At 42.4% G+C, this 270387-nt stretch overlaps 9 protein-coding genes across 21 annotated transcripts; 3 read left to right on the plus strand and 6 right to left on the minus strand.

Moving 5' to 3' along the window:
• Positions 1-5228: 5228 nt before the first annotated feature.
• Positions 5229-42359, minus strand: mtnr1c (melatonin receptor 1C). Of its 2 annotated transcripts, none has more exons than XM_010898461.3 (3): positions 41752-42359; positions 6535-6896; positions 5229-6409 (listed from the first exon to the last, which is right to left on the minus strand). In XM_010898461.3, exons 1-3 carry the CDS (start codon positions 41954-41956, stop codon positions 5891-5893), a joined length of 1086 nt encoding a protein of 361 aa, XP_010896763.1. In that variant the 5' UTR covers positions 41957-42359; the 3' UTR covers positions 5229-5890. The 2 variants fall into 2 exon arrangements, with proteins under 2 accessions (XP_010896763.1, XP_034147550.1); XM_034291659.1 differs by lacking the exon at positions 41752-42359 and adding an exon at positions 27391-27439.
• A 7189-nt stretch (positions 42360-49548) lies between these two features.
• Positions 49549-51089, plus strand: LOC105026776 (serine protease inhibitor Kazal-type 1). Its single transcript, XM_010898462.4, has 4 exons — positions 49549-49684; positions 49830-49858; positions 50398-50507; positions 50680-51089. The coding sequence occupies exons 1-4, from the start codon at positions 49639-49641 to the stop codon at positions 50723-50725; spliced, it is 231 nt and encodes a 76-aa protein (XP_010896764.2). The 5' UTR covers positions 49549-49638; the 3' UTR covers positions 50726-51089.
• A 2722-nt stretch (positions 51090-53811) lies between these two features.
• LOC117594433 (protein FAM83H-like) lies at positions 53812-55220 on the minus strand. The gene is made up of 2 exons (XM_034291993.1): positions 54617-55220; positions 53812-54567 (listed from the first exon to the last, which is right to left on the minus strand). Exon 1 carries the CDS (start codon positions 55192-55194, stop codon positions 54655-54657), a length of 540 nt encoding a protein of 179 aa, XP_034147884.1. The 5' UTR covers positions 55195-55220; the 3' UTR covers positions 53812-54567; positions 54617-54654.
• On the minus strand, positions 53812-103624 carry neurl1b (neuralized E3 ubiquitin protein ligase 1B). Of its 2 annotated transcripts, none has more exons than XM_013133543.4 (7): positions 103298-103624; positions 66309-66553; positions 65889-66222; positions 60718-60986; positions 60018-60597; positions 56069-56197; positions 53812-55838 (listed from the first exon to the last, which is right to left on the minus strand). In XM_013133543.4, the coding sequence occupies exons 1-7, from the start codon at positions 103470-103472 to the stop codon at positions 55591-55593; spliced, it is 1980 nt and encodes a 659-aa protein (XP_012988997.2). In that variant the 5' UTR covers positions 103473-103624; the 3' UTR covers positions 53812-55590. The 2 variants fall into 2 exon arrangements, with proteins under 2 accessions (XP_012988997.2, XP_012988998.2); XM_013133544.4 differs by lacking the exon at positions 103298-103624 and adding an exon at positions 73395-73691.
• Positions 103625-114971: 11347 nt separating this feature from the next.
• Positions 114972-119092, minus strand: dusp1 (dual specificity phosphatase 1). The gene is made up of 4 exons (XM_010898463.3): positions 118433-119092; positions 118003-118145; positions 117561-117780; positions 114972-116612 (listed from the first exon to the last, which is right to left on the minus strand). The coding sequence occupies exons 1-4, from the start codon at positions 118842-118844 to the stop codon at positions 116251-116253; spliced, it is 1137 nt and encodes a 378-aa protein (XP_010896765.2). The 5' UTR covers positions 118845-119092; the 3' UTR covers positions 114972-116250.
• A 2390-nt stretch (positions 119093-121482) lies between these two features.
• On the plus strand, positions 121483-157063 carry ergic1 (endoplasmic reticulum-golgi intermediate compartment 1). 8 transcript variants are annotated; one of them, XM_020045978.2, is made up of 12 exons: positions 121483-121567; positions 121774-121867; positions 136665-136726; positions 143816-143915; positions 145602-145674; positions 147914-148008; positions 151952-152076; positions 152821-152949; positions 153130-153190; positions 154114-154214; positions 154717-154839; positions 154925-157063. In XM_020045978.2, exons 4-12 carry the CDS (start codon positions 143861-143863, stop codon positions 155030-155032), a joined length of 870 nt encoding a protein of 289 aa, XP_019901537.1. In that variant the 5' UTR covers positions 121483-121567; positions 121774-121867; positions 136665-136726; positions 143816-143860; the 3' UTR covers positions 155033-157063. The 8 variants fall into 8 exon arrangements, with proteins under 8 accessions (XP_019901537.1, XP_019901539.1, XP_019901540.1 ...); XM_020045980.2 differs by lacking the exon at positions 143816-143915; XM_020045979.2 differs by lacking the exons at positions 121483-121567; positions 121774-121867 and adding an exon at positions 124902-124949.
• Positions 157064-157322: 259 nt separating this feature from the next.
• flt4 (fms related receptor tyrosine kinase 4) lies at positions 157323-224784 on the minus strand. Of its 2 annotated transcripts, none has more exons than XM_013133599.4 (30): positions 224418-224784; positions 194107-194203; positions 191055-191389; positions 188414-188550; positions 187974-188148; positions 185931-186070; positions 183509-183680; positions 183171-183288; positions 182865-183043; positions 182506-182668; positions 180757-180892; positions 178660-178768; positions 178431-178561; positions 177897-178125; positions 177378-177524; positions 172509-172640; positions 171870-171976; positions 170604-170739; positions 168527-168631; positions 168226-168428; positions 164893-165061; positions 163580-163674; positions 162415-162537; positions 162135-162246; positions 161740-161839; positions 161338-161443; positions 160846-160970; positions 159882-160011; positions 158943-159013; positions 157323-158136 (listed from the first exon to the last, which is right to left on the minus strand). In XM_013133599.4, exons 1-30 carry the CDS (start codon positions 224473-224475, stop codon positions 157944-157946), a joined length of 4233 nt encoding a protein of 1410 aa, XP_012989053.3. In that variant the 5' UTR covers positions 224476-224784; the 3' UTR covers positions 157323-157943. The 2 variants fall into 2 exon arrangements, with proteins under 2 accessions (XP_012989053.3, XP_012989052.3); XM_013133598.4 differs by having other exon boundaries at positions 157323-158139; positions 224418-224783.
• Positions 224785-231456: 6672 nt separating this feature from the next.
• Positions 231457-233709, plus strand: LOC114839113 (protein FAM200A-like). Its single transcript, XM_029119471.2, has 2 exons — positions 231457-233300; positions 233399-233709. Exon 1 carries the CDS (start codon positions 232311-232313, stop codon positions 233298-233300), a length of 990 nt encoding a protein of 329 aa, XP_028975304.2. The 5' UTR covers positions 231457-232310; the 3' UTR covers positions 233399-233709.
• A 2887-nt stretch (positions 233710-236596) lies between these two features.
• trim105 (tripartite motif containing 105) lies at positions 236597-247796 on the minus strand. Of its 3 annotated transcripts, none has more exons than XM_010898479.5 (9): positions 247659-247796; positions 246677-247058; positions 242898-242993; positions 241437-241670; positions 240871-240884; positions 240436-240569; positions 239222-239403; positions 238262-238423; positions 236597-238007 (listed from the first exon to the last, which is right to left on the minus strand). In XM_010898479.5, exons 2-9 carry the CDS (start codon positions 246956-246958, stop codon positions 237792-237794), a joined length of 1320 nt encoding a protein of 439 aa, XP_010896781.2. In that variant the 5' UTR covers positions 246959-247058; positions 247659-247796; the 3' UTR covers positions 236597-237791. The 3 variants fall into 3 exon arrangements, with proteins under 3 accessions (XP_010896781.2, XP_010896782.2, XP_010896783.2); XM_010898480.5 differs by having other exon boundaries at positions 247614-247796; XM_010898481.5 differs by having other exon boundaries at positions 240436-240551; positions 247659-247795.
• Between the last annotated feature and the right edge of the window lie 22591 nt (positions 247797-270387).

Consider the following 270387-nt stretch of genomic DNA (forward strand, 5'->3'; position numbering starts at 1 on the left):
GAATCCACTGCTGGACATAATGTTACTGAAGACCATGGAGGAGAAGGAGAATCCCCTGCATGACCAACTGTTACTGAAGACTATGGAGAAGGAGAATCCACTGCTGGACAGACTGTTACTCAAGACCATGGATGAGAGGGAGATTCCATGCTGGACAGACTGCTACGGAAAAGCATTTAGAGCACCCAAGATATGAACTATGTTTAATAAGAGGACCTTCCTGAAAGTGTTCGGCTTCTCTATGATATTATCTGAATTTATAGCTAATTTGGAAACATTCTGATGAAATTCACATGCTGTACAGAAGTACTATAGATGGCAGGCAGTACAACACTTACTACTTGTCACATGTCATCACTAATTGTAATAGTAAAACTCATATATCAACCAAGGACTAGTGCTTCTGTCGCCGTGTCACGGTCTGACATCGCTCCTGTGTCATGGTCTAACATCGACTGTGTGTCGGACTAAAACCACTCAGTCATGAAACATGGCCTCCATGGAGTCTGTATACATTTCTGATGTGTATTTTTGATACAAAAACAAGCTTTGTGTGGCAGCCATCTGCCACTGCGGCTGACATTAAAGGCTCCATCGCCCTGTCAGGCTGATTATGAAAGGCCACAGTTGTTTATGAGGTTTTGTGATGGTGTTATGTTTGTCATTGAGGTAGGATTAGATCTGTGCCACAGTAACACAGTGTTGGAGCCGTTTAAGCACTTGGCGGTTAAATACCTTGCACACTGGCCCAATGTCAGTATAATAAGTGTCTTTGTGCCAGCTCCAGGATTTGAATTCCACAGCTGGACGTTGGCTATGTGAAGTCAGTTTATTAATTGCAAGTTAAGTGGTTGTGCATTCCATGTTATGTATTTCATGGGGGGACAAGGTGGCTATGAGCAGTTGGATGCTGTACTTGGAAGGACTGGTGAACTTCGGGACATGCAATGACTTCTGACCAGCCTGACAGCACATTTCTCCAGGTTTTGCAATTCCTAACTGCTGCACCCGGAGGAGGTGTCTCGCACAATTGGGTTCATCCGAAGGTTAAAGCAATGTTGATACTCACGAAGCCTCCATTCACACTTGCTTTGAAGGTGTGTTGTGTGATTCAGAACTTTCTGGAATACAGTGCAGTGTGTTCTGGCCTAGGTCTAGTATGTTTACACACCATCTCAGAGTCAGAAGCTCTGATCCAGGATTAGGTCCCCAATGGTTTACATAATCATATTGTTATTAATAGGCTACACTGATCCTCAAATGTAACTGCTTCTAAGCCTTCCTAGGCCTATGCTGCTTTTTGATCAGTGCATCACCCTGTCACATTCAAGTGTCTGTCTCACCTTTATAAAATCTGGTTAGATTTTAATGACATCATAGAGGCCTGATGTTTAAGTTTGCAGAATGTTGTGTCTGTTGTGCATAAGAATATGCTTGTTAAAATATGTAAAGTTGTATAAATATCAAACAACAAGCCAATAAAACCCGAATTGTAATTGTTTTATAGAGGCTTTGTCTGCATCAACTCAGAGATTAAAGGCTATAATATGATGCCAAACAATAAATTCTTATTATTCTCCTTATAAAAGAATAGGCTACAATTCCCAATGTCTTAGATGGAAGTCAGACTGATCATAGAGCGAACAGTGAAGACATCTTAAAATATATTCTGTGGCTTGCCAAAGTTTTCAAACCCGTTGCCAGTTCAAGATTTTTACTGAATTACAAATGGTACATTGAAATTAGATTTTGTTTAGTATTTTATTGTGAATGCCATTGGGTGGGTATTGGGGGGGTATTGTGTCAGCATATACAAGGGGGATTGTGTATGTATCATACACAATCCTGTTTCCAAAAAAGTTGGCATACTCTGTAAAATGGAACAGAATGTAAAGATGTGCAAATCATTTAAACCCTATATTCAATAGAAAATAGTACAAAGACAACGTATTAAATGTTGATACTGATAAATGTTATTGTTCCTTGAAAAAAATATGCCCACTCTGAATTTGATGTCAACAACAACAGACAGGAAAAATGGTGGAATACATAAAATAACCTGGTGGAACATTTCACAAATAATTAGGTTAATTGGCAACAGGTCAATAACATGACTGGGTACAAAAAGAGCATCCCAGAGAGGATTAGTCTTTCTGTAAAAATTAGGATATCACTCTGTAAAAGACTGCACAGGCAAATAGTGCAACAATTTAAGAATAACGTTTCTCAATGTAAAATTGCAAAGAGTTTGAAGACCTCATCATCTATGGTCCATAATATCATTAAAAGATTGAGAGAATCCAGAAGGAGAAGGCTGAAAACCAATACTGGATGGCCATGATCTTCGAGCCCTCAGGCGGCACTGCATTAAAAACAGACACGATTCTGTAGTGGACATCACTGCATGGGCTCAGGAACACTTATGAAAATCATTGTCTGTGAACACAGTATGTCGCTGTATCCACAAATATAAGTTAAAACTCTACCATGCAAAAAAGAAACCAGATACAGTATTAACAAATTCCAGAAACTCCATTTAAGATAGACTGAGGCGGAAGTGGAAAACTGTAAATGTCCTGTGCTCTGACAAATCAAAATATGAAATAATTTTTGGGAATGAAGAACTAAAGGGGACTTGTTATCAGCACACTGTTCAAAAGCCAGCATCCGTAATGGTATGGGGGTGCATTAATGCACATGGCATGGGTGACTTGCCCATTTGTGAAGGCACCAATAATGCTGAACAATACAGATTTTGGAGCAACATATGCTGCCATCAAGACAACATCTGTTTCAGGGAAGGCCTTGCTTATTTTAGCAACACAATGCCAAACCACATTCTGCATGTATTACTACAGCATGGCTCCGTAGTTAAAAAGCCTGTGTGCTAAACTGGACCGCCTGCAGCCCAGACCTGTCATCCATTGAAAACATTTGGCGCATTATGAAATGAAAAATACGACAAAGAAAACCCCAAACAGCTGAGCAGCTAAAATCCTAAGAATTGGAATAAATGTCACTTTCAAAACTACAACAATAAAATTTCTCAGTTTCAACATTTGATAATTTTGTCTTTGTACTATTTTCATAGAAGTATAGAGATAAATGATTTGCACATTATTGCATTCTGTTTTAATTTGTGTTTTACGCAGTGTCACAACTGGGTTGTGACTGGGTTGTGCATTGTCAATCGTTTTTGTATAATTAATTATTTATGACAGTAATGTCTTTATTTTTTATATGCTGCCAGTGCTTGCGTATCTTTGCAACATTGATATTCAGGCATTCATTGGTAGGTATTGCTTTTTGGTTTTTGGTTAAAAAGCCTTCAGACTCTAGTTGTTGCATCTGCTGTATGGTGAACATGGGCTTCGTTATGGTTAAGGCTGTTTGTGAGTAGTTAACAGACTTACATCTGTCTTGATAGCCTAATAGCCAGTGTTTATACCCTGCTATTGAGCTGTATTAACAAATGAGTTTTACTTTCTCTCCCAGCTATATTAAACCTTTGTGTTTATTGTTTTTTTTGGAAGCCTACTAGGACCTTAATCCGGGTTGAAGAACCTTAATGTCCCCAAAAGGTTCCTCAACCCAGAGCTGGTATGTTATCATTTGTAATGTGCGTAGCTGCCTTCCGATTATAAATAGGAAGGCAGAATGAATGTTTTACAATGAATGTTTTACTCTTAACCAGAGCCAGCCCTGGACATTCTGCCGCCCTAGGAAAGACAACAAAATGCTGCCGCCCCCCACCCCATTACACGATGTTAAGAATTACATCATAGACATCCTTATGAATCTAAGCATCAAGCATGGCATCAAGCATGGCATCAAGCATGCCACTTTCAAAAGTGTCCTTGCCACGCTGCAAAACGTGGTCTCAGGGTTATACGAAGCATATTACATGTAAATCTGTGATACACGATTTGTTTTAACCAAACACACCAAGCCCTTCCCTGGCACAGAGGTATTTAATCAGAGCATCAGACAGTATGGGAGTATTTGGCTATACCGACACCTATGGACAGCGTAAATATATCTGCCAAACAGGTAAGCGTACCACTTATTTGTGGAATAGGATGAAATAGGCTCCAATAATATATTTAATTCTATGATTATGCCCTTAAAATATGTGGTAGGGTGCCACTGATCCAGGGCGCTGGAGGGTTGGCAGCCACTTGTCAAAATGCCACCTCAAATTCAAGTGCTGCCATATGAGGCTGCTTAATTTTGCCTAATGGTAATTTTTCCCTGCTCTTAACAATTTCAGAATATATGCAAATTGCAAGGTGGGTATGAACATTTCCAGTAAGGCAACCGAATGGAATAGCAAAATAATATAATAAACAACATAGTGAGTTAGAAATTTAGTATATTCCTTTTGACTTCATTTAGAAATTGACTGAGCATTTAAATGACTTCCTCTGGGACAGAACAAAAGATTAGATTAACTTGGCAGCTCACTAATTTAACTGAAGAACCATACTAGTAAAATAACAGACTTGTGAGTAATTCATTTAATATCAGTGACATGCTCATTTTAGCTGGGTGTTTGACTAGTTTACCAGATTTTATTTCGGCTGAAGAGACATTATATATAAGGCTCAAACTTGTGAGCTTTTAATAGACATAAACAGCATAAATTACTCAGGTATTAATATGTTACCAAGAACAACAATTGGCCTAAAGCAAAGGCAACATATGTGGACTTCTTTTCATATGTGGTGCTTATGCCATTCCAGGAGAGCAGAGTATCTTTTTCAACATTAACACGAAAAGAGGAGTTTAAATCTACTGTCTTTTAATAGGAAAATAATCAGACTATATAAATGAGTTTGGGTAATCCAAAGGTTGTGTTACTGATGATCAGTTTGGACAGGTCACTACAGTAACTATAAAAAAACATCCAGAAAGTGCCATACCCAACCCTGTTCAGGCGCAGCAAAGAAACACCAGTGTTATAGACATACTGAGAGATGGAGGGTGAACAAACTGGTTATCCAGAGTCTTATGCTTTCAGTTGTTTCAATGAATCTGTCTGTCTTTCTGCAGTATGGAGGTTATGTCTGTCCCAAATAGCACCCTATTCCAGGTATAGTGTACTACAGTTGCTAGCATTCAGATCAATCGCAATTTGTATTAAATAGCACCCTCTCAGCTAAACAAACGTTTCAGCAAAATTCTTTCTACTACAAAAAATCAGCAACTGAGTTTTTTATTTTTTTTTATTTTGCCCGATAAATTCCCTCTTTCACACATAAATACAGTTTTAAGTTGAGAGGTACATTGGAGAAGAAAAGAGAGCTTTATAAGATATAAAAAGGTGATGGCCAGCCATACTGTGGTGCATCTTAGTGCCATTCTAGTTTTTTCATTCAGACTGCTGTTTACCTGTAATGGGAACATGTGCCCTGACAGTGATTCATAGTGTGTAGGTTTGTAGACATTGAGCTTTACATGGATGGCATACTTCAGTGCATTTGGCGATAATGTATTGAGGTGACGAAGTTAAAAGTAAGTAAACCTTCAGGGAAATTACAGTACAGTTTACAGTATGCTCATTTGTAGACGACACAGAACATCTCCCTCTCTATCTATCCCTCAGTTACAGAGGAAACAAAGGCACAATGTGAAATGCATCATTGTACAGTTCCACACATAGAAATATAATCTTTAGAATGGTCCACTGTGAGGTCAAGAGGTCCTTTCTATGGATTCCATTTTATAATGGTTCTATGATCCGACGGTGAATATATGTTCTCATTATGAGAACCCAATAGTAAAATGTGTTAATCCCATGCAACCAAGTAGCCATGTCCAGGCAAGAACAACCCAAACTCATCAGGCTGCCACTCTAACAGCCTAACAGTATTCTGGATAATGTGGTCTTTCAAACGTTAATCTCGGCTTGGTTATTGTTTGTCATGGCTGGAGACTTGCTGGGTTGTTTGGACCTCAGCCCCGCCTCTGTCCCACACCGAGACGTCTCCAAGAGTAGCCTTCTGGGTAAACACAACGCCAGGAGAATTGTCTTGTACTCCTTCCTGAAGTTCTGGTTCAGAAGTCCATAGATGACAGCGTTCAGGCAACTGTTAAAATATGCCATGAAGTAGCTAGCCACGAATAGCCAATCAGGGATGTTAGGCGCTACTCTGACCGGATTTATTGCCACTGCTAAGCCAATTAGGTTGAGCGGTGCCCAGCAGACAGCGAATAGCACAAAGACCATGAACATTGTCAGGAAGTTCTTGATGTCGCTGGGCTTGACCGTAGTGGTACGGTGTTCTGGCTTGACACGGTGCTTCACCTGGATGACGAGGACCCAAATCCTCATGTAACAGTAGGAGACAACGGCCAGCGGGATCAGGAAGTGGATTACCACCACACAGATGGTGTAGTGAGAGCTCACCTGCACCAAAATCCAATCACAGTTCATTAAAGTTGATTTAATAGAGTCACCACATTCCACATAAACACTTTAATAAAAACCAGAGGCACAATCTAAAACACAAGTATTTTCAAACGGCTGCTTACCGTCTGGGCAAAGGTGCAGGAATAGATCCTCGGGTCGTACTGAAGAGAACCAACGAAGAAGTTAGGTACAATGGCCAGGCAGGTGAGGACCCAGGTAAGAGCCAGGTAACACACAGTATTGTGGTGGCTGTAGAGCCGGTCGTAGTGCAGGCTGTGGCAGATGTAGCAGTAGCGGTTGATGGCGATGGCCGTGATGTTGAAGATGGAGCCGATGACGCTGAGGCCCATCAGGAAGCCACTGGCCTGGCAGTGGAGGTCACCCAAGATCCAGTCATCGTGGAAGATGGCCATCAGGGAGAGAGGGTAGGGGTACACAGCCACCACCAGATCCGCTACCGACAGGCTCACCACAAACATGTTGCCTAAAGAGGCGGAGAGAGAAGGTGACCCGAAGAGGATGTGAGGAAAAAGGAAAGGAGAGGATTGGAGAGCACAGTAGGGGAGGAGCGGAAAGGAAAAGACAGCATAAACACACCATCATTATATGTCATCATATAGTATGTTTTATTACACTGAAGCAGAGGTCTCAAACCGGTTCCACGGAAGCCATGTGTCTGCAGGTTTTTGGGTTTTCCTTTAAATTGGTTCCCAGTTCAGACCTAAACAACCAGGTGGGGGTAGAAACTAACCAATTAGTAACCTAATTAGTCAATTAAGTACAAGGTGAGAGAGAAAACCTGCAGACACTCGGCCCTCCGTGGAACCGGTTTGAGACCTCTGCACTGAAGGCATGAGATGATGTGGCATGTGGCCAGTACACCATGGCTAAGAGCTGTTGATAGGCATGACTGTCACACTGTCACACCCTGGCACAGCATTCATCATTTGTAACATAGCCACCATGTTTGTTCTTATTGCCCTCATCTGTGCTCCTGATCACTGACCCTATTTAAGTTTGTCCTTCCCCAGTCTATCTTGTCTGTCCTCGTTCTGTCCCCTGTCCTGGTTTAGTTTCATGATGTCTTATTTTGCTAAAAGGTCCTCAGTTCTCCCCACACCCGTGTCCTGCCTCCCACAAGCAGAGTTACTATGACACGTCGCAGAGTGCCTGGACACAGCACTTTGCTGTATACCACAAACGCCCAGAAGTCTTGCTGCGATTATAAACTGGTTAATAACGCAATTAGAGCAATTAAGTGCTACAATGTCATACCCGTGATATATGGCGTCATATACTAGCATTCAGTATTCAAAGCAACCACTTTATTATTCATTATTCATTAATTGTACACATCATAATACAACAATAGACAGTACACAGCATTTTACATCTTTATACAGTCATGGCCAAAAGTGTTGGCACCCCTGACATTTTTCCAGAAAATCAAGTATTTCTCACAGAAAAGTATTGCATTAACATGTTTTGCTACACACATGTTTATTCCCTTTGTGTGTATTGGAACAAAACAAAAAAAGAAGGAAAAAAAGCAAATTGGACATAATTGCACACAAAACCCAAAAAATGGACTGGACAAAATTCTTGGCACCTTTAACTTAATATTTGGTTGCACACCATTTGGAAAAAATAACTGAAATCAATCGCTTCCTATAACCATCAATAAGCTTCTTTGACCTCTCACCCGGAATTTTGGACCACTCTTCCTTTGCAAACTGCTCCAGGTCTCTCATATTGGAAGGGTGCCTTTTCCCAACAGCAATTTTAAGATCTCTCCACAGGTGTTCAATGGGATTTAGATCTGGACTCATTGCTGGCCACTTCAGAAATCTCCAGCGCTTTGTTGCCATCCATTTCTGTGTGCTTTTTGAAGTATGTTTGGGGTCATTGTCCCAGTTTTTTGACACTGGGCCCTACATTGCGACCCAAAATCCTTTGGTAATTCTCAGATTTCATGATGCCTTGCCCACAGTCAAGGCACCCAGTGCCAGAGGCAGCAAAACAACCCCAAAACATCTTTGAACCTCCACCATATTTTACTGTAGGTACTGTGTTCTTTTCTTTGTAGGCCTCATTCCGTTTTCGGTAAACAGTAGAATGATGTGCTTTACCAAAAAGCTCTATCTTGGTCTCATCTGTCCACAAGACATTTTCCCAGAAGGATTTTGGCTTACTCAAGTACATTTTGGCAAACTGTAGTCTTGCTTTTTTATGTCTCTGTGTCAGCAGTGGGGTCCTCCTGGGTCTCTTGCCATTGCGTTTCATTTCATTCAAATGTCGACGGACAGTTCGTGCTGACACTGATGCACCCTGAGCCTGCAGGACAGCTTGAATTTCTTTGGAACTTTCACCATCCGGACTATCCTGCGTTGCAACCTTTTCTCAATGTTTCTCTTCCGTCCACGTCCAGGGAGATTACCTACAGTGCCATGGGTTGCAAACTTCTTGATAATGCTGCGCACTGTGGACAAAGAAACATCTAGATCTCTGGAGATGGACTTGTAACCTTGAGATTGTTGATATTTTTCCACAATTTTAGTTCTCAAGTCCTCAGACAGTTCTCTTCTTTCTGTTGTCCATGCTTAGTGTGGTACACACAGACACACAATGCACAGACACACAAGTCAACTTCTCTCCTTTTTATCTGCTTTCAGGTGTGATTTTTATATTGCCCACACCTGTTACTTGCCCCAGGTGAGTTTAAAGGAGCATCACATGCTTGAAACAATCTTATTTATCCACAATTTTGAAAAGGTGCCAAGAATTTTGTCCAGCCCATTTTGGGGGTTTTGTGTGCAATTATGTCCAGTTTGCCTTTTTTCCTTCTTTTTTTTTTTTGTTCCAATACACGAATAAAAAGGGAATAAACATGTGTATAGCAAAAACAAATTAGCCAGCTTGATAGTGAGATATAAGAGATTAAAAAAAGATATGACATGAGGGAGACATACAATCACAGCAGTGGAAACAGTAGGTGGTTTCCTAGATAAAAAGCACCCTATTCTATACACAGGACCTAAGTCAGCCCTGATCAGAGTAGTGCCCTACTATCTACAGTATACCTAAGGCCCTGATCAGAGTAGTGCCCTACTATCTACAGCATACCTAAGGCCCTGGTCAGAGTAGTGCCTTACTATCTACAGCATACCTAAGGCCCTGGTCAGAGTAGTGCCCTACTATCTACAGCATACCTAAGGCCCTGGTCAGAGTAGTGCCCTATTCTATACACAGTACCTAAGGCCCTGGTCAGAGTAGTGCCCTATTATATACACAGTACCTAAGGCCCTGGTCAGAGTAGTGCCCTACTATCTACAGCATACCTAAGGCCCTGGTCAGAGTAGTGCCCTACTATCTACAGCATACCTAAGGCCCTGGTCAGATTAGTGCCCTATTCTATACACAGTACCTAAGGCCCTGGTCAGAGTAGTGCCCTATTATATACACAGTACCTAAGGCCCTGGTCAGAGTAGTGCCCTATTCTATACACAGTACCTAAAGCCCTGGTCAGAGTAGTGCCCTATTCTATACACAGTACCTAAGGCCCTGGTCAGAGTAGTGCCCTATTCTATACACAGTACCTAAAGCCCTGGTCAGAGTAGTGCCCTATTCTATACACAGTACCTAAAGCCCTGGTCAGAGTAGTGCCCTATATTTAGGCCTCAGAGAGTGTATATTTAACAATCAGATATACATTGGCACTCAAAAGTATACACCCCCCTTGGACTTTTCCACAAACAAACAAAAAAAGTCGATCACGTCAAAGTGAAAAATGTCATAAATTTGTTCTAAATTAATTACAAATATAAAACAGAAAATAATTTTTTGAATAAAAGTATTCACCGCCGTGACACACCTGAACAAGCTGTGGTGCGATCAACTGTGTTAAGAAGTCACATAATTAGTTCAACAGAATCCCCCTGTGTGCAATATGTTTCCCCTGACTTCAAATACACACGTCTCCGGGAGGTCCCACAGTTGGTTAGCACAATTACTAAACAAAAACTACACCATGAAGCAGATTCTTTCTTTAAGTTACATTACCTAACATACTTCCCTAACAATACATAATGTGACCCCGGGACAACCTTAGGACCCTGGGACAATCTTAGGACCCTGGGACAACCTTAGGACCCTGGGACAATCTTAGGACCCTGGGACAATCTTAGGACCCTATGACAACCTTAGGATCCCGGGACAACCTTAGGACCCTGGGACAACCTTAGGACCCCGGGACAACCTTAGGACCCTGGGACAACCTTAGGACCCTGGGACAATCTTAGGACCCTGGGACAATCTTAGGTCCCCGGGACAACCTTAGGACCCCGGGGCAACCTTAGGATCCCGGGACAACCTTAGGACCCTGGGACAACCTTAGGACCCTGGGACAACCTTAGGACCCCGGGGCAACCTTAGGACCCTGGGACAACCTTAGGACCCTGGGACAATCTTAGGACCCCGGGACAACCTTAGGACCCTGGGACAATCTTAGGACCCTGGGACAACCTTAGGACCCTGGGACAACCTTAGGACCCCGGGACAACCTTAGGACCCCAGGACAACCCCAGCCTGGCTGGTTAGTCAGGCAGAGAACAAGTGAGTACTCCTGTTCAGTAGTTGCCCTGTAGTTCCGTTCGGGGAACAAACAGAGATAAACGTAGAAGGAAGCAGTGGACAGACAACCTGAGCTTTGTTATGAGGCTTAAAAACAAAGAGGTCGATGTCCCGGAGTGGCCCAGTCAAAGCCCGGACCTGAATCCTGCTGTGAGTTCTCTTTCCAATAGGAAAGAAAAATTAAACATTTCTATTAACCAAAGGTCCCCATCCAACTTGATGGAGCTTGTGCAATTTTACATGATGAATGGGAAAAAAGTGTGTGCTCATATACGCAAAGCTGGTAAAGACATCTGAATAGAATCATTTGTGTAATTTCTGCCAAAGGTCTCTCTAACAAATGTTGAATAAAGGGTGTGAATAATTAATCCATCAGTTATAAAATGTGGAAAAGTACAAGGGGGTGAATACTTTTAAATGCCATTGTTGGATGCCTCAGGGAAAAATAAACTGTTTTGTTTACCAATCCTAATTTGGAAGTTTGTGTGTGTGTGCGTGCGAGGGCCTATGAGTGTGTGTGTGTGCGTGAGTGTGTGTGTGTGCGTGCGTGTGGTTCTGGAGCCAAATTCAACTGACGTCTGAAGTTCAACTCTCCTCAGCTGATCGCTCCCAACCCCCTTGGAACATCCCAACACATTTCTCCTATGAGAAATCCATAGCCGAGGTCACGCAATCTAACCCACAACCTCGTGTTTTCAGGGCCTGGCTGAAATGCATTCATTTACAGTGCACTATATCGGGAACAGGTTGGGACACATTCAGACACATGGCGCACAGTAACCTAATCTGTTAACATGCAATGACGCACTACCACGCTTCTCTGGTTACTGGGGCAGGCTTCCTACTGTGTGGCCTACAACCCACTTAACCCTGCCATGTGCTGTCTGTATAGATGTCCCAACATTACCCACCATATTAACACAACCTTACCACTACTCAGCCTTAAATTACATCCCATATCAATCCAACATATTCTATCAGCCTAACATTTCAATCAATCTAACATGACCTAACATAATAACCGTACATTACCTAATATGAGCATTTGGGCAACTGCTTACATTTGGACCTCGGGGACAACCCCAGCCTAGTTAGTGGACTGGGCAGAGAACAAGTGACTACTCCTGTTTCAATAATTGCCCTTGTTTCTCTGCCCTTAAAACCAAGCCAGAGTGGGCAGTCGGTGAACCACCAGACATCCATTGAGGAGGAACCTGTGGACTAAACCCATTAGCCAAGTTATGCCGTACCCACCGTCAGGGATGGACCAAAGAGAAGAGAACAGCCCTAGTTAAGCGGTGTTATTTTCAGACAGTCACTTCTGTTGTTGTTTATGTGGGCGTGATGAGGCGCTCCAGTAGCACTACTGATAAGGCTTCCTTGCCACAGAGATGCAGTGAGACTACGGTTTCCTTCAAAGACTGTGCCATCCTGTTCATCTTTGTTGTGAAAATGTACTTCTTTGTGCATCAGCCTTGAGGGCTCTAGTTTTGTGGTTTGTGCAAACTAGATCAAAGAAAGAAAGACACGCATCCTTGCTGTCTGCATCGTAAATTTTATTGCACCAGTCCGGCTTATTGTGTTTGTGCGGTTCCAGTCCCCCAACCCTTCGCACTAACATTACCTAACATTAGTTATCATATCAACCAGCCCAACCTTAGTGACCATATGTTCAGAACTTGTGCCTAACAACAAACTTTGAAACGAGATATTCAGAACATATAAAGGCTAGGGTGCTCTAATGTAGCGGGAGTAAAAGGAACACTTGCGCTGTGTTTAAAAATCCTCTTTTCAGGGGGAAATGGAAGCTAGGTTTAGGAGGACTGTTTGATCTGAAACCTGGATGTTTCTATTTTCTGTGGCCTAGAGTAAAGCCAGGGTAACTGAGCTGATGGAACAAGCAAGCCAACACTCAGGGCTTTACATAAAAACAATTGTGTTATTTCCAAACCCTAGCCCAACTCCCTACATTAGTGGTTTTCAAAACTCCCCAGGGACTCCCAGAGGTTTTATTTTGTCAATGCTCTAACACAGCACATCTGATTCACATTGTCAAGGGATTGGTGATTAGTTGTCATGTTGAATCAGGTGTGCTAGCTCTGGAATGGATCAAATACCTTGAACGGCTGGGGGGTCCCAGGATTGGAAAGGATGAGGGAGGCCAATATAAATCTGTTTGAAGAGAGGCCTGCGTTGTGAATGGCACCTTTATTCAATACAAATTCTAATGCACTTTTTTGGGGTAAAATAAACAAACAGTAAGTTGATGAAAAGTATTTTGTTGATATATTTTCAAGTATTTTGTACTGTATTAATTGAATAAACATTTACTGAAGAGTGTGCTGACCAGACTAAAGGTAGGGGTACATACGTTTGGTGCTTTGATCGCTAAACCCCTGTAGACCATGTTGTTATGAAACCCCAACTCTTCATTGACTACCGTGGGGTCAGTGAACAGTATACAGACAATTTCATTGAATTATTATGATGAATTGGCCCCCATCAAATCATTAGGCGGCTGAATCTAGTTACCCCTGAATAAAACCATTAAAACAGATAGCCAATCCGTACAAACACGTTTCTGTTTCACATCGGCTAACCAACAGCATCCAGCCCACAGTACAAGGATCAGAAGGCTGTCAGTTTAAATTGGAACAGTCTCTCCATATGAAAAGCAAGTATAGAGGGTTTATACATGGATAAAAGCACCATGACCTCTGACATTTTTAGAAGCTATATTTAGAAATGATGGTAATTATTGGACAGGCCTATAAAAATGACTACTGAATGGTGACAGCCTCAGGCTGTGAATATTAAGGAACACCACCGAACAGAGGGCTCTGATAGGCTGCAAGGATGTCTGGAGCCTGACCCAATGGGATTGATTAAATGGTTAGCTGACGAACCGGGGTCACAATCATGAGCGTAAGCACACATACGCTTACACGCACACGCACACATACACACGTGCACATACATGATATGAATTTCTATTATTGTGTGAATTTTTATTCACATTCAAAAGGTTTTCCCTAATGATTCCTTAATCCCTAAATCTAACCCTTAATCGCTAATATACCTACTGTAATTCTATCCCTAGCCACAATTGTAACTTGCACCCTAAGGGTTACCCCTCAGATGAAAATAGCCTTTTTTCTTTGTAGGGACTGAGAAATGTGGCTTGTTTTACTATCCAACACAAGCAAACACACACACACACTAGCAGTGTTCATAAAAATGTATTAAAGATAACAAATACAGTTTTAATAAATGTCTCAGCTGCATTATGAGGTAAGCTACTCAACTCCTTTAAATCCATCAAATATTAACTATTCTACACTACTGTTCAAAGGTTTGGGGTCATTTAGACATTTCCTTGTTTTTGATAGAAAATCACATTTCTTGTCCATTAAATTAACATCAAATTGATCAGTAATACAGTGTAGACATTGTTAATGTTGTAAATGACTATTGTAGCTGGAAACGGCAGATTTTCAATGGTATATCTACATAGGCGTACAGAGGCTCATTATCAGCAACCATCACTCCTGTATTCCAATGGCACGTTGTGTTTGCCAATCCAAGTTTATCATTTTAAAAGGCTAATAGAAAACCGTTTGGACAAAAAATGTGCTTTTTAAACAAAAGCATTTCTAAGTGACAACAAACCTTTGAGCGGTAGTGTACAACTCAGAAACCACTGCATTATGACCAGAAGGTCAGTGACATCCAGACAGAATTTTGACCAGTTTTTCTTTGATTAAGTTATCCATGCCAACTTGTTGTGGCTCTGTATGTGTTTTGTGTTACATTGATTGTGTAAAACCCTCATTCCAGCTAGCACCAAAACACACATCTGGCCTCCCGCAGGAACACTGATCTGTCAAGCTTAACCTCTGACCTTGCCCACATTCGTGCTTATCCAATTACAAGGCTGGGACCTGCTAGCCAAGATTCCATATTACCCTTTTCCACAGTAAGTACAGCAAAAACCAATGGATAATTTCTCTGTGGACTATTCTCTTCCAGGCAACTGGATTGGAAGAACTTCCAACACTCCCTGGTGCATAGAATGCATAAATGTCAGGAAACCATTCATTCATGAATTAATCGACCAAAAGCTGTGTCTGAAGCAAGAAGGGTTCACTGGGGTCTGTTTCCTGCCCTCACTGGATCTCTAAATGTGTACCCACGGTGAACCAGTACGAACCAATTCCCCTCTAGGGGGCGCTCTATTTGAAGGGAATTTAATAACAATTGTTTAAAAACAGTATGGGAGTATGGGACATGCTTAGATGATGTCTGACTATATTATGTAGTCTGAGACGTTTCAGACTTTTTCTCTATAGTGAAATCCAGGGGATAACGTGGGACTCACAGTTAATCACATTAACTATTCTCATTTCTGTTTTGAAAGGAATCCATGAAGTTGCAATTAGTTGACAAATTGAGGATCCACTTCTGAAATACAGCCGCAGAAGTTGCATTTAAGCCAAGCGTAGCATGAACCTTGCTAGGGTGGCAAGCTGCCAAAAAACCTTGTTCGGAGCACTTTTCAGGTTTTACTATCTTTGAGGCCAACATAATTAGTTCCAAAATAGTTCACTTTAAGTACATTGCTTTTCTGGCTTGGGTATAACCGTAAAGAAGAAGAAAGAGAGGACTGGTGAGCTCAGCAGAGACACATTACCTGTTTGACATAGGATGAATAAATAATACTCACTATAAAAACTGTCTGACAGATGGGGAACACGCCACAGGAGGTAGCTGTATGTGTCAGCCATTACCATCTACAGAAGACTTCACCGGCCAGGCTACAGGGGCTGGACTGCCAGGTGAAAATACCCTACATAGCCTCAATAAACATGATTAAAAAAGGTACTGCGTGGAGCGATGAGGTAAATATTACCATTGTACCAGAGTGATGTCAAGAGGCAAGTGTGGAGGAAAAAAGGGAACTAACATACCCCCGTAAACTGTAAAATGAAGTGGAGAGGGTGTTAAATTGAGGGAATGTATGGCTGCCACTACAGGCTCTTTTGTCTTCTTTGATGGTTTAACTGCTTACGGCAGCAGCAGGAGGAATTCTGAAGTGTAAAGAAACATCTTGTCTGCTCAGATACAACCAAATAAACGTATTGTATAGTGTTTCAGAACGCAGCAGGACAATGCCAACTAACACACCCCATAGATGCCAAGTCGATTTTCAGGGGAACAAAGTGGAAGTTCTTGACTAACCGAGTGAATAAACTGAATCCAATTAAGCAGGCCTTTCACATGCTTAACACAAGACGAAAGACAAAAGGCGTAGAATAAAGCAGGACTGAAGATGGCTGCAATAGAGGCCTGATAGAGCATCACCTGAGAACATACCAATCTGGTGATGTCAATGGGTTGAATACTTTAGGGAATCATTGCATGCAAAAAACCCAAAAAAGCAAAATTTCTCCAAAATGTTGGCCTCCGGTTATACAAAAACAGGGACATCAAAATTGATTTCCCTAAAAAAAATGTATCCTAACACTGGCCCCTAATGTCTAACCCCGTTTTTGTTTACCCAAACTCCAATTGTGAGTCCTACGCTAAATCAAGTATATTTCTATTCCTATTTATAAAGTGAAACCCAAGCACACACAAACACATGCACAGTCACACACTCAAAGTGATTCTGAGAAAGAATGCCACTGAACACAAAGTTAAATCTGTGGTAAATATCAAGGAATTCAATCACAAAGCCACTGGCCAGGGTGGGTGAGGGCACTTGGGTTAGAATCCCCAGGACGCTCTCACATGGCCTCAGACACACCACACATCCAGCACCTGAGGCCAAAGGTTCTGGCATTCTGGCCCTCAGGGGTTTGGTGAAGTTCTAATCCCGCAGGGATCATATATATATAAGACTAGAATGTGTGCTGCCACTGTGCTCAGGACTCCCTCAGGATTAGATTGGATAAAGGATGCGCTAAGAGGTATTATTCCCTAGATTCTAAAGATGCAGTGTTTTAATTGAATAACCAAGTTGCAGCGCAGTAAGAAATATGAATGTGAAGTTTATTTCAGTGTTTAAAAAGGATTAGGGGGAGGGTCATGTTACTTTTACCTTTTGGTTCAAACTCTTGACCCTATAATACTGAATAACAAACACTGAAATGCTGTTTTGTTTGACACATTATTTTATCCATCCATCCATCTTCTTCCGTTTATCCAGGGCCGGGTTGCGGGGGCAGCAGTCTAAGCAGGGATGCCCAGACTTCCCTCTCCCCAGACACTTCCTCTAGCTCTTCCGGGGGGACACCGAGGCGTTCCCAGGCCAGCCGGGAGACATAGTCCCTCCAGCGTGTCCTAGGTCTTCCCCGGGGTCTCTTCCCGGTGGGACGGGACCGGAACACCTTCCCAGGAAGGCGTTCCGGAGGCATCCGAAAAAGATGCCCAAGCCACCTCAGCTGACCCCTCTCGATGTGGAGGAGCAGCGGCTCTACTCTGAGCTCCTCCCGGGTGACCGAGCTTCTCACCCTATCTCTAAGGGATCGCCCGGCCACCCTGCGGAGAAAGCTCATTTCAGCCGCCTGTATCCGGGATCTTGTCCTTTCGGTCATGACCCAAAGCTCATGACCATAGGTGAGAGTAAGAACGTAGATTGACTGGTAAATCGAGAGCTTCGCCTTGCGGCTCAGCTCTTTCTTCACCACGACAGACCGATACATCGACTGCATTACTGCAGAAGCTGCACCGATCCGTCTGTCAATCTCCCGTTCCATCCTTCCCTCACTCGTGAACAAGACCCCTAGATACTTAAACTCCTCCACTTGAGGCAGGCACTCTCCATCAACCTGAAGTGGGCAAGCCACCCTTTTCCGACTGAGGACCATGGCCTCGGATTTGGAGGTACTGATTTTCATCCCCACCGCTTCACACTCGGCTGCAAACCGTCCCAGTGCATGCTGAAGGTCCTGGTTAGAAGGGGCCAACACGACAACATCATCTGCAAAGAGCAGAGACGAAATTGTGTGGTCCCAAAACCTGACACCCTCCGGCCCCTGGCGGCGCCTAGAAATTCTGTCCATAAAAATTACGAACAGAACCGGTGACAAAGGGCAGCCCTGCCGGAGTCCAACATGCACTGGGAACAAGTCTGACTTACTGCCGGCAATGCGGACCAAGCTCCTGCTTCGGTTGTACAGGGACCTGACAGCCCTTAGCAAAGGACCCAGGACCCCATATTCCCCAAGCACCCTCCACAAGATGCTGCGAGGGACACAGTCGAATGCTTTCTCCAAATCCACAAAACACATGTGGATTGGTTGGGCAAACTCCCATGAACCCTCCAACACCCCGTAGAGGGTATAGAGCTGGTCCAGTGTTCCACGGCCTGGACGAAAACCACACTGTTCCTCCTGAATCCGAGGTTCTACTATCGGCCGTATTCTCCTCTCCAGAACCCTGGCATAGACTTTCCCGGGGAGGCTGAGAAGTGTGATCCCCCTATAGTTGGAACACACCCATCGGTCCCCCTTCTTAAAAAGAGGGACCACCACCCCGGTCTGCCATCCCAGAGGCACTGTCCCCGACCGCCACGCGATGTTGCACAGGCGTGTCAACCAAGACAGCCCCACAACATCCAGAGACTTGAGGTACTCAGGGCGGATCTCATCCACCCCCGGTGCCTTGCCACCGAGGAGTTTCTTGACCACCTCTGTGACTTCAGCCCGGGTGATGGACGAGTCCACCTCTGAGCCCTCATCCTCTGCTTCCTCAATGGAAGACGTGTCAGCGGGATTGAGGAGATCCTCGAAGTACTCCTTCCACCGCCCGACGACATCCTCAGTTGAGGTCAACAGCTGCCCACCTCTACTGTAAACAGCGTTGGTAGGGCACTGTTTCCCTCTCTGGCAAACACATTATTTTAAAATCTCGAAATGTATTATTGCATGGTGATACTGGTTTTGTGTTGCGTGCATACAGTATGTATTCAACCCACGTGCTGTGGAAGATCTCAATTCTACATTTGAAAGAAAATGCCATAATAAGGATACAACTACTTTTCCAATGGCTCTGTTTGAATTACCATTCATAATTCAGTAATATTAGAGAATTGGTTGGGGGTTTGAACAATTTTGGAAGGCTGCTTGGTTATCTGCTGGCTGTGCAGCATCTTGTATACCTGTAGACAAGTATACCTGTAGTCAATTATACCAGTGGACAAGTATACCTGTAGACAAGCATACATGTAGACAAGCATACCTGTAGTCAAGTATACCTGTAGACAAGTATACCTGTAGTCAAGTATACCAGTAAACAAGTATACCTGTAGTCAAGTATACTTGTAGACAAGTATACCTGTAGTTAAGAATACCTGTAGTCAAGTACACCTGTAGTGTGGTTTCAATCAAACAATCCATAGCTCATTGGCTTCTAAAGGACTCAAGGTCAATTTCAACTGCCTGTTGTTGCACTATTTGCTTAAATAATGACAATTATAATTGAAGTATACTTTAATCAGTTAAAATGATATTTCTCTGTATTCTATCTGCAACCCTTTATTACATTGGTGTCAGATAAAGGGTGAACATGAAACCAGGCCCAAAATAGTGGCTATATATGTATTTTATTTTAATCTATTTAGGAAAAACACAATGAGAAATGTTTGCCATTAAAATGTGTGCACCAATAAAACAACATTAACTTCCTAAATATATCTACGAAATTATACAGCTAAATATTAATATTTAAGTATTCATATTTATGGTAAGGGAAAGACATTTCTAAACTGCATATATGCTTAGATTTATTCCATGTCAGATTTAGGAAGCATATCAGAGGACTAGATAGAGCACTCTATGAAAGTACTTTAGTCCCTGATGCTTTACGCTTAAGCCAAACTGCAAAATGAATTTAATGCTTTAGACTAAAGGAGATAATGTTCTTCAATACCCTTCTCTGCATATTATGCTCTGTCCTTTGATGGAGAAAACAAATTATAGCTTTTTTCTTTGCTAAATACTTGTTTAAATAATTGTTTTGGATGTGGGGGGAGGTTCACTTGTTTTTCTCGAGTATTCAGGGAGAGTCACGTAAAAACATATTTTGCTGAAGGGACTGACATCCTTTTTCACTTCAAAGAGATATTACTCCCCCCTGATATCCCTCATTATAAATAACATCCGCTCCCTAACTGGAAACATATCAGGTCCCTAGAAGAAAAATGTCCAATAATTCCAATCCACACAACAATTTAGATTTCCTGTTTTGTGGCATTTTTATTGTACTGCTGTTTGAAGCCAGCTCAAATCAAGATACGGCATGTGGATTAATGTACACGCCATCTGGCCTGGTTAAATCATCAGCAGAACTACAACCAAACACGGTGGCTGTAGTTCAGTCCCCTACAGAGAACACTGACCTCTATGACTAGCGGGACTACAACCAAACACAGTGGCTGTACAGTAGTTCAGTCCCCTACAGAGAACCCTGACCTCCATGACTAGCGGGACTACAACCAAACACAGTGGCTGTACAGTAGTTCAGTCCCCTACAGAGAACCCTGACCTCCATGACTAGCGGGACTACAACCAAACATGGTGGCTGTACTGTAGTTCAGTCCCCTACAGAGAACACTGACCTCCATGACTAGCGGGACTACAACCAAATATGGTGGCTGTACTGTAGTTCAGTCCCCTACAGAGAACACTGACCTCCATGACTTGCTGGACAGCAACAGTTTTGACTTGAGCTATATTTACACCTGACCGACCTGGCATAGATTTAAGCTCCTGCGAGTGTGTAAATAGTACTGCATATTATTACAATACATATTATTACAGGGAGCCTGTATTACTATTATTGTTTATTATGATTATTAGAATTCATCATAAAACAGGAGTAAAACAGGCTGGGTCTAAAACGGCACCCTAACGGTCCACAGGTCTACAGGTCTACAGGTCTACAGAGCTACAGGTCTACAGGGCTACATGGTTACAGGTCTACAGGGCTACATGGTTACAGGTCTACAGGGCTACATGGTTACAGGTCTACAGGGCTACAGGGCTACATGGTTACAGGGCTACAGGGCTACAGGGCTACATGGTTACAGGGCTACAGGGCTACAGGGCTCTGGGTCAAATGCTGTAAGCGAGGGAACAGGTGTCATTTTCGAGCCACCCTGAGAGGCAGGTGTTTTAGGGACACTTAATGACGCCCTATTCCTTACAAAGGGCCCAACTTTTTCCTGGACCCACTGGTGCTCTATGAAGGCAACAGGGTGCCATTTGGGTCGCCAGGTGTCTGACGGGCTGGCGGTCGGTATTAACGTGGCGACGATGTTTATGTTTCTGGCCAGGGTCATGGTGGACATCACCACCATAGGCAGCTGGTGTCAGTTCTAATGTTCAAACCCTAGCGGACCTCTCCGGGCCCTTTCATCGAGCGCCCCGCAGTAGTCACTTTCAATCTGTCACACCTAATCTCCCGTGCAAAAAACACAGAGGCTGCGTTCCAACTGGCACATTATTCCCTATTCAGGGCACTTCTTTGCGCCAGGGCCCAGAGGCGTACATTGTACAGGGAATCGGATGCCATCTGGGGGTGCCCCTCAAACCTTCAGACCGGTAGTCCAGTCAAAACCGTGAGCGCTGGTTTTAGAGCAGCGGCCAGTTAGAAATCAGCTCAGTACACACCACAGTGACACGTGAGGCAGACGAAGAATGGAGAAAGAGAGACAGGGAACTGAGAGGGTTCGAACTGGCCACGTCAGAAGTCTAAAGAAATGATCTCATTCAAGGACTCTGGGCTTAGGGTGTGTCAATTTAAATTACGGTATGTCTGCATTTTATTATATAACCATATAGGTCCGGTTTCGCAGACAGAGGTCAAGCCTGGTCTAGGACAAAAAATATCAAAATCAATAGATCAATAGTTTTCCATTGAACTTGATGTTTTAATTCTAGACTGGGCTTGATCTGTGTCCACAAAATATGTACATAGCTAGTGTGACGGCATCGTGCCCCCAGCTGTGTTGAGCCTGATGGGGTTGGCATGTGAGGGAACGGCATACTAGAAACTCGAGGACCCAGAGCAAACCTGGCCTGAGGGGTGAGCAGTGTAGACATATTTAGATGCACCCAGCGCCGGCTCTAGCCTTTTGGGTGCCCTAAGCAAATGTCATTTGGGGCCCCCACTCCCCTGTCGGTCGGGGGCTCCCTAGCAGTTGGAGGCCCCCTAGCGGTCGAGGACCCTAAGCGACCGCTTATGTCGCTTACGCCTGGAACCGTCCCTGGGTGCACCTGTCCATTAACAGCTGTCTTGTCCTAATCCTACTTCAGGAACCTCAGGCTGGGGACCAGGGGCTGGGGAGCTGATAGGGCAGAGAACAGACACTTCACCCTAAGCAGTGTTGCAGCCGGAGATTATGTTGGTTTCAGAGAGAAGCATAATTCTCTTAGCACATGCAGACTTTAGAGTACTTTCATCTTCCCAATGACATTTCATAGGACTAACAAGAATAGTCCCGGTTTGTTTGTTTCATATTAATTACCTTAGTATGGATTACCTTCGTACAGCTGACGACCGGAATATTTTGTTAATATTTTTAGGTGCTACCTGTTTTTGACTCCTGCTCTGACTGAAGAAAATAGTGGAAGAAACCACAACCCCTTCAATGCATTAAGGAACTTCATTGAGGAGTCTGGTGTCTTATTTTACCTGTCCCGCTTCTGTCCGGGTGAAGATATACAGTCTTTAACCCGCCACACCAGACAGAACGCTCGACAACAGCATACTTCCATGATAGATTTCCATTGATAAAATGTATCCTGTTTAATGTTGTGAAAACAGACTGTATATGTGGTCAATGCGTGTGACATAGAAACCAACAGCAACGTGCAGACTTATAGGGCTCCTTTAAATCAAAACCACACAGCAGTATTTACACTGTATGTCCTTTTTATTGGTCAAATGAGTGGCTCTCATACTGGTCTTGAGTAGTGTACAGTACAAAGACCTACAAGTACTAACAGGACAACCCCACCTGATGCAATGTGGAGAGCCTGGAAACAGCACATAGACATGCTATATTGGCCATATACAACAGATCCACCCATGTGCCTTAACTTCAGTTTTCATTTTGGGGCATGGAATTATTATTTTCCAGGTTTAATGCAGTTTTACTGAAACACAGGAAGATGGGGAGGCCCATAATGCTGTCCAGGTTTCAGAATCCATATAATGGTGGCCGTCAGATAGGATAGTTGTTTGAATTGAAATGCTTTCATGTGTTTCTCTGTTAATCATATTCATGGAATTTGCCATTTTTATGCAGGACTGCAGTTTGGTTTTCTTAATTGGAACTGCCAGAGTGATCTATTGTAGCATATGTATTTGTAAATAAATACAAACAAAAAGTAATAATATTGCGTTACAGTGGAGTTACAATAGTCAATAAGGACACTTACTGTCCATTGGCAGGCTCCATTTGGCCAGAGATATGAAGTCAGACATGTTCCCAGTGGGACAGACGACTGAGGCCATGAAGTCAGACATGTTCCCAGTGGGACAGACGACTGAGGCCATTTTTTAATACATCACTGTAAATCTGATGTGGTTTTAGGCCGCCATTCCAAATAGCACCCTATTCCCTGTATAATGCCCTCATTTCTACCAGGCCCACAGGTCACATAATAGGCACCAGGGTGTCATTTGGGATTCCTCCAAGGTAATTTGGTTCTTTTTGGTTGGTTTGTAGTTTCCGTCATGTAAGCAGCAGAGGAGCAAGAGGGGATTGGAGGGATTTATAGTTTTAGAACAACACACACACACACACACACACACATACATGCACACACACTATTCATGACGTCACTAATAGTATTAACAACATGAGCAAAGACACATTGGTTCTGGATGATGGACTAAAATGTCCTCTACTATGTGTGTGTGATGTGTCTGCATGTGTGTGCTAGTGTGTGTGTGTGTGTGTTCTAGATGGCTGAATCTGTACTTGCCAGAATACTGGCAAGAGTTAATGTAGCACAGACATCGTCTACAGACTGTAGCACATTTTCATTTGTTCATCCTGTTCTTGTAGGCATTTACTTGGTTTGAAAAAGGCAAAAGTTCAACATTTTCAATTTAAAATGTCTATAAAAAATGAATCAACCCTGTAAAACCTCCATTATTTTCAATCAGCAGAACAATTTCCAGTTGCTGCAGTATCATTGTCCAGCTGTGAGAAACAGATTATTATTGTACTAGGAGCAGTAGGGTGGCATTATTCAGACCCGGTCACTTTTTCCACATCTTGTTACATAAGGTTACAGCCTTATTGTAAAATTGATGAAACTGAATTTTTTTTCTCATCAATCTACACACATTACCCTATAATGACAAAGCAAAAACAGAAATCGTCACCTTTAAATGCGTTCAAGTATTCAGACCCTTTGCCAAGACACTCAGTCTAGACATCAGGTGAGTCCCCAATTGCTGAGTCATTGGAGTACTGTGTTTAGATTGATGAGGGGGAGAAAACCCAAAACCCTTTTAGATTAAATGTCCCTCCTACGGCGGTGGTCAGCATCACTGGCCAAAGAGCTGCCACTGACCAAATGCCCTTTCACCAGTCTCATCATGCCAATTACACACACCTGGACTCTCTTCCCCAAATCAACCTGTGTATTTAGTTTCCTCTGCTCCGCCCAGTCTTTGTCAAGTATTGTCAGTGTTTGTTCCCCATGCATTTGTCTGCGTCCACCGGTCTGAAGACTAATGCATACGCTTAGCGCCTTCGACTTGTTTTTTCTGTATTCGTTCATTAAGTCATTCCGTTTGGAATCTCACAACTATCTTCTGCCTCTTAAGCCATGGCAATGAGGCAGTAATGTAACAAAACGTAGAAAAAGTGGAGGGGTCTGAATAATTTGTGCATGCACTGTATGTAGTAGTGTAGCAGAGTTATTTGCAGATTGGTTTATGCTACAATACTTCTACCACTTCTTGATTACAGAGGTGGTGTTGGCCTTTCACCGTGACATTCTGCACTGTTCACTTAAATCATCCCACTGAAACTGTTACTAGGAAACACATTTGCCAATCACCACAAACAACCTTATCAAGAAATGAATCATTGGATGTTTTATTTTTACTTTGTTAACCAATTACTGACTCCAATGTTGTGCGCACTGCTACACACCCTATCATTTTGGAATGCGCATTCTTATCATCTAACCTAATTTATTTACTAGTGAAAATGTTCATCACAAACAGGAAGCCCTGTTCAATTAACCTTGGGCATGTTATATTTAATTAACGTAAGGGTGTATTATTTTTTTTGGTGCTACCCTCTTTAAAATTGTTCAATCTTTACGTGATTAAATGAAAACTAATTATCTAGCGAGACACAAGTGGAATGTACAGCCCTTAAAGCTAGGACATGTCTGATTAAGAGATCCTCAAGTGGGGGAGTAGAAATGCAAAACGCCCATTGAAACTGGGCTATTAAAATGTACCCATAAACGGTTGTCTGAACCTGTGGAATCCATGAGTAGGGGGGGGTCCTAACTTTTCCCTGGAAAGGGTTTGGTTGCTGACGATTGAATGACTGACTAGCTGGCTGGCTGACTGGCTGACTGGATGGAGAGAACAGGCCTGGAAACACAGTCTCGTGTTGGTGCACCTGTCAGAGTAAAGTAAACGAGAGGAAAAGCAGAGGGGACAAAGAGGAGGGGGAGAGGAGGAAAGGAAGATAGAGGGAGGGGGGAGAGAGGGAGGGGGGAGAGAGGGAGAGGGGAGAGTTGGAGGGGAAAAGGCTCAAGAAATGAGGGGTTGAGGAGCGGTGGCCGTGACGGCAGGAGCAGGAATAGTTAAAGTGTGGCGGAGCAGAAAGGTTTTACAGCTGTCTGTCAACAGATAAGCAGAGCAGACCAGCAGCCACCAAATGTTTCAATGTGTGTTTACCGTAATTGTGTGTGTGTGTGTGTACAGACTTTACCATCCTGGCAGGGACCAAGAGTCCCCAGACAGATTGAACTACAGGTAACATTTAACTTTGTGGGGATATTTTAACTGTTGAACAAGGCCATCCCATGTGCTGCAGTCTAAGGCCCACTTTCGTAGCACCAAGCCGACCACCACCGCATAGGTCTGAGTCTTGACTGTGCTGCTAGCTGACAATTTGCGGAGATGCCCCATTAAATTGGCCAGCAGTGTCTTCAGCGAGGGTTCCCTGGTTTCACTGAACTCTAGCGACTCCCTCAGGAGAGTCGGCGTAACAGCTAAAGGAGGTCATCAGGTGAGTTTACCCACATGACTTTCTGATTCAAAGAGCTAAAATAAAAAAGCTAAATGGATTGGCGACAATGCCCCGGTTTGGTCAAAATCTATCAGAAGTTTTTATAATGAGCCAGGTGTATAGATACAATTTGAAACGACGAAACTCTTGAAGTTTCACTTTCAAGGGAAAGTGTCCAAAACAGGATGCTCTTGGCACTAAGAATCAGTGGAGTAAATCAGAAATAGGTTGCTATTTGAGACAGCCCAAACTATTTAAAACTCTGGCATTATACAGCAGGACCATAAAAAAAGAAATTGCACCCTAAAATTCAGCGATGGTATCCTTTGATTTGTCTCTGTAGTAGTCATCTAATTGGCAGCCGAGTGTTTCAGAGCTGACTGACAGGTAGGACTGTATGTCTGTACAATAACATAATACACAGCATGAGTTTGAAGGGAGAAGAAGTGATTTGGAGAATATCTTATCTGCTCTAACGCGAGGGAGACATCATTAACCAAGCATAGCCACTCTTCAAGAAGCATAACAGATTCTGGACATTCCTTGTATCACAGATACTTTACCTACCCCACACAAAGAAATGGACCCATAGACATCAAAACAGTGTCTTAAAACAAACAAGAATGTATTATATTAAATCCAAAATAAAAAGTAGAAAAACTGTAACATTTTCCCATGACCTAGCATAACTCCATGGTGGATGCATATTTTCTGTGTAAGTCACAAAATGACCAGGGTACATAATCAGTGTTCCTACTCAGTCAGGAAATGAAGATGATGAATAGGACAACAGGAAAAATCATGTAGAGATCAAAAACATAAAAAAAAAAAACATCAGTGAAACTCTCAACGCCTTGTTTACATATGACACTAGACGTCCTAGAGCGCTGCTCTGGTCAACGCAAAGTAGTACACTACATAGGGAATAGGTTGCCATTTAGACACCATCTATGACGGCAGCAACATCCTGTTCCAGTCCAGTCTGACTGGCACGCCTGGCATTTTGCTGTCTAACTAAGCTCTGCACCCAAATTACATAATGTATATGACAGTACGTAAAAGCTAATCATACCTGATGTTCAGTGACCTGCACTGCGGCGATCACAGCCCAGTTCTCCATTTCTCTTCAGTCCTAATTATCATCTTATTGGGATAAGCTAGTGCAGAGCTCTGATATAACCACTGTAGTTTGTCATGTTTTGGTTACTCTCTCCGTTTCATTGTCTCTCTCTCTCTCTCTCTCTCTCTCTGTCCTTTCTCTGTCTCTTCCTCTCTTTGTCTCAGTTTCTCTCAGCATCTCCCTCTCCCTATATATCTCCCTCCCTGGCTAGTCTCTTTCCCTCTCCCTCCGTCTCTCTCTTCGTTTTGTCTCTCTCCCTCTCAGTCCCCCTGTCTTTCTTTCATTCTCTCTGTTTGGCTGACCCACAGTAGTTAGTGTCTCAGGCCGTTGGCTGTGTTCTGCTTTGAAGCTATACAATATCCCAGAGACGAGACAAACTACGAGACGAGAGTGGAACCAGCCTGACCTCCCAGTGACCATCATCCTGCCCCCAGATTATTCACAGGGAACAAAGACACAAGAACATTTTAATGATCATTACCGACTTGGTTGCTAACAGACAGGGAGGGGAAATAATAAAACAAATTGATGACGAAGAGGCAGAATGTTAAACGAAATGACTGCTGTGATCTGAACACTGAAGGGTGTTTCTTTTGGACACTCCTTATTTTTTATTTTCCAGGCTTTTCTAGACAGCTGGATTCATAGGGAGACAGTTGAGGAGGTGTTGAGCCCTGGTCTCTATCAGGGAGGCTCATATGTGCACAAAGCTGGGAGTGTCAGCACTGGACCATGGCTCCGCGTCTTCTTTACCGTTAAGTGACAAGGACACTAAGGCGGACGCTCTTCTCTATTCAATATTTAAAACGTGAACTTCAAAACATAGAGTGACGCTTTAAAGGTGCACTGTGTCAAGTCCTGCCTCTAACGCTTACAAGGTTGAATATTAAACAATGACACGACTCCTCTCCTGACTGAACGAGACCTGAGGAGACTGTGAGAAGACTACAAGTCAACGCAAACTGACAGACAGACCAATGAGAAGAAACAACACCATAGTATCCTATGCTCTAAATACGTTACCATTACAATATCTACAGCATATTTAGAGTTTGATCTTTAAGACAGAACGGTCTGGCACAACCATTGAGCTACTGGGTGAAATTGTGGTCTTTGTATTCTATAGTAAATCCTATAGGAATCTATACTATTCACAGTATTTCTTTTTATTATTAAAAAAAATTTCACACCATAAATTGCTGTAGCATTTCTGGATTAATAACCTTTAACAGAAAGGTATGTTTCTCCTTCCAAAGACATACTGTACAAACACTAAAACCACAAGTTAAATAAGACTTTCTTGTTAGCAGGACTGTGGACTGTGTTTTCCGTCATGGGTGTCTCCAAGTGTGATATGGGGAAAAGAAATGGGTGGGGCATGTGCACAATATTATTATTAATTCAGTATGTTGCATTTTGTTTAGTTTCATCTTCCTTAGCTCCTACCAGAAACAGCAGTTACTTTTCATGTTGTCAACAAAAAACAGGAAATGTAACAGGAGATACAGCTATATTAATAGACCAGAACAGTCACACAAATTTGTGGTTGGTGGGTGTCCTTTTGGTTGAAGCTTGGCAATGTAGGTGGATTGATTTCCTGCCTGTTGTGCCCTGTCCAGGGCCTCCCCCAGATAGTGCCACAGTGTCACCGGACAGGTCTTACGCTGCTATATTCTTGTGCTGGGGGATTAGGGTCAGTTCCTCCTTCTCCACTATAAATCCTTGTAGATATAAGGAATGCATTTTGTACATTTTAAACTTGAGGGGTACCTGGCTTGAAAGACTCGTTGCTGTCCCTGTCCAAAGTCCTCCTGGTTGTGTTGCAGATCAAGACGATACCTGACGATTTCAGCTGTCACTGTGCTGACACCTCCCCCTCTCCCGTGTGGTCCCTGTCCTTGTCCATCTGGTCATGATTCCGACCTGGACTAAGTTTAAATAGACTCTGGACTTATTACAATGTGTAATCTTAATATGTTCACCTGGCACAGCCAGAAGAGGACTGGTCACCCCTCTGAGCCTGGGTCCTCTCTAGGTTTCTTTCTAAATTTCGGCCTTCTTATGGAGTTTTTCCTAGCCACTGAAATTCAACACTACTGTTGTTTTCTCTTTGGGGTTTAAGGCTGGGTGTTTTGTAAAAGCCCTTTGTGGCAGCTGCTGATGTAAAAAGGGCTTAATAAATAAATGTTATTGATTGGAATACAACTGAAAACAATGTATGTTGTGTCTGGTCTGTGTTAGATTGTGTTTGTTGTATGTTTGTGTTTTGACACAGTCCTTGTTGTGCCAAGAGATGTTGTCTGGTTATATTTGTAGTGGTCAGTTTAGAGTTCACTTGAGTATTTGAGAATAGGAAGACGTACAATAAAAACAATGCATTTAAACCCCATATTCAATATAAAATAGTACAAAGACAACACTTAAAATGTTGAAACTGAGACATTTGATTGTTTCTTGAAAAATTCATGCCCACTTAAAATTTGATGTTAGCAACACATTTCAAAAACATAGTGACAGAGGCAGGGGCGGCACCAGGAATTTTGGGCCCGATGACAAAAAATCAAATTGGGCCCCCTCTGCGCAGCTGTTACCTATTTTTCAGGGCCCCTGTCAGTCATGGGCCCGTGGAATTGCCCTTACTTTCCCCCCTATACGGCCCCCCTGGACAGATGCAACAAAAGACTGGAGAAGTTGTGCAATGCTAAAGAACTAAACCGGGTTGAACATCACACAACTAATTAGGTCAATTGGCAACAGGTCAGTAACAGGACTGGGTATTAAAAGATAATTCCAGAGAGGATGGGTTTGTCAGAAGTGAGGATGGGGAGGGGTTCACCGCTCTGTGAAAGACTGTGTGGGCAAATAGTGCAACAATTTAAGAATAATGTTTGTCTACGTAAAATTGCAAAGAGTTTGGGGATCTTATAATTTACAGTATATAATATCATTAAAAGATTCAGAGAATCCTGAGAAATCTCTGTGCGCAAGGGACAAGGCCGAAAACCAATATTGGGTGGCCGTGATCTTTGGTTTCTATTGATTCTTTTTAGAATTTTTTAAAATGTTTCAGTTCATTCAGTTGTACGTCCTAGTGGTGTGAAGGTGAATGGCATGACAGTAAATTGACAAACTGGCCTTCAGTGTTAGCCTGGCGGGCTCTCCTCTGCACTGAGACACACTCTCTACAATCCTGTTATGGGGGTTGAGTCACTGACTAACTCATGTTCTTCCATGCCGTCCTTATGAGGGCACATCACGTCATGTCATGCTTGGTATATGGTTGGGTTGAGTCACTGACTAACTCATGTTCTTCCATGCCGTCCTTATGAGGGCACATCACGTCATGTCATGCTTGGTATATGGTTGGGTTGAGTCACTGACTAACTCATGTTCTTCCATGCTGTCCTTATGAGGGCACATCACGTCATGTCATGCTTGGTATATGTTTGGGTTGAGTCACCGATCTTTCAGTCCAGCTTTGGACTGTTCGCCACTCGCAAATCTTTTATGAATATTTCGCGATTGTGGTGTCGCTTTGTTGCAACAAATCCACAGCAGGTGGAAATGTTTCCCCCCGAACTACCTCTCACCAAGCTGGTTCGAATTCGTATTCTTTGTGCTTCTCGCTCAACTAGCTAGTACACACGGAGGTAAACAGGCATCTGAACAAGCACAAAGATTTTGCTAGTGTTTCCATTTTAGTGATGACATTAAACTCTCATCAAGAGCAAAAACATTATTGACTATGCCGAAAGACGTATGACAGTGTATGGATTCATGTAATGTATGTAACGGATTTGTATTTATGTAATGGATTTGTATATATGTAATGGATTTGTATATATGTAATGGATTTGTATATATGTAATGGATTTGTATATATGTAATGGATTTGCTAGAGTGCAACATGACATGTCTTATAGTAGACCACTGTACATCTGTACTATAAAGAGGTGACTTAGACCACTTTATATCTGTACTATAAGGCAGTGACTTAGACCACTGTACATCTGTACTATAAAGAGGTGACTTAGACCACTTTATATCTGTACTATAAGGTGGTGACTTAGATTGCTGCACCACTCTGAGACTGAATTCCTTCATTTTGGTTAAGAAATGACTGTCTGTCGAAAAAACCCTGAAAGAATCGCCAACATTGATCTGCATGAATATTTACATTTTAGTGATTTACTCATTAAGCTCTTATCAGGAGAAAAAAGTATGACAATGTATTCACTCCGGATAAGAGTGTCTGCTTAGCGCTTTACTGGAACTCCTCTCACAACATATTTCACCTCTGAACTGAACAGCTGTGCGTTCCAACGTGACTACCACAGCCTGTTTTTTATTAACAGATGTTTATTTTATTTGAGCTTATACTATTATAATGTTTAATACCATAGACAGAAAAAAATTAACGTTTAATATTTCTATAAATGTATAAATAGTCAGGGGGCCGCATGGGGTGATTTTTACTATTACATTTTTTTGTTCTCGTTCACAAATGTATTTACAAACATTTTATGTAAGAAAAGTATTCATAAAAACAATAGTATGTTCTTCTCTCAAATAATAATTGTAATAGAAATTAATTGTTATTATACAGACGAGCAACTGAACAGCCAAGCACCCACAACCCAGGAGTCATTTTTGGCTTATTGACTTTATTGTTGTAAACCTTTTTTGTCTGAAGAAACATAACACAGCCAGACACCTTTTAATATAATGTAACCCCACAGTGATGTCTCTTTTTTATGCCAAGATCAAGACGTCATGGCAAAAGTATCATTTAGTAGTATTGCAACTAGAAGGCATTATTTAAAAACATTTCTTTTTAAAATAAGTCCACATACAAGTTACTACCTGACAGTTTAACAGAATAGAATAGAAATTAATAGTTATATTGAAAAGACAGGTAACAGAAAGACATACAGACAGACAGGTTAGAGAAAGACATACAGACAGACAGGTTACAGACAGACATTCAGGTTAAAGTGAGACAGGTTACAGATAGACATACAGACGGACAGGTTACTGAAAAACATACAGACAGACAGGTTGCAGACAGACATACAGGTTAAGGTGAGACAGGTTACAGAAAGACATACAGGTTAAAGTGAGACTGGTTACAGAAAGACATACAGGTTAAAGTGAGACTGGTTACAGGTTATTTGCAGCAGGACAAGGCTAGGTATTCAACCCAACCGGTAGGGCTAAATGACTTAATCTCACACATTACAACCAGTTAAAGACACATTTTATATTCTAAAAATACCTTAACCAGCAATGGCATACCATCAACACGACCAGTTCTACCCCACAGGGAGATGGTTGCCCAGGCATGAAACAAAACAGACTAACATACCCTTCATCTTGGCACACGGTCCAGACATAATATACTATAAGCTACTAGGCCTGTGATTTATCAGGACTAGCCAGTCTAAATGAAAGAGGCCTGCTGAGTGGCATTAGAGGGATAGGGGGAGAGATGGATAGAGGGAGGACAGAGGGAGTGAAGGATAGAGGGAGGACCGAGGGAGTGAAGGATAGAGGGAGGACAGAGGGAGTGAAGGATAGAGGGAGGACCGAGGGAGTGAAGGATAGAGGGAGGACAGAGGGAGTGAAGGATAGAGGGAGGACAGAGGGAGTGAAGGATAGAGGGAGGACAGAGGGAGTGAAGGATAGAGGGAGGACCGAGGGAGTGAAGGATAGAGGGAGGACCGAGGGAGTGAAGGATAGAGGGAGGACAGAGGGAGTGAAGGATAGAGGGAGGACAGAGGGAGTGAAGGATAGAGGGAGGACAGAGGGAGTGAAGGATAGAGGGAGGACCGAGGGAGTGAAGGATAGAGGGAGGACAGAGGGAGTGAAGGATAGAGGGAGGACAGAGGGAGTGAAGGATAGGGGAGAAGTAGTACTACTACAGTACTACTGCTACTAATACATTTTAATAATTTGAATACTTTTACAACATTTAGTACTACTACTGCTGGTCCTTCTACCACAACAGTTTTAATGTTTGTTCTACTTTTAATACTTTTCAAACTAATAATTTGAATACTTGTTTGTCACGTTGCAAGGAGACAAAGAGAGCAGATGCAAGCAAACAAAGGTTTTACTCAGCTTTCCACCAACAAGAAAAATTCAACAAAGTACTCAGTTTACTACAACAACGGCATAACACTCATAGCATCCAGGCAGAACATAGAGCAATACAGGACAAAGGACGGGGGAAACTGAGGGTTACATATACATGGGGATAACGAGGAGAATTTAGTCCAGATGTGTGTTTTGATGCTGATTTCAGAGATTGAGTCCAGGTGTGAGGAATGGAAGTGGAACAGGGCCAAATGGTGATGGAACCGGGCCAGTGGCAACTATATGACCGGTGATGCCGAACGCCAGATGGGGGGGAGGCCTGTGTCACCCTTCTAATAAAGTACAACTTCTAACTATAACATTTACAGCACTTTAAATACTTCTTAAAATCTAATACTTGCAATACTTCTAAGACTTCCAACAATTCCAACACTTGAAAGAAATATATTGGAAATTGTAATTTACCATCTGATTAATGATGATGTTGTTCCACCAATAAAAGCTTTTTTCTCCCCTGAAACCTGGATATTCTTTTTGGGTGAGTTGGCCAGACATAATGGATGCACATGGCTTCAATACAGCACATCTGGCTATGCTGATATTAGAGACAGATGTACAGTATTGAAGGAGACCTGCATGTCAAGTTACAATTATACCTTGACAGATGTGAGCTGATCGTCTCATCTCAGACCTATAGTCAGTCAGCGCACCTTTTAAAGGAAACATTCTGGCTATCAGTGTCATGATTTTCGTGTGGTGTAGTGTTGGGTAAGGAACCAGGCTCAGGCATATCTCACGTTGGGGTTTAATCAACAAACAAAACAACCGAACACGAATGGAAAAAAACGAAAATAACGACTGAATGAAAATAAAGTGCGCGACAACGCGTCTTAACAAGAACTCTTCAAACAGTATATACATGTAACACTCACCACGAGACAAACTGACAATAATAATGATCCACAATGTGGGGAGCAGAGGGGAAACATTTAAACATACACAAATTAGTAGATAGGGACCTGGTGTGCATGATTAAGACATGTGACAAAGAACAAGTCCGGGATGCATTTGTGAGTGATGGGAATTTGAGAATATATGGCACGGTGGCGCTGCTGCTCACTGCACCATGACAGTACCCCCCCCCAAAGGCCCGGCCACCGGACAGGCCAAGACAAACCCCAGCCCAAGGGAGGGTCGGTAGCCGGGAGAGCCGACGGGGGGGTCGGTAGGTATGAGGCGCTGGCTGCTGCTCCAAGGCAGCAGGGGGTGGTCGGCGCCGTGGCGCAGGGACAGGGGCGGCGGAAGGCTGCGGAGTAGGAAGCATTGCGTGCCTAATGGCCAGCCTACACAGGGTCGAGGAGGCATCGGACATAGAGGGGGTGCCGTCACGATCCCCCTCGGGCACCCCCATAGCCCCCCCTAAAAACATTCTGGGGAGGAATCGGTTCAGTGGAGGGCCGTGGACCAGGTGTTGGGCACCTCGCCCTCGACTGCTGTTTTCCCAGACGAAGGGAAGATGTCCCTCAGCAGACGGAATGGGTACCGGGCCAGCAGCTCCTTAGTGCTGGTGATGGCCCGTTGTCTGCACGCCTCCCCGAGTACACGCTCAACACGCTCCACGGTACAGGGAGCTTCCCGCTCCAGGTCTCGGTAGAGGAATGTGCCGAGCATGCATAAGAGGAGGCGGCGATTCCACAGGTGATCCTCCTCCGTCATAGCCTGCTGGTTCCAGTTTAGGTAGATCATTCTGTCATGATTTTCGTGTGGTGTAGTGTTGGGTAAGGAACCAGGCTCAGGCATATCTCACGTTCGTGGGGTTTAATCAACAAACAAAACAACCGAACGGAAAACGAAAATAAAGTGCGCGACAACGCGTCCTAACAAGAACTCTTCAAACAGTATATACATGTAACACTCACCACGAGACAAACTGACAATAAAAATGATCCACAATGTGGGGAGCAGAGGGGAAACTTTTAAACATACAAATTAGTAGATAGGGACCTGGTGTGCATGATTAAGACATGTGACAAAGAACAAGTCCGGGATGCATTTGTGAGTGATGGGTAATTGAGAATCAATGGCACGGTGGCGCTGCTGCTCACCGCACCATGACAATCAGAGAGATCTCATTCCTGCATGCCGGCTCAAACCCAAACAACCTAAACCATAATACCAATAATGTTAAGTCATCTGAATGGTAGATAATGTAGCCTTTCTCATGTGTTGTTTGCTGTGTGTATGATCCATATTTACTTGTAGTTGTGGTGTCCCCCTCAGTGGGGACCGGATGTCCCACGAAAAACCCAGAAAACGTGGCCCGACAAGGTTTTTGGCTGGACCCACTAGAGAAAATGTGATTTCCATGTCAGGGGTTAAGTTTAGGTAAAACATACAACTGGGCGTAAAGTTAGAATAGGGTCCACTTTTTGAGTAAGGCATTACCAGTTAGGTTTGTTGTAAGGGGTTAGGGCTAGGTTAAGTTTAGATATAAACATTGTTCTATTGGCCAGGTGCAGCCTATGCCATGCCAGCTGTAAAATTTTTAGGTTGATGTATTTAATTCTAGTTAGCGTGTTTCTATGTTCTGTTTCAATCCCCTGTGTTTATTGATTTCACTAGTGTCTAGTTGATTCCTGTCGCCTGTGTTTCGTTTCCCCCTGATCATGTTCCTGTTTAGTATTCCCAGTTCTCTGTGTTTCTTGTTTGTCTTTGTTTTAAGTGATGTCCCCATTTGAGTCTTTGTCAGTTTGTTGTTATTAAGTTGACTTTATTAAATGGCCTGTGTCCTGTTACTCAATGTTACAATTGTACACCACAACAACACTGTTTTGTATAACTGTGTGTTTCGGCTAAGGAGCCTGCAGTACATCTGACAGTGATAGTTGTGGACATTAATTCCCTATTTACTCTCCTACATTTGACTGAAGTTTTGTCCCAAATAGCATCTTATTCTCTATTTACTCCCCCTTTTCTTTCAATGAGACAATTCACCTGGCGGGCAAAATATGCTTTGCCAGATTTTTCTGAGTTTGGCCATCAGCTCTCACAGCATGTATCAGAACAATTCCAGACTCACCAGACTGCATTCAGAAAAAAAGACTAGACACTGAACTGCCCCAGGAGAAAATAAACGGGATCTCTTACGTTAACCCGGGGGGGTAACTGAATAGAGTGCCGCCTGCCCTGATATTGGCTTTCTACAAGAACACCACCATTTCGGAATGACATAGGGACAGAAGATCCTTTAGAACTGTTCTCCTGAAATACACAGCATGGATCCTTAGAAGGTTCTTTAAGTGTGAGGACTAACCAGGGGGTGGTAACAGCAAACAGACTGACCAACCACTGAGGCTCAGATATGCCTCATTCAGTGTTGTATTCAACCATCACTTGCCAGCAGTGTGTGAGCCAGGTCTAGGGAGAAAGGTTTACAAAAACAATCAGACTGGGCATAATAGCGTTTTTATTGTTTCACACTGTTTATGGAGTTTAGAGATTACTTTAGAACATTATCACAAACTGTAATACCTCAGTGCTTTGATGATATTATGTCAGATGTATTCAACAACTTCAGTCCTATGAGGACACTATATCCGATGAATAAAACTACCTAAGTCCTATGAAGACATCATAGCAGATGTATAAAACAACCTCAGTCCTATGAGGACATTGTATCAGATGTATAAAACAACCTCGGTCCTATGAGGATATTGTATTAGTTGTATAAAACTACCTCAGTCTTATGAGGACATCATAGTAGATGTATAAAGCAACCACAGTCCTATGAGGACATTGTATCAGATATTTACCACTGCTACAGTTTTTTTTAAGATGTAATAGTATCTGATGTATACAACTACAGCAGCCCTATAAAGACATTTCATTTGATGTCTACAATGGCTCCTTTCGTCAAATTATCTGTGTGAAGCAGATCTCAAAACCAATCCCACTCATGGATGTCATAAAAAGACTGCCATGGAGTGCTGTTAACTAGGGTGGTAACCAAACCTAGTATGCAAATTACATTCAGAATCCCTCCAGAAGGAGACATGTTATCAAAGACATGCTGTCTCCCACAGATTACTTTTTGAAAGGGGCTGGGCTGGAAGAAGGACAAAACGTGTTCAGTGCTCGATGAAAAACATTGGCAAACAATGGTCCAAGTCTAAAACTGATAAGCCCTCAACATCTAAACTAATGAATAATCCAATTAGAGTCGACTCTTGGCACAAAACATACAACTATGTTGTACATAAATATGATGTTGCTGGAGAGTGGAGGGAAGCGGTAAAGGTGCTCAGCCATGACGATTGAACCCGACTGACATTTCATTTCACCTCTGCTGGTGGTCATGAACCGTGAGGATGAAAGAGGTGGACCAGGTCAAGACATAACATATTTTTGCCAATGTTCATTTCTAACCAAAGGTTCTGAGGTAAATGACTAACAACACTGTTCTGACCTCAGACTGCAGGGGAAACTAGCTGCTTTGGACTGACCTCGGTTTGCAGGGTAAACTAGTTGCTCTGGATTAAACTCAGACTTCAGGGTAAACTAGTTGCTCTGGATTAAACTCAGACTTCAGGGTAAACTAGTTGCTCTGGATTAAACTCAGACTTCAGGGTAAACTAGTTGCTCTGGATTAAACTCAGACTTCAGGGTAAACTAGTTGCTCTGGATTAAACTCAGACTTCAGGGTAAACTAGCTGCTCTGCATTAAACTCAGACTTCAGGGTAAACTAGCTGCTCTGCATTAAACTCAGACTTCAAGGTAAACTAGTTGCTCTGGACTGACCTCGGATTGCAGGGTAAACTAGTTGCTCTGGACTGACCTCGGATTGCAGGGTAAACTAGTTGCTCTGGATTAAACTCAGACTTCAGGGTAAACTAGTTGCTCTGGATTAAACTCAGACTTCAGGGTAAACTAGCTGCTCTGCATTAAACTCAGACTTCAGGGGGAAACTAGCTGCTCTGGACTGACCTCAGACCGAAGTGGAAATTAGCAGTCTGGACCCTGTAAAGGATCCTGTAAACCAGTTCTGTATTTAACACCCTGAGGTAAACGCACTGAAGTTTGTTGAAGATGTTTTTAATGACAGTTGTTCATATAAGGACATCTACCTTACTAGAAAATACAGAGTGGTGGACCTGACAACCAGCGAAGGGGGACAGGTTGTATCACTGACTGCACAAACATTCCTGTGTAACAGGATGTTGGTTTGATGTCGATTATGCGTTTTACAGCAAACCAAATACACCAGATGTTGTTATTGTGGGGGATAGGGGAATAGTTTTTTTTTTTGGAAGAGTGCTGGTTGGTGCTGAAGCATCTCCGTTTTGACTTTTAGTTCTGTCATGTCATTTTAATTCCATCTTCAACAGATTAGCCAGTTATCTCTTAAACATTAAATTTAGTTGAGTGCTGCTTTGACAACTTTGAGATTGGAAGATAAGAAGCTAAATGTGGGAAATCATTTAAGATTATTTTCTTATTGTTTTAGCAGAAAGACAATTAAAAATGCCCATTCAAATGTTAGAGAAATATGTCTATTTTAAAATCAATAATATGTACCATATTTACTGCCTCTGCAGCACATTTTCTGGTAGCTAATATACAACACAGTTCATTCAGTTTCTTTTCAAGGAAGATGCTGATCGACCAGAAGTTACAATATTTTCATATAAACAGTTGTTGGTGTAATTCAGATAAATGTTATCTGAACCAGCAAATTAGGAATATGGCCAGCAAATTAGGAATATGGCCTTTCAAAACCTTAGTTCCATTTCTGTGTTCCTAATGTTTTTGTTCCAATTTGTGTCCGTCAATCACTCACTCAAGGTATCTGTTAAAAACAAAGTGAAACAACCGGGGCAGCTTGAGGAAGAGATTGCCATGTAACAAACTACAGTATTATCAGGTAAAATACATTTTTAGCATTGATTCCTGTCAAACACTGTCCACGTATATATGAACTTGACTCTAATCTCACTTCTGTCCCTGACAAAATCCTGTGGAGACCTGTTCCCCTGTCAATCTTTGGCTTACGACACACACACACACACACAGCCTGGCCGCGCTAGGTCTTCACACTGCAGGTTACCACAAGGCAACAGGAAAGAGGCAGGCGAGGTACATCTCTGACAGTGGTCTCGCTGTGCGCAGAATAAGGTACTATTCATATCCTTGGGAGCACATAACAATCTTTGTAAAGTGTGAATCCTATTTGATTATAAATTGGATTGGTGAATTCAAACATAGCACGTACTTTGTGTTTGTGTCTGTTCGACCTGAATATGAAGGAGGACCGTTCATTCAATAAGTCACGTCGGTCAACACAGCGCTAATGTTCCAAACATTGCATCCCACAACGAAAACGCTGTTTTGTAAATAGCAACTAGAATCCAGATCCGCGGGGTGTCAGTGTAACACAGCGAGACTTGGATCTCATCCAGACAGTCCATTGAGGCACGGGGTTCTCCGGCAGGTCCATTTGCAGCGCGCACTTAAGCGGCACTGCAGGTTTCCTCTGGTGCTTTGGCTCCCTGCCGCGCGCAATGGGATCCCGACTCCACGTTAAACCACCTCCCACACCCACACACACTGACACACACAGTGAATTAGCGGTAATGGGGCCTGCGAATAAAGTGACATCCCCAACCGTGTGAACAGGCTACAATGCCACCAAAACAGCCTGTTCATTCCTTAACACAGATAGGCCTACATCGGACAGGTAAAGGGAACATTGTGATACCTGCCATACAATAACAGTTGCAGGGTTTCAAATGATACCAAACCCGTGTCCCAAATGGCAGGCCAAATGGTGAACTTCCATTTTTACCAGCCATGTGTCCCAAATGCCACCCTATTCCCTGCTATGTGCATTACCTTTGACCAGGTCCATACAAAGCTTACATGATGCAGGGAATAGGAGGTTATTTAACTGACCGGGATCCAAACAGATGAATAAATATGTCAGAATTGCTATACATTCACCTGTTCTACAGGTGTCCAATTAAACCAAACAAACATCACACTGTCATACCTGCATTTCTGCATTCTGGTTAAAGTGATAGTTCACCCAAAGAAAAAAAAATAAACATCAATGTCCTGTGAGACAGTCATACTCAAACTGCTCTCACACTATTAATGAATGATTTGTGTGATGCATTCGTTCTATATTTTTCACTTGCCTGACACATGGAACATCAAGCCATTTCATTTTCAATTTTAGGACACAATGTGGTGTCTGAAAAAATTATGTAAGGGAGATTTTTCATTTGGCTTCTATAATCTCAATAACGTAATATACAAAAATATGTTAAATCCGGTAAACATAATTTAAATATGAAGAGTTCCGGCCTATGGTTAATTGTGACTAACATTTCTTATAACGGTATTTTAGATCATAAGTAACAATAGCTAATGGCTAAAGGTTTGAAAGTAATGGAGACAAATTTGTAGGAATCACTTCATTAATGCCAAACACAGACATTGGAGGTTACTTATGTAACGAAGGGTCTATAATCTAAATGGAACTCCATACTTTAGGCATTCCTCCACAGACCGTTGGTAAACCACAAACCTGGGTCTCACAAAGGCTGTTTTAAACTGCCTATGGATGGGGTTTGACAGCAACCCATGCTTTGGTTTAATTTTCCTGGCAAATATGGCCCAAATTACATCCATGTCCTGGTACCGATATTGGCATTTTTGGGCAAATCTTCTGAAAGTATTTAAAATTGATTGTGAAGCTAAACAAAGACATTTATAGATGTATACTCACATTGCCAGCAATATCAACAATTTTCATTCATCAAGTTCAAATCCCCTATAAGCGACTTTGTTGAGATTGACAATAAATGCTTGATTCTTTTGGATAATTTAGACATAATGTGTCGAATATGCTAGCATGTGTACCATGATATGAATGGCATTCGTGCTAGAAATACTGGAAGGTAAATAGCGCCATAGAAGTGCACTGGAAACTAATCCAACGAATTGATTCCTTCAAACATATTCCATAGACGTTTTACCGGGTAAAGGACACCAATATGCACATGTGTTATAATGTTATTATTATGTGTTAACTGTCCCTTTTAAGATTTTCCATTTAAACACACCGTAAAACGTCCCTCCAAAACCTATATATCTGAAAAAAGCCAAACAACTTTATGTAAAATGTCAATTTAAAACAACGCAATTATTGTGCTCACCTGCATTCCTGAGTTTTCTATTCCTGAACACCGAGAGGATTACCAGCAGGTTGCCCAGGATATCGACCACAATGGTAAATATCAGCACAGCTGCCAGAGCAGTGGACACTCCGTACGACTGTCCCTGTTTCTCCTCTGGGCTGGTGCTCTCATTCCAACCAGGGACTAAACAGTTTTCACCGCTGACATTCCCCTCCACATCCATGTCACTCAAAACGGTATCAGTGTCCCCATCGAAAAACACGGACGGTTGATTACAACGCGACTTCCAGAGTCTACACTTTTGTCATGACGATGACGATTCACAACGGTTACCGACTACCACTCCTGGTTGTACTTCACTCCAGCAAAAGCGAGTTGCAGTATCTCTCGTGCCACCGACTCCACTATAACAATTTTTGTAATTGTACAATTATAATCCGGTCACATTTTCAATATTTCAAAGCTAGTAAAAAGGGTATGCTTGTTATTTTTGTATTTATTATATTAAGTTAGACACTGGATCTCATCCAGACAGTCCATTGTGGCGCGCGGTTCTCCGGCAGGTCCATTTGCAGCGTGCGCTTAAGCGGCATTGAGGGTTTCCTCTGGTGCTTTTGCTCCCTGCCGCGCGCAATGGGATCCCGACTCTGCGTTAAACCACCTCCCACACCCATATACATAGACACACACATTGATGAAGTTGATTACTAGTGATGGGGCCTACGAATAAAGTGACATCTCAACCATGTGAACAGGCTACAATGCCATCCAGAATTATCAACCATTGGCACCCTTTGCAAAGATGAGCAATTTTGGCAAATGCGATGAAAAATGTGATTATTTGTTATCTACTTAATTTTAAGATGTGTTTATCATCAAATAAATATTTTTCCCAAAACATGATTCTGAAAAAGAGTCTTCTACAATGTTTGCGGAGGTGGGAAAACACATAGTAGGCCTAAATGATCTGAGACCATTCATCTATCCATAATCTCTCAAGAGTCTTAAGTCCTTAGTGCTCCCTCGTAGATTTTCCTCTTCACCTCACCCCACAATGTTCAATGCAATTTAGTTCAGGGAGTGAAACAACATTGAAAGTTTGATTCTGCGATCCAATGACAGCCCAGTTTTAAACTTCTATGACTATGAGACAGATTTTGGTCTACAATCTTTGTTACTTGACACGATGCCATGTATCCTAACCAGATTCCCAGTGTCTTTGGAAGCAAAACAGTCCAAAACGTCACATATCCATAACTTTCACTTTAAAGTTACCATTTAATGGGTATAATAGAGTTGCCTTATTTAACTGATGTAATTGTTATTATATCTTACTCTCATAATAAGCTACTTCATTTAATTCTTACACTAGCGTTACTTAATTTAACTTTTATAATTTACTTTATTTAACTGACAACAAAATCTGCACTGTAATGTCTATCTTACTAAAACATAAAATGTAGGGTGAGTTTAACTTAAATGATTACCATTCATAGCGCAAGCAGTATGTAAACATTTTCAGGGTCCATGTTCAATGTTCAGGGTCCATCAATTTTGAACATCGATTTGTTCCTCAGTTTTAATAGACTTTCGTTATTACCTCACAGCACAATAAATTGCTTAAACACGCAATGGTAAGTTAAAATATAATGAAGTGTAAACTATATACGCATTATTTATATTAATAGTATTGCCCAAATGAAATATTTTTTATGCAAATACATTTTTTTCTGAAAGTTACTTTACCATTTAAATATATAAAACAAAAGAATAACATGTTTAATAGGAACTTTATTTACATAAAAATATGAAAAAATCCTAACTTTTTATTAGAACCAAAATGAATCCTAACAACCCAATAACCGGATATTATATAAATGCATTTGTACCACTTGCCACTATTATTATCACTGTAACTGAGTTATACTGACCATAAGTAACATTAGACAGTTTGAGTTTAACAGTTACTATTTACAGCATAGAGTAGCCTCTTGTAGAATTATATTATTCCACAAAATCTACAGCTGGAAGTAGAAAATAAATGAAAAGATTTCTCTCTGTGCTCCCACTGTCTCTCTTTTTTTAACTTTGTTTCTATATATTGTTTTGTCTCTCTCTCTCTCTCTGTCTCTCTTTTCTCTGTCTCTCTTTCTGTCTCTCTCTGTCTCTCTTTCTGTCTCTCTCTGTCTCTCTTTTCTCTGTCTCTTTCAGTCTCTCTCTGTCTCTCACTCTCTTTATCTATCTTTCTAGCTCTCAGGAAACATTTGTTTGAAATAAAGAACAAAAGCGGAAAAATTACACACATTACAATTTCAAAAATGTTACAACAATCAAGACACTTTCAATGTTATATTATTATGTACAGTGTTGGAAATAGTTCAATCAACTCCTTCTTTCTGGTTGATATGTTGGGAAATGGCGCCCTGATGTGTCAGATGTGGGCAGCTGCATGTCTTTACTTCAGCGGAGAAGGCAAGTCACAGCCACAGGCCAATACAGTAGGATACATCACACTGCTTTGATCCAAGAGGATACATCATACTGCTTTTGGCCTACAGATACATCACTTTGCTTTGGGCTTGCAGATACATAACACTGCTTTGGAACTACAAATAACTTGAGGGCCAATAAGATATATCATACTGCTTTGGGCCAATAGGATACATCACACTGCTTTGGTCCAATAGGATATGTCATACTTCTTTGGTCCAATAGAATACATCATACTGCTTATGTCCAATAGGATATGTCATACTGCATTGATCCAATAGGATACATCATACTGCTTTGGTCCAATAGGATACGTCATACTGCATTGGTCCAATAGGATACATCATACTGCTTTGGTCCAATAGGATACGTCATACTGCATTGGTCCAATAGGATACATCATACTGCTTTGGTCCAATAGGATACATCATACTGCTTTGGTCCAATAGGACACATCATACTGCTTTGGGAGGTGTGGGAGAACACTGGGTAGATCTCTTGTGTATTTTTTTTCTTCTTCTCAAAACACAGTTGTGGAGGGGATGGGAGGAACCCATACAGAATGCAAATTATAATATTTTAACATTTTAATGTAATAATAATATAAACAGTTGTGGTGGATGTGAATTCTAATTTGTTACCAAATGTATGTTGCACATTATGCATTTGAAAAATAATACAAAATACATAATTTGGCATTTTTATGTGTCAAAAAACATGAAGTATTCACTTGAGGCTCCTCCATGACAAACATAACCACACACTATCCTTCTGTTGTTCTGCTGGTCTGTGGCCAGGTAGTGGTGTGCAGATTGTGAGCCCCTCTTGTCACAGACTCAACTTGTGACTATTCCATTTCAGTTGTTTCTGTTGGTTGTGATTAATTCAAACAGACATATTCCACCATTAGTCATCCATAGGTTGGTTTTGGCCAAAACGTGATTTATTTTAAAAAGCGGAATTGTGGTTGGTTCCTACTACCAGAAAAAAGAGAACTGTGTGATTGAGGAACAAAGGTGCTCGGTGGCACCAGTTCAGGAGGGGCTGTTCAGCCAACCCAGGGGTGTTAAACATACATTCATTAGATATAAATTTTTCTGTTTTATGCTGGCTGGGGTTTGAGGGGGGTGTCTCAGACTGGAATGTGCCTCAGGCCAGTAAATCACTAAGTCTTCCCCGGCTAACCCAAATCACTAAGTCTGCCTCGGCTAACCCAAATCACTAAGTCTGCCTCGGCTTCTGGAATGCACTGGTTGAATTCTGATTGTCTGAGTGATTGTCTGATTTAAAAAAAAAGTCAGCTTCAGTGGTGAAATTACTCAGGGGAAGTTAGTGTTGCTACTCTGCCCACCCTCGTTTTTACTGTACTGCAATAAGTGTGGCTGTACAGGTATATGGCAAGTAGCCCAGTGGAAGTATTGCGGTTACAGCATCTGACCAGGATACATCATCTGACCAGGATACATCATCTGAGCAGGTTACAGAGTCTGACCAGGATACATCATCTGAGCAGGTTACAGAGTCTGACCAGGTTACAGAGTCTGACCAGGATACATCATCTGACCAGGTTACAGCATCTGACTAGGTTACAGCATCTGACCAGGTTAGAGCGTCTGACCAGGATACATCATCTGACCAGGTTACAGAGCCTGACCAGGTTACATCATCTGACCAGGTTACAGCATCTGACTAGGTTACAGCATCTGACCAGGTTACAGCATCTGACTAGGTTACAGCATCTGACCAGGTTAGAGCGTCTGACCAGGATACATCATCTGACCAGGTTACAGTGTCTGAGCAGGTTACAGAGTCTGACCAGGTTACAGAGTCTGACCAGGTTACATCATCTGACCAGGTTACAGCATCTGACTAGGTTACAGCATCTGACCAGGTTAGAGCGTCTGACCAGGATACATCATCTGACCAGGTTACAGAGCCTGACCAGGTTACATTATCTGACCAGGTTACAGCATCTGACCAGGTTACAGTGTCTGACCAGGTTACAGTGTCTGACCAGGTTACAGCATCTGACCAGGTTACAGCATCTGACTAGGTTACAGCATCTGACCAAGTTAGAGCGTCTGACCAGGATACATCATCTGACCAGGTTACAGAGTCTGACCAGGTTACATCATCTGACCAGGTTACAGCATCTGACCAGGTTACAGTGTCTGACCAGGTTACAGTGTCTGACCAGGTTTCAGCATCTGACCAGGTTACAGAGTCTGACCAGGATAAAGCATCTGACCAGGTTACATCATCTGACCAGGTTACATCATCTGACCAGGATACATCATCTGATAAGGTTACAGTGTCTGACCAGGTTACAGGATCTGACCAGGTTACAGCATCTGACCAGGTTACAGTGTCTGACCAGGTCAGAGCATCTGACCAGGATACATCATCTGACTAGGTTACAGAGTCTGACCAGGTTATATCATCTGACCAGGTAACAGAATCTGACCAGGTTACAATGTCTGACCAGGTTACAGCATCTGACCAGGTTTCAGCATCTGACCAGGTTACAGCATCTGATCAGGTTATAGCGTCTGACCAAGTTATAGCATCTGACCAGGTTACATCATCTGACCAGGTTACAGCATCTGATCAGGTTATAGCGTCTGACCAAGTTATAGCATCTGACCAGGTTACATCATCTGACCAGGTTACAGCGTCTGACCAGGTTAAAGTGTCTGACCTGGTCACAGCCTCTGACCAGGTTACAGCATCTGACCAGGTTGGAGCATCTGATCAGAGTAGCCAGCAAGGTGAAAACTCTTTCACTGAGCAAGGTGGTCAACCCTAACTTCTCCCTGGAACTTGACATTTGATCATGTGGTTTTGTAAAGTTAATCCAGTCAACATGCAAGCGCAAGTGAAAAAGGTTTTCATCCGCATAATGCAACACACTTAGAAAGGTAACGATCAAAGTTGGTCAGTGTCGTGACCTAAATGGTCGAGTAGAAAACCTGCATGCCTGATAGTCACTTGTGGTGCATCAGCCAGGGCTGTGATGCTGGTCTGGTTAAGCCGTAAGAGCTTAAAACTAAGATTTGAGACTTGCTCTACCAACTCAGGAGTGTAAGTGCATCGTGTTTTCTGTTTGTTAGTGTGTGACTTGGGAATATAAAAACGCTTGTTTGGACAAGCCTGGCACAAAGCCCTTAGAAGCTGGCCTGAATAAGAGCGACCATATCATTCGATGGGATGGACCTTGGCGAGCAAAGCACATCTTTTGTATTGAGATCACCTGTGAGGCGTGGCAGTATTTGTGACATTTCACAATGCAAACAAACACTTGTATATTACATCCCGGGCCAGGCACGTCAAAACAAAACAAAAGCTAATCTCCTAGGAACTCTATGATAATAACACTACAGTGTGCAACATAGGTCTCAGCTTCATAGAAAATGAATAAGTAAAACTAGAGGTAGACGAAATGTTTAGATTGTGAATGTACTGTTTAAAGCAGACTGTTACCATAACATTACACAGCTCCATGGAACTCACACTGTGCCTGCCTCCATTATGATGTAGCATTTTAAATTAAAGCTCAGTGCAGCAAAGTTTCCTGAATACGTGTGTGTACATGGTTTATTTGATATCCTGTACATGCGTGCATGAGGGTGAGTGAAGTACCCATGTAGATAGATGTGCTTAACGTGTGTGGTATGGTGTGTGTGTGTGTCTGTGTGTTTGTGTGTCCACCAGCCTTTCCCGTGCTACTAGTCATCATGAACATGAACCATTAAAAAACATTAGAGACCTAGGCTGCTGGTACCATATGTAATATAAAGACACCTGCCCAGCAGACAATAACACAAAACCTGAAATACTGGTAAGAAGAATTCTACACCCCAACAACATACAGAATACAGGCTACACATGATGCATCACGTGATTTACAGCCCTTGAAAAGTTCTATTCCAAAACAACTCTTTTGTGCCTCTTACCAACCGCCAATAGTCTGTTGTTATAGAAACACACTGTTGAAGAGGAAAGAGCAACTTGGTGTTCTGCCATTATCTTCTTTATGTCCTCTGGATGTTGAGGGAACACTCCATGGCATGGAACTGTTGACCCACCAGCAGCCCTCCATAGAGGAGCTCACAAGCACCCCTCAGCAACACTCAAGGTCCTAAATGACATTAACTCCTTTGACTGACAGTCATCGCACAGGTGTTCATTTGGGTTGGATTCCCAGGACGACCTTCGTCTCTTTATACGTTAACGATGTTACTCTGGCTGCCGGTGACTCACTTGTCCACATTATCTTGTCAACGTCTGCCCTTCAGTAAACTCTGCCCAGCCTGACCACCTTTTCGACAGAGCTTTGGTATTGTACGATACAATACACTTTCCCTAATCTCCAACCACTCAGGCCTACAACTAAATCCATGCCCTTCAATTAGGAACTACATGCACCTGCCCACCCTGGAAACATACTGACCTCATATGGATCTGAGTTGGGGGTATGGCTGTATCTACAAGTATCTCTGCATGACCGCTCACAATCTTTCCAGACCCACATAAGCCAACTCTAGTCTAACACCAAATCCACAATTGGTTTCGTATTTCAAAACAAAGGATCCTTTACCCACCCAAGCAGCAAAACATGCTATGATGTGAAAGTGTCCATCCTGTGCTGTACTTTGGTGATGTAATTTGCTGCTACTGTTATCTCAATAATAATTACCTCAATAATGAGTTCCCTCAATAAATTGGATGTAGTTTACTATTATTCCATTGTACATAATGTACATTTGATTGTCTTTGTTTTTATGGTAGTGTTTTGTCTTGCAAATATAATTTCTTTAGCCAGCTCGTCAATTGAAATTAGAATAGGTTCTCAACTAGCGTACCTGGACAAACATGGTTGAAATGAATTAAATGAAACTGTGTGCTGTCAGTAGCCCTGTGCTGGGTCAGCTGTTTTAAGGTGTGAGATGCCAGGTTCCAGTTCTGGGTGACATGCAATGTCTGCTCAAAACATAAAGGGTTAATAGAAGGTGGAGTAGGATTTTGTTTATATTTTTCAGAGAGATTTTGAACTCTGATTTGATTGTGTGTGGGGTTTTTTTTGTTTGTTTTTTTACACACAATAGACTGGCAGTACAGGAAGTTTCTACTTTAAATGCATTCAGTGTTATTAGTATTAAGAATTGTAATGAAAAACTGAAGTACATTGTTTTCACATTTGAACAAGGAAACACGAAGACAGAACAGAAAAGGTAGCCTATTACAACCCCGAAAACCCTCATTTAAATGTCTACCCACCCGGAGTACAGGGGCATACAAAACGAACTCACTCATTGCAAACGGTTTCTCACAAGGGGAGGAGACAGGAATGGTATTATAAATACGACTCCGGAGCTCACCTGCGTCACCTGCCTACGCTTCTTTGAAACGTTCAGAATGTGTAATTTCGTGCGTTTGACACTGGTTCTTCTCTGTGTTGCCGGTGAGTGTTTTCAACTTGACTTGTCGTTAATTAGTTCCATATTTATACATGTACGTATGTTCAATTGTAGTCTAACAATTGTGGTCACTGATGTTACATTATTTTACCGTCATGAATTGCCTAAAATTTGATCTCTTTCTTTCAGTATTGGCACACTCTGACGACTCCAGGGAGGTAGGCAATATGCCGTTTTTTTTTTGTGGTTTAATATCTTAATAATATTGCCTACGCTTCCATAAATAACCCCATTTCTTTCTCGGTTCAGGAAGTGCCCTAAAAAGTATTTCTATTGGAACCATTGTCCCAGGTGCTGGATTACAGTTTAATCTTGTCCTCGGGGCATAATTAGATGTTTACGAAGTTACTCCTTCGGATATGTTTACGTTTAATTTCCGGTTCAACAATACTTTTTAGTAAGGAGTAATTGAGCGGATTCGATTTCAAGACTGTTTACACAAAACTGGAAAATACTGCTCATTGTTTTCGATGTACACATTCCGGTATTTCGCCGTTTCTACTAGTTTGGTTCCTGTAGTAAACTGTCAACTTTTTTTTGCAAGCTGGTTCACAAGAGACTTTGCAATACAATACCACCTCCTCATATCGTCCTAGATCACGTCGACGTCCTACCAACAATACAGCTTATCATAAATAAGTCCTAGTGTATTGAAGTAGAAGTCCATTGTATTTACTAACTTGTTCCTGTCCAACAGCCTGACTGTACCAACTTCAGTCTTCCTATGTGCCCCCGTAACTTGGATCCCGTGTGTGGAAGCGATGGCAACACTTACGCCAGCGAGTGTATGCTTTGCTTTGAAAACATGTAAGTAACCCACAACTTTTCTGTATTAAGCTTGGCTGCCTACATCCAAAAATCTGAACGCAATCCGATCTCATATGTCTTCGTCTGTTTTTAAAATCTGGACCCAATGTGGTCTGTTAACAGGTGTAAATAGGATCTGTCTGTTCTAATTGTCTTCAATCCCTGTTCCTAGGGAGAAGAACACGGACGTTCGCATTGTAAGCCAAGGAAATTGCTGAGCCCGGAATTCAACATGCGTCTTCAACTGAGCTTGGCAACCTTTTTCGTTTTCTGTTGCTTGGACTTACTGCCCTGCAAATATTAAATATGCCTCTCCAAACCCAGTTCTTGGATTGCCGCTATCCTGTAGCTATGTTCCAACCCTGGTCTAGCGCACCTAACGATTAGCTGGCTGACCAGTGTTACAGCTGGCATCAGGGGAGCGGTCCATGTCCAAGCCCTGTTGCTTCAACAAAACCCTTGTCTTTCATAGAGTACCTAACACTCCATTTTACAAATCTGAATGACTTGTAAAAAGCTTTTAAATGTCTGTCTTCATCTTGGGTTTTAACCTTTGTCATTAAAATGGTTTTAGAAAAAGCACACAGTTTTCTTGTCGACTTGAGATTCCGGATTGACCTTTTTCCAGTATTTTAACTGGAAGGTTCTGTTTCCTGGTCATTTGATGTATTCTGGGTTACTGTGAAATGCGGATTGACTGGTTCCTGTCATTGTGATGGCTGCAATGGTACAGTGGGTAAGAAACATTTCTGGAATCTGGAATGTTAATGCTGCTGTGACCTGTTACGCATGGTTGCTGAACTGCTGCTTGGGGTGGTGAACACTTAATGTGCACGCTTCCCTCTAGTAGTGAAATAAATACACTGCACACACTGAACAACTGCATGTAAAGGTGCTGGTCACAAAAATTCCATTCAATAAGTGAAACTTTTATAATGTATTTATTCCACACAGACTGATATATGTCAAGTGTTTATTTCTTTTAATTTTGATTATTATAACTGACAACTAATGAAAACCCCAAGTTCAGTATCTCAAATTAGAATATTGTGAAAAGGTTCAATATTGAAGATACCTGGTGCCACATTCTATTTAGCTGTTTAACCCAAAACACCTGCAAAGGCCTTTAAATGGTCTCTGTCTAGTTCTGTAGGCTACACAATCATGGGGAAGACTGCTGACTTGACAGCTGTCCAAAAGACAACCATTGACACCTTGCACCAGGAGGGCAAGACACAAAAGGTCATAGCTAAAGAGGCTGGCTGTTCACAGAGCTCTGTGTCCAAGCACATTAATAGAGGCGAAGGGAAGGAAAAATATGGTAGAAAAAAGTGTACAAGCAATAGGGATAACCGCACCCTGGAGAGGATTGTGAAACAAAACCCATTCAAAAATGTGGGGGAGATTCACAAAGAGTGGACTGCAGCTGGAGTCGGTGCTTCAAGAACCACCATGCACAGACGTATGCAAGACATGGGTTTCAGCTGTCGCATTCCTTGTGTCAGGCCACTCTTGAACAAGACCGTGTCAGAAGGGTCTCGCCTAGGCTAAAGACAAAAAGGACTGGACTGCTGCTGAGTTATGTTCTCTGATGAAAGTTAATTTTGCATTTCCTTTGGAAAGCAAGGTCCCAGAGTCTGGAGGAAGAGAGGAGAGGCACAGAATCCACTTTGCTTGAAGTCCAGTGTAAAGTTTCCACAGTCAGTGATGGTTTGGGGTGCCATGTCATCTGCTGGTGTTGGTCCACTTTCTGAGGTCCAAGGTCAACACAGCCATCTACCAGGAAGTTTTAGAACACTACATGCTTCTTGCTGCTGACCAACTTTATGGAGATGCAGATTTCATTTTCCAACAGGACTTGGCACCTGCACAGTGCCAAAGCTACCAGTACCTGGTTTAAGGACCATGGTATCCCTGTTCTTAACTGGACAGCAAACTTGCCTGACCATAACCCTATAGAAAATCTATGGGGTATTGTGAAGAGGAAGATGCGATACGCCAGACCCAACAATGCAGAAGAGCTGAAGGCCACTATTAGAGCCACTACCTGGGCTCTCATAACACCTGAGCAGTGCCACAGACTGATCGACTCCATGCGACGCCACATTGCTGCAGTACTTCAGGCAAAAGGAGCCCCAACTAAGTATTGAGTGCTGTACATGCTCATACTTTTCATGTTCATACTTTTCAGTTGGCCAACATTTCTAAAAAATCATTTTTTTGTATTGGTTTTAAGTAATATTCAAATTTTTGGAGATACTGAATTTGGTATTTTCATTAGTTGTCAGTTATAATCATCACAATTAAAAGGAATAAACACTCAAAATATATGTCTATGTATAATGATTGTATACATTATACAAGTTTCACTTTTTAAATGGAATTACTGAAATAAATCAACTTTTTGATGATATTCTAATTTTATGACCAGCACCTGTATATAACAAAATGTTTCTGTAAATTGCAGCTGATCCCTCCTCACCATGGAATAAGTAGCTGTTTGTTATGTTGCTGGGATATCCTAGTCAGCTCATGACTAACAGTTCATTCTGTTGATGTTGGAAGTATTTTGTAGTATACTTGCTGTCCTTTTAAACTATAATATTGTAAGACTCTAATACACATCTTGTGTATATAGTTACAATCATCATGAGCTCTTTGCTGCAACCAATGTACTTAATGAACCACCCTGCAGAATAGTATGAAGAGTCATGTTTTGGATGATTGCTCATAAATGAAGCTCTTCAGAACATGCCCATAACCAGTCTGGGGTTCCAGTTGCTTTTGAATAGAAAAGGTCAAGTGAAATGTGACTGCATGGGTGTGATTGCCTTTGTGCTAACAAGATTGATGACTAACTTCTCACAGAACCCCTTGCATGAAATTATTTAAATATTTCTCAATTATTTGATTCTTCCAGACCATAGAACGAGGCAAGGTTAACTGTTATTAAGTTAAATGGCTATGGTTGTGATGCTAGGATGTGGTCATAATGTTTTTTTGGAGGTGGACAGTTATTCGAGCAGGTCCGCCTCTGAGTAGTGGTAGTGCTAATGCTGGGTGGTAGTGGTAATGCTGGGTGGTGGTGCTAATGCTGGGTGGTAGTGGTAATGCTGGGTGGTGTTGCTAATGCTGGGTGGTAGTGGTAATGCTGGATAGGCTACTTAGGACAATGCTACAGGTTCATGTAAGTAATAGACATCCAAGAAGCTTCTACAACTCTACGTTCATGCATTTTCCCTTAATTTTTCCCCCACGTTTCTACTTTTCTCTTTGTAGTTTTAACCATTTTCACACAACATAGTTTTGCTCAGTATAGACCACTCTTTAATAGCAAGTTTCATGTGCAATATTATCCATTCATAAATTGTCAGAAACATGTGCAGACATACTACATGTCTGTCCTTATTAAAAAGCCCTGAACTATAAGCTGACATTAATAAACATACCACACCATCTACTGTGCTGCCAACAATGTGCTTACAACACTTTCATTTACAAATAGGATTGTCATATTGGTTGTAACTTTGACATAAAGACTTGACAGGTGTTGTCTAAGGCACAAAGATTAAAGATATTTGGGAGAGTTATGAATGTCTGACATGAATCTTAACCAAGTCCCTCACAACTGTCCATCCAACATATGAAGGGTTAAAATGATATACACACAAAAAAAAAAACGGACAAACGAGGAAATACAGGACAAGGCTTCGTCATGGCAATACGCCTGTTCCCCGTAAAAGCTACTTCATAGCAACGTGTCTCCCGGCCCTGCCACACTCCACTACGATCAGGGAGGAGCTTATGTAGAGTCTCAGGCAGGCAAACCAGATCCGGGTCAAGGCTAAAGTAAACCTTCAACCAATTGCCTGGTTTTCCTAAACCTCCGTTGGAGGCAGAAAACCCAGAATACATCAAGCAGGATCTTTAGAAACCTGGAAATTGTGTGTACTTTTCAGGACAGCCCTGGTTCGGGCCTCGAAGCCTGCCAATCTCTTCAATACTGGAGGTGACACTTGGGCACTCCTCAGTCCAGCCAGGGCAACACTGATGTATCAGCAGAGTTACTGTCAGCTTCTGTGAAACCAGGGTATATCCAGACATCCCTGGTTCATCATGGCTGTAGGTCTCCTGTGGTGTGTTTTCATCATGGCTGTAGGTCTCCTGTGGTGTTTTCATCATGGCTGTAGGTCTCCTGTGGTGTGTTTTCATCATGGCTGTAGGCCTCCTGTGGTGTGTTTTCATCATGGCTGTAGGTCTCCTGTGGTGTGTTTTCATCATGGCTGTAGGTCTCCTGTGGTGTGTTTTCATCATGGCTGTAGGTCTCCTGTGGTGTGTTTTCATCATGGCTGTATGTCTCCTGTGGTGTGTTTTCATCGTGGCTGTATGTCTCCTGTGGTGTGTTTTCATCGTGGCTGTAGGTCTCCTGTGGTGTGTTTTCATCGTGGCTGTAGGTCTCCTGTGGTGTGTTTTCATCGTGGCTGTAGGTCTCCTGTGGTGTGTTTTCATCGTGGCTGTAGGTCTCCTGTGGTGTGTTTTCATCGTGGCTGTAGGTCTCCTGTGGTGTGTTTTCATCGTGGCTGTAGGTCTCCTGTGGTGTGTTTTCATCATGGCTGTAGGTCTCCTGTGGTGTGTTTTCATCATGGCTGTAGGTCTGATCCAGTGTGTTCATGGCGGTAGGCTCCATTCCAGTCAGGTCTAGAATGACAGGAGTCTGTCTATATCAGATACATGTCTTAATGAGGTCCTTAATGGTTTTGCCTGCAGTAATAGTCTCCAGCTTGGTAGGAGATGATGTCTGGGGTGGATGGAAGCAGACATTGGCCTGCTGCAGTAGGTTCTGTCCCTCCTTTACTCCAGGTGCTGATTAACTCCTTGATGGTTCTGTTACATTAATGTCCAATCTTTTCTCAAATTCAACTTATTTCCCCCCTCGAATCAGGGATTTCTTTAGAGCTGGGACAACAGCTTGGTGGAATAAACAATATAGCAGAAAACCAGCAGTATGTTTGCCGGACAGAGTAAGATTTGAACAGTCCTGTTCTAGACAGTGGGAGCTGGACAAAAGTCCCAGTCTTTGCTCTCATGGTCTGTACGTCTTTATGACATCTTTAATGGGTGTGCGGCAGATAGGACAGCAGGCGTTGATCTGCCTCTTCAGCTTTAGACCGCAGTCATTACACAGGCACATGTGACCGCAGGTGTAGATGACTGTGTCCACTTCCTGGTCGAAGCAGACGGTGCACTCCCCGTTCTTGCCACCAGAGGGCAGCTCCAGAGTAGACAGGGTGGGGGAGACCGGAGGGCTGAGAGGAGAGCTGGGCGCCGTCACTGAGAAGTAGGAGAGCCAGGAGAGGTGAGAACAAGGTAAGAAAATAACAGCAACTTCTTCACTTCTATTGACAGTCTGTCAGAATACCGTAGTTGGTTCACCAATGATTTTAACTTATTACGCTTTTAAATGCACAGTGTGTTTTTTTCTTTTTGTATTAGGCATGTGTACTTGCGTGTGGGTGTAAGGGGTGTGCGTGCGTGCGTGTGTGTGTCTGTATTTAACTTACCCAGGGAGGACTCAGAGGCAGAGGAGGATCTGTTGATGCTGAAGGCCAGATCCGTGTCACTGTCCTCCGCACTACTGCTGCTGTGGGGGGAGGGGGGGAGGGGGGAGGAGGGGGAGGACTGGAGGGAACCTGGGGAACAGGCGAAACACAAAAACAATGACAGTTACAGAAAAGCACAAGACACATTAACTCCATTGTACTTTAACCTGGTAGAATTCAGATTATTAGCCCTTTTTTTCAAAGGAGGGATTGAAACATTTCATATTGGTTAGATGGTCACAGACAGTAAACCGCAAAAGTGTCTGGACAGTGACAAAATATATATTATTGGGCTCAGTATTACATCTTTTTGGAATTTAAATGATATAATGAATATGGGATTAAAGTGCAGACTGTATTCTCAGTCTATTATTATAGCCTGGTGCCACCACTGAGAAAGTTTTACTAGGCTGTTATGTGTGTTTGCATCATTAGTGCATTCACAAGAGAGCGATTAACAAAATGTAAAATAAAGGATCAGAAATACACTCCAAATGCCAAGCTTTGAATCATGACTAAATATCAACTGTTTAGACTTGATTCCATGCTTGGCACTGCACGTTATGTTAATCTGTCTAAATTATTTTGGCAGCCTAATATAGATGTACTACATACAAAACATGCTGTGAACAGTAAACCCAAAAGGAAATACCTTTAAATTCAAGCTGGTCTACACTTTAGTCCCATAGTCATTTTATCCTTGCTGCTATAAGTAATTTTACCTGGTATAAGTAACAGTAACAGAGCTAGGAGATTGAGTCCACTAATAAAAAAACAATCACATTCTCTTGTTATGGAGGGTTAGTATATAACTACTGTACAGTTCTAAAGGCAATCAATGTATTGATAACATTTTCAAATCTGTATTGCCTATGTCATTTTCAAAATAAAAAAAATTACACCCATGGAATGCATTAGTTCACAACAGGCTGCATACTTATTTTGGATAATATTTAGAAAGGTAGTGTTTCAGAAGTTATCTAAACATGTTTAGTGACTGCTGTCATGGCTTTAGGAGCCCGCTGGTTCCACCATTTGGGTGCCAGGACCGTCCCAGGGCCCAGAGGTGGCAGAACAAGGAGCTTGGGTTGGGATGTACTGCAGAGTTTGATCATTGCCTGAAGGTAGGGACAGGAAGTTCCTCTAGCTGCCCTATAGACAATGGTCTGAGAGTACAGCATTAAGAAAATAAATCAATTCCAATTTGGAGTCACATCATCTGACAACTAGATTTAAAACATTTCAAGGAAAATGTTTTTATTCAAGTTATTTTTACACTCTTAATAAGGCCCCAGAGTGCTGCAATTCATCTGGGAGGTGGGCTGAGAGAGGCTGTGTGTGCATGACAGTGTGTGTGCTTGAACATGTGTGTGTGCGTAAGAGAGATAAAGAAATCGAGATGGACGGGTGCATGTGTCTGAGAGAGAGAGGGGGGTGTGTGTGGGGGGTGGGGGGGGTGACGGAGGGATCAGTGGGAGAGGGCAGACAGGTCAGATCCTAAAATAATCCAGAGAGCAACATGGGGACCATGAGGCCATGTTCACTACGTACCAGCATTCCTCCGAGTCTGGGAAAGAATGGAGGGACAACAGGGAACTGACGGGAAAGTTGGAACACAGGAAACCGAGGTCAACGGCAAGGGATCTGAGTGGACGGGTTGCATTTCTGATAAGTTGGTCATCAGTTTATTTAGAATGGCTCCATTATTCCTTTCAGATTGGAAAAACTGGATTGTTTCCAAAAATAAATTGTTCATATGTATAAACAGAAATGTTTACACCAATGGATTGTGTGCGTTATACAGACATTGTGGCAACCACAAAATATGAGAGTTGTATTTAATACAGGAGCACAGCACAGCATTTGCGGGCTTGCTAACAGCTGTTTAAAAGTCTGCAGACCATTATTTCTTAATACAAAATGCCTCCAGGTCATGCTAAGTCTTTGGTCGTCTTGCATGGACCGCACGTTTGAGATCTCCCCAGAGTGGTGCGATGATATTAAGGTCAGGAGACTGTGATGGCCACTCCAGAACCTTCACCTTTTTCTGCTGTAACCACTGGAGGGTCAACTTGGCCTTGTGGTCATTGTCGTGCTGGAAAGTCCCAAGAGCATTAGATGCGCAGCTTTTGTGCAGAAGAACGCAAATTGTCTGCCAGTATTTGCTGATAACATGCTGCATTAATCTTCCAATCGATTTTGACAAGATTCCCGTGCCTTTAGAGCTCACACAGCCCCAAAACACCAGTGAGCCACCGCCATGCTTCACAGTGGGGATGGTATTCTGTTCTCTATAGACCTTGTTGACCCTCTCCAAACATGGCACTTATGGTTGTGACCATAAAGCTCTATTTTGGTCTCATCACTCCAAATTACAGTGTGCCAGAAGCTGTGAGGCGTGTCAAGGTGTTGTCGGGTATATTGTAAAAAGGCTTTTTTGTGGCATTGGCGCAGTAAAGGCATCTTTCTGGCAAATCGACCATGCAGCTAATTTGTGTTTCATCGTATTGTGCTCCTTGAAATAACCACACCGTCTTTTTCCAGAGCAGCTTGTATTTCTCCTGAGGTTACCTGTGGGTTTTTCTTCATATCCCGAACAATTCTTCTGGCAGTTTTGGCTGAAATCTTTCTTGGTCTACCTGACCTTGACTCAAGAGATACTTGGATTTTTCACTTCTTAATAAGTGATTGAACAGTACTTACTGGCATTTGCAAGGCTTTGGATATCTTTTTATATCCTTTTCCATCTTTATAAAGTTCCATTACCTTGTTACGCAGGTCTTTTGACAGTTCTTTTCTGCTCCCCTTTGCTCAGTATCTAGCCAGTTCAGTGCACCCTTGTGAGAGCTAACAAACTAATTTACTATTTATACACAGACACTAACTTCAATTTAAAAAGACAAAGGTGTGCGAAATTCACCTTTAATTGACATCACCTTGTGTGTCTGTAACAAGGCCAAACATTCAAGGGTATGTCAACTTTTGACAGTTTCTCAGTTTCCAAGGTGTTACGCTGCTATATTATTGTGCTTGGGGGACATGAGGGATGTACTACTAACTTTTCTCAGTTTCCTCCAATTTTAAATTTTAGAAGGAGATGAGGTCCTGGTCCACACCTGCGGATTACCTGGTTTGGGGGGACCGTTGCTGTTCCTGTCCTTGTCCACCTGGTCATACTTCTGACCTAGTCTAAAATCAAATATACTCTGGATTTAGCCAAGAGAAATTTATTTATTACTCCAATTGGACTCTTAATATCTCACCCGGCACAGCCAGAAGAGGACTGGTCACCCCTCTGAGCCTGGGTCCTCTCTAGGTTTCTTCCTAAAATTCGACCTTCTTAGGGAGTTTTTCCTAGCCACTGAAATTCAACACTACTGTTGTTTGCTCCTTGGGGTTTAAGGCCGGGTGTCTCTGTAAAGCACTTTGTGACAACTGCTGTTGTAAAAAGCGCTTTATAAATAAATTTTGATTGATTGATTGAAAATTTTGATTGATAAGGGCCTTTTGGGTGATTTCTGTTATCATTATGATTTAAAAAGGAGCCAAACAACTGTGATAATAAATAACTTCATATGATCACTATCCTTAAATAAAAGACGTTTCACAATTTCTGCCAGGGTATGCAAACTTATGAGCACAACTGTTATTCCCATCAAAGTCAAATTAGCAGCATTTAGGGTGAACGTGAATATTATATGATTCCCTCAGATCAGGTTTTCCAAAATCCCTCCTCAGGCCTCCCCGAAGAGCGAATCAGGCGTTCCAATATAAATACAACCAAAACGATGCACAATGGAATAGACAAGAGGTCAATAAATGACACTGTATCAGGTAATAGATATCGTACATAAAGATGGAAAAGCTGAGGAACACAGACAGATAAGGGGTCTTAGGATGGACAACCTACCCAGGATCCTGATCCTGTTGACAGCTCCGTGCAGGGTGAAGAAGGCCCAGAGGGTCTGAGACGAATCCACACACAGCAGCCTCCCTCTGGCCGCCCCGTTGACCCCATGATGCACCTCGCCGCTGGCGGTCAGGCTGAAGGACAGCACGTCCCCGGAGGAGGGTGTGGAGAAGCCACGGTACACCACCCAGTACTCTTTCCTGTCCAGCAGCACTTCCGGGTTGGCGGGAAGTTCCCCGGCGTGGAGCGACCCCGGGTCACACGAGGTCATGCCAAAGAGGAGCGCCCCAAAGTAGGGCAGGCCGAGATGACCAACCTCGATGTACAGCGTCTCCCCGACCCGCAGGGGGCGGTCAGAGAACACTAACGTCCTCGCAGACTCAAGGAAGTGGATGCAGGCGGCCGAGCGGTCAGCTGACAGGATGACGTCGTGGCCGCGGACTGGGTGGAAGTGTAGGTCGCTGTCAAGTAGCGAGGGGAGACCCCTCGTCACCCCCATCCGGGAGGAGGAGACGGAGGACGGCGATGGCGTGGATGAAGACGGGGCTGTGGCGCAGATCAACGGGCTGTAGTTGTGGTCCTGCAGGATCACAAACAGAACCACCATGATTGAACAGACCAGCAACATGACTGGGAATGATAGTGCAGCCATTATGACCTGAAAAGTGAAAAAACCGAAATACACAAACAAATCATTTACGGGGTTTAAGCTGTAGCTGTTGAGCTGAAGCGTGGCCATCTTATTGGCGGCGACAGGCTGGTTGTTGAGCTGTAAGGTGGCCATCTTATTGGCGGCGACAGGCTGGTTGTTGAGCTGTAAGGTGGCCATCTTAGCGGCAGCGACAGCCTGGTTGTTCTCCAGCTGGTTATTGTTGTAATTGGCTGAGTCATGGGTGCTCTGGGGGAGGTAGGCACTGAGACGTGCTGCAGACAGACAGCTCGAACCAACACTCTCTGCAAATGTACTATCTGGAGGGGGATAGAAGGGGAATGGACAGAGGGAGAAGGAAGAATGTCCGCATGTTCTGTCAAAAGTGAACTCACTAGAATCAAGGTTTCTTCTGGATACAAGCAAACGCTGAACACTTCATTTGGAACTGAATTCCAGGGAAGGTAGCAGAGGGTTGAGGGAGATGGTTTAGTGTGTGTTGGGGGAAGGGGCCTTTGACCACATGGGATGCTACACTTTGATTTTACACCGTGATAATTATTGTGTGATGATCCTATACTCGGATGATTTTATTCTAATGAATCTACACTCAATTAGTGAAGCGACACCACCTCACTCAGATCAGATCTCCTTGCCTCTGATGTGGAGAGGTATGTTATACATCAGTGGAATTGTAAGCATGCCTAAATTGTCCCATACATTATCAGTTCATATATACAACTGTGCGGCCAAGGGCTTGTCTTGTCTTGGATGTGTCAGGCAGATACCTCAGGGACCTGGGTCTAAAGACAATTTTATTACTGTTCTAAATCATTTCAAATATTTGCCAGGCACAATGGAACCCTTAAAATAGTCTCAAGGGTGTAAATCCTGGCCAAATGTTAGTTAAGGCCATCTAGAGCAAATGCTGAAAGGTTGGAACGACTTTCGAACAGTATTTGAACCCAAGTCTGAGGCAGGAGCAGCCAGCAGAGAGCTGGGGAGCCTCAGTAAGTAGACACACTGCTGTTCCTAATCCCAGCACCAGCAACCTTTACCAAACATGGCCATCAGTCCTGTCAGACCAACGATAAACACGGAGAGAAACAGGGAGACTGAGGGGCCAGGGGGAGAGGGACAGAGACGGGAAGAAAGAACAGACGGAGAGGTTAAGGAGAGGTTAAGGAGAGGCTGAGGAGATTTTGTGAAGAAGTTGAAAAGAGGTGGGGGTGAGCAAAGGTGGGAAGTTATGGAATTCTGGTGTTATGGAAATACATTTTTACAAACAGTATACACACAATACTGCTTAAGGACAAAGCAAAATAAAAAAATTATAAATCTTTGCCAATTTATTGAAAACGAAAAGCAGAAAAATCTCATTTACAATTCAGGCCCTTCACCATGACACTCCAAATTGTTGTCACAGATGCATCTTGTGTCCATTGATCATCCACGAGATGTCTGTAGTGCTTGATTGGTGTCCCATTGCGGAAATTTCTAACGACATGATTACCTGTCTAAATAAGGTCCCACAATTCACAGTGGATGACAGGGCAAATACCAAGCCATGAAGACCAAGGAAATCTCCAAAGACCTTGAATATAGAATTGTATCAAGGTATAGATCTGGGGAAGGTTCTAAAACATTACAAAGTTCCCAGAGGCACAGCGGGCTCCATTATTGTAAAATGGAAGAAATATGAAAACACAGACACTTCCTGAAGCTGGCTGTATAGCCCTCCTAAGTAATCTGGCAACTAGGGCCTTGTTCAGGGGGGTAACCAGAGCTGCAGAGTGTGTAATAAGACCAAAATGCATCTATCAGATCTGAATGCCAAGACCTGGCAAAAACAAGGTGCCACTTGCTAATAACATTGCTACGGTGAACTGTGGTAGCGGGATCATCATGTAGGATGCTTCTCAGCAGAAGTGCCTGGGAGACTAGTCAGGTTGAAGGTAGGAACAGAGCTGACGTCCGTGATCCAGACTGCATAGGGACCACAGACTGGAGAGAATAATTTTTCTTTCAGCACAACCGCAACCCGACGCACACAGCCAAGACAGCGCTAGAGTGCCTTGAAGACAAGTCTGGGAATGTCCTTCAGTGGCCCAAAGCAAACCTCGGACTTAATTCCCACGGAACGTCTGCGGGGGAGACCTGAAGACTGCAGTGCACCAGCACTCCCCGTCGACTCTGACAGAGCTTCAGGGTTAGGGTGGGAGAAACTGTTAGGGCCATAACCAATGCACTTTTACAAAGTACTGTACAAAGTGTCTGAATAATTAGGTTAATTACATTTTATATATTTTTTTTTTTCCAACAAATTCAACAAATATGTCTAAAAAGTATTTGTGATGTATCAAATAAATGAATTTAATCACCTATACATTTAGTCTATAACACAGGAAAATGTGGAGAATGTGGAGGGGTTCTGAATACTTTCCAAAAGCCACTGTACATATAGAGGGTTGTCTTATTTCTGGATTACATCTGTCTCTGACCTCCCCCGTTAGAAGAGGCCTGTTTACTACTTCCTGGCACAGTCCCCTATTCTTCCACTGCTGCTCCTCAGACATCCATCCCTCCCTCCTTGGCAATCCCTCCCTTTCTCCTTCCCCTCCTTCCCTGGCTCCCTCCATTCCTTCACCATCCCTGCCTCCCATAATGTCATCCATCCCCTAACAAAGTACAGGCAGTGAGTGAAACGCAATAACCCTGTAGAGTGATCTAGTCTGGTATGGACAGAGCAGGGAAGAGCTCAAGGACCATGTTGACGTCACAGACTCAAACCCTTCTGAGCTGACCGACAGCCATGCATGTGAGTGCAATGTCATTCAAACTAAAATTATTTCCCAGCTACAAACCAGGGGTGTAAATGACAGGAAGTACTCCTTCCTGAATGACAATACTGATGTTGTTAAGGACAAGATTAATTTAGGTAAAACATGTGGAAAGACAAAACAGATTGGACAAAATGGAGCAGAGGTTTTGTAAAGGCAGTCTACATCAAGCATGGGAGGGACTTAACAACAACAATTGAGGAAAAGGGAGAACAATAATATTTCCGACTGTACATCCTTTGTGAATGATCTCAATCAGTTTTATGGAAGATTTGATACCTTTCACAGACACTCCAGTACAGATAACTGAGTATGAAGTGGCCAGAAGTCTGTCAAATATCAAGCCCCACCAGACCCAGATGTCCTTCAGGGCAAAGTACTGAAGAACGGCGCCGGACAGCCTTCAGGGCAAAGTACTGAAGAACAGACCCGGGCGGCCTTCAGGGCAAAGTACTGAAGAACAGACCCGGACGGTCTTCAGGGCAAAGTACTGAAGAACGGACCCGGACGGTCTTCAGGGGAAGGTGCTGAAGTTCTGTGCCAACCAGCTCAACCAGTGAGATTTATGCTGTTGTTTCAACTTCAGCGGAGCACTTGAACAGTGCCAACTCCAGGAACGGACCCACTGCCTCGTACCAGTGGTGATGCCAGGAACCAAGTCACCAAAAAGTCTGTCGGCCTTTAGTCCTCATACCCCTGCTGGCCAAATGCAGTAAGCACCCTACCCTGTCCACTGCAGGATCATCTGGACTCCTTACAGTTTGCCTATAAGCCACAAACAGGGTCTGAGGATGCTGCCCTAACTGCGGTGAACCTGGCTGCTGAATGCAGACACACACACTGCTGAAACTACTGCTGGGGCTTAATGTCAATGGTGGACTGGTAGGGTAGATCAACGACTTTTAAACTTTAACTGAATGCAGCATTCTCTGATGACCTGACACAGAATACAGGTGCGCGCCAGGGGTGTGTGCTCTCACCGTTGTTGTTTTCAGTGTTCACCACTGAGATGAAGATCAAACGGAAGAATATGAGTCTTTTTTATGTATGCAGACAACATGGCCCTGGTGGGACTATTCTTCAATCAGGTTATTCTCTAGAGATGCCACATCATTAGGGGAACCACTGTTAATTTTAAATGTGTCAGCAGTATTCCAGCGTGGTGCTGTTCAAGACAAACGAGGCTGTCATCAACAACAACAGCCTGCCAACATCCTATCAACTGTGTGGTTGAATGTTTCAAATATTAGGGACATTAATTGATGATAAGCTCAGCTTTACACAGAATCCAAACTGTATGTTTTAACAACAAAAAAAGCCAGAGCCTGCTTTTAATCAGGAAACTAAGGGGGTTCGGTATCAGCGATGATGTTGTGAAGAGGCTGTACAGCAGTCTGGTGGAGACCATCCTTATATTTTAACATGACTGGTCTGGGAAGCTGAGTACGAGGAGGCCGCCCAGAAGCACTGTTGAGTAGCCTACTTCAAAAGGCAGTGAAAAAAATAAAGGCCCTGGAGGTCATTAGCGACCCGACACTCCCACTACACCACTAGTTTGGAGTGCTTCCCTCTGGCTGGCCCTTTAGAATGAATGCCCATGGCCAAGACGAACATGTTTAAACATTAATGTATCCCTTGTGTGGTGGGCAGTGGGTCGGCTGTGAATGCATATTTTAATGACCTCTGTTTTAACTGAATGTTATGATTGTGTTCTATGATGGATTGACAGTGAGTAGACAGAATATATTGTATGTCTATGTGATTTTTCAATGTGCGGTGAAGCCAAAGAAACATTTCCATCCTGGATGGACAACAGTTATATTCTATTCCATCCTCCCTCCCTCCCTCCCTCCCTGGCTCCTCCCTCCAGCTGTTCTTGTGGGACCTCTTAGAGAACAGCCAAACTCAAAACAGTGAATGCTGTTGATCCTGTGACAGCAAGAACCATAGCCAGTGTCATAGCCTAATGGCAGCTGTGAATGTGTTGTGGGTCTAAATAGGAGTTAGTGAAGTTCTTGGCCACCTCAGTAATTAAATAAGTGCCTGGTTACTCACCAATGTCTGGCTTGATGTTTTAACCACAGTAACAATTATGAGCATACTATGGATGTATTAACCTCTACTGCTTTTCTCCTTCATTTGCATTGTCCACCCAAGAAGTACCTCCCTTCAGCTCAGAAGGTGTAACTTCATAAAGTCAAGGTCAACAGATGAGATGAAGCTTCTAGGAGGGAAATACCTGAAATACCCCCAAAATCCCTTACCTGAAATACTCTAGAAATACCTTGTCTGTGATGGTCAAAGAAACAACGACTTTTGCTCTGCTCGCTCATACTGTGAAACACTTATGTTATAGAAGATAAACGTTGTAATAAACCTCACCTAGCAGAGTGACCTCCTGGGTCAGACCGTAGATGTCGATGATGGCCCAGAGGGGGCATCCAATGCTCAGGCCACAATGAAATAGTATGGGCTCCCCGTCATTGATGCTGTAGAACACTCGGCCGTGGCGGTCAGCCCAGAAGGACAGGACATTGTCACGGACTGCCAAGCGTTCCGGCAGAGCTTTGGCCCAGTACCCCGGCCGGGTCACCAGGTCCGGGCAGGCGTACTTGGGGATGTCAGAGGAGTTGAGCTCACTAGGATCCAGGCTGGTAAATCCGAAGCGCAGGGCGCCGCTCCAGCCGGTGTGCACGCTGGACAGACGCAGGCGCACCTTGGGAAGAAGGACAAGTTGTCATACAGAACGCCGACCCAATGAAACATGGATTTGGAACTGATGGGTCGGGACGATGGCCATACCTTCTCATAGAGCCGGACTGGACGCTGGCTGAAGGTGATACCATTGCAGAAACTGTTCTTCCTGGTGGCACGCCTCAGCTGGCCATCCAGCCTGATGTTCTTGCCTTTGGCCTGAGGGTGGAACCGGGGCGACTCCAGACTGATGCTCACCGGGGGGGCCAAAGTCCTCCTCTCAACCCCCACACCCCCACCGCCCTGGGTGTAGCACTGCCTGCTCGCCACCGGTCGGGGCTGTAGAGTCACATCTATTGAGAAAGGGGACAACGAGAGAAGATCGGAGAGGCATGGCTTAATGGTTTTAGTGAAGATGGGAGTGAATTTGTCCGGACTTTCCAGTCAAATTTGAAATATCTTAACCAATTTCAATGAGAGTACATAAAAATGGTTATTAGCTACTTTGCATAGGTGTTAATTTGGACTGTGTACTTCTATTGGATAGGGTACCATTCAGACTCAGTCCTCCATCCTATTGATTCCATTACAGTATTAAATACCTATTTTATGAGGACTGACTCTGAGATTAAACATTCTCCAACAGGAAAACCCAGCTGGGTTGTATACAGGCCATCAAATCTTTTTTTAGGTGACTGAAATGTCACAATATGGATTTTGCTTATGCAAGCAAAGAGCATGTCCACATATATAAATGTATTTGCTGTTGCTCTCCGACCATTAGTGTAGAAATATAAGTAGAAACAAATTCCTCATGTTGGTAGAATAAACTGCAGGCCTTTTTGGCACAATGGTGGCGTTGCTTCATTTATATGTTTTGATTGACGTTTGTATTTATATGGTATATTTTCTTTGACTCGATTTTTAACTGGTTTTAGTTCTTGTATAATGTGTGAATATTTTCTTTTGTTGTTTATTTGTAACACAATATGCCGCAGTATACTTGGTGTAAACTGGACTAGAAGAGACACAATAAATGCTTTATAGTGACAGTCTCTGAGATGTTCTCTCCACACAGGCTGAGACCATGCTTTACACTGAAGAGACTCTTTTAGCCTCTGGCCCATATATACAGCCTATATTAATACATAAATGTCCCAAATCAGTCGATCCACTCAGCACAAACCTGCCCACCAAAGATTCCACCCATCTAATGACACATACCACAGGTTTATATAATACTGAAACGCCACTTGGATGAAACAGGGTCAATCTCCCCCAAATGAACCACATGAGAAGAACTTTTCACCATGAACAGACACCGACACCAGTAGTGAGAGCAAGTGAGACAAAGAGAAGGGAGAGGGAATAGAGGAGAAAGAGTAAGGAAAGACAAAGAGAAGGGAGTGGGGATAGAGGAGAAAGAGTAAGGAGAGACAAAGAGAAGGGAGTGGGGATAGAGGAGAAAGAGTAAGGAGAGACAAAGAGAAGGGAGTGGGGATAGAGGGGAAAGAGTAAGGAGAGACGAAGAAAAGGGAGAGGGGATAGAGGAGAAAGAGTAAGGAGAGACAAAGAGAAGGGAGTGGGGATAGAGGAGAAAGAGTAAGGAGAGACAAAGAGAAGGGAGTGGGGATAGAGGAGAAAGAGTAAGGAGAGACAAAGAGAAGGGAGAGGGGATAGAGGAGAAAGAGTAAGGAGAGACAAAGAGAAGGGAGAGGGGATAGAGGAGAAAGAGTAAGGAGATACAAAGAGAAGGGAGAGGGGATAGAGGAGAAAGAGTAAGGAGAGACAAAGAGAAGGGAGAGGGGATAGAGGAGAAAGAGTAAGGAGAGACAAAGAGAAGGGAGAGGGATAGAGGAGAAAGAGTAAGGAGATATAAAGAGAAGGGAGAGGGGACAGAGGAGAAAGAGTAAGGAGATAGAATGAGTGCAGTGGAAAGAGAGGGAGAAGAATTAAGGGGATGAGAGTTGGTTGAGAGAAAACTACAGATGTATTTATATTTTTAACATTTTGTTTTTCACTTTTGTTATTTATGTCTTGTTAATTTTCCACTTGCTTTGGCAATGCTAACAAGTGTTTTTCATGCCAATAAAACCCTTTAAATCAAATGAAGATAGAAACAGGTGTTAATTACCAGACAGAAAATAGTAATTATAGCAGCACAAACCCTTTGAGATACTGGAAACAATAATACATACACAAACACTCTCCATGTGCCATGAACACTTGAATAGCTAGAGAACAGAGAATAGGTCCCTTCATTTAAACAGAAATACAATACAGTGTATGTAGATATTGTTATGAAAGGGTTCAGAGCTATTACTGGCTAATCTGGAAGATGGGTCGGGGTGTAACTGCCTAAAATTTTATAGTTTCATTTGTTTAATAATTTATTAATTTAGCCCCCATCAGTCTGTGCTCGCAGTTACTACAGACTAAAACAACAGATACATTATCATGATTAGTTTCAATAGTTTACAGGTTTAGAATTCTGCCTGGGATTTGATGGGAAGATTCCACAACGAGTCAAGTGTACTGTCAGTGGTGACTCTGTTTCCAGCTGGGCTCCTTACTCTAAGGGCAAATGGAAATCTAAATGTAGATTCCCATTGAGCTTGATTTCTTAGTCCAAGACTAGCCTTATTTCTGTGTCCACGAAACTGGCTCTATTTCTGCTATCATGCTAACCCATTATCTAACCATGGTAGCAGTGTGTTCATGTTATCATGCTAACTCATTATCTAGCCGTGGTAGCAGTGTGTTCATGTTATCATGCTAACTCATTATCTAGCCATGGTAGCAGTGTGTTCGTGTTATCATGCTAACTCATTATCTAGCCGTGGTAGCAGTGTGTTCATGTTATCATGCTAACTCATTATCTAGCCATGGTAGCAGTGTGTTCATGCCATCATGCCACATTTGGCTTGGTAATAGGCAGTGAATTTGGCAAAAGCACAAACAAACCCAGAGCTGAGATCCTGTTTTCCAACCATACCAGGGAGGATACCTAAACTAACCCAGACGAGCTATGCTTTGAGGACTGGTTGCTTCCCAAATCGGACACTATTTGCTATGGGCTCTTGTCAAATGTAATGCGCTCCATAGAGAATAGCATGCCATTTGGGAAATTTGGCTACAGAGGACGGATATAGTTTCTGTTTACCATGTATTAATTCCCTCTGATCTCCATGTCAATCCCTCAGTATAATGCTCCACAGACCATTGCCCCGATCAGACATTAGAGCTAATGACCTTGTAAACAACAGAACAGCAATCCACACATCTGGGATGGCTCTGGATACAAGCTTGGTATAGTGTGTGTGTGTCTGTGGTGCGTGTGTGACAAGTAAGAACGAAAAACTATGGGCCCTAGTCGTCCCCAGTTTTTCCAGATCAGGTTCCACATCATTAAAAATGATGGACTCCATATCGAAGCACATTTCTGCAAAGCTAACTAAATATAATAAAACTCTGCACTGTAAACAAAAAAAATGGTTATGCAATGTTTTTAACCCTGTTTAAAGCTCACACACTGACTGGGAGGTCTGTATGTCTACTGAACTAGTTTGCTGACAGGGAGGTCTATATTTTCGGAACCAGCTCGCTGACTGGGAGGTGGGTATGTCTTTTGAGCTAGCTCATTGACAGGGAGTTCTGTATGCCTTGAACTAGCTTGCTGACGGGAAGGTCTATTTCTTCTAAACTAGCTCACTGACAGGAAGGTCTCTACGTCTTCTGATATAGCTTGCAGTAGGTTTGTATGTCTTCAAAACCTGCTCTATGACAGGGAGATCAGTACTTCTTCTGAACTAGCTCACTGATCTCCACCCTTTTCTCCTTTATTCTCCTTCCCTCCTCTCCTCCCCCTCCCTTCCCTCCTATCCACTCCTCGTCTTCTCCCCACCACTCCTCCCCTCACTTTCCCTTCCCTAATCTCCACTCTTCCTCTCCACATATCCACTACTCCCCTATCCTCCACTTCACTCCTCTCCACTCCTCCTCTTCCCTCCTCTCCTCCCCTTCCCTCCTCAAGACTCCTCTTCTCCCCTTCCCCACTTCTATATGGTTCTGAGGAATATTTACATGCATTATATTCAGTACCAAGCCTTTACAGCGCATGATGCCACTAATCAGCAGCCTCAGAGGGCAACAGAGGGGAAATATTGAGATTATATGATTTGACACATTCAGAGAATTGCATCTAACCCAAACCAGAAGCGCAGAGCAGAATCAGTCAGCAGTCTAACCGATCTTCACGATACAAAAATTTACCATCTGTCTACGTCATAAATAGATCATCTGCTTCTTAAACAGTAATCCACCTTGATAACTAGATTACACACTGTACTCAGTCTGCCTACTGCAGGCTACTCTTAAGAAATAAGGCATGAGGGGGTGGTATTTAGACAACATACCACAGCTAAGGGCTGTTTTTTAACATGACACATTTTTGAGTTCCTGGACATTGCTCTGTGAAGTGGTATATCGTCCCCATACCCAGACACCACAGAAGTGCCTTATTGCCTAATATTAAAAACAGTTACCATAGCAGTTTCAGTGGTCAAAAGTACACATTGTCATACCTGTGGTATATACTGTCCCATATACCATGGCATTCTTGCAATCAGCACTCAGTGTTGGAACACCTAGTTTATAACACACAATACATTTTAAGGCAATAGTTGGCCAACGTTTTGGCTTGAGAGACAACATCTGGATTGTGAAATTCATTTCACCTATTTAAATGCCAGACAAAGGAACCGTTATTTCTGAAAACACAGTTATTTCAAAACCCCAAACATTCAATAACATTTGTTTTATTTAACTCTAACCTCCCGTGACCCAGTTTTCCCCCTTCCCTGTTTTAAAGTGATCCAATCCGAACCTCATTTAGCTCCGCTCTGTCCATACCCACAGCCAAATAAAAATATATGAATGAAAAAAGATATGACTGGCCACATCATGTTTTATCAAAATGGAGATTACCTGCTCGCAGAAACACACAGAAGCATTTTTAGAGCTATAATATAAGGGCTATTGATAAAGGTGAGGGTATGGTAAGTGATGAGCAACTCAAGACGACACACTAGGCAGGATATCTGGGAACCTGACCCTTGACCCTGCACCCCAGTGTAATTCTCATCGAGGTCCCTTCAATTTCCCTTTCCCCTGTGAAATAGCTTGAAAGTACATGGTTCTTCCCACAGGCTGTATTTTTTACGTGGAAGCATTGTGACCCAAAGGTCTGGATCTTCTACCTGGTTCCAACTTCCCAGAATCTTGTCTGTGTTTGTTATTACTGTATGAATACAAATCAGTGAGGAAGTTCATTACTTAACGGGGGTCATTGAAGGAACAGTTTGTCCCTTCAAGGGGGCCATGGTCAAGGGGAATTTCTTCTTATGTTTTCATCAACTACATGGAGAATGTTCCCCACGGTCAATAGGGACCATTGTAATTTGAACCGTGAATGCTGATTGGATATAAGTTGTGGTGTGTGTACACAACAAGGCACAAGGGGTTGTGGTGTATGGCCAATATAGCACAGCTAAGAGCTATTCTTAGGCACGACGCATCGCAGAGTGGCTGGGCATGGCGCTTAGCCATGGTATATTGGCAATATATCACAAACCACCAAGATGCCTTATTGCTCTTATAAACCAGTTACCAACCCAATTAGAGCAGTAAAAAGTAATGTGATGCCATACCTGTGGTATACAGTCTCATACCATGGCTATCAGCCAGTCAGCATTCAGGATTCAAATGGTTTATAAGAGACAGATTACTATGGGTATGACAAAAACCCCTTCATAATAGCAATAATACACCACTAGGATCTAATATACAAGGAACCAGTCACAGATCATTTGCAGGTTTATCCTTGTCAACAGTTACTGAAGATAAGATATAGTTTATTTGGCAAAAGATGCAACACAATTTCAGAAAGAATATCTAATGCCTGATGACAGTACAACCTAAAACACGGTGCAATAAACATGGCATAAACATTTCAACCATATAGTGTGGCTTCTATCTGTTTGCTGAAATAGATAGGACACGGACATTCGTAAACATGTCTCCGACACCTTATAAGATAACCAAATGTGTGGTTGCAAATACAAATACATATTCAAACCTTATGGTAACCACTAAGTGTACCACTACAGGCCTAGTGGAGAATTCACACTCATTGTCTCCATGGCTTTTGTACAGTCCTGGTAAACAATAGTGCACTATATATTAGGTTGACCAGACGTCCCTGTTTACCAGAGTTTACCAGAGAGTCCCTGGTTTTGATGGCCAGTCCCTGGCTAGAGCTGTCGACTAAAATGTCTGTATAAGTGACATGCGTTGCCCCAGCCGATGGCTCTGTGTTGTCTGTCCAGCAATCACATCAAAACATCATCCTGTGGCTATTTGTCCTCAGTTTTCAATTCTGAATTTTCGGAGTGGCAGAGCAGTGTGTGTACGTGTGTGTTTGTTAGGCTCTGTGTTTCATTGGTTCACCTCTATGACCCAGGGTCAATCTAAAAGGAAACGATGGATACAGTCAGACAATAGCCTGGTTAGAAAAACAACAGCTGTAAAGCAAGTTGGTGGCGCTTGAAAACTTGTCGGCAATACCACGTGATTTATAACGTTCCTTTTACATGCTAATAGATCTTAATGAACAACCAAGAAGATTCAGATCAGTGAATTGGAAGCAGTGCATCACAATTACCCACACGATATATATATATATATATATATATATATATATATATATATATATATATCCGAATCCCTTAGAATAATACGGTTGAACTTCTCCCTCGCGTTGAAGATGAAAAATTATATTTGTATATTGTATTATTCAAATAATTGACATGTATGTAATCTCAAAAAATGCAATAGATGCTAGCCTGCTCTTCGTTTTTAAAGATATATTGGAGAATCACGGTCTACATCTCCCACGCTGCGCGCGTGCCTCCCTCTGCGACGCCTCGAGGCAGCGGTCGTCAGGGTGGACCTGCGCCAGGCAACAGCGGCAGCATGCTCAGCCCCAGCGCTAGTTCTCATGCAATGAGGACAACCCAGAGCCTTATTTATCAGTCTGCATCGCAAAACGCTTTAAATTATGAAACACAGATTGACAGCTGTGTGAACATCATTATTCTGCAGTTACGATTATGCAAATAAAATAATAACTCTTACCTAGGGGCTTATGTGTCGTGTTGCCCATTATATCCACTGGCGCGTTTCACCGGTCGACAAGTGATTTCGGAATGCAAAATTTCTCTGTCCATCCATGTATGTCTGTGTATAAAAGAGCGACCTATCTGCCTTCTGAATGGGCTTTTTGTTAACCGTTAAAACAGCGTTGTCTCCCTGCTGAAGCGCGGACATGCTCTGTAATGTTATCTCACCCAGAGTTGCGCTCTCTCTCTCCAACTGGCGCACCATGCCTCCCCCTCCTCTCCTCAGTAACGTCTTCAGTCTGCACGACATTAAAGACATATAAGCTATATTTCTCTCAGGAAGAATGAAAGCAGAGTATGCTAGGCTCAGCTGCACAGTTTCATTGAATGACCCCAGACTAGAGGCAACATGCACCTGACTAGGGTTGCAACAAAACAATCTTGTTTGGAAGATAACATGGAATCCGGAAAAGCAGGAAATCTAGAATGCTGAAAACGTGAATTCAGGAAAATGATTTTGGGACAATACCCATGATTCTCTTGTCACATTATTATCTGTTTGACATCAAATAACTCTTTGTTTTGACATTTCAAACATATGGACACATTTGATTAAACTGTAATTTGATAATTTCTTAAATACATAATCCAGCCACAAAATAATACTGCTACAAAGCTAACTAAAAAAAGTGAGGGCAAATGGCAGTGATGAATACATGAACATCAGCAACAAAATGTCTTTCTAAATAAGCATATTTGACCAGAATATAGTATTCCTGAGAATTCTTAGAACAGGCAAGAATGCCAGAACCTTGGATCAATGAAGACACTTGAGTTTTTAAATCGTGGATCCCTTGATACATTCACAAAATTGTTATGAACTGTAGACCTACCTAACATCTCTCTGAATGTTTTAGTAACAAAGCCTCTTCTAAAAAAAGTCATATATCAAATCTCCCAATGCTATTTATAATAAAAAGCTACACTGCTCTAAATTTTGGGTGAGTGGATAATTGTAATTTTATTTACTTTAAACTCCAAAAATTGAGCACTGTAGTCCAGGCCATGTAAAGCATCACCAGAGACGATACCCAGTGTCTGGTAGAGTCCATGGGTCACGTGCTTTACTTATTGGGATTCCAACACAGTTTCAGTGAATAACCCCTAATAGCATCCTCTAAGAACCTTTTCTTTAGTGTGTGGAATGGAGAAATTCTATTTTGGAATCTCCAAAATCTCTTTTTTAAAGATATTCAGTCAGTAAATCCTGTAATCTCCAGAGTAACCAATGACTCTTTCTACCATATTATGCTTTCAATTTACCATAAAAACCTTAAAGTATGTCTTAATCTTTTTGATGCTCAATGCTACATCCACAAACTGCATCCTCGGGTAAGGAACAGTTTTTATTCCATACAATTCAATCCTAAAGAAAACACGTTTTATACTATACAATGATCATAATGGCAAAAATAAACAAATACTTGACCCAACAATGCAACACACCTAAACAAATAATCAGATAAGAAACAAATATTATATAGGTTAACCCTTAAGGGAAACAAATGTTTTAATCAACTGGGCCAATGTCCTACAGGACCATAATGAGTGCTTTCTGGGCTCTAGCCACAGATATTTTTGGGTCATCCAGCATGTTTTAAAGTCTGACATGAACGCAGATGGAATGGTGTCAATGAAATGCACACAACAAGAACCAATGAGGGCTTTGCTTCAGCGGCACATGCTTGGTTTCAACTGCGCAGGTAGTATGAAGCAGCCGGGAGCTCCACGATGATCGGGCCAAACCCAGAGTGTTACAATGGTCGGGTGACAACCCTATTAAGAACTATCAGGCCTGCCGATTCCTGGCTGTCCCACAACAAAGTCCGCCTATTTGTGTTGCTGATCTCGATTTTGACAAATATTTTTTTCTGGCCACAGCCCAACTTGTCAGGTTGCTATTTTTGTCTCAAACTCCAAAACATTGGCCTATGAAAATCAAGGTCAGAGTCCTTGTGCGCCGGAAGGAACACACTCTCCGGGCTTCTACCTTGATCGAGCTCACAGGCTCCCATGCAGCCACAAGGAGTCGTTAGAGCACAACGAGGCAAGGCAACCGCATTCAATAACTAACCCCCCCAAACCCAAATGGTGCTGGCCAATTGCACCCCCCTCCACGGGACCCCTGGATGTGATTTATTTTTAACGATTGGGTATGAAAGCCAAATTATATTTACTCCTAAGAAGCAGGTATTTTTGACCTACCGGGTATCTGTAGGTCAAAAATATCTTGATGAATGATTTGTACTTCAAAGATCATGTACTCTTATAATATCCACCCGGCCAAGCCAGAAGAGGAACAGACACCCCTTTGGAGCCATGAGCCTCTTTGTGTTTCTGATCCTCTATGTGTTTCAAGTCCTTGTCTGTACAACGCAGTGTGTCTACAAGAGCTACATGTCCTTTGCTGGAATTTCATTAAGGTCAAGATTATTCCAAAATCTGCCACTATGCAACCAGTTGCGTATAGAAATGCAAGAATGTAAAGGCTGTGAATTTAGAAAGACACACATTTGTGGTCCTAAACCCAATTCAGTATATATATTTACTTTTATATACTGGCGTTTCAGGGAATGAGTTGCAAGTTCGTTGAAGAGTTCTAAGAGTTGTTTCGACCTGAACTGACTGACCACACCTCTCAGCATCATTACAATGATTAAATCAGAGGTTTACTCATAGTCCCATGACTTGACCTTCCTGTCTGGAAGACCCCCAATAAGACAAAAAAAACCTGCTCTCCTCACCCCTCCTCACACTAAGCCCCGAATAATGGAAATCCCCCCTTTTTCCTTACCTCCTTCTCACCCCTCTAACTAGTACAGGTGCCATATGTTAAGTTGAGACAGCTTGCTACAGAAGGAAAATAATCCTGCCACAACAGGAAATTTGTATTTTTTTATGTACATCGAAATTTGGGGGCATTCTTTGTAGGCACTCCTGAATGAGAGGGTAAATTACGTGAAATTTTAAAGTGGATATTGTACATTTTAAAAGGCGTTTTAGACCACAGAATGATCAAACTTGGATATATCACACAGCATTAACTAAGGTTAGGTCATTCAGGATTAACTAGCGGAATATTTATGAAATTTTCCATCAAAATAAACTGGCAGAGTCCAGTGCCCTGCTGGTTGATATAGTATACTAGCACTAAGGAGCTGTTAGTCGGGTGGTTGTTTGGTGTCTTGCTACTGTATATTTTTGAAAAGTGTCCAAGTTGTGCGAGGAAAACCCCCTTTCCACTCAACCCCCCCCCCCCCCCATAGCCTTGAGCACTGGACTCCTCTCAAGCTGTTTCCTGCCTCATGCACCTCCCTGAGGAGCCAACCAAGTCCATCCCGCAGGCTTGGAGGGCTGCAGTCAAGGGTGGACTGGGATGAAAAATTGGCACTGGCTTCATGGACACATCTGCTCACTTTTTTACAGTGAAGCCCCCATACTGGTGTTTTCTTTCCCTCAAAGCCCCAATTTTTTTGCTGGATAATTATTTAGGATACTGGGATAGAAATGGAACAGCCCATCTGGAATTTTCCCTAAATGCCTGATGACCAGTCCGCCCCTTGCAGCTGATACTTCAGTCCTGTTGGACTGTTTGGAAAACAGGGCCTTCTTAACCAAACTCTTAAAATGTTCTTGGAGTATCCTTAACTGTGTAACTGGGGGAACCTCATGTTGTCTTTGTACTACTTAAATACAGGGATAAATGATTTGCACATCATCTCATTCTGTTTTTATTAGCATTTTACCCAGAATCCCAACTTCGTTTTGGGAAACGGGGGCGTGCACATTCGGGTCCTGATTGGCCTAAGCAGGTAGACCCTGACCTAAACCTGAGTTTCGGAGGTGGTGAAGATGAATGACGGACATAAAGCACAATTCAGGTTGACGTCAGTGTTTACTTACAGTGGCCAACAAGCAGTGCATCCGCTGGTGAGGCTTCTCAGTGACCCCCGCGAGGTGGTCCAATATTGGTCCCTCGGGAATCTGAAATGATTCAGCCAAACTAACAGCTGAGCCCTGAATCTCGAGGGTGGGCTTGGTGGTGGGTGTTTTCCTGAAGTCAACCAGCGCCTCTGCAGTTTTCTCTGTGTTAAATTCCAGATTATTTTGTAATTTCCCATTTTTAGTCTATAACAAAACTATTTAATTGTCTTGGGGTTCGTCCTCATGGTTTAAAAAAAAATAGAGCAATTATCATTCTGGCATTTCAATTTAGCATGTCATCTTTTTATTTTCAAATTGGCACAGACTGCCCTCCAAAACACTGGCAGACAAACTTGTGTAGGCGTGCAAACGAGTCAAGAGGTGTTTAGCTAATTTTAGCTCAGAGATAAAACCCATTTTGTTTCTGGGGTTATTTGTGTAAGCAGGAAATGGCGGGTTTGGGAAATGAGAATGGGGAAATGGAGGTTTGGGGCGGAGTGAAGCGGAAGACAACAGTGGGTTTGGGGCAAAATGAAGCAGGAGAGAATAGAGGGTTTTGGGTGGAGTGAAGTGAAGTGCCTCCCACCCCTGTCATCGCCTTGGATACACACACAGAAACAGTCATAAACATGTGTATTGTTATTCTCCATGCAGTAACAGTAACTCTTTATGGAGTGATAATGTGATGTTCCGCACTGCTTTCTTGTCAGAGTTCAGGCTGTAGCACTTACTGTGAACAGCTGAATGTAAAAAAAGCTTTAGAGAATACATCTGACGATTGACCTTTATCCACTGTTGATTGCCAGACCTCATTATTACAGGCTTTGCAGCAGGAGTAATACATTTCCATAATAGTAATGTAATAATGACACATCCACACATACTGACCCTCCTGACAGGTGATGCCAGCTCTCTTCCTTGGAGGATTATTATTTTTTATTTTTTTAAAACCCCAATTACAAAGTACGTCATTGAATTTTCTCGTATTCATATTATTGACAGTGTAGTGTGGTTGACAGGGATGTGTGTGCAGTGCAACTGAAAGAGATGTGTGTGCAATGCAACTGAAAGAGATGTGTGTGCAGTGCAACTGAAAGAGATGTGTGTGTAGTGCGGTTGACAGAGATGTGTGTGTAGTGCGGTCGACAGGGATGTGTGTGTAGTGCGGTCGACAGGGATGTGTGTGCAGTGCAACTGACAGAGATGTGTGTGCAGTGCAACTGACAGAGATGTGTGTGCAGTGCGGTTGACAGAGATGTGTGTGCAATGCGGTTGACACCCACACAGAAATATTATATATTGACAAATATTTCGAAAACATACATTTTTAATATGAGCCTACATATTGTTTAAACATATAGTAATAATATATGGCCATATATTTCATATAAATATATACATATTCGATTTTGGACGTTTTCAAATGTTTTAATATGTCTTAAATACATGTAAATATGTTTACATAAATGACAATATTATAGTTGGTAATATGCATTTAGCATTTACATCTAACTGATGTATTTCCATATTTGTATTGTTTCCTGTTTTATATTATCTAGTCGTTTCTTTAAAGTACTTTTGCAGAAAAGAATGGCATTCATGATACTGTGGTAAAATGTATGCATATGTTTTCATAACGAGACTTTTTTTAAATGTAAACTTGGAGAACAAAGTGGTTCATTATATTGAAACTGAAAAAGCTGCTATATGCTGCTTGACAGTAACTATAGTCAAAACTTTGGTGTATTAACTAAACATTTATCATTGTATTGTGGCACAATGGCAGTTGTATGATACTGTGAATAAAGGTCCTTATTAAATTATGATGACTGACTAACCAGTTGTTCCTTTACTTGCATTTACAATGATTTTAATAGAAATTATGGTAGATACATCCTGTACAATTTACAAATTGGCTCTTGTTTGTGAAAGATAATTATTGTCTTTTCACAGTAATTAATGTAATGCAATAAGACCTAAACTGGTGGTTATGTTGGTTTGCACCCCATTTTGCCAACGATAATTAGTTAAACTCACTGTAACAAGGAGATTATCTGGGAGATAATGTTATGAAGGTTCATTCCATGATGTGTTGATGAGAAATGCTTAAATGCATATATTCCATTATTTTAATACATAATATTCCAGGTTAAAATATATGACATGCATTGTATTATGATATTGTGAGAAGCATAAGTTAAATATTTCATGAACATATTCAGGGCACATATGTAAATATATGTTGAGAAAACCTCTACATATATGTGCATTTTATGTTTTGCATGAGTTTTCCGTGTGGGCAGGGATGTGTGTGCGCAGTGCGGTTGACCGGGATTTGTGTGTGCAGTGCGGTTGACAGGGATGTGTGTGTGCAGTGCGGTTGACAGGGATGTGCGTGCGCAGTATAGTTGACAGAGATATGTGTGCAGTGGGTTTTTACTACCCAGCAGTCTGATGTATCCCTGGACGACGTCAACAGGTCTGAGAGATTGTCCTGAGGTTTTTCATTGTTGTGACACTATGACGCTATAGAAAGGAGGGGCAGGCATTTCAATGTGGCCATGTCAAAACACAAGACACAATGGGGTTGGAGGCAAGAATTGGCAGGATTTTATCTCGAGGGAACAGGGAAAAGGGAATTGCGTACACAAGTTTGGCCTTTGAGAGAGAGGAGACGAGAGAGGAGAAGGTGTTATAGAGTTTCCTGGGGTTTGAGGGGGACGCTTGACAGGAGGAGTCATAGATAGTATTGAGGTGAAGTCAAGAAAGATAAGGACGTGGGAAAAAATGTAATACGGGGGGCAGATGTTCCACCTTAACACGGCCGGTGTGTCATCATCAGGGAATGACACGTTAATAGACTCTCAGACTTATCCAAGTCCCCCAAGAGTGTCTCGTGGACGATACATGACAACAATAATAAGTGTGATTAGACAGGTCGCATCGGCATCCTGGAGTATAAAAGAAGATTTTGAAAGCTGAGCCAAAGAGGGAAAACAGTAGATATCCACCATGGAGAAATTAGCAGCCCTGTGCCACAACCTGACCGCCTCAGACTGGGAAACAGATGAAGAGAGTGGCAGGGTTCACTCTGGATTGCTTTGGATCGACAGTCCAAACAATCCTGGAGACCAGATATTCCCCATGGGTGCACGGTGGGGAGGGAGGGGTCGGTAAAATGGCTGGCAGAGGAGAAATGACAATCACACATTACGCTGCCCAAGACTGGTGTGATCTGTCCGGCCATCCGCTGCCAGCAAGCTGTGCGCAGTCAGCAGTTCATAGCTACAGTCGGTTCCTAGAGAAATAGATTGAACTTAAACTAAGACACAGAACCAGAAAACAATAGATTAAGACAGAAAAATATGCACCGCAACTGGAGAAAACGAGATTTCACCAGCTATACAGATGCACGCTTCTTAAACAGACAGGCCAAAGACCTTTTCCATCTAGATATAATAGAAAAATTGTGTTTCTCAGGGCAGAGGAGGAAGAGCAGTTGTTTAGTTGGGAGCGCATGGAAACTTGGCCCTGCTGCGTACCATCTACTGCCATGCAGTCCTGGAATTGTAAAGTGTTACATTTACATTATTTTGAATCCCGGGCAGATTGAACAGCACTGTAGAAATGTTGAACAGCTGGCTGTCAGGGAGGTTGGTGGTGCTTGTGGTGATCTGATTCATTGGGTCCATGTGTGTTGGCCAGTTGTGGTCTCTCTCTTCCTTTAACACTGCATCAGTAAGCAGCTTCTTTTCCAAAACCCCAAACCCCAATGCTAATGTCAAATGCATGGAGATCCTATTAAATTCCTAAAGGTATGTCATAATCCCTCAAACCCCTATATTGGTACAAAGTGGAAGCCATTTTGGTATGGGAGAAGTCCAAACCAGTCTAATGGCAATGGCTGGGAGTATTGAAATGTCCAGATTTAAAAATTAAGGCATGTGATATAATGTGCAAATGAATTATGGTCTAGGCAAAATACAGTGCCCTTCACAATTATTGGCACCCTTAGTAACCAATGTCATCATTGTTTATTGGCTTGATCTAAAATATTACAGAAATCTAGACTTTGCCATGAAATTGTCGGCACCCCCAGAAATTCCTATTAACCACAATAATAGCAGTATCTTTCCATTAATATACAGTACATTTTCATCTGAGTCATTATGAAGTTTTAGGTGGTCATCCATGTTTCACTGGGGTTTCAATTTGAGGTGAAACACATTGCAAAATGTACATAGTTCTATCAGTATGAAGAAGGACATAAAACACATAAAAAAACAAAAAGGGTTTTGATCTTCATAAATTAGGCAATGACTATAAAACAATAGCTATCTCTGCAATTGGGGGCAATAATTAAGACGTTTAAAACAACTGGAGCTTTAAACGTGCTTGTGATTAAGTGAATTTTAAGGGTTCGGGTAGTAAAATATTACAGGAATTGGTTGAACCTTTGGGTCACCAAGTCTACAAAACTACAATTAGATGCCACATCCATGCCAACAAGCCATTTGAACATTTCTTGCCAGAAGAAAGCCTCTACTCTCATCAAGAGACACAGTGCAGGATGATTTGCTAAACATCATTTGAACTTCGACTGGAACTGGGTTCCGTGGTTAGAACGGGCCAGAATATAGCTAGGGATGGTGTTAAAAGAGGAATGACCATGTAGAAAACAACCTAACCAACTGTGCTTTATAGTAGTGGATATGCTACGTGGCAGTTTTTCTTCCAAAGGTATAGGGAACCTGGTTAGGATATTTCTGTCATTAGGTCGCTACTTGCTGGTAAATAATGGCTGTACATTTAGACACTCTTGAGTTATTATCCTTAAAAATCCTGACCAAAATCTGTCTGCCTCTGCAAAGAGGCTAACCCTGGATCGGGTTTGGATCTTTTAGCAGGAAAGTGATCTAAAGTAGCGGTTCTCAACTGGTTTGCCTCAGGACCCAAATTTAACAATAACAATTCAGTTGCAACCTTATACTGTATATTTTGGATTGCATTACAATTTACGTTTTTTAATGCTGTATTGGTTGTTCCTGCCTTATTGAACAAGTTTCTCTTGCAAAACAGTGTTCTCAACTTTTTCCTGGTTAGCATAATGTTCTTGACATTCTGACTCCATCCACATCAACGCCGTGCTACTGAATCAGCTGAAACAGGAGACCACAACAGTACGGCAGGTGTCACAAAAACAGATAGCTTGCTTAGTTTGTTAAATATTAGAATATATATATATTTTTTTATTATTTAAAGTTATTGTTTTAGATTTTGGTTATTTCAGCAAGGCAGTGATCTAAAGTATTCCTCCAGATCCACACATAAATGGCTCACTGACCACAGAATCAAGCATTTTCAGTGGCCATTCCATTCCACTGACCTAAACCAGTCTGAAAACCTGTTGGTTAAGCTGAAGATGAAAAGCCACACCACATTCTGAGAAATTCTGATGATAGATGAACAGTCTCCAATCTCTTTGCCATTTGTTCTCCCACCAAACATTATATCGAAGAAGTTAGTGTTGTTATCTTGGCAAGGGGATGGTTCAAGTACTTAATGCAGTAGTGCCAACAATTCTAATATGTTTTGGGGGGAAATATGTATTTGTTGATTGTAGATTTTTCTTTGAACAATTTTACCTCAATTATACTATAAATGTTTTAACAAACATCTTCCTCATCACTATTGTTATTTACTGTAAAAGCAATGTATATTTCCATATTTTACTTTCCAGCTAAAATAGCCACTAGAATGACACACCATCAATGTGACCTGGGAGACCCAGCAGGCTAATCTGCTTCCTCTGGTGCACACGCTGGTGCTACATGAGTCTGAGTCTGTACTACTGCTCTTCCAGCAAAAGGTCTCTCTATCTTTCAACACTTTCCTGTACAATAAAGTGTCAAAGGCCTGAAAAAGTATTCAAACAAATCACTATCATTAATTGTATTTTCTTGGAGTTAAACATGTTATACAGCATTGGCCCTATGAGTCCTATGATTAGCTGATTTCTGCCAGTATCCAGCTGCAATGAATGGAATATTGGAGTGGATTATTGGCCTATTGGTTTATTTGAATATGTAAGGAATCATTACTATAACTGACTAACTAGATATCTAATAAACCTGTGGTGCATGTAAATTCTTCAAACTCATTGTTTCAACGTGTTTAGCAGTGGGAAGCCACGGTTGACCAATATCCTGACCAACAGCTGGCCTTTTAGCCCATTAAAACAAAACTAAAGTACATTGTAGTGTTCTAATTCCCAATTCTACGGTCTATTTCTATGTCATAGTTTATCCCCTGAAAAACTGCCCCTATGGGGAAAATAACTCCAGCCCAATCTGCACTCATTCAACATAGATTTACGTTTTTATGTATTCTAAACAAAAACACTTTCTGGAGGTTCTCATATACTTACAATGTTGTTTTGATTGTTTGACTGTGAAGGACTACAGTTCCCCCTCAAAACATCCAGAGGCGCTGAAGAAATGCTGAGCAGATGTCTTGTTGACAGACTGGGGCTTGCTTTGTGGTGGTCTCGCTCTCTCTCTCTTTATTTCCCGTTCTCACTCTTTCTCACAAACTCTTTTTCATATTTATTTCATTGTCTCCTTTTCCCTCTCTGTTAACTCTGTCTCAAGAGACAGCTTCTGTCCAAAACTCAAAGCCACCATTTCTAATGGTGACATTGAGTCATAGCATAGCACACTGTACCTTGCTTGTATCCCAAATTGTCCCGTTACAAATACTGACCCATTAAATTGATCTATTGGGGAAGCAACCCTAACCAGAATTGCCTCTGCATCAAACAAACATGGACCCAATCAGCCACCCAGTCAGTCAGCTACCCACTCAGCCAGCTAGTCACCTTGTCTGCCAACCAGCCAGGCAGTCAGTCAGACACCCACCCAACCAGTCAGCCAGCCAGTGAACCAGTCAGTCCGGCACCCACACAGCAAGTCACCCAGCCAGCTAGCCAGCCAGCCACAGCACAAAGGCTTATATTCATACAGCAATGTTGTTCTGGTTATCTGTTTACCAAAAGCCACACAGAGAGAGCAAAATGCTTGAAACGAAACCAGGACAATCTGTGGTGCTGACAGAAGGGCTTTCTATCCATATGTTTCCACTGAATCCAATAAATGTCTTTTTATACAAAATTTAAATAAAAACTCACACACACACACACACTTGGTAAACTTTATAGAAACACCCTATCTGACCAGGATGCTTTGCAACTGCTGTCCTTGAGGTTGAGGTTTCACCTGTGCTGGGAAAGCTAATATTCACATAGATTTTTTTTTATCAAGAAACACAGTATTTAAACTAGCCATGGTCATTTTTGTGTACAACTTGAGTCACAATAGATTTTGTCAACAACTCATTTTCCCTGTTTAGCGGACCCCTTCAGCATGAGTCCTGTCTACCTGGTATGATAAGTTTGAGAAGGTAACTTCTGATATATCTAGTTTCAGTCTCTGGATAAACAGTTACACAATGTGGCACATCTTAGTGTCCTTTAGAATTAACCAGGGTTATTAAGTCATGGCTAACTCCACCATCCCTGTATTAGATGGCTAAGCCACATATTGAGGGACGGTTATATTTGATGTCCTACGTCACCAGATGTTTTGGCATCATCCTACAGAGACCAGTAGGGGTAAAATAAAATAAAATCCATAAAATAAATGAATATTACATATTTAAATAGTAAAAAAAATAAATTATAGTAAAAAAAATGTATGTTAAATACCTATGACATGATCGCTTTACTAATGACAAGATGCATTTCAAAAGTCAACACAGGAAACAGGTAGTTTGACTATACTGTTGTTTAATTCATAGGAGCTGTGAAAAATTATACATAGGCCAATAGCAAAGCACATCAATGACATTAACCATAGGAAATAAAAGAAGCATGACACTGCCTATTTTACACCATGGCCTGCTGAATTTGCAAGAAACAGTTTTCTTTGATTTGTAATTTGGCACAATTGAAACCATGGTAAAACCATAAATTCAATCAAATACCCATCAAGACCATTAATACCCATCAATACCATGAATATCATGAATACCCACCAACATCAGCAATACCCATCAACACAATAAATACCCTTCAAGACCATTAATACCCATCAATACCATGAATATCATGAATACCCACCAACATCAGCAATACCCATCAACACAATAAATACCCATCAAGACCATTAATACCCATCAATACCATGAATATCATGAATACCCACCAACATCAGCAATACCCATCAACACAATAAATACCCATCAAGACCATTAATACCCATCAATACCATTAATATCATGAATACCCACCAACATCAGCAATACCCACCAACATCAGCAATACCCATCGACCCCATGAAAACCCATCAACCCCATCAATACCCATCAACACAATAAATACCCATCAATACCATTAATATCATGAATACCCACCAACATCAGCAATACCCATCAACACAATAAATACCCATCAAGACCATTAATACCCATCAACACCCATGAACACCATGAATACCCATCAATGCAATGAATACCCACCAACATCAGCAATACCCATCAACCCCATCAATACCCATCAACCCCATCAATACCGTAAACACCCATCAACAAGCTTGCACCTACTACAACACCATAATGCTTATCTACGTAGAGCTTACAGCTCTGTCCACCCCAGAGATAAGGAGAGAAAAACCTAACATACTAGCGGACAGACAGGAGTATGAGATGTGGTGTGGGGTGTTTGGAAGATTCTTCCTGCAGTTCTGGTTCCATTCAAGGCAGTTAAATCTTCAGATTCCATAAGATGTCATCTCACTTGTCACACACTGCCATCTTGCTATTGTCACAGACAGACAGGCGAGGTGAAGTAGACTAAGCCCTAAATGACACCCTATTCCCTTTATAGTGCACTATTATTATATTAGGCTCCTTAACACTGAAGGGTAGACTATACAGTGACTAGTAACACTTCTATATGACCCCTATGGAATTTCTATTTTAAAATTGGAAAGAAATGTTGGAAATAGAAATATGTTTTTCTGTACATTCACGGCAGATCACTTCATTCAGATCAGTTCATTACTCAGGTCATTACTTAGTTCATTAGTGGAAATCGTTTTAATCAAATTCATGTCCAATTATCTTATCACATGATAAGATACAGATTACAGATTCTCTCAGGCAACATTTCATTTCAAGGGGCCCAACACTGGACTTCACTACTGATCTCTCTCTCTCTGTGTCTGCTGACTTCCTCTCTGTGTCTCTGTGTCTCTGCCTCACTGCTCTCTGTGAAACAGAATTATGTTGTTATGACATTTAGAATTCATGGCCATCTATCTTCTGTTAACGTTACAGCTTGTTTATTCTAATATTGTCAGATGCTTCTGCTAAGGTCATTTAACTTCATCCTTTGTAGCTAGTCACATGGTTATAGATGGCCTGCAGGCAAACAGCAGCCAGAGCCCTTAGCCTTTTTAGAAAACAGTGTAAAAGAGGGTGGACAGTTGCTCTCTTGCTAATTTTATTGCTTTGTACAAAGCTGAACATCTAGGAAAAGAGATGGAGAGAATAGAGAGGTGTTTGTATGATAAAAAAAAGTAGTACTAGTAAGGGAGATGAGTTGGAGTAGTGTATCGATTGTAGAACAGTAGTAGTAATAATAAAGTAGATGAGTTGTAAAAGCAGTAGTATATCTCATGTAGTATAGTATTACTATACAAAACTTACATTGCATAGTAAAGCAATAGGACTGACAAGGTAAGTTAGGGCTGTCAGACCAAAACGTGCTCTCTGTAAGTCAGGTCAGTCTGAGCGAAGTGTGATCTCTGTAAGTCAGGTTGTTGTGAGCGAAGCATGTTTTTGTAAGTCAGGTAAGTCTGAGCGAAGCGTGTTCTCTGTAAGTCAGGTCGGTCAGAGCGAAGTGTGTTCTCTGTAAGTCAGGTCGGTCTGAGCGAAGTGTCTTAAAGGAGCCCTTTAGTGTGTTTAACCATATGTGAGGTGAGACAATGACTACATTCCAAATGGCAACACATTCCCTATGTAGTGCACTAGTGGATCAGAGCCTTATGGGCACTGGAGGACTACCTAGAGGACAGGGTGCCATTTGGGACAAGGACACTAGCCTGGTTTCCTCCAGCTGTTCTATTGTCTTGCTGTTCGGACCAGGAGAAGAAATGGATAGAAGCTGTGTGTGTTTGTGTGTGTGTGTGTGTGTATGTGTGAGTGTGTATGTGGTCTGAACGAAGGAAAGACGGATGCAGAACAGCACTCTAAAGCAGCTGTAGAACGGATGCACCACTGACCGAGCTAAAGTAAATACAGACATGGAATTACAGGGCCGATTAGAGTCCTGTATGACCCAACTACACATTATGGATATTAACATTCTATATCAGCCTGCTATACATTCTGGATATTAACATTCTATATCAGCCTGCTATACATTCTGGATATTAACATTCTATATCAGCCTGCTATACATTCTGGATATTAACATACTATATCCGCCTGCTATACATTCTGGATATTAACATTCTATATCAGCCTGCTATACATTCTGGATATTAACATACTATATCCGCCTGCTATACATTCTGGATATTAACATTCTATATCAGCCTACTATACATTCTGGATATTAACATTCTGTATCAGCCTGCTATTCATTCTGGATACTAACATTCTATATGCGCCTGCTGCACATCCTGTAGGTTTAAAAGATAGACACAAATCATGATCTCTCCATCCCAACTGGGGTGGAACTGATAGCCAAGGGCTGAGGACTATACAATACAGAATGTATTGGATTGAAACAGCAGCAGAGAACAGAGTAGAGAAAGCTTTTCTAATAGGGTTAAGGTTCTGTGAGGGTTAGGGCTCTTTGAGGATTATAACTCTGTGAGCGTGCAGGCACAACCAAGGTCACACCCTGTCTTCAATAGTTTCTTTAGCGTGACTCGTCAAGTCAACACAAAGGCCATGCTCCCTGAAACTTCCTGACGCAGACACGCCCATAAGGCAACAGTCTAGAAATAGATCAGCCACTTACTTCTAAACTACCATACAGACAGCAAGGCCAGGCATTTTCATCATTCTATATAGGAAACTTCTGAGAGCAACACAACTTTGACGGCTTGTGAAAGGGGTCTTTGAATTTCAGAACCAACAGCCAGCTACATCCAGGCATGACTACAGGCACTAGTTGATGGGGAGCCCTTCTGAAGGTCCTAACAAGTTGGCAGAATACCGGAGGGACATGCAAGACACAGGTTTCCTGGCACCACTAGTAACAATACAAGGCAAAAAACAGACCTTAATGTGGATTGTCTGTATTCCGCCAGTTCTAGATCGTAAAGAAATGCTGCTGAGATGCAAGACATTCTGTGAATGCATCAACAGTTGACTACTAAAACAAATATCAAAAGATAATCTCCGATTGTCAAGCAACTTTACGTCTCCACATGCTCTCACATTCCTCCCATTCCCTTGTGTACACTGAAATACTGTCTCAGTGGTTTCTGGTTTGAAGAAACCCGGTTATCTCTGAACAAAATCTCTGATTGTCAAGCGATGTTACGGCTCCATATGTGAGCAACCCACATTCCCCTGTGTACTGCTGTTCCACTTCTCCCATTAACGTCCAATAAAATAGTATCTAGGTTCTAGGTTCTTTGGAGTTATGCAACATTTTTCATTCTTCGAACCGTCTCGGTTTACACTGTACATTCCACTACTATAGATAGAGATAGAAAGGGAGACAAAAAGGGAGAGGTAGTGAGACATACTTTAAGTACACTACCCACCTCTACACAGAAGGCAGGATATTATAATATTAATTTATTTGACCTTTATACCACCAAACCAATTCTAAAACAATTCTCATACAGAATGCAATGATGTGCAAATCATTTATCCCTGTTTTGGACTGAAAATAATAAAAAGACAACATATCACATGTTGAAAGTGAGAAATGTGATTGTTTTTTAACAATCAGCAACACATGTCAAAATAGTTGGGACAGGGGCATGTTTACCACTGTGTTGCATCACCTTTTCTTTTCACAACACTCTGTAAATGTCTGGGAACTGAGAAGATCAATTGCTGTAGTTTTAAAAGTGGATTGTTGTCCCATTCTCGCTTCAAGTTGGATTGCAGCTGAGTCTCCTTTGCCAGTTTAGCACCCAGACTCTTTTACTATGGAGCAATGCTGTTGTGATACGTGCAGAATCTGGTTTGACATTGTCCTGCTGAAAAAAGCAAACCCATCCCTGAAAAAGACGTTGTCTGGATGCCAGCATATGTTTCTCCAAAAACCAGATGTATATATATATATTGTTCAGCATTAAAGTCACCCATGCCGTGTGCACTAATGCACCCCCATACCATCACGGATGCTGGCTTTTGAACTCTGCGCTGATAAGAAGCTGGATGGTCCTTCTCTTTAGCCTGGAGGACACGGCGTCCGTGATTCCCAAAAATAATCTACATTTTTGATTCGTCAGACCACAGGACAGTTTTCCACTTCACCTCAGTCCATCCAAAATGAGCTTGGGCCCAGAGAAGGCGCTGGGGTTTCTGGATGTTGGGTATGTATGGTGTGCATGGTAGAGATTTAACTTGCATTTGTGGATGCTGTAACATACTGTGTTCACAGACAATGGTTTTTGGAAGTGTTCCTGAGCCCATACAGTGATTTCCACTACAGAATCGTGTCTGTTTTTAATGCAGTGCCGTCTGAGTGCAAGAAGATCATGGCCATCCAATATTGTTTTCCGGCCTTGTCCCTTGCATACAGAGATTACTACAGATTCTCTGAGTCTTTTAATGATATTATGACTGTAGATGATATCCCCAAACCCTCTGCAATTTTATGTTGTGATACATTATTCTTGAATTGTGGCACTATTTGCCTGCGCTGTCTTTCACAGAGCAGTGAACCCCTCCCCATCCTCACTTCTGACAGAACCATCCTCTCTGGAATGATCTTTTAAAACCCAATAATGTTACTGACTGTTGCATTGCATTCTGTTTTTCTTTCCATTTTACACAGCGTCCTTTTTTGGAAATGGGGTTGTACAATGACAACATGACCGAATGCATAAAAAAAGACAATACAAAAATACAATCAAAACACTGTAAAACGGAATACGCATGAGATAAGCCAACTGGATCATATGAGGTGACAAAAAAGCTGACGGGTAAGGTGCTTGGCAGGTGCAGTGACGAGCGAGCGACTGAGAACATTTGTTTTGGGAGGAATAAGGAATGATGAAAGTCACGAGTTTGAATAATTTTCTCGGCTTATTCTGCAGTCACTGGAAACAGAGAACTGAAAGGAATGACGGCAGTAGAAATTATTGTAGAAATGACCAGTGTGGTATCCATCTGAGCACAGATTTCTACTGGGTTGGCAGACGATGCACGCTGCCCACAAAATGAGGTGTAAACATAGCTTTGCTTCCTAATCTCCTGTCAAATATGTATAAACATGTATTTCTCTCAGATCAAAAAGACTCACAAAGATACTGAAATCAAATGTCACCTTGATGAACTCCTGTATGTGTTCGTCACAATACCTCAATGTGCAATCAATGCTGCAAGATGTGTGATCTGTTACCATGGGCGAGTGTCAACCAGTGAACCAGCATTGTGACCATAATCAAAACGTATCTCTATATTTTCCCATGTTATTTATACTCATAACTACTAATGCATTGTTACACACTGTACACAGTTAATATTTGTTTTCATTTTTTGCTGTTGATTACATCTTGCTTTGGCAAAGTAAACAACATTTATTTGAAAGGTAATTGAACCAACTAACTGAGAGACAGAGCAAGAAAGAGAGTGTTGGGGGAGAGAGAAACCGAAAAAGAGTAGAAAAAGTGAAGGAGGAAGAAAGGCAGGAACGAAAATGAGAGATAGAAAGGAGAGGAAGAGAGAAGAGGAGTAGGAAAGCAAAAGAGTAAAGGGACAGAAAGACACAGTGCACCACTGATGTCTTTGTATTTCTTTTAAATCCAGACCCCGAGGGGAGGTAAGCCATCCAGTAGAGCATTCATATTTTAGGGATAGATTCATAGTTCTATTCTAGTTTAATAGAATGACTCCATCTGCAGCAATGGTTTTGATGAGGATTACATTAACTCATGCTTTTGCTGTTGACCTAACTAACATAGACTGAATGTAGCTTCTTCAGTCATCCATAATTCACTAAATCATCATCTCCCTGTGGCTCTGTGACACACTGAAGAGTCTGTCATCACTACTCTGGGAGAGATGAAATAACCTCCGATCCCAACTGGTGTTTTTAAAGGACAACTTGGGGCAAAGAAGGAGAGAGGGAGAGAGAGAGATAGAGAGAGAAAGAGGGAGATTTGCACATTTTTACTACACATAGCTCAGAAAAGACAGTGGGGAGAACAAGTATTTGATACACTGCCGATTTTGCATGTGTTCCCACTTACAAAGCATGTAGAAGTCTGTCATTTTTATCATAGGTATTCTTCAACTGTGAGTGACGGAATCTAAAACAAAAATCCAGAAAATCTCATTGTATGATTTTTAAGTAATTCATTTGCATTTTATTGCATGACATAAGTATTTGATACATCAGAAAAGCATAACTTAATATTTGGTACAGAAACCTTTGTTTGCAATTATAGAGATCATACGTTTCTTGTAGTTCTGACCAGGTTTGCACACCCTGCAGCAGGGATTTTGGCCCACTCCTCCATTCAGACCTTCTCCAGATCCTTCAGGTTTCGGGGCTGTCGCTGGGCAATACGGACTTTCAGCTCCCTCCAAAGATTTTCTATTGGGTTCAGGTCTGGAGACTGGCTAGGCCACTCCAGGACCTTGAGATGCTTCTTACGGAGCCACTCCTTAGTTGCCTTGGCTGTGTGTTTCGGGTCATTGTCATGCTGGAAAACCCAGCCACGACCCATCTTCAATGCTCTTACTAAGGGAAGGAGGTGGTTGGCCTAGATCTCGCGATACATGGCCCCATCCATACTCCACTCAATACGGTGCAGTCGTCCTGTCCCCTTTGCAGAAAAGCATCCCCAAAGAATGATGTTTCCACCTCCATGCTTCACGGTTGGGATGGTGTTCTTGGGGTTGTACTCCTTCCTTCTTCTTCCTCCAAAAACGGCAAGAGGAGTTTAGACCAAAAAGCTCTATTTTTGTCTCATCAGACCACATGACCCTCTCCCATTCCTCCTCTGGATCATCCAGATGGTCATTGGCAAACTTCAGAAGGGCCTGGACATGCGCTGGCTTGAGCAGGGGGACCTTGCGTGCGCTGCAGGATTTTAATCCATGACGGCGTAGTGGGTTACTAATGGTTTTCTTTGAGACTGTGGTCCCAGCTCTCTTCAGGTCATTGACCAGGTCCTGCCGTGTAGTTCTGGGCTGATCCCTCACCTTCCTCATGATCATTGATGCCCCATAAGGTGAGATCTTGCATGGAGCCCCAGACCAAGGGAGACTGACCGTCATCTTGAACTTCTTCCATTTTCTAATAATTGCGCCAACAGTTGTTGCCTTCTCACCAAACTGCTTGCCTATTGTCCTGTAGCCCATCCCAGCCTTGTGCAGGTCTACAATTTTATCCCTGATGTCCTTACACTGCTCTCAGGTCTTGGCCATTGTGGAGAGGTTGGAGTCTGTTTGGTTGAATGTGTGGACAGGTGTCTTTTATACAGGTAACGAGTTCAAACAGGTGCAGTTAATACAGGTAATGAGTGTAGAACAGGAGGTCTTTTTAAAGAAAAACTAACAGGTCTGTGTGAGCCGGATTTCTTACTGGTTGGCAGGAGATCCTAACTCACTTTGGTAATGTAAACCAATGCTTTATGTGACAATAGATCCATTGAAATAAAAATGTACTTGAAAAAGAATAAGAGAGATAGACAAGGGAGAGGAAGAGGAGAGAGAGTAAGTGAGATTCTGATTGGGACAGGGAATGTGAATGTAGGGAACGTCAGCTGTCACAGAGGCAGTCCAAACCTCTCCCAGTCCAAGCCTCTCCCAGTCCTAACTCCTCCCAATCCAAACCCCTCCCAGTCCAAGCCCCGCCCAGTCTAAGACCTGTAAGGACCATACAGCCATGTCCCTCCCAGTTCCTCTATGTTATTTACATCCCAATGTCCCATATTCTTTACAAATTCAGGGGTGATTTAAAGGCCTAGAGCTCAGTTTAACTGTGCTCTGCTGACGAACAAAATAACCAGATATGAACAACTGCGTGAGCAGAACAATAAGGCCCGAAATCACCTAGAAAAGGAAAGTTCACCAACTGGAGTCCAATAATCTGTTGTCTAGTAATATAGTAAACTACTGGTACAACTCCTGGTATGATAACATCCTGAGTGTCTAGCAATATATTCATTTACACTTTCTTCCAGTATGTTTTAGAATAGATTTTAAGATTTAACTGATTACTTTTAAGGCACTTCATTGCCACTCTCCCTGCTATATCTCTGTCCTCCTCGTACGGAATGCGACGGTATGTCTGTTCCGGAGTCCTGGCTGAAAACTAAAGGGGACAGAGTGTTTGCAGTCAAGACCCCAAAGCTCTGGAACAGCTTGCCTGAGGAAACCAAGGAGGACGAATGTGGGATCTCTTTTAAATCACTTCTTAAAACATATTTTTAACAGAAAGTCTTTCCTGATTTTACTTGTTTTTAAATTCTTTGGATAGTTTTTTCCTGAGAATGTTTTTTTCTGGTTATGCTAATGTGTAGCACTTTGTAACTTGATTTGGAAAAACACTCTATAAATAAAGATTATTATTATATCATTTTATAGTAGACTACTAGTCCAACACCTGGTATGATATAATCCTGAATGCCTAGTAACATAGTAGGCTACTGGTCAAACACCTGGTATGATAACATCCTGACTGTCTAGTAATAGAGCAGGTTCCTGGTCAAACACCTGGTATGATAACATCCTGAATGTCTAGTAATATAGTAGGTTATGGGTCAAACACCTGGTATGATAACATCCTGAATGTCTAGTAATATAGTAGGTTATGGGTCAAACACCTGATATGATAACATCCTGAATGTCTAGTAATATAGTAGGTTACTGGTCAAACCCCTGGTATGATAACATCCTGAATATCTAGTAATATAGTAGGTTACTGGTCAAACCCCTGGTATGATAACATCCTGAATATCTAGTAATATAGTAGGTTACTGGTCAAACACCTGGTATGATAACATCCTGAATGTCTAGTGATATAGTAGGTTACTGGTCAAACACCTGGTGTTACATTTTACATTCTTGTAATTTAGTAGACATCCAGGGTGACTTGAAGTTAACATTTTAAAATAGCAAGGTGAAACAACCACACAGTTTAGCTGTAAGCCCATTCTAATTCAATTAATTTGTCATCAGCAAAGGTCCGTGCGGGAACGAAGCCCAGCCAGTAATAAAAAGTAAAGAAAAGACAGACTTGGTGGGAGTGGAACAGTTCTAAGTTCACTAGGAAACATTTTGTTGGACCGTGTAAACTTAGCCGGCCAAGAAGAGTGAATTTCTCTTACTGACTGACTGACTGAGTATACCTTGTTAAATAGCGTAGTGGTTAGAGACATGGACTTGCAAACTATAAGTCCTGAGTTTGTACCTCCTCGTAGGCGAAGCCAAGTACGCATTATGAATTGTTCCGTATAGACGAAAACTTTGCTGGCTAAAACCTCCATTAACTACATTATCGTAAGCCACAAATAAAACAGTTTACGGTTATATTGCGACTGTTTCTGGTGGATTTTCAAAGGACGCATCCGTGCTTGCATTTTGGGTCAGGATAGACAAACATATTTGCTTGCTATAAAATACAGTAGTTACGTTATAGTAAGCCTTAACTGAAACTGTATACAGTTATATTGCGACTGTTTCTGGCATGGAAAAGTTCATCTTCAGTCTTGCTAGCAATTGCTCAATTCTTACGATCATTCCTAGGAAGTTAGTAGATACTAGTAAGCCTATTACTGTCTAATAAACTGATAAAACAGCCCGTGGCAAAAGCCACACAGTTCATAGACACTATGGTGGAGGTAAACTTAATAGGAAACGTTAGTCAGTTTAACACAATCCTCAACAGAGTCTAGCGACTGGATGTCAGAGGTGGTGGATGTAATCAAACCAATACAGAATATAACTCAGTTCAGTGTACACAGGTGGCACTGGTCTGAGGCAGAGGAGAAGAGTATGTGTCAGAAGTGGTGGACAAGGAGGAAGAGTACATGTCAGAGGTGTTGGACAAGGAAGAAGAGTATGTGTAAGAGGTGGTGAGCGAGGAGGAAGAGTATGTGTAAGAGGTGGTGGACAAGGAGGAAGAGTATGTGTAAGAGGTGGTGGACAAGGAGGAAGAGTATGTGTAAGAGGTGGTGGGCGAGGAGGAAGAGTATGTGTAAGAGGTGGTGGACAAGGAGGAAGAGTATGTGTAAGAGGTGGTGGGCGAGGAGGAAGAGTATGTGTAAGAGGTGGTGGACAAGGAGGAAGAGTATGTGTAAGAGGTGGTGGGCGAGGAGGAAGAGTATGTGTAAGAGGTGGTGGATGAGGATGAAGAGTATGTGTAAGAGGTGGTGGGCGAGGACTCAGCACAATCCTCTGGCCGGACTCAGCGCAAAGACATGATGCTGAGTTAAAATGAATCCCTCACTGACTTCGATTTTGCAGTTGCACAACATTTGGGAGTTTATTGAAATGTGCTTTTCATTTAGAGTTTTCTTTGATCATTGGGCTTTTGCAGTGGACTACTGTATTTTTAACCATTTAACTGCAAATGTTTATATGATTAACAGAAGCAAAAACAATCACAATATTGAATTACATGAAATAGAATCAAGAGAATCATGAAAATCACAATACATATTCTATTGGCACCTAAGTAGTTTCACGTTTCAGGTAATATTTGTAGAATCGTGATCATTTCGTGAGGTCCCTCGCAATTCCCGGTCCAAGTAAAACATGGTGCTTACAAAGCCAAAGTTGCACGTTTCGACTCCCAAAGAGAACGAGTGGGAAAAATCACGCTAATTCACGCATACCCGAGTAATCACCCCGGATAAGAACATCTTTACGACTGCACAGTATGACATATCCCATATCAGTGTCAGATACACAGCCTGGCCCTGTGGTCCGCATGTGACTGGACTTCAGCTCAGCGAGAAAGAGGAAGTCTATTGAACAAACTGGAAAGGGGATGTGATGGAAAAAGCAGGGAGACAGAGGGATGGGCATGGAGAGGGGGGAGAGGACAGGGAGAAAGGGAGAATGAGAGGCGTGGTGTGATCCGAAGCGCTGAGGCCACAAGGCCAGACTCCTTCTGTTTTCCTTTGATTCAGATCTGTTAGTCTTGGCTTCCCCATCTGGCACTGCATCCTAACATCAACACCACTGGGTCAGCCTTTGATTCAAAATAAAATAGGATTAACTTATTCACTCTTGTTACTTTTTATAGACCGGTAACTTAAAGGCTTATAAACGATGCCGCTACCTAGTCATGACGCAACATTACTCAGATAATGATATCGACAGCTGTTTTGTTTCATGTAACAGTACATTAAATGTTTACACTGTACAGAATGGGTGGTATTCTGAGTTTGAATGGGTGAGCGGTGGACTGCGGTGCTCTCTGTATTCCAACTCCATTTTAATCAGTCACCTGGGAGCAAAACAAAGGCTTGTTTAAACAAACATACAAACATGGTGTCAAGACAGACCACTCAGGTCACCTATTATATCTCTAACGGCGCTGCATGCTTCCCTACATCGGGCCACCCGCCCCCCAACCCAAAGTCTCTCCAGTCAACGCGCCAAAGACAGTCATCTTAAATTCCCTCTCCATCCTGCTCTTCTCTTTCTTATTTTGCAACTCCAGATGCTTCACTGCCAAACAAAGAGGAAGAAATAATGAATAGTAAAAGATAAATTATAAGTAAATATTATAGACGGTAGGGTTTCTGGATGGAAAAATCTACATTTACAATGTTATTCTCCATTCTGAGCTTTCTGCACCTTCGCTCTATCCCACCCGCTCTCATTCTATCCCACCCGCTCTCATTCTATCCCACCCGCTCTCATTCTATCCCACCCGCTCTCATTCTATCCCACCCGCTCTCATTCTATCCCACCCGCTCTCATTCTATCCCACCCGCTCTCATTCTATCCCACCCGCTCTCATTCTATCCCACCCGCTCTCATTCTATCTCACCCTCTCTGTCACTCTCTCTGTACTGCTTCCCCAACTTTCTCCACCCTCACTATGACATGCGTGGGAAACACTCCCGTCGGGCTCCCCCCACCCCCCACACCCCCTTCCCCGGCCCGGGACACTGATACCCTAAGTGCTGGATGACGAGGCTATTTTAGGATCCGGCTGTAAACACAGGAGCTTCCCACTGAGATCCCTGAGGACCCCTCTATTATTCACAACAACACCCCTGAACATCCATCTGCTCATCTCCATTATTCACAACAGCGATCTAAAACCATGGAACAACCAGCCAACAACCCTCCTCCACTGCATGTAAAGTAAACTCCAAAAAGATTTAGACAGTCACACATATGACACACATTCTTTGGCTCTATATTCCGAACTTTTGGAGAAGAGCTGTAGTGACAGGACATGGGCTGTAGTGACAGGAAGGGGGCTGTAGTGATAGGAGATGAGCTGTAGTGACAGGAAGGGGGCTGTAGTGGCAGAAGATGGGCTGTAGTGACAGGAGATGAAAGGCTGTAGTGACAGGAGATGAGCTTTAGTGACAGGAGATGATGGGATTTAGTGACAGGAGATGGGCTGTAGTGACACGAAGGGGGCTGTAGTGACAGAAGATGGGCTGTAGTGACAGGAGATGAAGGGCTGTAGTGACAGGAGATGGGCTGTAGTGACACGAAGGGGGCTGTAGTGACAGAAGATGGGCTGTAGTGACAGGAGATGAATGGCTGTAGTGACAGGAGATGGGCTGTAGTGACAGGAGATGAAAGGCTGTAGTGACAGGAGATGAGCTTTAGTGACAGGAGATGATGGGATTTAGTGACAGGAGATGGGCTGTAGTGACACGAAGGGGGCTGTAGTGACAGAAGATGGGCTGTAGTGACAGGAGATGAAGGGCTGTAGTGACAGGAGATGGGCTGTAGTGACACGAAGGGGGCTGTAGTGACAGAAGATGGGCTGTAGTGACAGGAGATGAATGGCTGTAGTGACAGGAGATGGGCTGTTGTGACAGGAGATGATGGGCTTTAGTGACAGGAGATGAGGGGCTGTAGTGAAAGGAGATGAGCTGTAGTGACAGGAGATGAGCTGTAGTGACACGAAGGGGGCTGTAGTGACAGAAGATGGGCTGTAGTGACAGGAGATGGGCTGTAGTGACAGGAGATGAAGGGCTGTAGTGACAGGAGATGGGCTGTAGTGACAGGAGATGGGCTGTAGTGACAGGAGATGAAGGGCTGTAGTGACAGGAGATGGGTTTTAGGGACAGGAGATGTGGGGCTGTAGTGACAGGAGATGGGCTGTTGTGACAGGAGATGAGGGGCTGTAGTGACAGGAGATGGGGTTTAGTGACAGGAGATGAGGGGCTGTAGTGACAGGAGATGAAGGGCTGTAGTGACAGGAGATGAAGGGCTGTTGTGACAGGAGATGGGCTGTAGTGACAGGAGATGATGGGATTTAGTGACAGGAGATAAAGGGCTGTAGTGCCAGGAGATGGGTTTTAGGGACAGGAGATGAGGGGCTGTAGTGACAGGAGATGGGCTGTAGTGACAGGAAGGGGGCTGTAGTGACAGGAGATGGGCTGTTGTGACAAGAGATGAGGGGCTGTAGTGACAGGAGATGAGGGGCTGTAGTGAAAGGAGATGAAGGGCTGTAGTGACCGGAGATGGGTTTTAGGGACAGGAGATGGGCTGTAGTGACATGAAATGAGGGGCTGTAGTGACGGGAGATGGGGTTTAGTGACAGGAGATGAGGGCCTGTAGTGACAGGAGATGAGGGGCTGTAGTGACAGGAAAGGGGCTGTAGTGAAAGGAGATGAAGGGCTGTAGTGACAGGAAAGGGGCTGTAGTGACTGGAGATGGGGTTTAGTGACAGGAGATGAAGGGCTGTAGTGCCTTTTTCACTCAGTCATCCACTTACCAATTGTTTTCTTCTCCAGTTTAATAGCATTATCAGGTGCTTCCATACTGAGGGTGGGGGTGGGGGGGCTTCCTGATCCTGTCAGCAACACCCAAACCTTCCCTGCATCCCAAGTCAGACATTATTTGACGCTAGTTACTGGTCATACAGTAAGTGGCTCACTCTGGTAACTGGGTGGCAGTTGGGACACAGACTTCCCCTACTCTGCGCCACTTGAATAGGCTCTGGCCCCTACTGAGCACTTGCAGTGGGAAAATACTAAAAACTTGGAATGTGGAATGTCCAACAAGGAAATTCCCCACTGTATGATGTGAAATTCCCCTCTTTATATGAAATGGCATTCTTCTTCTGACAACAACCTGTACATAGGGAATAGGGCATTATAATCAGACTACATTATGACCAGACCCTCTATCTAGCTAACAGGGAACTAATCTCTCTATATCCAACATACTTTTACACATAATGGGATGAGAATGGCTTTGGATGAAATGGGGGTGCTTCCTTCCAGCTGTTGGCACGTGCAGCCGTTTCCATGTGGAGAACTGAGGATCTTGAGACATTAGTTTAAGATGCTCTAACGAAGACAGAGAGAAAGAAAGACAGCCTTTGTATATTTCTGACTCTCATAGAAAAAGCAGAAGTGTGGCTACAGAGAGAGGTGTAGCGGGGGAGGGGAGGGGTGCGGGGGGCGGAGTCTAGGGAAGACACAACGCCTGTTCTGGTACAGTAGGTCAGCCTTAGTAGATCACTGGTTAATGAAATGGTTTGGGGCCACCAGAGTGCCTGCAGTAGAACTGAACAGCGTGGCTGTTTGAAAATGTCTACATATACATATATATATATATATATATATATATATTTTTTTTTTTTCTCTGTAAGAACACATTCTTATTTACACCAATGACCTGGAAAGAATTTGATTTGACTGCTTAAGAACAGAACAATTGGTTATTTTAGTCAATTAAATGGTGGTGGACCAATCAAATGCCTGAGCAGTGAACACACCCTTGGAAGGGCGGGGCACACACACACACACACACACACACACTAATGGTGCACATGTCTGCGGCGGTTACATTTACCAATACCTCATCAGTGACCGCCCGACTACAGGTGATAAAGTAAAAAAAATTGGGTCCTCAGCCAACGCTAACCCGCAAATATAGAACGATGCTGTAGTAGCCTAGGTCTTTTTCAGTTGAATGGCGCAGCACATCCATAGGAGCTGAAGTGGAAAGGAGCTGAAGTTTTCTCTCCTCACAAACAAGGTAACAAATGCCAAAACATTTGCACAATTGAAATAAATTATGTACACTGTTTTTTTTCAAAAAATCTCTCACGCATAGCTGACATCATAATGACAGATTGGAATAGCTAAAACGGCTCCCTGAGGAATGCTGAACTCGTTCTTGTAGGCCTATACAATACTGAGGCAGAGACACTGAACAGAATAGTCTGAAATGCCAAGTATACAAATAGGGCCTCAAAAGTAATCAGAAAATAAAACTAGATTGATAGCTAGAACAACAATTGCTAGCAACGATTTACAAATTACGCTTAAGCTGGAGACAGAAGGACAGAGTTGTGCCCTGAGATGAGTGAGGGATACAGACTGGAGCCAATCATGTGTCTGTCTTTGGCCACTGGCTCCACCGATTCCCCGCCCCTATATTTATAGACAGCAGAACTTGGAGTTGTTTAGAGAAAACAGAGCTTCACACTGTTTGTGTTGGCAGCTGAAAATTAGACAACTATGTTCCGATAATAAAAAAATAAATAGGCTACTTATGTACTTCCACCCATCTTCACCCACCCTACATTCACACAATCTCATTAAAAAAATTAAGAAAAGGCGCACAAAGTAGTGAGAAATGGGTGTCAATAATTATTACCCATTTCTCAGAAAAATATTAATTTACAATTTGAACAAAATTTTGTTTTTAGTTGATTTTCTTTGAATCGTTAATGAGGTACTAAATCTGTCACATTGTGAAATAATAACATTGCTCAATGCCGGTGTTGTTTAATTTATTCAGCCTGTTTTGTTCATCTTTATCAAGGCTTTAACCTGGCATCTTAGGCTACTGCACCCAGATGGGTGTTTGAGAAACCTCTTTCTTGGCACTAGTGAAACATCAAATGAACAACATCCTGCCATCTAGTGGAGCAACCTGGTATTCACTCAGACTAGGAGAAATACTATCAACAGAATAAATACGGAAGACTAGAATCCCCAAATTCGCTTCACCATTCTTTAAAACTATCATTCAGAACCCTCACTTTCCCTATCTTGATTCCTCTCTTTCTTTCTCCCTTTCTCATTCTCTTCCTCTCTTTCTCTTCCTTTCTCTCCAGGTTCCCATTTCTCTTTTTCTCTTACTCTCCAAACCCCAGAAACCTGATATTAGTGTGACTCATGGAAATAGTGCTTTTTTAAGATAAAATGTTTCTCTTCTTTCCTCCACCCTTTAATTCTCTCTCTCCCTCTTTCTCTCCCTCTTTCTCTCTCTCCTTTCCCATCACCCAAAAGGTCCTGGGAAAGCTGTGAGATCATCCCCTACTGGTACCTCTCCGCAGCCAATCAGCACATAGAGAAAGGACTGGCATTTCCTGCCCTAACTCATCCTATTTTTAATGTTACAACTTTTGTTAGGCTTGGCTTGGCTAAAACCTCCTACTCACTGTCTGTATGTCGGTCTGCCTGTCTGTGTATCTACAGGGATTTTATTTTTTCAATAATACTCTCCTACAGCTTTAGGAAAAAGTGTTATTTTCTACCCATTTGTATGATGGTTCCGCATTAGTCCTATATTTTATATTTCATCAGTGGGAATAAAATATCACAGACATTTTCTATACGCACAAAAATCTTATTTCGTGTAAAGATTTGCTTACACCCCTATAAGGGAACATTATGTGATTTTCCAGGATAATCCATTGCCCTGACAAAATCTATAAAACATTAATGCATTAATGCTGGACCTTTATTATCTTTATGACTCATCATTCACACAAGGTTAGTCAAAACGTTCCCAGAGGTGTCTGAGACATCATGTTCTTGCATATGTTGGGTGTTGTCTGTGTTTGCAACATCTGCACCAAATGATGTAAAAAAAAAAATATTGATTTATACCCATGAATGTTATTTTACCGCGCATTTGTTGTCCACACAATGACTTAGGGAAGGGAGTTGTGGATAGGTCTTCAAACCCCCCACTGTGGATAGGTTTTCTCACACCCCACTCCCATCTGCACAACATTTTTATTTTTTTATACTTAAATTGGCACTATTGACCAGAAAAAATGAATTCCCTCTCACTGCTAGCAACATAATTTTCGCTTCTAAAATACACGAGATCTGACATTTTACAAGATTACGCTGTTAGCCTTGTTGGCCGGTGTATCATTCCTGAAGTATCATTACCAAAAATAATACCAAAATTACTGATAATTGATAACGCTCACCGCCTCTTATTAATAGGCTAACTGATTATTAATAACACTCACCGCATCTTTCGCATAACTTCTTATTAATAACAATAACCGTCTCCTATTAATAACTGCTTATTAATAACACTAACCGTCTCCTATTAATAACTGCTTATTAATAACACTAATTGCCTCCTTTGCATAACTGATTATTGATAACACTCACTCCCTCCTAAGCATAACTGATTATAACACTCACTGCCTCCTTTGCATAATTGATTATTGATAACACTAACTGCATGACTAATAAAAACACTCACCCAGTCCTCTGCTGAGTTCCTGTCTGCTGAGTTCCTGTCTCTCAGGGGGTAAGGAGACTATCCTGGGTTCAATGTTGCTTTCATTGCTGCAGGTGCGTCTCTTTCCACTGGTGTCAAGAGGCAGCTCGTAGATGGACAAATGATTGCACAGGCTGGAAGAATCGCTGTTCCCCATGATTTTCCCTTCAAAATGAGTGGATATTATCTGTAGTAATGTTCTATGGTTTAGGGTTGAAGCTTGTCGAACTATGTTTAGAGTATAGGCTACAGCTTGTTTCTAAGGATGTATTCTTGACTAGAGAAAACCGTTATAAAAGCCACACTGTCTCCGTTAGAATCCCGTTTATAATAACAAAAATCGCGCCCGAATTTGGTTTAAAAAAATAAAAACATAAGCACGTGGGCATCTTATCTCTCTTCTCTCCAATAAAAACAGAGATTCATAAAGGGACGGATTTGACGCATACGCTGTAGTGTCTGAAAATACTCGGAGTAGCTTTTGGACAAAACCCATCAGGTATTTGAAAATGTGCGCAAAGCCTTGACAAACCAGACTGACGACGATTTAACCTGGCATGTAAGGCAATGTGACCGTTGGTAGTGAATCAAAAACGAAAATTCTGAAATCCCCTTGGATTTGAGCGCGAAAGCAATCGCATGAATCCGTACCGTATGGATGGTAAGAGATTATACAGTAGAAACAGCTCAATTTCCCAACATAATATCTGACGTTGTTTATGTGTCTGATATTGTATTAAGGTGTTTATTCAAAGCATACACACGTGTCCTGGAACCACTGGTGCGCGTCATTCGTTTAGGAACTAGGTTTTTTCCGTTAATTTGCTTACTCCGAATTGAAACAATGTTCAACACTTTCCAAAAACCATAATTACTTTTTACTCCATGTGTTGAATGTTAAAATACAACACTGCCTTCCAGAATTTAAAATGTGTTGTACTAGAATCATTATATTCATGTTTTCTAATATATATATATATATATATATATATATATATATATATATATATATATATATATATATATATATATATATATATGCCTGATATATATAGATTAATCAACCGGGATTCATCACGTTTACTGAAACATGTTGAGGTCTGTAATTCCTTATCTTGGAATAATGTCAATGTTTGCTTGTGCTAAATTGGGCGCAGTGGCACATCGTCAAACAGGATACGACGTTACAAATATATAGTTGAAGGGAATATCTGTTAGACTTCTACCTCTTAATGAAAATATTTGTATGGAACTACACTAGATATTACCTGGATACGTGCTGACACAAAACTCACGGAGATATGCTGTGTATTGGCATACTGGAAGCTGCTGCCCTGCATCAGATGACATGGTCCTGAGCTGGACAATCATGTCTAAACCCCAGGATCAATAAACCGCTTGTTTTATTTGGCAGTGCAATTCTGACGAGTAGGTTAGCATACTGTCTGCTTTATCACTTATTAACTTAATCTGAAAATTAAATAAAGGGAATTTGACCCAACTGAAATGAATAAACAAATTTGACCCAACTGCCAAACACAGTCAGAAGCCCCAAAGGGCATCCTTTTTACTACACTTTTGACCAGGCCCATAGGCTTAATTAAAAAATGAGTGCTTTAAATATTTGATTTGATTTGTGGGCCTCCACTGCCCTAGCGGTCGGGGGCTCCTTAGCAGTTGGGAGCCCCCTCCTTACCACCTAGCAGGCAGGGCCTTAAGCTACTGCTTATGTCGCTTATTCCTAGAATCAGCCCTGTAACCAGCAAATTGCTATTCAGCCTGCAACACATTTGCTGAACTCTTTTGAACAGCTCTTCATTTGCCCACTCGTTGACGCTGAGCATTCCAACTAGTCAAACGTTTTTCACTGATTTACTGTCTGAAACCCCAATTTAAATCAGCCCAAACAAGTGTTGAGTGACACTTTTTCCATGTATATATTTGAGGTCCAAATGAGGACCGTGCTCTGTTTCAACACAGGCTTGACATTACCTCACAGCATATATCAGTCTGTTGCCGCGGTTATTAATGTACCCGGTCAGACGTATTTAATTTCACTGCATCTCTAATGTCAAATCTCCAAAATAATTTTGCCTCCTGTCATGTGACTCAAGTTAGTCAGTCCACTGTCAGATTTCACATCATTTTGTGGATTTTCATCTTGTCTCCTTATGTCAGAAATAGTCATTCTTAAATGATCTGCCTGATAATATTGCAGTGATGCAGCCACTCATTATCCTAGTTGTGTATTCAGGACAGGGCCTAAATGTGTAATTGCTAAAATAATAAAACACTGTTTGAACACTAGGGGGCGCTTTAATGCTGTATCTACCAGCAAGAAAGAAGAAGAGGGCTCCAGAGGAATAAACTTGTATGTTCAAATATTAAACCCTGGTCCTGGAGAGTTACAGGGTGTTGGTAAAGCTAGGGAACAAGGCCATTGGACATAACCCCAAACTCAAGCCTTGTTTACATCTACCAGCGATATGTCTTAACCTTCTGATTCAAATGTGTTTTTTCGAATCCACAATCGAATGACAGATCAAATGCTGCCTTGAGAATAGATGGCTTAAATAGAAATACAATGTGGGCTCAGTTGATCAGGAAAATACATGCATGTTTAAACCAGATGGGTATTTGGCAGAACAACTTGTAGGCCTCCTTCACACCAATGTGGAAGAAGCCTCTGTTTTTTTTAAAGATAATATAACTGTTTTGACTACATCAGTTTTAAAAAGCACTATCTACCCCTGCTTGCCACACACACACACACATTCACACACATGGTACTCTTCTACATACATCAATATTTCATTTCTGAGCATGTGACATCATGGACTACAGATAACATAGTGCTGAGGGGAGTGTGTGTGAGTGTGTGTGTGTGTGTGTGTGTGTGTGTGTGTGTGTGTAAAAGGTTGGATGCCAGACATTCCAGAGGCACTCCAGCCAGGATCTCATTTCTGCCTGTTGGCAGTGGAGAGAGAGGGAAAAACAGGGAGGGGCTGGGAGAAATTCAGAGGGGGTGGGAAAAGGTAGAAACCGGGAGGGGGGAATAGGGAGAGGAGGGGAGAGAGAGGGGGAGAAACCGAGATAAAGGGAGAGGGGGGAGAAATAGGGTGAGAGAGAGGATGAAAGTAGGGAGAGAAGCACAAAAGGTGCAAGACCTGCAATGCCCCCTGGCTGGTGTTATTATGAGAGTGGAAAACTACTGGTCAGTTAGGACTAAAGACTAACATTACAGGGATAACTACTGTCAGTTAGGACTAAAGACTAACATTACAGGGATAACTACTGGTCAATTAGGACTAAAGACTAACATTACAGGGATAACTACTGTCAGTTAGGACTAAAGACTAACATTACAGGGATAACTACTGGTCAATTAGGACTAAAGACTAACATTACAGGGTAACTACTGTCAGTTAGGACTAAAGACTAACATTACAGGGATAACTACTGGTCAATTAGGACTAAAGACTAACATTACAGGGTAACTACTGTCAGTTAGGACTAAAGACTAACATTACAGGGATAACTACTGTCAGTTAGGACTAAAGACTAACGTTACAGGGATAACTACTGTCAGTTAGGACTAAAGACTAACGTTACAGGGATAACTACTGTCAGTTAGGACTAAAGACTAACATTACAGAGATAACTACTGGTCAGTTAAGACTAAAGAATAACGTTACAGAGATAACTAATGGTCAGTTAGGACTAAAGACTAACGTTACAGAGATAACTATTGTCAGTTAGGACTAAAGACTAACATTACAGAGATAACTACAGGTCAGAGTAGGACTACAGAATAATTTAACAAATACACTGTATCTGCTAGTCAAAGTAGGTCTACAGTTGAATATCACAAACATAGTGTATCTTCTGCTCAGAGTAGGACTACAGAATAACATCACAAATACACTAGCATCTTCTGCTCAGAGTAGGACCACAGAATAACGTCACAAATATGTTTATTGATCAGAGTAGGACTACAGACTAAGATTGCAAATACAGCACACCATTACCTTGGACCCGCTCTGCTGGGTATACCAGCCCAACACATCCACTGTCAGTGCATTTTAAACTGCACTCCACCCTGTGCTCTCCCACCTGGGCAAGATCAACAGTTATGCAAGAATGTTGTTCATCGACAGGAGCCCAGCATTCAACACCATGACGTCCCAGACACCCGTCACTGACCTCTGGCCCCCGGGTCTAAACACCCCCCACCGCAGCTCAATCCTGGACGTCCTGATAGGCTCCCTTCCAACACGGGGACCCCTCATGCTTAGGGGCCTGCCCCCCCGTAACTCCTAGTTCACCCAGGAGCCCACACACAAATCTCACTTCCAGTGACGTCACCTGGCGATTGAGGGTCCTTCGTGGGTTCGAATCCAAATGTTTTTCAAAATGTAATGAACACTGGAAACACAAACAGGGGTCCACCACACCAAGACTAACTCACTGCGTGCTGTGAGTTTTATAATGAATGTCTCACTTGTGTGTTTACATCGCTAACTAGAAAGTAGACAGGATGCTGATTGTGTACAACTATGGTTGTCTTCCACACTCCCAGACGCTGTTGGTTCCCTAGACCCCATTGTTTAATTGTCATCTGGACTGAGTAGCCCTTAAAGCACCTAGTCAGGATATCCCATGGATGGAGGAAGGCTGCCAAGATGTCTGTGTGTGAATTTGTGTGTGAGTGTGTGTGTGTGTGAGTGCGACTGTATTGTGAGCGTGAGAGTGTCCGTGTGAATCGCTGCCAAGGCAGAGCTGCCTGCCGAGAGATCGCACCTTGGAGCGGATATAGTATCTATCTCTACGGTCTACCTCACGGCGCCCCTCCCCACTCCCTTCCTCTTCCACATTCCTCCGTGGGTGTTTAAGGAAGGAGAGTGGGGCTTGCGGGGAAAGGCCAGTCTAGTGAGGTCATAGGTAATGCCCTGACACCGTCCTGACAACCTCCTACAGCCTCACTGGACCCAGTGGCAGCTATCAACTCCCGACATCTATGCAACACACCCTCCTACACACGCAGACCGTGTCACGCGCACAACGCACACTCCGACACACACACACAGGCTGTGTCATGTACACAACACACACTCCGACACACACAGGCCGTGTCACGCACACAACATACTGTGACACACACAGCTTATCCAGCCTGGTTCCTGATGACCGTAGAGTAATATATTTAAAGTTCAGTATCTAAAACAGGGACATAGACGAGACAGGAAGAGAGGAAGGGAGTTGCATCAAACTACTCTGTTAATTTAGGCCAGATGAATACCCCAGAGTCAGGGACCATATAACCCCATCACTCTCCCAGAGTCAGGGACCATATAACCCCATCACTCCCCCAGAGTCAGGGACCATGTAACCCCATCACTCTCCCAGAGTCAGGGACCATGTAACCCCATCACTCTCCCAGAGTCAGGGACCATATAACCCCATCACTCCCCCAGAGTCAGGGACCATGTAACCCCATCACTCTCCCAGAGTCAGGGACCATGTAACCCCATCACTCTCCCAGAGTCAGGGACCATATAACCCCATCACTTTCCCAGAGTCAGGGACCATATAACCCCATCACTCTCCCAGAGTCAGGGACCATGTAACCCCATCACTTTCCCAGAGTCAGGGACCATATAACCCCATCACTCTCCCAGAGTCAGAGATCATATAACCCCATCACTCTCCCAGAGTCAGAGACCATATAACCCCATCAATCTCCTAGAGTCAGAGACCATATAACACCCTCACTCTCCCAGAGTCAGTGACCCATTAAATCCCTCACTCTCCCAGAGCCAGAGACCCATTCAATCCCTCACTCTCCCAGAGTCAGAGACCCATTAAATCCCTCACTCTCCCAGAGTCAGAGACCCATGAACCCCATTCACTCTCCCAGATGTTTTTAAACAATTGAACCTTTATTTTAGCAGGGAAGTAAATAAGAGATTGTTATTTACAATGCACTCTGTATTTTGTACATTCTCAACGGGAGAAAACACATCATTTAGAATAGTCTCTCAAATGTCCTTATTCCTCTGGTGATCACTTGCGTAATAAAAAATATTGGTATTTTTTGTAACCTAACCCTAACACAGTTAATTGTTTTGACATGGGGTGATGGGGAGAGACACAGGGAATGGACACAGTGCCATAACCAAGGCAAGGTAATCCAAACAGCGGGGTATTGTATCCTCCACTTCCATCTTCATGTGACAGTCAGAGCCCCATTCTGCTGGCCTGGACCATGGGCCCGTTGCCACTTTTGCAAGGCCGGATGCGTTAGCGCCACACTAGTCATAGCTAGTCATAGCTAGTCATGGCGTGGTCAATTAAGCAATGTACTTTTTATTTTAGGACTCATTCAGGCTATTGGAAACAATTGTGTAATTGAGTGAAAAGGTATATTTGGCCCTGAGGCTAATCTTATAATAATGAATCAATCAGATCAAATGTATTTTTACGAAGCCATTTTCGAAATGTCACAAAATGCTTGCGCAGGTAGCCAGTCTAAAACCCCAAAACAACATGATAATGATGCACAGTGGCTCTGAAAAACTCCCTGGTAGGGTTGGAACCTTGGATTCATGAACACCCTTAAATAACATCAACACTACCTGTTAAGCAGTCATACCAAATTCGTGTATAAAAGATTTTGTTGTATGGTTTCTAGTCATTGAAATCCATCAACATTGCATTTTGTAGTTTGTGAAAGCATCAGGTCACATTGTCAGGTGGTGATTGACTGTAGAAAAGACCCTTAAAAGCATTGCTTTCCACTGCGATGTTTCCACAGGCCCTGTTAACGTGTCCTACTTCCCTCATGAGGACAAGTCAAATGTCCCTACTAGGTCGAATGTTCTTTGTTTAATCCTTCTGGGTTTCTTGGCGCTCACGCGTATAGTGAAAAAAAGACACAGAAACACACCCACCCCATAATCTCCCTCCACGCTGCAATCTCCAATCAAAATAGAATCCAGTCCTCACAGAACCAGTGACATCAACGTGTGACCTTTGTCACAGCTATATGTGTATGTGGTAGGTGTTTGTTTGGCGATGTGAAAGTATGGGTGAGAGAGGAACAGGAAGGGAGAGGGAGGGAGGGAGGGAGGGATAAATATTTTATGTTATTGTAACATTTAGAAATGCATTGATCCTTTTATTAAATGGATGTCATTCTTACTTAGAATTTCAGATTTGCATTTTATTTTTATGATCTTGCTTAATATTCACTTGTTCTGGCAATTTAAACAAATGTTTCGGATGACAATAAAGTTTCTCAACTGACTAAACTGAGAGTGAGAGAAAGAGAGAGACATAGACCAGAGGCTTATTTCAGCTTTAGGGTGGTATAATGTCACCAGGCCAGTCCGGGCAAGCTGTAATTCAGTGGGTTGGTTGTCAGGTCAACACTTACCAGTAGAGATCTGTGTCACATTGCAACACACACTGGTCAGTATCTGTGGCCTAAAGACGCCCTGTCACCTACTTAGTGCACTATTCTCCACAGGGCCCTGGTCACATGGAAAGTACTGTATAGGGGATATGGTGTCATTTGGGACACAGGGCGTGTTTTGCAATACACATATTGGATGACTGCGCCCCTAAACGGCATCCTGTTTCCTATGTGATACCCTGGGCTTAATATGGGACAAAGACACACCAACTGATCGGTGTCTGTCTCTCTAGTGAAACCTTTTTTTTTTATTACATTTTTAGCTATCTAACTTATGTCTGTAAGAAGGTTTATTAGCTGTTTGCCTGGAAGATAAAGGTTTAGGAACATAGCTGACTTATACAAATGGCCACACTTACAATTTGGGTTAGTTTAGGAAGTAGGGTTAATGTTAGGTTATTGAAGTTAAAGTTGGGTTAGGGTAAGGTTAGCGCTATGAGCAGAGCTATTCAGCCCTCTCTTCTTCCATGAATTTGATCTATTCCAAAACTAGCAAATCTGATTAGACTTGCCAGCTAGTCATCAAGCCCTTGATTAGTGAATCAGGTGTGTCTGTTCCCGGGCTACAACAAAATTGTGAAATATCTGGGGGTCCTGAAAGAGAAGGTTAAAGAGCAAAGGGTTAGGGAACGGGGCAAAAACAGAATAATTTTTTTCTGGCCCCTACAAGGATAGAAAAACAAATGTGTGTTTATGTGTGTTCCTGTCATTGTCTGTTATCCTGCTAGACCGAGCCACATCTGATAAACTAGCCAGTCACTGTTCTCCTTCACACAATGACTCTAATCTCTACAGTCGCTCACTTGCTGAAGGTTTCATATTTAAAACTTTACATTAACAGTGACAACTAAAAAGCATCATATGGAACCAAAAGCCAGTGATCAAAAACAGTCAAATGAATGTAGCACATACACCAATTAGCAAAAACATTATGATCACCTGCTTAATATTGTGTAGGTCCCCCTTTTGCTGCCATAACTGCCCTGACCCGTCAAGGCATGGACTCCACTAGACCTCTGAAGGTGTGCTGTGGTATCTGGCACCAAGACATTTGCAGCAAATCTTTTAAGTCCTGTAAGTTGCGAGGTGGGGCCTCCATGGATCGTACTTACAGTATTTGTTACATCCCACAGATGCTCGATTGGATTGGGATCTGGGGAATTTGGAGGCCAAGTCAACACCTTGAACTCGTTGTTGTGTTCCTCAAACCATTCCTGAAACATTTTTGCTTTGTGGCAGGGGGCATTATCCTGCTGAAAGAGGCCAATGCCATCAGGGAATACAGTTCCCATGAAAGGGTGCACATGGTCTGCAACAATGCTTAGGTAGGTGGTATGCGTCAAAGTAACATCCACAAGGTTTCCCAGCAGAACATTGCCCAAAGCATCAAAGTGCTATCCACCAGGCTTGCCTTCTTCACATAGTGCATCCTGGTGCCATGTGTTCTCCAGGTTAGCGACACACATGCACCTGGCCATCCAAATGATGTAAAAGGAAACATGATTCATCAGACCAGGCCACCTTCATCCACTTCTCCGTGGTCCAGTTCTGATGCTCACGTGCCCACTGTAGGTGCTTTTGTCAGTGGCTACGCAGCCCCATATGTAACAAACTGCGAGGCACTGTGTGTTCTGACACCTTTCTATCAGTACCAGCATGAACTTTTTCATCAATTTGAGCTACAGTAACTCGTCTGTTGGATCGGACCACACGGGCCAGTCTTCGCTCCCCACGTGCATCAGTGACCCTTGGCCACCCATGTCCCTGTAGCCGGTTCACCGTTTTTCCTTCCTTGGACCACTTTTGATAGGTACTGACCACTGCAGACCGGGAACACCCCACAAGGGCTACAGTTTTGGAGATGCTCTGACCCAGTCGTCTAGCAATCACAATCTGGCCCTTGTCAAAGTCACTCAGATCCTTACGCTTTTCCATTCTAACACATCAACTTTGAGGACAGAATGTTTACTTGCTGCCTAATATATCCCACCCACTGACAGGTGCCATGATGACGAGATTACCAGTGTTATTCACTTCACCTGTCAGTGGTCATAATATCATGGCTGATTGGTGTATGTCTCCAAAATCCAATTAATCTGTGGTCAGGGGTGTGAGGGAAGCACTTAGTACTTTGGTCATACGTCTGTTGTCTAGTCATTTACAGTCGTCATTTTAAGAGTTTTGAAAACATTCTGCACATTCTAGTACTCGCAACCAAAGTTCTCCTTAGCCATTTTGGAGTAATCTCAATTCTTAAACAGAACGTCCAAAAACCAGCAGTGGAATAATCACATGGTGAACAAGTGACAGTCATTTTCACATAGTTGTGTTGCTTGCGTGAACGACCAAAACACTGTATGAATGCCTATACACCAAGTAGCTTTCCAGCAAGGAAGCATATTCATGTGGGGCAGCCCACACACGCCAGTGGACAGGGAGGTGGGTCAGGGCCAACGTGCAGCTCTATAATCTGTAACCCAAACAACCCCCATCTCACGTTCACCACAAGGAGGACAGAGGGACGGGAAAGGATCAACCAACCAAGGCCCTTTGGCCGTCACACTTTTCCCAAACGCCTTGCAGCTGCTCCTATTGTGACCCCCCCCCCCCAGCCTCATCGGGTGGGAAGAATGGGGGGCTCCTCAGTCTGTGTGGATGGATGTTTCTCCAGACCTCACGCTGCCTGCTCGGCCGCTGATCTGAACAATAGGAGACATTAACATGGATCCCGTACGTATGGGTGAGGCCATCCTACGGGGGAGCTCCCTCCCATACAGGGGGACCCCGATGCAGTCCCCTGTCACATGAAGACCTAAAGCAGGATGCGGGGTCACGACTTGGCATGGGAACGTTCCTTCACATTGCGAGAACTTAAGAGCTGCGGCCCATCTGCCTTGCCACGACTTTAGACGTCTTAATACGTCACCAGTCACGCCTTTGGTTTTCTACAGATTGCGATGTAGAACAATGTGTAGATACTTTCATATAACGTCCATGAAAAGTACCTTGTGGATCCTTTTTCTTGTAAATGTTTTTTTTGAAATGCAGAGTTAGTCTGAGGAGGCCCAAGGTACCTGTTTGGGACTTTCAGCTTAGACCCAACATTTAAATTCCTTTAAAGTCCCTTTATCAAAGGATTCCGTGATATGCTCATTCAAGTTCAGAGGTCAGAGGCCACACTACAACTTGTGGGAACTATACGAGTTGTGGGAACCTATATACCGGGCCATCTGCCTAGGATGCTCAGTCAGTCGAATTATTTCAAAATGTCAAGAAGAAAAACTCCTTTGTTTGTTCACTGTTTTGTATTTTCAGTGTTTGAAACAGGATTGTACAGATAAGACAGGATTTATACACTACGTTATAATATATTTAAGAAACAAAATATGGTCTTGATCAAACCTATTTTTCTGATGTTTCCAGAAAAAATCTGCTTAATTCTGTATTATTTATCCCATAGATTAGGCCCAATTCTGCTTCACTAAAAACATTTTGTGATTGTAGTCTGGAATGGTCTTAGTCAGATTGTCTGGTGCACATGTTCAATTGCAGCACGGGTTTGAAGTCAGCTTCCTTCAACTTTGGCACACTGTACCCTTCATGTTCCCAATCATCCCTAGCATCCAGTTATCTTATTCATCTCATTTCCTCCCTCCTATAACGAAGTAAAAATCAAAAGTACTATAGATAAATGTGTGCTATTAATAATGTAATAATGTAATAATGTAATGTAATTAGTTAAATATCTAAATTGTATCTTTCCTCAATGAAATAAGATATTCTAAATGCTGTAAATGTTAATGTTTCAGATACTGAATCATTATTTGATAATTCTGTTGTTGCAGGAATGTCCGGCAGCTGGAAATACAAACTTGTAGTGCATTTAAGGTGTTGAATTTTTAAACAAATATGTAATATGAATGCAAACTAGTCATAGTTGATTTGCCCCCCTGGTAATTGTATCAACCCCTACAATACCAACCCCATACAAAACTGTATATTTCCTGTCACAACAGTAATATCACAGTAGCAAACTGGCTTGAATAAAGATTATTTATTAACTGGATATATTAAAATAAAATATGCATAGGATATATAATAACCTAGCACACACTGAAATTGTGTTTTTATTTCCAATTTACTCTTGCATCAAGATAAAAAAGGCAACCTTTCGGAAAGAAGTAGAAAAAACAAATACAATTTATTGAATAGTATCAAAAGCAACATACGACAAACATATGCAAAAATATACATTATATGATATAAAATATATTACTTTACTTAAATAAATATCAAATATGTAACCAGACAAAAAACAGCAGTTTCTGGTGATTTAGTTCCCCATTAGTGCTTTAGGGTTTATGACTTTCTCCCAGATCTGCTAACAGCTAGCATGATGCTAACCGAGCTAGCTGCTAACGGTACATGATACTAACCTTAACAGTACATGATGCTATCAGAGCTAGCGTTAGCTAAAGGCTGCTAACAGTTTAGAGGCATGTTGGTATTACAGAGGTATCTGAATGGTTGGTTATGTCCCCCAATATTCTCAGGATCACCAGAGTGTTGTGGCGTTTTATAAAAGGCAGCAATTTGCATTTGAATAGAACTTCCCCATCCACTTTAAACTAAACCTTCTGGCGGTCTCTAATCTGTGTTGACTGATTGGCTGGAGATTAGAGATACATTCATTGTTCATCAACAAAAATTATGTGTCATTTTGCAAGGTTTTACCGTGACTCCCTCAGGGAGACAACATTTCACTGTTCAAACTAAAGGGAGGCGCGTTCAGAATAATACATGATTCCTGAGACTAGCTGGAAGCAATAAATATGAAGACCGTGTATGAGTGACCAACTGAGACCCCAACCATTTGTTAAGAGTTGTCCCAGGTCAAAAAAGGTCCTGTGATTATCAAAAGCTGACCAATCGTTAGGTTAATTTATGAAAATGTTTTTTCAATAGACTTTCTACTCTTCCAATTACACATCCCGCATCCCTTCTAAGGATTTTCCTCGCTGGTCACCATTAGCCTGCTCAGTGGACTACGATTTTTTTCTTCTTCTAAAAGACCAGAACATCGTAAGGTAGATGAGTGTGTAGGTCATTCACCTTCTACAGACGCCATTAGGATAACAACACTGCTTTCGGTAGGTAGCCAGAATACAATGTCCCATTTCAAGGCCACATGGTTTAGCCCCACAAACTGGGCCACTTGGTTTATCCCTCCAAAAGTTTGCCCTGTTGTCCAGTGATGCCGGGTGATCACCTCCTCATGGCCTTTCCCTCAGGAAGGGTGACCGTCCGTCAGTTCAACAGCTCAATGTCAATTTATCTGCAATGCAGTGACGCTGACGGAAACAAATCACACTGATAACCCTGTCACAAATAGCGTTGCGGCTGCACAGTCTCAATGACTCTTGCCCGTCCTCTGTGCCAGGTCAATCCAGATGTCGTTTCCTCAGCAGCTGGGCGAGGTGGTGATGGGGCTATGGAGGAAGGACAGCTGGCCATGTCCCACCGAGCTGTGGACCGGGATGGACACCGGGAAGTTGAATACCGTGCTACTCTTCCCCAGGGCAGGGCTCCCGGCCTCAGACGAACAAGAGGTGTTGGACAGGACCTGAGACTCAAACTGCAGCAGCTGGCCCATGAAGCTAAAGTTGGGACTGATGATGCTGCGGCGCTGCTTGACGAACTCGAAGGCTTCGTCCAGCTTCACGCGGTTCGTCCTCATCAAGTAGGCTAGACAGATAGTGGCTGAGCGGGAGATGCCCGCTTGGCAGTGGACGAACACACGTCCGCCCTTATTGCGAACAGAGTCTATAGAGGAGAGAAGGGAGACAAAATGTTAAAGCAACGTTCAAACTGTAGTTAAATATAATGCAGGGTGACAGGGACCAAGAGCAATGCTACTCCTGACAAACCTCTCACCACCGTATCACTAATGGTGTCGCTAATAGCACTACTAACTGACCTATCTCTTTAACCCAGGAAGGAGGCAGTTAGACAGGGCTGGTGGGGGGGGTGATTGGGGAGGCTATTCCCCAAGGCGAGTGGGACAGAAGGGGACAAAGGGGGGTAGTTAGCCCCTACTGGGGCTATTGATCTGAGAGGAAGGCCGACTGTGAGCCTGGTGGAGAAAACAGCCTTTTGTTCCCAGCAGAACAAAGACACGCGGAGGAGAGAGCTCCATCCAGCCATTAACCCCAGGCCCAGCAAACACCCTAAATGGCACCCTACTCCCTTGAAGAGTACATGGTCAAAAGCACTATAAAGGGAATAGGGTGCCGTTTGGAATGTAGCCAGGCCTCTTTCAGATCTGCCTTGTGGCTCCCCATCTGAAAAGGGGCCACCTCTTTAAACAGGCTGTGAAGTGGCGGGGTGCAGTGATGATGTAACCACAATTGTGTTGAAATCAGACAGCTGGCCGGGGTTTTGGAGGGAACTTTTAAAAATGTAAATCAAAGTATATGAATGGAGGAGGAGAGGGGGATGGAAGGGATTGGCTGTTGTGAAAGGTAGCGGGTTTGGCCACCAAGCCAACTGCATCCATGACAACAGCTGTCGCCTTGCATAGTTATTGTTCAGTGTGTTTTGCTAGTTGGTGAACTGGCTAGTTAGGTGAACTGGTTAGTTAGGTGAACTGTTTAGTTAGGTGAACTGGCTAGTTAGCAAGCTACTTGAGACATGCATGTACAGTACACTGTCTGCATGAGAACGTCTGCTATACTCCATGTCAATGTAACCAATGACAGTAAAAACACTCACCAATGAACTCAATGGCTTCGTTGAACCAGGAGGAGATGTCAGCTTTATAGTTGTCTTCAACGGGGATGCTCTTGTACTGGAAGGAGCCTTCAAAGTGGTTGGGGCAGTTAGCTGATACGTTGATGAGGGCAGTGATTCCCAGCATGTCTAACATGTCCTTACGGGATGCATGGTAGGCACTGCCCAGGTAGAGGAAGGGGAGAATCTCCACCGGACCACCCTGGATGAAGGGGAGGGGGTTAGTGACGTGTCATATCCAGGCCATATAAAACTGTAAACAGTAAACTGATCACCAGGCCTGTATATTAATTTGAACAAGGCTCTGACAAATAGGGCCGTAAAACACACAGTAAATTATGAATTGATTATATAGGGAAAAGTGGTATTACATAGGCTAGTGATAACATACAAAACCCATGAATACGGGTAGATGAAAACCAACCTGGTCATATAGCGGTGTACTGCACGGACTGCACCCGGGTTCCGCGCTGTCCGGCTGTGCGCTGAGCGGTAGACTGAGTCCCTGCGGAGCCGATGGCTTGGAGCACATCTCTGGATACTCAGACGAGAATGTATCAAAACCACCTAAACAGTGACAACATATACCATAAGGCTACTGTTCAACAGACGTCACACGCGTCATTTCAGCGTTTTAAACAGTGACAGCTGTAAAGTGGCTATTTTGGCACAATGTGTTTAGGCATAGGCTACTTCACAGCGCGCCAGCTGGTGCTCTATTTATTGACAGCTGTACTGCACACTTGTACGCCCATCGTTCTTAATATGTTATTCCGCTATGATAGTTAAGTACATGCTTTTTTCGATTAAGTAGAGAAAATAAATGAATGTTCACACAAATCTAAAAGGCTTACCTTTGAGGAAGAATACACTGGCCCCGCATGGGTCTCGACACAGAGCAGTCACAGCGAGCATTAAAGTTCCGTCTTTTTTCACTTGACCAAAGTCCAAACTCCGATCATCCAGAAACACAACCGATTGATACTCTCCGGAGAGGAGCCGGTGTCGTGTGTCCTCGTTGGGCACGATGTGCTCTACCCCCAGGCCCCCTCGTGCCCTCCGTCGTACTATAGTACTGAAGCGTACGTTGGTGGAACCAGATATATGACAGGAGTTGAAGGAGAAGAATGAGCGGCAGTCTAGGACCAGGCATCCCGGGTCGTCCCCATCCAGCAGCCCGCGGAGGGACGAGGCGTCAATGCTAGGCACTTCCATAATTACCATAGTAGTAGGATTGTGGGCAGAAAAAGGCAAATCCAAATACATATGCCGCGGAAAAGGCAAAAGAACGCCTTGGTAGTCGGTGGTTCCTATTTGTATGGAACTTCGAGGTGCTTCTTTAGTCAAGTAGTCTTGAAGTAAAATGGGTCCCGAAAGGTAAAACTCAGATGAAAAAGTTACAAATAATATGTTTAAAGTGTTCCGTCGGATTTCTTACTATTTTACTTGGTCATGCGAGTATTCCTGCTTGATCACAAGTTGTTCTAAGAGTCGCTTTGTCTACTTCATAGTCCGTAAAATTTACTTATATACTATATCAGAAACCACTGACGTCAGACTCCTCCCCTTTTGCGCACTGTCAGGTCGAGTTGTTTTATGTGCTACGTCATTGCGGTTTCTCTCTCTCTCTCTCTCTCTCTCTCTCTCTCTCTCTCTCTTTATTTAGGGCTTTATTTAATTGGATAATGATTACAAAAAAGTATGAAAATAATTGCACCCACTACTGTAAGACAATTTGCATAAGAATGTCTGCCAAATTATGTAAATGAAAACAAACTCACAAAAAAGGGAAAATAAGGGTGAATATAGAATACAAATATGTATCTCCATCTTGCTGTGTAAGCCACAAAGAAAACACATTACAGAAAAGGATTATGAGGTCAGGAGTAAGGTACATTCCAATACAAAGGGACTGTGGAGACTCTTCAGGTAGGTTTATTCCTTGCTGTATTATACAGTAGTTATCTTGGTTTATTTCTCGCTGTATAATACAGTAGTTACCTCGGTTTATTCCTTGCTGTATTATACAGTAGTTACCTCGGTTTATTCCTTATTGTATTACAGTAGTTACCTTGGTTTATTCCTTGCTGTATTATACAGTGGTTACCTCGGTTTATTCCTTGCTGTATTCCATACTTATTCCATACTTCGGTTTATTTTGGCAGTAAAGTACTCTATTTGAAAATACAAATATATTTCTCTGGGGACTGTTCCAGTGTTAGTGATAGTATTTTGCCTTTAACATAAAATGTATGTAAAAAGGCAATGTTTTTCAGTATATGCAATTTTTGGTGTACTTTTAGGGTTTATATGAATGTGACGGGATAACATTTTATTGTAATATTTTTATTATGTGACCTACCCAAGTCACTGCTCCAAATGAAAATCTGTTCTCAGTCACCTCACCTGATAAAAAATAAGTGCAAATATATTTTTTTAAATCCTATTAGAATTAACAAATTATTATGATTAGGATATTTGCCAATTAAAAAACTATTGACATTAAGTGTATTGTTGATTGTAACTGTAAAAGAAAATTCCACACATTAGGAATGTGTCAAATTTTCCATTATTTTATTGTTGAATTATATTGTTCTATCTCCCTGTGGCTGAGAGCTGACCAATAACAAGATGACCGGTAAATACAAGTCATGGCCATCATAAAGGTTAGACTTTGTTTTTATAAGCCATTTATTGGCCAGGAGTACACAGTGTTCAATGCCGCGAAAGCAAAGTCTTGCCATAAAAGTTTACAGTGGTATAGAAATTTCATGTACGGTAAATTTCCACAGCTCCAAACTGAAAATAACATAGAAAACACACACACACACACACAGCCAACCTGCACAGTGATAACATCCTGCAGGAAAGACAGCAAGAACTTGCAGGTGAGGTAAGTCTCCTATCTCCTGAATAATTGTTATCAGTATTAGTTTATACTGGTTTTAGGATGTAGACATAGTCTGCAAGTTATGGATCAGTTCTACTATACATGGTTCAAGCTGAATAACACACACCAAAACACGTTCACACACAGTACTTGGTCTATATAGTATCTTACAAGATAAGACATATTTGTTATTGAAAAACACAGTGACAACTGACCGTGTGTGTGTGTACCAGACTGGGTGTTTCTTTTGTTTATACCACAAATAGACAGAGACCAGAGAGACACACCTATGAGTAAATGTTTTGTTGTGGAAGACTGCCTTACATTTCCCCATACAGGTTTACACCAAAGCGAGTTCCTGGAAAGTGATGCATTGCTTGCATAACATGACTAATCTAAATTGTCATGTGCACAGCATACACCAGGTATGGACAACTCAATTAAATGCTTACCAGGACAGTGAACAAGCAATACAAATAAGTACATTAAACAAAGACAATTAAATATATATATATATATATATATATATATATATATATATATATAGATATAGTACTAAGGACCCAATACTTATAAAGATTAAAGAAATTAAGAAAAGGGTGCAAATACAGAATTGGCAGTATTCACTTCTGGTAAGTTTTATCTTCTTCATCCAATTGCTTAGGCCCGGAATCTCAGAGGCAGAGAATCCTTTTGAGTTTCTGTAATATTTTTTGTGTGCTTTGGCTCATGACTGTAATGTTATTTCATCCTATAAAGTAACTTCACAATGATATAAGCTGGAAGGCAATGAGACGAACACAAAGCACTTGTGTACAAGAAATGTGATCAGGGGAAGTTGAATTGAAATTACTGGTGTGTCGAAGCATAGTTGTGCTTTGTCTACATTCTAGTAACCTACAGTGTGGGGTAAACAGAGTCTCTACAGCATATCCTGTCAGTGTGTCTCCATTATATCATTTCCTCTCCAATTACAGTAACTTCATGTTGCCATTGCATGACTGGCAAGACCTTTTTGCCAAGGCCGGAGTAAGGGTCAACTCATGTTCAAGTCAAGGAGCAGCATGCAAGACATCAAGACATCATGCAAGACATCAGGGTAAGACCACAGCATGTCTCCGTTATTTTACGCAGGAGCTGAATTCGACCTAAGAAAATAACTGAAAGTCAGAGGGTGTAATGTAGGTTGTTGCAGTGTCAGAGGAGAGGAGTAGAGTGTTTCACATGACTCAGAACGCCCCTGTGTTTTGGAGTCTTTTTCCACTGTCCCCTAATGTGTTTGTGCAATTCTGTTCCCCTCAAAAGAAAAAAGGAAAGGAGGGGGGGCAGTTTCTACACTACACTGAACTGGAATACACGTACCACGGAGCTGGAATGTTACAACAGTGACAGGGAGCCAGTGAGTGAACGTGACTGAGTGGGCGTTGCGTATGCAGAAAAGACAGTCTGTACCCAAACATGGTGTACTTTCTCACAGAAAAAGTGTTTTACCCAAAGAAGTAGTACACGTTATAGTTCAGTTGTAACCATTACAGTTCAGTACTACACATTACAGTTCAGCGCCACAAACACAGCGCAGAAATGCACAGAATCTTGAAGTAGGAACCATTAGAGTGAGGTTGCAGACATCATATTAAAGTGGTGCCCATAGGCCCTACAGTGCAGTAGCAGACATTACAGTACACATTACAATGAAGTAGTACACAGAGTGAAGATCACATTACAGTGAAGTAGTATACACAGTGAAGAAAATCACATTACAATGAAGTAGTACACAGAGTGAAGATCACATTACAGTGAAGTAGTATACACAGTGAAGAAAATCACATTACAATGAAGTAGTACACTCGGTGAAGAAGATCACATTAAAGTGTAGTAGTACACAGAGTGAAGAAGATCACATTACAGTGAAGTACAGACTATAATGAAAGTGCTCACAAATGCCATGCAGGAGCTGGGGCAGCCTCTTTGTTTTCAATTATGTCTAGGTACAGGGGTGTATTCGTAATTATATCCAGGCTGTGCAGTCAGATTTGTGCATATCAGGCTGGCTTAACCACAGTAACCTGCTTGGTGATATTCAACATGTACAATATTTCAAGACCAGCTGATGATCCAAATCTAGCTAACAGAGATCTCTGCTTTCAATTTACAGAACCACAAGATACAATCATAAATCCTTGTTTTCTAATTAATTATAATTTCTGTAACGTATGTGTTTTTACTTATGCTTATAGGCCTAGATCAGTTCTCACATGTTTATTTTGTTACTATGGTCACCGGCACTAACAGAACAACGGCAGTAGCCACATCCGCGGTGCCTCTACACTGAATTTACTATTGGTGCGAGAAAACCCCTTTACACTGAAGGAGTCCTAAAGATGGTTCAACATTCATTATAGTGTAAATGTAGAAAACATTAATTTACACAACACCTCAGTAGTGAACGGAAGCAAACAGAACGAGATGCCTACCGGAATTTGCCCTATAAAACTGTCGTTTTCCCCCCCGGATATAACAGGATAAAGTACTGACATTAGGAAGGTTATTACGGCAGTTGATATTATTTTGAGAATTAGCGTCATCAAAATTTCGTAGCCTAGATTTCAATTCACAATCTTGACCTCAGTGTCTGGTTTCTGAAGTGTTAATAAAAACTGTTATTTCATAGCATCAAAATAAATTATTATTTATCGGAATGTTCATGACGTTTAGCTGGTATAACGTTGTATCAGATACGTGCGTTGTGTATCTCTGTGTGTGCATGTATCGGTTTGAGAAAATATTTTAAGCTGTTGCAATAAGCCCAAAATTAAATATCTGCGATTTTGTGCTTTTACTTCCCATCAGCTGTATTTTGTCCAGAAGGGGAAGTGAAACCGGGGACGACTTAGACATATAGCACGAATCCCCAATTGCATTCTATTATCTTTAGTGCACTACATTTGATCAAAATCTATGGGCCATGTTAGTATAACAGAGGGCATGAGATGACATTTTGGACGCAAAAACGGGTAGCTGTCACCGCTGTAGTCCCTGTTCATTTACTGTCACCCGACCCCTAGTAATCGTTGAATGAGTAGGCGGGAAAATACATGGCCATACCCCGGATTCTCCTCAAAACTAAATCACATAACTGCATAACAGTAACAGGTTGTGGTCAATGACAGGATTTCTCTCTCACGTTCTGTTTGTGGGGTCTGTGCTATTGAATTCAACAGACAATTGTTTGATGTGATGGGCTTTATAGTCCAAGTAGCCTACTGCATAGAACACTGGTAATCAAATTTACGAGATTAGCTGCACTTCGGGGAAATCAAATGGCAACCAATTTCACATACACTTTTCAAAAACAACACAATTGTGCTTATATATTAAATAGATCCAACAATCCTAGTAGTGAATCATCTTAAGTGATTAGCAATCACTTATAATAAATAAAAAGATACATGGATGTGGCATATTCACACCATACCTTAACCTAAGGGAAACATTAGCCTGAGTGAGTGCACAAGGGCTGTGTTCACACTTAGCACCACCTTAGGCCTGGGATAGCTGGCCCTGCTTCAGAACTGATACACTGTGAAAAAAGAATCAGAGTGAAAGTGGGTCAAGAAAAAAGTACAGAATGTGTAGCCTACTGTCCAGTCATTTCAGAATGTAAAATGGTCCTGCACTGTATTTTTCTGTAAGCCTGGGGTTTAGGAATATGTGTGAATCATTAGCCCTAGGTTAAAGTTTCACCCAGGGATAAAAAACACTATTGTCTGAACCTTTTGTGCCTGAGTGAATGCACGGTACCAGTCAAAAGTACATCAGTATAATAAAAACAAGTTCACGTGTATAAATAATGGTTCACCACAGAGATTGTACCTATTTAATGATAACCAGTAATGTGTGTATAAAAACCAGTCGCCCGTTTAACTTCTCGGACCATATGAAAAAGCGGAGAGTGAGAGTCGTTTTGGTATTTTTCACACTACCAGAAAGCGGAGTGGTGGGAAATAACAGTATATTCTGGTTAAGGGATCTCTGTTACAGCTCTAGCCTGTTCGATGTACAGTACACACAATGTTTGCCAACATTGAGAGTCGAAAAGTTATTCAAGTGAAAAATCTCACACAATAAAAATGAACAGAAGTAAAATTATTTTTTGATAATCTTTCATATTTTTTACGTCGTGGATTTTTGGGGCAGCGACGCAGCATCACAACAGACCTAAATGTATTCGCGTGAACTCTATTTTCTTTAAACTCACTCATCTCTTCGTGTGTTGTCATTACTACAGATACAATCATATGCTGTTAGCTTACACACAGTAGGCTACAGTAATTCAAAACAGCCATCAATAACTCAATAATAAAATAAAAATAAAAATTTAAGAACGGAAGAAGAATCATACAAATAGGAAGTGAATACAGCCAATAGAATTTTGCAAAGCGTCCTAAGCTGACGTCAACCCGTTAAACGACGAACAACCGGTAGGATTGAAGAGAATTTTGTTCTATTTGCTTGTGCTGTGAGCCCCTGAATTGTTTATATATTTATATACCCACATAAAACGTGAAAACATCATGGTTTTCGATGTCAGGAGGTGAGTAGAGAACTTTGGTTCATAATTCGCAGACCGAAATGGCGATGGTTCTATTTACACATTTCTTTTCTGTCTGAATGGTGGAATCCCCTATCATCTTTTCCAAGTTCGCTAGCCTGCAAGTTAGCGGAATGGGTGATACATTGTTACAAAATTGATCCAACGTTATGTTTTATCTGCGTCTAGTTGTTCACATGCCACTATATCGCGACAGAAGGTGGTCCAAAATCCTTATACCCACATATGCCAGAAGCGATGCTCATTCAGACAAATAATTTAGCATTAGGCTAATAGGCTGGGATAATTGTGAAAAGAAGAAATAAAAGTACCCGCACTTTTCGTTTTGAAATTACACATTGGCAACATTTTAATATTTCTTATTTTCCTACATGGAATTCTGTAAGATAATATTTCTAAAGTAGATATGATTTATATTGTTTTTGTCTTGTTAATCAGTGAAAGTGAGTCCTTGTCAACTATCATTAGCAAGACATAGCAGTAACACACCCTCTATGCAAACACAGGGCAGCGATGCTGGATGTACGTGTTCCAGAGCACACAGCCTTTGCCTATGGGTCAACCTTGGCTCGGCTCGAATACAGTCTATACGGTTTTGCCTAGTAGGATGGGGAGTGTCACGTGTATCTCCATTCACCTGATAAGTTGATGCGTGGCCCTGGTGACTCAACGAGATTTTATGACATGATGTTTGCTTTGAGTTGGAGGTGACCTAGTCTGTTGTGGTGGTGGAAGGTTTGTACAGTATTTGTCATCACCCTGGTTTCTCATGGTTGGTTGGCGTTAGCAGTCCAACATGTTGAGTATTTCATTAAATATTCAAGTTGAAGAGATGCATTGTTCATCTCTTGTTCATGTAACAGTTTATTAACACACAAAAATATAGGAAACATAAATCATCATTTGGTGACACCAAACATTTCTACACCACCAATAAAGCTGATATCAACTTAGGGGAACATCAGTGTTTCATAATCCAGTTTATTTGGTGACAGGTCTGTGAGGTGGTTAGCTGAGTTAACAGTTATCGACTGCTTTGGCTGATTCATAAGGAGATGGTGGCTTTACAGAGAGGACAGCTCATTTACAGTGAGTTGAACAAACATTCAGTGAGGTGTATCAGTGACAAGGAGTAATAGGCAAGTACCTCTGTTTCTAACAACAAACACACAGCTTTGTTCAATACTCTGTAGAAACGCTTTTGGCGGCAATCACCTCTTTGAGTCAGCTCAGGTACTGTACAAACACAGGCGTCAGAGCCCTAGTCTCCCATATATCCTGTTCTTCCTTTCGGATCCATTGAAGTGCTGTCAGATTTCGACCTTCAGGTCTCCCTACAGATGTTCAGTTGGGTACAAATCTGTGATATCCTTTTCATTTTGTCATTGTGTTTACAATATTACACCTCTGTATAAACACTCTACACGGTATTGGTGTGTGGTTTGGCTGTTTCCCCCCCCCAGCAATACAGACACTGTGTAACAGATGGGTGGTAGCCCCTGAAATGAAGCTTACTTTAAGAGGCATTCTAGTTCTCAACCTCTGTGTTAAAACAAACAATAAGGCAGAAAGACGGTTAGCTCCGAGGTACATGACCAAACTTTTCTTTTTACAATATTGCATTGAATTTGCTGTGTTGCCTAAAGGAGCTGAATCAAAGTGACAAGCCTTGCCAACTACATGGCTGGCTGATATAAAAACATGTTGCCACCTTAGGGCTTTTTGTCCACCTTAGGGCTTTGTGTCCTCTGTGGTTGCCAAAAAAATTATCATTCCCAGTATTGTTCTGGACCAGTAGCTACCAATAAATATCCAAAGATATTTAAGTATGGCGTCCCCAAACTGTTATACTCAAGCCTATCCATTACAAAACAAAAAACTTATTTTGGCACAGTGGCGCCACACTCCTTGTCAGGATATAAACAAACTCACATTATATCACTGTCCAAACCTATTAACTATTTATGGGGGCCTCTGCTAGTAGGTTAATCATACCCCAGTCCCTGTTCACAGCAGGCTAATTGTTACGTTTGCCGTTCCAGTTTGAATGTGGCCAATAACAGTTCAGTAATCCTAGCTGACTGAACAAGGGTGACAAAAGAGTCGAATGGCAGGTCATAACATTAGTCATAACGCTACACAGGCGTTGTAAAGGTATATTGTGTCCACCGTCCAACAGTTTTGTCAAATATCATCCTATCATCTTCCAACTTCCATGTGGCAGCAAATCTCCCATCATTTACAACGCTCTACCATGGATTCTCTTAATTCCTCTGCTTTATGTATCTACCATGCAAATGTATAGCTAGCATATTTTACGGCTTCCGTGCACACACGTTTTTTTTATGTGCTAAATAGTGTAGGCTACATCGTGTCATGTGGGCGGCATCCATAAGAAGTAGATTCATTATGCAGCAGAGAAAGCTGTTTCCTTGACACTCAACAACCAATGTACCATGAACATTACGCAATAAGCTTGGCATTGGCACATGATAAGCAGCAATGAAGTTTATAAATAAACAAAACTGTGGCTGAATAAGTTCTATGTGGGGAGCCAATGACAGACTTGACCCTGCACTGTTTTCCTCTGTGAAACAATTACATATAAATTGCCAACTTTTTTTTTTAATCTCATCGGCGAACCCTGTTCCCTTTCAAGTGCTGATCACATAGTTCATTCCTGCTGCAGACATTTGTTTTATGATCTCAATAAAGGATTTGTTTTCTGTAAACCATTATGAATATTCAATTGCTTTGAAGGTGACATACATTTTTCTTTAAGATTAAATGACTTGGTGACCCCAACTGTGGCCCTTGGATTTTTCCTTGCCTTCCTTTTCGGGGCATCATCTTCCAGGCACGTTTGCAACTGCTGCCATTGTCCGGTTAAGTAACCATTTGTGCCTTTTCAAATAGGAGTTCTTCACAGTTCCTTGTGGTGATAGATGTGAAACAAGAAGCCATGCCCAGCCACTATACAGTTCCTTCAGATTGAGATGTACATAAACATTTAAAGTAGAATGCAAATGCAAATTTCATTTTCTTGTATTTAGAGGAATTCTTATGAGAAATAAGTACATTTTCTCTTTCTCTGACATTTCTGATTGTAAAATACAACTTAGAGTGTGTACTTTACATTACGCATTTGTTTTCCTATTTTCATTTCCAGGGTGCCAATAATTGTGCAGATGACTGTATATGTACCGTATTGTTATTTACCCGAACAATGTCACCCAATATGTTGTTTTATGAAGGTTTCCTCTGCAATCAGTGGGCTAGATTCACCTCCATGATGACTAATTTGCTCAGTTTCCTTCATCTACTTGATTGAGTAAGGTTAATGGTCCAGTCATGTGCTGTAATTTGTAGCTATTACAGGAATACAGATTCTACAACATGTCCTCCTTGGTTCTCGTTGATTCTAGGACATGATGTCTCCCCTGGGTTCCCATAAATTCTAGAACATCCTGCCCACCAGTGTTTTGGGTAGATCTGACAACAAGATAGATTTTAAAATAATATGCAATTCTGGGTTTTAATAGATTGTAGGACTTCATGTATTCTGATGCAAGACCAGAGTCCTTAGAACACTTGAGAGAACATCTTGTGTAAGTAAGGAAGAGGCAGGACTGAGAGGTTTGGGAAGGAATAGAGAGATAGAGGACAGAGATGGAAGGTGAGAGACCGAGGACAAAGGGATGAAGGTGTAAGAAAGAGAGATGAAGTACAGAGAAGTGTAGGGGAGTTGGAAAGATAGAGGTGAGTGGCTGGTGGGAGGTTGAGAGAGATGAGACAGAGTGGTGGTTTGGATGGTGTAAATAGGAGGAGGACTGGGTGTAGGTAGAGAAATGAGTAGTGTATTAATCCAGGAAATAACAAATTGAAATATGAGGATGGATGTCCTACCAGTGGGTCAATATTTAGATATGAGGATGGATGTCCTACCAATTGGTCAATATTTAGCCTTGTTGAAACTGTACAGTAGATGTGAGAGACCTGTTGAGGTCTTCAGCAGCCATGCAGACAGCTGAGAGAAATGTTCTGAATCCAGCATTCTGTTTCTGTATGACTCATTAACTCTGTTCATTTCCTGAGTTGACTCACACTAACCAGTCATGCGCTTTCATTTCTAGCTATTACAGAAATTATGTTCTTCTGCATTCTAGAACATGATGTCCTCCTGGGTTATGATATATTCTAGAATGTGATGTCTGCCTGGGTTCTCATAGATTCTAGAAAATGATTGACGCCTGGGTTCGGTTAAATTCTAGAACATTGTCTACCTGGGTTCTGTAAGATTCTAGAACATTTTGTCCTCCTGGGTTCTGATAGATTCTAGAACATGGTGTCCTCTTGGGATATGATGGATTTTAGGACATGATGTCCTCCTGGGTTCTGATGAGACTAGAGTCCTTACTAACACTAGATTTAATAACTGGGGTGGCAGAGAGAGAGAGAGCGAGAGAGAGAGAGTATGGGAAGGTGAAGAGAGCAAGGAAAGAGTGTGACTGGGGAGGTGAGGGGGAAGTAAAGAGAGCAAGGAAAGAGTGTGACTGGGGAGGTGAGGGGGAAGTAAAGAGAGCAAGGAAAGAGTGTGACTGGGGAGGTGAGGGGGATGTAAGGAAAGGGAGTGGAGCCAGGGACTGGGGAGGTAAAGAGAGGGGGTGAGAGAGGTACGAGGCAGCGGGACTGTAGAGCTCTGGGGGGAGTTAAAGAAGCAGGGGAGCGGGGGGGTGAGTTTTGAGGGGGAAATAGAGGTACTGGGGGGTGAGGTGGGAGGTAAAGAGAGGCAGAGGAGAGAGGATTGGGGGGAATGAATACAGAGAGATTAATTTAGAAATGTTGGTCATGTGGTTTAATATAAGAAATGACATGAATATGTGATGAATGTGGGCTATTTAGCTTCTGGGAAGACAACGCAGCAAGTCTCTTTAGTAATCTTAGCCCCATACACAGTAAGTTCATGTCTTCAGCCTGTAAGAGATAAAACATATATTTTTTTTTTTATGGAAGTCAATGGGCCATTTTTGTCCATGAAGGTGTCCAGAGGGAGTATCTGGCACTACATAAAATATACTAATGCAATCAAATCAATTTTGTTGCTACTCTTTGACATATCCAAGACTCTAATCACCACCAAAGCCCCATGGGCCAACTATTTAGTATATGGAAAATATAATTTTTGTAATTATTTTTTGTAATGAATAATGAGGTAATTCAAAAAATCAAGTTGGGATTTAAAGGGTTAAAATCCTGAAAATTATTGAATGTTTGGTTGTTTTGAGCAGGTTTCAAGTTTTTTAAGAGATTTATGAAAAATATTCATGTATAAATAGTTTATAGCAATTTATTGTACGTGTACATTTTTGTCCACAAAGTTGTCCAAAGGGTAGTAAATTTGAGGGGTGCACAAGGGTTAAGTAATTAGCCAGTGATTTAATTTGTCTTTTGGTGAGTGGGATCATTGGTTAGCCTGTTAGTGAGTTAATTAGTCTATTAGTGAGTTACTTAATTAGTTATTTAGTCAGGGAGGTAATTCATTTGTAGAGAGCGAGTTCATTAGTAATTCGTTTTAGTTAGCGCTTTTGTATGTTAATTAGTCATTAAGTGAATTATTTATTTTCTTAGTGAAATAATTAGTTGAGTAAAGATCAAGAACAAAAGAGAAATAAAATATAACTTTTATGAATTAAACTAGTTTGGGGGAGAGGTCGGGAAGAGACCGGAGGGGAAGTGAAGGGTGGCGTGGGAGAGAAGGAAGTAGAGTGGAGTTGGGATGGTGAAAGAAGACCCTCAGAAAACAGAGAGGAGCTTGATACGTACGCTCATGTGTGAATAATATTGACTCAATCTGAATAGAATTGAGAGAATGTACAATGCTTCCAGGGTGTACAATACTCCCATCTGAGTCACAGAGGGAAAGCAAGGCTAGTTTGCACCTGTTCTGTTAGTTCTCTGGAAGTGTGGCGAGGACAAACGGAAAGTAATTACTATAAACGTACAGGCAGTATGATGGCTCTGCTGCCTCTTTCTCCCCAACGTGCGTCACCTGATTATTTAACTAAACTCTCCGCGCTGCCTGGATGAAATGTACAGACTGTAGTTATGGAGACCTCCTGTAGGATTGTAGTTATGGAGACCTCCTGTAGGATTGTAGTTATGGAGACCTCCTGTAGGATTGTAGTTATGGAGACCTCCTGTGGGATTGTAGTTATGGAGACCTCCTGTGGGATTGTAGTTATGGAGACCTCCTGTAGGATTGTAGTTATGGAGACCTCCTGTAGGATTGTAGGCATGGAGACCTCCTGTAGGATTGTAGGCATGGAGACCTCCTGTAGGATTGTAGGCATGGGGAAAACCCCACAAGATTGTAGACCCAACGGGGACCACCCGACAGACCGTAGACCCGACGGGGACCACCCGACAGACCGTAGACCCGACGGGGACCTCCCCACAGACCGTAGACCCGACGGAGACCTCTTTTCAAATATGGAGACATTCTGACATTCTTTCCTCTCTCTCTGGCCCATAATGTCACTTTGTTCCTGTTTCAGCACTCAACATTTCTTTCAGTGCACTAGAGTACATTGAGAACAGTGTGCCATTCGGGATTACATTATGATCCACTGATATTTCTGATAAAACATGTTCTCAACCTTCAGGGCAGCATCATAGTGACCTTAGTAAAACCTTAGTAAGACTTTAGTGAAACATGATATTTCTCTACTTTCAGCGCTGCCTCCTAGTGAATTTCTAACTTGTTTCAAATGCTAATTTGGTTAAATACACACTGACTAAATGGTAACACTTTATTTGAAGGGGTGTGCATAAGGGTGACATGACATTGTCATGATACTGTCAAAGCCATGACATGACACGTAAAAATCATTAGGATCGTTTATGAATGTTGTCATTCGGTTAATTGTCATTTGTTATGCAAGGTTGACATTGTTTGGGATGTCTTTGTTATGACAACTTCACATTAACTAAGACAAATTATCATGTCAATGTCTTTGTTATGACAACTTGACATTAACCACGACAACATTAGATTAGATCCCACTTTATTGTAAAGGGAGAAGTATGGTACAATGAAATTGAAGGAGTAGGGTAGCATGTGCAACTAAAATGCAGGGATAGCAGCAATGAGGTTCCCGAGGTATAATAAACTTTATTTCAGACCCAGGGGGATCCATATCACACAAAAAAACACACAAAGTATAACAAAGTACAAAATACAGACATGTACCTGTAACAACTGAAAACTTCAGACTTTGCAAGGCAGTGTGAGTCCAGTAGTACAAAGGGTGGTACAAAGGTGGTTTCCAACACCCGTTGCAGGGCCTTCCAATTGGCTACGGAGCACACGCCAAACCATGCTGTGGTGCAGTTAGTCAGAAACATTACCTGTCATAAACATGTCATAGCAGGCCTGATTATCAAACTTGAAGAAACTATTTAGCTTTATGTGTTAGCATTAAATACAACTGTCCTATGTGGTTGGCCTAGACATTGGTTGTCATGAGACCATTATAATTGTGTCATTTATATTTTTCTTGTCATGATGCGTTATAACACTGTCAAATACATTCATAACACTGTCATTAATATTTTTCTTGACCTAAAATACAGTTGTACAATTTGGACTTGTCATAGAGGTGTAATTAAGTCTGTCAAATGCTTTTGAATACCTTAACAAAAGCAATACATTTCCTTTTTTGCACAACAAATGTTTCCTAAAAAAAAAAATACTTTCAACAATCCTACTTTGGTAACACTTTCCAATAAGGGTACATGAACAACCATTAACAAATGCAGTAGTTACCTTGAATGAACATTGATGAACAAGACATGAACAAACAGTTAACAATGATAATCCTTACTTTATTAATGGTTTACAAATGCATTAGCAAAGCGTTTAGTTTAATTTAAGGTTGATAAAGGACATCCATTCATGTACAGTACCTAGTTCTTTGCATGAACAATAGCCTAAGTAATATAAACTATCCATCCATCTTCTTCCGCTTATCCGGGGCCGGGTCGCGGGGGCAGCAGTCTAAGCAGGGATGCCCAGACTTCCCTCTCCCCAGACACTTCCTCTAGCTCTTCCGGGGGGACACCGAGGCGTTCCCAGGCCAGCCGGGAGACATAGTCCCTCCAGCGTGTCCTAGGTCTTCCCCGGGGTCTCCTCCCGGTGGGACGGGACCGGAACACCTTCCCAGGAAGGCGTTCCGGAGGCATCCGAAAAAGATGCCCAAGCCACCTCAGCTGACCCCTCTCGATGTGGAGGAGCAGCGGCTCTACTCTGAGCTCCTCCCGGGTGACCGAGCTTCTCACCCTATCTCTAAGGGATCGCCCGGCCACCCTGCGGAGAAAGCTCATTTCGGCCGCCTGTATCCGGGATCTTGTCCTTTCGGTCATGACCCAAAGCTCATGACCATAGGTGAGAGTAGGAACGTAGATTGACTGGTAAATCGAGTCAGGGAGGTAAGACCCCGGGGAAGACTTTCTTCACCACGACAGACCGATACATCGACTGCATTACTGCAGAAGCTGCACCGATCCGTCTGTCAATCTCCCGTTCCATCCTTCCCTCACTCGTGAACAAGACCCCTAGATACTTAAACTCCTCCACTTGAGGCAGGCACTCTCCACCAACCTGAAGTGGGCAAGCCACCCTTTTCCGACTGAGGAAAAAATTATATTCATAATATAATCACATTGAAAACATTATTTATAAATTAGGCTAGATAGTGATAACCTTCATGTTAACACAAATAGAACATGGCTGAGCAAGTTAGCAAAGTGCTACCCGGAACTGAAAAGGAACTAGCTAATCGCCAGCCCTTACAGTACATCCAACCGGTCTCACAACCGCAGACCACATGTAACCACACCAGCCCAGGACCTCCACATCCAGCATCTTCACCTCCAAGATCGTTTGAGACCAGCCACCCGGACAGCTGCTGCAACAGTCGGTTTGCATAAACAAAGAATTTCTGCACAAACTGTCAGAAAGCTCATCTGCATGCTAGTCGTCCTCATCGGGGTCTCGACCTGACTGCAGTTCGTCGTCGTAACCGACTTGAGTGGGCAAATGCGTACATTCGATGGCATCTGGGACTTTGGAGAGGTGTTCTCTTCACGGATTAATCCCGGTTTTCACTGTACAGGGCAGATGGCGTTTTGTGGGTGAGCGGTTTGCTGATGTCAACATTGTGGATTGAGTGGCCCATGGTGGCGGAGGGGTTATGGTATGGGCAGGCATGTGTTATGGACAACGAACACGGGAGCATTTTATTGATGGCATTTTGAATGCACAGCGATACCATGACGAGATCCTGAAGCCCATTGTTGTGCCATTCATCCACGATCATCACCTCATGTTGCAGCATGATAATGCACAGCCCCATGTTGCAAGGATCTGTACTCAATTCCTGGAAGCTGAAAACATCCCAGTTCTCTCATGCCCAGCATACTCACCAAACATGTCACCCATTGAGCACGTTTGGGATGCTCTGGATCGGCGTATACAACAGCGTGTTCCAGGTCCTGCCAATATTCAGCAACTTCGCACAGCCATTGAAGAGGAGCGGACCAACATTCCACAGGCCACAATCAACAAACTGATCAGCTCTATGCGAAGATGTGTTGCCCCAGATAATGACTGGTTTTCGGACCCCCCTGGAGCACCCCAATAGAGTAAAACTGCACATTTTAGAGTGGCCTTTTATTGTGGCCAGCCTAAGGCACTCCTGTGCAACAATCGTGCTGTCTAATCAGCATCTTGATATGCCACACCTGGGAGGTGGATGGATTATCTCAGCAAAGGAGAAGTGCTCACTAACACCGATTAAGACAGATTTGTGAACAATATTTGAGAGAAATAGGCCTTTTGTGTACATAGAAAAAGTCTTAGATATTTGAGTTCAGCTCATTATAATTTTGTTCAGTGTAGTTATAGAAATACAACGCTATTCCAACCCTCTACATACACTTTAACAGGCAAGTTATCAAACTGTATCGAAAGGTCCAGTGTACTTTTGTACTTTACCGACCAGGAAAACAGGATACATGATGAGAAAGACATGGGTTTTCCTTGAAGAGTTACGAGAACATGCAGATGTTTTGATCGTTAACTGTTTTGTTTTTTCACATCATGGAAAAGTCTTCCCAAGACACCATTATAATGGCGTATGGCTAACCAGTGGTGCCACTATAATTTTGAGGTGAATCTTCAGTGACTCAGGAGTGCGATTTACCTTTGACTCCATATTTCCAATTTGTATTTCTGCCTTGCACGCTCAATATGCTGAGTATGAGCGCCAGTCTCAGGATCAGCAAAGTTCCTTTTATGGCAGACCGAATGCTGGCTAAATAGTTTCTTTAAGTTTCATAATTAGGCCCATATTTATGTTGTCTTGGTTACTGTCATGTGGTCAAAAATGTAGCTGACTGGTTATGTTGTCTCAGTTAATGTCAAGTTGTCATAACAAAGACCTACCAAACAATGTCAACCTGGCATAAAAAATGACAATCAACCAAATGATACCAAAAAGACAATCGTTCAAAATGATTCCTTCATATGTCATGTCATGCTTATGACAGTATCTTTACTGTGTCATGTCGCTCTTATGCACACCCCTTCAAAGTGTTACAGACTAAATACTGAGCCTTCGGATCTGATGTTAGTTTTACATCTTCCAACACAAGGAGGACGTTGCTATATGCCTTAAGATTATTTTAAGGTTTTTTTCTGTGTGTTTTTCTACGTTTTCTGTATGTGTGTGTGTGTGTGTGTCTCTATAGTTTCTGAGATCTTGTATGTGTCTGGGGGTTCAGAGGTCATTTCTTGTGTCATAGTTCTTGGGCCAGGAATGTAATGGAAAAGGTCAAACTTTGTGTCTGTATGTATTCAATTTGTCTGTGTGTTTAGTTTGTGGGTGTGTGTGTGTGTGTTTGGTTTGTGTGTATGAGTGTGAGGCTGTCTAGGCCTGTTTTTCATGGCTATGTTCCAGAGCTAACATTCCGTTGCTCCTCTGTAATTCCACAAAGCAATGTGGGAACAATGTGCTCTCTCTGTCCCTTGCTTTCTTTCTGTTTCTCTGTCTCTGGCCAGCACCTTTCATACATGTCTTCACAGATAAATATAAATCTGATTACCTAAGCGCTAATCTGGTATTCCACTGGGTTAAATAAAAAATTATTTATTTGACCCTCTGATCTGTGTAGAAAGTCTCAGATGTTTCTTTTTGTTTATATGTATACACAGTAGTGTACAACATTTCTTCATTTATCTACTTTACAAAACCATTTATCTAAGCAGTATTGTGTAGAAATACAATATTTGTTGATGTAAACATAAAGGAGCATTCATTAATTAAATAAATAAAAATAATTATAATTAAAATGTGTTTTTAAAACGTGCTAGTATTTTGTGTGGCCAATTTGTAAAAACCATTGTGACTCTGGAGGATAGTCAGCCTTTCAGACACAGTTTAGTTTGGATGTCAGTTTCAGGATCCAAGAAGACCTTTAGTATTCTGCTCTGGGTTGCTTTTTCTAAATGCTTTCTCTTCTTTAGGTTGGATATCTACAGGAAAGTTCCCAAAGACCTTACTCAGCCCACATACTCAGGAGCTGTTGGTGAGTAGACCTGTGCTGCACACACACACGTAAATGCATACAACCAAATGTAACAAAACAAGTCTGAAACCAAACACGTCTGATAGTGCTTAACTGTCCTAGGTTATCTTTCCCATTTAATGTACCCCAGGTACTTACCCGTCCCTTCTTATGTAGCCATGGTACTGTACTTACCTGAGGCGCCAACCCTGATTGTTTTTCCACATATAACAGCCCCCTGTAAATTGGATCGGTGAGTGAAGCTCCCAAGTTGAGATCCAGAGGAACCGTTAGCGTTAACGGCCTTGATCGGAGACAGAACCCCAGATTGTTCACTATGCCTGCTCAGGGATCACCGGTTTCAATCTCCAACCATTAGGCGAGTCTCTAATTACCATTTTAGAATTAATTTTGGCTAAAATATTGCGGAGATCATGGACGGATTCACTGTATCCAGATGTAAACAAGGATTTTTTTTTTTTTGTATTTAATATTTCTTGATTTTGAGTTTCTTCTATTTTTGCATAAATAGAAATGTCAATGTACCATTAGTAATTAGTAATACGAAAGAGTTGGTTAAGGTCTGAAAACTTTTGCAAGGATTCTTTTGCATACATTTTTACTGGTACTTTCAGGAGGGTTACAATTTGGGGAGTGCTTTCAGTTGTGAACCAAATATAGAATGGTGTGCTTCTTGTGTTGTGACCAAAGTCTGTGCTTAATTATCCATTGAAAGGGTTAGCATCTAGAAATAGTCTTTGACCAATTTAATTGTTAAATTCTAGACAAAATAAATTCCTCTTGTGTGTAGTTACTAGTCATAATAAAGATGGTGTTATTGTCCAGGTACAGTTGCTGTTCAGTAAATAAGCAGATACCAGTGAGACATGAACATGTGAGAGACTGTACATCGTCACCTGGGCCATTGGTCTAACAATACAAAGTTAGGACATATTGAGATTTCACATGGAAGTGTTCAAAAATAGATGAATTCATATGACCGCTGCGTTGCTAGAAAACCTGGCCCAGTTATTATTTGCTGTGGATTCATTTAATACCATTACTGTAAAGCAGTTGTGCTGTTTTCATTCAGTGCTCTCCTGAAATTCATTTAACATTTTTATATTTCACAGATATCTGATATCTGTGCAGCTACCGTTTACCTCCAGTCATACAGAAAACAGAAGCGTGTGTCGTGTTAAATAGTGCTAAAAAGGTTCTGGTATGTAACCTTGTATTGTTGATCCTAGCCTGTGCCTCGCCCCATTGGGCCTCGGGGGTTCTGCCACTGCCAGTCATTCCTCAGGAATCCAGTGGATTTTGTGTTTCTCTGGGTCATGTTGTTTTCCTGTTTGTCATCGGGCCGGCTCTGTTTCAGGCACATGACATTGATTACACATTGGGTTTACTAGGATGTCAGCTATGTGCTATTATTGTTTGCATTTCCAAATCACTATTCAATTTCTGATGACTCATTTCCTGATCATTCACATTGAGTATTCATTAGCTACTCCCTGATGGCATCACAGGCGTACGTTAACTCTTCTCAACCCTAGGGCTGACTTTACATTTTTCTCTGACGTCAGTACCCCCGGTAGCTAGGTCCGGTACCCCCGGTAGCTAGGTCCGGTACCCCCGGTAGCTAGGTCCGGTACCCCCGGTAGCTAGGTCCCGGTGTACAGCAGAGTTACAACACAGCAACTGACTTTTGGGTAAAGAAAATACATGGGGCAAGATGTTGTGGGAGATGAGTAAACCAATGTCTGTTGCAGCAGGAATTGGCTAATATAGCAAGCAAGCAAGTTTATTTATATAGCACAATTCATATATCGAAGCAATTAATTGTGCTTTACAAAGAAAAATATATGTAAGTACAATAACATAAAAACAAATACTCAAATGAAAACATCAAAACGAATGAATACATCATAATAAGAAAAAATACAATAAGAAAACAAAGATTAAAAATAGGATGAAAACATAGAAAGCTATACGGCTAAACAGTGTGGTTAAGTTTATGTGCTCATGCTCAAAGGACTGTTAAATGCGAGGCCAAGTTTGACAGAGTTTCACCAGTCCTTCTGTGAAACTTGGACAGAAGTGTCTGGGATTGTGGTCAGCCGATATGGTTTCTTAATGGCTGATTCCGATATCAATTATTAGTGGGTATTTTCATAATTGAAAGAGCTTATAATGAGGGTAATGTTTGTTGTTTAGAATATTCTGCTGTTTATAGCAACGTCAGCATTCTTATCGTCAGCCATGCATCTATCTGCATTCTTCTTCTCCACGTCTTTCTCACATATATGACATAGTCTTGATCGGCTATTTACTTGTGATGTATAACCAATCTGATAATTCTGTGGGCGGGACATTGAGCCATACAAGCAGAAACCTTTCAGGGAGATGCGACTGCCAGAGAAGTGCATATAAAACATATTTTATCATCAGTTATATCAGACAAATAAACAATTCAGATTATTGTAAAAAGTATGAATATCGGATTCAACTATCGGCCAGTCTAATAATTGGCCAACCCCCTCTCTGGGAACTAGATTACTTTAGACCATAGGTCAGACAGCTAGCTATTCCAACTCCAGGTCAGGGGTCGAAATTTCACATCAAGCCAGGTGATGGGTGAATCCACTGAGAGTAGTTAAATGGCCAACATAACTAGTTGCTTAATCACCATTGTTCTGTGACTTGGGTGAACTTTAGAAAAACAGGAAATGTAGCTAATATGTGAATTACTTGGCAGACCTCTGCTTGAAGGTTGCGGTTTAAAAAAAAGCTTGCCGAAATAAATAAAAATTTGGTCATGTAGTAAATGCACATGTACTTACACAAGTACAGTGTGTGGAACGGAACTTCAAGTTGGCTCCGCTATTTGAAGAAATAAGAGAACCCACTATTTCCTAGTACCGATGGTTGTCAGAATTGTATGTTAAATGATCAAACTCTTAATTATTTTTTAAACAAGCTTGTTTATAAAGTTACATTGTATTTTGGCTAAAGATGACCAGAAACCATACCCATTATTTTAGTATTTCTAAGCATGCAGTTATTTCCTTATACCCGTGTTACTGCAAATACATTGATTGCTTGATAGATAATATACTTCACCACCATAAAAAACATACCAGTAAACATTTGTTTACAGTAAACACAGCTGGTGGAGTGCTGCCTTTGAGCCACAAAGGGTCCCTGAAAACAGTTGTACCATGTCATCAAAAGCCCTCACTTTCACACTCGGAAGCTAGCCATTTCCTGGCTAGATTATGAACATGTAAACAAAATACTACAAATCCAGATAAAGATGGGTTCAAAACTATATTTTGTGAATTGTAGTTACTCTTTAAGAAAGGTTTAGATTTTTTTTTGCATTAGTATATAGTGTTCTTGACAATTAAGTTAAAGAAGACTATATTAAGGGTTCTGTTCTTCAGTAATTAATGGGCATACCATAATGTACAAGTCCAGAATTTGATGAAGCAGCTGCAATTGCACCTTTAACATGACATGGAACCTTGTCTTGCCAATTACATTTTGTTTAGGAGTAGTTTTAACCTGTTAGCAAGACCTTTAACAAGCTCTCTCTGTCTGCCTATTGACATTTGCATGTACGCATGCATAGGTGTCCTGGGGGGTTGAGTGTCCTGTGATTAGCTCTGCAGTTTGTGTGTCAAGAGGTGACAGTCTTGTGCAGCATTGTTTGTGCCTGTTAAACATTACTTCATGTAAACCTTTTAGATGTGCCCATGCATACACAGTTTAGAACACCACACCACAGGACAGGCCGGCCAATGGCGTTACGCCATCGATTTCCATGTTTCGCCATCTGCACCGCAGCTACGTGTTTTCTATGGTAACACGATAACGCCGGGGACTGCATAATGGTGGCATTTGTTGTCGCTGCCACGTCACCAGACTTCTGCTCCGTCAGTGTTTCCGCTAATGAGCTCAGCTTCCGCCTGCTGACATCACTCCTGGAATGAACACATCCCACACACACAACACATCCCACAGACACTCCCTCACCACACACACACACTCACACACAAACTCCTTCATGCACACTCCCTCACATTAACACACACGTGCACACACACAAGTAGTAACCCAAAAAGTGGTAAACAAATCCAAATGCATTTTATATAGCCGATTCTTCAAAGTAGCCACCATTTGCCTTGATTATAGCTTTGCAAACTTTTTGCATTCATTCAACTATCTTCATGAGTCACCTGGAATGCACTTCAATTTACAGGAGTGCCTTAAAAGTTTGTTTTTGTACTACTTGATACGTATGAGCCATTCCGTTGTCTTGTGACAAGACCATCATTATTTCTGTACTGTACTAGTCCATATTATGTCAAGAACAGCACAATTGAGCAAAGAAAAAACTGAAAAGGAACCAGACCAGTTCAGCTGGTCCGCAACTGATAGTCATGAATGTTGTTGCCCGAACTGGGGTAAGCCACATGAGCGGCTTTGTCTTTAGCCACACACCACGGTACTGCACGCATATCAGGTGTCGGTATAGAGTCTCGACATTAGATCATTTTGTCACATTTGTCACATCACGCAAAGTTTGAATATTTCGCTAGACACCATTAAGCATTGTGTTAAACTGACTAATGTTTCTTGTTTAGTTTACCTCTACCAGATATAGCGTCTATGAACTGTATGGCTTTTGCCACTGGCCATTTTAACAGCTTATTAGCCATTTGTGAATGATATTGATACAGTATCTGTCATTATACAGTGGGGATAAGTATTTGATGCACTGCTGATTTTGCAGGTTTTCCCCACTTACAAAGCATGTAGAAGTCACATTTTTATCATAGGTACTCTTCAACTGAGAGTGACAGAATCCAGAAAATCACATTGTATGAATTAATTTGCATTTTATTGCATGACATTAGTATTTGATACATCAGAAAAGCAGAAGTTAATATTTGGTACAGAAACCTTTGTTTGCAATTACAGAGATCATACGTTTCCTGTAGTTCTTGACCAGGTTTGCACACACTGCAGCAGGGATTTTGGCCCACTCCTCCATACAGACCTTCTCCAGATCCTTCAGGTTTCGGGGGTGTCGCTGGGCAATACCCAGCGGAAGACCCAGCCACGACCCATCTTCAATGCTCTTACTGAGGGAAGGAGGTTGTTGGCCAGGATCTCGCGATACATGGCCCCATCCATTCTCCCCTCAATACAGTGCAGTCATCCTGTCCCCTTTGCAGAAAAGCCTTCTTCTTTCTCCAAACACAGTGAATAGAGTTTAGACCAAAAAGCTCTATTTTTGTCTCTCAGACCACATGACCTTCTCCCATTCCTCCTCTGGATCATCCAGATGGTCATTGGCAAACTTCAGACGGGCCTGGACATGCGCTGGCTTGAGCAGGGGGACCTTGCGTGCGTTGCAGGATTTTAATCCATGACGGCGTAGTGTGTTACTAATGGTTTTCTTTGAGACTGTGGTCCCAGCTCTCTTCAGGTCATTGACCAGGTCCTGCCATGTAGTTCTGGGGTGATCCCTCACCTTCCTCATGATCATTGATGCCCCACGAGGTGCGATCTTGCATGGAGCCCCAGACCGAGGGAGATTGACCGTCATCTTGAACTTCTTCCATTTTCTAATACAGTGTCTCCCAACCTTTTTCAGTTACTGTACCCCCAAAATGTTTTTGCACTGCTTTCAGTACCCCTGAGGTACCCCCCTCTTGTTAATTTCACTAGTAAGTCTATGGTGTCATGAGTGTTTTCAAGTACCCCCTGTGGAGAGGCCAAGTACCCTCAGGGGTCCTAGTACCCCTGGTTGGGAACCACTGCTGTTATAATTGTGCCAACAGTTGTTTCCTTCTCACCAAGCTGCTTCCCTATTGTCCTGTAGCCCATCCCAGCCTTGTGCAGGTCTACAATTTTATCCCTGATGTCCTTACACAGCTCTCTGGTCTTGGCCATTGTGGAGAGGTTGGAGTCTGTTTGGTTGAATGTGTGAACAGGTGTCTTTTATACAGGTAATGAGTGGAGAACAGGAGGGCTTCTTAAAGAAAAACTACCAGGTCTGTGAGGGACATAATTTTTACTGGTTGGTAGGTGATCAAATACTTATGTCATGCAATAAAATACAAATTAATTATTAAAAAAAAATCATACAATGTGATTTTCAGTTTATTTTATTTTTTTCCATCTCACAGTTAAAGTGTACCTATGATAAAAATTACAGACCTCTACATGCTTTGTAAGTAGGAAAACCTGCAAAATCGGCAGTGTATCAAATGTGTATCCCCCACTGTAGGTGACGATAACTGACTTTTTCATCAAGTGAAAAGACGACAGAATTGTGTAGCCAGCAAAGTGTTTTTCTAACCTGAACAAATCCTAATGCATAATTTGAAAATCCACCAGTAATAGTCGCAATAATAACGTAAACAGTTTTACTTTAGGCTTCCTATAACATAGCTACTGAAAGTTGTAGCCAGCAAAGTTTTTGTCTATCCTGAACAAATCCTCTTTTGCCCCTGGCTGTTTTAACAGCTTATTAGCCATCTGTGAATTACATTGATACAGTAACTGTCAATATACAGCTCCGTAAAAAATTAAAAGACCACTGCACCTTTTTCTTTAAAAGGAAGGTTTTGAGTGAGGAACAGAAGTGTTCATTTTGCAGTGGTCTCTTAATTTGAACCCTTCTGTTCCTGCCTCAAAATGTTCCTTTTTGACTTTTTTGGAAAGGATAGAAAACGTTGCAGTGGTCTCTTAATTTCTTCTTGAGCTGTAGGTGATGATAACTGACTTTTTTGTCATGTGAAAAGATGAGAGAATCCTGTAGCGAGCGAAGTGTTTGTCTATCCTGAACAAATCCTAATGCATAATTCAAAAAATACACCACAAGTGTTTTATTTTAAGCTTTCTATAACATGGCTACTGGAGGCTATAGCCAGTGAAGTTTCTGTCTGTCCTGAGGCATCATTTGTTTTGTCTGTGAATTTGATTTGACCTGTAGTTCCACAGTCTGCGTCTCTAACCACTACGCTGTTTAACAAGGGCTGGTCGGTTGGTCATTACTTTAAGTCACAATTTCAATAACTTTGTACGTTTCTTCAGGTGCAATTGCAAAAACCATCTAACACTATGTAGAAACCTTCTCTCATGAGGACCACCACGGGAAAGGAAGACCTTGAGTTACCTCTGCTGCAGGGAATAGGTTCGTCAGATTTACTTGCCTCAAAAATCACCTATTAATTGCACCTCAGATTCAGGGCCTAGTCACTGCTTCACAAAGTAACAGGCCCTTCTCATCATGAACTGCTCGGAGGAGACTGCATGAATCAAGCCTTCATGGTCGAATTGCTATTTGACCAACTCGGAGTGTGGTTGTGCTGCGTCAGATGACCTGGCCTCCACAATCACCCGACCTGAACCCAGCTCCCTGGGGTGGATTGTGCACCTGCAACACCAGTGCAGTGGCGAGGGCGCTTAGGTTTTGGTGGAACCGTCCTGGATTAGCAGTCAGTGTTAGGAGAATCCAAAGGTCTCGGCCGGATGTCCAGTGCTCATCGTAGAACTTAGCCTACATTTCCTAAATCCCTTTTAGCAGCCTAGGGCTACGTGGGTGCTCGTTTATTTTAAATCTACATCCTTAGCCTAGCTGCTGTGTAGTCCGCTTGTCACTACTTTAAGACTTTGTAACACAACAACTTATATATGCCTACCAAGAGCTACCTGCTTAGCCTAGCTGCTGTATGTCCGGGCCATGTTAGGGTTAGCTGCTCTTTCCAATCTGTTTCACTCTGACATGACATTCTGGTATTCTGATTCTTAATAGGGAACCTCACAGCCTCCCGCATCAATGACTGTTTCAGCATGACCCCACATTCCTCATAGCAGACATGTTGTAATGCCTCACGTCCACACTGTTACACAATTATCAGCTGTATGCTGATATTACACATTAAGAAATCTTTCCCAATGCGTGCAGTATTTATTATATTACGGCAGAACGCAACACACCTAGATCTATCACACATCCGTGTTCTGAACTAGCATCAGTATGTTGCTTCAAAGGGTTTGCACAGGATAAATCTTCCAAATGGCAGCCTATTTCCTGTGTAGCGCACTCCTGTTTAGTGTAGTCCTATGGGCCCTAGTGCACTATATAGGGAATGGTGTGCCATTTGATTCTCATTAACCACCAGTATAATCCTTCTATTTAGGGAAAGTGTTTACTACTCAGCTCTGATTTTCATCAGTGACGTCAATACCAGATTTCAGTGTTACCCTAAAAAAGTACTCCATGACCTGTTATTAATGCTTGGTGGAATGGGGAGCTGTTTAAATGGACTATAAAACAACAAACACTGGTTTAATTCCGAATTTCTGAAGAATCTTTTTAAAGCTTTAGCTCTAAGAATAGAGTTGATTCTGTCCCAGGACCATGTGTTACACCATGTGTTTACCCCTTAATAAACCAATCTAAAACTGTGCCGCCCCCCCCATCCACCCACAACAGATCTTAACGCCACCAGTAACATACTGCCATTTAGGGGCACATTTTTACCACTCTGCGATGAATAAATTGCTGTCAATAGCTGATGTCAGTGTTGTCCTAAAATAGTGTTTCAGGCTCATTAGTAATGGAACGAGTAACAGTCAATGCTGCTTTTCATCCATAGTGGAGCACACATGGATGCTCTCTGGATGTTTACTCTTCAGATGATCATGGAAAGGTGAAAGGTTCTACAGCTTCAGTTGAACTTCAGCCCAAGCTAATCATTTTAATCCCCTCTCCTCCCTTGTCCTCCCCTCTCCTCCCTTGTCCTCCCCTCTCCTCCCTTGTCCTCCCCTCTCCTTTGCTTCTCTCCATTCTCTTACCCGGCCCTCTGCTTCACAGTATCCATTCTCTGTTGTGTTTTTATGTTGTTCCTGTTCCTGTCTGAGCTGACTGGGTTTATAGCCACTGAAATGTAAGTACACTAACAGTCCTTTTGCCTCCACCTGCATATAGGCTGTACAGTGTGTAAATGTATATGCTTGTTTTTGTATTGTAGAATTGAGACCCTACAAATGTCAATTTCAAAGCTTAAATGTCCCATTTTTCTAGTTATCCCTTTTTCACAACTCTCCCATTTTCTGCCTCTGGGGTTTTTCCTAAAAAACACAACTAATCGCAAATCAAGATGTAAGAACTGTTAGTATTCATAGTCAAAGGAATATCTTCTGGCTAAAGCTCACATCTGGGGTCAGATTACCTTAACCAATTTGAACCCTTAACCTTTACAGTGAAGGCATAAAATCTGACTCCAAATCAGTGACCCTCTCCTGTCTTTGCCTTGACTTTGAGTTACACTAGTTTATATCAGTGACGACGGCTGTTCTTCCTGGGGTCCGTTCACACAGCCCCGATACGTTACGCCCCTCAGACGGCTACTGTGTACAATGGCGGACAAATAAGTGTTACTTATGGGCATCGTGCTGGTGCTGCTTTGGTGTGCCAAACATGGAAATGTTTGTAATTGCCTAAAAATACAACGCGTTTCTGTCTTTCGACTTACTTCCTTGTCTTTCAAAGATGCAAAACAGAGACACACTGACAAAGAGCGTTAATCACAAAATGATGCTGCCTGACGTGTCTGGTGGCGTAACCGGCCTTGACCGACGTAGGGACCTTCTGACATTGTGGTTGTTTCTGGATGAGTCATCAGGAGCGGGGGGTGAGCTCCTTTTTGCTGGGGGTGGGTGGGTGGGTGGGTGGAGGGAGGGAGGGAGGGAGGAAGTTTAGATGACAGCAGACAAGCATATGTACTTTTCTCACAGCTAGGAGAGGAACATGTTGCGCGTGGCTATTTGGAGACAAATCTAATCACATTGTGCTCTGATTTAAAAAGGTTTTCAAATGGCGTTTCACGGTTCCTCTGTGTTCCTGGAGAGATTCTGCTTTTGAATTTGAATGTCAGTGGAAATTTGAAACTGCAGTGAACTCAAAGGGAAACGTTTTTTTTTTTTATTTTTGCTCTATATTTCAACAATTTGAAGGTCTTTTTTTGGCCATCCTATCTTTGCAGCCGTTGATTGTTTGAAATGTGTGACCCATGGACGTCACCATATGCTGGGTATTTACCAGTGATGCTGTGCCAGGCCTGTACTCCAGCCGTCTTCCTCGTTTTGTGTATTGTCAGATCTGTTGAAGAAGAAAAACGTATTAGAACCAGGAGAGTGTTTTACCGTCATTGTCCTGTTGCATTGGGATGTACCGTCCGATGGCTTTAGATGGACTTGGTTGTTTCTGAACAGATGATTCTGTACACCTCAGGGTTTATTCTGCTACTGCTGTGAGAAGCTTAAGACAAGTGTGGCAGATCCAGTCGCAAGCACACAAGCCCATAACATAACACCCTCCACTTTTATTTTACAGAGGAACTGGTTAGTCAGTTCCTTTCTTTCTCCACGCTTTGCTTTTGCCATCACATGATGATCATTTCTATCATCAGTCCACCGTACCTTTCTCTGGGACTCTGAAAGCTCTTATAAGTAAATGTAGGCCTTCCTGCTTTTAAAGCCAGTGTTTGTAAATACTTGTGCAACGTTTCTTGTTTTTGCAACTTGCACTCCAGTTCAGCTAGTAATGTCTTCTGAACACAGTATTGACTGGCACATCCACACCTACCTCCTGGAGCGGTCCTGGTCAGGAGTCCTGATCTGTTGCACTGTTTCTATTTTCTTCTTTATTATGGTGTCTTTTGTCAACAACTGTGGCCTTACTTTGTCCAGCTTCACTATTGCTCAGCTTACCAGGGCTTTTCCTTTTCTTAATGTGCCAAACAGTTGTTTTTGGCACCCTGTTACAAACGTGCCTACTAAGAAACAGCTGTGAAGCAATTTTAGGTGGGGTGGGGGCTGGCGTGTTATGTGCGGAAATTACTGTAGCGTTTTGTCTTGCATAATTGGAATCCAGAGTACTGGAATACAAAGCCAATAAAAATCCCATTTTGCTTTTCGTTAATACTAAATACAAATCTGAGTTTACTCTAGGTCATTTATATGCACCTTTAATGTTCTAATGGAAAATCTCTCCAAGACTGCAGAGGAAGTGGGCCATTTAAAACCTTTATAATCAGATGAATACAGAGGCCAAGAAATGTCACAGCTTCAAATACTTTTCTAGTTCCCTGTGCATGTATTTACAACCTCTCCCTGTCTTCCTAGTGTTAATGAGCTGTATGTGGATGACCCTGACAAGAGCAGTGGGGGGAAGATTGATGTGAGTTTAAACATCAGTTTGCCAAACTTAAACTGTGATTGTGAGTATAACATATATTATTCGTCCCTGTCTCTGTGTACTGCATGTGTTCCTGTGTGTCTCTAGCCCTATGCACAGTCTACACAAGCCTTTATTTACAGACATTAACCCGGGCCTCTCTTAATTCCAGTTGTCTGTTAGCATCCCAATTAGCTACCTATTCCCTACTCAAGCTGCCGGCTTCAAGAAATGTCCTAGTTATTTGGGACAGAGCCAGAATGTACAAAGTCCATTCTATAATGTTTGTCTAGTCAGTCAGCATTACTATGACGACACACCCTTTTGTACTGTTGGATAATGTTTGTATTTATCTATTCAGTTACTATTACTGTTGATCTGATATTATTACCATTAACAAACTATTAATCAGTTACTGACCATCATGGCACACTAATGATCAAATATCTATATTGTCATTCATATTTAGTTTAACTTTGTTTACCTTTCTGTGTGTGTGATTGAAGTTGTTTTTATGATACCTCTTGTCCAATTTAGTCTAGTTTTTTGTAATAGTAACATCTCTCCACTGTTGTTCAGTTTTCAGTACAGGACTAACAAAATAGTTTATTTCTGTCTTTAAAGCTCCTTATAACATGACTACAAAAAACTTAAATAGTAGATACAACATGACAATACCAAACACTATTATAGAGTCAAAGTTTAACCTTGACAATATTAAACAGTAAAATACAGATTTACAGTCATGGCCAAAAGTATTAGCACCCTTTGCACTTTCTTTAAATAACTCAATGTATTGAATAACTCTCAGAGTTGAAATTGAGTGCTTGGTCTCCACAATTCTTTATTTCACTGTTATCATTCAATAACTATTTTTTATTCTGAACCTAATATATATTTCTAAATCTTATACATTAACCGAAATGGCAGTGACAAAACGATTGGCATCCTATTTTCAATATCCTGTCGCTCTGGAATCAAAATCACTGGAATCAATCACTTCCACCACACTCAAAAATGGAGGTACGAAACAAGAACAGTTCTGTACTCGTAGGTACACTTTTTTTTGAAGAATTTTTCCCTTAAAGTTATAATTTTGGTCTTTATGTGGACAGAAGAGCACCTTTTGACTAACAGAAATGTTACCAAGTGAATTAAAACAAAAGGAAGAACACTAAAGGGCACACAATTGTCCCTCAAAAAGGTGCCGTCCCCCAGCGACAAGCATTTGTACCCTTTTAAGTACACCCCGGTACTCCTATTTTTGTGTGTACAGCCGTGGATGAGCTTCCTACACCAATGTAACGTCAGTTTGGCCCAGTCTCCTTGTGCAAATATGCACACACACACACCCACACACACCCACCCCTGAATGTTGGAAATGAATAGTGCATTAGTCATATTTCCACTATTTACCCATTCCACTAGAATTATGTATTCCGTTTTTTAGAATGCCAGTTGCAGTGTAATTTATTCTCATCGGTAGTCTTTAGAATGGCCCTATACACAAAGCTCTATAGCACGTCAGAACCACGTCAGTGAACTGAATCGACTGTTTGTTTCTTGCTCAGATATTTTTCCATTACTTCATATTTTCTTTATCATCCGTTAGGAGATATTCTGTGGCCAGCTGACGAACAAAGTTACTGCTAAATGAGTTACAGTTGAATGTTCCAAATTCCATTGTGCTGCTCCATGAAATATTAGGTTCACCTCAGTCCATCAGAGGGGGAAATAAATACCTGGCACAAACTCGCATGACTCTCTGGAATGAACTTTACTGATACTTTAACAGGGCTTCTCTGGTTTCACGGAATAACACAAATGACAAATATTATTCTCCTTACTGTTCCACTCTAAGGCCTTAAATAGAAGAGAATGTGTTTTTTTCAAATTTTGAGTCTAAAAGAAGAAACTACGACATCAGCTTGTGTTAAATATGGATTTAATATTCTTCCCTCCCCAGTGTGTTATTATGATAGGAGTAAAGCAGGACTTCATAGCCTTTTAGAAACTTCTTTATGAAAAATGACCCAGTCATCTCTTCTATGGCCCAAAGTGAATACTTGTTAGCTTTCACTGTTTTAAATTCAGTTTTTAATCTCTATACATTGCAGTCTGTATGTACAGTAGAATTGAATCCCAATACACATCTTATCCTTACCTCATTATTGTGACGATAATATTAGTGACCTAGTTAATAAGGGCTTGCCTCAGGAAGAAATGTGATATTATTAGGACACCACCAATGACATCATCCTCCACCATTCCTTATATATGTCTGGCCCTGTGCCTTGTAGTCTGACATTTAGAGGCCAGACCTAACTCCTCCTCCTCGGTTACTAACATGTATCTTTGTATATACCACCGTTCAAAAGTTTGGGGTCATTTAGACATTTCCTGGTTTTCAGTGAAAACATACATTAAATCAATTTGAATAGGAAATATATAGAAAATGTAATAGGAAATATAGCCTTCCTTTTGGCAGACTTTTGGCATTCTAGTTGTCATTTTGTTGAAGTAATCTAATGAGATTTCACCCCATGCTTCCTGAAGCACCTCCCACAAGTTGGAAAGGCTTGACCACCACCAATGCACCCCCAGACCATAACAGTACCTCCACCATGCTTGACAGATGGCGTCAAACTGTCCTCCAGCATCTTTTCATTTGGTCTGCATCTAACAAATGTTCTTCTTAGTGATCCAAACTCCAATCTTCCTCTGTCCGATGCCTTTGTTCTTTTGCCCATTGTAATCTTTACATTTTATTGGCCAGGCTGAGATATGGCTTTTTCTTTGCAACTCCCACAGTCGCCTCTTCACTGTTGATGTTGAGACTGGTGTCTGTTTCTCAAACTAGACACTCTAAAATATTTGTCTCTTGCTCAGTTGTGCACAGGGGCCTCCTACTCCTCTTTCTATTCTGGTTAGAGACAGTTTGCGCTGTTCTGTGAAGGGGGTAGTACACAGCGTTGTATGCGATCTTCAGTTTCTTGGCAATATCTTGTGTGGAATAGCCTTCATTTTTCAGAACAAGAATAGACTGACAAGTTTCAGAAGAAGGTAATTTGCGTCTGGCCATTTTGAGCCTGTAATCGAAGCCACAATTGCTGATGCTCCAGATACTCAACTAGTCTAAAGACGGACAGTTTTATTGATTCTTTAATCAGCACAACAGTTTTCGTCTTTGGTAAATATAATTGCGAAAGGGTTTTCTATTGATCTATTTTTAAATGATATACTTGGATTAGCAGACACAAAGTACTTTTGGAACACTGGAGTGATGGTTGCTGATCATGGGCCTCTGTACACCTATCTAGATAGTCCCTTGAAGATCAGGCATTTCCAGCTACAAAAGTAATCTACACTGTATTTCTGATACATTTTATTTTTATTGGCAAACAATTGGCTTTTCTTTCGATAACAAGGACATTTCAATGTGACCCCAAACTTCTGAACGGTAGTGTATAAATATATCCAAACTGTGTTTTAACCCAGTTTGATTTCTTTGAAGTCTCAGAGCAGATGGTTTTTAACTTATTTTTTTAAATACCAAAGGTCAAATGTCGCTCTGCATCTGGCCCATCCAGCAGACAGACACCTGACTCCATGTCCTGACACCTGACTCCAAGGGGGAGAGGGAGGGAGAGAGAGAGAGAGGGAGGGAGAAATGGAGGAGAGGGAGAAGAGAGAAGAGAGAAGAGCAGGGGAGATGGAGGAAGAATAACAGTGTGAGGGACTAGTAAAAAGAGGGAGAAGCAAGGGGGAAAAGAAAGAGGAGAGGGGAGGAGAAGGGGTAAAGAAAGAGGACGGGTGAGGAGAGGGGAAAAAAGATCTGAGAACTATGGATGACTATACACTGTACTGTGTCTAGAGAGGTGTCTAACAGATGATCTGACCTATAATTCACCTCCTCCTCTGTCTCCCTTTCACGTCCTTTCTCTCTATCCCTTCTCTTTCTCTCCCTCCCTCCTCCTGCCCTCTAGTGGTGGGTCTTGACATCCAGGATGAGATGGGTCGTCATGAGGTGGGGCACATAGACAACTCCATGAAGATTCCTCTCAACCATGGATTTGGCTGTCGCTTTGAGGGAGAGTTTACTATTAACAAGGTAAGGACACACCCACGGCCCACAGTTAACCTCCGCCCTGGTCCTGAACACAGTCCCTTACAGAGACATCTGGTCATAGATTTGCTTAGCATGTTGACCTTTAATATCATATGTAATGATTGCTGATCAGCATCACAAAGCAGAGTCACCAAAACCGCTGACTCACATGTACTCTCTATATCCCTCTGTCCACATGTCTCTCTGTCAGTCCCCCCTTCCCCAACCCCTCTGTGTTTTTGTCTCTTTCTTATATCAACTTCAGTACATCAACTTTGAATACATGTATGTTGACAAAGCATTAATAAATAATAATGGTAAAATAAAAAATAACAAAACTGGAATAAACAACAATGTGAAATCTGTGGCTGTGTCTCAGTTTGTGGTTCAGGTATAGTCTGGTAGGCAGAAATTCTTGACTCCCTAGTGGGGGGCAGGTGAGGACTCATTTCAGATTCTCTTTGCAACAGCCAGCACAGAACTCTGGGAACATTTCAGTTAACCATGAGACCTCCAATTTCCTTATCATCGGTGACAGGCCATTCTGAGTTCCTTTACAGCTGTTCGTCCTGAACTGCATGTTTACCAGAAGCACTTTGTTAACATTTGAATAAACTGTAGAAAACCCAACACCCCTGATAAACATCCAGGAAATAATTTATTTAAATGTAGAAAACCCAAAGCTCCTGATAAAGTTTTATTCAGTTCATTCTGTTACTCTTCCTTCTTCTGTCTTCTTCCTATTAGTTTTGTCTGTGTGTCCACCTCCAGGTACCTGGTAACTTCCATGTATCGACCCACAGTGCCACAGCCCAACCCCAGAGCCCTGACATGACACACATTATTCACAAACTGGCCTTTGGGGAAAAACTACAGGTAATTGTTGATTATCTAATGTCCAGTCAAGCAGTTTGTTACACACACACACACACACACACACACAAGGCCTGCATCTTTGTAGAGGTCATGCCAAAACCTACACACATGGACACCTTCTACTGAAATACCTACATCTTACTCTCTTACCCATCTTTCTCTTACCCCCCCCCCCCCCAGGTACAACATGTCCAAGGAGCGTTTAATGCATTGGGAGGTGCGGACCGGCTGGGTTCTAACCGTACGTACACATCTGATATCTTTAGAGAGTCATTGCTGTGTGTGCGTGCTTGTTTTTATAACCTTGTGGGGCCCCATAACTATAGTAAAACCTGAAAAACATGCCTTGTGGGGATTTTTTTTTTGGGGGCCCCATGAGGGGAAAGTACATTTCCGGCTCAGGGTTTAGGTTTAGGGTCAAACTTACAATTCATTCTAGAGTTAGTATTGGGGTTTCTTTAAGGTCCAGGCATTGTTGGTTAAGTTTAGGGTTAAGGTTAGGCATTACATCTAGTTAAGGTTTAGGCATATTTTTTACTTTATTAAGGTTAGGTTTAGGGCAAGGGAGCATGCAATTTAGTTTTTCATACATTATATCCCCATTAGGATATAAAAACAAACGTGTGCGTGTGTGTATGCAATCACATTCCTATCAAAGTGGGGGCCGTTTTAGTTTTACACAATTTGAAGACCTTTTGTGGAAGTGAGGGCTTTATGGCTGGTCTTCAAATAAACAGTAAGATTGTTTTAATGCTGGGATTAAGTAAAGTGAGGTACAAAATGTTTAGTGTATTTGTTTGCGGGATCCTTGTCTGTGTACATCCAGTCAGACAAAGATGGTTAAACTGGACAAATCAAGTTTTTTTGGGGCGGGGCTTGTCCCTAGTTGAAGGAAAAAAAAATTATATATTTTTTTTTTTACAGTAGGGCAGGTGGCTACATTTAAGCATTATAGATTAGTTAAAAGGTTAGAGTTAGTTGATATGGATAGGTTTAATTTAAGCACAGCGGTTACGTTATTGACGTTAAGAATATGCTAATGAGGGATAGGGAACATGGATTTCTTGGTTTCAGGTTGCCACAAAAATAGAAAAACAAACATGAAATTCAAATGGAAATTCAAGTGGATTTGAGGGAAGTCATAACTCTTATCTTACTTTGCAGCTCTGGCCTCTCATGACTACATCTTGAAGATAGTCCCCACAGTGTATGAAGACCTGAGTGGCAAGCAGCGCTTCTCCTACCAGTACACAGTGGCCAACAAGGTATGGTCATACTGCCTGCATCATCACATTACTAGCAAGCTAATATTTTTCTGTCACACAGAGTAATATCCATTAGAAACTGGTTAGCTGGGAGGCCCTGATGCTACAGTAACTTGTTAGCTAACAAGCTATGCAATTTTTATTAATTAGAGTTCAGTTAGCGAGTATCAGCTGTGTAGAGGTTATGCCATGTGGAAGGACTTTATTAAATGATGTATGATGTAAATGACGTTTTGGAGTAGACCACAATACTAACGTTAATACAAGTGGTCTACTGGACACAGACCACAACATTAACGTTAATACAAATGGGCTACAGGACAGCTGATTTTGATAATTAAGAACCAAGCCTTCCCATATAACAATCCAAGTCAACTAGAACCCACCAATCAATGTTTTTAATTTTTGTCCTGTTCCTGTAGGACTATAAAGCCTATAGTCTCCAACATAGAATATAAACCAATGAGTAACAGTATAGTGTGTCTTGAACCCTCCCCTGCAGGAATATGTAGCCTATAGCCACACAGGAAGGATCATCCCAGCTATTTGGTACCGTTATGACCTCAGTCCAATCACAGTCAAGTACACAGAGAGGAGACAACCCCTCTACCGGTTTATAACCACCGTAAGTTACCTCTAAATCTACTTCTTTGTCCCATTTAGACCTTAGCCTCAACCCTGACCCCAGCCTGTCTCCCATCTCTCCCCAGATCTGTGCTATTATCGGCGGAACATTCACTGTTGCTGGTATCATAGACTCCTGTATATTCACAGCCTCTGAGGCCTGGAAGAAGATACAGATAGGAAAGATGTCCTGAGAGCATAACAATATCCTATCCAGACGTCTTATCACGCCGTATCCCTACGCCAACACACTACATATTTATAACATCCGAGGGGTTCATCTCAATAGTCTATGTAGCTTCCTCGTCTCATCTCCGTTTTTGGCAAATAACTTAGTCATCAAACCCAGTGACCTGAGTTTCTAAGCCTTATGCTCTACCGCCAAAGTCACGCAGAACTTTGTCAGAAGTCAGAAGATGTGTCGATGAGGAGACAAAGCCACTTTAGACTTTTGAGATGCTCCCAGACAATTGCTGGATGTTTCCCTGTACAGGATGGATGGTCAACTGAAGGAAGTTTGGGGACAATCTGAAATGGCCCCATGTAATCTATATTCTTCACTATGAGTGGAACAGGACGGTCATAAGATCGTTATCTGTATACACAATGGGATGCTCTTTGGAACTGTTCTCATCAATTGTTTCCCCACTTGTTACTTTCAAATACTCTGTTTGGAAAAAGTAATGTTTTGTACTTTGTGACCTGGTGTCGATATTCTATAACTAGTGTAAAATTCCAGAATACCTTACATGCTGTATTTGAGGCTACAAATAATCATGCTGTTATAATTCATAAATTGTGCCTTGCGTTTTTAAAGCCCGTGTCATATGATGACATGTCCCCCAAATGCAAGTCTGTTGCCATTGATTTAAACGTTGTGGAACGGTTGGTCTTTCATTTCAATATTGACTGAAGTCTTCTTATTGGCATTGCATAATGAATCTCAGGCTCTACTGTAGATTTACTTCATTATACAGATTAGTAACTCCACAACATGCATTTGTTCTGGATGTACAACATTTTCAATCATTGGTCTATGCCTCCTGCTCCACCTATTCTTTTTATTAAGTCAGAGAATATAACGTTCATTGAATCATCCTGATCTGCTCCATGACCATCTGCTTTGCTTGTGAATGTTTTACTTTGATCAACTTCCTACCTTATATTTTCCAGCTTACTTTCTTGGAGGGTTTTTCAATGTTTTAAAACCCTTGTTTCTGCCAAATATTTGAGATAGTGTATTTTCTTAGTTCCCAATTCCTTTGTGTATTTTACACTTGGTTTATGTGTTCAGTTTTGTTTATTGCAATTTCTATCAATCTTTTTCTAATGCGGTTACGAGGTTTTCTACAGGAAATGGTATTTGTAGTTCAATCCCTATTGCCTATATAGTGCACATTAGAAGGAATAGACACTTGGGTAATAACTTGGTGATAACTCTGATGAATGATATTGATGAACAGAACTCTTTGTTGATACTTTAATATTTCTGGTAGGTCATCTACGAATCAGATTGTCATCAACGTAATTCACTTTTACTGGTAGCAGAAAAGTTTTCTGTATTAACCACGGAATGTATTCTAGTTTCCATGTGCTCCAGCTGACAGAAGAACATAGTCCTTCTCCTTTCTGTATAGAGCATAACTTACCCTGCATTTATGTCATGTCAAATCGATTGGTGGATTAACTCACAAGAAAAGCAAGATCCGTTCTCACCACTAAAAGACAGTTTTGGCTAGGTGTGACATAAAGCATAGAAAAACATAAAAATCGCACAGTCATGCTTCCTTCTTTGATGATACTATGATTTGGAGCGCTGTTTACTTGCATTTGTACTAGTAGGAATGTAATACAGTATTTTGGGATTTCATGATCTGAAGGCAGCATTGGTGATTGGTAGTTACACGCTGGTCTGTTTCCTACTTCCTCATGACAACAGAACTGCCTGATCTCAGACTATTCAATTGGTGTTTTCAGGACAACTGGGAACCACACCAAAACCTGGTCAAATTACAACATCACCTATCTTCATGTCAGATAGTTGGAGTGTCCCACTTGGAAGTTGGACCACTGTTCAAAACACAGTTCCTAGTTTTGTTGAATGCACTACAGTTGAAGGTCTATTAGGTCTATCTACAGACAACTGTGCAAAATCCTTAGGTCTCCTGAGAAATATGTTTAAAACTGTTTATATGGGCAATAAATGTTTCTGTGTGATGGCCACATTAAGTCACCACTCTCACATTGTCACCATGTTTCTCTATGTGGTAGTGTATATGTCACCATGTTTTTCTATGTGGTAGTGTATATGTCGCCCCACTTCTTCTCTATATGAGAAACCATGCTCCTCTAGTCTCTGCATGGTTATCAATAAGACTCTACTCTACACAATAGTGTAAATATCACCACTCTTCTCTACATATAGAAATCTAACATTCCATTCATAATTACCAGCAAAGTAAGATGTGAGAAAAAAAGACTAAAGAAGATATATTGCTTTATTTCTTTTCATATTTTTGTACAAATAAACAAAAGAAGCATTACTCTGTATAAAGATGATAAAAATATAACTGGTTTATATAAAATACTTGGGTTTGGTTTTGACATAATCCTGCCACCCAGTGGCTGGTTAGAGACCTGCAGGCACAGACGGCTCAGTCCAGTATGGGCCAAAAGGCCAAGGAGAAGGTAGGGAGGGAGTGAGATGGAATTAAGTATACTACAAGGAATTGACATGTAACTGAGTATACTACTTGGAATTCAAATGGGATGGAGTATACTACGATATACTCCTAACATTGTGGCAAAAAAGCCTACAATCTCAATTGAAGACCACTTCATTTCATTTGTAGTTCATTTGCTGAAACAACTATAAAACAGTGATATTCAGGTAGGATTCCAGTGTAACAGAACCCACTGTATAACAAGTTGTGTGAGGTGGGACTAGCACACTTTGACTATGATAATGATGACATTACAGGTTGTAGGAGGCGGCTTATGACATCACAGCTAAGAGAAGGCAGATGATAATAATGACATCACAGGTTGAAGGAGGCCAGCAATGATGGCATCACATGTTTCTGTGTAGATCGATAAAGAGACACATCACAGGTTGGAGGCGAGGCAGCTGTGAGGGGCGTCGTCGGATGAGGAGAAGTCCAGGACTCCACCTCCCTCGGACAGCTGACCGTACTCGTTGTTGTAGAAGGTCTGGCCAGAGAGCTGGGAGAGGAAGACTGGTCGCTCCCTAGAAGTTGAGCCCCCACTGGACTCTATAACCACCAGGCGCTCTGTACTCCTACTGGGAAGAAGAGAGGAGTGTCTGGCTGTTAAGATCACATCAGGTTGTTAACTAGACTGGTATTCAATCTGATCCTGTTTGCAAATTCCACACGAATGCAGCATCATCCGTGAATGTGATCACTGTAAACACTGTAACGCTGCCTTAAAAAGGAGCAGTGTTAACAGCGCTGTGCAATACAATACAAGACTGAATCCCAGTCATAGACCGCTTGTCATAAGGACATGATGTCATTGTGTATGTTCATACTAAGGGTACGATGTCATTGTGTATGTTCATACTAAGGGTACGATGTCATTGTGTATGTTCATACTAAGGGTACGATGTCATTGGTTACGTTCATATTAAGGGTACGATGTCATTGGTTGCGTTCATATTAAGGGTACGATGTCATTGGTTAAGTTCATATTAAGGGTACGATGTCATTGGTTACGTTCATACTAAGGGTACGATGTCATTGGTTACATTCATATTAAGGGTACGATGTCATTGGTTACGTTCATATTAAGGGTACGATGTCATTGTGTATGTTCATACTAAGGGTACGATGTCATTGGTTACGTTCATATTAAGGGTACAATGTCATTGGTTGCGTTCATATTAAGGGTACGATGTCATTGGTTAAGTTCATATTAAGGGTACGATGTCATTGGTTACGTTCATACTAAAGGTACGATGTCATTGGTTACATTCATATTAAGGGTACGATGTCATTGGTTACGTTCATATTAAGGGTACGATGTCATTGGTTACGTTCATATTAAGGGTACGATGTCATTGGTTACGTTCATATCATGACATACTTAGCTCCCCTGTGTTCAATCCTTTCAAACTCCTCAGATGCCAGAACCATCCCACTGTCTGTCTGGTTGTCCTAATAAAAAAAAATCACACAACATGGTCAGTAGAGAACAAAGAAGACTAACAACATGGTCAGTAGAGAACAATGAAGACTAACAAAAAGGTCAGTAGAGAACAATGAAGACTAACAACACGGTCAGTAGAGAACAATGAAGACTAAAAACACGGTCAGTAGAGAACAATGAAGACTAACAAAAAGGTCAGTAGAGAACAATGAAGACTAACAACACGGTCAGCAGAGAACAATGAAGACTAACAACACGGTCAGTAGAGAACAATGAAGACTAACAACACGGTCAGTAGAGAACAATGAAGACTAACAACACGGTCAATAGAGAACAATGAAGACTAACAACACGGTCAGTAGAGAACAATGAAGACTAACAACACGGTCAATAGAGAACAATGAAGACTAACAACACGGTCAGCAGAGAACAATGAAAACTAACAACACGGTCAGTAGAGAACAATGAAGACTAACAACACGGTCAGTAGAGAACAATGAAGACTAACAACAGTACAGCACAACAAAGACTAAAAACTCAGTAAAATATAAAAATACTAAGAGCACAGTACAGTACATTTAAGACTGAAAACACAGTCAGTAGGGCAGAATCTATCATAATTTGGAACAGTGCTTGAACTGTGCCTTAACAGTGCTTCACCATATATTTAGTGTCTTAAAAGAGCTTGGTCGAAATGTGATTGGGCTACCTATTAGAATACAGCGGAAATGTCTCCAAGTGTTTCACATCTACATTTAGCAGTTTGATAGAAAGATGACGATGAGGAATAGAGAAATGAAAAGAGATGACGAGAGTGACAGCGACGAAGAGTGGTGGACCGGTGAGGAGATAGAGAAACATGAACGGAGCTCTTACACTGTTCTGGGTTTTATGCGATGTCATCTCTGTCGGTAGCTCCTCAAAGGTCTTGACTCTGGGCTGGCATGACGTCAGCTTTGACGGCCCCACGAAAACACACCCCGCAAAGGGTACGCAGTTATAATACCTGTCACATAGGTGTACACATTCAATCAATCAAATGTATTTCTAAAGCCCTTTTTTACAACAACAGTTGTCACAAAGTGCTTTACAGAGACACCCAGCCTTAAACCCCAAGGAGCAAACAACAGTAGTGTTGAATTTCAGTGACAAGGAAAAACTCCATAAGAAGGCCGAATTTTAGGAAGAAACCTAGAGAGGACCCAGGCACAGAGGGGTGACCCTCTTCTGGGTGTTACCGGGTGAGATATTACCCCTTTGATAATGTGTTTAGTTTGGACTCCAGGAAGAGGGGCTGTTTTAAAGTAACTAAATGACAGGCATGAGAACACAAGAAGATCCAGTCCACCTGGCTATTTCCACGGTTTCTTAAACTTCTAATCAGATAATAATTTAAGCCTGTGGGAGCTAGCAGACAAGGTGCCAAGTAGTGAGTTTAGCCAGTGAATTCACTAAGGGCGACATTCTTTGTCAAATCGTTTGGAAAATATGACACACGAAAGTCTTTAAACCGTGCGGTCCGACGGGTTATATAAGCCTGTCAGTCTTAATCAGGTCAGTCACCACCAGATGACGTTTACTACAGCTCCGTTCACCCTTTCTTGCATTGCAACATAACTACATTACAACATGACTACATTACTACATGACTACATTACTACATGACTACATTACTACATTTTGATTATTTTGAATATTATTCAAACAAATCCCGGGAAGGAGGATGGATCGGGCTGGAGAGCTTTCATGTGCTGTACAGTTAATCAGATAAGGTACGTTAGTGCTGTCGGCGCTGGGCTAGAACAAAAGCCTGCACCTTGCTGCCCTGACAGTCCCGTACCTGATGGGAAGGCTGTGACATGCCAGTCTCATTTCTTCCTGAGAGGGGGGTCGTGACGAAGCCTGAGAGAACCCGTCATCCTCAGAACTCTGGGACACATTCAGAGGGATGTGGTCCTTACCATCCTACGGAAAATGATATCAGTTAATCCTTAAGAGCCTAGGAGGAATCTAATGGACATGGGTTCATCTGAAAAGTCGCCACCAAGTCAAATATATATTTGACCCATTTCACGCCTCTACCCTTCCTACCTAAACAAAGCATGGAGAAAGCCCACCAGCGAACATGGTTATGTTGTGTTATATTTCATGACCTCTTGTGTAAAAACATTTTTTTGTTGAGGATTCGACAGAATATGGGGTGGCTGGCTATCGAAGGTTAACCATAGAGAGTGTTTGTAGGACAGTTATGACAAGTGAGACTGTATTTAGTGTGTATACATTAAAGTAAAACAGTAATAACCCCCAAATGCTGGTTAGTAATTTCTCTTACTGGTAGGCTGTTATCCTGCAGCAGGTCTCCCAGGATATCTACCAGGGCTTGGAAGGTAGGTCTCCCCCTGGGCTCGCCCTGCCAGCAGGCCAGCATGATCCCATAGCTGATACACAGAGAGACACAGACATTGCACTTAGTATACCAGCATGATCCTTCAGTTGCCACCAGAGAGCAGCAAAGACGCATCACCATTTTATTCAGTAAACACCCCTAGACAGACAGACGGAAAGACAAGAGATAATACATCATTAAGGACCATTGTCCTGTTGAGCTGCAGTGCTGACATTGACTATTAGTGTGATGTTACTAACTCAAGGAGCTTCACAATAATACTCAGTCACACAGAATACAAACCTTCCAATCTAAAGGAATCTTAATGATAGTGGTGGAAAAACTCACATCTCAGGGGAAGCTGTTTCGGGGGCTCTCATCCTGGTTCCCTCTTTCAATCGTTTACAGAAGTCCTCATCAATCTGGACCCCAGGGTACGGAGAAGCACCTGAGGAGAAGGGAACACAGGACACAGTGGTCTGTTAGCCTGGCTAGCTGGCAGTCTTTCTGTCTCGCTAGTTGTTTGTGCTTCTTTCAGGCTGGCTGTCTTGTCTTTCTGTCCCGCTAGATGTCGGATCTGATCTGTCTGTCAGGGTAGCTGCCAGTCTGGCAGGTTGGACGTTCGTCTATCTGGCTAGCTGTCTTCCTGCCAGTTTAGCTGGCTGTTTATACCCAGAGATCAACATGGTCTCTTGATAAGGATACGAGTGTCTGCTAAAAAGAGCTAGATGTAAAATCGTCACCCAGAGAGAAGATCTCCCAGAGCAGAACGCCAAAGGACCACACATCGGATTGACTGGTGTAGACCTTGTCGAAGATACTCTCTGGGGCCATCCACTTCAGAGGCAGACGAGCCTTGAGGAGAAAGATACAGAGAGAGAGAGTGAACAATAATGCTGGCATGTGTGTTTTGAATCAGATAATCAATGATTGATAACAGTTTGTGTCTGATCATGATTTAGTTAGGGTGCCAATAATTCTGGTTCGTGCTGTAAATGTGTGTTTGTCTGTGAGTTTTCCTACGTTGCCTTTCCTGACATAGTCAGGGTCTTTGTAGATGTCTCTCGCCAGGCCAAAGTCACAGATCTTCACAACATTGTTCTCAGACAGCAGGATGTTCCTCGCTGCCAAGTCACGGTGGATACACTACAGAAACACATAAACACACACACACACACAATAAGGCTGCAATCCGTACTACATGCATGTTCTGTGTGTGTGTTTGCGTGCATTGCTTCAGCACGTGTGTATGTCTGTGTTTGTGTTGGGAAAATACCATGTCCCTGACAACCCTCTAATGGAGATGATAACATCAAAGCTCCTGGTTCAGTACAGGCTCATGGAGGGGTCAAGAGGTCATGGAGGATGAGACAGACAGACTCTATCCCAAATGGCATCCTATTACCTACAGAGTGCTCTACATTAGACCACCATATGTCCTACATAGTCTATTTAGTCCCTTTGACAAACACACCTGCAGCTGTCTCTAGATGTTTAAATGTGTGTGTGTGTGTTTGTGTGTGTGTGCTTGCATATATCTGGTTGAAATGGGGTGACATTGTACACATTTTGGAGACAGTAGACCTCTCGTCATGGACAAAGTTCTAGTCTGTTTCTGGGAACAGGGCCCGGTGCCTGTTATTATTGGATCATCTTTTTGCACCACTACCTCTGGCTCCTCCTAATGCTTTATCTCCATAATCTGAATGTGGTTTCTAGCAGGGCTGGGGACAGCTCCATTTCAATTCCCGTCAATTTAGCAAATACACAGAAAGTCACATTCCAGTTCACTTACATTTTCACTGAAGAGACATTAGAATTTCAGTTTGACATTAACCCCAACCCTGGTTTCTACAGTGATCAGCTACACATTACTTTAGACCAGAGCTTTGCATGGTCAGATGGGGTGAGATGTGGTGAGAAATGGAGAGATGGGGTGAGACAATGTGAGATATGGTGAGATGTGATCAGATGGGGTGAGTTTGGGTCAAATAGGTTCAGATGGGGTGAGATGATGTGAGATTTGATCAGATGAGGTGAGATGGGGTGAGTTTGGGTCTGATTGGCTGAGATGGGCTGAGACGGCGTGAGATATGGTGAGACGTGATCAGATGGGGTGAGTTTGGGTCAGATGGGGTGAGATTGTGTGAGATCAGGCTTTAGGGTGAACTCTTCAGGGGATGTCTACCTTTCTGGAGACCAGGAACTCCATCCCTCTCGCCACTTGAAAGCTATAACAGATCAGATCTTCAATGGTCAGAGGAGTCTTCCATAGGTCCTCCGCTGATGGATTAGTGGGAGGGAGGGAGGGAGGGAGGGAGAGAATGACAAAGAGAGAGTATTTATTTGAGGTATAGTTTGTCTTCCTTCTATATTCTTAAGGCTCAGATATAAGTGGATCAGGAAAATATAGTAGATTATTTATTTTTATTAAATTATACACATTAATTCCATTTGTTGTTTTGTATTAGCTTAAGGGCACTAGAAGGTCTTGGGCCCTAGTAAGTTAAATTGCAATCATAATATATTGGATTACCTTACTACTGTAAGTCGCTCCGGGCAAAAACTGGGTTATGTCTGGTAATGTCTGTTAAATCAGTGGCTCCCAAATCTCTCCTGGGGCCCCCCCCCAGCCATCTCACAGTTTAGTTTTTGCCCTGAACTAGCTCACTTGATTCAACAGGTAAGGGTTTGTTATTTAGTTCGTGAGTTGATTCAGGTGTGCTAGCTCAGGGATACATCTAATAGATGGAATGGCTGGGGGGGGGGGGGGGGGGGGGGGGCAGGGGAGGTTTGGGAACCACTGTGTTAAATGGCAAAAATGTAAACTGTTAACTCTTCAGTACTGAAACAGTGGTGCATGCTAGGCTCCAGGACGTCAGCATTGAAACAATAGTGTTTGCTAGATTCTAGGACTTCAACACAGAAACAGCAGTGTTTGCTAGGTTCTAAGGCTTCAGCACTGAAACAGTGATGTCTGCTGGGTTCCTGGACTTCAGCACTGAAACAGTGGCGTTTGCTAGGTTCTAAGGCTTCAGCTCTGAAACAGCGATGTCGGCTGGGATCCTGGAATTCAGCACTGAAAGTGCGATGTCTGCTGGGTTCCTGGACTTTCTGGAATATCATATTGTTATGCCTGCCTGGTAGGACAGGTTGATATGTTAGCTCAGTGGCACCCAACCCTTTTTCAGTTACTTTATCCCTCATAAGATTTTGCACCGCTTGGCGTTCCTCTGAAGTACCCCCTCATTTTAATTTCACTAGCAAGCCTATGGTGTCATGAGGGTTTTCAAGTACCCCCTGAGGAGAGGCCAAGTACCCCTGGTTGGGAACCACTGTGTTAGCTGATTAAAGTGAACTTGTGTATCCACACTGTGCCCACGTCTACTGTCTGTAGAACACTGTTTTGTTTGGGACAGGTCGATCTGACTGATGTTAATTATTTCTAGCAGTTGGCCTGCAGTATAACTTCACCACGACACCACTGCTATCAATGCTCACTTTTCTCCACAGCAGGAGGGGTGCTCTTCTGATTAGATTTGCCGGATGATTGATTCCGGGTTCGGCCAACAGAGGCGGAGGATGGGGAGGGAGGGAGGCGGCCCCTTTGCTCAACCTGTCCCGCCTCAATCATGCGTCTCACCTGACTCTGGGTCTTGGGGGAGCGGTCCTGAGAAACACACGTTAATCTTGTAAATTGCCGTGGTTAACAACTACACACAGGTTCGTTATGTAAGTTTCCATAGTTACAACTGCGCGCACACAAAAACACACACACACCCACACACACACACACAGCTTCATTATGTAGGTTATCATGTTTATCGTTTAAGTACCATTTGAGAAAATCATAATAACAATTGTTGAAGTGCATGTTATGTTTAGTTTACAACAGACCATCTGTTCATCCGTATACAGGAAGTCACGTTCATTCAAAGTGCGACAGAAATTAGCCAATGGGCTTACAGTACTGTGATGTGTATTCTGGTTGGGATGTCTTTAAAGTAGAGGACAACCGGAAGTTTCTTAGAGATTGATTCAGATGAGATCGAGTTTGAGACCGAGTATGAAGGTAGAGTCTGTAACATCATGAACAACAGACTATCAAATGATGCAATAACTAATTGAATTACTCTCTCCCTTGACGACCGGGTACGCAATCATTATTTCAACCACTATATGAAACGGCTGATTTCTAACACCATCTACACACACAAAGTGTTACATTCAGAATTGAATTAGATCGCACTGCAAACTGCACCATTTAAACGGTGGAACAATTCTAGGTGAACATTACAAGGCTGTCTTTACCAACAACACTGAGGTAATAATACCTTCATCATCTGGATGTTTAGACAAATATGGGCAGTTTTTTTTTTATTTGAACTTATTCTTTGAGGTTGTGGTATATTAAATACAATCCCTATAATCCATTATTGCAATGCACATTATCATGCAAAATTAGGTACACTATATGGCCAAAAGCATGTGGACACTGACGCACTGATGTTGGACAAGAAGGCCTGGCTCACAATCGCCGTTCCAATTAATCCCAAAGGTGTTCAGTGGGGTTGAGGTCAACTCGCTGTGCAGGCCACTCGAGTTCCTCCACGCCAACCCTGTCGAACCATGTCTTTATGGACCCTGTTTGCTTTTTGCACAGTCATGCTGCAACAGAAAAGGGCCTTCCCCAAATGGTTGCCACAAAGTTGGAAGCACCCAATTGTCTAAAATGCCTTTGTATCCTGTAGCTTTAAGATGAACCTTCCCTGGAACTAAGGGGCCTAGCCCAAACCATGAAACACAGCCCCAGACCAATATCGCTCCTTCACCAAACTTTACAGCGGGCACTATGCATTCCGGTAGGAAGAGTTCTTTTGGCATCTGCGACACACAGATTTTTCAGACTGCCAGATAGTGAACAGTTTGTGGATCATGGAAACCCATTTTGTGAAGCTCCCGAAACAGCATGCGCTGATGTTCCTTCCAGAGGCAATTTGGAACTCTGTGGTGATGCAACCGATGACACAGAATTTTTACTCTGTGAGTTTGCCTGGTCTACCACAATAATAGCACTTGCCGTTGACCGGGGGCAGATCACATGGGGCAGAAATCTCACTAACTGACTTGTGGCAAAGATGGCATCCTGTGACAGTGTCAAGTTAAAAGTCACTAAGCTCTTCAGTACAACCCATTGTACTACCATTGTTTGTCTATGGAGATTTCAAACTGTGCTACATTTTATGCACCCGTGAGCAATGGGGTGTGGCTGAAACACCTGAACTCAATAATTAGTCGTGGTGTCCACATACTTTTGGCCATATAGTGTATGAACCGAAATTAAAATGCAAGTAGGGTGAAAATATATTTCCACCAAGGCATATGTCTTGTCTGGTTGCATAGGTGTCTTTTATGTCTGCTTTTGTCTTTGTCAATAAATTACTCTTACTCTGGTAGTTGACCTTTCTTCAGTGTTGACCCTCCCCTCAACCTTTCTGAACAAAACATCATTATATTGTGGGTTGTGATTGGTTATGATGAGATACAGTAGAATCAGCGACCTGGCATCCATGTTTAATTATGTGCTTCTTCTGGGCGCATTCTTTTGTCTTCTGGAGAAGCATTTGTTCAAATATTGAAAACAGAGTACAATACTTTATTTATAAAAATTACATATATATATATATATATTCTGATGTGATCCAGAGTCCAGAGACATATGCCTTAGTGTGAGGATGCTGAGTACAAGCATAATGATACTTCTCTGTCCATAAATGAAGTTGAATAATTCATTTCTGCTCTTATTATAATTGATCAAATATATTAATTTGTAAAACAAAGTGTTCTTTGTTGTGTTATTCATGTGACTAGTCATATACTTTCAACCAAAAGCATTGTAACCATTGCAGATTCCTCCAGATTGCAGATGATTCCACACCTTTTTCAGAGGGTTCTACTTCAGTGAAAAGAAAATTATACTCACTGTATGTATTGACTACATAAGGATATTTACATTGTATATTTCTGATACAACTGATTTTCAATCGCCACTGTTGACATGAGCTACCCCATTCAACAATAATAATAAGAAACCAACCTGTGTAACAAGAAACGGCCCTGTGTAATAAGAAACGGCCCTGTGTAATAAGAAACGGCCCTGTGTAATAAGAAACTGTGCTTTGTAATTACAAACATCCCTGTGTAATAAGAAATGGCCCTGTGTAATAAGAAACGGCCCTGTGTAATAAGAAACTGTCCTTTGTAATTACAAACATCCCTGTGTAATAAGAAATGGCCCTGTGTAATAAGAAACCACCCTGTGTAACAAGAAACGACCCTATGTAATAAGAAACGGCCCTGTGTAATAAGAAACAGCCCTGTGTAATAAGAATCAACACTGTGTAATAAGAAAAGTCCTGTTGTAATAAGAAATGTGTTTCTGCAACACCAAAACAAACTTATGCAATAACAAAAGGCCCCCTGTAATACAAAATAATTTTGCATATTGAGAAATGTGCCCCCATAATAAGAAACGGCCCTGTGTAATAAGAAACGTGCCCGTGTAATAAGAAACGGCCCAATGTAATAAGAAACGGCCCAATGTAATAAGAAATGTGCCTGTGTAATAAGAAACGGCCCTGTTTAATAAGAAACGGCCCTGTGTAATAAGAAACGCCCGTGTGTAATAAGAAACACCCCTGTGTAATAAGAAACACCCCTGAGTAATAAGAAACGGTCCTGTGTAATAAGAAACACCCCTGTGTAATAAGAAACGTGCCCATGTAATAAGAGTCGTGCCCGTGTAATAAGCATGCAGTACAGTTGGTTCCTCACCCTGTATGGTAGGAAGAACTCTCGCTTGGCCCTCAGGTAGTTGGACAGGTTTCCGTACTTGCAGTACTCCACTACGACCATGAGGGGTCCGTTGGGTTTGGTGCATGCCCCAAGCAGGTTGACCACATTCAGATGGTTCCCGATGTGAATCAGGATCTTCAGTTCAGACATCAGAGCCTTGTGCTCACTGGCACACGCTCCCTCTGGGCAGGGGAACAGATGTCATGACACACACTGCTGGGGACCTACAATTACAAGCATAACACACACACGTACGCATAACACCTACACACACACACACCTTTCAACATCTTCACCGCAACAGTGTTTAAGCTGCTGTTTTTGCTGACGCCGAATATGGACGCTTCAATGACCTTCCCAAATGCACCATGACCAAGAACCTTCCCTGAGAGAGGGGGAAAGACAGACAGAGTGATGGAGAGGAAGAGACAGAGGGAGGGAGGGAGGGGAATAGAGTGGTAAGTAACAGAAACAGGATTTGTTCACTTAGCTGCTTGTTTGGTTCCTAATCAAAGAGCCACAAATCCTAGTCCTTTCAGAGAACAACATCTGCTAATATAATGAGTAAAATGTAAATTAATTAGACTGAAATAGGAATCTAATTCCGATGGCCACAGGGACAAACAACAGGTTTTCTATGGGAACCAACTTTTACCCAGCAGGCTGTGTGTGGGTGTTTATGGGTGTGTGTGTGTGTGTTTACAGGTTCCTGCAAGGTTAATACAACAAGAATAATTCAACCTACCTGTGACATTTAATTTTTCACTGGTAATATAACAAACAACTTTGAAAGATTATTCTTTGCACCATACATACATCTAGAGAAATCCATTTTCATAGCACAGGACAAATAAGTACAGCCCTAACCCTCTATTGCTTCTTTTTGAGTCATTCTGTAGCAGCTTTACGTGTGTTTTGTCCTGTTGCCAGATCCATGTTTGGTTTAGCTTCAGCTTTTTGACAGATGGCCTAACATTCTCCTCAATAATTCTCTGGTACACTAGGAAATTAATAGATTAATCAAAGATGGCAAGTTGGCCATGCAGCAAAGCAGCCCCAAACCATAATGCCACCGCCTCCATGCTTTACAGTTGGTATGAGGTTCTTCTACTCAAAGGCTATGTTTTTTTCTCCCCAAACATGGCGTCTGGCATTGGAGAAAAACATCTCCAACTCTAACTTCATCTAACCTCATCTGGTCCACCTCGAACCTCATCTAACCTCATCTGGTCAGAGCACATTATTCCAGTAATTATGTTGTTGTTGTCTGGCAAACGTCAGTCATGTCTTGAAATTATTTTTTGAAAGCAGAGGCTTAATCCTTCTTGACCTCCCATTTAGGCCTCCTATTTAGTTTGTCTCTTTATGACAGTTGACTCATGCAATTCGATATTGGTTGAAGAAATAAAACTCTGTAGAGTTCCCTTTGATGTTACTGAGGTGTTCTTAAACATTTCTGTAAGCATCTTTTAGACAGCTTTTGGGCTGAATTTTTTGGGCTGACCAGTCCTTTGTAGATTACCAGATGTCTGGACTTTTCTCAATTTGTAGATCATCTGTCAGATAGTGAAATGATTTACTTTGAATTGCTTCGAAATAGATTTGTAACCCCTCCCGGACTTATGTGCATCAATAATCTTTCAGAACTTAAGTGCTTTGGGCAGGTCTTTGATCTTGGCATGATGTATTACCATACACATTCCGTTAAGACCAAACCACATTTGTAGTCCTTATGGAAGGCTGGACTCTTGCTCTCTAATGGTTTTCTAAACAATTGCACCTGTTTTGGTACACCTGATTATAATTCTAGCCAATGTAGGTGATGGTAGGGGTGTAACATTTTTGTTTTCAACACAAGTTAATTGCGTATCTGTTCATTTTAATTGCATAAATGGTTTCAAAGTTGTAATTTTTTTTGATGATTTGAGAAATTGGGGTACCTTTATCATTGAATGTTGTTGGAATTTAGCTTAAATAATCGTGTTCAAATTGATAAAAAAATTATAATAATGAGAACTTTCCTGGGGATGTAGTTAGTTGTATCTCACAGAGAACTGATAAAAACTAACCAGCATCAAAACCCTGTCAAGATTCCCACAGTTTATAACCTGGATCAACATAATTGTCATCATCATCAGTCGTAGTTCTGAGACTGGCTGCAGTTTACAAGCATTCATCAGGAACACAGAAATCCTAGATTCTAAACTAAAGCTGTTTCTTTGCTTTGCTTACTTGCTTCTTCTCACTCAATCCTAAGTCGTTCTTCGGTTTGTTAACTCCTTTACCCGTATTTGTTCTCACCCTTCCTCCCTGGTTCACTCAGTCATTCTCTGTCCAATCTGCCCTCACCTCCTTACCTAAATGCAAGCGATCTCTGGAAATCTCCCACTGGGACGAGTCGTAGGGGATGTAGTCGCACTGCTCGTCCAGTGGAACCTCTCCTGGGTCCATGATGATGGAGAGATAGCCTGACTTTATGTCTGCTTGGTTTACCTGAAGAAACCGAGAGAAGAGATGGATGGATGGATGGATGGATGGAAGGGCGAGAAAGGAGAGAGTGATGGATGAGAAGATGTGGATGGAGGATAGGAGAGAGAGAGGAGAAAGAGATATTGGGAGTGGAGTAGAGAGGAAGTTGGATTACACTGGGATTACACTGGGATTCAGAATGACAGCTGTTTAGCAAAGAAAGAGACACCAAACTAGGTAAGCAACTCGATGAGAGGTTCCTATATTGTAACTGTTTAAAAGGGCAGAAAGTCTCACAGAATGGTCAAATACCACAATGGAATCCAGGTGGCTGATTGGCTAAAAGTGGTAGTATATCAGGCAGTACACATTTACATTTTAGCAATTTAGTAATTTATACTTATGATTTTTTTATTTATTTAAAATAGTCAATATATTATAAAAGAAAAGTTAATTTCTTGGATTACTTTTAAATACAAAAAAGATGAGGAGACGGAATAATAATAACATGTTGCACGTTCACTCAAATATAAGCCTACAGTATTCCAATAAAATACGGTCAATATCAATGATGTTCTATCTTGTATTTGGAATTAATGTTGAACAATAGGTTGATATTATTTTTCTCCTTGACATTACAGCCTTTGTTGTCTTCAGTGGGAAAAACTCCTAATTACATCAATTTTAATTTCATGTTGTAACACAATAACATTTGGAAAAGGAGGGAGAATACTTTTGAGAGCCACTGTAGCTTGGACCTAACCAAACAACCGTTAGCTTAAACATCATAAACAGGTAGCATGTTTTAAGACCTAACCAAACAACTGTGTTAGTTTTAGCATCACGCAGAGCTAGCGTGTCTTGAGCCTTGACTAAGTAACACTGCTATCTCTTAGACACACTAACATTAATGTTGTACATAGACACTAGAGGATTTGCAACTAAAATCCTTTTCCTATGAGTCTAAAGAGTAAAGTGAGTTCTCAGGATGGGGAGGGGAAAGGTCAACAGAATCACAGTCACACTCTGATAAGTGGAGTTAAACCTTAAAGCAAAGTGAGTCATGTTTATAGTATTCGCAGGGTGTATGTGTATGTGTATGTCTTAATATAATGTGTGTGTGTGTGTGTGTGTCTATGTATATGTATACTAACCCGTTTAACATTGCAGAATATGAGGATGAGCAGAGCCCAGAAGAACACAGCGATGACACCCGTCCCGATAAGAATTACAATTTCAACATTAGCCCGGTCGCTGGAACCTAGAGGGGTAAACACCAACAACAACATCAGACTGTCATCAGAATAACAAGAAACAAAAACACTGCATAAGGCATTTGACAGAGATGCCAACAGCACGGCTTTCAAAAACGATTTCCCCCTTTTCCCACAGTCAATGTCAGCGCTGAATGTCCACCACCTACAATCAGACTACACGTTGGCCTTGCTGTGTGGAATGTAAGTAGGTCTACTCAATGGAGTAGGACTTCTGGGTTCCATTTCCAATGCGACCCATTTGCAAAATGTAAGTTGCTCTGGTAAAAACACGGCTAAATGGTGTATATTTCCAAACAAGAGAGGTGAGGAAGGCAGACTGGAGAGAAAAAAGAAAAAGAGAATCAAGAGGAAGGGAAAGAGAGGGGGGGGGGGGAAAGACGGGGAAAGTGGAGGAGAAGAGAGGACGGGGGAGAGGGGGGAGAAAGAGAGGAGCAGGCGGATCAGGGAAATGGGAAGAGTGTTTGTGAGTCAGTGTGGAGCCAGAAGCAGAAGTGGAGGTGTGTGTTCCTGTCTCACCCAGCACAGTGACAACAGCCGAGGACTGTACACAGCCTCTCTGGTTACAGGCAGTGCAGGTGTAGAGACCAGCGTCCTCTTCTCTGACACGCTGGATACTCAATGTCCTGTTGGCGTCCTGCAACTGAACTCCTACACACACACACACACACACACACAGATGTCAATTATACAATCAAGCACACACACACACACCCACACCCTGGCTAGTCCATCTTATCTGCAGACCTGACAGCCAGACCCCCACCTTCCACCCGGCTGTTCTCAGAATGAAACATGATCTCTCTCCTAAAATGTCATTTAATCCATTACCAACCTAACCTATAACCCCTGAGCTCTACAGTGCAGGAGACACCCATAAACTATGAACCATAACCCCTGATCTCTATAGTGCTGGAGACAACCATAAACCCTGACCTATAACCCCTGACCTCTGCAATGCTGGAGACACAGAAAATCCCTGAACCCTATGATGCTTGAAGCTAATAGCTCATATCTTCTGCACTCATGTCTTCAGCTACAGGTGAGTGTGTGTGTGTGTGTGTAGGTGTCTATGTAATGGTGTGTGTGTGTGTGTGCGTGTGTGTAGGTATTCGTGCACACAGAAGGAACAGAAGGTGAGAGCAAAAGCTGAGAGGAAAAGAGGCAGCACCATCTTGACCCTGTACTGGCGGTTCATATACATGTTTTTTTACTTTTTAAATCTGATGTCAGATCTCACAGGGAACCTTGACCCTTGTACGGTCATATCCCAAAAACAGTGTGAGACTTCAGCTTCAGCCTAAACCCTGATCTCTTGTCCAATAAACATATAACATATATTTCAAGAGATTTCAGAGTTACCCTGATAAGTCAATATATAAACTTAAATTAGTGACAAACCTAAGCTGCTACAATCTTTGCAAGAACCAAACAAATAAAACTGGTCACATGACCCCTGTACTAGCCTCTTTACATTACTGTTAAGGCTAGGGCTGATTACAGTTTTTTACTGATAGCCTACAGTACAAAGCGTTACACGGACTGTCTCCTACAGTACTTACCTCTCAGAATTGGTCATACCTACATGTACAGAACACTAGGATCACAAGATGCAGGCCTCCTTATCATACCCAGACTCTCTAAACAAACTGGAGGCAAGGCTTTCTCCCACAGAGCTCCACTACTCTGGAGTGGTTAAAGTGAGATATGCAGACTCAGGCAGGTGCAGTTACTTCCTGCCTGGTTGGGCCTGTCCGGGGTTACCTTCAGACATGGCCACAGTGTCTCTGGACCCTCTGGTTCAGCCCCTTGTAAAAACTGTTGTTTAATAATAATGTTGAGTAATGTTTTGGCTGTTGTTTAATGGCACTTTTCTTTAATAATATTGTTGAGTAATGTTTCGGCTGTTGTTTATTGGCACTTTTCTTTAATAATACTGTTGAGTAATGTTTTGACTGTTGTTTATTGATACAGTTGTTTAATAATACTGTTGAGTAATCTTTCGACTGCTATTTACTGATACTGTTGTTTAATAATAATGTTGAGTAATGTTTTGACTGCTGTTAACTGATATTGTTGTTTAATAATAATGTTGAGTAATGTTTCGGCTGTTGTTTACTGATACTGTAGTTTAATAATACTGTTGAGTAATGTTTCGACTGCTGTTTACTGATACTATTGTTTATAATACTGTTGAGTAATGTTACAACTGTTGTTTACTGGCACTCTTCTTTAATAATACTGTAGAGTAATGTTTGACCCCTCCATGAACTGCCATCTTAACGTGGTGGAGGGGTTTGAGTACCCCAGTGACCCTAGGAGCTGTGTTGCCTGGGGCTATATGCCCCTGGTAGGGTCTCCCAAGGCAAACAGGTCCTAGGCGACGGGTCAGACGAAGAGCGGTTCAAAACCCTTTATTGATGAGAAACATTTTGAGGTCTGTGACGTTGCCCGGTATGGCGCAGCCAGGGCCCCACCCTGGAGCCAGGCCCAGGGTTGGGGCTTGTACGCGAGCGCCTGGTGGCCGGGCCTTTCCCCATGGGGCCCGGCCGGGCTCAGCCCGAAGGAGCGACATGGGGCCGCATTCCCGTGGGCTCATCACCTGCAGGAGGGACCATAAGGGGCCGGTGTGGAGAGGATCGGGCGGCAGTCGAAGGCGGGGGCCTAGACAACCCGATCCCTGGACTCTTCACCACTCTGGAGTTGCCCATGGTGAGAGGTGGCGGGCTGGTGTGGGTTTGCTTATAGCTCCCAAGCTCTGCCGCCATGTGTTGGAGTTTACCCCGGTGAACGAGAGGGTCGTGTCCCTGCGCCTACGGGTTGGGGATAGGTCTCTCACTGTTGTTTGTGCCTACGGGCCGAACGGCAGTGCAGAGTACCCGACCTTCTTGGAGTCTCTGGGAGGGGTGCTGGAAAGTGCTCCGACTGGGGACTCCATCGTTCTACTGGGGGACTTCAACGCCCACGTGGGCAACGACAGTGACACCTGGAGGGGCGTGATTGGGAGGAACGGCCCCCCTGATCTGAACCCGAGCGGTGTTCAGTTATTGGACTTCTGTGCTAGTCACAGTTTGTCCATAAAGAACACCATGTTCAAGCATAAGGGTGTCCATCAGTGCACGTGGCAGCAGAACACCCTAGGCCGTAGGTCGATGATCGACTTTGTTGTCGTTTCATCTGACCTGCGGCCGTATGTCTTGGACACTCGGGTGAAGAGAGGGGAGGAGCTGTCAACTGATCACCACCTCATGGTGAGTTGGATCCGATGGCGGGGGAGGAAGCTGGACAGACTCAGCAGGCCCAAGCGTACTGTAAGGGTCTGCTGGGAACGTCTGGCCGAGTCTCCTGTCAGAGAGATCTTTAACTCCCACCTCCGGCAGAGCTTCGACTGGATCCCGAGGGAGGCTGGAGATATTGAGTCCGAGTGGACCATGTTCTTCACCGCCATTGTCGAAGCAACCGCTCGGAGCTGTGGCCGTAAGGTCTCTGGTGCCTGTCGAGGCGGCAATCCCCGAACCCGGTGGTGGACACCGGAAGTAAGGGATGCCGTCAAGCTGAAGGAGTCCTATCAGGCCTGGTTGGCTTGGCTTGTGAGACTCCTGAGGCAGCTGACGGGTACCGGCAGGCCAAGCACACTGCAGCCCGGGTGGTTGTGGAGGCAAAAACTCGGGCCTGGGAGGAGTTCGGGGAGGGCATGGAGAAGGACTATCGGCTGGCCTCGAAGAGATTCTGGCAAATCGTCCGGGGTCTCAGGAGAGGGAAACAGTGCCCTGTTTACAGTAGAGGTGGGCAGCTGTTGACCTCAACTGGGGATGTCGTCGGGTGGTGGAAGGAGTACTTCGAGGATCTCCTCAATCTCGCCGTCACGTCTTCCATTGAGGAAGCAGAGGATGAGGGCTCAGAGGTGGACTCGTCCATCACCCGGGCTGAAGTCACAGAGGTAGTCAAGAAACTCCTTGGTGGCAAGGCACCGGGGGTGGATGAGATCCGCCCTGAGTACCTCAAGTCTCAGGATGTTGTGGGGCTGTCTTGGTTGACACGCCTGTGCAACATCGTGTGGCGGTCGGGGACAGTGCCTCTGGGATGGCATACCGGGGTGGTGGTCCCTCTTTTTAAGAAGGGGGACTGGAGGGTGTGTTCCAACTATAGGGGGATCACACTTCTCAGCCTCCGGGAAAGTCTATGCCAGGGTTCTAGAGAGGAGAATACGGCCGATAGTTGAACCTCGGATTCAGGAGGAACAGTGTGGTTTTCGTCCGGGCCGTGGAACACTGGACCAGCTCTATACCCTCTACGGGGTGCTGGAGGGTTCATGCCCAACCAATCCACATGTGTTTTGTGGATTTGGAGAAGGCATTCGACTGTGTCCCTCGCAGTATCCTGTGTAGAGTGCTTCAGGAAGCTCTCGATTTCCTCGTCAATCTACGTTCCTACTCTCACCTATGGTCATGAGCTTTGGGTCATGACCAAAAGGACAAGATCCCGGATACAGGCGGCCTTCTCCGCAGGGTGGCTGGGCGATCCCTTAGAGATAGGGTGAAAAGCTTGGTCACCCGGGAGGAGCTCAAAGTAGAGCCGCTGCTCCTCCACATCGAGAGGGGTCAGCTGAGGTGGCTTGGGCATCTGTTTCGGATGCCTCCGGAAAGCCTACCTGGGAAGGTGTTCCGGGCCCGTCCCACTGGGAGGAGACCCCGGGGAAGACTTAGGACATGCTGGAGGGACTATGTCTCCCGGCTGGCCTGGGAACGGCTCAGTGTCCCCCCGGAAGAGCTGGAGGAAGTGTCTAGGGAGAGGGAAGTCTGGGCATCTCTGCTTAGACTGCTGCCCCTGCAACCCGGCCCCGGATAAGCGGAAGAAAATGATGATGATGAGTAATGTTTTGACTGCTGTTTACTGATACAGTTATTTCCTGATGTCTATACTGTTGTTTAGCAGGTCACTAGCAGGTCACTCCTCTAGACCCTCTGCCCTATCAATCTGGGTGTGAAATTCAACACTGCTCTTCTACTAGTCACATCTGTTTTTCTCACCTGAACTAGGCTCGGATATCTGATGCAGAAATGTTTATCAAAGCATTTTCTCTAGAATGAATTAAGAGGAATGCGGTACTTGGGGTCTTGCCTGCAAACTCAAACTCAAGTTACAGCTCATTCAAATCGTTGTTGTAAAGGACCTTGAGACCATCGCATAAGTCTGCCAATATCATCACTATCCTTGCTGACCCCCACTGGCTTCCCGCCCTCAAAGTATTTACTTAATTATTTCCTTAAAATAAAGGATCTGGCGATTAGTCATCATTAGACAAGCAAATAGGCTGTAGGACTATTCAGCAGTACACGGTTGCCTCATGGGTAGCTACCGGATATTGGGGTGTGTGAGTGAACCCACCTGACATGAGGTGCAAGGGCTGGTTGTCTTTGAACCAGGAGAGGCGTGGCAAAGGAGTTCCCTCTACGTCACACTCCATCAAGAGAGACTCGCTGACATTCACCGTCTGATTGGATGGATTGTGTATGTAGCGGGGGGCTTCTAGAGCTGGGGAGGGGAATTTAGTTGAATTGAGAGAGGAAATGGATAAAGAGAGAGAAATGAAATCTGGTTGAGGTCATGGGGTCACGGGGTCAGGGCTGTACAAGTCTATTCCTACTTCTGAAGTATTGATGTTTTTTAAGGGCCCTCTAGGGATTGACAGCATTAATTCTGGTTGGGCTGAATTCCATTTAAATATAAGTCAATTTAGAAAGTTAATCATTATTATTTCAATGCCAAATGTATTCCTAATTCCTAGCATTTAGTAGAATCTGAACTTCAACCCCACCCCTGGCCTTCATCTGTCTCTTCAAACTTTGAGCCCATCCTTGATCCCTGTCTTTCTCTCTCTCTCTCTCTGAGCTGTCTGTCTCTCACCTTTGACAGAGATGTATTTTCCCAGACAGTGTTTGGCTCGGCTTCGTCTTCTCTGCACCTCACACACATAGGTCCCTTCGTCCTGCAGTGTGACCTTGGGTATGGTTGTGGCCAGGACCCAGCTGTTGGACTCCTCCTGATAGGCCAGTTCCCCGTCAAGGCGGTCGGCATACAGGTGGAGGCTAGGACAGTCCAGATCCAATGGTTTCCCTCTCTTGTCCTGCAGCGCCTGACACACACACACACACACACACCTTTTAGGGGTCTCTGTCCATGTGGGGACACGCTTTCCCTTGACCCCGTTTTGGCAAGATTTGATGTCTTATTTTGAGTAACTAGCTTAATGCTACAGGTATATGATATAGGGTTAATGATATAGGGTTAATGATACAGGGTTAATACTACAGGGTTAATAATACAGGGTTAATGCTACAGGGTTAAAATGCTACAGCTTTACATGATCAGTCTGTACATGGCTTATCCCACACGTGTACAAAATCCTGCAATCCACTTTTCTCTACAGACAACGGTTACCTGTGGATCCAGGCGATACCAGGTGAGCTGTTCGTAAGTGTAGTTGTCAGCACTGCAGCGGAGCCACACATTCTCCTGTTCCAGCGGTTCCTCAGTTGGACCCAGCTCAACACTAAACCCCTCTGGGATGGCTGAGGGACGGAGAAAGGGAAGGAGGCAATATGTTATTCTTGTACAGTATGATAATGTCCTCATTAGAGACGTTACTAATGTACAGGGTGATACTCACTGGTCACATAGAAGTATATGAGCCTCTGGTCTCTGCCCACTTTGTTGTCAGCAGAACATTTATACATGACAGACACACTGGCGTTGTGGATAACCAGTCGGCTGACAATCTGTAGACACAGGAAATGCTCTTAAAATGATAAAACGCTGTTATATGTTATTATAACATATACTGATGGATGGACTTGTAAAACAGTGTTAAATGTAATTGTAAAAAAACAGATAGATAGATAGATACTGCTAGTAGTTATTAGTTACATTACATGTTAACAATAGCATTATTGGCAAATAAATACTTGGTTATAATGTATTATAAAACAAAGTTAAATGTTGTTGAAAAATATGGAGTGGATATCCACACCTGTCTTGAGAGACAGAAAAATAAATACAAATAGCGCCGCCTATTGTCCCGCTGGCGGGTTTTATTAAAAATTTTAACTACATGTTATTTTTGTTTTTAAAGACAAATTAGTGAAAGATATCTGGTTCTTGAGCAACATGTAGACAAGATTTGGACCAATCACTACAGGGGCTTTTGACTCACTGAGCATTTCTAGAAAGTCACCACAGGGCAATGAACAAAACTTTGTTGCTCACTGCAGTAACAGGTAAATATTCTGCTGGGTCTGGTTATATTATATTGATTAACGGTCAGATCTGTTTGGTCTGACTTAATTCTGATGGAACCATCAACAGTGAGAGGTTGGAAAGATTGGGAAAAGGACAGCATCCCGGAGTATTGCTGATCCATTTCATGTCATTTTGATGAACCAAGGACATTTCTATGAGACCCCAAACGTTTGAGCGGCAGTGTACATTTAAGGGTTTGGATTTAAAAATGACTGAATCAACTGTCACCATTTTTCTTTTATGACAACAGCTCTCATTGGATGTTGATTTGTGCGTGTTTGTAGTTGGTAGATGCTGGATGAAAACACGGACTCTGTGGAGGCTGATTTGTGCGTGCGTGCGGCTGTGTCTGGGGTGTGGTGTTCTGGTAGATGCTGGATGAAAACACGGACTCTGTGGAAGCTGATTTGTGCGTGTGTGCGGCTGTGTCTGGGGTGTGGTGTTCTGGTAGATGCTGGATGAAAACACGGACTCTGTGGATGTTGACGTGACTTCAAGTTTTCAGCTGACACGCCTGCCACTCCCTCACAACAGGAACTGACCTCACAGGTGTGACCGACAACAAGAAGTGTGCTGTGTGTTTGTGTGTGTGTGTGTTTGTGTGTGTGTGAGAAAGAGTGCCCAATCGCATGTGTTTGTGTGTGAGTGTGTGAGAGATGGAGTAGGTTTAGGTATTACTGTTTCAGGTTAGGGTAAGGGTTAGATTTAGGGCTAGGGAATATGGAACATGGATTTCAGGGTCAGTGTTCGGTCTCAGGTCCCTAAAAGGATTGAAAGACAAATGTGTGTGTGTATTTATTCCCATTCCTGTCAGGAAGTGTGATCAGGAAGAAGGTTCTAAATATTTCTAATGTGGAAATGGAACACTTGCCCTGTTCGCACATACACGTACACACTACACACACTACACACACCATTTGTACAGTCACAAACACACACATACACACACACCCTCTGTCCTCTCTGATTGACACACAATGTCTCACAATCCACGGTTCTTGAAACTTGTATAAAGGCTTGATTTGACAACTAACCTGAAGAATGTCCTTTTGCCTGAGCTAATCAACACATCCAGAAATAATTGATGCATTTAAATGTAAATGTTGGGCATTTGCCTACATTACAATGATTCCCTTGGTATTATTTAACTGTAGTTTATTCTCTTCATTCTAAACCTGCACTCTCAATGTCTAACCTTTATATATGTTTCTTTTTACTGTTACGTTTTTACTCTCACCCAATTTCTGGATATCTATCTGGGGGATCTATTCGGGGGATCTATCTGGGGGATCCCTGGGGAAAACCACTATCCTGTGACTTTACCCTGGTGCCATTCAGGGACCCATAGTAACCTTTGTATTTCTATCCAATTCAGTATGAGAATATTACAAGTTAACTACATTACTTTAACATTTCCATTAACAGGAGATTGTCACGGTGCAGGTACTATATAGACTGGTGAACTAACCTTCTCACGGCCATCCACCACTTCCACTGAGGTCTCAATGTTCTCTGTCCTGTTACCATTGTTCTCCGAGTCCATGTCCTGCCAGTTCTGACAGTCTGAGATCCGGTCGCTACGGCCCTTACGGTCCCTCCGACTCCTATGACACCAATCAATCAGTCAGTCAAATAACCAATCATCAATCAGGACTTGCAGTCTTTTTATTTAAAATCATGGCTTCCAGTAATTTTGAAATACAATAAGGACTTTCAGTCTTTTAATTTAATATCATGATTTCCAGTCATTTTATATAGTCAGGACATGTTTTATGTTCATGTATTTCGATTACAGTGATTTTATCCACACAATTAAGTCCAGAATCACAGCCTTCTTCCCCACTGTATGTCCTTTGTTATTTATACACTGTTCCAGTTGATATTCAGACACTCTTTCAGTGGATATTCAGACCATTTTCCAGTTGATATTCAAACCCTGTTCCAGTTGATATTCAGACCATTTTCCAGTTGATATTCAAACCCCCGTTCCAGTTGATATTCAGACCTTTTTCCAGTTGATATTCAAACATTGTTCCAGTTGATATTCAGACCATTTTCCAGTCGATATTCAAACACTGTCCCAGTTGATATTCAGACCATTTTCCAGTTGATATTCAAACACTGTCCCAGTTGATATTCAGACCATTTTCCAGTTGATATTTACACCATTTTCTGGTTAATATTCAGCCCCTGTTTAAGTTGATATTCAGAACTGTTTAGTTGATATTCAGACTCTGTGCCAGATATTTCCATGGTGTGGAATGGACAGGGAGGAAACATATCAAACATACACACCCACCAACACACTTAAGCATGCACACACCAACACAACCCACACATAAATACAAAGTTTGGAGAACCTGATGCGAGACAGTCTTTAATAGTGAAGGGAAATGTAGCGACATCTTTTTCTGAAACACATCTTTTTCTGAAAAATGCAGCTCTAATGATTGTTTTATGATTGTTTTGGGTGACTTGTGTGTAGTGTACACAGATAACAGAAAAATAATTTACAAACCAAGGACGCTTCTAACAGAGCTGTTTCTCTCTGCAGCCATGTGGTCATACATTACACAATATATTGTAGAGACACATACATCCTTGTCATCTCCCCACTCACCCTCCCTCGCCTGCATTTCCCTCCCTCGATTGTCTTTTCTCTCATGGTCAGACGATGTGTGTGTGTGTGTGTGTGTGTATGCATTAAGATCACATAGAGACAGTCTACATTATTCAGTGTTGATCCTTTGTCCCCAGGATGTAGTGGCTGTTACTTCAACCACTAATCATCCTAACAGTCATCACTGTACGCCTCCTAGATTGTTTTGGATGAGGACAGAGGAGTCTGAATCAATGACTAAACAATTAAAAGTGCATGTGCGTGTCATGGTCACAGGATGTGTCTGGGATACTGGTGTGTGTGTGTGGTACAGGTGTGTGTGTGAGGCACAGGAGTGTGTGTGTGGCACAGGAGTTTGTGTGTGGTACTGGTGTGTGTGTGTGTGTGTGTGTGTGGTACAGCAGTGTGTGATGTGGTAGAAGTGTGTGTGTGATAGAGGTGTGTGTGTGTGGTAGAGGTGTGGGTGTGTGGTACAGGTTTGTGCATGTGTGTGGTGCAGTTGTATGTGTGTGATAGAAGTGTGTTTGCGTGTGTGTGATAGAGGTGTGTGTGGTACAGGTGTGTGTGTGTGTGTGGTAGGAGCTGTGTGTGTCTTACATGCGGCGGGAGCTGTTGGGTCCACACGGGCTCCAGGCACGCCACTGCCACGTGATGACAGGCGCGGGGCGTCCATATGCTGTACAGGTGAGGGTTTGGCTGCTGCCACGGCGATACGGGTTAGAGGGCGGGGCAACTTCCTTCTCATGGATCAGAGGCGGAACTTGGGGAGGAATAGAATATTACTGTTCCGTCTTCAGCACCTAGTCAGCGAAGCGGTTTTCTGGCTACTCTATTGGCTGTGTTTTGCTCTTGGGTACAACAGCATAAAAGAGGTGGATGCTAGTTTGCCTCCTAATGTTTAGAATTACAGTGTCAAGGTTCGGTTGCCGACGGCGTGATAATCATGGTGTTGTTACCATTGACAGTGAGCGTGATGGTCAGCCTCCTCTCCAGCAGGGCGGCAGTGTTTTTTAGGACGACGGTGTAGTTTCCAGCATCCTCGGGCTGTACGTCTCGGATCTCTAACGTGTGGTGCTGGTGGAGACGCATCCTGTTGAACTCTGGGCGGCGGCTAATCAACCTGTCACCTTTATACCTGGAGAAGAGTTAGAATCATGCAATCACCTTTATATTATACCTGAAAGAAAGACAGTTACTATGACTCCCTCCCACCCTCATGGACATAAAGGTTCCAGAGGGTAAATAACAGCAGACTGTCTCACCACTGAGTGTCTGGGCTGGGGTACGCTGACACTTTTACCAACAGTTTAAAAGACTTCTGTCCTGTTGTTGCCTCGACAACCGAGCCACTTCTGTAGTCCAGGCTGATGAATGGCTTCTCTGGTACAGGACACACATACGGACACAGACAAGCGCACAAACACACACAAACAGGATGTGTGACGTTACTAGAGGTGGTTTGGTGAAGCACTTAGTCAAAAGCATCTTTGCAGGGGACAGGAAGACATTGACAAGGTAAGCAATGACCTAGGCTTTGGTTTAGCAAGCTAACACAGTCATATGGCGCAGAGACAGCCTGGCTTTCAAACCCAGTTGTTACCATGCACTATGACTTGGGTTGCCAGGTCCAAGGATTTTTCCACACTGATGGCAGAGCAGGTGTATGTCCCGGTGTCTGTCGTATTGACACTCTGGATGGTCAGGATGCTGACGGCCTCCGTGAAACGCAGCAGAGAGTTACGCTGGTGGACTACGCTTACTGAACTATTCATCTAAAGAACGGAGAGAAGGAGGGGAGGGAGGGAGGCAGGGAGGGAGGGAGAGAGAGAGGAGGGGGAGGATGTGAGAGAGGAGGAGTTTCGGGGGGTGAGCAGGGTGGGGGGGGGGGGGGTAGGAGGGAGAAGAGGAGGTAAGGGTGTGGAGGTGAAAGAGGAGAGGGAGGAGGAGGTGAGAGAGCAGGAGAAAAAGGTGAAAAACCTAACAGCCCACAACACAACAAATACTCAAACAAACAACAACAAGTAAAAGCCCAACACCAAATCATCCTCCACAGTCACTGAACACAACAATCCCTGAACACCCCAGATACTCATGAACAGCTCAATGGGACTCATTCACCAGCCATTCTAATGAAGACATTTCTTCTTACAGTTTTTCTCGATTGCTTAAAAACAAAAACCGCTTCATGTTGCACAAAAGCCCATACCCTCATGTCATTCCCACATTTACACACACATTTCCCATAAACGTAAACACTATTCGCCTTTGCATAATATTCTGGCATACTATATGGTATGCAAGTATTCGATTTGAGATTCACCCTCTCTGTGTGATTTCTGTGTGCACACAGCCCTTTTATTAGGATTGGCGGTGTCCCTAAACGATGAGTCCCTAATTAGCAACAACAAGCACGCGCTTTCAATTTATGAGGACAATGGGACTCATCGTTACAAGAACTTCTGTGCAAATAATTCTGCGGTTTAAGAAAACGTCTCAAATCTGACGTGAATACAATCCTTCCATGTCTTCCAAATTGCTAATTTAGCTGCCCCTGACACTGAATAAAGCAAAATGACTACACCACATCGCCTAAAACTATTCTTAGGTCCAAATATAAACAGCTGGGAGAAAAAGAATCCACCCAAAGTGGAGAAGCAACCAAGCAGAAGACCAGGTCAAACACCCCCACCAACCTGGGACACCGCAAAAACAGATGTGCAAGAGTTTCAGACTCAGCACAAAACGGATAGTCAATCTTAAACACTAGTATCCAAGTGTACCTTGGATACAAGCACCATTTATATTTACAGCGCCATTTATAATCATTCATTTATAATCATTCACTGTAGGTCAGCTCCCCTCTTATCACAAGGCAGTAATAGGCTGTGCGAGTGGGGGAGAGATGGAGAGAATATGTAAGCCCAATAAACAGATAAACATGACGTCAAACACTGATATCTTTATCTATTGCCCTGGTTCCTCTACATGAAGTCTACATAACATAGAATAAATCACCAAATGCAATCCGCCCAGTTAAGGACAACCCCGGACCTCTTGTCATGTTTGAGTATCCATGCCAACGTCCTTCTACACAGGCCCTGTTCAATACAAATGGAGCTTTTGGCTGGAGTCCAAATGTAAAGTAGACAGCTGTTGGCCCTGAAGCCTGAGCTCTTGGATGACATTGTACATCACCTCACCTGAGTGTACTTCAAATGCTCCCTTATGAGCTGCGGCATTTAAAAAGAGATGGACCCAGAGAACGTTTTGGGAGTTGTGTCAAAAAGTTCACAAGTTTTTCTCCATTCCCAAAACACTAAAACTAGTTCTACGAACAATATACTCAAAACTATATTGCTCTCAAAAGGAAGACCATTTACCCCAAACCATAACCACCACTCACCTGTTTTCACACAATTCTCAGTGCAATTAACTTTTTATTTTCAGAACTCTACACACTAAAGATCCCAATTTGTTCTGATCATGTTTTTGTACATGGTGCAACAATGAAAGAAACTGGGCTAAGACTGTGAAGTCTGAGGGCAATGCTTAATGTATATGCCAGATGAAATGGTTTTGAATATAATGTTTATTTTGTGTGAGAAGTCTGGGGTTTGGTCAGTGTTGTGTGAATTTCGAGAAGTGAGTTTATGGTTCAAATTATTTTTAGCACACATTCAGGATTAATATGTTAGCAGTTGGAAAAAACGGCTCGCTAGTTTATAAATGTATAATTTATGCCAATACATGCTCACATTCCCCCAGACATGGGTGTGTGGCTAGTTTCCTGGCCAGCCATGCTTCATTGGCACCTCATTAGGAATCTGATTCACTTTGAATATTACTGTACCATTTCCTGTCCTTCAAATGACAGTAATCGACACAGTACTTCTTTAAACAAGCATAAATGACACCCTTTGCGGTTTAGTAGGTAAACATAATGTGATCGAACCGCGGGCAACATCCCAACATGCATCTTGTCTCAATCTGAAGGGAGTGAATTACTGTCCACTCCACCCTACCTGTTTTCTGGGGTAAAACCACTGGAATTCGACAGGTGTGTCAAACTCTATGGTCGCGGTACAGTTGAGGGTTAGGGCTTCCCCTACGATCAGCTCCACAGAGTCCTCCGGATACAGCTTCACGTCGTAAACCTGACTTCCTGTCCGGGGGGAAGGGGGGCAGGGGGGGAGGGAGGAGGGAGACAGGAGAGAGGAGTCACCACGACACCACCGTAGTCAGCACTATTCTCTCCACTACGGGAACAAAGCAGGAACTACAGGAAGTGACTTGAGCATCCTCCTGGCAGGGAAGAACAGATAGCCCCCAGGGCAAGCCAGCTGTTATGGCAGAGCCGTCCCAATGAAGATGAGTCTCCCTTGTGGGTAAACTCAGTGTACCTGGCCCCATTTCAACACCTCGGACATATTAGCTCCTGAATTCTACTTAAAGAAATGGACATAAGGTCAGAGGATGTTCTATAGTTTTACACGTTCATGTCAGACAGTAATTACTGCACCCAAAGAAGGATCGTAGAGTTAGGGGCATGGTTAGGGGCAGGGTCAGGATTTATAATTTCAACTGACATGATCTGTAAGAACCTGATAGGGGAAACCAAAACACGTTGGCTGGATCCTTTCCAGTTCGTTCTGCTAATTAACCGTCATGCTTATGACAAGACCAAGCTATTTTCTTCCAATAAGATGAGGTAGTTTGAACCTCTAATGCACAAAGAGAGATTGAGAACCTAAGCATAGATATCACAAGAGGGCTTCCATCATTTGAATGAAGTTTCATTGCGTTTAGGGAGGACCCGGTGACTCCAACCATTAGGACCCCTTTCCGACACATAGGCTGCGACATCTTGAAAGCATGTTTTGTTTATCTGCAAGAGCACACAATGTTTGGATAGGCTAAGGAAACAACATAGGCTGGAGCAGAATTCTACAGTTTGCAGAGATAACAGTCGGCACAGTTGACGGGTTACTTTAGCAGTATTCTAAGTCTGAAAAAAGGAACTACACAAAGAAAACCGACTACACACTTCCAAACCGAGATCACCACAACAATGCTTACAAGGCGCCATAATGAGACAGGGCAAAGATGGGACGCCTATCAACGTCTATGATGAGAGCCTGTGTGAAGTGGATACAGTATCTGTTTGTTTTAATGCTCTGTTAGCTTCATGAGGGCTGGAAGGTTGGTTTTCAGTTGGCCGTTAGAGTGGCTAGTCTGTTTCTGTTGGCCTCGGGCGCTGGGTGTGTATTACCTACTGGTCTGGACTCGGAGAGTCTCTGAGAAGTGTGTGTGAGAGAAAGAGACTTAAAGGTGACAACTCATACAAAAACACTTTGACACCTAAATTCCCAATGGAGTTCTTTACTTTCATCCTGATCCCTATGGTCAAACAACATGTATTATAAAGAAAGTATGGTGGTTATATAGAGCAGGCAGGTCAACCAGAGTTCAGAGTAAAATCGAAATGAGAGTGGATACAGTAATCTGAGTGGAAGGACATTAAAGCTCTTTGTTGTATTTTGCTCTTAATTTAATGTAATGTTTCTTGAGATTTCTTTCCCACTTCAGTGTTTGAAAATTGGCTTTTCTAGTGCAATACTAAACGATAAGGAAACAGGATGGAGTTAGAGGAAATCCTTGAAATTAAAGTATGTAATGAATATAAAGTTGTAAACCTCATTTCCCCTTATAGTCAAGAGACACTTAGGATGTGGTCTTGATATTAGGTAGTGTGTACCAGGCAGTGTGAACTAGTTAGAGTATACCAGGTTGAGTGTACCAGGTAGAGTATACCATGTAATGCATACCAATTAGTGTGTACTAGGCTGAGTATACCAATTAGTGTGTACTAGGTAGAGTTCACCAGGTAGAGTGTACCAGTTAGTGTGTTCTAAGTACAGTGTACCAGGTGCTGTGTACCAGGTATAATGTATTGGTAGTGTGGTCCAGGTAATATTTGCCAGGTAGTGTGATCCAGGTGGTATGAAACGGATAGTGTGTATTAGGTAGTGTGTACCAGGTAAAGTGTACCAGGTGTGTTAAGTTACCTGTGGAATGAACCAGGTAAAGTGGAGAACGGTATTCCAGCTCCTGCAAAGTGGTCTGACAGAAGAAGCCAATGAGAAAGGGTCTGGATTCTAACGTCTGCCTGGGGATGGACCAGCCTTGTTTATTGTCCCACACCGTTCCTCTGTCCTCCAGAGGCATGGGCATCGTGTCCCACTGGCAAAACACAGAACATGACAAGAGCTTCACTTGGTGGGTAAAATGGAAACATGACACGGAAAACTGTTTACCACCTAGATGGCAGAGTGCAATGGCCGAGGAGAAGAGAGAGGCGACAAGAAGAATAAAGTAAGAAAAGTAGAAGAAGAAGAAAGTAAAGAAGAACAGATGAGGAAAGTAGATGAGAAGAAAATATCAGAAGAGAACAGAGAAGACACAAGAGAAGTAAGATAAAATAACAAAAGAAGAGAGAAGACGGTACCAGGTACAGTGTGACGTTGAGGTCAGGGACAGTAACTAGACAAGGCACTGTGATGTGACTAGAGGAGCCTGCGATGAAGATGGTCTCCAGGTCATCATTGTTTCCTCTGTTCCTCCTCAGGAAGGGTTGGTGCAGATCTACAGGGAAGGGAAACGGAACAGGGGAAAAAACACAGTTTGAAAGAAGGCCGTGTGTGGGAGGCTGATTGTGATAATTTGAAACGGTTATGATGTATGTTATATACACTTCATAAATTACTAGGACAAACTGTTGATTGTGATTGCATGTGTGTGACCACTTGGATATACAGTAGGGGTTGTCCAGGGACAGCTCTGTACAGCGAAGAGGCAGAGGAGAGTGAGAGGACAGAGAAAGAGAGCTCTGAAACATTTTGTAATATTTGTGACAATGTACATAAATAATATTTATGGCAATGTAAACAAGTGTGCATTTATTTCTTCCCTGATGGCCTGGGGATAAGTCAGGGATGCAGCTCAGGCCCCACCCTCTTCAACATTTACTGTACTGTATATCAGTGAATTAGCAAGGGCACTAGAAAAGAGCCCAGCCTCACCAAAAAGCAAATATCTTTATTTTGGGGATGATCTGGTTTCTCCAAGTGGGGAGGGCCTACAGCAACACATAGTTCTTCTGAAGAAATTCTGACTTGACAGTGAATTGCAGTAAGGCAAAAATTATAATCTTCTATGTAAAAGAGGTACAAATGCCAAGTCCATGAAATTACATGTAGATTGAACTTAGATACCACTGCAGTAGAGCAAACATATAATGACAACTACCTTGACCTAAACATCTACAGGTAACTTCCACAAGCCTCTGAATTTCCTTCTACACTATGAAAAATAATATACATCTTTACATTCTCCATTTATTGCCCTCTTTTGGCCTAAAATCCATGTATGCCAAAAAGCAAACTTCTAGGGTCATCTGACCATAAAACCTGCTTCCAATCAAAGTTCCAATGACATTTTGCTAACTGCAGGCTTATACATTTGTGGTTTGGTAAGCAGAGGCTTTCTTCTTGCGAACCTTCAAAGTATCTTTTTGGCATAGAGGTGGCATCCAATCATAGGTTTTAAGACTTGGTGACCCCAGGATGTAACGAATTTCTGCGATTCTCCAACTTTTAATCCTTCTGAGATTTCACAAAAAGTGCCCCCCAAATGATCAGATATGGCCATTGGCCCATAGTGGTGCTAGGCTTGCACTTACAGCTAGCCAAATCCTAACCATCATGCTTGCTAGCAAAACAGAGAGCTTTCGGCAGAGCTGCAGTTATCTTCAATCCAGTGCATTAATAATGTAAGTTTATAACCAATAACCTTATCATGCTCAAAAGAATGAATAATGCTTTCTTAGAGTTAACTTATTTAAATATAAATATAAATCTCAGGTTCTGTTCACAGTGACATTACCTTAACTTCCTGTATGGAGCCTCCGGCTCATCACAAGGTGATATAAGTCGCAAATTACAAGTTGAGGCTGAGCTGCCATCAGCCACTATCGGAGCCAAGTTCTGTCGATAGCAATAGTTTGTAAAACGTCCTATCGGCCAAAGGATTAGTAAGTCAACACCTAATTTAGAGCACATGAGTGCCTGTTTAGATGATCTGGACATCTAAGAGAGGGTACGGAATAAGAGGCTAACTGGTCAAAGGGGACGAGGATTTGGCAGGGTAACTGAAGTCACATGGTCCCAATCTCATCCTGCCATCTGTTAGCTGTCATATACCGACGGGTTTCATCTGGCTGCGATCAGCCTGACCACTGGCACCTTGTCAGGACGGATCAGCAGGCCTTCACTGTCAGACTGCCAGTCAGCCATTCAGCAGGTCAGACTATTCATTCATCTCACTCACTGGGAACAGAACATTCCAGAAAATCTGGGAGAAGATCTTTGTGTTGTATTGAGAGAACATTTGGTTAAGAGACCAATGCATATTGAGTGAACTGGTGTTTGAAGTTGAATCAAAGAGCAGATCCAGAGATCGTTAGGATATGTTCATCAAAACGTTTGCATGCGCTAGCAAACTGATTGATTTGTCTGTGAACAGATTTCATTTTATTTCAGCTACCTCTTCATTGGAAGTAGAGGACAAGGACATCAGACTGATTTGGATTAAAGATCAAGACATCTTCATGTGCTTTTTGATCTATTCAACAAAACACTACAAAAAAATAGTAATGACAATCACACTGATGAAAGTGATGATGATAATGATGACAATGATGGCAATGATGTTCATAATACAATGATGATCATAGTGATGATGAAGAAGATGATCATAATGATTATAATGGTGACGATGATAACAATGATGATGGTGATGATGGTAATGATGGTCATGATGTCCATAATACAATGATATTCATAGTGGTGATGACGAAGATGATGATGGTGATAATGATAATAACAATGAGAATGGTGATGATGAGAATGACGACGGCGATGACGATAACTATGACGCAGATGACGATACACTGACCATGACGGAAAGAAAGCACATGCGAATGAATAGATCTGTGTCCATCTGGGAGGAAGGATGAAAGGCTCTACGTGTCTGTGTCGTTGTGTGACAGCAATAGGATGTGCGTATCTGTCTGTGTCCTTTCCACTCACCTCTGACGAAGACGTAGACACTGGCAGCCGTTGTTCCTTCGATGACAGCCTTGATGTCCCTGTAGTAGCAGCGGTAGTTTCCTGTGTCATTGCCTTTGGCTCCCGTGAGGACCAGGGTCTTGCAGTAGGGTAGCCCAGGCTCACCTTGACACTCCAGGACCCAGAGTGCCCTTCTCTGGCCTGGTCTGGGGTTTCCAGCCCTTACCCAGCCCAGCGCCCCGTCCTCAGCCTCTCCACCCGAGGCTAAACTGGGCCTGGGGCCATCCTGCCGGTAACTCATGTCCTCTTCAGACAGGCTTGCTTCAGGCCACACCCAGGACAGAGTGCGCTGCCCCCTGGAAGTCACAGGGGATAGGGCTTAGAGTGAGAGGTTACAGTGAGTTCAATGGTAGATCAATCAGGACAGGTTAAGGCAATACAACCATACGGTGTGTAATGCCAGTCAGCGCTAGAAGGAAGAAAAAAAACATAATAGTAACATAATTCACAAGCATTAGTTATAAGAAAATAATGCGACGTGATTGAGTGTAGAGTTGGAGGACAGATAATGTCCGGAGGGGGGTTGCAGTGAAATTAATTGAAAGGCAGCACCTACTAAAGATGAAGTTAGGACCACTGCCTGGTGAGTGGGAGGGAACTAGGACAGGGTGAGGGCAATAGGAAAGAAGTGAAAAGCCAAACGTCAGGAGGTTGAAGTCATCCAGTAATATGAGTGGGGAGTCGTCATCAGTCTATGAGCTTATCAAGGAGTCAAAATCATTCAGGAAGTCTCATAGTCGGCTAAAGAAATGTTATCTTTTTGAAATATCGCATGGCACACAATTTCCACCCCAGTGCCCGAAACACATGACAATGTGTGTGAGTGTGTGTGTGTGTGTGTGTGTGTGTCTGCAAGGATAGTAAAACAGTGACCATACTTTCTAGAGGGTAGATTTGGAAACTCTAAAAGGAAAAATAATGTTTTTTTGCTTTAAGATTAACATTATAATTGGGTTTAGTGTCAAAATTACTGTTAGGTGTAGGGGAAATAGTTATGTTTTTGAGGTAAAGTTTATGGTCAGGGTTGGAGATCAGGAGAACAGAATTTTGAATGGCAATAATGTTCTGGGTTCTCACAATGATAGTTAAATGTAACATGTGTGTTTGCATGTGTATGCGTGGATGTGCGTGTGTATGAGTGTGTGTCTGTCTGTGTGTGTCTGTGTGTGAATGTCTGTGTGTCTGTGTGTGTATGTGTGTTTCTGTGTGTGTATGTGTGTGTGTCTGTGTGTGTCTGTGAGTGTGTGTGTGTGTGTTTGTGTCTGTGTGTGTGTATGTGTGTCATATGAATTCAGTCATGGGGAATTATCCACCACAGGGCTTTCAGAACAAAAGCAACATTAAACCCTGAGTCCCAAATGACTGTGTTTGACTAGGGCCCTATGTGGAGTAGTACACTACAGTGGGAACATGGTGCCATTTGACCAGAGACTATCATGGTACCGTTCCTTTGAAAAATTATCACTATGGCTGGTTGACCACAGACTGCTGATTACAGAAACACACACACACCACAAGCCCGGACCGCACCTCCTCTGACTACAAATGAACACATCAACAGCCAGGATGCATAGACTGAAAACTACCTGATTTTAAATCTTTAGGCTGAGAAAATGTACTCCTTCTGTCATCTTATGGTCCAGTCTATATCTGACTTGACTGTAGAGACAGTCTACTATATAAAATGTCACTTGTAGAGAGACAGTCTATATAATGTCACTTGTAGAGACCCAGTCTACATAATATCACTCGACTATAGAAAGCTAGTCTATATAATGTCACTGGATTGTAGAGAGGCAGGCAACGTAATGTCACTTGACTGTAGAGTGCACCAGTCAGCAGAATCAAACCAATATCCTCACTAAAAGGGACTTAACCAACAGGACTTGTTCTAAAGGGCAAGCTATTCTCTGTATAGTTCACTACCCAAAGTAATCTGGTTAAAAGTGGTGCATTATAAGCACAATAAGGCGCCTATTCATCCAGGGTTAGTAAAGAGCACATTAATCTTGATGGATAACCACCAACCACACTATTCGTCTTTCAGATACATGCTTCTGTCTACCACCACAGATGCCTTGTCTTTATTTCATCATGCTTTTTGGCAGGAATTTCCCTTCACAGCTGGACATTTTCATAACAAAATATCAGACTTGATTTTTCCTGACAAAACATATATCAACCGATACAGAAAATCTCATTAAGTATTATCCACATAATAATTTACATTTCCTGTTGCTTGCTTCCAACAGGACAGACAACAGACCCACGGCTACTCCAAACAGCAGAACAGACATAATGGATGCTTCCAACAGTACAACAGACACACAGCTGCGCCCAACAAGAGGACAGACATGCAGCACTCCCAACTGAACAACAGACACACCGCACTCCCAACTGGACAACAGACACATGGCACTCCCAACTGGACAACAGACACACTGCACTCCCAACTGGACAACAGACACATGGCACTCCCAACTGGACAACAGACACACTGCACTCCCAACTGAACAACAGACACACTGCACTCCCAAATGGACAACAGACACACTAAACTCCCAACTGGACAACAGACACACTGCACTCCCAATTGGACAACAGACACATGGCACTCCCAACTGGACAACAGACACATTGCACTACCAAATGGACAACAGACACACTGCACTCCCAATTGGACAACAGACACATGGCACTCCCAACTGGACAACAGACACACTGCACTCCTAACTGGACAACAGACACACTACACTCCCAACTAGGCAACAGACACATGGCACTCCCAACTGGACAACAGACACACTGCACTCCCAACTGGAAAACAGACACACTACACTCCCAACTGGACAACAGACGCCTGGCACTCCCAACTGGACAACAGACACACTGCACTCCCAACTGGACAACAGACACCGCAGGCACAAGAGAGACAAGGCAGCTCCCAGGACAACAAACACACTGAACACCCCTGCCAAAAACACACACACACACACACTAACACACAGTATACCTGCATGTAATGGTCAGTGTTTCATCTGCACGGATCACAAGGTCTTCTTTGGGGCTGTCAAGGGTGGGTGGAGTCATAGAATAGCCAATCACCAGACCTGAGGGGGGAAAAAATCTCATGATTGGAGAAATATATGAACATTGATTTGATGAGGCTTTGAAGCAGATTCACATTTAAGTAATAATTATAATAATTATTTTCATAAGTAATAAAGATCAATGTGTGCTTATGGATGTAGACATCTCTCCTCATTCAGGCTCAGTCAGACCTGTTCAATATCAGAGTGGTCTGAAAGTCAATTTGACAGCGGCCAGAAGCATCAACAAATGTTCTGAAATTTTATTCATTTTTTACACATTATTACACTCCCTAGCTCAGGGCTGCAATACACAATATCTATAACTAAGACTGTAAGGCAATTTGCAGGAAGAGTGCCATACCAGACATGAAAAGCCCTAGATGCACAAACACACACATACATTGCCTCTTAAGTAAGGCCTAACCTTTTGAATAACCTTTTGGGGTTGATATCTGAGTGGGAAGGCTATTTAAATGCTATTTTGAAGAACAATTACTAAGTGTTCTTTAATATTACCTTTGACATTTTTCCTTGGAGCTATTATGCGGTCTACCCCACAGTTTCAATGTGATTATCTGGGAACATTTTCTTTTTAGAGTGCAGAATATAAAATGTTTAGTCTTTGATCTTGAAAATGTGTAACACTGTCATAACAAATCGCACTTTAATCTGCTTGGGTTTGCACAAACGCCATATAGCCACAGGTGGCAATTAAATTCAGTACCTCCTTCCTGAAGAACAAACATTTTATCTAAATAATAGAAGAAGATGTCAAGCTTTTAAAAGATACCAAAGCAACTAGAGGAATTATGTGGTAGAATTATCTTTAATGTTTTTCATAAGGGGTCTTGGGAAAGGATCTCAAGACAACGGAATAATGCTTTGCTCAATCAAAAGATAGTAGCACAGTAAATAAAATCAACACAGCCAAATATGTTAAATTAGTTTTACCACGCATACAAAACCAACAGAAAATCACTGGGAGGTAAAAAAAGTCACATTTTAGCATATAGATTGAAACTGCATGAAACACAATAAACTTCATGACAGCTATTATAACCAAAAGAGGTACGTTTGTAAAGTAGACAGAAACAGTCTTTCTAGGCAAATCTGACTATTTCTCAGCGAGTGTTTCACATGAATAGAAGGAAAATGTTTCAACAAATCACAAACTACCACAATTATCAGAAAAGGACAAAGCAATGTTTGATGTTAGCAGATTTTTATTTTTCTGTAGATGTTTTTTCATCTTTCACTTCTTACAAAGCCCAGGGGCTGGCATCCTACTTGTTGACATATATTAGTCCTTCAACAGCCCCCAGCTCCAATCACATTAGAGGTATTCAAGGACTTAAACATGTCTTCAACACTTTCTCCTTTGATGCACGTGGCTATAATAGAATTACCTCATAAAAACAGTAAAAATCCTCCGGCAATCTCTCTGGCTGTCTAAACCCATTGGAAATACATTGAGATGGGTCAGGGTTCAAACCCCAAATATATAGTCCTGACAACATTGGTTGCCTAATCAACCTACAGTGGTCTATCCAGGACTCAAGTGTTCCTGGCCTGTCTTTTAACCTGAAAAGTATTATGCTAAATGGGAACATGTGATGCTAATACGAAACAGATTTAGGGTCAGTAGTGGTAGTGAACAGTGGTAGTGAACAGTGGTAGTGAATAGTGGTAGTGAACAGCGGTGGTGAACAGCGGTAGTGAATAGCAATTGTGAACAGTGTGTACTGAATTCTGGCAGTGAATAGCTATAGTGAATAGTGGTCATAAACAATGGTAGTGAACAGTGGTGGTGACTAGTGATCAGTGGTGTTCAGTAATGGTGGCGAATAGGGGTAGTGTCTACTGGGTAAGAAACCTGTGATGGTAGACAGTGGTATTAAACAAAGGCAGTGAATTGTGATTGTAAACAGTGATAGTGAATACTGGTAGGAGCCTAGTGGTTGTGAATAGTGATTCTAAACACCCTATCTAACTTCGGCCCCTCTCTTCAATTCTCCAGAGCAGTCCCTTAAGGGTAGTACAGACTTCAGTATTCTAGTGACACCACTCAATGAAGGGGATAATAATTCAGTTCAGGAATAGATTAAGAAAGATAATCAGGCAAGACATGCATAGGAAAGAACACTGTCATATATACACCCCCCCTCCCCAACCAAGCAAGAAGTGGGTCATAATATTTTCAAGATAAATTGTTAAAAAGTGAAAGGCACACATCCATGAAGAAAACGAGAACCGCTCTTTTTAATGCAACCAAAATACGTTGCTAGTGGGGTTTGCCCACATGACCCCGCTTCTATGAACCCTGGCATACATTTTCCCAGTTTTACACCAGAATTGCTCAAGTTAAACCAGTTTTAAAACAAGACCTTAGTTCAGGAAATGCATATATATGCTCTCCGTCTCTCTGTCCTCTTAATCTCCCTTTCTCTCTCTCCTCACAACTTTGATTGCTATTCTGTCCTCTCACCTTATCTACAGTTCCATCCCACCCTTCTCTCCCTCCTCCCTCTCTGCCTTACCCCCTCTCCCTCCTCCCTCTCTGCCTAACCCTCTCCCTCCTCCTCTCTGCCTTACCCCCTCTTCCTCCTCCTTCATGAAGCCAATTACTTATTCATCACAGCTTGGCTGACTAGCGGTAAAATGTGGTCAAAGGTAATAAATGCGGTTAAAGATAATAAATATAGTCAGTGATAATAAATGTGGCATAAATGAGACCGCTGTAGAATGCCACTGCCCTGCTTATGTCCCAAATTCGCCCGGATAGTGCACTGCTTCTGACCAGGACTGTAGGGAACACTTTACATCTCAGGCCACTGTCAAAACTAGCACGCTGCGTAGACAATAGGGTGCTATTCAGGATACAGGCGCTGAATAGCGTCCACACACACAGGCAGCAGGCCACACACCCACCCCCCCCCCCCACACACCGCCAGCGGCTAGCCTGCTGCCTCACTGAGACAGGATCATATATAAACGTGTCACAATGACTTATGGCTCACCTGGTTGTCATTAGAGGTGAAAACAGGAACGGGAGCCGGAGCCACCAGGGGCTTCCTCCAGGGCTGTTGCCGTGGATTCTAGTTCTGGCTCCCTCGCGGTGGCTGGCGTTACCTTGGCCTCCACTCGCCTCTCCCCTTGTTCTACCTAACCTTCCTTCGAGGCATTTTATGGGACAGCAACCCCCTCGCTGGGAACACATAGCCCTGTAGTGGTTTTCCTCTGAACAATGTGAGGAATATGGATCTAATGGGCTGTGCTCTCCAGCAGCCCCTGTACATTACCGGGACTCGTATGATGGGCCTTTTCCTGCAGGCTAAAAAGGCGGGAACAGCAGCTGAGCTTTCTTAAGATGGTCTCTGAGGCAAAGTGTTTATCAGGACCATTCAAACTATTAAGCACATTATACACAGAGCATTTTGTTATACATATAGCATTTTCTTATTCACCGATTTTTTTTTTTATACACAGGGAATTTCTAAAAATTATTTCACCAACAGCAAAACTCTTTTAGCAACAGTATATGTGAATTAGTATGTGGATATCACTGTTTTGTAAGGCAAATCCAGTCTGAGATATTCAAGTGGAAAATGCAAACTTTAAAAGCTTTTTAAGACCTTTAATAACCTATAGGTTTACATACCATGCTGTGTAGGAAAATTACAAGCAAAACAGGATGAAAGAATGATATGGCGTCTGTATGTTGGGACAGAAAAGGAGAGGGTCTAGATAATCTCACCAGCAAAGTAGAAAGAGGCCAGCAGCCCAGCTCTAATCATGATCATTTCTCACTTTGGTCTTTAAGGCAATCTGCACTATTCAATCTGCAGTATAGTGGCTGCTGTAGTGCTAACCACAGGAGAACCAGAGGAGTATCACAGAGAGAAGGTGGGAGAGGGAGAGACAGGGAGAGGAGGGGAGAGAGTAGGGGAGAAAGTGGGAGAGTGAGGGAGAGAGAAGAAAGACTGTGATGGGGGTGAGGACACACTAATTAGAGCTTGTCTAGACAACAGCAATTTTCCTGATGACAAATGATCTTAAATAACTTTACTTATCATTGAAATACTATTTTCGATTCACACTATATAATGACTAAATCTAGCTGGACCAGAGGTAATCTGTAAGGCTACACACATTCACAGGGCTTTGGCCTCCTGTCCTGGACGGAGTATAAACTCACTGACAAAGTGCCTTTTCTGGTGAAAGTAGAATTTTTGGGGTGTCAATGTGATTTATTTATTTTTGCTTCCCAACAACAAAATTATCCCAAACATGCGTCACCGCTCCTTCCAGTCCAACACACACTGAGCGACACATTGTCTTCCGACCTCAGGAGCCACAAGGGGAATCATCTATCACATAACCTCGGAAGGTGGCATGCGACAACTAAGATCTTCAACTGTTCACAAAGAAAGATTAATCTTCGACACAAATCCGGCCATGAGTCTTGTTTATGATAATAAAACGAATGTAGCCCCCAAATGTTTATTAATAACTGGTGATACCCACTCCTACCATTACAAAACCCTTAGTCTTCTAAGAGGTGACCACAGAGAGGTCTTCTAAGAGGTGACCACAGAGAGAGGTCTTCTAAGAGGTGACCACAGAGAGGTCTTGTAAGAGGTGACAACAGAGAGAGGTCTTCTAAGAGGTGACCACAGAGAGGTCTTCTAAGAGGTTTCCACAGAGAGAAGTCTTCTAAGAGGTGACCACAGAGAGAAGTTTTCTAAGAGGAGACCACAGAGAGAAGTCTTCTAAGAGGTGACCACAGAGAGAAGTTTTCTAAGAGGAGACCACAGAGAGGTCTTCTAAGAGGTGACCACAGAGAGGTCTTCTAAGAGGTGACCACAGAGAGGTCTTCTAAGAGGTGACCACAGAGAATCTGCTACTCTGCTAACAAAGAGTACACTGAGGCATCTAACCACTGAGGAAAACACTGACAGCGAACACTCCTCCTCAGGGCAACTAGGGCCTGGTCAGAGCTAGTTCAGCCTTAAAGTCAGTCAGAGTCAGGCTACCACTTTCTACTACCATTATCTATCACTTTCCACTACAATTATCTACCACTTTTCACTACCATTGTCTATCACTGTCCACTAACATTATCTACCACTTTCCACTACCCTCATCTTTCACTTTTTACTACCATTATCTACCACTTTTCACTACCATTATCCACCACTTTCACTACCATTATTTAACACTTTTCACTGCCATTATCTACCACTTTCCACTACCATTATCTACCACTTTTCACTACCATTATCCACCACTTTCACTAGCATTTTTTAACACTTTTCACTCCCATTATCTACCACATTTCACTGCCATTATCTACCACTTTCATTACCATTATGTACCACTTTCCACTACCATTATCTACCACTTTTCACTACCATTATATATTACTTTTCACTATCACTATGTACTACCTGTGTTCACTATCACCATCTACCACTAGTCACTTCAACTACACTGGTACCTATTACTATTCACTACTACTATTCACTATATTAACTATATTTATATCCACTATGCTCTACCACTAATCAATTCCATTATTCACAATGAGTTACTATGACTATACATTTCCAATATCAACCACGGTTCACTTCCACCATTCACTACCTTTATTCAGTACATCCTACCTCTATTCAGTACCACCATCTACCACTAGTTCCATTATTTACCATAACTTACTAACCCTATTCACTTCAACTATCTTTCACTGTTAACTTCCCCCATTCACAACCACAATTACATCTGCACTATTCACAGTTCACAACCACTATCTAACAATATTTATTTATTCATTTATTTATTTTATTTATTTACACATTTATTTTATGAAGCCTTTTTTACACAAGCAGTTGTCACAAAGTGCTCAAACAGACACCCAGCTTAAGAAGAGCAAACAACAAGACACTGATGCAGAGTGGCTCTGTGGTAGGAATGCTGGACTCTCAGGGGTGGCCAGTCCTCTTCCTGCTGTGCTGTGTGAAGAGTGCAAATATAGACATGCCCAGGTGGATGAGGACAGGTACAACCAGACGAGCTGTGGACAGTGACAGTAGGAGGAGGCCATAATCCAAAGTATGATTCTGGCAACGTGTATGTCCCGAAAAAATGCTAGACAAAACCCCAGTGAATTTTGGCTCCACACACACACACACACACACACACACATGCACACACATGTACACACACACATACACACACACACACACACACACATCCATCCTGCTGACTGATATTACCAGGAGAAGATTTCACAACAACTCATAACCTTATGCCAATCACAACCATGTTATTGTCTGGCCGGCAGACACTGGACATTGTTAACACACACAGGACGTTGTTCTCACCCACACACAAAGACACACACACACACACTTGCACACACTAGAATTCCTCATCAGCCCAGTCAAAACTCTCCTCTGTTTATTGCACTGAGACGGAGGATCCACCTTCCCCTTGAGGCTAGGATCTTCCAATATTCAGAAAACATCTGAAACCCTAAAAAGACACACTTTAAAAAGGTATCCAAACAACTACAGCCACCCCGTCTTTTTCCTTCTTGAAGTAAAATTATTATTTGTGCACTAGAACAATCCGTGACCATGCAGGGGTCTGCAACACACACACACACACACACACCGACACACACAGAAAAATCCAGACCCACACACACAAAGACACACACACAGACACACACATCGACACACTAAAACACATTTGAAAACATATAAGCCATTTCCATTATCTGTCCTGCTGAGTGCCGACTAGTATTACCAGGAGAAGATTTCACAACAACTCATACCCTTATGCCAATCACAACCATGTTATTCCCTGGCCGGCAGACATTGGATATTGTTCAAACGCACACAGGACATTGTTCAAACACACGCAGACACACAAACACACACACACACACACACCCATCCTGAGGTTCGGAGAATAACAATAGGGCTGCTGTAAATATTTGACGCTCCTTAACAAAGCAGGAGGAGGAAGATGAGAAGAAAGAGGAGATAGAAGAGGAAGAGGGGAAGGAGAGGAGGAGAGGAGGAGAGGAGGAGGGAGAATTAATGCAACTAGTTTATCATTAAAATGTTCTTCATGAACAGAGCTGGAAAACCAAAACATACCCATCCTGCCTGAGCTCAAACCCTGTAACTGTAGAATAGTTTTATTACAGGTTCCTGACTGAGTTTAAGTTTATGAATGAAGAAAAAGGTTGTGCTAATCTCTTGTGAAAACCGTTCTGCCAATAGTGAGACTAACTAAACATTATTTTAAAGCTATGTGGACCAGAGTGTTAGGACTCAGATCAGTTGGTGGACCACAGTGTTAGGACTCAGGTCAGTTAGAGTGGACCACAGTGTTAGGACTCAGGTCCGTTGGTGGACCACAGTGTTAGGACTCAGGTCAGTTGGTGGACCACAGTGTTAGGACTCCGGTCAGTTGGTGGACCACAGTGTTAGGACTCAGGTCAGTTGGTGGACCACAGTGTTAGGACTTAGGTCCGTTGGTGGACCACAGTGTTAGGACTCAGGTCAGTTGGTGGACCACAGTGTTAGGACTCGGGTCGGTAAATACACATCCCTGTGTTTCTGTCCTAAGTGAAAAAGCAACAACATTTTCATGTTGGTATTAGTTTGTCAATATTTAGCACCCTGTATGTGTCTGGTTGTTGTTGAAGTTCCACAAGCGACATTCTCTCTTTCCTCATGCTTTCTGGATCTGTCAAAGCCTTGCTGATAATCATTGATCTGTGAAAACCTTGGTGACCAGTGATCTGTGGAAGCCTTGGTGACCAGTAAACTGTGAAAGCCTTGGTGATGACCAGTACTCACCAAAAGCATTGGCGACCAGTGATTTCACAGAACCTTGGTGACCAGTGATCTGTGAAACCCTCAGTGATGATGACCAGTGATCTGTGAAAGTCTAGGTGATCAATCTAGATCTTTAAAATCCTTGGTGTTGTCTCCAATGATTCCTTTAAGCATTAGTGATGACCAGTACTCAGCAAAAGCCATGGTGGTGACCAGAGATCTGTTATGCCTTGATGTTGACTCTAATGAAAATGTAAAGCCTTTTTGATTTAGTCTGTTATTTTGGTTCCAAATAGCTAGATCTAGGACTCTCAGGGAGGGATTATTTATTAACAGAAAACTTCTTTCTATCTGCCACCACTCAGTGATATGAATGGGTACAATAACATCTTAATGTGGTCCCATCCATCATATCTCAGTTTTCAGCTCAGACAATGGGACGCTGGTTCAAAAGGAAGTTTATTCTGCTCTTGCACAAAACACACAAAACTGAAAGCGATCTAAATCGTTTCTCCCATTAGCATTCAAGGAAACAATCAATACATTCAAACTCTCTCACAAAACCCACAAAAGCCCACCATAATGAAATCCTTTTCTCCCAAGGAATAAAAGCTAGCATATTTCGATCCCAAGTGGAAACCAACCGCCTGGATGAATATCATGGTGGTCCTATGTGGTTTTACAGAGCACAAACAATGTGGCTCTGAGGTGGGAAGAGGTTGTGAACGAGGCGTTGGGAACCAGCAGCGATAACCGGCTATTGTTCTCAGTCCTCCTCTCAGCAGGTATTAGTGCCTCCCTTGAAAAAAAGGCTTTTATTTTCACACTGAGGCGCACCACAGTGTCCTCCCTGGGTGCTGGTTTAGATGTGGCGTGTATGTCTGTTTCTCCGTGTCCTAGGAAACCCTCAGGGGTCCCCGAGCTGAACTTATCATCTCTCAGCTGGAGGAGCAGGGCAGTGTTTGTGTCAGAAGCAACCGGCCAGCTGAGGGCTGAGGCAACCCGCATGCCCGTCTGTCACTGTCAAGGCCTGCTGGTCCGGATCCCGGGGGCCTCTAGTCAAACAGACTCGGGAGGTGGAAACCAAAGCAGATGCCGGCCCATTCAGGAGAGGCCAGGGGAGTGGGCAAGGCGGGGAATACCAACACGCATTTCAGTGCCCACACAACTGGGTGACTGGTGTTACCTAGCATCAGACGTTGTATGGACAGAATACCAACAATGAGAGTGTTAGGAAGCAGCTAGAAGTGTTCATGGACTATAAATAGCTCCCAGGTCCTCTCCCGACATGGTGCCTCCTGACTGGGAATCTCCCAACAGTGTATTCCTGCCTCAGGCCGATGCAAATTGGAGCCTGAGGGGTGATCAGCATCTCATATTGTACAGGTGTGCCCTGGAGGGCTCTGAGTGAAACCTTTACATGGAGTGACACACGTGTCTGGAGAGTGAAAAGCATGACACCGGAGCTGGAGAAGAGATGGGATACTGGCAGCCATTTTATAGATCCTCACATACATTTTCTAAAAACATTACAGGGTTGAGGTTTTTGACTTTCGTAACTGCTGAGCATTACAATAGACTGAAGAATATACAAGGTGCATTGTGCATATCTGATTGCTGAATTTGATTTTAGATTTACAAGTTTTTCTCGCACCAAGCTATCTGAACTTATACTAGTCATGGTTGGATTACAGACATGGGGTCTCCATTGGTTTTGACTTGGGCTTCAAACAGAGTCTGTGGGCGAGGCTATAGGGTTGACATGGAGAAGGGATTCGAACAGAGTCAGTGGGCGAGGTTATAGGGTTGACATGGAGAAGGGATTCGAACAGAGTCAGTGGAGAGGTTATAGGATTGACATGGAGAAGGGATTTGAACAGAGTCAGTGGATTGGTTATAGGGTTGACATGGAGAAGGGACTCGAACGGAGTCAGTGGATTGGTTATAGGGTTGACATGGAGAAGGGATTCGAACAGAGTCAGTGGGCGAGGTTATAGGGTTGACATGGAGAAGGGATTCGAACAGAGTCCGTGGGCGAAGTTATAGGGTTGACATGGAGAAGGGATTCGAACAGAGTCAGTGGGCGAGGTTATAGGGTTGACATGGAGAAGGGATTCGAACCGAGTCCGTGGGCGAAGTTATAGGGTTGACATGGAGAAGGGATTCGAACAGAGTCAGTGGGCGAGGTTATAGGGTTGACATGGAGAAGGGATTCGAACAGAGTCCGTGGGCGAGGTTATAGGGTTGACATGGAGAAGGGATTCGAACAGAGTCAGTGGGCGAGGTTATAGGGTTGACATGGAGAAGGGATTCAAACAGAGTCAGTGGGCGAGGTTATAGGGTTGACATGGAGAAGGGATTCGAACAGAGTCCGTGGGCGAGGTTATAGGGTTGACATGGAGAAGGGCTCGGGGGCCGGATCAGGATGCAGGGTTAGTCCAGAGAGACTGACAGGGGGACAGACAGGGAGGAAGTTCCCATCAGAATGGAGATTGCCTTACACCTCCTCTATTTCTGGAAACAGCACATTTCCTACCCCATAACCCTAACCCTGAGTCACAGCAGGCCACATTCTTACTATAATCTTTACCCACTCAGCACTGCACCGAGAGGGAGCGGGAGACAGTGGACATTTGCAATAAAAACACAAATTTGGTCCAACAGGGAGTTGGACATGGACTTAGTCAGAGTCTCCACTCTTTAAAACACTCATCTTTACGCTACTGGACTCACAAATGAACAAAAAACATTCTGTTGATATTGTGGTCTTAGATCAAACAAATCTCCACATGCACTATCCTTCAAAAATATTCTTAGAGTTCAATGCAAAATCCCCCAAAACACATGCAGAGCAGAGCTATATCAACTAAATATCTAAATATACAGAAGAGCTGATATTTAAAAACCCACCTATATGACAGGGATTTTTAAATCTTCCCAAAGAAACCAAAAGAAAACCAGCAGGTTTTGGGGCTCTGTTCACAAACCCTGAAAGACCTCACAGAGCCCAAAGAAAGCAACATTAAGAGGCTTTATACAGTACACAGTGACTCTACAAAATCACAATGAACAAAACTTGTAGTCAGATTTACAACACATTTTTTTACAGTGTAAACAAATGTGTTACTTTCAAGAAGTTAAGTGGTACATATTCCTGACAGGTTCCCCCTGCAGCTACTGAGGTCTGAAGTCGATGTCTCGCTCAGTCTTTATTGGAGTGGACTGAGTGGTGATGTACAAAATCTGGTGCTGTTCCATGTTGAAACAGAATCAGTCGTTGGGATACAACTCAGAACATCTCACATTGCCACCAAAACAATTGTACTATCACCAGAAACAGCACTTGTTTGACGGAGATCATTGTGTTCGTTATGAGGTAAACAACATTGTCAGTGAGTTAAGAAGAGGCCAAAGTTGGTGTGCATGTGTTAGCCTTACCGCATACCTTTGGTTGAGCAAGAATTTGTTTGTTATAGTGCGAATAGAAAATCGAATATAAATATTATGTAAAACAAATTCATGAGAAAACAAGAGATTTGACACACTGGAATGAATCAACCAAAATCTCAAAAATATAATTGTAATCCCACCTTCTCCCAAACTCTGTGGCACAGTCCCTGACCGCTGTGGCTGACCCCAAATTAAGAAAGACCTGGCTAAGTAATGACACATGGGTTTGCTATCCAGAGATGTTGACATAGTTAGAATATGTGGCTATGTGCACCCTGACCACAAGATGAGGTGGAAACGAAGCTGCACTTCCTAACCTCCTGCCAAATCTACGACCACATTCGAGACATACATTTCCCTCAGATCATACAGACCCACAAAGATTTTGAAAACAGATCAAACACAGAGGAACTCCTGTATCACAACACTAAGATTTGTGCTCCGTTGCCATGAGAAGGGTAACCAGTGGAGCATAAACAACATAAAAACATTAAACATCAGGGGCCACATTCAGGTCCATTTGAACCTTGTGTGCATTTAACTGTTACTTTCTATTTATTTCACTTCTATCTTATTTTTATTATTATTTTCCACTTGTTGTGGCAATGTTAACCAATATTCCCCATGTCAATAAAGCCCCACTGAATTGAGAAAAAAAGAGAGAACACACGGCATATTCTCCACAAAGAGAGGCAAAAGAGGATCTTCAGTTCAGATCAGTGTGAGACTCAAAACCTAACCAACCAAGAATCCTACAGGCGGCTGGGGACTGTTTGGATCGGCTTGGGTAAGAACCTGGAGGGCATTATGGGAGAAATCAGAGATGGAATGGAATCCTGCAGTGTAAATGGAGCCTGGACTGATTTTCACTGACTGAGTGATTGGGTTCTGTGGTACCTGGCTATGCACCACTGATAGACAGGCTGGGGCTCAAATGGCTCTCTGTTCACTACGTAGGGCACTACTATAGACCACAGCTCACTTTGCACTGTGTAGGGATTAAGTAGACATTCAGGGCATCAGACAGACAGACAGAGACAAAAAGGCCAAAGCGAGAGTGGCAGATACAGACACACTGAAAAAGTAAGTGAAAGACAGAGATGGTGACAGCGAGAGAGAGAGAGTGTGTGAGAGAGAGAGAGAAGAATTCCAGAGTTTTTCACCAACCCACAGATACACTCTTGACTGACAACTGGACATTAAACTCTTTTCAAAATTGTCAGTGTTGGCGGGCCGGACAAGAGGAGAGGGAAGAAGGAATTCCAGGGATGTGCCAAGAAATTCTTTAGGGGAAATCAACTTTAAATACCAAGGAAATAAAATATATAAACAATACGAAGGCAATAAAATGCTTATTTTATTTGGCATGAAACCTGCAGATAAAGCCATGAAACCTGGAGATAAAGCCATTACAACAAACCCAAACATGCTTCTCTTATAGAACTTCACTGGAAGCTAATAACTTCATAGAACAGGAGTCACATTTACATTGAGTAATTTAGCAGACACTCATATTCAGTGCCAGTTGAAAGTGGCGAACGATGCAGAGGTTAAATGGGCTGGATTCAAACTCATTCATACATCTTCCATATGAACGTCCAGCAGAAGGTAGACACACAGCTCAGCCACGGTGCAAAGGACACTACCACGTCCAGATCCTGCTGGGTATCTGTTCTACCAGGTACCCTACAGGGTCTTCACAGTTTCCCATCTACCTGGTAATGACTTACACCTACCAAGTTTCGCAGGTCTAGACCAGCCCCTGACTGAAAGGAGAAGAATGAAAACAGCGGAGGAAGTGTCACCAGATCTACATTTGAGGCACCGCACATGCAGCTCTGCTTCCTACAACTATGAATATACGCTTATTGGAAAGAAGCCAGTAAACACAGCTAAGTGGGTGCTACTATAAATTGATAGCTGAATATCTATTCCATATACAGACCATCTCCAGGACGGCTCTGGGGTTAAGTACCAGGGATTTATTGTCTTCAATAACTCTGCGCTGTCTTTTGCTCTCCCTCCCTATCGCCCTCTCTCTCCCTCTCTCCCTCTCTTCCTCTCTCCCTCTCTTCCTCTCTCCATCTGCTGCTTTCACTTCAGAAATGTTGGGAAATGAGAGGAGAGTTATAAGAGAGGGAGAGGATGGGAGAGGTTGAGGAGATGTGCTGCCTTGGTTTACTGCTCAGGCAGTTTATAATAATCAAAGCGGGAAAGAGGATCTTGACTGGGTCTCCTGTTACATATGGTTAAAGGGGGTCTCTGCTGGGGCTCAACCTCCTGTTACATATAGTTAAAGGGGATCTCTGCTAGGGCTCAACCTCCTGTTACATACGGTTAAAGGGGATCTCTGCTGGGGCTCAACCTCCTGTTACATACAGTTAAAGGGGGTCTCTGCTGGGGCTCAACCTCCTGTTACATACAGTTAAAGGGGGTCTCTGCTGGGGCTCAACCTCCTCTTACATACAGTTAAAGGGGATCTCTGCTGGGGCTCAACCTCCTGTTACATACAGTTAAAGGGGATCTCTGCTGGGGCTCAACCTCCTTTTACATTTGGTTAAAGGGGATCTCTGCTAGGGCTAAACCTCCTTTTACGTTTGGTTAAAGGGGATCTCTGCTGGGGCTCAACCTCCTCTTACATTTGGTTAAAGCAGGAGTGGGCAAATCAAGGTCCTCCATCCGGCCCATTGGTAGGTAATAAAATGGTTTTGAAGGGAAGTCAAACATAACTCACCAGCCAACAAACCCAATAGACAAAGCTAGACACAGAAGCCACTTTAATTAGTGGGTCCCAAATGTTACACTTTTTGCTGTTTAGTGCAATACCCACACAAAGCTGGGTCAAAATAAGTGCACTCTTAAAGGAGTAGGGTTGCATTTGTGCTGAGAACCTAGTGTAGAGTCAGGGGCAAAACACATTAGAGTAAATCTGTACAGATTCAGATTGGGACGGTTTGCAGCCGATTGTGAAGCGGTTGGAATGAAAATCAGTACCTCCAAATCCGAGGCCATGGTCCTCAGTCGGAAAAGGGTGGCTTGCCCACTTCAGGTTGGTGGAGAGTTCTTGCCTCAAGTGGAGGAGTTTAAGTATCTAGGGGTCTTGTTCAAGAGTGAGGGAAGGATGGAACGGGAGATTGACAGACGGATCGGTGCAGCTTCTGCAGTAATGCGGTCAATGTATCGGTCTGTCGTGGTGAAGAAAGAGCTGAGCCGCAAGGCGAAGCTCTCGATTTACTGGTCAATCTACGTTCCTACTCTCACCTATGGTCATGAGCTTTGGGTCATGACCGAAAGGACAAGATCCCGGATACAGGCGGCCGAAATGAGCTTTCTCCGCAGGCTGGCCGGGCGATCCCTTAGAGATAGGGTGAGAAGCTCGGTCACCCGGGAGGAGCTCAGAGTAGAGCCGCTGCTCCTCCACATTGAGAGGGGTCAGCTGAGGTGGCTTGGGCATCTGTTCCGGATGCCTCCTGAACGCCTTCCCGGGAAGGTGTTCCGGGCCCGTCCCACTGGGAGGAGACCCCGGGGAAGACCTAGGACACGCTGGAGGGACTATGTCTCCCGGCTGGCCTGGGAATGCCTCTGTGTCCTCCCGGAAGAGCTAGAGGAAGTGTCTAGGGAGAGGAAGGTCAGGGCATCTCTGCTTAGACTGCTGCCCCCACGACTCGGCCCCGGATAAGCGGAAGAAGTTGATGATAATGATAGATTGGATAGATTGACTAAAGTGACTGGACGGGTTGACTAAAGTGATTGGATGGATTGACCAAAGTGACTGGACGGATTGACTAAAGTGATTGGACGGATTGGCTAAAGTGATTGGACGGATTGGCTAAAGTGATTGGACGGATTGGCTAAAGTGATTGGATGGATTGACTAAAGTGACTGGATGGATTGACTAAAGTGACTGGACGGAATGACTAAAGTGATTGTACGGATTGACTAAAGTGATTGGACGGATTGACTAAAGTGATTGGACGGATTGACTAAAGTGATTGGACGGATTGACTAAAGCGATTGGACGGATTGACTAAAGCGATTGGACGGATTGACTAAAGTGATTTGATCGACTGACTAAAGTGATTTGACAGATTGACCAATGTGATTGGATGGATTGACTAAAGTCACTACTGGAGCGAAACGCAGCCGAGCATCCTAGGACTTACGTTAATTTGTAAAATGTGGTTATGTTCAGTTTAAAAAAAATAGCAGGGGTTTTACCACTGGAACCTGGGCCTAATAAATGAACATATTCACAGATACATAGTGGGGATAACAGGTAGAAAAGATCCAGAACTTGAATCCAAAGACAGCAACTATGAGGTGATTTCCGGGGGTGTCATTTGCCATTTCAGTTTGGAATTATATTTTCCATTGAAAGGCAGATGATCTTTCTATTGTTCGAGTATTTTTTCTCATTTCATGCCATCTTGTCAGACAGTGTATGTGTGTGTGTGTTTGTTTACGTGCGTCCCATTATGTTTGAGTCTCCACTGTGTAATCTGTACTGTTTCATTGTTCAAAAAGAAAAACATCAATCTCTAAATAAAGGTGGATGGTTTGGTAGCCAAACACAAAGACAACTTGTGTTTTGTCACTGAACTGAGAAGAAAGGCAGTATAATTATTTGGAAAATAACTGTTTCCACACCAACAAAGCCACTTTGATTTTAAAGATATTTGAGAGCAGTAGAAAGAGTTGAATGGAAAGAGACACTTGGATGAATAGATACAGATGGCTGGATAGAGATGGATAGATGGAGAGAGATTATTGAGGGATATATGGAGAGAGATGGATAGAGAGATGACTGAATAGAGATGGATAGAGAGATGACTGGATAGAGATGGATTGATGGAGAGAGATTATTGAGGGATAGATGGAGAGAGATGGATAGAGAGATGACAGGATAGAGATGGATAGAGAGATGACTGGACAGAGATGGATTGATGAAGAGAGAATATTGAGGGATAGATGGAGAGAGATGGATAGAGAGATGGAGGCAGAGAAAGATGGATGACATAAGAGAGAAAAGAGAAATATCAACGGTAAGATGGTTAGAGAGAGATGGATGGGATGAAAGATGAATGGTAGAGAGAGATTGATGCATATAGATGGTTATATACAGACAGACGATAGACATGAATGGAAAGAGATGGATGGAGAGAGATGGATGATAGAGATGGATGATAGAGATGGATGAAAGAGCCGGAGAGAGAGGTGTATGGAGAGAGGGCTAAAGTAGAGGCACTGTGCCACAGAAATAGACAAACATAATATAAGTACCTTTAAATAAAAGCCTTCACATGTTTACTGAGTACATCTGGCTGAATACAGTGGGTTTGCATTACAGTCAGTTTCAGTAGCATAATTGGACACAGTCAGTATTTGGAGCATACATTTTACTCTAAAACAGAATACTTCCATTACAGTTATGTGAAATAGTAACTTACAACCTCTGAAACTTGTTCTTTTAAAAATGTTGAGATGACCTGTCCTATTTTGTAATAATTTTGCCCATGAACCCATGTTAATAATACAAATAATTAGGCACTAACTGTGAATGAATTCTGTGTAGAAAACAACATTATCATAGAGAACTTTTTTCTTACGTGGTCCGATTTATTGGTCTTATTCAATCTGTAACGGGTTCTGAAAGAAACAACAGACTTCTTGCCTAGTCATGTCAACTGTTCTAAAGGTTTCTGAAAGAAATAGCTGTGGTTTACTGCCTGGTCATGTCCACCCTGTTCTACAGGGTTCTGAAGGAAAGAGAAGGCACTCTTGTCTCACAGGAAAGGGTCATAGTAGGTTGCAGCTTAAACTGTTAATACTCTTGGTACCCTAAAATAGAGGGACCAAAAACAAAACATGCAATCCAATATGGATGAAAGTACCTTCAAATCCAAATAGGCAGTCTGCACTTCATAACCTCCTTAATCGTCTTAACCCCAAAAATTTCCCTGTCCAAATACTTCCAAATCAAATCCAACACTGATAAACTCCAGTGTCTGTAAGGTAAAATACTTCAGTTGTGGTTATTCTGATTAAAATTGAGTTATGACATTCTTTCTCTCCACCTGCATCTGTCTCTCCTACACGAGTCAGTTCATGATACACACAAACGCACACACACACACAAATGTACACATACTATTGAACACGTGCATGCACATACACACATGCACAAATCCAGACGTGTCTCCCTGGCCCAGACTGCATTGACATGCTGCTGTTATACAGACATGCAGAATGACAAGCAAAAAGCTTTAGATCATGTCTGTGTCCAAAATGACACCCCAGGATCTCCCAGAGGTCATAGGACATCGTTATAGAACCCCGGGCTTTGGAAAGACCTAATGCTTCAGAATGAGATTAGGGTGGCATTCAAGACACAGCATAAAGTGAAAGGATTCTGGCCCCTCCTCTTCCTCGTGGGTTGGGAGGATACAGAGGAAAACGTTGTGTGTGAAACAGCGCTGTTTTTTCTCTCATCCCGGACACATTTCCTGTTTTCCTGACAGTGTTTCTGCTCCTCAACTTCCTACTTTCAGGGACAGGTTGGGAGGGGACAGAAAAGGGAAGGAAGAAATAGAGAAAGCTATAAAGAGAGACGGAGGGATACAAGTGGAGAGACAGATAGAAATGTAGAAATAGAAAAGAGTGAGCGATAAAGGAGAGAGAGAGAGAAAAGTAGAGGGAGATAGAGTGAGAGAGAGAGAGAGAGGGATGGCGTTCTGTTTCCTGGGTTCTTTGTTGTTTAGAAACAGGAAACACAGGAAGTTTTATATCAACAACTAACCCTTTCTAAGAGTCTCGTTTAGGCATCAGGAAGCGACACAACAGACTCTGAAGAATACAAAGCCTTTCAACGATCACTGGAGTCATAACCAATGCTTTCAGAGGTCACTGGAGTAATCACAAAGGCATTCACAGATCATTGGAGTCAACACAGCGGGTTTCACAGATCACTGGTCCACACCAGGGCTTTCACCGTTCACTGGAGTTATCACACAGGCTTTCACAGATCACTGGAGTCGTCACCAAGGCTTTCACAGATCACTGGTGTCAACACCAAGGCTTTCACAGATCACTGGTGTCAACACCAAGGCTTTCACAGATCACTGGTGTCAACACCAAGGCTTTCACAGATCCCCCGCCCCCCCACTCCGCCTGGAGCTCCCAGGATCCATCGGGGGACAGAGACAGGGACAGGACGTCTCTTCATCTCTCCCTCTCTGTCTTGGTTTCTGTCTGTTTATTTCTGTTTCGGGGGCGGAGGGAAGGGCAGTTGGGTGGAGGGTGTTAAGTAAGGATGTTAGGGGGCCGTCGGTCTCTGTTTCCTGTCCCTTTGCAACAACCTCCCTGTGTCCCGGACTATTCAGTCTCTTCCTGTACCTGACCCACTACCCAGCACAGGACAGAACTATGTCTCTGCACTTCCACTTCTCTCCCTCCCTCCCCGTCTCACCCTCTCTCTCACCCTCCCTCTCTCTCACCCTTCATGACTCTCCTTCTCTGTCTTTCTTCCACTGTCTCTCTTCCATTTCATTAATGTGTATTATTGTGAAGGTGCATTATTATTAATGCATATTAATTGTAATGTTTTTATTAGTGACATCTATTAATGTTAACATTGTTATTCATTATTATTGTCATTTACGTTTATTCCTGAAAATGTTTGCCCAGGCAGTGAAATAACTAACAGTATTCTTCATAGTACATGTTGAGATGTCTCCTAAAACACTCATCTGCAATCACTCTGACTGGAGCGCGCGCGCACGCACACACACACACACACACGCAGACACGCTAGTAGGATGTCCAGTCCTAACTGGACGTGACTCCAACCATAAACACATTCTGACTCATTCATCAGGTCGATAAATACAGGCCACAGCATAGGTGTCCAAACCTGTTCTGCGCTGGAACACAAGTACTGCGATGTATTGGCTTTACAGACTCTGATCAAAAGTAGAGTCCTATGTAGGGAATAAGGGCCACTGGTACACACTGAAGGCCAGGTATGTAGAGGGAGGGAGCAGAGAGAATGTGTCAGGATGGGGGGCGGCTCTTCCTCTGGCTGTGCCAGGCGTCACATTCTCATGAACCCACAGTGACCTTCCAGCAACAGGCTAAACCATATCTCACACCGAACAAAGTGACCTTAACCTCTCACCTCTGAAAGGGGGTGGGGGGGGGGATTTCATATAATGCCGTACCCAGTCAAATATCATATGACCACACAAGACATCGACCAACACGTGACCTTCCAACTACACTACGATCTGCCAGCTGGCAGCTCTATCCAAAGCCACTTACTTCAATGTGTGTATACACTTACCTACTGGACGGTCACAGGAACGCAACATTACCAACATCACCCCCCCCGAACCCAACATTACCAACACCACACCACCTAACCCAACATTACCAACACCACACCACCTAACACAACATTACCAACACCACACCCCCGAACCCAACAGTACCAACACCACACCCCTGAACCCAACAGTACCAACACCACACCCCCAAACCAATATTACCAACACTACACCCCCAAACCAACATTACCAACACCACGTCCCCTAACCCAATATTACCAACACCACACCCCTTAACCCAACATTACCAACACCACACCACCTAACCCAACATTACCAACACCACATCACCTAACACAACATTACCAACACCACACCCCCGAACCCAACAGTACCAACACCACACCCCTGAACCCAACAGTACCAACACCACACCCCCAAACCAACATTACCAACACTACACCCCCAAACCAACATTACCAACACCACGTCCCCTAACCCAATATTACCAACACCACACCCCTTAACCCAACATTACCAACACCACACCACCTAACCCAACATTACCAACACCACACCCCCGAACACAACATTACCAACACCACACCCCTGAACCCAACAGTACCAACACCACACCCCCAAACCAACATTACCAACACTACACCCCCAAACCAATATTACCAACACCACATCCCCTAACCCAATATTACCAACACCACACACCTTAACCCAACATTACCAACACCACATCCCCTAAACCAACATTACCAACACCACGTCCCCTAACCCAACATTTCCAACACCAAACCCCCTAATCCAACAGTACCAGTACCACACCCCCAAACCAACATTACCAACACTACACCCCGAAACCAACATTACCAACACCACGTCCCCTAACTCAATATTACCAACACCACACCCCTTAACCCAACATTACCAACACCACATCCCCTAAACCAACATTACCAACACCAAGTGTAAATGTACCAACACCACGTGTAAATGTACACACCAACACAGCCCATAACCGGAACACTTTACACTATTTTATCCAATCACAGGCCCTGACCTGACTAAACAGCATTACCCAATCAGAGTCCCTAGCCAAAACACACTACATTATGTTACCCAATCACATAGCCCACACACATAGCCCACACACACACACAAACACACAACCTTGCATTGCCTAGATGCACTAGTTTTAAGGAGTGATAGTATAGGCACTGGTCAGAAGTAGTATACAATAAGGGGATTAGGGTGCAATTTGGGATGGAGTCTGAAAGCGCTTGGCCCAATCAAACCATAATGGCGATATTGATGGCACTGTTTAAAGGAGTAAGTGTTCTGGCTGCTTGTTCCTAGGCAACATGAGTGGTTCACTCCATAGAAGGAGAGGGAGAGAGAACGGTGAAATCCAAGCAACAATAAGGCCCCACCCCCAAATTCAAACTGTCAAGACAGACACACACACGTTCTGTTAAAATTGGGGTCCCTTAATGTAAATGAACATAATAATAGAAAAAACTAAGGATCTGGCAGTTCTTGAAAGTTGTCCTTCAACACCTTTAGTTCTTGAGAAATCGTCTTCCAATTCTTCAGTTCTTGGCAGCTGGTCTTCCACATCTTCAGCGGATATTATCTTGGGCGGAGGGAGCACCGATGGTACAGCCAGGAGGGAGGTAGAAACATCTGACAGACAAACTCTAGGGGTTTTTATAGAGCACACGGCCACCTCAAATGTTCATAGTTCCTCCACCTAATGGGGTGTGCTGGAAAAGTACCAGTAAGACCCTGACACCTCAGCAAAAATCAGAAACAGTACACCTAGGATAATGCCTGATGACTCAGAATGACGTCCTCAGAATATATTTCAGTCTGGCACTCCTTCCAGTGCAGTCCTTGTGGTGGAGGAGAGGAGTGTAGTACAAACCAATGTAATTAGTGATCAGTTCAACCAAACTTTCCATTTGGACATTTCAAAAAGTCCCTTTACCCATTTGGGTTCTGGCTCTGGCCTAACCTGGGTTTATGGGACCAATAAAACGGAATTCACTGGCTTCGCACGCACTAATCAGATAGTTTGGTAGTTTTGTGACCAAAAAGTATTCGGGAGGTGTTTAAATTCAGACTCCTTGCAGAAAAGTATGTAATGTCTGTGGGTGTGGCCTAGTATCTGGCCGGACCAAGGTGTTGTGATTAATGTGCTGATGATATCGTCCCCACGGTTACAACAGAACGAATAACAACCAGAACCCCTGTATGTACAAGCAGCGTATGCAAGTTCAAAACAATCGTGTTCAAGATATGTGATACCAGTCTGGATAGTTGCAAGAAATGGTGTGTATTCAGGACGTAAGCAGGACGACAAACGCTCACTTAAAATCAGAGAGAGAAGAGCTGACAAGAGCTGATTACAGGAAACAGAGGGGCGAGTAAAGCCCCATCCACATCGATGGAGTTCGAAGTGGAGCGTGTCGAGCACATCAACTACCTCAGGGAACACATCTCTTTCAATGTGGAATTGCTTCAGTGAATCTGTTCACTGTGATCTGCTTCAGAGATTTGTTCAACCCAAGTTAATATATAAAGGCAGAATGTTTCATGTGTAACAGTCCTGGGAGTGTGTGCATGTGTGTGATGTGTGTGTGTGTGTGTGTGTGTGTACACTGTGAATTAATTATAATCCTTTTGAGTGATTGTCAAACTTAATTAGCTATGACACAAAGAAACACCTTTGCGTGTCACCTAGAGAGAAAAACATTAATTTATATATTACATTTACTGGCCTTTTATCCGAAGCCATTTACAAAACTTCCAAAGCAGAAAGCATCTAGCAACTAAACTCAGAGCTTTTATCACACATTACACATCACTCACTCACACACACAGACACACACACACGCACCGTCACATACACACACGTCAAGTCAGTTATAACACACCACAATTCAGAATTGGGTGCACCACAATGTACTGTACTAGGAACAACCATTCCATTAGATAATAAATAGAATACAAATAAAATAAAAAGAACAGAACAAGCTTTTAAATCACCCCAGGGAAAAGCAAAGCTTCAAAAGGTGCGTTCTGAAAATGTTCGCGTTTCCATCAGGCTGAAACTTCGGGCGGATAGTGCGCTCGTGGAAAATCAAGCGCTAGCGGAAAGGCAGTGACATCACTTTTCTGCACGTTTAATTTCCGATACATCCCCCCCATGCACAGTTGTACAGATGTGTACACTGTAACCATTCAAACACGGCAGACATAGCCTTCCATCTTGAGAGACTGACTTATACCTGTCCAAATGTTTGTTATCACATTCCCGAAATGTGGAAACAGATTTAACAGGCCGCCAGTCGTGAGGAAGAGAACTCTTGGATTATTCAGATAATCATTGATCAAGTCAGAATAACACACCAACCCTGCTCTCTCTGAGAAGCATCACCTCTCTCCTCCACTCAGCATTTCTCCTAAGTTGAATCATTTCCTTATTTATCCAAAGGGCTCTTTGTTTGGATGGTTGCATTTTTCCACATTACTGGTGCCACAGCATCAATGGCTGCCCTTAAGTTATTTCAAAAGTTATCAACTGGAGTTTTACAAGAGAAAGCACTGTTCATAACCTCAATAAAACATGTAGTAACTTCAAAAGGTAGGACAGCTTCAAGATGGGTTGAGTATTACCCTCTACTACAGACAAGGCTGTGCATAGCAGTGGTCAGATAAAGCAACACCACCTGTAGAGGATATATTACTAAGCCAAGCCATGCATGGTAATGGTCACGGTTATGGGGGTGAAGGAACTGTGATTCACACAACACACAAATAGAGCAAATGAGTTATATTCCCCAGGGTTCAAAAACCGCTTCAGTTCAAACACACGGCAGCAAGCATTACTGGAATAAATCATAGGGTTCACAAACTGCTTTTGCTTTCCATTTAATCCTGACAGTATACTGAAACAACTTACCTGGAAGTGTGCTTCGTACAGATGTCAAATCCTAATTTGATCAATCTGCTGTTTCTGCACAACCGGAAATACAAGTGTGTTCAAGGTTAAATTCTTTTTTATTTCTACAGTTATTTCCTGCAGTCACAACGTTGGTTAAAATTATTTACCTTCATTTAATTAGGCAAGTAATTATGAACAAGTTATTTTTAACGGTACTGCCCGCTTACATAGAATACATGATAAAACACATTTGTATGTATGATAAAGTTCAATACATACAATGCAGAATCCCCTGCTGCAGCACTACGAAAATAAAAATAAAACTTCTACAAAGCAAACCCAATCATTCATACCAAGTAAAACACATTCATCTTGCAATCAAACCTCCAGGAACGCTTTAAATTATTTGAAGGCTAAAATACATTCTAGCCAGAGCTTATTTAGGAGCTTATTGCACTAGCAAGGGACAAGATAAAGGAAGGCTTTTTACTTAATTCAGAAGCTACCCTCTGTGTATGAATTACAAACCAATCTGGTGTTGTTGTGTTGCAATGCATTTCCTCAACTCGACTAATTGATGTGAGATATGCTGGAAATTACTGCAGGAGTTTCTTGTAAATACACAGAAGACAGTGCTTCTCTCGTCTTACATACAGAGGCCCAATCCCACAGTCACGTCAGCACCACCACCAGCACAGGCCTCCAGTTCCCAACGCGCCACATCCAGTCCCGCAGGTTCCCAGTTGCCACGATCGTTGTCTCCCGTTTATTGAGTCCACCTGTTACATTGGTTTTCAACAGTATTTAGGCTCACCTTTGTCACTGGTTCATTGTTGAGTATTGTTTTTTGGTCGTAGGCCCCAGTCACTCTCTGTTTAAGTAATGTCTCCATTTCGTTCTCTTTTGTAATACTGCTCCAAGTCGTGTTTGTGTTTGCCTTGGATTTTGTTTAGAAAATTCTGACTTTGAGCAGATTTTTATAATTCCGCTCAATTATTAAATTCTGCGGTTTTAGCAAGCGTAGAAGCCGTAGCCTGCATATAGATTGTATCCACCTCTGTTGGAACAACTGAGGAGGAGAACTGAAAAGAAACCTCAGCAAAAGAGAGAGGTGGGAAAAGGCAAGAGAAAGAGGTTCTCTGTACAGAGTGATTCGATTACATGCTATTAATATTATAATTAGGTGAGTACATTTGAAAATGTGTTTTACATATCTTTCTCTCCTGGAGTAAGGGGATTAACCATTTCTACAGAAACACTGGAGAACTCGGGGTTCAAGGGACAGGGTCAAGGCCCCACCTTGCACCTTGGTTTTCACTTTGTCCACTTTGGGGTTTGATTCAGCCATGTTTCACAGACCCAGCGCTTGATTCAGCCATGTTTCACTGACCCAGCGCTCGTAAGTGCTAAGCTACCTGTCACCCAGAGGGTTTCGGAGACACATCCGTCATATGGTGGAGATTAATTAAAAATGAATGTCCTTAATCCCAGTCTCTGTAATACTATTAATCCCAGTCTCTGTAATACTATTAATCCCAGTCTCTGTAATACTATTTTCATACATTGTACATCCCAGAAACATAAATCACTGTCATACTTGATTTCTGCTTTGGATAAACTGAAGCAGGTGGATGTTTAGAGCACACATCAATAATTACTGTCCAATCCTCAATCCCTAAAGTTCTGGTAGCTTTCCTAAAATTCCAAGGACATCCAGAGATCAAAATAAGAGATCAAATTAAACATTAAGTTAGTTAGTCAGACAATCAATAAGTCAGTCAGACAGATAGTCAGTCAGTCAGAGAGGCAGCCAGTCAGTCTGCCAGCCGGTCAGTTAAACGGCCATGATGGGAAAGGATTGGATCTGATTTGTCCAACAGGACAATTAGGGGACGATTATGTTCCATAACAAATCTCACCTACCCCATAACAATCTAAAGGATTCCATATAATCACCTATCCATTACGCAGAGCTGATCTAATGCTTCTGCTTTTGTTGGTCCACTAGATACCAGGGCCCAGTAGACAGCTCGTCTTATTGCTCAAACACAGAGGGTGTGTCCAAAATGGCATCCTATGCCCTACAGAAATGCAGTAAACTACTTTTGGCTGGAGCCCCCTAAGCGCCCTAAACATAACACGGTCTCCCTATGGCCTCTGTTCTAAAGTAGTGCACTATAAAGGGAATAGGGAGTTGGTCAGGGTCAGAAGGGTGGAGGGAAGAAACTGACATCTGGTTCTCATTAGAAAACATATCTAACAGCCAGAGAGAGAGAGAGAGAGAGAATGTGTGAGAGAGAGAGAGAGAGATACAGAATGTGAGAGAGAGAATGTGAGAGAGAGAGAGAGAGAGAATGTGAGAGAGAGAGAGAGATACAGAATGTGAGAGAGAGAGAGAGAGAATGTGAGAGAGACAAAGGGTGAGAAAGACAGAGTGTGAGAGAGGGCGGGGGCTATTCAATTGCTGGTGATTCCACATGTTGACAGATATGGTCTCTCTGTCGCCCCTGACAACATTGTGGTCTGGGTTAATCGTAATGCCTGCCTTCCCAACTCTTCTAGATTATTGGTGTCATTGATGTAGCCTCAACCCAGGTTGGTATGGGCTTTACATAGCAGCGCTACAGTTCACTAATATGTGGTAAGGCACGAGGAGGAAGCAATGAGCCAACCATCCAAGACCAATCCCTCAGCCAGTCCAACCAACCTATTGTAAATCAACACAACATCTGAAATGAAGGTGCCCTTACTACAGCTGGGTTCTACCTAGCAATCTCAATGAATTCACTAACTTAGTTCCCTCTGAATAAGAGCGTCAGCAAAATTACTAAAATGTCATTGTAAAACAACCAAATGCACATTGTTCCCGTCCCCACACTGTGCACAGACCCCCTGGCCAACTCACAGTTGTAGAGACATTTCCTCTTCACCGTCCACTGTCCATTCAGCCCTCACTACACCCCCTCTCCAGTGGACCCAAGGCCTATTTCTATTGGACACCTGTGATGAGTGACTAAGGCCAGGAGATAAGATCAACTATTTATTTGGATTTTCGAGTTCTTATCCTTTCCTTCACACATGGAATAACGGTGAGAGAGACAGACAGACAGAATGAGAGATTGAGAAACAGGGAGACACAGAGGAACGCAAAGAGAGAAAGAAAGGACAGAATGAAGATAGAGAATGACAGAGGTGATCCACAAAGTCCTTTGTCTCGATGCTTTGGTCTGATAGGAATGAGGGACTGTTACTGGCTAAACCAACCCTAACCTCTGGAGCAATAACACCCTGACAATAAATAAAACCGAGTAGGCGAGGAGGGGCGGAAGAAGAGGAGAGAAAGGGAGAGACACAACGAGAGAGTGGAGAGCAGAGTGGAGTAAGGGAGAAAGAGGGGGAGAGGGAGAGGGAGGAGAAAGGGGAGTGGCCAAGACAGGGAGAGATTAACTCAAAGGAGAGACAGGGCTAGAATAACAGCCACAGCCTAGGGTTCAGTTTCTGGGATGATCAGATCAGGAAGAAGTATGCGTACAGAAAACACCCTGCTGAAGGCTAAAGGCAATATGTACTCTACTCCCTGGGTTGGAGAAGAGCTGGGCTTAGATGGGCCTCATTCAACTGAAGGGGATTTAGGGCAGGAGGAGTGCTGGGCTTAACAGAGCCTCAGTCAAATGGAGAAGATTTAGTCTGTGTTCTGTTTTGACATCCAAATATCCTCCTGTAAATGGCTGACATGCTGTCGTGACTCATTACAGCATAGATTAGAGGAAGAGAGAGAGACAGTGTGTGTAAATAATGCGCCGTTAAATTCTGCAGAGCCCGGCACATTAGTGTTTAGGGTCACTAAATATGCTGTGGATGTCGGACTCATGGGAACCAGGACAGTTGAAGAATTTAATTTTTCAGTACCGCTGATTAAAGAGAAGGTGTCTTCAGCAGCCAACACAAACAGGGTGATGCCCTGTTTGTGTTGGCTCTAAACAACCCTATTGCCAATAGGTTATTGGCTAAGTTCTGCTGTCAGTAAAAAAAAGGGTGTGGTATCAGTGGAACCTGATGCCAAGATGGGATGACAGTTGTTCTTCCTCCCATATCAATTCCCCCAAAATGACAGACACAGTTGGCTCCAGTTCATATTGCACTCAATTACTCATGTCAGGGCAAAACTCTGCCCGTCTGTCAACAGCCAAAACATCATTTGTAAATCATTATGAGACACTGTTGCTCTAGCTATCAATCTATTTATATTTCCTGGTGACTTATTGACTTTTCTGAAACCATATTTGTTTACTTGGTATTGTTTAGCAATCAACTTCTGTCCAACATATGTGCCTCTCTATAATAAATGTCTAAGTTATCCTCAACTATCCACAACGCAGCCCATTCCAGTATAGTTGGCTGGCTGCAAAGTGATTGGCAACCATGAGCGGGTTCAGGTGAACAAACAGCTGACTGCACAGCACTGGTATGTATTAGCCCGTGTGTGTTTAAGCCATGTGATATGAATGTGTGCCGTAGCTGAACATGCGAGTTACAGTGTAGTAACCTTTCTGAAGGTTATTCTCCATGGAATGGCACTGAACAGCTGCGCCTAAAAGGCCAACGAACACCTCAACAGGTCACTCCAGAAATACTTGACACACATATGTCTCTCTTTCAATATGCCTTCAGTTAAGTTGTGAGGAGCGCAGTGCGTTAACCCTTAGCTGAGCATCTCACAGTGAAATGTGTTCCTTCTGGCCAGAGCGGCTGTTAAAGTTATTCCTTATTGATTAGACAACAGCTGTTGACGAAGGACAGACTGAAAACCTGCTGTAAAAGAGCAGATGCATAGGGTCAGGCCCTTTAAGTGCATGAGGGCCCATGGGACGGGCAAACATGGACTAAAAGTCAACATTTGCACAGGCCCCCTTGATAATAGCCAACTGTTTCCTGCACGCTGGGACCCCAACATATTAGCCGACAGGGTCCTGCACGCTGGGGCCCCAACATATTAGCCGATAGGGTCCTGCACGCTGGGGCCCCAACATATTAGTCAATAGGGTTCTGCACGCTGGGCCCCTGGTTATTTGCAGAGAAAGGCCTGTATGCAGATATGAAGTTAAGGATATGAAAAATATTGTCAGTTTCAGGGGAGGGACCACAAATTACTAAACACAGGGTCAATCATTGAGACAGGTTTTTGAGAATAATATTGATTTCTGGATCAAGAGTTATTTTTAATTTTTTTTACCTGAATTGCACGTTAAATTTCACTCATATTTTGAGTGTACAATTAAGCTGATGAAAATCTATTAATATTACCATGGGTATTTCTGTTTCGGATATTTCATTCATAGGTGGTGTATCCTGTCCTGGGCTTGGGGAATCTTGATGTTGGGCCTGGTTGTTAGCCCAGTGCTCAAACCGCTTGGCTTCCTAACACCCTTCATTACCAGAAACTGGAGCGCAGTTTTAAAATCCTCTGAAAGCAAGTCTGATACATATCAGATTCCTTTTGTTTTTATTAACATTTTTATTTACCCAATTTTGTGAATTATTGCAAGACCCCAGCAAGTTTAGCAGAGCCAAAGCTGGATATGTGTTCTTTGATGCACATCTCACCAAGCTGTTCTGTTGTCACACTACTGGCTCAACAAGGAACTATTCTCTGCCACACACATTCCGGAGGAGAGCACATTTCTCTACCAACAACTGTCACAGAGTTTGTATGTGCCAGACCTACCACAATAAATTACCAGAGCACAAGACTAGGCAACGCTGTCCGGCATCAATCCATCTGCTCTGAGCAGACCTGAGACAATTTGTGCTCCGGGAATCACATGGGAATTTGTGGTCGCGATGACCCATCTAATGCAGACACAGCAGCTACGTGACAGTGAGTATGTGCAACCCAGGGCCCTATGGCCTGGGTTTTGTTTATTAATGACTACCAATTATCTTCACATCCAAATCTCTGTCTCCTATTGACACCACATTAAGTATGTCCTAAATCACATGCTATTCCTTATATACACCACTGGCTCACCATTGACTGGGCCAATTACGTTCTGTTCAAAAGCAGAGCACTATAAATGTGAAAGGGTGCAATTTGGGACGCAAGCTAAGACTCCCTCTAGTGACTATTATTCTAACGGAGTCAACTGGAATAAAACCATTCCATCCGTTCTATAAAATTACTACAATAACACAGTTTCATCCGTTCGATCGACTATAATTAATATAATTACACCGTTTCATTCATTCTAATTAATTAGTGGTTATACACATCGTGGTCCCAAGCCAACGCTGTTTGCCCATTATTTTCCAGAAAGCAAACAAAGTCAGACTTTAGAAAACAGAAAACATAAATTCCAGATCGAAAACAGAGTTATAGAGTTATTGTTTTGTGTTTATTTTTCAGAACAACAGGCTAATTATGGACTGTTAGAACACAGGCTATGAAATATAATTTATAATTCATGACTAAAACTTTCTTTGAATGTTATTCGTAAATGATTAAGAGAGAACCAATGGCAATTGACTTTAGATTAAAATAAAACGGTCATAAGTGACTGAAATAAGTAGGGATACCCACCACCACCTCCCCACCCCATATTAAAACTTCTTCAGCGCACTACAGAACTGAGATAATGATGCGTCTTTCCACTCACCTGAAGCAGCAGCGATCCCAAACCAAATCCGACAGAAACACGTAAAATCTCTCTTCATTTCCACTTCTCCAGTCCTGCGAAGGTTTAGCCGATTATTTTAATACTAAATGCTCGTGTTTGAGGTGTTAATGATGAGTACAGAAGCGCGAGAGAAAGAAAGAAAGTGGAAAAGTTAGAACTCCGTAAGTAAACGGGACAAACTCAGGTGCGCGTGCTGAGGAAGTGGGAAGCTCTGACTCAGTCATCAGAACCCGGCGAGGATGTGCGGGGTGAAACTGAGAAAAAGAAAAGCGCGTTTTCCTCTTTTCCTGTTAACAACTAAAGGATGCATCCAGACCTAAATGGACCCAAAACGATTTCCCTTTTCCCTTGCTCGTGACAGGGGCGCGCAGTTCACACACGCACACCACACAACACACTCACGCACGCACGCACGCACACGCGCGCGCCCCTTGTTAAAAAACGTAAACGGTCACAGTTAGAGGAATCCCTACATGACAAAAGTTCTTCCGGCAGCATCTGATTATAAGCTTACATGATAATTAATTTAACCGGTCAAGCACTGTTGGTCCTCTTGAAATTCAATATCACACAGCCAAGTAATGGACCATTTTCTGCTTTAACCTTTGACATAAATGTCTGGGTAATGTTGTTATGTCATATATTTACAATGTATCCATGCCTCAGTCTCCTCCATTTACACTTCACTTTAAATAATTTGTACATGTGAACTGTACTGTATATCCTTGAATTTCAGGACTGTCCCTTTTCTTCTCAGCCTCATATGAAAATAATTAATTGGTGGCAGAGTTGAAAGGCTGTGAAAACCTACATACACATACATACATATAGGCCTCTGTGTGTATGTATACATGCTTGTTGAGTTCTGTGGGTTTATAAATAGTGAACATTGTCTGTATTAATTAGAGACCTTTAAAATAGATATTTATGAAAAATTCCATGATGCAATCAAAGCTCTTTATAAGTCACCAGTTGTTGCCAGAGTTCAGGTGAATGACCTCAGAACTGGTTGGCTCCCAAAACAGGGAGACCTACTCTCACCCACTTTATGTTAATGATTTAATCCTATAGATCAAACATGCAAAAATGTGGGTTGACGTTGCAGATATATTACTGGGTATCTAGTTGTACATAAATTGATACATTAATCTCCTTGCTGAGAAGACCTCCAGAATATGTTGCATATTTTATTTGTAGTGTATAAACCAGGGAAAGGCCAAACTTGAAGTGAAGATGCAAATTGTATTACTTATTTCGGAAAAAAAGTGGTTTCTTACCATTCTCTTATTTTGCATGGGGGCAAACACATAGGTGTCCTCTTTCCAGCAGATTCATCCCAGCTTCAGTTGATTTGAACTTAATTATTGGGTATGGGTATTTCAGGCATGCATCTACTTTGTTTATAGCTTCGCATAATATATGAAGGTCAATATAATTTTTCTCATATGGTTTGTGTGTTCTATCACCTTCTCCGGGTTCATAAATGATTAACTAGATTTGGCTGTGTGTCACCTTATATTTATTTACTTTTTTCGAGCTCCGCGTGGGGTGGTCAGAACGAAACGGTGAAACCCAACTCGAACCGTTGTTTGAACGGTTGGAACGTTGTCAAAGAGGGCGATCACGTGTTGGCGAAGCGTAGGATGCGAGTTTGCCCACATTTTCAAGGAGGATACAATGCTGTTAGCCACAGCACGTTAGAGGCCGGTTTCATATATATGATCCAGTGTCTTATTAACGCCTGCAGGCATGGCAACAATTGGTGTACAACAGGAAAACCAATAATTTACAGTATGTACACAAATGACTTATAGAGGGAAGTTGCAAACACCATACATCCAACACACAAACAAACACACTATGCTGTTGGGAATAAGCCTCTCCTAAGGACCCTTAATATTACCTCAGCTCCCATATAGCCCTGCTGGAATGAAAATAATAACATATCCCGAAGACGGTTATATACTTTTCCCCAAATTGTTCAAACTTAATCTGCCGCATTCTCCACTCCTCCCCATCTGTAGGTTTTTTGGTACTCAGACAAGCGTTGTGCGGTCTTCACGTATGACATTTCAAAAAGAATGCTATAGCTGTACATGTTCAGTGAATATCATTAAATGAGATCTAGCTGCCACCCTGGTCCACTACAATACCTCACTTCCGACTTGCAGGTCAGCGACCTTCTGTTTCCATGTGGCAGCCTGGTCAGTACTTACATTAGTGTTGTAACGCTGAGCAACGTGCATCAAAATTGTTGCTTTCTTTTCGAGCTTTACAGGCCAGGTATCTATATAGCCTAAGCACTTTGCGACAACGGCTTTAGCACTTAAAGCCTAAGCACTTTGCGATAACACATTTATAACACATTTCGTTGATTTCATACTGAAGAATTTCATCCCTGGTTTTCTAACAAAAAACACCCAATCCGGTGGCAGTCATGTGGGTGAAAACAGCTTGTTGATGAGAGGTCAAAGGAGAATAGCGAGAATAGCGAGAATAATTAAAGCTAGCAGGCGGGTCACAAACAGACAAATAACGGTCCAGTACAATAATGCTACGCAAAACGACACAACACTGCTCAATCACATCCGATTCTGATCCTCTGTCGCTCAGTAGGAAAAATAATGCCGTCCCTATAAGAATATTAGCAATATATAATGTAAAACACTGATATTAGAATTCTATGTAGATTAGTTTAAAGAGCATGCTTTCAACACCAGTGTTGTGGGTTTGATTCCCACGTTGGGTCAGTACCAGAAAGTAAGAAAATGCCCTCCCTTTGCAATCGCATTTCTTTGGGTACTGGCATATTTTGATGATCTTCTCCCAGTATGTCAATATATTCAGGAATTTGGTAAACTTATTATTTGACAATTTTTTTAAGATGTACACGCCAGTTAGTTATTGAGTTTTCTATGTACATATCATCATTTTGTGGCTGTTTACATCACCCTTTTAAAATTTAAAAACATATTTACATTTAATATTTACTGTGTTTGTTTGTGTGTGGCATAGCCACAGTTTGTTGTAATTGTTCCCCTGTTTTGCCAGACTGGGAATACATTTTCAACAATTGGTAGCAATTAGTGAAACGTCCTTTTTAAAGGAACAGAACAAAGGACCCTGTCATTTTCTTTATCAGGTATGTCAATTGTTTTGTTTCAGTTGCTAAGACCAAGATCCTCAACCAACAACCACATTTTTGCTTTATATTCATGTGAAAAGAGAGTTAAAGTTTGGAAGCATTTGGATTCATTGTCATTATCAGACTAAAAACATTATCAGCCTAAAACTGACCCTTGAATTATCTATGATCCGATCAAAAAACACACTGCAGAGGCTATCTACACACACACACACACACACACACACACACAGGTCTCCCAGGTGGATATGCAGGAGAAAAAGGAGGAATATAATCCCTGTATCTCCCTGGAGAGCAGAGCCAGTCTCCAGAGCTGCAAGCAGCAACGGCGTAATTAGAAAGTGATGACTATCGTCCAGCTCGTTTGTTAATATCTGGTGTCAGCGAGGAGGTGATGAATTGAAGGGAACCTCATTTCCACAGCGAGATGCTCATTCATAGGCTGTGTACCAAATGGCACCCTACTCGCCGTAGTGGACATCTGACCAAGGGCCCATCACTACAAAGTGAATAGGGTGCCATCAGGGATGATGTCACATCCAGTCCCCTGCAGTCTACTGTTTTCCTCCTCCCCCTTCTGAGACAGCACCACAGTACAAGAAGGGAATGTTAAACAGGAGAAAATATGCCTTCCATAACCTGGACTTAGAAAACCCAAGAGACGACATATAGTAGATCTGGGAACTAAACAGTCCATTTGGCTTAATGCCATGACTATAAACAGCAGCACTGATTTAAATCACACTTCATTATTTTTCTTTGTGGAGACCTGAAACCCAGAAATCCATTTTCCCTATATCTGAGCCCTAAACTTAACCATATCTTGCCCTAACTTTAACCTGAATTACATTTAAGCCTAACCTGAACCTAGTTCAAATCCTAAAGCTATAATATAATGCCTTACCCTCAAAGTAACTGCAATTCTAACAATTCTAATTGTTTTATCCTAAACCTAACCCATCAGTCAGAAACCAATATTTTCCTATTGGGTACATGTGTTGTGATGACCAATTTCTGATGTTTTCTTATCATTTTGTGTGGACATGTACACATAGACCTTGGTCACACACATAAACATCCCTTGATGATTTAACCCCATGTACTCTACGTTCTCCATCTCACCCTGAGGGCGCAGCAGTACCCAGGTTTTACCCATAACAACAGCACTGTGATTGAATAGTTGTAATCAAAATAAGGTTACATGGTCTCCACCCCTACAGCTCAGGGAAACAGTGGTACGCACACTAAACCACAAACACGTAAAACCCAGGTACACAAAACTACACACACAAAAAAACACACAAAGAAACACACTCTCACAGAACCACAAACATACAGATGAAAAACACACACGGCCGCACACAGAGAACCACGCGCACGTACACAGCCGTAGGCTCACAAAGCTAACACAGAAACATCAACTCTGTTTCCACTAGCTGTAGCTGTCTGCTTCTGTATCAACCTTACGTCACACAGATGAACTGTAATGATGTGCTTCATGTTTAATAAACAACATTAATGATGTCCTTCATGTTTAATTGACCACATTACAGATGTTGGCAAGAACAGCAGTCAACTGTGGTTGTCTGTCGGTTTCCAACACAACATCCAGTGCTCTGCTGTATCGCTGTGTCTTAAGTGAATCAGGAGGGGAGAATCTTAACACAAGAAGGGCTAGTACTATTAACTGGCAAATAGGAACACATTTAGATAATATTTACCTGCTAAATATGATCTAATAAGGTAATATAAACCTGCTCATCAGAAGACATTAGGTAATATTAACCTGCTAATTGGAAAATACATTAGGTCATATTTCTCCACTAATATATGAACAAGGTAATATTAACGTGCTAATAAAAAGACTGCTACCATTGCTCTTATTACTTAATATAATAATAATAAACCAATAGTATTGCTGAGATATATATATTTTTTTGTTTTAGCCTTTTACCTCAGATATGGCTCTGTTTCCAAGCAACATCTCCCAGATTCAGGATATTTAAAGATCACTGTAAACATTCCTCTTTGGCCTCCATGTCATACTGGCACAAAGCGAGCCAGCACAGTCAATGCTCGAACCTAGGATGTGGTGGTTATCTTGTTGCTACAAAATAGGGCCTTATACCGTACAGCACTGGTATTTTTCTATTTTTGTTCCCAAACCAGTTTTTCAAACCTCTATTATTAGCCTGTTATCATTTTGCCATACAAAATAAGTTAAACTGGGCTAGCCTCTCTGGTCAGTCCACCTCAATATGTTTTAATGATGATAACCTCCCTGTACAGCTTCTGCATTCCGAGACTTTTGGGAAAGCTTGCGCAGCCAACTGAAAAAACCAGACACAGTTTTCACAGTCTGGGGCTTCCCAAGATAATGGAAGAACGGAAAATATGTCCTTTGACATTTTCTCCAAGTCTGGATTGGGAGCAAATTATTTAATTATCTGTAGCTGTCACAACAACTACCTTGTGAAAGTGACAGCTGACATGTTTTCATGTTCATCAAAAACCACTTTATATCAAAGGAGGTGCTCTGATTTGACAACCTGCATCGATCGGACTCAATGCCATCTTCCTGTAAGTGGTCTTAGCTAACGTCGCCACAACATCTACATGTGAGATGGGGGATTTCTATTGAAGAAGCAGTTTCTGCGTTTCTTTGATGAAATTGTGTATACTGTCACATGAAAGGGGTTGGTTTCCTGAGTAGTGAGTCCCGGGGCTTCGTCCATGGGGACGGAGAGGGACTGGGCTCAAGGACCTGGCCTTGTAGTGTCACCAGAACAGTAATCCCTCCATCCTCAGTCCGTCCTCCACTTCCCGGAGTCAGGAAACACATTAGAGCCAGACACATTCACATCCGGCTCTATCCTTCACTAGCCACTACAGGCAGCCAGTCAGGCAGCCAGTCAGCCAGCCAGCCACTCAGCCAAACACTACCCAGGAAGGATGTAGGCCATACCAGACTGCTCACTCACTAGAATGCTGGAGAACACACCTTACCTAAACACACTGCCTTTAAATCACACAGCACACACAGCAATAGGGCAGTGTGCTCTATTTATCAGCCCCCTCAATTCCCCAAATGGCCCTGAACCAAATTTTATTTTGAAGTTATGTCTTCAAAATGCGTGACTCAATCTCCACAAGATCCAGCCTCGATACAATGAGATGACACGGGAGTGTGACTGAGATCACGCACTTTCCATGATGTAGCACAATGCTTGCTACATTCACTTTACGGGATAAAAAAGTATTTAGTCAGCCACCAATTGTGCAAGTTCTCCCACTTAAAAAGATGAGAGAGGCCTGTAATTTATTGGTACACTTCAATTATGAGAGACAAAATGAGACCAAAAAATCCAGAAAATCACAATGTAGGATTTTTAAGGATTTTATTGGTAAATTATGGTGTAAAATAAGTATTAGGTCAATAACAAAAGTTAATCTCAATACTTTGTTATATACCCTTTGTTGACAATGACAGAGGTCAAATGTTTTCTGTAAGTCTTCACAAAGTTTTCACACACTGTTGCTGGTATTTTGGCCCATTCCTCTAGAGCAGGGGTCGGCAAGTAACTTAGGCCGCGGGCCAATTTTTTTTTTAGCCAGTACATGGCGGGCCAGCTACACAGAGTAGGCCTATGGATTCAAATTAAATCTCTAGTCTAAAAAAAACCGAAACAAATTAAATTAAAATAAAAAAATATAGTAAGCTACAATATTTACTGTGATGTAAATAATACATTTGTAGCTTACAATATTTTGACAGTGATCGGCTTCTTTTGAACACGGGGCCTTTAATTCCATGTCACCCACCTCATCACATGATATGTGTTGTATATGTGTTGTTACAAATAATTAGCGTGCAGAGTGAAGTTAGCTAGGATAAAATCTTAAGAGGAAAGTTGATGACGAAAATAGAGTATTTAAAGAGGAATGGAAAGAGAGTTTTGCGTTCATTTTACCGGATTTCAAAAATGCAAAGCCAGTGTGTCTGATTTGCAAAGAAGTTGTCGCTGTTTGCAAAGAATATAACATAAGACGGCACCACGAGACAAAGCATGGAAGCTTCAAGGCTGCATATCCACTTCAATCAGAGGCAAGAAAGCGCAAAATTGAAGCGCTAGCACAAGGTTATGCTCAGGGCAGCAGGATCCTAATGCGGAGTTTCACATCGCAACAAAAAGCGACAAGTGCGTCTCTCAAAGCGTCTTGGTTGCTCGCACGAAACAACAGGCCTTTCACTGACGCAGAGCTTTTTAAAGAAGTCATGGTTGCAGTGTTGGAGGAATTGGCTGTCGACAAGTCCATGGATGGAATCATTGCCTCTGTCAAACAGGTGCCCCTTTCTGCAAGGACCGCTACCCGCCGCATAGAGGCGTTGTCTGATGCTGTGCAGGGAGTCGTTATCAGTGATCTCAAAAAGACTAATTACTTCTCCTTAGCGGTAGACGAGAGCACTGACAACACAGATGTTGCCCAGATGTGTGTCTTTGTCAGGTATTTTGATGGGAAGCAGTTTAGGGAAGATTTGCTGTCTCTTATTCCTTTGGAGGGGAACACCACTGGAGATATTATATTCACTGAACTGTCAAAAGTGTTTGAACGGCATTCATTGTCATTTGAGAAAGTCAACCTACTTGTGACAGACGGGGCTCCTGCTATGGTGGGTAAACACAGAGGTTTGGTGAGCAGGTTGAAAGAGATCGCCCCCCAAATGCATGGGCTGCATTGTCTTATCCACCAGAGTGTACTTTGTGCAAAGCTCAGTGGTCATCAATTTTGTCAGGGGTACATCAAGCACCCAGCACCGGCTTTTCCGGCAGCTTGTGGCAGATTCAGAGGAGGCCACCCACGACGATCTGCTGCTGCACAATGATGTGCGCTGGCTAAGCAAGGGCAAAGCGTTAGACCGCTTCTGTGCGCTACTGGGTGAGGTGAAGGCATTCCTTATATCTAGCAAGAGCAAGACAGCAGCAGATCACCTTGTCTTTCTGGAGGATGAGAAGTTCATGTCCAATGTTGCATTTTTAACTGACATATTTGGCCATTTAAACAATCTTAACATGCAGCTACAGGGAAAAGACAAAACCATCGTGGACATGGTTGAAAGGCTCCAAGCATTCACCGTCAAGCTGGGGTTGTTAGAGTCCGACATATCAACTGGCAGGCTTCTACATTTTAGTACACTAAAAACACAGGCAAGACGAGTGACTGGACTGATGGGAGACTTCATCAAGCAACTCCGAGCCAACTTCTCTTCTAGGTTGGAGGACTTTTCCGTCCCGAATGAAGTAATTGCTTTTGTGCGTGACCCTCTCACAACCCGACCTAGCGGAGAATTCTCCACCCTGGTCAAAACAATCCTCCCATCATTGGATGAGGCTAAATTTGAGATGGAGTTAATTGATTTCCAAACAACCTCTCTGATCAAAGATGCATTCAGATCTGCAGAGTCCCTGAGTGCCTTTTGGGTGGCATGCTCAGAGGAGTACAGCACAATCAAGAACCTTGCGTTTTATGTGTTGACAATGTTCCCTTTCACCTATACCTGCGAGTCTGCCTTCTCATCAATGAATGCAATAAAGACGTATGAGAGGAATCGACTGACACACACAAACCTTGAGAACTGCCTGCGGATATCAGTAACAAATGTAACACCAGACATCCGAAGCATTGTAGCGAATGAAAGAGGGCAGTTTTCACATTAAGTGAGTACCTTATCAATAGCAACTTATATTTTATTGTCAGATTGCAGTTTGAATGTCACTAAAATGGTTCTGAAATATTATTCTTCATGTCGTTTCAGGTGGCTAGACCTCTGTAGCCTACCTGGACCTCCCGTTGTGTTGTCCGTAATCCATGTTCTATCCATATTTATTCCAAAGTTTTGTTTCTGTTCATGTGTGTCGCGCCGTGGCCAAAATATGTGCTACTGTTAAGCTGTTGTTGCCACACTTAGGCTACGACGCTACGTGTCTTATTCGACCCCATTTTTTTTTTTTTATTAGTATCCAATCTTTCGTCAAGCAACATTTCAGATTACATAAAAAATTGCTACAAAAAATGTTTGTTCTGCAGTTTTTTTTGTCTGTATGCGCCCGCAGTAGGCATAGCCTATATTCGTGTAATCATGTCTATCATTTTTAATTGTTTTTTTAAAATAAAAATAAGATGATAAAATTATTTCCTGAACTAAAAGGAAAAAACCCAGAATAACTCGTTCATTTATTTTTCACTTTTTATTATTTATTTAAATTCTGTTTTGTCTTTATTTAAACTTTATTTTTCTATAGGCCTATTTAAATTTAGTTTTAAAATTTGTCTTTATATAGCTATATTCTGTTTTGTCTTTATTTAAATTTAATTTTTCTTTATTTAAATTGTGTTTCTTTTTATTAAAATTTCGTTTCTTATTTATTTAAATCTACCATTTCATTTACCCGTTTCAGTAATTTGTTTGTCAGAAAAATAATAGATTACCTTATTAAACGTATTGCTTAAGAAGTTAACAGACGCGCCACAGTTAACAGTGCAAGCGGTAAGCAGATTTTTGATCTGAGCACACAATCAGAAAATGGGAAAACGATTAGTTCAGGAAATAAATAATGGAGAGTCCTTTTTCATTTTTTTATTTTTGGTTTTAACAAAATAAAAACGATTGAAGGAATGATACACGGGGCCTATTTGTAAACCGTTATTGTGAAATTAAAATAGGCTGATAAAAAAAAAAAAAAAAAAAAAACGGACTTCCAAAATAATCTGGCGGGCCAGAAAATATTACTGGCGGGCCAGTCTTGGCCCGTGGGCCGCCTGTTGCCGACCCCTGCTCTAGAGAGATGTTTGGGGCTGTCGCTGTGCAACACGGACTTTCAACTCCCTCCAAAGATTTTCTATGGGGTTGAGATCTGGTGACTGGCTAGGCCACTCCAGGACCTTGAAAGGCTTCTTACGAAGCCACTCCTTCGTTGCCCGGGTGGTGTGTTTGGGATCATTGTCATGCTGAAATACCCAGCCACATTTCATCTTCAATGCCCTTGCTGATGGAAGGAGGTTTTCACTGAAAATCTCACGATACATGGCCCCATTCATTCTTTCTTTTACACGGATCAGTCGTCCTGGTCCCTTTGCAGAAAAACAGCCCCAAAGCATGATGTTTCCACCCCCATGCTTCACAGTAGGTATGGTGTTCTTTGGATGCAACTCAGCATTCTTTCTCCTCCAAACACGACAAGTTTAGTTTTTACCAAAAAGTTCTATTTTGGTTTCATCTGACCATATGACATTCTCCCAATCCTCTTCTGGACCATCCAAATGCTCTCTAGCAAACGTCAGACGGGCCTGGACATAAGCAGGGGGACACGTCTGGCACTGCAGGATTTGAGTCCCTGGCGGCGTAGTGTGTTACTGATGGTAGCCTTTGTTACTTTGGTCCCAGCTCTCTGCAGGTCATTCACTAGGTCCCCCCGTGTGGTTCTGGGATTTTTGCTCACCGTTCTTGTGATCATTTTGAGCCCACGGGGTGAGATCTTGCTTGGAGCCCCGGATCAAGGGAGATTATCAGTGGTCTTGTATGTCTTCCATTTTCTTATAATTGCTCCCACAGTTAATTTCTTCATACCAAGCTGCTTACCTATTGCAGATTCAGTCTTCCCAGCCTGGTGCAGAAAATTACAGGCCTCTCTCATCTTTTTAAGTGGGAGAACTTGCACAATTGGTGGCTGACTAAATACTTTTTTGCCCCATTGTAGGCTTTCAGTAGAATCCTTCTATGGTGCACCAGCCGTTGAAGCTGCAAGCCACCGGGCTGCGGAAAAGATCTGAGAATGATTCAGTGAACAGTCAAGTCTGCTCTGAAAAAGGAGCTATTCAAAGGACGCATAACTGGCCAAAAGAACTGCAACAAAGTCGGGAACAGGGATGATACATCATTGTTCTAAATTCTCCCCAGAGGCGTAGAGGATCACCTGGCCAGTGGATGAGTTAATCCTGGGTTTCCTGTTTAGTGATAACGACTTTAGACCGGGGTTAGCCCTGACCAGAACCAGACGTATGTAGCCTAAAGAGCTTGGTCCAGTCAATGGCCCAAATAGGCTTTAAAGGGGTGGAGGAGTCAGTCGAGAAGTAATCAGTGACGTCTCTTACCACATCCAACCAGTGTAATGCTTTGCTTGGGCGGAGCTTAATACGCAACCTTGTGGAAAGCAGTAGACCCCAGTTGTGACATTTTCACTAGACATATTGGCGCTACAGCCAAAGGTGGTGGATGAATAAAGTTCACTCATCAAGTCAAATCTGGTCTGCTTGCTAGGGTTGCTCTCCCTTAGAAAACAGCAGATGGGCTATAGCAGATGGGTCTGGTTCTACTTCATACAGACTTCCATTTAACTAGAATAATATTAGGTAGCTTGATGTCTCTTCCTCATCTTTCTCTGGTATGGCTATGTGAGCCACATAGGGGGCAACCAGTCTGGAGTGTAGCAGCTTGTCCCTACAGAAGGCCTTGTGTCTTGGGCTTGTAACCATACTGACCAGGCCAGTTCAACCTGAAGGCCGTGGGCCTGATCCTCACTGTTGTACATTCTGTTAGCAACACTTGCCCCGGGGGGCGGTCCCCCACGCCAGCAGCCCTAAGCCTCATCCCCACCCTCCCCTCAGATCCACTACGCTAGCAGCCCACAGCCCTGATCGCCATCTCTCCCGCCTGACGGTGTGTTTGTGTGACCTCTGACCCTAGCTAGAGGAAACAGGAAGTGGTTTGTGCCGTGTGTTTGAGTAGATAAGTAAGGTGCATCCTTGCTGTGTGACTGTCAGGGATGTAACTCAGAGATACAACACACTTCCCCCCAGGTGCACTGAGCTAACCCAACGGATGGCCTAATTAGAGGGCAGCTACATTCTTCAGTCGGTGTTTATGTGTTTGTTTTTCCTTTGATGAGGTAAACTCATCACAATCCATCATTCGAAAAGCTACAGCCACGCACAAATGAATAAACGCAGAGGAAAGTGTGTACTTCATTCATAAATTGTATTTATTTTTTTAGTTCAACGCCAGGCAACTATTTTAGGGACAAACTGCATTCGACAAAAATACAGGCCTATTGTTGGGTATTTGAACAATCTTCTCTGTCGTCCACATTTGTCATCAGAGGACTCCCATTGCCAAGAACAGGGGTCATCTGAAAGCTATCTAGACAATTTAAAACAATCCAACACATTTCAATTGTCTTTGTCAAAGCATTACATTAAACTTGGTTTATTTTCATCGACAACTTGCAATAAACGTACAGCTTTCTGTCTATGAAAATAACAGAACAGACCATAATTTGATCAGAAAATAAGCAGATGAGATAACATTGAGTGCTATTGTATTGATTACATGGCATCATTGTATGGCATCATCTTTTTGCATAGGTTATTGATCAAGCAGCTTACATTTCATTTAAAGATTTTCTATATATTGATTCAATAGTGTTCAAAATTTAAATTTACAGTATCCATATTCCAAGATAGCAGAGTAAATGCATTTAGAGTACTTTGCATTAACTGAGTAGAGTAAATGCAAAGTACCTGGATATATGTTATAACTGATAATACAAATTTAATATGATCAGAAGATATTTCAGAACTGAACATAAAAGAAAATGCCAAAGTAGTGCAAATGCAAAAAATGTAATATATATCCGTAACAAAAAAGAAAATAATGATTTAAAGACAATTATGGCACATTACAATTTCATAACCACTCCATTATACCTTTATAACCACACTGTGTTGCGACCTCCATGAAAGACATGCTGATTATTAGAGTAAATGTAATGACTGATTTACTATTATTTATAACTGTTCCATTACAAACCCTTTGAAATTAATTGCCACAGAAAAATACCATTGTGTTATAAGGAGTTCTGGTGATTTAGAAACTGACATAAAAGAAAATCTCCACTGGCAAAGCAGCCAGTCCAACAAACACTCTACAGACAGAACGTGTGACCGAACTCCAGCCAAGCAGACTAACATACTCTACAGACAGAACGTGTGACCTAACTCCAGCCAGTCAGACGAACATACTCTACAGACAGAACGTGTGTCCTAACTCCAGCCAGTCAGACGAACATACTCTACAGACAGAACGTGTGTCCTAACTCCAGCCAATCGGATGTGTAAGAGGTCAGGTCAGATGTACACTAGGAAGACAACACCTAATCAGTCAGGCCGGGGGGTGGGTAGTGCAGCAGCTGGATTGGCTGTGGTTTCTGGTTGGCATCACTGATGCAGGGACTGAAAAAGGGCAACACCCTGCCTCGGGGGCCATTACTGAAGGAGAACAGTAGACTCATGTCATCAGCATTGTAGAAGGACACCCTCCTCGCCTCACAGTCCAAGAAAACCCCAATCCTCTGGGGACAGCAGCGTACCTGCAGCACACAGCATGGAGGGAGCGTTACGGCGCTTACGCAGATCAGCAGAAACGTTTTGACAGACAGCAAGAGGGAGGGGTAAAGTACTGTAACGTAAAAGACATCTCCCAGCGGGAGGACATCCTGTAGAAACCTTCTGCATGTTGATGATGTCCAGATGGTTACGCCAATGAGCGGAAACGCTTTCAGGTAACAGACAGCACCCGGAAACAAACCGTGGCAGGTCAGTACTCCACCACGGAGGATCTCACCTGCAGCCGTGTCCAGGGCTGGGTCCCGGCAGAGTACTGGTCTCCGTGCCTCAGCCGAAGGGTCCAGTAGCCAGTCTCAGGACTCAGCTTGACCCGAGACTGCCGGTTAACCCCGTCCAGTGCCACACCAAGGTCCCACTTAGCCTTACTCCCCACACCCACCTGGACGAAGAGGGGAGGAAAAACAGGGTGGAGGAGAGTGAAAAAAGTCAGCATGTTTAAGTCCGCATCTACATGATAAATCGATCAACACTGTATTCCAATGCCGCGTTTCCACTGGTGCCGTGGCTACACCGGGGATTTATGCTAATGTTGGCTCCAGACCAGGGTTTTTTGGTTTTTCCTATAAATTGGTTCCCAGTTCAGGCCTAAACAACCAGGTGAGGTGTAGAAACTAACCAATTAGTCAATCAAGTACAAGGTGTGAGCGAAAACCTGCAGACACTCGGCCCTCTGCGGAACTGGTTGGACGCCTCTCTGCTCTAGACATTCCTGTTTCAACGACACGTTTGGTGCCGAGGACTTATGGAGGGGCTTGGGTGGGGAGGGAGGAGTTAACTATCATTTCTTCCTCAAACTCCTGTGACTGGCTCCTTCTCCACCTACACTCGTGACTCTGCAACTGTAAGCCAGTGTATTCATTATTTAGTTTAATAGGTGTTTTGTTAAAACCAGCTACTATCTTTAATAGAAGGATTTGGGAGAATTCTGAGGTTATTTTGTGTTGTTATAGGAGCCGCAAACCCTGCCCTAAGTCCTAAATTCCAGGGCTTGGCACCAAAAGAGCCGGGCTACTCGGCCACGGCCTAGGGGGCTGACTGGCGGTGGCCCGTGGCAAAGGAAACAGAAACATTTCTGGACATTAGGGTAAAACACCAGTGTTTGGCACCAGTGGAAACGAGACACAAGTTCCTTGACGCAAGACAGCAGAAATGCAACAGCACAACTCCACTCCCTGACCTCCCAGTAGTGGCGCCCTGCCTGGAAGCCCTGTGCCCCCAGGACATTGACACACTGTAGGAAGCGTTTAGAGTTGGGCTGGTAGGGTGCCATGTCGTCACAGTCCACCGCCATGGTGCGATCCCTAGACACATGGATACTAGGGTGGGCGGTGTCCAGGTCAAATGTCACCGGGGCCGGACCTGAAACAACATCACATCCAGGGTAAATGTCCTGGAAGATATTTCTTTATATGTCTTTTCATTTATTCCACTCGCAATAACAGAAAAAAAAACGACACAAAAGATCTACATATAAAGTACAAGACTTGAAGCTTTAAAACAAAAGTGGGTTCCGATTGAAGTGTAAACTAGAGTTGGTTCCATGACTTGAAGGAACCGAAACTAAACATGCTTCTCCTTAAAACTGTAGGGGAAGGGTTAGCGTGTGTATGGGATTTTAAAGCGACCAATAAAAGCTGTAGGTACTGCTATTCTCTGACCTTCACATTATAGTGATCACTCCTTACTCTGACCTTCACAGTATAATCATCTCCCCCAGGTCTTTACAGTATAACTGTCTCTCTTGCTAAAGTTCCAGAAGCTTCCGCATGTGTTTTCAATCTCCAGGCACTGGTTGGTGCACGTCACAGAAGACTGTCTGTTTGTATTGATCCTGTGTTGAGCCAACGTGTTGAATGGTGTAAGATCCTGTTCGAGGTTCAAACGGAAAAGTTTGGCATACATATTTAAGTCCTCCTGGACCACAACAGACAAAGACCACAGATATTAGCACTGTGGAGGAAGTAGCACTACTGGCAGCAATACAGAAAATCTACTTATTGAATGAGGAACATGACCAAAACCTTCAGAATCTAGTCTGAATCCACAAGACAACTGGATTGGCAGGCACTTAACAAAAACAAATCTCACAAGAAACCTCAGGCCCTGTCCTACATTTAGTTGGACAAGCAACTTCCCAGGCTATAATATAAGTAACGGTCACTGATTTACAGTGCCCTCCAGAACTATTGGTACTCTTGGTAGACATGAGCAGAAAACGTTGTTGTATATCAGTTTGATCTCACACTCAAAGTTCTGTATGTTCACTGGGAACGAAGCAACACATAGGTTCCTCTTCTAAAAAAAAACTCCAATCAGCATAAACAGTGACATGCAAACAAAACAAATGCGGATCCAGGAACGACAGGTTTTTGTGTGTGGGTGGGTCTTTACCGGGTTTCAGAGACTTGAACATCTTCCTCCAGGTAATGTACTGCAAAGGCATCATGTATCTAGAGCTAAACGCATTCAGGTCTAGGTCCGGTCCTGGTGCCACTTCAACTGGAGCCCTGGAGAAGAACTCAACACTGTTTCATTCACTACATCTAGTAAAACAAACTGCTGATTTAAAAGGGGACAACATTCAATGTTCTATTTTACACATCCCAGTGCCACAATGTTCTCTTGAGAGTACGTTACTTATCTATTGTCTCTGGTCAAAACTGGTGCACTATAAAAGGAACGAGGCGCCATTTATGGCATGATGTGCCTTTATTCAGGAAAATCATATTTTTATATGACAACAAACATGTTGATTGTGAGGAGGTTTACCAACACCGCTGGCTATCAGATCAAACAAGGGAGGAATTCAGACAGAGGACCACTCACCGTAACTGGGGAAGCTGCAGAAGAGAAAATCACAAGATATTTTCAGTGAAGCATTGGGTCTGAGGCAATCTGTTTTTAAAGCACTTCAGTTACAGTATTCTGAAAACCACGACATCTTCCTGACGTTGGGGGGACCATTTCGCAACTTTCTGACTTTCTGGGGACTGTTTAGGGGACCATGAAACAACCTCTTGATGTTTAGGGGACCATGACACAATCGGCTGACTTTCAGGTGACCAGGACACCACCTTCTTATGTTTTGGGGACCATGACAACATCCCGTACCCAAGTGTTTCTGTACACTCTACAAGGGCAGCATATCACAACTGGACAGGAACAACTGCATGGAAGTAATCAAGGACTGGTCTCTCTTCCGCATGCACCTAACAACAAATAACCAGTATGGTCCAAGGTACAAGCCCTGGTCTTAACCTCCACTAGGATTGGTCCTTGTCTCCATTAGAACACTAGCTCTGGAAACATGATACTGTCGTTTTTTTATGTTGTGTTTTAAACCACAGACTATATGAGGGTTGTGAAAGCTAATGTGAACCCCGCGGTCCTACCTCCGCTAGAGCTCTGTGGTCCGGGCAGGTAGCAGCCTCATGCAGAAACCTCATGGTGTTCTCCAGCTGCCTGATAGCCTCTTGGACTGCCTCCAGGTGGCGCTGCTGTTGCTCCAGAGCCGCCTCCTGCTCCCTCCGCAGCTGTTCCAACACGGACGCCTCCTCCTCCGCAATAAGTGCGTGCAAAGCCTGAAACTCCCCTTGGACCCGCGCCTGCAGCTCGGAACCTGTTCTCTACAGGGACACGGCCGCGAGCAGGGGGACAAAGAGAAGGACGTTATCAACCTGTATTGACACAATCAATAAATCAACTCTAATCACATTTCCCTCCGGGAAAATAAAGTTGACCAATGTTTATTCATTGATTGACAAGGCATCCACAGTTTGTGTGTGTGTGTGTGTGTGTGTATACATACCATCTGAAATTAACTAACCTGGACCCACAAACACATATCAGAAAACACACAGACACAGACATACGAAGACTGGCTATCACATTACTAGCAAACACCCTCCACTCCATACACACACATACACATACATTATTAGCTCCATAAAAACACAACACACACCCACCATATAAGCAAACTCACTCATCCAATAGAAAGGAACATAAATAACTCTTATCTTTGTGGTATTGCCAAAGACAGTTGGGTGGCTATTGTAAGATTGAATGAGACGTGCTGTCTACTAAGAATTCTTTTTTGTTTTGTTTTTCAGTCGTAGATGTATAGTTTGGTGATTTTCCCATTTAATAAATAAAATGATGCATAGACAGATGAAAGGTTTACAAATTACTGCAGTGTTGATTATCTGTGGTCCAGTCTGTGAATAGCAGTAAAAACAATATGGAACTTCCTCATCACCCATGCCTTCCCTGTTTACCTGTGACCTTATACACCTGACCCCTGACCCCAGGGAAATTGCTCTCTAGTGGTGAAGTGAGTCTGAAAAAACAGAACTAAACAACACAAACTACATCAAAATGGCTCCAACAGCCAGTTTAGAAAAGAGCCTCAACGTGTCTAAAAGACACTCATGACTACCCTAGTAGGTCTCAAGACACTTCTTCAATCGAAAGTTGTTTTAAAACGCGCACACACAAAAATAAATGATTGTAGTACTGAAAACTACTTAAAACACAGACTCCAGTTTTTAAATTTCTAGAATCCAGTTTTGAAATTTCCATTTTGAGAAAAGCAACAAACAGTTTACCGACTTGTGACTGCGGCCTGGACACAGACACCTGACTGGGGATCAGAAGTGCTCACTGTAAGGTGTCATCAGAAAACGTTGGTGCCAACACAGATGTATTGTGATTCTGACGATTCTACACACACATTACTATTCAAAACCTTACATTTGTTGCCACAGGTCGTTCCAAACACAGTGTTTACCATACACCCACTGCAGAGCGGGTTTGGAAAATTACCAGGAGACATGCTCGCCACTAGTTCTCACCTTGATGTTGTCCATTTTTTCCTTGTCTCGGCGTATAACAGTGAGGAAATCTTCTCTTCTCTGCCTATGGGCCTCCAAAGACTCTTTCAGCTGTTTCTGACAACGAAAACAATCAACAACAAAAAACTATCAATAACAACAAAAGGCTCAAGGTGCAAGTGTTAAGCTACACAGAGAAAAGAAATGAAGCAAAATAATACTGCATGAGGAGTGTTGGCAAGGTTTTCATTTTTCTGTCTTGCCGGGGTAGACATATACAATATTGGATATGAAAGAATATAAACAAATATAAATGGAGGGAAAATGACCTTTGGTTTCTGGGACTGCATCCCTAATGCCAACCTTCCTCCTACGTAGGCCCTATGACCCTGATCAAAAATAGTCAACAACTTGGAGTACAATAGGCCATTTGGAACACACACTAAGGTGAATTATCTTGAGTTAGATTACACCAGGCTGTGCCACCTCCACCTCAGACAGATGAACAGAGAAGAGAGAGAGAGTGTGTGAGTGAGTGAGTGAGTGAGTGAGTGAGTGAGTGAGTGAGTGAGTGAGTGAGAGAGAGAGAGAGAGAGAGAGAGAGAAAAACAGAAAGAAGAAAGAACAGAACATATTTTTTTTCCACTTCCATAACTCAAAGGTCACTTTTTTCCAATTTAGATATGACTTGCATATGGTGACTGCAAGTGGCTTGCTATTGGTTACATTTCCAGTAGAATGCCCAATCACTGTCAAGACGGTTCCAATATAGTCCAAGGATGAAGCCATCTTTAGTTAAAGACAAGACATTGAAGTTGTTTTACAACAGGGTTTCCCAAGTGGTGGACCTCAGGATGAATGGAGCCCACAGTCAATTTATTTTACACCTAAAAATAATGATTGTTCTATTAATAATAAATAATAGTCAAAGACACTCCTCGATACACGCCGGAGACTGATCAACACAAGCCTGACTGACAACTCCAATGTTGATCAACAACCCCAACATAGATCTACAACACGACCTCAACATAGATCTACAACACAACCCCAACATAGATCTACAACACAACCCCAACATAGAGCAACACATCTCAGCTAGGGCAGTGCCAGTCTAGGAATGTCAGGTAACACAGGTTAAGGTGCTTGGCTGGGTCATTGAACTTAGTGACTTAGGCTTTGTGACAACTGCTGATATAAAAAAAAAAAACTTTCTGAAATAAAATTGATTGATGGAAACATTGCACACATCCAATGTAGGAAGCTCAGATGGTAGGGTGTAGCCTGCTGAAAGCTTATAGCCCAAAGCAGATTACATAAGGGTTCAAATACATTTTCTGAAACACATCCGGATTTGATATTTCAAAGGTCTCATGAACTTGAGTGCAATTGCAGTCAAGGATTTTGCCTTCCCACAAATGCAGCTCTACTTTGTTACTCTTAGCTGACCTTCAGATGAAATGTCTATCAAAACCTGTAGTATGAAAGAATTCTATTACAGTAGCAAGTGAGGCAGAAAAAAATAAAAATAAAAGAGTTACATGTTAAGTGTTTAGTGTACCACTTGGAAACTACGAGAAGTTGCTGATGAATCCAAAACCCCAGGGTGTACATGAATCAGCCTGGTACACGACAATACCTTCAAAAGTGTCTTTGTGTGCAGATATACTGAGGCAAGAGGAAGAACAGGGAGAAGTGAAAGGAGTCACATGTGCGGGACATGAATTTTGCAATGTTTTTAAGGTTGCCTGGACATGGCTATATTTACTTTTCAAAGTAATTTAATAATATTTGTAGGCTCCAAGGCCTATTCTGGCAGTGCAGGCAATATAACAGCTGGTATTTGTTAGGCTTAGCACAATTTCATAAGCATAATTTCATAGCTTATTGTTTAAATGTTTTCATGTTCATAATGATATTTTATTATTAAGAAGAAAACAAATTAGAACCACTTGCTTTATATTTGACATCTTATAGGATTATTATTAGTCATATTTGACATGCTGATACATTAAATGTAACCACAATAAAACCAAGAGAAACTTCTTACCTGAGTTGTTGTACCCAAATATGACTACAGTTCTGGGATGTATAATGAGCCTTAAATTTAGATTGACGATTTATTCCCAATATTTAAATTTACAAAATTAAGGTTCTAGGTTCAAATAACCTAATAAAGAGTCGTCTTTCCCAATGCCAAACATGAATTTCTGTATAATACGCAGCTCCCTACTCGTCTGCCTGTGTAACACGCAGCTCCCTACTCGTCTGCCTGTGTTACACGCAGCTCCCTACTCGTCTGCCTGTGTTACACGCAGCTCCCTACTCGTCTGCCTGTGTAACACGCAGCTCCCTACTCGTCTGCCTGTGTAACACGCAGCTCCCTACTCGTCTGCCTGTGTTACATGCAGCTCCCCACTGGTCTGCCTTGGTAACACGCAGCTCCTCATTACCGCACAGTTCCCCACTGATCTGCTTCAGTAGCACGCAGTTCCCCACTGATATGCTTCAGTAGCACGCAGTTCCCCACTGGTCTGCCTCCGTAACACGCAGACCCCCACTGGTCTGCCTCCGTAACACGCAGACCCCCACTGGTCTGCCTCATTAACACGCAGACCCCCACTGGTCTGCCTCATTAACACGCAGACCCCCACTGGTCTGCCTCATTAACACGCAGACCCCCACTGGTCTGCCTCATTAACACGCAGACCCCCACTGGTCTGCCTCATTAACACGCAGACCCCCACTGGTCTGCCTCATTAACACGCAGACCCCCACTGGTCTGCCTCATTAACACGCAGACCCCCACTGGTCTGCCTCATTAACACGCAGACCCCCACTGGTCTGCCTCATTAACACGCAGACCCCCACTGGTCTGCCTCTGTAACCCCCAGTCCTCCACTGGTCTGCCTCTGTAACCCGCAGTCCCCCACTGGTCTGCCTCTGTAACCCGCAGTCCCCCACTGGTCTGCCTCCGTAACCCGCAGTCCCCCACTGGTCTGCCTCCGTAACCCGCAGTCCCCCACTGGTCTGCCTCCGTAACCCGCAGTCCCCCACTGGTCTGCCTCCGTAACCCGCAGTCCCCCACTGGTCTGCCTCCGTAACCCGCAGTCCCCCACTGGTCTGCCTCCGTAACCCGCAGTCCCCCACTGGTCTGCCTCCGTAACCCACAGTCCCCCACTGGTCTGCCTCCGTAACCCACAGTCCCCCACTGGTCTGCCTCTGTAACCCACAGTCCCCCACTGGTCTGCCTCTGTAACCCACAGTCCCCCACTGGTCTGCCTCTGTAACCCACAGTCCCCCACTGGTCTGCCTCTGTAACCCACAGTCCCCCACTGGTCTGCCTCTGTAACCCACAGTCCCCCACTGGTCTGCCTCTGTAATACACAGTTCTCCACTTATCTACCTCTGGAGATGTAGACCGTTGGTAACGGTTAGCAAAAAAGTGTTTATAAACAATACTAAAACTCCTGCTTTTCCAATTATTATTATTTCTAAATACAAATAAAGTTGTATATTAAAATGGTTTTGATGATACAATTATTTACATGACAATCTTCATCCATAACTGTCTGTCTCATGGTTTTTCACTTTCACACAACCCAACACAAATCAACACCAATAACAATAAACACCATCGCAACAAAGATCAACAACCACAAAATAGGATCAACACAACCACAAAATAGGATCAACACAACCACAAAATAGGACACACACACACAACATAGGACAACATATCCCCAACACAAATGCTCAGAGCTAAATCCGGTGATTAGTGCAGAAAGTTAACAACTCACCTCCACATTCTTGATGTAACTGTCCGAAGTGGTGGCCCGGACCTTCTCCACCATGGCTGTCACCAGATAGTTGGTCTGGAACTGTTTGTTGGTGAACCCCTGGCGGCACTGGGGACAGGACACGGGTGTCTGGAGGCCTCTCCAGTAGGTACTGATGCAGCGCTTACAAAAGTGATGCATACAGCCCAGCATCACCGGCTCCGTGAAGAGGTCGCAGCAGATGGGACATGTTAGGTCTTCTGTGAGATTGAACTGTTTCTGTCGGTTGGCAGCCGCTGCCATCGCTGCAGACAAGCTGGGCCCTTAGTGTTCTTGTAATAATTGCTTCCTTGCGTTCACAGGCAGAGAGTACAGGAAGGCAGGGCTGGGAGCCAGAGAAAGTCTGGAGGGTGACAAAATGCACAGGTGTCAAACAAAGCTTGTAATTATATACACCTGTAAGCGTTTTTCCCACACAAAACAGTTCCTGTACACGAACTTCACTTATGACATTCGCTAAAAGCAGGCTGAGGTTTTGCTAGCTAATGTAGCTAGCTATTTATCTGTCCGATCTCAGCAGTAAGCGAATGGAACACGAAGACTGTTTTGTCAGGCTGCAATATAAATATTCGCCTCGTTCAGATGAAGTGCACACAACCAGCCAAGTTTGCTAAGTTTGGCTTTAGGGTGGGAGCTGAAGGGGAGGCATTAGAGCCCGTAAACTAGCATGAGTTGCTAAACACAACAAGTCGTATTCGCTTTCATTCTAACTGGTCAGTTTCCTGCACTTGAAACTAAGCTGTATCATGATTTAGTCAGCTGATAATAACGTGAACGTGACCTAATAAGTAATCACACTCCAGTTAGCCCCGATAACGTAAGCTAATCACTCCAGCTAGGTACAGTAGCTGCTAAAACTGTCACAAAGTAGTAAGCAAGCGACAATTTCAGTATTTACCTTTCAAGCTACAACTTGCGCATAAAAGGAGTTGGAGGGACTTACGATCTCTGTAGCCCGAGTCCAAGTACAAAGGGCTTTCAAAAAATTTGGCCCAGATGGTGCCTGGCAGGTTCTAACACCCGAGAAGTTAGGAAGCAACACAAAAAGGTTCACGGTTGCGCACGCACGAAAGAAAGAACACAGGCTGATGATTGGTCCATATAGCTTCGCTGGTACTAAGTAAACAGTGGCGGGTGAAGGGATTCTGTCATTGTCCCTTATAAAACTTTGAACTCCATAATCATGCTAATTGGAATTCAAACTAAATCCATGCCTTTATTCTGCTGTATTCAGGAGTTGTATTCAAGTTAGGAAGAAACGCAGTTCATGCAATTCCTCACGCAACTGTAGACAAAAGTAGGCAATTCCTCTAGGCAGTTCCTCACTCAATGCAACTTGGCTATTCGCAGAAAAAAACAAGTTTTTTTTTTTTTTTTTTATGCAGCTGCATTACAGATCTGACTGCATTACAGAAATTGCAGGGAGCTTGAAATTAGCATGACTGCTGTTCTGGATATGTGGTGATGTAGTGAGGATAATTACTTATCTTGACTGATGATACCAATATAGTGAGGATGAGTCCTACTCTGGACTGATGTGTGGTGATATTGTGAGGATGAGTTCAACTCTGGACTGATGTGTGGTGATACTGTGAGGATGACTTCTACTCTGGACTGTGTGATGAGCTTTTCTGAGCTATGGCGACAGCTGAAGTCTAGTGATCGCTGTGTGCTAATTGTAGAAGAGAACAAAGTCCAGGCTAGAGAGAGGTTAAGCTGAGGACGACCTCAGCGTCGGTAAGCCAACTCCATCCCCATCCATGGCCCCACATGCTCCAGAGAGGCGGAGGATAACATCAGAACCAGCAAGCTAAATAAATTACCTTCATCTGTCAGCAACTCATCATCAGGCATTGCTGTCATCAACCATCTTCTAACTCAGTTTGGGAGCCTAACATCGCTGATCTACTGAGAGAGTCCTGCTCTACACCATATTCTCATGTCCTTTGGGTTGTTGTGTGAAATATGAAACCTGACAATTCCACTTGATATGTCTACTTTGTATTAAAGCCTGCTATTTTCATGTTTATATTTTTTTTTCAATCTGCCCAAGTAAAAAAAAATAAAATATATATATATATATATATATATATATATATATATATATATATATTTGTGTTGTCTGAGATGTCACACTCAAACATGGACAGATTCATAATGCCCTTCTCTAATTGTTTAGTGTGGGCCGTCTAACTAGTACACACTAGCTGGAAAACATCACCTTTTGTCCGGTCTGTGCTGAGACAGATGCCTTTCAGTACACGCCACTCTGACGTCATGCACTGGTGCACGTGCATCTAGGAGCCAGAAGACCAGCCATTGCCATCTGCTCATCCGAGATTCATCAGTCAGTACTTCTGGATTGAAAAAATGTGTGAACGTAATAAAATATATACATTTCCTTGTAGAAATCATAGTTTGGATGTGTAGTATTTGTTAACTAGAATAAAACTCATTGACTTATGCCATTTTTATGTAATTCAATTGATTTGCAAAGATGACACCAGTATTATTTTTTAAAAGCCATCCAGCTACACAGGATTTTCTTTAGGTCATCAAGTATACTTTAGAAACAAAGGATCCCAGCTTTAAGCAGTACATTCATTAAGAACGTAAAGTCCAAAGCTACATGTAACAGCCTCACAGCCTGCCTTGGGAACTGCTCCACACATTACTGCCAGGGCTTACAGCGGATAATTAAGACAGCAACGCCAGGGCCCTGCTCCAACCCCTCCAGGACATCTGTCTGAAGCCGTGCCTGACAAACACAGCGTTATCAAGGGCCACGCGTGCCCTTGCCACGCTTTGTTCCTCCGTTTACTGTCATAGAGACAGGGAGTCGGGGCATGAGCTCCCATACCAACTGGCTGAGGGACAGCATCTTTTTGCAAGCCACCAGAACCAGATTGACTGACCACACACATCAGGCACGTGGACAAGTAAGGCTCAAACTGGGCTGAGCACACGTCCCTTTGGTATAAAGTGCCCCTACGATGTACCGGTCTGTCTACATGCTGTGCCTCACACACTCCCCCACATCGTCTGTCCGCGTGAGCCGACAACTCCGCCCATTTTTACAGGGTCACCACATGCCTCTGGAAAGTTCTGTGCACCGTCCTGATACACAAGCACTTACTCACCTGTTTGGCCACACACGCACTCAGAATTCTTTTGTTGTTCACCAGCTTGATGCCTCACTCAAAATATAAAATAAATCAAATGTTTAATTTCAGAAAACTGAGAAGAAAATATTTCAGGTTGAGGGCATGTATTCAACTATTTAGGGGCATTTTCTAAAATGTTGGCGATTTAGAAGTCAGTCTAGTAAAAGCAATACTGCCCCAGAGGGAATTTGTTTCTACCGCTCTCTCCCTGAACATAAACATTCTGTGTCTTCATTTTTCAAACCTTGGAAAACTCCACTGAGTTCTAGGAGCCAAAGAGATAATTGGAGCATCATTCACAGATTTTAGTCAGGAATCAAACGTTCCAATCGCCACTACCACTAATTGATGGGCCCAGCCAAGCAATCTGTCTCATTCAAATCAATGCATTCTGCTACCATTAACCCCTCCGGTCACATTGACAGTGGATGTGTGCATTTGCCTTGGAGGAAGTACATGAGTTGGTACCAGTGAATCTGGCGTCATGTATGCAGCAAGGGGCCAGTTTAACAGAGCATAGACATGTTATAGAAGTGAGTATTGTAGGGGGCACTAGTGACAAAGCAGATGGCATTGTTATAAACTACGTGTTTTATTGAGGTGGCTTTTAGTGGCAATCCGGTAAATTACATTACCACAGTCTAGGACTGGTAGGATGGTCATTTTAAATAGTTTATTTCAGGTGCAAAATATGACCTTTTCATGCAGGAATGAAGAAATATATTATTTTGTATATTAACTTACACTGAACAAAATTATAAACGCAACGCTTTTGTTTTTGCCCCCATTTATCATGAGCTGAACTCAAAGATCTAATACTTTCTATACATTCTGGCTCTCACAGACCTGTTAGTTTTTCTTTAAGAAGCCCTCCTGTTCTACACCCATTAACTGTATTAACTGCACCTGTTTGAACTCATTGCCTGTATAAAAGACACCTATCCACACACTCAATCAAACAGACTCCAACCTCTCCTCATGATCATCAGTGATCATGAGGAAGGTGAGGGATCAGCCCAGAACTACACGGCAGGACCTGGTCAATGACCTGAAGAGAGCTGGGACCACAGTCTCAAAGAAAACCATTAGTAACACACTACGCCGTCATGGATTAAAATCCTGCAGCACACGCAAGGTCCCCCTGCTCAAGCCAGCGCATGTCCAGGCCCGTCTGATGTTTGCCAATGACCATCTGGATGATCCAGAGGAGGAATGGAAGAAGGTCATGTGGTCTGATGGGACAGAAATAGAGCTTCTTGGTCTAAACTCCACTCGCCGTGTTTGGAGGAAGAAGAAGGATGAGTACAACCCCAAGAACACCATCCCAACCGTGAATCATGGAGGTGGAATCATCATTCTTTGGGGATGCTTTTGGGGGGTCCGAAAACCGGTCAGTATCTGGCGTGACCACCATCTACCTCACCCAGTGCAACACAACTCCTTCGCATAGAGTTGATCAGGTTGTTGATTGTGGCCTGTGGAATGTTGGTCCACTCCTCTTCAATGTCTGTGCGAAGTTGCTGGATATTGGCAGGACCTGCAACATATGTCGATCCAGAGCATCCCAAACATGGGTGACATGTCCGGTGAGTATACTGGCCATGCAAGAACTGGGATGTTTTCAGCTTCCAGGAATTGTGTACAGATCCTTGCAACATGGGGCCGTGCATTATCATGCTGCAACATGAGGTGATGGTCGTGGATGAATGGCACAACTATGGGCCTCAGGATCTCGTCATGGTATCTCTGTGCATTCAAAATGCCATCAATAAAATGCACCTGTGTTCGTTCTCCATTACACACGCCTGCCCATACCATAACCCCTCCGCCACCATAGGCCACTCAATCCACAAAGTTGACATCAGCAAACTGCTCACCCACATGCCATACGCCATACACGCTGTCTGCCATCTGCCCTGTTCACTGAAAACCGGGATTCATCCGTGAAGAGAACACCTCTCCAAAGTGCCAGAAGCAATTGAATGTGAGCATTTGCCCACTCAATTCGGTAACAACGACAAACTGCAGTCAGGTCGAGATATTCTTTGGTTATGTCAAACCGATTGTTGCAGCAGCTGTCTGGGTGGCTGGTCTCAGACGATCTTGGAGGTGAAGATGCTGGATTTGGAGGTCCTGGGCTGGTGTGGTTACATGTGGTCTGCGGTTGTGAGGCAGGTTGGATGTACTGCCAAATTCTCTGAAACACCTTTGGACATGGCTTATGGTAGAGAAATGAACATTAAATTCATGGGTAACAGCTCTGGTGGACATTTCTGCAGTCAGCATGCCAATTGCACGCTCCCTCAAAACATCTGAGGCATTGTGCTTTGTGATGGAACTGCACATTTTAGAGTAGCCTTTTATTGTGGCCAGCCTAAGGCACACCTGTGCAATAATCATGCTGTCTAATCAGCATTCTGTAATGCCACACCTGTGAGGTGGATGGATTATCTTGGCAAAGGATAAGTGCTCACTAACACAGATTTAGACAGATTTGTGAACAATATTTGAGAGTAATAAACCTTTTGTGTACATATAGAAAGTCTTAGATCTTTGAGTTCAGCTCATGATAAATGGGGGCAAAAAGAAAAGTGTTGGGTTTATAATTTTGTTCAGTGTATATCATTGTTGCACTTCATTTGCTTATGAGCATGTTCACTGACATCTTTTCTCTGCTGGTTGTTAACGTTCCAAATCCCACAAATTGCTCTGCAATTTCTATGCTCACTAATTGAACCGTTGGATCACACTGTCCCTGTGGCTGTAGATTGTATAACTTAAGGACACCATAAATTATGTTTCACTTACAGGCAAGCGAAGAGTTAAAAATGTCCTCAATTTAAAAATACAAACAGGTTAATATACAAGCAATATACACTCAATCCATGCTCAAAACAATAGGAAGGTGCAAATTGTTTAGAGAAAAAAAAACTATGAAGATAAAAGAAAACAAGCAGGAGCTTACATGTCGTCATGCCTTCATCCATGCTGTACAAACAAAATAACACGATACAAACCTTAAGAACACACACCTGCTGTGCGTAATAAGCAGAGCAGCTGGATATTGTTAGTAGAAAATAGGGAGTCAAAGTTATAGTCACAGAGAACATGTTAAAAAACATTCACAAAATTGACTATATTCGGACATGTCAGAGTATAACTAAAGGCTACATGACAATATCACAAGCTATAGAAAACGTTAGATACTCAAGAAGTCTACACCAATAAAAGAGAGGGGAGGATAGAGGACTGATGGACCTTTCTAAATACAACACCATTTCCAAAAACACTGGGACACTGCATAAAATAAAAATGTAAAAAGGATGCAATGATGTGCAAATAATTTATCTATATTTAATAGAAAATAGTACAAAGACAACATATCAAATATTGAAGCTGAGACATTTTATTACTTCTTGAAAAATGTATACCCATTTTGAATTTGATGCCGGCAACCCGTTTCAGAAAAGCTGTGACAGAAACATTGAGAAAAATTATTATTGAATTGTTACACTATTTGCCCGTGCAGTCATTCACAGAGTGGTGAACCCCTCCTCACTAAAAGACTCTCTGGAATGATCAATTAATACCCAATCATGTTACTCACCTGTTGCCAACCTTTCCAGTCTTTTGTTGCCTCTGTCCCAACTTTTTTGAAACGTGTTGCTGACATCAAATTAAAAGTGGGCATACATTTTTCAAGAAACAATCAAATGTCTCAGTTTCAACATTTGATATGTTGTCTTTGTACTATTTTATTGAATATAGGGTTTAAATGATTTGCACATTACTGCATTCTGTTTTTATTCACATTTCACGCAGCCTCCCAACTTTTTTGGAAACAGGGTTGTACGAGATTCATTCGGCTCTGCACTGGACAATGCGATATTCTGTATTGTGGCATTTGTGTTTTTTTTTGTCTATTCTGAACAAATCTTAATGCATTATTTGTTTTGACTATGGCGAGTCTCAAACAGGTCCCCTGCATGGCAGTCCATGTCTCTAACCACTACGTTATTTAACAAGAGGTAGTCAGTCAGTCACACACTCACTCCGTAAGAAACATTCACTCTTCTTGGCCAAAAAGCAATTGGATAAATCCTCAGGCACATGCCGACCTCTAATTCAAGCAAGTTTTGAACATACAGTGGGGAGAACAAGTACTTGATACATGGCTGATTTTACAGGTTTTCCCACGTACAAAGCATGTAGAAGTCTGTAATTTTTTATCATAGGTACTCTTCAAATGTGAGTGACGGAATCTAAAACAAAAATCCTGAAAATCACATTGTATTATTTTTAAGTAATTAATTTGCATTTTATTGCATGACATTAGTATTTGATACATCAGAAAAGCAGAACTTAATATTTTGTACAGAAACCTTTGTTTGCAATTACAGAGATCATACGTTTCCTGTAGTTCTTGACCAGGTTTGCACACACTGCAGCAGGGATTTTGGCTCACTCCTCCATACAGACCTTCTCCAGATCCTTCAGGTTTCGGGGCTGTCGCTGGGCAATACGGACCTTCAGTTCCCTCCAAAGATTTTCTATTAGGATCAGGTCTGGAGACTGGCTAGGCAACTCCAGGACCTTGAGATGCTTCTTACGGAGCCACTCCTTAGTTGCCCTGGCTGTGTGTTTCGGGTCGTTGTCATGCTGGAAGACCCAGCCACGACCCATCTTCAATGCTCTTACTGAGGGAAGGTTGGCCAAGATCCCGCGATACATGGCCACATCCATCCTCCCCTCAATACAGTGCAGTCATCCTGTACCCTTTGCAGAAAAGCATCCCCAAACAATGGTGTTTCCACCTCCATGCTTCACGGTTGGGAAGGTGTTCTTGTGGTTGTACTCATCCTTCTTCTTCCTCCAAACACGGCAAGTGGAGTTTTGGAGGAAGACGGCAAAGCTCTATTTTTGTCTCATCAGACCACATGACCTTCTCCCATTCCTCCTCTGGATCATCCAGATGGTCATTGGCAAATTTCAGAAGGGCCTGGACATGCGCTGGCTTGAGCAGCAGGACCTTGCGTGTGCTGCAGGATTTTAATCCATGACGGTATGGTGTGTTACTGATGGTTTTCTTTGAGATTGTGGTCCCAGCTCTCTTCAGGTCATTGACCATGTCCTGTTGTGTAGTTCTGGGCTGATTCCTCACCTTCCTCATGATCATTGATGCCCCACGAGGTGCGATCTTGCATGGAGCCCCAGACAGAGAAACCAGATAGACAGTGTAAATGCTTCCTTTACCTTAGGAAACCCTTAAGGCTTGTCTGAAGGGTTTTATTATATTATTCCAGGCATGCACAAAGAGATGGAGTAAAGCAAAACTAGCTGAACTTACTGGATGCAGATGATGTTCATTCAACTGTAGAGAAACATTAAAATGTATTCAGTTTAAAATACAATAAGATTCTCATTCAAAATGTGAAATGCAACAATTGACATTTACAGTATATATTTTTTTATTTATGATGCAAATGTGTCAAGAAGGGTTGATCATATGAATAAACTATTGTAGTGTAAAATCGGAGGAGCTGCTAGGGATAACTGCCTTGCTCAAGCACAGAACAATATATTTTTTATTTCATTAATGGACCGGTGCTCAAACTACTAGGCTATCTTCCACCTACCTAACGCCAAGTCTAAGCCCTTTAAACATTTACAGTAGATATAAAAAAAAGAATGAGACAAAGAGAAATCGTGTCAGAACTTTTTCCACCTTTAATGTGGCCTAAAATGTGAATAATTCAATTGAAAAACAAACTGAAATCTTTGATGGGGAAAAATAAAAAATTCACAATACCCTGCTTGCATAAGTGTGCACACCCTTAAACTAATACTTTGTTGAAGCACCTTTTGATTTTATTACAGCACTCAGTCTTTTTGGGTAGGAGTCTATTAGCATGGCACATCTTGATGTGAAAATATTTGCCCACTCTTCTTTGCAAAAGCGCTCAATCTGTCAGATAGCGAAGACATCTTCTGTGCACAGCCCTCTTCAGATCACTTGGAATTATGGCCAAAAAGTTCAACCTTGGTTTTTTCAGACCATAGCACATTTTCCCACGTGCTTTTTGGGAACTTGATGTTTGTTTTTCCAAAATTCAGTCGGGCTTGGATGTTTTTCTTCGTAATAAAAGGCTTCCGTCTTGCGACCCCACCCCGTAGCCCATTCATATGAAGAATATGGAAAACTGTTGTCACATGTAGCACACAGTCAGCAATTGCCAGAGATTCCTGTAGTTCCTTTAATGTTGCTGTAGGCCTCTTGGAAGCCTCCCTGACCAGTTTTCTTCTCGTCTTTTCATCAATTTTGGAGGGATGTCCAGTTCTTGGTAATGTCTCTGTTGTGCCATATTTTCTCCACTTGATGATGACTGTCTTCACTATGTTCCATGGTAAATCTGCTGCTTTGGAAATTATTTTGTACCCTTCTCCTTACTGATATCTTTCAACAATTAGATCCCTCCGATGCTTTGGAAGCTCTCTGCGGACCATGGCTTTTGCTCTAAGATACAAATAAGAACATTTCAGGAAAATCCTGCTAGAACAGCGGAAAATTATTTGTGATTAATCAGAGTAACTTTAAATGATGGCAGGTGTGTAATGACTTCTATTTAACATGAGTTTGAATGTAATTGGTTAATTCCGAACACTGCCACATCCCCAGTTGTAAGAGGGTGTGTACATTTATGCAACCAGGTTATTGGAAAGTTTTTATTTTTCATACTAGTGTCAAGACATAGCTATACCAAGCTATACATTTTACTGCTAATATTAAATATCTGTGCTATTACATTTTGCCACTGTAAAACCCTGTACTCTCTGCATCTTCCAGCTGAGTTGAGTGGAAGAATTTCCACCCCATTATCTATGTTGAGAAGTCCCTTAATTTTGATCCTCCCATCATGACACACACTGAACAATTTGCATTTGGAAACATTGACCTCTGTCAATCAGCATTGACCTCTGTCAATCAGCATTGACCTCTGTCATTCTTGCTCATTTAGCTGCAACTTAACAACAACCAGAACCAGTAGCTCCATATCAGGACAAGCAGCGTTAGTGTCCTGCATGAAAAGATTAGATGCATGGCAATTTTATTGACACAAGTATAGAAGAGAGAAAAAGCATTTGCTCGTTATTCGTTGTGTCGGAAAAGTCAACACTAAGCGATGAGCTAGCACGCAGGAAACTCAAACAAACAGTAAACCTTTGAAAATGTACACAGCAACCCAAAGGGTTTAGGAGATTCAGAAAGAGGCCAGAAAATACTTGTGTGGGTTGATGGATGGAGTGAGAAAGGGCTGAATGTGATGTTAATGGGCATTTCAGCATGCTTCCATCAGCTGTCTCACTGCACAAGCTGCACAGCCTACATAGCAGTATTACCCACACCCCATGGAGGTAATAGACCAACAGCACATTCTACACATGGCAAACACCAGACGAAAAGTGCCTAATGGTTGTAACTGACCACCGGGCGAACAAAATCAAGGCAATCAAGATTTTACAGAACAGCCACATGTGGCATGTGGCATGTAATCAGGACATCCTGTCTCTTTAAACTGGAAAACAAAATAGGGTTCTACTCCCTACTAAGATACAAGCTAAAATGCCTGGGAAAGGGGAGTCGGAACAATAAAGCAATTCAGTGGCATTATTTTCATCACTCTGCAGACAAGCCAAACATTTTCTATCACTTTGAATTTTCCCAAAGTTCATTTTTCTACCACAGGTATGTGGCATCTTTTTATAATGAGTCTGATTAGAGCTGTACGTGCTAATTGCATCTGCGCTATCCGCTGCCGGGTGGTGTGGGAACAGATTGCATGCAATTTCTTAAACATGGCTTTAACAAGGTGCTGTATTTTGCTTCTGCCCCTGCATTACAAGCATTCCGGGGGGAGAATATATTCCAAGCCTGTGAATGTAAAACTGTCAGCACGCTTGAGCAAATGAATAACTACCTCTCTGGAATGCCACGTTTTCTTGAAGATAAACCAGAAAATCTTGTTTGGTTGACCAGAAACACACACACATTGACAGGCTGCTTTCATGAACCCTGTTTGAAGATGTCTTTCGTAGATATACTTATGATGTTTATCTTGGTAACTGGTAGAACATTCCATTATTTGATTTAGTAAATATTTCCTCTGAATCCCAATGTCACTGTGGCCAGTAAGAGACTGTGTATCCAATGTGTCATGGCTTCATGATGTTTTCCCCATTCGAGATGCTTGTCCTTTTATATCCAAGTCACTGTAAGATGAATTTTAAGTTGAACCAAATGTATTAATCTGCTCTGTTACCTTCTTCTATATTAATGCTTTTTTTTTATGCAGTTGCTTTTCTTTTTTTATGCAGTTGTAAAGAAGCCTCTTATGCACAGGCTTCTTTACAACTATAACTTGAATTAAATAAATAATATAACAAATGAAATATATATTTTTTTCTAAAACTGTAAAAAAGGAAAAACGTTAATCAAGTCTGAAAACTAGCTGATAATAAAGTGAAATTAAAATCTAATAAATAATATTCAAATAAATCACAAAACATTGAACTTGGTGTGTTTAAGATATACTGAGGATGAGTGTTTGTACACAGCTCAAAAATATCAAAGGAACACTTAAATCACACAACGGGTCTGGATGAGTGAAATAATTTAAAGATCAAAATATTTGCAGTACATTGTTTAATTTGTTGAGAACAAAATGATGTAACACCAGTCATTGGAAACCAAACTCACACCGAAAATCTAAGTGAAAAATTGAAAATACAGGCTGTTCTAAATTGCGTGAATTTCATCACAGCAACTCATAATGTGACTCAGTAGTGTGTACGGCCCCCATGTGCCTGAATGCACTCCCAACAACGTCTGGGCATGCTCCTGATGAGACGGTGGATGTTGTCCTGGGGGATCTCCACCCAGACCTGGATCAGGGCATCCATTAGCTGGACAGTATTTGGCGCAACTTGACGTCCAATACATAACGTCCCAGAGGATCTCGATTGGATTCAGGTCTGTGGAACGTGAGGGCAAGTCAATGGCATCAATGCCTTTGTCATCTAGGAACTGCCTACGCACTCTGGCCACATGAGGCCGGGCATTGTCCTGAACCCAGGGCCCACTGCACCAGCGTAAGGTCTGACAATGGGTTGAGGATTTCATCCCAGTACCTAACAGCAGTCAGGGTACTGTTGGTTAGCACGTGGAGGTCTAAGCGACCCTCCAAGGATATGCCTCCCCAGACCATCATTGACCCAGTGCCAAACCGCTCATGCTGGATGATGTTGCAGGCAGCATAACGTTCACCACAGCTTCTCCAGGCACTTTCATGTCTGTCACATGTGCTCAGCGGGAAACCGCTCACATCTGTGAAGAGAATGAGCGGACCTACTGATTCTGGTGTTCTCTGGCGAATGCCAGTTGAGCTACATGGTGGAGGGTTGTGAGCACAGGTCAGTCACTCAATCAATCAAATGCATTTATAAAGCCCTTTTTACATCAGCAGTTGTCACTAAGTGCTTTCACAAAACCCCCAGCCTGAAACCCCAAGGAGCAAACAACAACAATGTTGAAGCACGGTGACAAGGAAGAATAGGAAGAAACCTTTTTAAGTGTACAAGTTGTAATAATTAGTAAATGCCTTTGGGTTGTGTCCATAGTCTATAAAACATAATCCAGGTCCGAAGCACGACCAGATGGACAAGGACAGGGACAACCAGGTGGAGGAGGGGCTGGTTATCAGACTGGCACCTGGAATCGTCAGGTATCATCTTAATTCGCAACACAGCCAGTAGTACTTTGAACAGTGGCAGCAACGAGTCTTTAGAGCCTGGCACTCAGGAGGTGTGGGCCAGGACCTCATGTCCTCCTAAGTTTGAATGGAGCAGGAGACAAGAACATTTAGAGAGTGCATTCCTTAACCAAATGGACACCCACCAAACTCAACCACCCTGAAATGAGGGCTGAGTATTGCCAGCAGAGATCACCCCAATTGCACAATGGGCGCAACAGAGAGACAACAGCAAGCCAGTGACTTCCAGGTAAAATGCCTGCATCACTGAGCATTTCTGTTTTAATTGAGTTTAAAAGCAAGAGGTTCTCCATCATCCACTTCCTAATATCTGAAACGCAAACTTCCAAAGTAGCTAATTTTGGGGCTTCTCCACGTTTCATTGAAATATACAACAGTGTGTCATCAGCATAACAGTGAAAATTGACATTGTGATTCCGGATGACAACACCCAGAGGCAGCATATATAGTGAAAACAATACTGGGTCCAAAACATACCCTTGATTTGTCAGAGGACATGCCATCCACACATACAAAATTGTATCTTTAAGATAAATAAGATTTAAACCAGACTAGAACATGTTCATGTTGCCCAATAAGGGTTTCCAGTCTCTCCCTTGTCTGATTTAAACCAGACAAGGGAGTGATCAATCGTGTCAAAAGCAGCACTAAGATCAAGAAGCAACAGAACGGATGCAGAACCTTTGTCTGAGGCCAGTGAGACTCCTGTCTATGTTCCTAGATAAAAGAAGAGCACCACTCCAGCTAGGATGGAGTCTGTCACTCTTCAGCAGATCAGGCCTGGTCCTATGTCTGGAAGAGTCCCAAAAAGAGGGCCAGTTATCCACAAACTCTACCTCCTGTACCTTACCAAAAATAAGTATAAGTAAATTTTATTAAGTATACTTAAGTAACGTTCAAGTATATTTCCCAAGTATACTTGATGTAGTAAGTATACTAATATCAATGTACTATTAGTATACTTGTAAGTGTACTATTTTAATACTTCTTGGGACTAAATTGGCACTTTTTTAGTTTATAAAAGTATACTTTTAAGTATACTTGAAGTGTAAGAGTAGTACAGTTTGAGTTAAGAACTAGTTTACATCTAAGTTTTATTTTGTACTGCAACTATACTACCAGTGAACTTACTAGTATACTTGAAGTATAAAAACTATTAAACTAGTAGTTTACTGAGAGTATACTTAAGTGTATATTCATAAACAATAAAGTGCCCTAGAAATAAATTAATAGTAAACTACCAGTATACCTATAAGTTGTCTTTAAGTGAATTTATAAGTATACCTTTAGTTTACTAGTCATATACTTCTAGCCAACTTTTTCGTTTATGAAAATACACTTTTAAGTATACTCTCAGTAAACTACTAGTTTGATAGTTTTTACACTGCAAGTATATTACTGTAGTAAGTTAACATCATATTTATAGTTTTCTATTTATACATTCTTTTTTAACTTTAAAGTATACTACTAGGTTTCTATCTAGGTATTATTTTTCACGCTTGAAATATACCTTTAACTGTACTTGAAGGGGACTTGAAGTTAATTCACTTGTACCACTACCAGTGGACAATACACATAAAAATTCATATAAATCAGAATTTTCCAACAAATATTGTATTGGACGCCAAAACATAACAATGAAAACTCAAATCGACATTCAAAACCCAATAAACACACAGTATAAACAGTCTTTAGGGTAGGTTAATATGAGAATATGTCATGCAAGAGCCTCTCTGAAATCAGTTACTGGCTGGCTACAAAACTGTTGTACTTCTCTACAATTTCTTCCCTGTTAAATGGCCATCCTGATGCAGAGGAACCACAAATCCAACCCAAAAATGATCAACTAAATGGAAACAAAAATTATTTTCATATCTTCTTTTCAGTGGTTTGTTTGTTGTAGCTTTCATTGTTGCCTTTTTTTCTTATGATACGTCTCACATCCTGAATGCTGATGTCAGGGAACTTTGACAGAGCATGGCCTGTGAGTTAAAACACACATACACACACACACACACACACACACACAGACAAAAAATTCACCATCCAGAATTAACATGATAAAACAGCCAAAGCAGCATGTTGGGATGTGCAAGTCAACTTGAGCTTGATTTTGATCAGATAAGTTTCTGAACACTAATGCAATGGGACGGTGTTTCCCTGCCATAGACAAGCACGGCAAGGTCCCTGATGTAGACTGATGGATTTGCAGTCCGCAGACATTTAAGCTTTCTTAGAGGGACTTGGACATCAGAGCCTGCCACAAGAGACACCTGCAAAACAATTGAGTGATCAGTTAGTTTGCAATTGGTTATACATTGTGATAAAATAATGATACACATTCCCTCAGAAACTGTGCAGTATACATTGAGGGAATTTTTTCTTTGATCCACTGCTGATTTTGAACGTTTGCCCACTGACAAAGTAATGATCAGTCTACAATGTTAATGGTAGGTTTATTTAAACAGTGAGAAACAGAATAACAACAAAAAATCCTGAAAAATCAGCAGGGGATCAAATAGTTAATATGTACAGTAAGAGAAGAAATTACGTTATTATTCCCCGACCAGACAGGAAAACTGGAACGCATTCCCACATTTCACAAGGAAAGAATTATTGAGGGTGCAAAATTCTACTGTGCCACGCAAGGAAGAGCATGGGCAAGCTGCACTGTAGCGTCTCCATCCACATTAACCATTGGGAAATGGGGGAATGCCTCCCAGATTTCCTGTTTGGTCAGGCAATATGCAAATAATATTCAACCTTACAGTTGAATATGCAGATTTTCCAGGTACATGTAATGTGTATAGTAACCGCCGCATTGGTTAATTTACAAATTTAACGCAAATAATCAAAATATTCCCACACGGACTGTAACGTCTATGCATGCAAGGTATTTACCATATCATCAGACACAACCTGAGGAGAAACCCATGCAGAAGCTGGTAAGTCTACAGATGTTGTGAGTGTTGACCAGGTGGATGCAGGCGTTGAGGTTTGGATGGTGACTTTATCAATTACTTCTTTCAACTTTGTCACTACTACCGGAAGCTCTGAGAATGAAGATATAGATGATTATAAGACAAGGGTGTAGTCAGTGTGTCAGCAGGTTTCATAAGACATTTTAAGACTTTTTAATGCTAACTGACATTCAATATAAGACCAACTTTTGACAATTTAGTGCCACATTTTTGGCCTTTTCCTAGGCTCTCATTAATACTATTTAAGGACCCGGGGAAATCTTCCAGTTTAAATTATGACATTTTTTAAACTCTGGCCAGCAAGTCTCAATCTGGAAATGAAATGTCATTAGAGAAAATTTCAAAAGCTAAGGCAAATGAAAGCAGCTGGATTTTTTTTATGGAACCAATACTTTAAGTCCTTTGAGGAGTAGTTCACCAAAAATACCAGTAACCCTCCATCATTGGTGCCCTGCTCTCTTGGTGGATGCTGGGAGAATGCAGGCAGTGGGTGAACAGGGTTTGAACATTCTGGCCTGAAGGTGGCACTAGAGGAAAGGTCATGAGGTCACCAAAGTTGTCAGGGTTCATCCTCTAGGCAGAATGAATTTGTTTTCATTGAAACTGAATCTTTAAAATCGGTATCAAGATATGATGTCTTGAAGTTAAGTGTTGAATAGACAGACAGACGGACCAACCAAAACTGCCATTCTTACGCACTATCTTTGAGTGGGGCAAAGGCCTTCAATCATTTGGTTTGCTGCATCTTTTGGGGTACATACTTCCTTTTTGCTGTTTTGCTGTTAAAATGACAATTTTAAGTATTTCAATAGCAGGGATGTCCAATAACAATGATTCTAATAACTATTTTGTTGTTTTTAGAATCAAATGTACCACAGATAGTTCTGACCTAGCTCCATATTTTACTAAAATAACCCAAAATTATGATTTTCCGTTTGACAATTGTGAAATCTGGGGACATCGCTAATTATTTTATTTATTTAACTATCTGCTTTGGTATCCCCACTGCTACCTGAATATTTAGTATATCTTCCTATCCATTAGGCTCACAGAGACTCAGCGAAAGGCCATTACATAGCACGCCAAACTGAGATGCAAATCCTTCATTCCGTTGTTCTGAAGTCACTTCATGTCTTCATTGAAAAATGTTTGACAGGGATTACTTTTCAATGTGGCACGACTCTCACACTCTTAATGGAAATAAAGGGACAACTTATTTCAAATATGAAGAAATGCAAATTTTGAAACAATGAAGCTATGTGGATTGCATCTCAAAGTAGATTACATTAATTTCTGACACAAATTCAGTATTTAATTCCTAAAAAACGAATCCCTATTGATGTTTTTTTGAAGAAGATTTGTAAGAACAATGGCAAGGAAGGTTCTGCTTTTCAGTTTCAGTTTTTTTTCTACTAGAATCACTGCCATAGAATCCTCTCCATACTATTTATTATGTAATTACCTTTTCTGTTGGCCTTTCATCCTCCTCGTCCACATCCTTCATCCACCTACTGTTTGGCTTTGTCTTCCTCTTGAGTGTTTGTTTCCAGATGTCTTCACCCTTTATGAATCCATCCCTCTTCTTGCAAAGATCCCTGTAATTGTCTATGTGACAAAGTTTTGAGCAAATTAAAATTCCGACTGGGTCCTCTGGCTATGTGGGATACATGAGCTCTCCCTAACAGACATATTGTTGGTAACTTAACGTTGTTAAATAACACAATATTTAAAATAACACAGAACATACTGTCAAATTATGCTAACGCTTGAGGATAACTATCTAGCTAGGTGACAGATTAAGTACATTGCTAGCGAATTTATAGACTTACCACTGAGCATTAAAAGCTTAGCAGGAAAAAAGGCTGGACCATCTTTCTTTTTTCTGCCTTTGTCCCATTTTACATTTATCCACCCATCTTCAACCTCCAGACTGGGGCATCGTGTGATGATCTTTGAAGATTTTTGCTGTTCTTCAATACTCATCAAATCAATTCTTCCTACATCCACGGTCTTGTCCTTGAAATAATATATGGCAAATACCATTGTGATGGATAAATATTATTATCACTGACAAATATGTTTTTTTATTGGTCCTATATACTGTGTCAAACAACCTGTAACCGCAATTTGAGACCAAAGATGCTGAACCGTCTCTGGAGAGATACACGCGATCCACGTCAAAGCGGATTTCAAACACAACTCAGTGGCGTGAACGGATACTATCGCGACAGGTTGCTCGTAGTTGATAGTAGTTGCGTGTAACATGCCGAAGTGATGGCGAAACGTGTTGGACCCAAGCGTGCCGCACAAGCCCTGAAAAGTGAAGCCAAAACGTCTCGATCGCCCCCTGGTGAGTGGTCCCAGTATAGGTCATAAACCCCGCCCTCCCCATGTTATTCAATGGGACGCGAGACCAACTAAACAATTAAATTACCCTTCAAATATCTTTTTTCCGAAGCTGGTTTCTGTCATTTACTGTAGTTTGTATCACGCTAATGTAAATTCAAGAGTTTGTTTTTAAAATAAGTTGGTTTTTAGTTAGTTATTTAATGCTCTAAAAACGGTGCTGTGATTGACAGCTATCTGAGCCGAGGAGCCACTGAAGCGCCATCAGGCTTTTTTCGCGATCTTCGGAGGACTGAGGAGATTGAAGCTTTACATTTAATCTCTAAATTTCTATAATTGATATAATTTCACACGGACATAATGGGTTGTTCTGCAGTACATTGTGCTAACCGATCTGGCATTTCCAATCGATCTTTGAATTTTTTTCGGTAAGTTAAATTTATAAGCTATTTAATTAGTAAATAAATGTAATGGGCTAGCTAACGTTAGCTAAAAGACAACAAGCCTCGTTAATAGCCATGTTAATAGCTAGCAGGTGATCGTTAGCTAGAAGTTACCAATTATTTTTGTATTAGGCCTATTCTAAATTAAGGTTAAACATGATGTAAGTTAAGCTATAACATATCGTCTAGGTTTAACAAGCAAAGGTTGTACTGTACTTGGACTTGCGATTGATTACGGTATGCGCATTCTGCGAGGGAGAGTGAGGGCGGGGCACAGGGGTGGGGCCGTTGATTTCGCGGCTTTACGGCTTTACTTCCTGCTCGCTACTGCGCATAACTACTGCAGAACTGGTCCCAAGATCGCTATCTGCGCAGACGCAAGTCCAAGATGTCAGCGCCCTATCGGGACACTGGCGGCTTCAGTTTTCACCAATGGAAAAGAGCGAAAGGGCGTCGTCCATTTTTTTTTACAGTCTATGGTTGGACCTTACAAAAGATGCTTGCACGACACAGAAGTAATTCCGAAGAGAACAACGTTCAGATGGAATGCAAAAATAAGTAACTTTGGTGACGCTTAGGTTGCAAAGTAATTGTTCTGTTCACATCACCACTGCTTTTATTTCTGTTCAAAGTCAGAATACCACAGGCTCAAACAACATAGCGTTAATGTAGTGGTCGTCTATCAGAAGAAACTGCTTCAGGAGAACTTTGCTTCTAGTCATATGAGGCTTCATTTTATGTCTACAAACAGTACAATAGCTACAGTGGATATAAAAAGTCTGCATCCCTGATAAAATGCCAGGTTCTTGTGATGTAAAAGAATGAGACAAACATAAATCGTCGGATCTTTTTCACTTTTAATGTGACCTATAATGTGAACAATTCAATTGAAAAACAAACTGAAATTTTGAGGGGGGTAAATAAAAACCTTGTTTTTCAATTGAATTCTTCACGCAATAGGTCACATTAAAGGTGGAAGAAGTTCTAACATGATTTATCTTTGTCTCATTCTCACAAGAACCTGGCATTTTAACAGGGGTGTGTAGTCTTTTTATATCCACTGTATATGACTAAAAAGTCTCAATGTCTCTCTAAATGCAGAAAAGGCAAGAAGATTGCAGGTAAAATGTAAATATTGAAGATGATGAAGACAGTTTCCTAAATGTGGTCAGTATGAGGGATGCTTATTGGAGGGTGACACAAGGGCTGCAGCACCTTTTTGGCATTGTCAATTAATCATGTAATCTATAAAATGTGGGCAATGAGGACTTTGAAGACATTCAAGAGGTTTTTACACATAGAAGCATCTTGATGTCAGAACTGGCTCTTAAAAAATTACGTTATGGAAAAGACAACATGACTTTCAACATACACTTGCTCACACACAGCACACAAAGTATGAAACACTGGGGGCCATTATGGGCTACGTCAACCTTTGCATTTGAATCCAATATGGGCACTTTATTGAAGTATTTTCATGGAACACAGTATGTCCCTTCACAAATAGCTAGACATTTTCTATTGTGGAGAGAATTGCCAGAAAAGGCCAAGCAAACTATCACCAGTGCAAAGGTTCAGTCATTTGTTGAAGTACTTTATTTTAATAAGCAAAAAATGAAAAATGTGAAAAACTGAAAAATGTGAGATACTAAATGAAAGTGTCAAGGGTTTTGGGCATCCACCTTTGCAAGAAAATATTACAACTTCATACAGGCTTGCCATTGCCAAGTTATGTAGAAATCTAGGTCTAATCTAGGTGCTACTGGTCTTACAACCTTTTTTTGGTTGATGGAGTTGTGTATCACAGTCAAAAATATGACAGACTAAAGAAAAGATACAACAGTGCTGTATGCTTGAAAGACGATACACTGTGTTTAATTAATTACTTAGTCATTTTTAAACAAAAGTGTGCACATCAAAGCCCTGCATGTTGTGTATGTACCAAACATTGCTGTGTTTTATTTGAGGTACTTGCTAAATCTAGCAGGCCTTGTAAAGATTTCCAAATAAATTTACATAGTACTTTTGTACATGAGGTTAGGAAGACTGGAGACTTCAGTGCCATCTGGCCTGATATGATAAAGATGAAATGTGTTGTTGTTGAAACAGCTGATAAGTTGTACATTACACCTTTGCCAAATCCATATGAACTGGACTAAAACATTCAGTTGTTGTCCAGGGTTGTAGCCAATGATTTACGTATTACATAAAGAGACTTGCTCCTTGATGTTTTTTGATGAGATTTAAATACATGTATATTTCATGTTCTGGTTATGGCTTATAATTGCATCCAGTATGAATCAAGTCTGTACAATACTCTCAAACCTTGGACAAATTGTATATAAAATCAGCTAAATGTTTATCTGTTTCTGTGTGGGTTAATAACACTACATAAACGATCAGGTTCACTTCCACCCATGTACTATTTACTCCAGAAGCTATTCCACCCCATAGCTGACTTTACCATAAACTTGAACATGTATGTTTATAAGGTGGTATGTAAAATATAGGCTATGCTGGAATACTACCTCAAAAATCCAATATGTGTGAAAAGAAATAAGCAGAACTACAAGCCAAGTATACTTAAACTTCTTGTATCAAGAATTCTTGATTATACTTTTCTTAAGAGTATCTCAATCAATAAATTGAGTACAAGTATATGCCAAATATACTTAGACTTTTTCAGTATACTTGTCAGTATAAGCCAAGTACACGTTAGTATAATTTTGTTAAGTATATCTCTGATAAGTATACAAAAAGTAAACTGAAAGTATACTATCTTATTTTTAGTTTAAAAGAAGTATACTAATAGCACACTGGAATAAACTTATTTTTGGTAAGGTGTGACGGGCAGAACTCCGTTTTCAGTTAGTGACTAAGCAACACAAGTCTGCTGTAGAGCTCGTCACCACCCCTAGCTGGGAGGGGGCCAGAGACAATTACTCGATGCCGAAACATCTTTCTAGCTAAGTTACACGCTGATGCTATGTTCTGCTTCGTAACATCTGACTGTTTCATCCTAATGTTGTTGGTGCCAACGTGAGTAATAATGTCTCTGTACTCTCTATACTTGTCAGTTTTAGACTTTACTGGCAACAACCCCAGATTTGCGTCTACGCCGTTGGCTCTGCCCCCCAGTAAACAGTGTACACTCGCCGGCTGATTCTTTAGTCTAATACTGCGGGTAATGGAATCGCACATGACTAGAGTTTTCAGTTTTTCCGAGCCACTGGTAGAACATGCCTGCTGCTGATCATTCCCCTTCGAAGACAGCTCAGGCCTTGACTCCGACTCCAGTGGAGAAAACCTGTTGAAAATCTTTGTCGGCTCTAGCAGCAGCAGCTGCAGGTCCCACCAGAGGACATTGGGCCCTCATGCCACCCTCATAAAGTATGTTTCTGACAGTTTGGTCAGAAACAAACACACCAGTTTCCCACTGGAAGTCATTCTGTAGGGCTCTGGCAGTGCTCCTCCTGTTCCTCCTCGCACAAAGGAGAAAATACCTGTCCTGCTGCTGGGTTAATGCCCTTCTACGGCCCTGTCCAGCTCTCCTTGTGTAATGGCCTGTCTTCTGGTATCTCCTCCATGCTCTTGAGACTGTATAGGGGGACACAGCAAAGCTTCTTGCGACCGCACATATGGATGTTCCATCCTGGAGGAGCTGGACTACCTGTGCAACCTGAAAGGACTGCAAGTACAGCCTCATGTAACCAGTAGTGACAAGGACACTAGCAAAATGCTAAATTAGAGAAGAATCACTCAGGAAGGATAAGGAGATGGCAATTGTCCGTTGCCACCACCTGCAAAACCATTCCCTTTTGGGGGTTGTCTTGATTTTGCCTTCAATGTAACTGTTGTCACTTTCATTTGCACCAAAACAGGTGACATTAATTCACAATCGCTTATGTTTCCAAACTGGACAGATTGATACCCCTGAAGTTTAACTGTGATGATTACGTCTTCCCTTAAAAAAAATTAGCAGTGTAGCATCAAGAGGGAAAAAGAGAGGAAGACACTACATTTCTGTATAGCTTGAGAGCCTCATAAAGAGTGAGAGACAGAGAAAGGAACACAATAAATGTTGGCATATCCTTAGAACTTCAGAATGCCTGACAGGGTCTGCGACAGGAAAACTCTCTTGTCTCTGATCATTGTCACTTCAGATCAGCGCTCTGAGCTCCACCAGGGACCAGGCTGAACTGGGGACTGAAATACAGTCTCAAATTGCACACTATTGTCTTTCTAGTGCTCTTCCTTTGGCCAGGGCCCAAGGGGTAAGTGCATGATGTAGGGAGTAGGGTGCCAGCTGAGATGCAGCCACATGTATAGCTGTCCTCTTCCTCTTTTCCATGCTCCACATCAACCAGATCCTCCCTCCATTTCTATTTGTGCATCTCAAATGAACACCCTTTTTCATGTTAAGTACACCCTTTTTTTCCCTGGTCAGAAATAGTGTAATACACAGGTAATAGGGTGTAATTACAGACATCTCATCTGTGGAAGAGATTCTTTACAGGGTTAGGGTCTTTAAAGTAGACTGAAATGCATCTATCTTTGCAGAAAATTCTTCCATTACATTTAATTCAGACTATCGTGTGGAGAGACATTTCCTGGCTACATTTATGCCCCGTCACTCATCTCTGTCTTAGAAAAGAGAAGCAGAAGCCCCTCCCATTCTGGGAGCTTTGATGCAGTCATTCTTTTTCACCAATGTCTTGACCGTTGCGCTGTCTTCATCAGGGTGGTGTGTCAAACGCAGCAGGTCGATAGAAGATTCCAGAGTAGATTCCAATACGTTCATCTGCCACATTCATCTGATAAGTGAGGCACATGTCATTTATATCATGCTTAACTCATGCTGCAAGGCTAATCTAATGCAAATAAATGGTAAGGCTCAACATGATGTAATCT

This window comes from Esox lucius, chromosome 4 (assembly GCF_011004845.1).
Source record: "Esox lucius isolate fEsoLuc1 chromosome 4, fEsoLuc1.pri, whole genome shotgun sequence".
NCBI lineage: Eukaryota > Metazoa > Chordata > Actinopteri > Esociformes > Esocidae > Esox > Esox lucius.

Bases quoted from the DNA above. Each gene is read 5' to 3' on its own strand.
- mtnr1c (XM_010898461.3), bottom strand. From the start codon at position 41,956: ATGGATGTGGAGGGGAATGTCAGCGGTGAAAACTGTTTAGTCCCTGGT. The intron at 6,897-41,751 runs GTGAGCACAATA...CCGCCTCTTTAG, and splicing joins TAGAAAACTCAGGAATGCAG to GCAACATGTTTGTGGTGAGC. The intron at 6,410-6,534 runs GTAAGCAGCCGT...ATTTTGGTGCAG, and splicing joins CCTGCACCTTTGCCCAGACG to GTGAGCTCTCACTACACCAT.
- LOC105026776 (XM_010898462.4), top strand. From the start codon at position 49,639: ATGTGTAATTTCGTGCGTTTGACACTGGTTCTTCTCTGTGTTGCCG. The intron at 49,685-49,829 runs GTGAGTGTTTTC...TCTTTCTTTCAG, and splicing joins GGTTCTTCTCTGTGTTGCCG to TATTGGCACACTCTGACGAC. The intron at 49,859-50,397 runs GTAGGCAATATG...CCTGTCCAACAG, and splicing joins ACTCTGACGACTCCAGGGAG to CCTGACTGTACCAACTTCAG.
- LOC117594433 (XM_034291993.1), bottom strand. From the start codon at position 55,194: ATGGAGCCTACCGCCATGAACACACTGGATCAGACCTACAGCCATGAT.
- neurl1b (XM_013133543.4), bottom strand. From the start codon at position 103,472: ATGGGGAACAGCGATTCTTCCAGCCTGTGCAATCATTTGTCCATCTAC. The intron at 66,554-103,297 runs GTGAGTGTTTTT...CTTTCTCAATAG, and splicing joins GGAACTCAGCAGAGGACTGG to ATGTGACTCTACAGCCCCGA. The intron at 60,987-65,888 runs GTGAGGTTTATT...ATCCCCCTCCAG, and splicing joins CCAGGAGGTCACTCTGCTAG to ATAGTACATTTGCAGAGAGT.
- dusp1 (XM_010898463.3), bottom strand. From the start codon at position 118,844: ATGTATTTGGATTTGCCTTTTTCTGCCCACAATCCTACTACTATGGTA. The intron at 118,146-118,432 runs GTAAGCCTTTTA...GTCACTGTTTAG, and splicing joins CAGTGTATTCTTCCTCAAAG to GTGGTTTTGATACATTCTCG. The intron at 116,613-117,560 runs GTGAGTGTTTTT...TCTCCTCTATAG, and splicing joins CGAAGCCATTGAGTTCATTG to ACTCTGTTCGCAATAAGGGC.
- ergic1 (XM_010898470.4), top strand. From the start codon at position 125,043: ATGGTTTTCGATGTCAGGAG. The intron at 125,063-136,664 runs GTGAGTAGAGAA...TCTCTTCTTTAG, and splicing joins ATGGTTTTCGATGTCAGGAG to GTTGGATATCTACAGGAAAG. The intron at 148,009-151,951 runs GTGAGTATAACA...CCTGCCCTCTAG, and splicing joins GCCAAACTTAAACTGTGATT to TGGTGGGTCTTGACATCCAG.
- flt4 (XM_013133598.4), bottom strand. From the start codon at position 224,475: ATGAAGAGAGATTTTACGTGTTTCTGTCGGATTTGGTTTGGGATCGCT. The intron at 161,840-162,134 runs GTGACGATTTTA...CCTTCTCCTCAG, and splicing joins CTGGGAGATCTTCTCTCTGG to GTGCTTCTCCGTACCCTGGG. The intron at 160,012-160,845 runs GTACGGGACTGT...CCTATGTGACAG, and splicing joins TGTCACAGCCTTCCCATCAG to GTATTATAACTGCGTACCCT.
- LOC114839113 (XM_029119471.2), top strand. From the start codon at position 232,311: ATGGGCTGCATTGTCTTATCCACCAGAGTGTACTTTGTGCAAAGCTCA.
- trim105 (XM_010898479.5), bottom strand. From the start codon at position 246,958: ATGGCAGCGGCTGCCAACCGACAGAAACAGTTCAATCTCACAGAAGAC. The intron at 241,671-242,897 runs GTGAGAACTAGT...GTGTCCCTGTAG, and splicing joins AAAAAATGGACAACATCAAG to AGAACAGGTTCCGAGCTGCA. The intron at 238,424-239,221 runs GTCAGGGAGTGG...CTCTTCGTCCAG, and splicing joins CAGGGCGCCACTACTGGGAG to GTGGGTGTGGGGAGTAAGGC.